The sequence below is a fragment of the Talpa europaea genome (assembly GCF_964194135.1).
Source record: "Talpa europaea genome assembly, chromosome: 5".
Taxonomy (NCBI): domain Eukaryota; kingdom Metazoa; phylum Chordata; class Mammalia; order Eulipotyphla; family Talpidae; genus Talpa; species Talpa europaea.
This window is the reverse complement of record NC_140071.1, coordinates 98948356-99192148: the sequence shown is the minus strand read 5'-3', so window position 1 is coordinate 99192148 and position 243793 is coordinate 98948356. Positions and strand designations below refer to the sequence as shown.

At 40.4% G+C, this 243793-nt stretch overlaps 3 protein-coding genes and 1 pseudogene across 5 annotated transcripts; 2 read left to right on the top strand and 2 right to left on the bottom strand.

Annotated features, from left to right (window-relative positions):
• Positions 1 to 18400: 18400 nt before the first annotated feature.
• Positions 18401 to 21083, bottom strand: SOWAHB (sosondowah ankyrin repeat domain family member B; the record flags this gene model as incomplete). Its single annotated transcript, XM_084234123.1, has 1 exon — positions 18401 to 21083. One exon carries the CDS (start codon positions 21081 to 21083, stop codon positions 18711 to 18713), a length of 2373 nt encoding a protein of 790 aa, XP_084090249.1. The 3' UTR covers positions 18401 to 18710.
• Positions 21084 to 21518: 435 nt separating this feature from the next.
• On the top strand, positions 21519 to 64057 carry LOC311170576 (RNA polymerase I-specific transcription initiation factor RRN3-like; annotated as a pseudogene). Its single transcript has 4 exons — positions 21519 to 21652; positions 21842 to 22003; positions 59123 to 60096; positions 63741 to 64057. The product of its transcript is annotated as an RNA polymerase I-specific transcription initiation factor RRN3-like (transcript).
• A 942-nt stretch (positions 64058 to 64999) lies between these two features.
• Positions 65000 to 157834, top strand: SEPTIN11 (septin 11; the record flags this gene model as incomplete). Of its 2 annotated transcripts, none has more annotated exons than XM_084234127.1 (10): positions 65000 to 65026; positions 113324 to 113438; positions 122955 to 123150; positions 131378 to 131564; positions 135161 to 135322; positions 139152 to 139248; positions 140294 to 140462; positions 149449 to 149581; positions 151505 to 151692; positions 157810 to 157834. In XM_084234127.1, the coding sequence occupies 10 exons, from the start codon at positions 65000 to 65002 to the stop codon at positions 157832 to 157834; spliced, it is 1299 nt and encodes a 432-aa protein (XP_084090253.1). The 2 variants fall into 2 exon arrangements, with proteins under 2 accessions (XP_084090253.1, XP_084090252.1); XM_084234126.1 differs by lacking the exon at positions 157810 to 157834 and adding an exon at positions 155497 to 155572.
• An 8977-nt stretch (positions 157835 to 166811) lies between these two features.
• On the bottom strand, positions 166812 to 188252 carry CCNI (cyclin I; the record flags this gene model as incomplete). Its single annotated transcript, XM_084234128.1, is given in 9 exon segments — positions 166812 to 167504; positions 173310 to 173540; positions 173823 to 173963; positions 174112 to 174186; positions 176651 to 176779; positions 181154 to 181255; positions 181257 to 181311; positions 184023 to 184027; positions 188175 to 188252. Coding segments are annotated over 9 exon segments (1260 nt in total). The 3' UTR covers positions 166812 to 167060.
• Between the last annotated feature and the right edge of the window lie 55541 nt (positions 188253 to 243793).

Here is a 243793-nt window from a genome sequence, read left to right as displayed (position 1 = left end):
ATTTTCTAGCATAATGCTTGGCACCTGGGAGACCTCAGTGAGAAACTGTTAGATTCCATAGTCACAGCAAATATTCTATTCAAAGCCCCTGCTGCCTGCCTCTTCCACTGGTAAAAGTCTATATAATTTATGGAGTTATCACTAGAGAATAATTAGTGATTTATTTAATTCAATCCATATATATGCATATCACTAATATTCATAACTACTTATTTTAGTGATTTTTTTAAAGCTTTATTTTTATACAAGAGCTGGGGTAGAGGCCAGAGATGCGGGGGGTGAGAGGATTCACTAGAGACAGAGCGGGGAACAGAACAGGTAGATTTACTGAAGTACACTGCTGAGGGGAGCAGCGGCAGAAGAGGTCTGTGGCACCATGTGGGATTCTCACTGGCCAGGATGGAACCCGCACTGCAGAGGCTGCCCACTGGGGAGGCCCCCAGTAATTTTTTTAAGTGTTCAAGAATAAAATTTTGAGAACAGTTATTATGTCCAGACTGAAATTGCATTAATCTGTATAGATGCTTTAAAAATATTTTAGACCAAACTATTTCACTTCTGAAAATCCTAACGAAATAATTCTAAATGCAAAAAGTTTTATGCATAAAGGTATTAGAAACAAGCTTCCTCAATAGGCACTAGAGGAATGATAACATAATATCTACAGATATAGTGGAATAATGTTCAAGAAGAATTTAGAATAATGTGGTGAAATTGTGTTATACCATGACTGAACTCTCCAAAGTAGGGTGGGGGTGTAGAACACCAAATTTATGGTAACCAATATCAAAATGCTACTAATGGTATGGTTTGTGTGGTGGGACAATGTAGTTTTCCTCATTTGTTTCATTTTTTAGATTTTAAATGTGATTTCATTACCATTATAATTTTTTTCCTCTTTATTTTCTTATATCTTTGTTGATTTTTGGACACATTTGATTTTTCCCCTCAGGTATAGTTCCCAAGGTTTTCCCAATACCTTAGCACCCGTCATCCATTCCCATAGTCCCTTAGGCTCTTCCCTCCCCTGTTTTGACCCTTTTCCCTCTCACCACCCCATGCTGTTTGCCTCAGCTCTATGATCAGCTTGCAGGTTTTGTCTTTTTTCTTGTCCCTTTGTTTGGTTTTCTCTAGATTCCATGTATAAATGAAAACATCCAGTTGTTCTCTTACTTCATTTATAATAATCCCTCTTGCTCTATCCATGTTTTTGCAAATGGCATGAGTTTGTTTGTTTGTTTTGATTGCTAAGTCGTATTCCATTGTGCATGGATACCACACCTTCTTGATCCAGTCAATAGTCTGGGGGCATTTAAGTTGTTTCCATATCTTGGCCATTGTGAATAGTGCTGCAATAAACATAGGAGTGCAGGTTTTCTTTCAAATTAGTGCTTTTTTGTCCTTTGGATTCTGAGGAATAGAATTGCTAGATCATACGGTAGCTCCATTTTTAGTGTTTTGAGGAATCTCCACACAGCTTTCCATAGTGGCTGGACTAGTTTGCATTCCCACAAGCAGTATAAGAGGGTTCCTTTTTCATCACATCCTCACCAGCATTTGTTGTTTCCAGTTTTTTTAATATGGGCCATTCTTACTCATGTGAAGTGGTGTCTCATTGTGGTTTTAATTTGCATTTCCCTGATAATAGGTGATGATGAATATTTTTTCATATGCCTTTTGACCAGTTGCATTTCTTCTTTGAAGTGTCTTTTTAGCTCTTCTGCCCATATTTTGATTGGGTTGTTTGCTTTGTTTTGGTTGAGTTATGTAAGCTTTTTGTAGATCTTTGATATCAGTCCCTTATCAGATGTATGGTGTGCAAATATTTTCTCGCCTTCAGTGGGGTGTCTTTCCATTTTGGTTACTGTGTCTTTTGCTGTACATAAGCTTTTTAGTTTGATGTATTCACAGCTGTTTATACTCTCTTTTGTTCTTGCTTTGAGATGAGTCCTCATAGATGTCTGTGAAGTTTGTCATGAAGTATTTTGCCTGTTTTCTTCTTTATATTTTATGGTTTTAGGTCTTACACCCAAATCTTTTATCCATTTGGTGTGAGATAGTAGCGATATTTAGGAGTATTGGAATTGCATTGAGTCATCTGTAAATTGTTTTGGGTAGGATGGCCATTTTGATAATGTTGGTTCTTCCTGTTCATGAGCACAGAATGTCTTTCCCTTTCTCTGTCTTCTACTTCCTTTAACAATGATTTATAATTTTCTTTGTATAGATCTCTTACCTCCTTTGTTCGGTTTATTCCAAGGTATTTAATTTTTTGGGGGGGCTACAGTTGAAATATTTTCTTTATTTCTTCCTCTTCAGACTGATTGCATTTAAGAAAGCTACTGATTTTTGTGTGTTGATTTTGTAACCTGCTGCTTTATTGAACTGGCTTATTGTTTTAGTTTTTCCATATTTTTTAGGGTTTTCACTGTATATTATCATATCATCTGCAAATAATTTTAGCTTAACTTCTTCTTTCCCAATTTAGATTCTTTTTATGTCTTTTCTTCACTAACTGCTCTATTGAAAAGCAGTGATGAAAATGGACATCCTTGTCTTGTTCCAGATCTTAATGGAAAGACTTTCATTTCAGCTTTTCATCACTGAGAATGATGTTAGCTGTGGGTTTGTCTTATATGGCTTTTATTTTGTTATGTTCCTTTTATCCCAAGTTTTTCAAAGACCTTCATCATAAATGGATGTTGAACTTTTTGAGTGCTTTCTCAATATCATTGATATGCTCATATGTTTTTTGTTTTTTGTTATGTGGTTAATTACATTAATTGATTTTTGGATGTTGAACCACCCTTGTGTCCCTGGAATAAATTCTACTTGACAGTGGTGTATGATCCTTTTGATACATTGTTGGATTCTGTTTATTAAGATTTTATTGAGGATTTTAGCATCTGTGTTCATTGGGGAGATTGGTCTGTAGTTTTCTTTTTGTGTGTTGTCTTTGTTTGGGTTTTATCACCATTGTAATTTTTAAATACCATAAACACTGACACAAGTAACATCAAAAAATATATAAGCCTACCTAACTCAAGTGGCTGTCTCTGATGAAATTTTTGGTAGGACTTTCACTTTAAGAGTATTGATATTCTGTGAGAATGGCCCATATCAAAAACACCAGAAGAAAACAAGTGCAAGTAGAGATATGGAATAAAAAGGAACCCTCTTACACTGTTGCTGAGAATGTGGGCTGGTCCAGCCACTATGAAAAACTGTATGGAAATTTCTCAAGACATTAAAAATGAACCTACCATCTGATCCCATAATTCCACTCCTAGGTATCCACCTGAAGAATACAAAAACACTAATTTGATTGGAAACATGCAGTCCTATGTTCATTGCAGCACCATTTACAACAGCCAAGCTATGGAAACAACCTAAGTGCCTAAGTACAGATGAGTAGACCAGGAAGATTTGGAGTTTACACACAGTGGAATACTACTCAGCTATCAAAAAAAGAGAAACTCTTGTCATTTGCAGCAACATGGATGGAACTGGAAGGAATTATACAAAGTGAGTAAATCAGAAGGAGAAAGACAAATACCAGATGGTGGAAGGAATTATACAAGTGAATAAATCAGAAGGAGAATGACAAATACCAGATGGTCCCACTTATATATGGAAGATAGGGAAAGAAAACAAAAGGTCAGATAACACCCAAAACTAACAACAAAGCTTTCTAGGAAAATCTGGCTATACCAGAGGCAGAAGAGAAAGGGGAAGGATGAAGACAAAGTGAGAAGGAAGCACAATGGACCATGGGACTGCACTGTGGGTACCTAGGTGGCGGGTGTGATAAAGTAACAACTTCTGAAGGGAGAGATCCTATCCTATCCAATGTTACTGCAATGAAAAAAATATATAGATATGAAGATTTACAATGCTTTGTGATGAAATATATCATAAATGAGATATAAATGAGTTTAAGCTTTATGTGCTCTAAGAGTTAAGATGAACTGCTGTAGTTGAATTGATATTTTGGGAAATACTTAGCCCAAATCAACTGAGAAAATTAGCTACCTAAGACACATGGAAATATTGGTACTCTTATCAAAAATTTTTCCACATTTCTAATTATACAATGTCTGGAATATTTAGAACAGAAGTCTGTGCTAAAATTTCAGGGAGCAGAGCCTCTGGATTAAGGGGAATTCCAGGCTTCACCTTGAAGATTCAGATTCACTAACCCTAAGATGGAATTCAGGCATCTGCCATTTTTATCTAACAAGCAAAGTAATAATACAATGAGCCAGAGACGACAGGTGGGAAAAAATGCTTTTTCATCATCTTCCATTTTCTTGACCTATTTTATAATTCAGAAGTGGCCAACACTTCAATGCAATCCTTGGTTCTAAAACCTGGCGAGCGCAGAGTACAGACTGTCAGGGATTCATGTCCCAGAGATGGAGGTGAGAAGTGGCACATACACACACTCCATGTGATCACAGTCCCAGCACGTGCCAAATACTCATCCAACTGCCTGGAGTCTGCGTTGGAAGGGACAGGAAATCTGTGTTGGAGGTTTTTATTTAATCTTAAAGAGAATTGCATTCCATCTGCAGCCAGTCGTGTGTTCTCTAGCAGATGTGAACTTAAGGTTCAATGATTCATCATGCGTCAGAGACACAAAGTAAGGCTTGTTAAGATAAAGAAACAAAAACGCTTCAACCAACCAGTTAACTGTTGTGCTTTTGTTGTGGCTCCTCTGTAAAACTTCTACCTTCCTCCTTTTTATTTCCTTTACGAGGTCTATGAAGTTGTCTCCTGTGTGCACAGTCACCTCTGGCTGCCGTGAGGGCAGCTCTCCTGACCTTGGCTGGGGGGATCCCAGAGTTGGGGTTGTGAGTTGAGGTTGGGTAGGGTGAAAATTAATTAGGGGAGTGCCTCCCCTGTAGTACAGCAGGTTGAGTGCAGCGCTGTGAAGGGGTCCGCAGCCTCTGTAGTGTAGGTTCAATTCCCTCCTGGCCAGGGAGATACCTATATGGCACAGCAGACCTCTCCTGTCTCGCCCACTGCTCCCCTCAGCAGTGTTTTCACTCTGTCTGCCTGTTCTGCTCCCTGCTCTGTCTCTGGTGAATTCTCTCACCCTCCTGCGCCTCTGGCCTGTACCCCAGTTCTTGCATAAAAAAAATCTTAGAAAAAAAAGTAGGGCAGGAGGCAACGGGCTTCTATAGGGAGGTGGGGTCTTTGGAACACCTCCAGCAGAACAGACAGTGGGTCAAGAGGCTCTTACAACTCAAATAGCTGCTGGAATACACTTTGCACACCTTTATTTACCCACCAGGAAATTGAAAGTCTGCATAGGATTCATTTCCTGTTGCCTAGAAACAGACAATTTGGGATTACCCTTGGCTGGGATTGAATTTAAAAATAATAACATTCCTTTATTACACTGACGGAGTAACTGTTAGTGGATATTTAGATTAGATGTAGTTCCAGAAAGGGATACTATGTTATATAGTTTTTAACATCACAGTTTGAAATAATTTCAGTTTAGAGAAAAGTTGCAAAAACTGTAAAAAGAACTATTTGCTGTTCACTCCTGTTTCTCAGATCTAAACATTTTACCATTTTTACTTTGTACTGTTTTCTATCACTCTTTTTATTAATAGTTTTTAAGAACAGCTTTAGATTTACAGAAAAATCAAGAAAATACTTCATACCACATAAAGACGTACTCTCCCCTCCTCACATCCTTACTAATAACATCTCACATGTGTTATAATTAATGAACCAACATTAATACATTGTTATTAACTAAAGTCTATAATTTTTTTGGATTTCCTAAGTTATTACCACCATGATGATGTCACTGTAACTTGACTCAATTTTTCTGAAGTACAAGCTGGTAAGTAACAAAAGCTATAAAACTGCCCTGGGAAAATAGCCAAGAAATAAAATAACCCTGTAATTATTTTTACAAAAATATCTATATAAGTACTATTTGTGTACAAATAGTGAAAAATTACCTGAATGTCAAAGAATGGAGGAATAGCTAAGAAAACTATATTATGTTAATATAATGGTATGTCTTCTGGCTATTTAAAATTTGCATTTATCTAGGAAAATTGTTTTAATATATGGAATATGCTGTCAATGAAAAAATAATAGAAAATAAAATGAAATATTCATGCTGGTTGGAATTAGGCAACCAAAATAAAAAGGGAATTTGTGGGATTGGAAATGATTAGAAAATATTACTTATTAGGCTATGTTTTCTGTGAGTATTTTAAATTGCTGGAAAAAATATTTAAAAATTACACTTGCAGCAATTTTCATCTTCAGGAAATGCTTTACGGGAACGATGTATATGATCAGAAAATATATATGAATATATTTTAGATTCCTATATCCCCTCCCCCATTAGAACTACATCTAATCTAAATATCCACATACCATTATATCTACCATTCTTATGTAGAATGATAATATTGTTCTAAAATATTCTCCCTCATTATGCTCAGTGAAATAAGCCAGAAGGAAAAAGAAAAATAACAGATAGTTTCACTAACAGGAGGACTCTATGGGAACCAAATAAAGGATCAGGAAATAAATAATAATAATAAATAAAAAGCCAAAATCAACAGGTAACTATAAATCAGAGTCATTCTGCAGAGACATTCTCTTATCTCAAGAGAAGGGGAGGTAGAGGGATCAAAAGAGGGGAGGGAAGAGCACAAGGGACTATGGTGATGGTGCACAGGTGAATTTGTGGTGGGAATTTTACGGGGAATGTACCTGAGAAAGCATACATTTGTACAAAAAATGAACAATGATGTAATATAGATATATATATTTTCTTCATATATATGAATATATATTTTCTTCATATATATGAATATATATTTTCTTCATATATATAAATATTTAATATAGCTGAAGAAAAAAAATTCTCCCTAGCGATCAGGAAAAATAACAAAAACCAGAACAGTGACATTGGTAGCTCTAGCCTATTTTAAGTTGTAATCAAGCACAGTAAATGTTCTTCAGTCATATCTGGCACATACCTCTCTCAGGTCTCTACTGCCCTACAAGTAAACAGAAAAACTAAGGTGAGAGATGGGGCATCACAGTTGGGTGTTTCCCTTGACTTCCTGCTGTGGGTGGGGAGTCTGCATTCAGTTTCCTGGAGGAGGGACCTTCTGCCTGAAAGATCATGTACTCAGAACACTGGGCAAAGAAACTAGTTTTTAAAAAAAAAAAAAGAAAGAAGAAAGAAAAGGAATGCATTGCTTCAACTGAAAGGAATCCAAAGAATGATTTTTAAAAATTAATACATTTAGGATATAACCCTTTGACTGCAGAGAAAGGAAGTGACATTGAAGCAAAAGCCAGATCCACAAGTGAAATCTGAACTGCCCCACTTTCAGTATTCTGAAAACATAAATTTTCTTTATTTTGAACACAAATGGGAAAATAATAAATTAGACAATAAAATAGTTTGGAAATTACTATGCACAGTATAGGTTTCAGTTTTGTTAAAAGTTCTGGAAGGATATATACAAAAATATTATTGGTGATTAATGTAATGAAATCAGGGTTTTTAAAAAAGATTTATTTACTTATCGCATAGAAGAACTGGGGTATAGGCCAGGGGTGTGGAGGGTGAGAGGATTCACCAGAGACAGAGTGGCAAGCAGAATAGGCAGATTTACTCCCTGGTAAAGGGAGCAGTGGGCGAGACAGGAGTAGGACTGATTGCGCTGAGACTTAACCCCTAGGCCACCAGGAAGGCCTGAAATCAGGGTGTTTTTGTTTTCTTTTTCTGATTTTTTTTTTACAATAAACATATATTATTTGTATAATATCAAATACTTAAAAATTAAAAATAATATAAAATGTATAAAGCCCAACCTTTCATTAGCTAACTAGTTCTGTGTGTATCTAAAGTTCAAAGATAATTGATATTCATAATGATAAGGTACGGTTTTTTGACACACATAAATTACTTTGTTTTGTTTTAGTGTTGGGAATATTTAACTGTAGTTCAATTTTCTTAAACTATTAATCATGTTAAGTACATGTGAGAAATTGCATTTAACTAGAATAATTTATTCTCAAAGCACTTGATTTCCCAAACTTACCAGATAATGGAAGTGTTTACTATGGCATTTTCCCACATCACAAAATACTACTTAACTCCTCATATAAACTTTGTTTCCTCTTAAGAAGACCAACAGTTCTTTGCTTTGAAGTCTTTTTCTATCACAAGCCAGTATAGAGATGCCGCGGCTGTATAAGGAATAAGGATTTTCTTTTCTCAACTCACAGAAGTGAATGAAGGCATAAGGAGTAGCAAACCCAAGAAAATATCACACGAAGACCTCCAAAATGTAATTTGAGTCAAATGTATACCACAATAAAGAGAAAACATTAACTCTGGCAGAATATGAGCCATCCTGTACCCACAATGCTGGAATGCCAGGTGCTGTTTGTCCACCTGTTCTACCACTCTGCTTTTCCAGGTGGCCTTGAAGCAGCTGTTAAAAACACCTGGACCCAAAAGATCACAAGAAAGTGTAAGGTGACAGACATAAAGACATAAGGTTATGATCAAGTAGCATTAAATATAATTTCTGCCTGCAGATGTTTGTTGTTGCACTGTATCTAGAGAATTCTTTTCTCAAAGAATCTTGTTGCAGGATTAAGAATTTTAATGGTTGCTGGATCAGCTGTCTCTTACAGATGCCTGACTTACTAAGAAACTGGGAGACATCTTACATAGATATAATAAATCTTGTGTAAGAATACAGATGCAGCGGCCTCCCTGGAGGCACAAGGGGTTAAGATGCAGCACTATGAAGCAATCTGCAGCCACTTCAGCAGAAGTTCGATCCCTGGCCAAGGAGGTGACCCATGTGGCGCAGCAGACCTTTCCTGTCTTGCCCGCTGCACAGTGTATTTCAGTCAATCCACCTGTTCTGTTCCCCACTCTCTGGTGAATCCTCTTACCCCCTCATCTCTGGCCTGCACCCCAGCTCTTGTATGCATAAATAAATCTTTAAAAAAAAAAGAATAATGGGCCGCCCAGTGGTGCACCGGTTGAGTGCTGGATTGAGAAGCTGCCCGCAGCCTCTGCAGCGCCAGTTGGATCTCCGGCTGCTCCCCGGCCACCGGAGGAGGGTCCCACACGGCGCGCAGACCTCTCCTGCCGCCCGCTGCTCCCCTCAGCAGTGTACTTCGGTCCTTCTGCCTGCTCTGCTCCCCGCTCTGGCTTTGGTGAATTCTCTCACCCTCCCGCGCTTCTGACTGTACCCAGTGCTTGTGTAAATAAATAAATATATCTTAAAAAAAAAAAAAGAATAAAGATGCAGCCTGTAGCAGCAAGAGGAAGGCACAGTGCAGGATCTCTGATTCAAGCAGATGGGTAGAGGAGTCCTGGAGCCCTGGGTGGTTTTTTCAGGCTTTTATTGTGTTTACCAGGTAGATGACAGGCAGGGGTGCTGCCCGCGAGTCTTCTCCCTCTTCCTGCTCTCCAGCCTTGTTAAGCCCTTAAAAGCCCCATCTTAGCCCAGGTGTACCCACCGACACATGCCCACACCCTACTCCAGGTGTCTGCCATCAGGCATGCATTTAATCTAATGGTGGGAGGGCAGAAAAGCCTGATACTTTACTTACCCTACAAACCACTTCAATTCTGCATTATCTATACACATATGGGGCGGGAAGGGGGGGATGGTAAAGGGACACATAATATGAGTAACACGGACAACTGAAATTTTCAAATAAAAAATCTTAATAATGAGCCTCCCTGGTAGCCTAGGGGTTAAGTCTCAGCTCTATCACGTCAGCCTGAGTTTGAGGCCCAGCCAGAGAGCTAATCCACATGCCACAGCAGCCCTCTCTCCTGCCTTGCCCACTGTTCCCCTCAGCAGTGTATTTCAGTGAATCCACTTATTCTGCTCCCCACTCTGTCTCTGGTGAATCCTCTCACACCTGCCCCAATAGACCTCTGGTCTACACCCCCCAATTTTTTTTAATATTAAAAAAAAATCTTAACAAGTAGCAAGTATACTTGAGATTCAATCTCTCTCAGTTTCTGATACAATACTCCCGTTGGCCCTGAACAAAGGTCATCTATACTGCTCCTAAAAGAAACGTAAAGACCCAAGATTTGAAACTACTTTGAGGAATTAGTTTTCCCAGGATTTTATGATAGGTATTAGGAATCTTGCCCAAGCAATCTGAGGTATTATTTGTGATCTTGCAATGCATAGAAAGATGACTCCCCAGTAAGTAGGTTAATTATAGATTATTATGAATCATTACTTAGGTTACCTGCCCCTTCAGAGTTAAAATCACCATTGTGAGGTTTTGCCGCAGCAAAATCAGCCTTCTGTTCTCCCTCACCCCTAAATTTATGCTACCCATTACTAATTATGTTAAAAGATTTATTTTATGCATACAAGAGCTGGGGTACAGACCAGAGATGCAAGGGGTGAGAGGATTCACCAGAAACAGAGTGGGGAGCAGAACAGGCAGATCTACTGAAATACACTGCTGAGGAGAGCAGCTGGTGAGTCAGGAGAGTTCTGCTGCGCCATGTGGGTCACCTCCCAGGCTAGGGATCAAACTAACTAGTGCTGCAGTGGCTGCAGATAGCTTCATTGTGTTGATTCTTAAACTCTTGCACCACCAGGGAGGCCCTACCCATTACTAGTTTGCAGCACAGTCCCTCCTGAAGATCTGAAGCCAATGTGATGTGATTTATATAATTTTTTCCTTTCTTTCCTTCTCTTCTCCTCACAAAATCAAGACTCACAGAAATTTTATATTTGGCACATAACCAGTCAGGGTTAAACCAGGTGGAAACTGAAGAGAAAACTAATTTCTAGGCAGGGGGGTATCATTTAGCCTTTTCTAGAAAGAAAGATCAATGTGAATCTCCTTGGACAATCAGCTCAGACAAAACTATTGGCACTAGCTGAGTGAATGTTCATTTGTTCAGTTTTAAAAGTTTGTTTTCATTAGAAACCACAAATACTTTAATCTAGACACCCTTATGTGATTTGACAAACCTAAGTTCTCAAAGCACTCAGGACATGTGACTATTCCTGGCCAGTTCCCCTCTTATCTTAGCCTTACCTTGGCTGACACCGGCTGTTAGGCAATGAGACCCATAAAGAGATTGTGGCAAGTCACTGGTTTAACTGTACTTATGGTTCTGAGGCACTTCCCTAATGGACACTAAAGTTAGTTCACCAGAAAGGATAGGCGCTAACAAAGAAAGTATTTGGAGCTATAACTATAACCTGGACTTTATTTTTTTTTTAAAGATTTATTTATTTATTTATACAAGCACTGGGTACAGTCAGAAGCGCAGGAGGGTGAGAGTTCACTAGAGCCAGAGCGGAGAGTAGAATAGGCAGAGTGACGAAGTACACTGCTGAGGGGAGCAGCGTCGACAGGAGAGGTCTGCACGCCATGTGGGATCCTCCTCCAGTGGCCAGGAAGCAGCCGGGAATCGAACCAGCGCTGTGGAGGCTGCCGGCAGCTTCGCAACCCAGCGTTCAACCGCTGCGCCACCGGGGAGGCCCTGAAGCTATAACTATAATAACAAAAACTTCAATTCCTGTAAGATTAAAAAGTGTGATTTCAGAAAGAATGATTGCTCAAAAATATCTGTTAATAAGTGCCACATTTGGGAGTGTTTCCACACTTGTTAAAAAAAAAGGAAACAGAAATTATGGTGTGGGCCCCAACAGGTAATTTGAAAAATATCTTTTGTCTTATTTTCTTATTAATTGAGGCATCATTTTTGTACAGTAATGCCCTATTTTTTAACCCAATCTTACAAATAGAAGTCAAATTTGAGAACTAGGAATCAAAAATATTCTTTTCATACCAAAGAGAAATTGTTCAATAAATCAATAAATTTTAGTTAATTTCAGTTGAGGATTTGCAAGAGTGCTATATCCTCCAAAGGACAGTGCCAAGGTAGAGCACAGGTTACTGTCTGTGGGCTCTTCAACTGCATGCACAGTTGTAAGACCACTCAGACTTAGGGAACAACAACTATGGGGTTTATTAAACCAATAGGGGAAACAAAGAGTTTCTAAGGCCACAGGTGCCTGGCTATCTCACCCCACATAGTATCTACAGTGTCCGAAAGTCCTAAACAAAAAGCTGCCTGTCCATGATGGTGCTGTCCTATTTATGTGGGCCTAGAACTTGGGGCAGCTGGCAAGCACAGGACAGGGTCTAACTTACCACAACTGGAGGTTCTCACAGGTGGGGCTGCTGAAATGAAACCGCAGCAGCCCACATCCGCAGTTTGAAGGACAGGGTGGACATCACCGGATGCTGGACCAGGCAGCAATGGAGGCAGCAGTACTGGGAGGTGGTGCCGGACAATCAACAGCTCTCAAAAGGTGACCCAAACACAGAGTGCTGGTCACTGGTCAACAGTGCTGGGTAGCACTGGCCAGTAGTACCTGTCAGTGCCAGTCACTAGCGTTTTCACCCTGTAGGATCAGGAAGGACCGCTGAGCAGGTTTTCTATGATCCAGCAGACCGGGTAAAGGAGGAATCAGAGTCCTCAGTGGTTTTGCAGGTTTTTATTGGGATTACCAGGTACATGGCAAGCAGGGGCGCTGGGGGGCTGGTAGGCTGGCAGGCCTCCCAAACCCCATCAGTTCTTCACTCTGGGCTCTCCGGCCTTCTGTTTCTCTGCTCTTGCTTCTCTCTCGGCTTCTCCTGGCGTCCCTGTGATGCTGCCCTTAAAAGCCCAGTCGAATCCCATCTACCTAGGCCCACACCCTACTCCAGGTGCCCGCCATCAGGCATGCATTCAGGACCCAGGGTTCCGTCATCTATACTAATGCAGGAGGGCAGAAAAGCCTCACACTTTTTACCTTACCCTAGATACCCCTTTGTAAGTTATTGGTCCAAATCAATGACAAACAGCCCTTTGAGACACCAGGCCCAGGACCTAGTGCTCTCTCCTCTCAGGCGGTGTCAGGGGCAGGCCAGGAGAAGGCAGCGGCCCCCGGTCTAGGCAAAGCTCTCTGGTTCCTCTTCTTTCTTCAGAGATCAGCTGCTGGATGTTTCTTCTTTCTTTGGAGGCCAAGAACAAAATCCGTCTCGGGAAGAGTGTGTCAGTCTGACTCAGAGAGTCCAGTGAACCCCATGCTGGCTCCTGCTCTGCCTTATCTCTTTCAGGGTCTCCCACTACCAGGTCTGACTGGATTGTTTTCAATCCTATAAGCTGTTTGGACTGTAACACCGACCAGCAAATGTCTTATACCTGATGGGTCCATTCTACGATCCAGGTGCCAAATTCACGGGCCTCTCTACTGCCTACAGCTGAAGAAGGCACAGGGCTGAAGCTGAGCCTGTAGGGCCTCATGCTCCTCCCTGCAGCCCTGAACTAGGGCCTACAGGCCCTGGGCTTCTGTGTTAGGGAAACCACTGCTGTCAACAATCACTGCTGCCTCTGCCAGTATCCAGAGCCCCAGTGAGGTGACTGATGGCAGGAAGTAAAATGACCCACCTGCTGCCACTAGAACTGCCCACAATAGTGCTCTGGGGCCTGGAGCCTGAACCCCCGAGATGGGGGAGTCTCTGACTTCAGATCCATTCTAACCAAGTTAACCTCTCTCTCTCTCTAAATGTATATATATAAACTTTTCTCCTCACCCCTTCAGAGCTCTCCCTGGGTTTCAGTTCCAGGCCACACCAGAGTCCCTAATTTGACTGATACTAGTTTATGTGACTTCAATTAGACCTAATTCCATTTAATCACAAATCATAATAGCTAATGATTACTAGGCATAAGAAATTGTCAGGTTTTGTTTTGCTTTTCTTTGAAATGAGGAACATAAGTATATTTTTATGTGGAAGCAAGAGGAAAATGTTTGACTTTATCAGTAAATCTTGCTCTTGCAACACCTTTTTAATGAACTGGAGGATTTCTTTATCTTGTGCATAGATAGAAATTTAAAGTAAATTATAATATTTTGAATGGTGTTAAAAATAATAAGAGTTAACATCTATTGAGGATTTGCTATGTGCAGACATTTGCTAAAGACTTTGTGTTAATTCATTTAATCTTTTCAAAAAATTATCTTCAACAAGAGAAAACTGAGAAGTTGAAGGTTTGGTTCAAGCCATGACAGAGACCCAGACATCCCAGCTTCATTGCCTTGAGCTTAAATATTATGCTCTCCTGATGTTTCAGATACATTTCAAGCATTTCTTTGTCGTCAGTAAGCATGGGTGCATACGCTAACACTGGTGCTAAACAGCCTATACGGAGATGGAATTTATACTCTTAAGACCAGTGCCATCTTGAAACTAGAACATCATCACAGAAATGAAATCATCTTTAATCACTGAACCAAGGCATTTTAGATTTGGAGAGAGAGAGAGAGAGAGAGAGAGAGAGAGAGAGAGAGAGAGAGAGAGAAAGGAAATGGAAATGTCCTTTTGGATCTTTCCTAATGCTTATTGACCAAATCAGCCCTCTAACTAAAATGTTCTTTCCTCATCTGGACATCTAGTCTTATCCAACTTACCCAGCTGATTGAGTTAACATTCCTAATACTTCCAATATGGAACTAGGACACTGTAGTGTGTGTGTGTGTTTGTGTGTGTGTGTATAAAATTCTGCCCTAGTTTGCAAGAGGGATCTTTATTTCACCTGAGCCTGTACACAGCACTCTCTGTATTAAGCTGTCAATAGCTCTCCACTGACTGAACCATTGGTCAGGGTTTTCCAGTGTACACAGGACTTTATTGTTGTAATATTTGCCTGTTCTGAATATACTGAAAACCATTAAACAGAGCACTTTGAAGAGGTGAATTGTATATGTGAACTGTAGCTCAGTGACGTTGTCATTTAAAAAATGTACAGAGGAATGAAGGCATCTGAATGTCATGGCATTCTGTGCATAACATCCTGTCTGAAATGTTCAGCCATAAGCAATTTTACTAGAAGAAAGTAAGTTTATGGTATATACTTAGAAGATAATAATTCACTACTTCACAACTACAGATACCAAAAAAAGTGGTTGAGTTAAAAGTATCAAGTTTCTAATGTTTGCCTTTCTTATTAAATTACCATTTATTAAATTATTTTATTGTCTACTGATATTTGCTAGCAAGTAAGCATTAGCTACATCAAAGACAAAGAAAAACATTAAAAGGAAGCACATCCTATCTAATATTTTGATATTTCTTGTCTTCAAATTGAGACTTCAGGAAAACAACTATATTTGAAATAACACAAAGATGTTCTAGAGGAGCTTTGACAATTCCTAACTTTCTGGAAAATGCCTGTGTCTCTTGACATATTATAAAAGACTTTTTCCAATCTGGTCTTAAGCTACCTTTCATCTTCATCTCTTCCTACACCACCTGATTACTACCACACAGAGGTAGTTGTCTTTTCCCTAAGCACACCCTATAGCTTTGTTCAGCCTTCCTTCTGGAATATTCTTTTCTGTTTTCACCATTTGACTCTTCAAAGACCATCTAACTTCCATTTTACCTTCCTGACTTCTCCAATCCAGTAAAGTCCCATGAGAACAGGAACATGTATATCTTACTAAACATTGTATTTCCCTCATAAACATAAAGCCTGATATATAGGAAATACCCCATAAATATCCTCTTCTCTATCCTCTCAAAGTCTCAATGCAGGGCCTCCCTGGTGGCTCAGCAGTTGAGCTCTGGGTTGGAAGCTGCCCGCAGCCTCTGCTGCTCCCTGGCCACCAGAGGAGGGTCCCACATGGCGCACAGACCTCTCCTGCCGCCCGCTGCTCCCCTCAGCAGTGTACTTCGGTCTTTCTGCCTGATCTGCTCCCTGCTCTGACTCTAGTGAATTCTCTCACCCTCCCGGGCTTCTGACTGTACCCACTGCTTGTATGTATAAATAAATAAATAAATCTTTAAAAAAAAAGTCTCAATGCACATGTCTATCTACTTACCTTACTGTGCTGGAATTATTTTTCAGTAACCCACCTTCACACTCTCCTTCCCTTGTAGAGTAGTTCTTAAAGGCAAGATTATGACTTTATCACATAGTGGATGTTCCAGGAATCGCTGTACAATTTAGAAGAATTGAAAACACATTCTCTAAACTTCTGACATTCAAAATCTTAAGGAAAAATGAAACAATTTACTAAAATACTGTGTGACAAAAGCTAAAAGTGGGGTGTGTATACAGTATTATGAGAATTCTGATGAAGGTGTTTACCCTGGAACATTTGAGCTGGCTCTTGAAAAATAAAATTAAGTTCACCATGAAAAGAACAAGAGGGATTCAAGGTTGAAGGAAATCAGCAACAAGACAAACAGAGGAGCGGGGGTGACTATTAGCTCCCACAGTGGATAGGTGTGGCTTCCATGTAGTGTCCATGGGAGCAAGTGGTTGCGAGAAAACTGGAAAAATGTTCCAGGCCTGGCACACCTCTTCATCTGGACTTTCCAACATGAGCAAGAGGTTGACTGTGTCTTACTTGCAACATCCTCTTCTCCCCTGCATCCTCCCAACATACATGTTGACCATGTAAGAGAGTTGTTCAGAGTTGTACGTATGACATGTGAAGAAAGGTCCTCATGAGAACCAACTTGAGACTCTGATCTGTGTTCTTAGGTCAACACTAGTACTATGCAAATTACATACTGAAGCCAAAGTCAAGAATGTGGTAGAACCAACAAAGCTGGTTTCTTTGGAAAGTCAGCATCATTGACTTAAAGATTCCTGGCTTTCATAAAGTTCTCTCTGGTTGTCCTGGTCCAAAGAAATGTCTCCTCTGAAATCCTCTGTAACATTAGGGTTGTTTTGTCCTCATTCCTTGTATCACCCTTTTTTTCTTTCCCTCTCTTTCAAAGCCTATATCTAATATAATGCAGCTTTAAAAGACAGCTGTGGAGCGAGGTAGGGTATAAATCAATCACCAAAAAACTTGTTGGATTTTAAGTTTTAAGAGGGGAGGATGCAATAGTAAATTCCCAGTCACCTCTATAAATCCCACAGCACTCAGCAAAACACATGTGTTGAATAAATTTATGTACTGATGGTAATATGGTAAAGTAAGAATACTCTTTTGGCTTTCAAAAGAAGTTGAAATAATGATGTAAAAAATAAATTAAAAAAAGAAGTTGATATTTTATGATTTTTTTTCTTGAAAATCACCTCTTCGGGAGAGCATTCACATAGATGTTTATCTTTTATTCTTTTAAATTTTCATCTCTTTAAACATGCCCCCACTAAGTGTGGTTGCTGCTCATTATCTTAACTTGATTTGCCAAAGTTTTATCCCTTCTATAGGTCTTTTTGGAAAAACAATCCTTAGATCTATTTATTATGCCTACTTTTTTTGTTTTCTAATAGAACAATGATATATTTATTTCAGCAAAATGATAAAGTGAAACTACAAATAAACAAAAATATTAGACACTCATGGTGACACAATTTTGTATTAAAAATAATAGCACAATAAATTATAAAGATGTGTTGGTATTTTAATGGAAAGGGAATAACAAAAATACTTTTAAAATACAACATCATTGCCACAGCACATGGAAACATTTCCATAGAAAAATGAACAAATCTTCACATGGACATTGAATCTTTTAGGCTACTTTCAATTTATATTCTGAAATCTTGATGTTCTATAGATATTTATAGACTAGCCATTCTTTTTTTTCCATGGACCCACAAAGATTAGTCCCACCACAAGCAATTATAAGGAACACTTCCTGTAGATAAACAGCACTTCAAGACTAATATTTAATCTTAATTGGCAACAAGTTTAGTGCAAATAAAATTATATTTAGCAGCTTAGAAAATTCCTGGTGGGGAGGCATTGACCTCTTAACCCTTATTACTTCCCCAGAGTCAAATCACTTCTCTATTTTTAAGAGTATGAATCTTGGTCATACACTTATTGAAAACTGCTGTTTAATACGCAGGGTGTTTCCATGAAAGATGGGCTCAGACATCGCACAAATGAGCCACACAGTTTTTACATTTGGAAGATTCCCCTTAGGTTGACTTAAAAAATAAGCAGGACCTGAATTTTAGTCATCGTACCCAACTGTTTTTCTGAGAGTAGAAGGGACTAAAATAGGGTACTGATCATTTTACGAATTAGCCACCATTGGTTTGCATTCAAAGAAGCCCTGAGGACAGGGCTGGGGAATCTCTTAAATCAAATTCTACTCTCCAGTTATAATCTGATTTCACTGATTTGAATGCCAAAGGGGGGAAAAAAAAAAGAAAGAACAGCAGCCATCTGACTTTAAACCTGGTGCTTTCCACTCTTAGCCAAGATTTACTCTCCAAATGAATAGAAGCCAAAGAGCTACCAGCCAGCAAGGATTTTGTCTGAGCTTCATCAATTCCTAGAATTGCCTCTCTTTTTATTAGACATCTGTTCCCTCTTCTAGCCAAGACTGCTTCAAGAAACAATGTGGTTTACTGTGCCCAGACCCATGGTGGCAAGGAAAAAGGAAGAACACCTCCTGGGTTTTAAGCACCCAATTTTACCCTTGTCTTGAGCCATCAGCAAGCTTAGATGACTCCGGAGGTCCAGGATGCACTGATATAAAATCCAGGGAGGTAAATACCCAGTAGACCATCTCACTTGAGCTTTAACAACTGCTTGACGATTTTTCTGTTCCCCATGAATTCCCTCACCAAAGAGTTCAAAGATACAGTGGTGGCTGCATGTTGGACAGAGAAACCCAACTCAGTCACTATACTCTTCTCTTTCCCGTGGAATGGGGTATTTGTCATACTGGTTGGCCAATTTCCATTTGTTCTGCTGATTTTTGAGGAGCGCAGCCAAAGAAGTCTTTCGAGTCACATTTCTAGGTATATCCCGGCTCTTTGCCTTCCTGGTGGGGGAAGAACTTTGGACTAAGGGATAAACCGGGAAAATGGGCTTACCCAGAGGGGCTCCCAGTAGCTGCCATATTTCCCCAGAGGTTTTACTGGTCAGGTACTGCCATGGCTTCTTCCCACTGTGGTCCCGGACATTCACCCGAGAAGCCAACCTTTGTACTAGCAATTTCATGACCCCCTGGTGGCCGTGAATGGCTGCAAGATGCAGAGGGGTATATCCACAACTGGACTTCACATTTACATCAAGAGCAATCCCTGCTTTCTGTGCCCCTGAGACAAATTTCTGAAGGGCCTTGAGGTCACCATGTTTGGCTATCCAGTGCAAAGCAGTAAACCCAGTCAAGAAGTCTTTGTGCAAAGCCAGCTGAGGGTCCTGCCAGAACAAAGACAAGGCCTGAATCCAAGAGCCACTGGCAAGCTTCACAATCCACTCATGCTCCCTGGCATCTAAGGGGACCAGGGATGACTTGTGCTCAGAAACCCTGTGGGGGACCAAGGCTGACGATTCCTCCCCAACCCGAGGCCATGAGTTGTGTGGGTGACCCCCACCAGCAACAGCAGACTTCATGTCCGAAGTTTTCGGTGTCAAAGGAGCATCCACCCTAGGACTGGACACTGCTGCTGCCTTGGAGAGCTTCCTGAACCGTAGTGGGCGCCGACTCCTTTTCAAGTCCTCCTCAAGGTGCTCCTCATCAGAGGAGGACAATTTGGCTCTCCCTGCCTGAAAGCTCCTCCTGAGAGATCTCCTTAACTTGGGGCCTGGCGAGGGCAGAGGCTCCTGGGGATGGTCTGCAAGGCCATTACCTCCTGTTAGGACCTGCTGAGAGGTGTGGCCTTCACGTCTGTTGCTGACGTTCTGCTGTGGGCTCTTGCAGGAACTGCCCTCCTTTGGAGCAAGGCCCCCATCTGGATTCCTCAGCTTTCTCCAATCTGGGGTTCCCAGGGCAACCTGCAGCCCTTCTTCAGAAGCCCCCGGGGACTCGTCAGGCCCACTGCTGCTCTCCTCGCTGCTGTGGCTCTCCTGGTCCACAAAGTCATCCAAATTTTGGAGGTCCAGCTGAGAGCGAATGCTACGAAAGACTGTCACTGAAGAGTTCCCGGGCAAGGAGTCAGGAGTAAGGGGAAAGAGGGAGTGCGAAGGAAGCGTGGAGTCCTGCAGCGCTGGGTTCGGTTCGGAGATGCAAAAGCCCAACTCAGAGGGCAGCCGGGGAAAGTCATTTGGCAGCACTGACCATACTCGGCTGGGAGCCCGTTCTCGGGCTTCGGATATCTGGGGGTGTCTGGCCACCCATTCTCGTGTGCGCTGCTGCTGCTGCTGCAGGGTCGAGTAAGGTTGAGAGCCCGGAGTCAGCATTTCCAACAGTTCTCCTGGGGAAGCGGGGCAGGACGCGAGAGCAGGAGGGGAAGCTCGACTCCCAGCAGCTTCGACCGTTGTAGGGGGCGAGCGGGACTCCGAGGGCACCCGCGCGGGCTCAGCGGGTGCCTGTTCCCGCTGCTGCCTGGGGGTCCCTCGTTTCTCCTGGGCGGGCGGACCCCGCGCTCGCTTCTTCCCGGCAGTGGCGGGGTCAGGGACTGCGCGGAGCAGCGGCGCGCCCGGAGGTGCCCCCTGGCCGTTCTGGAGGCATTCCCAGCAGGGGCGGCCCTGCGTCTCCTCCGCCGCGCACCTCGCTCCGGTCTGGGCAACCGCTCGCGCAGCCGCGGGCTCCGGCGCCCTGTAGCCAGCGCTGCCCCGGCGCTCGCCGCCTCTCCGGGCCGCCTCCCGGGCGCCGCCGGCCGGGAGTCCATTGCAACCTGCGCCGGCGACTGCAGCTGCGGCACCTGCTGGCTCCTCCTCTGGCTCCTTTTCGCGTCGCCGCCGCCGGTGCTGCGGCGGCCGCTCCCCACTGCGCGCGCCTCGCGGGGAACCCGGCGCAGCTCCCCCTGCAGGGGCGGCGGCCGCGGGCGGGTCGCGGGGTCGTTGCAGCCCCTCCTCCCCCAAAAGGTCCCTGAACCTTCTCTTCAGCACCACGTACCTGGTGCCGTCGGGGTCCTGGCGCACTGCGGCGACTGAGTTGACGAAGCCCTTGAAAAGCTCGCGGCGGCGCTGGTGCTCGCCGGGGGACGTGTTGGGGTCTCGGAGAAAGCTCTTGAAGTGGCTCAGCAAGGCGGCGTTGGCCACTCGGCCCCCGGCCTGGCACAGAAAGTCCAGCAGTGCCTCCTGGCTCAACTCCCGGGCCATCGCTGCCTCGTCGTCTCCTGGCTCGCTGGGGTTTGCGCTTCGTCCTCCCGACCCTGTCCGCCGCCAGCAGAAACCCTGGCCCGGCCAGTGGCACCTGCGCCCGGGGCGGTGTCACTCGCCTCCATCAGCCGCGGAGGCCGGAGCTCCTCGGCGCCTCCCAGCGCGCCAAGAGGGCCGCGGGTCCCCGGGGTGAAGGTCCCCGGGAAAACCCCCCGCGCGCAGCTTGGGTGGGAGAGGGCGGCTCCCGGGCCGCCCCTGTGCGACGCTAGCCTCTCGCTGCGAGTCCTGGCGGCGAAAGTTCCCGGGATAGGTCGGAGTCGGTTTCACCTGCGCCCTGGCGACGCCTCCTCCCCGGCTCGGGGGGAAGGGCCCGACCCGCCTTCTCCTGTCCCTCCGCCCTCTGATGGCTTCCCCCACCCCTGCCACCCATCCCAGATGAGTCAGGCTGGCCCCAGCCAGAGAGCGGCCCTAGGTGAGGTCGGAAGCTGGCCGCCGCCGGGAGCAGGCGGAGCCCGCGGCGAGCCGCCCTGCAGGACGCACGGCCGCTCCGGCCCGGGAAAAGCAGGCAGGTAGGCGCGGGCTGCTGCTTTGGGGCTCCGCCACACGGGAAACGAAAGTAGTGGGTCTGTTCCTGCCCTCTCCTTGCGCTGCCGAACTTATGACTAAAATCAATGGGTGGGGAAGAAGGTGCAAATTAACCGGCACTCTGCGGTCTCTCCAAAGGTGCCTTTATTGCCGCTGTGGGGTAATAATTTCAGATTCCCGGAGGCAGTATCGGGGACCGGGAAACTCACTTTCCATCCAAAACAAGCTTCGCCTGATCTGGAGATGCTGTGCTGCAGCTCCTCGGGGCCCCTGGGCGAAGGGTCCAAATACACCTACGTCTGTGCTGAAAAGCGAAATCATCCCGATGGCTACAGGTTAGTTCTTTTTCCTTCATAACTGGCTCATGTTAAGATGCAGGGGAAATCACTGTTTGATCATTGATTGCCTCAGCGGCTCAAATGAATAAGAATTATGTCCTGCCATTTGATGCCTAGTGTTGCTTTGACGTAATTTAATCTAAAATTTGTGAGCAGATTTGTACAGTTCTGGGGTGTGTGTGTGTGTGTTGGCGTCCGAGGTGAAATCGTCTTTTTTCTCCGAATATGAAATTTCCTCAACACCTTCAAAGCGTTAAGCTTATTACAGGCTCACCTGGTTTGATGCCACTGCTCCTAACACTGGGGTGGCCCCGCGACTCTATATCTCCCTTGAGGGAACGAACTTCTAATTCCCGGTCCCTTTGTAGACCTGAACTGCCTTTTTCATTGGTCTCTTCAAGACATGGAATTACAGCACTTTTCCAAACAGCTGCTTTCCGTCTCATTTTATCTGTCTACATGTTGACACTGCCTTATTATAATAATCCCTGTGTTTGAGATTCCATTTCTCTTTTTTCTTTGTAAAGAGTATTTCTTTGTAAAAAAAAAAAATACACGTCATGCTTTTTTACATCAGTATGACCATAATGAAATAGTAACAAAATAAAAATTTAACTCTTCTAGTCACTGTCTTAATAATTTTTGTAAAATACTCACATAAGCAAGTCTTCTACTTTAAAAGTTTTCCCACAATATCTTTTTTAAAATAAATACACTTGACATATAACAGCATGACATCCTGTTTCTTTATGGGTCCAGTTTACATGCTTAAGATCACGTCATTGTTTTATCTATTTACTTATCAGACTCAATACCCAACCCATTCTTTTCCTTTGCTTTGTCTTCCCATTTCTTTCAGTTATGACGTCCTTGTTTACCTTCAGCCCCAATTGTGATAGCAAATAGGGAATCCTCTGTCTTCTGTTTCTATTACCAAGTCTCCATTTTTCTCCTACTTTGTCATTTGACACTCTTTTTCCCTAAACTCTCCTCATCTTTCCATATTTTCTTCTTTTGCTCTACTACTTTTGATGGTTTCATGAGTCCCTGACCTTTTTGCCAAGGCCAGGCATTAAAAGTATGTTGCCCCCACAATTGACAACGTGTTTTAGCCTGAACCAATCACAGGGCCTGCCACATTGGCCACACTAGCTGAGCTTTGAGTCCCCTGATAGCTCCCGGGTACTTTTCCAGGAGTGAACTGGACACCTTGGCTTTATTATCTAGGTCAGAAAGAACTGGAAACACTTCTGTCCATTTTGGGCATTTATAAAATCCAAACCTGTAGTAGGTTATGGGGGAGGGGAAATAATGGTTTTTCACTAAGGTGAAGCATTAACTCCAAACTTTAGGATAGTTATTAAAATAAAGGTTTTGTGTTACACTTCGGCTTATTTTTAGGTTTTTTCCTAGTGTTACATATTGGTGGAACTTAGAAGAGTGTCCATACCTGGGAAAGGTGGGAGCCCAAATGGAAAACACAGGTGGGCATTTTAGAGTGGCAAGGGGGGAGGTGGAACACTTCATGGTACTTTTCAAATTTTCTGGCATAAAATAGAGGGCAGTGTCAAGCAGGGTGACCATATAGATAGAGATTTGAACTTCATGTACTAAAAGGACAAGGCTGAAAGGAAGTGTTCTCTAGGGCACGCTGTTGAAATCAGATTATCTCTAGGTGAAGGTGCAATCAGTAGGTCTGAAGAGTAGAAAGCCAGGCATGAAAAGAAAAATCCAAATCCTTTTGATTTTGGGGGACCCAGGTAGTTGAGCTTCTAGATTGTCTCCTTTTTGTCTCTCTTGTCTCAGGTTAAGGGGATGGTTAGTTAGAATGTTCCTCATCTTATCTCAGAGAGCATTTTAAAAAATACTTACTTTTTTTTTTAAATGAAGTACCATTGTCTTACGTCTCTGTTAATATTTTGACGGTATACGATTTCTCCCCTCAGGCGTAGCTCTCCCACCTCCAAAGCACCCATAGTCTCCACCATAATCCATTGTGCTCACCCCTTCCTGCTCCTCCCCCTCTCAGGGAGCATTTTTATGTCTTGCGAATGAACAGATGAGTATTTCCAAAGCACGTTTATGGAGTACCTATGCAACTTTGCACTACCTTAAATGGGAGTAAAGAAAAAACAGGCTCAAGAATTTATGGGGAAGAACAAACAAGAGAAATTGTAGGAACTTGTGTGTGAAGAGATTTGACAAGGACTTGTACCAGCTGCTGGAAAAGCTGAAGACTGAAAAAAGAAGAACCCAGGTTTAGATTGGGGGGTCAGGGCAATTTTCCAATAAAAGGCAATTTTGAATAGAAGAGGTAAGGAAGAACCTTTAAGGTAGCAGAGACATTGGTGCAAAAGCACAAATATCTGGCTCAGAGTAGTGCATTTGGGGAACTGACTGTAAAAATCTACTTGGCTTTAAGGAAGAGTATGTGTAAAGATATGTATGGATGTGCCAGAAATGAGACTGTGAGAGTCAGAGGAGGTCAGAAGATGAAGTACCTGGAGGAGGAAACAGGGAGAGGATCCTTTGAAGAATTTTGTGAGGGTAGTGATCTGACCAGGTTGGTCTTTAGAAAGATTATCCTGGAGTTAAGTGCTGGTTTGGAAGTATGAACCATATTAATGAGTAAAAATCACACATTTCAGAACAAGAGTGTATTTAACCAAATCTAACACATCATTGATTGTATGATACAGTTGGTTTCAGAGATGTTAAAATGTGTGTGTGTTGGGGGGGGGAGTACTTGTTAAAGAAAAAGAAATACAGTATGTTTAATAAGGTCCTGTTTTCAGGGGAAAAAAAGGTGAGTTTGTAGTTCAGAGTAAGATTTAAAGTCAGAGTGACTTTAAATTTTTCTTTATAGCATTGTAGTGGCAGGAAGGCCACTGGACAGGTTCTGTATGATCCGAGCAGACAGGGTAAGGAGAGTCCTGGAGCCCTCAGTGGCTTTTCAAGCTTTTATTGGGATTTACCAGGTACACGGCAGGCAGGGGTGCGGGGTGGGGGGGGGGCGGGAGGCTGGGAAGCCTCCCTGTGCTCTCCCGTGGCATCTGCTTCTCGGCTCCTTTCTACTGTTCCCTTCTTTTCACTCTACTTTGTTCTGCTTCTCTGCTGGCATCCCCGTGACGCTGCCCTTATAAGCTCAGTCTCAGCCCAGGTGTACCCACCTACACATGCCCACTCCCTACTCCAGGTGCCTGCCATCAGGCATGCATTCAGGACCGCAGGGATCAATCATCAATCCTAATGCAGGAGGGCAGAAAAGCCTGATACCTTTTATTTACCCTACAAGCATTATAAATTATTTGGCTATTTTTAAAGAGGATTTACTACATTTTAGTTTGAAAAAGATACTAAAGGGGGAAAGCATGAATAACTAACAATGGCAAAGGAAAAAAATACCAAATTTGAGGCTGGAATTGGAAGTGAAAATGCCAGCAGGGAGAACAGTCCAGGAGTTATCGAGATGATGCAGAAAAGGGACACAAAAGATTTGAGTTCAGCAGTATCACAGAAAAAGAGATTGTAGGGGCCGGACCTGGACACAGTGCAGGTTTTCTGATCCCATGCAGACCGGGTAAAGGAGGAGTCAGAGTCCTCAGTAGTTTTTGCAGGTTTTTTATTTGGGGTTCACCAGGCATATGGCAGGCAGGGGTGCTGGCTGGGGTGCTGGGAGGCTGGCAGGCCTCCCAGCCCCCAGCAAGTCTTCACTCTATCTGGGCTCTCTAGCGTTCGTTCTGCTGCTTCTCGGCCTCTCTTTCGGCCTCTGCTTCGGCTTCTACTGCTGCTACTGGTGCTGCTGCTGGCGTCCCCGTGACGCCGCCCTTAAAAGCACAGTCTTAGCTCAGCTGAATCCCATCTACCTATGCCCACACCCTATTCCAGGTGCCCGCCTTCAGGCATGCATTCAGGACAAGGATCCATCATCTATCCTGATGGCGGAAGGGCAGAAAAGCCTGATATTTTCTTTACCCTACAGAGATGAACAGATGGATTGAAGAGATGTATGTGAGCAATTTCAACAGGATTTTAAGCCAGAGGAATCTAGGGGATGACAAACAATCTTGGCTTATTCACATGTGTAGAGTGAGTTCCTGGGTGGATGGTGTTACCATCTACATGGATAGAAAATATAGAAGAAAAAGTCAGTTTTGGAAAAGGGAAAGATGATAAATTCAGTCTGGGGCATATTAAGTTTGAGGTGCCTATATCTCATAAAAACAGGGCTATCTCAAAGGCAGTTTGCAATATAGGTTTGAGACTCCAAGAATGTATGGCATTAGCATATATAAATGTTTATTGAAACCACAGGTAAAGATAAAATTGCTTAGATAGAGATAGAGACAGTGGAAAGGAAAATGGAGGGTGAATGCACGTCTATCAACGAGAAAGAGGAAAAAAACTGGTTTGGGAGTCAGAAACACCAGGTAGATTGGGGGAGGGGTACAGGAGTGGGGGAAGAGGAATCCCACACTGTCAGTATGGTAGCATCAAAGCAGAAGAACAGCTTTCTAGAGGGAATGCCAAGTTAGATAAGAAGTGAAATATAACCATAGCCTGTTAGGTCACTGGGGCCTGGTCTGGAGCAGTTTCAGAAGAATGGTGAGGACAGAAGTCAGATTACAGAGGGGTGAGTTGGTTTAGAGGGAGTGAGAAAAACTTTGGCTATGAAAAGGAGACAAGAGAACTCTAGGTAAAGAGAAGATCGGATCATGTAACCTAAAGATATTGAGGGGGTAGTTGTGAGAAGAGATAAAGTCATGTCTATCACTAAGGGAAAGAAGTCAGGAAAGAATAAGCTGAAGACTTAGAGGAGAGAGTAAATAATTGATGAAACAGGACTTGGGGGTGGAGCTAGAGTCCAGAGTTCAGGCGGAGAGATTCCCTGGGACAGGACAGAGTAGAACTTTTCTGGTGATTGCATTAACTAGAAGATTCAAGAAATTGAGAGAAAAATATTTGAGGAAATCTTGGTGGGATTGAAAAGCAGGTGTAATTGAAATAAATGAATTTGAGTGCTAGATTAGGATGTTGTGAGCAAAACAACAAATATTCTTAAATCTGGAGCTTAAGGATTTCAAAGTAAATTAGTTTGGAGGGCATGACAAGATTTATAGAGTGTGAATGACTATGTGCATGAAATCTAGTAGAAGTGAGATGTTTGGGGGTGATGACATGGAGCTGTGAGAAGGGATGTTGAAAGAGTCTTACACAGGATACTGAAGTCATTTAGGATGGAGAAGATACCAAGAGTCATCTACAGAAGTCCTGAGCATTATAACATGAATAACACAGGTGGTATTTTGCCAGAAGTATTTGCTTTGTCCCTTGTCAACAGATACACCCAGCAAACATTGTAATAGAGTGACTTACACATGGGTGTCACATTTCAGACCACTCTCCTTTATCTGATCTTCAGGACAAATGTGGGAAGTGTGTAGAACAGGGATGATTACCTTGTAGAAAATAGCTCTCTTTGCTATTAACACGTGTGTATTTCCTATAGGATATATCCTGATGTGCTTTTTCCTTGCCCCTGGTGCAGATTTCTGTGCATATAGATTGGCATCTCTAGCCAAGAAAGTGGAACTGCTCAATGTCAATCATCTAGGTAGGTAGATGGATTCTCAAGTGAAACCACTGCTAAGATGCTAAGAAAGGCAGGTGAGAAAACAGGGAACTTGCCCACCCCCCCATAATCCCCCACATCCCTTCATGTTTGGATTTTCAAAAGTCTGGGTACTGCCCAGGGCACTCTGGCATCTTAGCAGGGAGGTGTTTTCATGCTGGACTGCAAGCTGACCTTGAGGGCTCTAGTTTACAAGTCATATAATCTAATGATAGAGGGCTCTCTGTTTTCATTTCCCTCCTCCTGTCCTGAGCCTTGTTCTTTTATTTATTTGTCAGTATTTATTGAGGGCCTACCATCTGGATGCTGATAAATGAAACAGACAAAATCTTTGCTTTCAAAAAACTTACATTCCAATGGGGAAGAGACAGACAGTAAACGTGAAAATAAACAAGGAGGTATCACTGGTGATAAGTGATCAAAAGCAAAAGCAGACCATTATGATAGAGACTGACTAGAGAGCTGCTCAGCAAGAATGGACAGAGAAGGCCCCCCCCCAGAAGACCGTAGGAAGCAGAAATCTCAGGGATAAGGAGGAGCCAGCCTTGCGGAAAATGGAAGAGAGGGAAGCAGGATGGGAAAAGCATTCCAGAGAGAGTGACTAGCTCATATTACCTGGGTTTGGTATGTCTGAGGAACAGAAAGAATATCAAGGGCTAAGCTGGAGTATAGTAAGAGGTGGAAATGTGTAGTGAGAGGACATCAAACAGTGAACAGGAGCTAAATTTTTAAGGTTTAATGGGACTGGATTTTAGCCAAATTGATGAGAAGCCATTGGAGGGCTATACTCAACAGAGTAGCATGTGATTTATGCATTAAACGGCTGCTGTGTAAAGAATAAATTATAAAGGGGCCTCCCCGGTGGCGCAGCGGTTGAGCGCTGGGTTGCGAAGCTGCCCGCGGCCTCTGCGGCGCCGGTTCGATCCCCGGCTGCTCCCAGGCCACTGGAGGAGGGTCCCACATGGCGCGCAGACCTCTCCTGCCGCCCGCTGCTCCCCTCAGCAGTGTCCTTCGGTCCTTCTGTCTGCTCTGCTCCCCGCTCTGGCTCTGGTGAATTCTCTCACCCTCCCGTGCTTCTGACTGTACCCAGTGCATGTATAAACAAAAAAACAAAACAAACAAACCAGCAAACAAATAAAGCATGCCTCTATAAAAAAAAAAATTAAAAAAAAAAGAATAAATTATAAAGGATGCTGACAGAGAAGCAGAATATCCAATTGGGAGATTACTGTAGAGGGCCAGGCAAGAGATGGTGGTCACTTGGAATGGCAAGCGATTAGATGTAGAGAAGGATTGAGATTTGGGAAGCATTCTGGAGCCAGAGCCTAGAGAGTTGCTGGTGGACTGGATATAAATTTGTCATTGAGAAAATTACCGTAAGACCTGGTATGTAAATGGGAAATATAGCACTCCCTTTTGGAGAGGTGAAGTTTGAGATGATCATCAGATATCCACGTACTGATCTAGAGGAAGTGATTGGAGATACCAGTCTAGAGCTCAGAGATGATCATCAGATATCCATGTACTGATCTAGAGGAAGCGATTGGAGATACCAGTCTGGAGCACAGAACTGGAGATAAAAATTTGAGAGTCTTGGGCATTAAGATGTTATTTTAAAGCTATGGTATTAGATGAGTTCATCTATGAAAGGAATCTCAAAAAAGAAGAAAAGAGGGGCCTCCCTAGTGGTGCAAGGGGTTAAGACGCAACCTATGAAGCTAACCACAGTCACCATAGCATGAGTTCGATCCCCAGCCATCCAGGGAGCAACCCACATGGCATAGCAGACCTCTCCTGACTTGCCCACTGCTTCCCTCAGCAGTATATTTCAGTCAACCTGCCTGTTCTGTTCCCCACTCTGTCTCTGGTGGATCCTCTCACTGCCTGCACCTCTGGCCTGTATCCCCGTTCTTGTATGCATAAATTAATAAATCTTTAAAAAAAGAAGAAGAAAAGGATTCCATGACCAATTGGTCCAACCATAGGTAGCATTTTGCTTAAATTTTATAACCTGTCTCAGCCATTCCATGGCAGTGAGGGGAACTACAAAATCCATATTTTGCCTCCCAAAGGCCAGTATCTGGATATAGCCACAGCAATTAGTATGAGAGACAGCTCGAGAATAATGTTAATTTCAGGGTTAATGTCCAACTACTCCACCTTAAGTGGAAAGTCTCCCTCCATCATCAACTTCAAGAAGCCCTGGGGTTACATCTGTTAAAGCAGTCAGCAGATTTACCATGTATATCCAGGAGTTTACAGCTGGGAAAACCAAGTTTCAGAGTATAGTTTCTTGTAGAACTTATGCTTGAATCAATTTGACCTCATACATAGCATTTTGTGCCAGTCTTAGCTTTTCCTCACCTCTTTGGAGTATTTCACCGAGGTGACCCTTTCTCTGTTTGAAATTTCTCTCTTGGCTTCTACAATCATTACTCTTCTCTGGTTCTTCTTCAAGTCTCCCTTTCTAGCTCTTCTTTCTATTTCTTTTTTTCCACATTCTCTACTCATTTTCTGGGTTCTGCCTGAACAACTTAATTTTCCTAGATTCAATTACCACTTGTATTCTTTTTTTTCCCAAAGATTTTATTTTTATTTATACAAGAGCTGGGGGTACAGGGCAGAGGTGCAGGAGGGTGAGAGGATTCACCAGAGACAGAGTGGGGAGCAGAACAGGCGGACAAACTGAAAGCACTGCTGAGGGGAGCAGTGGGCAAGACAGGTCTGTCGTGCCATGTGGATATCTCCCTGGCCTACCGGGACTCAACTGGTGCTGCAAAGGCTGCGGACAGCCCACAGCGCTGTGCTCAACCCTCTGTGCCACCGGGGAGGCCCCACTTGTATTCTTGACTCCCAACTCTACATGTGCAATCCACCTCGTAAAAGCAGACTTTCAAGCAATTAGTCTAGTGTACACTCTGCCACCATCTCCATAAATTTGGCCAATTTACAAACTCTCTGGCCCTTCATTTGTACAATGAAGGAATTAGACTACATGATTCTGATGTCCCTTCCAGTTAACATCCTGATTTTAAACTTTATCCTACTTCTAACAATCAATTTATTAACAATAATGACATTATTGCACACTATGTGCCAGACACTGAGCCAAGTAATTTATTTTAATTCCCCTAACAAATTCCCATGAGGTAGGAGTTATTATCTGTATCTTATAGTTAAGAAAATCAAGATCTAGTAATGTAATTTCCTATTATTTTACAACCAGTAAGTGGCAGAGCTAGGACTCGAACCCAGACAGTTTTAGACTGGAGTCAGCATCTTTAATCCCTGCCCTGTACTTCAAATACCTTCCTTGTCTGTTCTGCTTTCAAACCTTATCCCCTTTTCAGTTCTTCTACCTCTGTGCCTTAACTCTTCTGTTACCCCTTTTCCTTATATCTTTATCCTTTATCTTTTTCCTCTCTTCATTCCTGTGGCTATTTTCTTTCCTAAAACCAAACGTAATGAGGGCCTCCCCAGTGGCACAGCGGTTGAGCGCTGGGTGGCAAAGCTGCCCTCAGCACCGGTTCGATCCTGGCCCCTGGATGAGGGTCCCACATGGCGCGCAGACCTCTCCTGCCACCCGCTGCTCCCCTCAGCAGTGTACTTAATCAGTCGGCCTGCTCTGCTCCCCGCTCTGGCTCTGGTGAATTCTCTCACCCTCCCACGCTTCTGACTGTACCCAGTGCTTGTATAAATAAATAAATCTTTAAAAAAAAAAAAAACACATAATGAAAACAAAACAAAAAAAAAGGGCCTCCCCGGAGGCGCAGCGGTTGAGCGCTGGGTAGTGAAGCTGCCCGCAGCCTCTGCAGTGCTGGTTCGATCCCCGGCTGCTCCCCGGCCACTGGAGGAGGGTCCCGCATGGCGCGTAGACCTCTCCTGCCGCCCGCTGCTCCCCTCAGCAGTGTACTTCAGTTCTTCTGCCTGCTCTGCTCCCCGCTCTGGCTCTGGTGAATTCTCTCCCATGCTTCTGACTGTACCCAGTGCTTGCATAAATAAATAAACAAATAAATCTTTTTAAAAAATTAAAAAAAAAAGCACCTTGCTTTGAACTCCTTTATCTCTGCCTTCGCTCATCCTCATCATTCCTGATATGTCATCTCCTGACCATCTTGGATAAATCAACTTCTCACCTCCAGCTACCTCCAAGCACTTCTATTTGGGACAAGTTAAGTATGAGATGCCTATCAGGTATTTAAGTAGAGATGGCAAGTGGACAATGGGATATATAATGCTGAAGCTTAACTTTCACAGCCTCTAATAATAAATTATTAAAAATAACTCTTTTATGTGTGTGTCCCCCACAACCAGAACACAGGCTCCAGCAGGGCCAGTACAGCATCCTCGTCACCACTAATGAAATGTTAGTTATGGGGAGGACTCAGGAAAACAAGGCATATTAGTTTCCTGGGCTTGCTACAATGCATTTTCATAAACAGGATGGGTTTCAAATAACAGAAATCAGAAACTTACTCTCTCAGTTCTGGAGACTAGACACTGGAAATTAAGGAGTTGGCAGAGCCGTGTTCCCTCTGAAGACTCTAGGAGAGATTCTTCTTTTCCTCCTCCAGCTCCTGTTCCTGCATTCTTGTGCACCTCTCCTCTCTTACAAGGACATTTGTTATTAAATTTCGTCCACTTGGATAATTCAGTATGAAACTGATCCTAAGATGTTTGATTTAATTATACCTGCAAATATTTGCCTTTTCACAAATAAGGTAACATGCAGAGATTCCAGGAATTTGGACATGGACATGTCTTTTGGGGTCCCACTCTTCAACCCATTACACAAGGGAACAGGAACAAGTTCAGAAATACCTTTCTCCTACCTCACCTTTCTCTCTTTATTCTGGCTAACTTCAGTTTTCTGTAATAGCCAGCTTGTTGTTGCCCAATCAAGAGAGCCACACCCCCACTCCCAGGATCCCCTAATAAAACCTATCTTATATTTAGCACTGTTTGAAGGCCTTTATATGTATGAACTCACTTAATCCTTGCTACAAACATATGAGGTTGTATCTATTACTATCCTTATTTTACAGAATCCTAGGAGTCTGTTTTGCTGTCTTTCTTCCCCAGTAGACCACATTCAGGACAGTGACCAAGACTTATTCATCTCTCTGTCCCCAACACGCATTATGGCACATCCAGGCTGTCTGTAAAGACTGGTGTGTTGAATCAATGACTGAGCAAGAGATAGGTTGGTCATAGATTGGAGAGGGTTTTAAGTATCAAATCAAGACCTTTGGATTTTATCTTTTATTTATTTATTTATTTTTATTTTATTTTTTTGATTTTCTTTTAGATCAAGGTGGGCAACAGAGTTTTAAAGCTGAGAAGTAAAAAGATAAACTCCTCTTTTAAATATATCCTCTTGTTTTCTTGAGAGAAGTCTCATCAAATGTTATTTTAATTATCACCTACACATGTGTAGCTCCACCTAGACCTTCCTCCTGAGCTCTTGTCCTACATTGCCAACTTCTTGTTCTCTAAACCCAAACTCAGCCTGTCCAGATGAGACTTCGTTATCCCTCCCTTCACCCCAAATCACTGTCCATGTATAATTGAGTTCACAGGCATCCAAAATAGGCAACTTGAATTAATCCCAAACACTCCCTTTACCTTCACTGCCAATTCGTCATCAAGTTCTGTCAATTTCATGTCCTCCTGAACGTTATCGCAAATCCATTCCCTTGACTATAGGCCTTTGCATCTTCCACCTGGACTGTTAGCTGGCTTCCTTCCCAGTCTCCTGTCTCTAGTCTTTCCTCTTCAACTTCAGTCCATCCTCCATCCTGCTGCTCACCGTATAAGACTGAAAACCAGATATGATCGTGTCATGCTCATGTTAAAACAACAAAGCTTCAAAAACAAGTTTGCAGTGGCTCTTCATATTACAAGATCAAAAGATTATCCAAATCTAGCTAGAGAAATCTCTCTCTCTTCCCCCTTCATTTACTTTGCACATGTTTATTGAATGTCTATATGTCTGGTGCCACACTCATATTTCATACACTAGAGAGGGAGGTTCCTCGCATACACACATGTCCGGAGCTGTCCGGAGCATGCGCCATGTTGCGTATGCGTGCCATGAGTTAAGTTTCGCTTTACCGTTTTGCTTTTGGAGAACCACAGGTTTTTCCTGTAAATCACATGAGACTGGGAGGTACGGGGGGAGGAGCTACCAGGATAGAAGAGGAGAACGCGGGACAGAGAGGAGAGAAGAAAAGAGATTTAAGAGGAGAACCACGAGAGAGGAGAGTGCTGCGAGAGGAGCAGAGAGAAGGCCAGGGAAGTAAGAAAGACAGGGAAAAGAAAGACATGGAAAAGTAAGAGAAGGAAAAGGAAAAATAAAGAAGCATGCGCTAGCGTCAAGTTGTCTCAAGCCCCTCATTTCATCCTCAGCCCTTCCTACGAATCCCGCGGGTCGGGACACATGCAGATGGACATGAGCGTTCTCACTTGGACCAGCACATTACAGGCAATAAGGGAAATGCCCTCAGCGACGATGCTACAACTGGAAGGGTCTTTAGTGGCATCCTTACCAGTTTGCTTTCAGTATATACTAAACCTTTAATGCTATTTGTATGCCTATGGAGTAGATTTATGGATTATATTTATGTATTTCAAATTCATCTTCATCCAGAAGGCAAATGATTAAAAATCATTCTCACAAAGAAACTGAATTTAAATTAATGCTAAACTTTAAGCCAAGGTAAGAATACTGCAAGCCCAAGAGGAAAGGACAACACCTAGAATGAAAATTCAGCAATATCAGACTTAAAACAGCATCATCCTACCGCTTCTGACAAGTACTGGCCTTCATATTTGAAGTAATGGAAGACATTTGAAATAGAGATTTTCATTCTCTCTCTGTAGTGATCAAGATGAGCTTCTTCTAAAGTATATATTGGGATTTTTGGTATTAGTTGATTGTAGTGTAAAAAACCATCATGAGGGGCCTCCCCTGCTGGTGCAGCGATTGAGCGCTGGGCTGGGAAGCTGCCTGCAGCCTCTGCAGTGCCAGTTCGATCCCCGGCCACCTGCGAGGGTCCCATATGACGTGACAGACCTCTCCTGCTGCGCCTGCTGCTCCCCTCAGCAGTGTACTTCGGTCCTTCTTCCTGCTCTGCTCCCCGCTCTGGCTCTGGTGAATTCTCTCACCCTCCCACGCTTCTGACTGTACCCAGTGCTTGTATAAATAAATAAATAAATAAATAAATAAATAAATAAATAAATAAATAAATAAATCTTTAAAAAAAAAAAGCCATCATGATTAATAATACCTTTTGGGTGTGTGTGTGCTACATACAAGTGTGACTATAATTTTTACATTTATAGATGGCTAGTTCAAAAATATTCCCAAGTAGGATATCATGCTTTATCCGCCCTCATTTTTCGTATTATCTCTCTCCTGGAAAAAGTAAAGAACCCAGACAAGCCTAAGTAAATTGTTCCGTTTTGTTTTGTTAGACATTAGAAAGCTAGGAAACTGGTCAGCTTTAGTTCTTAACTGTTCTTAACCTATTTAATGTTTCCCAAACTTATTATTAATAGTACCTTTACAATTTCTTTTTTCCCACATAATTTCTATGTGTTTTTTTATAGTGTCCATTAGTTTAGCAGTATATGCACATAATTTCAAATAATTATATTGCTCTGGGAAAACTATTGCCCCCTAAGCCTGCATCATTTCCCCCACAGCTTTGTGTTTTTGTTATTCTTCCTCAGTCTGGTTATTTCTCTCGTCTCCATTTGGTAGAATCCTAAAGATTATTCAAGATTCCTTCAATATCCAGAGGTACAAATAATCACTTTTCTCTCCCTTTCCTTAGAAAAAGAAATCTGCCATCTACCGCCACTGTGCACGTCTCACCTGTGTTTTTCTTTTTTTTTTTTAAATAAATTTTATTTTTATATTCCCCATACAATTGCAACCCCCTTATTTTGACCCCAACCCCTCCCCTCCCCGCCCCCCACCCTCCATAGAATGTCTCTGGTTCATAGTTTTTTGTTGATTTTGATTTTCACTTTCTTATAGTTATTCTTTTTCCTGGTCCCTTATTTAAGTTTTCTAGATTCCTGCTATGAGTGAGACCATCCGGTATTTTTCTCTTTCTTTCTGGCTTATTTCGCTGAGCATGATCCCTTCCAGCGCCATCCATGTTGTGTGTTTTTCTTGTCTTAGTTGTCTTGCCTAGTGGATCGTGAGTTCCCTAAAGGTAAGGATCATGCTTAGTCATCATTTTGTTCCCATTGCCATGCAGTTGTAAGTAGTGGATACCGAAAATATTAATTAAATTGTGTCATTCAGAACATTCGGTGTCCTAAATTTCAAACTAATGTGTGTAGAAACATATGAGACAACTTGAGATGCAAAGAAACAAAAGATAGAGGGCTATTGATTTATTTATTTTTTATTTTTTTATACACATTTAATTTCATTTAAAATATAATTATCAGAAAAAGAAAGTTGTTCACCTTTTTAAAACTATTTTGTCCATCTATCATATACTGGATTAAAAACCTTTTTTATGGTATTATATTTTGCATGTTTTTAAAAAACAAATCAAAATTTTTAAAAAAATTAAAAAAGGATTGTCTCAAAAATAAAAAGGCACATAGGGGCTATTTCCGAAAGATAGTATCTAATGTTTAGCCCTTCTATAGGGAAGGGCTAGTAATTAATTTTCTTAAAATCCAATTATAGTTGATTGCTTTTTTTCAGCTCCAAACATTGAATATAGCAAGAGCCTGAACAGATAAGATCAAACTATAATGTCCAAGAAAAAGATAATCAAATTGACTAAGTGATGCAATAATTAATTACATTATCTAGATACTACATTATCTTTATCTCATCTTCTGCTGGAGGCATTATTATTGTTATATTACTGGAGAACATAACGTGATGACTTTCGTCATTTAATTTTTTTTAAAATAAATTTTATTTTTATATTCCCCATATAATTGCAACCCCCTTATTTTGACCCCAACCCCTCCCCTCCCCGCCCCTCACCCCCCCATAGAGTGTCTCTGGTTCATAGTTTTTTGTTGATTTTGATTTTCACTTTCTTATAGTTATTCTTTTTCCTGGTCCCTTATTTAAGTTTTCTAGATTCCTGCTATGAGTGAGAACATCTGGTATTTTTCCTTTTCTTTCTGACTTATTTGGCTGAGCATGATCCCTTCCAGCGCCATCCATGTTGCTGCAAATTGCATGTGTTTATCTTTTTTGAATGCTGAGTAATATTCCATGGTGTATATGGACCACATCTTCTTGATCCAGTCATCTATTTTGGGGCATTTGGGTTGTTTCCAAAGCTTACTTATTGTAAATAGTGCTGCTATAAACATAGGGGTGCAGGTGCTCTTTGGAATTGATGTTTCTGTCTCCTTTGGGTACCTAGGAGTGGAATTGCTGGATCATATGGAAGCTCTATGTTTAGTAGGTCCAGAAATCTCCACACAGTTCTCCATAGTGGTTGGACCAGTTTGCATTCCCACCAACAGTGCAGGAGAGTTCCTTTTTCTCCACAAACTTGCCAACATTTGTTGTTGCTAGTTTTTTTAATATGTGCCATTCTCACTGGTGTAAGATGGTATCTCATGGTAGTTTTGATTTGCATTTCAGAGGGCTATTGATTTAAAGCAACAGCCTTTTTTAATTTTACATAGTTCTTCACAAGAATGATTGTCATGGTATCGTCTGTTCTCATGTTATCAACTGTAGGTTCTCATGACTATAAATTTAACAAATGAAGATCCTTGCTTGTTACGTCTGAAGGCTGTGTAATATCACATATTGTCATTTATACCTGCAGCTAAAGGCTACTTAGTAGTCCTTATTAAAATCTAATATCAGTGAACTGTAATTGGTACGTATCTACAGAATATTAAGGAATCTAATTTAGCACTCTACTAAAAGTCTGCAGTCACAAGAATTCTTGGCAAATACATATATGCAGAGAGTTGGATTTCCCTCAAATTTCAGCAGGCTACTTTCCTATGCATCATCACTATAATACTGAGGTAGCTAAGGTTGTGATTGTAGTTCTTGCTTATTAATTACATATTACTGTAAGTTTGGTTTAACATTATTATTTTATTCTGAGTTCATTAATTAGCTGATGTCTCTGCAGGCCAGTTTTATGTATGGGTTCTGGAGGCAGAGTGTCCTATGTGTAATTTGTGTGAACTTGCCAAGCTGGTTAATTTTTCTGAGCTACTGTTTTCCATCTCAAAATGGGGGAAGGAGAATTAGCATGAATCTCATTGATTTGATGTTGGGAGACATTGATTTAATGCATATAGAACATTTTCACAGGATGGTGTCTGTCACATAGTACAGCTATTCTCTCCTTATCCATGGTTCTAGATGCCTGTGGCCAGCCATGGTCCAAACATATTATGTACAAATATATTTTGAACAGAGAAAAAGACTATATTTATATAACTGTTATTACAGCATATTATTATAATTGTTATGTTCTACTCTTAGTTATTATTGTTCATCTTTTATTGTGCCTATTTAAATATTATCATAGGTATGTATAGGAAAAAACAGTGTGTATGTATGTGTATGAGTGTGTGTGTGTGTGTGCGTGTGTGCAGGGTTCAGTATAATCCAAGATTTCAGGTATCAACCTAGGGTCTTAGAATCCATCTCCCTCAGATAAAGGGGGACTACACACTTATAGTAGGTAGGATTTGGCTCATCTAGGACAGCCCAAAAGCCAAATAACAATGACTTATTGAGATAGAAGGTTATTTCTTCACACACATCCATAGGTGCTCTAGAGTATGTTTACAGTCACTATATTCCTGGGTTCCCATCTTATTGTGGCCATTGTTTTACAAAATGGGATTTCCATTCCATAGTCTAGATGACTGTCCCAGCACCAATCATATCTGCATTCTGGCTGTCAGGAAGGGAGACAGACACAACCTGTTTGCCAAAGACACCTCTGAGGAGTTATACACAACACTTCTGCTTACATTCCACTGGCTAGAATATGGTAACATGGCCACACCAAGCTGCAAAAAAAGCTGACAATAAAATCTTTATTTTTAATAGGCTTGTCCCCAACTAACAAAGGGAAGTTTATTATGACAGAACTGGGTTTATCAACTGGAGCACTGGCTGGTCTTTGGGTGAGCCAAATCTTTATTGAATGGAACTGTCTTGTACATTTCAGGACATTACACCTCCAGATCCCAGACCCTACAAAATGCCAGCAGCACCCTCCCAGCTCCTACACATTTACAGTTGCCCATAGAGATGAACACTATCCTTACATTTTAGATTTCTGTGGCAGCATTTTATCTGCTCAGTGTATGCCTTTCCAGGAAACACTGTTCCCCATAGTCATGTGTTGGGTAGCCGTCTTCATGTGTGGCCCTTCTTCTTCTTCTTCTTTTTTTTTGTGGGACCCTTGCCAGTGGCTGGGGATCGAACCAGTGCTGCAGAGGCTGTGGGCAGCCTTGCAACCCAGCGCTCAACCGCTGCGCCACCAGGGGAGGCCCCATGTGTGGCCCTTCTTCTAACAGCAAAGATGAGAAAACAGGTCAGCAGCTGACCCAGCCTAGGCTAAAAACAAAAAGTCTTTTCTAAGTTTTAAAAAAATTGGACCAAGGAAAAGATTTTTATTTCTTCATCTACGGAGATATACAACTCAATGTTCTTCATACACTTCGGTGGGAATGAAAAATAGTGCTGCTGCTTTGTAAAACAGTCTGGCAACTCTTCAGAAGGTTAAATATAGAGATACCATATGAGAGAGCAACTTTACTCCTACTCAGATATCCAAGAGAAATGAAAACATGTTCACATAAAAACTTGCACATGAGGGTTTGTAGCAGCATATTCATAAAAGCCAAAAAAGCAGAAGTAATCCAGTATCCAACAACTGATAAACAGATGAAGAAAATGTGGTCTATCCTACAATGAAATGTCATTGGACAATGAAAAGAAATGAAGTACTGACACACACTAAAACACAGATGAACCTTAAAAATATGTGAGGTTGAAAGAAACCAATCACAGACTACCACTGATTTCATGAGTCCAGTTGCATGAAATGTGTGGGAAAGGCAGATCCACAGAGATGGAAAATAGATTGTTGGTGACTGGGGCAGGAACGGAAGGAGGTGGGAATGGGGAGTGATTACTAATAATATGGGGAGATTGAGTCCAGCCACATGGTCAGTGGCTTAATAATCCTGTTTATGTAAGGAAACCCTAATAAAAACTATAACCAAGATGAAAATGCATACAGTGTGCAAAAATGAAAAATTATGTAAAAAATATATGAAATTAAAAAAAAACAAACTTTAAGGAGGTTCAGAGACCTTCCTGGTTGGTGACTCTATCAATGTACAGGGAGGGTGGCCCATGCCCCACTTCAGATCTCACCGTATATGTTCTCTTGCATTTGGCTGAGTGCTATCCTTTATAATAAAAGAGTAGTTATTAGCAATCAAAAACATAAACTCATGCAATTTGCAGCAACATGGATGGAGCTGGAAGGGATCATGCTTGGCAAAATAAGCCAGAAAGAAAAAGAGAAATACTGGATGGTCTTACTCATAGCAGGAATTTAGAAAACCTAAATAAGGGACTGGGAAAAAGACTAATTATAATAAAGTAAAAATCAAAATCAACAAGCAACTATAAACCAGAGACGCACTATGTGGGGTGGGGAGAAGGGAGGAGGATCAAAACAAAGGGGGTGGGAATTGTATGGGACTATAACCAAGATGCAAATGCATACATTGTGCAAAAATGAAAAATGATGTAAAAAATATATAAAATAAAATAAAAGAGTCCTGTTAATTATTTTAGCATATTATCAAACCTGAAGAGGAGAGTCATAGGAGCCTCTAAATTTGTAGTCAAACTGATGCATTAGAATTGCTGATGGCTCCCTAGACTTGTGGCTGACATCTGTAGTGGGGCCAGTCTTGAAGGACTGAGCCATTAGCTCATGAGGTCTGCGTAGTTAGCATCAGATTTGGATGGAACTGTTGGACGCCCATTTAGTGCAGGAGAATTGTTGCTGGAGAAGGTAGCATTTACTAAATGAGCTGCTGTCTAAAAAGTTTGAGAATATTATAGGAAAGTACTAGTACAAAAGTACCAAACTTTGAATATAGCTAGAAGATAGTGTTGGGGGGGAAAGGATGTCCTGAACAAACTCCCCAAACACAAATTTTATGGACCCCACCCTCACCCCATACCAAAGAGATCCAAGGCACCAAGAACCACAAATCCCATGATGTCATCACCACCAAAGGGAGGATTGCTGGGAACTAAGGGTGGAGTTAAGCAGCCAGGCTTGGTATATAACCAGAGACATGTGGGCCTTGGGGGATAGTTGGTTTTTCACTGGCCTTCAACATGCTTTTGGGGGGTCCCAGTTCACTGGAACTGGTAGGACCCGTTCACCAATTTATCTCTCTCTCTTTTCCCCGGGTTATTCATTTCTTCATTTCCCCTTTTTGCAAATAAACCCTTTATTAACCTTTTTATGTGTGCCTACAGTTGAGTCTCAATTTAAGTCCCTTTAAGTATGCAGGTGGGACCCACAGTCAGGCAACCCATTTCACGTTGAGGTTGCCCTGTAACAATAGCAATTATGCTACTTTGTGGTATTTCTTAATGCGAGAGATAAAAGTATTGACATTTTCATAGTTCAATTGTTCTTCACATATGAATGTTTACTAGGTATACTTGTGAAAAGGCACTGCTATTCTTATCAACATTTTCAAGGATAATGAGGCCTGTTTACATGAAATGTGTGGGAATGGCAGATCCATGGAGATGGAAAATAGATTACCCCAAAATTATTTAGGGGTAGGTATGTCTGAAGGTGAGAGGTTGGATAAGAGGCTCTCATTCAGCTATCACATTATGTATAAAAATTTTCTTCAAGAGAAAATCTCCATGGATCTTGACACAAAACAGCTACTGCTATCCAAATAAGTATGAGTGGTGATACAAATGTAATACTTTCTATTTCTTTCATTTTGATATTTGTATTACATTGATGCTTTTAGAAAAGTTTATTTCCATCTTGCTCTCCATTCTCCTCTCATCTTTTGTCTCTTCCTTTTATGCTTTCCACACCCAGGTAGGAAGGGGGACATTCTTGGAAATTCACAAAGACATTGACAGAAATATTTTAGACTTTAAAGGGATTGAAAAATAGTAGATTATGAAAAAAAATTACATCACCCCAAGAAGATGGGAATAAAAAGTGATGGATCCTTACCCTTATGACAGTGAGTGCAGAAAAGAAGAATTATACTTTCAGATTTGGACAAGAACAAAACTTTAAGTAATTTATGGGGCACAAGATAAACTAAATATTTGTAAAATGAATACACATAATGAGAAAATTGTTTAAAAAGCAACTGCAAAAAATAATACATAAAATAACTCACCAATGTGGTCAATATAGGGTCTGCCTGCTGAGAAACATATCATGTGTGTGATTTTGATCTTACTAAATCAGATCTCAACATATGGCATTAATTTACAAGTTAAAAATTTAATAAAAGATTTGTTGCTCCCTTGACAGAAGCAAGAGTCTCAAATGAGAACATTTTCTGGGATTTATTAAATTAGCTCATGTAATGATGATAAAAATGATATAAAGACAGTTTTTCTCATTTTAAAAGTTTGCAGTTACAATCTTATAATGGATCATAATATATTGCCTTTTGCACTAGAGAAAACATCTTATTATTTTCCTAGTATTTTAAAAATGACAGGAATCTCTGTTCATAGCCCCTTGAGGAAATGGTAAACATGAATAAAATTATTCAATTTTTAGTGTGCTAATTGAATTGCACTTTAGTTAATCCAAAGAGTTTCTTAGAGACCATAGCAAGAAGTTCATTTATTCTTAATTGCTAGTTTAATTTCAACTGTACCACTTTTATGTATGAAATGACTTCATGGAAAATATTAGCCAATAAGAACAGAAATAATCAAATATCTAATAATTTTTAAGATTCCATCACACATAGGACCCATGATACTATTCAGAAGAAATGAGGCCATTCTGTAATTTTAACTTTCAAATGGAAACTATATTACATTTGTAATAAAAATTAATATGTATCTTTTTATTTTCTTAGTAAGTAAATAGATAAACACACAGAGCTGGTCGTGACAGGAGAAAGAGCACTGTATGACAGTCTGCAGTATTGTTTAAATGCCCTGCTCTGAAACCATCCAGCCCTGTGATTTCAGACTTACAAGCAGTATTTCTTCCTTATGCTAGGGAAAGATTCAAGAATCCCCACTGGACTTCCTAACTCTAGATTTCTGAGCTTAACTCTAATCTTGAGGCTGTGCCTATATTAACATGTTTTAGTAGCAAATAATGAGTACAAGATTATAGTCACACTAAATGGATCCCCTATTTCCGTCACTTGCTTGAATGCAAGCTTGGGCAGGTAAACTTTATGAATTTCAGTTTTCTCAATTTAATATTTTTTAATTATTTATTTTTTACATCATTGTTCATTTTTAAACAATATTTGCTCCCTCCCTCTGCCCCAGTGTAGTCCCCACAGAATTTTCTTCCCCACTGCACCCGTGCACCATCACCACAGTGCCCTGTGCTCCTCCCTCCTTCCCTCTGATCCCTCTCCCTCCTCCTCCCCTGCAGGATGTCTGGTTTATGATTGAGTTTTCTCAACTTTAAAACCAGGTTCATAATGGAGACTGTTGAAGCCTTGTCCTACAGCCCTTTAGCACAGTATAGCTGCAGAGGATAGTTTTCATGTCCTGTTAGCTGCCCACCTTGAGCCTGCCTCTGTCTCCTTCACTGCTCCTGGGCTTTCCTTTGGTGTATAGAGACTTGAACAGCCTGGAAGTACCAGGGATTTAATGTCCCCAAGTACAGCCCTCCAACAAAGAAAAGTCAATCTTTTGGACTCAGTGGAACAATTCAGAAGCACATTAGCATAGTTCCTCAGTGGGTTCCCAGCTAGATTGGACCCCTGTTCTATATAGAGGTACCCTGTTCATTAATAACACTGTATAGGCTTTTGTCTCCTGTCTCACTTTGTCCACTATTTCATTTGTGTTTCCTGGGATCACCTTTCAAAGAAATACTTGCACAGAATGTCTTACTTCAGGTTTTGCTTTTGGGAAAACCCCCATAACACAAATGCTGTGACAATTACCACCTAATAGATCCTATAATAGGACCCCACCAAACGTAACTATTATATCTGACAAAACAGATGTTCATGGTTCTAGCCAATGTTTAGATGTTTATACCCTGCAAAGCTTATTTAAATAATTTTATGAGGCATCTAAAATATATAGAAAATTTTGTCAGTGGGAAATCTTTAGGTAATACTAAAATTTCATATAGAAAAATAATATTTGCTAAGGAAGTTTTGCTTTTTTTCTTACTTTCTTATATCTCCTCTTTATAGTTTCTATACTGAAGACACATTTCTATTTCCATGTGAATTGAGTACTCATAAATTGAGTACCATTTTCTTGAAGAAATAAGCAGAAGAGCCGATATGTAACTTGTGTATAAATACCAAAATTTTGACGATCATTCAATGATTTCATAATTGTTTAATCATGAGAAGTCCATCTATTTAACTTTATCTAACATGAAAATCCTACAGAAGAATGCTAGATATTTTGTATCCTTTAGTGCTTGGATTGAATTCCTTTAAGCATTTCTGAGTGTGTCTTTTCTAAGTAAGTATATCTGACAAGAATGTTGTTGTTTGTTGTTAATATGTCCCTATTTAATTTAAAATGTATTATTAGTTTGTAAGGTATTGCATGAACAAGCACAGTTTACATAGAAGTTCTAAAAAATAATGAAATAGAATAGAATGAATATTGGAGAAAGTTGTAGGTATGACAATAACCAATTCTTTTTTTTTTTTTAAGATTTATTTATTTATTTATACAAGCACTGGGTACAGTCAGAGGTAGGGGAGGGTGAGAGAATTCACCAGAGCCAGAGCGGAGAGCAGAGCAGGCAGACTGACAAAGTACACTGCTGAGGGGAGCAGCGGGCTGCAGGAGAGGTCTGCGAGCCATGTGGGACCCTTGCCCTGCAGCCGGGGATCAAATTGGCGCTGCAGAGGCTGCCGGCAGCTTCACAACCCAGCGTTCAACTGCTGCGCCACCAGGGAGGCCCAAAAACCAATTCTTAATTGCACATGATAACAGAGAAAAACCACACTAGATCTTTTGTACACATATGCACAGATTTAAGCCCTTGGTCCTTGCCCCAGGACCAGAAAGACATTTGCTGGACAATGCCAGGTACATGCAAAGGGAATCATTTTTCTTTTCTTTAAAAACAATATTTTGTTGAAATATAATTGACATATAACATTGTATAAGGTTAAGGTGTACAACTTGTTGATTTTATACATTTATATGTTGCAATATGATTACAACAATCACAGCATTAGCTAACACCTCTACAGGTCACATAATTTTTTTTTTGTGGTGGGAACAATTAAGATCCCATCTCTTAGCAACTTTGATGTTTATGATACAGTATTGTTGCCTGTAATCACTATGTTGTGCTTTCGCTTTCCAGGAATTATTTATCTACTGATTGTAAGTTTGTATCATTAAACAACATTGCCCCTTTTTCCCTACTCCCTACTTCTAGTAACCACCATCCTTTCTGTTTTTATTTGTGTGACTTTTTAAGATTCTGCATGTGTAAGTTATAATCATATATTACTTGTTTTCTCTGATTTATGACACTTAACCAAATGTCCTAAGTTCCATTCATGTTGTAAATGGCAGGATTTCCTTCTCCTTCATGGCTGAATAATATTCCATTGTATATAAACATACTACATCTTCCTTATCCATTCATCTGTTGAGGGACACTTAGGTGGTTTCCAAATCTTCCTATTGTGAATAATGTTGCAGTGAACATGGGAGTGCAGATATCTCTTTGAGATCCTGCCTTCATTTCCTTTGGATATATGCCCAGGAGTGGAATTGGTGGATCATATGGTTCTATTTTTAGAGAATCATCTTTCTTGACCCAAGGACACAAATATATTGGTAGTGGCAATATAAATTAGATAATTCTTTATGAAAAATAGCTCTGTGTATCAAGAGTTAAAAAATATTCATAACCTAGACCAGTAATTTCACTTTTAGGAACATTTCTTAAAGGAAATAACTAGAAATTTAGACACATGCAAAGATGATTTTGTGTTTTTTGTAATAGTGGCATGGATGAATGGAAGAAAAGGAGGAAAGAAGAAAAAGAAAGAAAACAAGGGAGGAAGGAAAGAGAGAAAATAAAAATTTAAAACAACCTAATAATATTCTATTATCAGGGGAATGGTTATGTACAATTTTAATTTGATGTGTTTTGCAGCCAGAAAGCTAATTTTATTTATCTCTAACCACACTTGATATTTTTCACGCATGAAAACCTTTATAGGTTAAGAAAGTTAAACATTCCTTATGGAAATAATAAGCAAATACTTTAAACAGGGAATTTACAATGAACATATGACTAATAAACATATTTTTTAAAAATTGAAACACTAATTGTCATATAAATTTAAATTAAAAAAACTGGAAGCTCTCATTCTTTGCTGCAAAGAATGGCAATGATTTTTAAATTAGTTTTTGATGCTGCCAAGAAAGCAGAGGGTCTTTCTGTATAAAAAGCTTCTAAATATGCCAAAATATTCAGAGCCTAATTAAGATTTCTTAAAATTTTCTTTGTAGGAACTTGCTTCTCCCCCAAATTAGTTAGATACTGAATGAAAGGTAAAAAAGAACTATGATGATTATTGCTATCTGGAAGAAGCTACTCTAAAAAGGCTACATAGTGTGTAATTCTATTTTTATGACATTCTAGAAAAGGCAAGTTACAGAACCTGTAAACAAGTCAGTGGTTGCCAGGAATTCAGGAAAGGCTGAATATGTGTAATACAGAGGGAGATTTAGGGTGGTGAAACTGTAATGGATCACATGTATAGTGGACACACACCACTATACATTTGTCAAAATCCATAGAATTTTACAGCACAAAGAGTATAAACTTTAACATATGTAAATTAGGGAGATAGATGGGATATTGGCATGGGTGTTTGGTGGAGGGAGAGTAGAACATGTATGTGCACATTTGGAAATGCAAAAATGTAGCCCCAAACATTAAACAGTTTTTTATTTGATTTTTGTTTAATTTTTTAAAATTTTTATTAATTTTTAAATTTTTTACATCATTGTTCATTTTTATTTTTTGAAGATATTTATTTTATTTTATTTTTTTATAATAAATTTTATTTTTATATTCCCCATACAATTGCAACCCCCCCATTCTGACCCTCCCCTGGTGGCGCAGGTGGTTGAGTGCAGTGCTGTGAAGCTGTCCATTGTTCATTTTTTTTTTTAAGATTTATTTATTTATTTATTTATTTATTTATTTATTTATTTATTTATTTATACAAGCACTGGGTACAGTCAGAAGCACGGGAGGGTGAGAGAATTCACCAGAGCCAGAGCGGGGAGCAGAACAGGCAGAAGGACCGAAGTACACTGCTGAGGGGAGCAGCGGGCGGCAGGAGAGGTCTGCGCGCCATGCGGGACCCTCCTCCAGTGGCCGGGGAGCAGCCGGGGATCGAACCAGCGCTGCAGAGGCTGCGGGAGGCTTCACAACCCAGCGCTCAACCGCTGCGCCATCGGGGAGGCCCTCCATTGTTCATTTTTAAACAATTTGCTTCCCCCACGCCCTCAGGTGTAGTCCCCATAGAGTTTCCTTCACCAGTGCACCTGTGCACCATCACCTCAGTCCCCTGTGCTCCTCCCTCCCTCCCTCTGATCCCTCTTCCTCCTCCTCCCCTGCAGGATGTCTCTGGTTTATGTTTGTGTTTTTGCTTTGTTGTGTTTTGTACTGTTATTATTTTTTTTACACTGATGTCTTATTTGGTTCCCCTATATTCTTGCTATAAGTGAAACCATCCAATATTTTTCTTTTTCCTTCTGGCTTTTTCACTGAGCATAATTCCTTCTAGTTACATCCACATTGCTGTGCGAATGTCATGAGTTTATCTTTTTTGATTGCTGAATAATATTCCAGTGTGTCTATATGTCACATCTTCTTGATCCAGTCATCTATTTTTGGGCATTTGGGTTGTTTCCAGGTTTTACCTATTGTAAATAGTGCTGCAATAAACATAGGGGTACAGGTATTCTTTTGAATCAATGTTTTTGTGTCCTTTGGTAGATCCCTAGTAGTGGAATTGCCGGGTCATATGGTAGCTCCATTTTAGTAAGTAGACTGAGGAACCTCCAGACAGCTTTCCATAGTGGTTGGACCAGTTTGCACCTCCACCAGCAATGTAGGAGAGTTCCTTTTTCACCACATCCTCACCAACATTTGTTGTTGCTTGTTTTTTTGATATGTGCCATTCTTACTGGTGTAAGGTGGTATCTCAATGTGGTTAAACAGTTTTTTAGATTAAAAAAATGCAAATTTTAAAAAAATCAGGAGAATGGAATACAAAGTGTGACAAAGGCATGTAACTATGTACTAACTGTATGAAATCAAATCACTGAAAGGCAGGAAAGGAAGGAAGTGCTGACCTAAGTAACTCTGGAAATGAGAAGAGTCTGTAGATCAAAGACAAAAGAAAAGTGTAAATAATGTAGAACACATAAACACTGTGCTCTAGTTTCTCATGGGCAACGTTAAAAATTCTGAAGCTACTATACATGTGCACTGAAATTGAACAATTAAGTAAATGGTTGGCAGATGGTGAGAGCCACATTTCCACTGTTAGAGTGGGAGGCTACAAACAAGGAAGGCTAGAATGATGAAATTGATAATGGATTTGAGTTGCTGGACATCAGTATGAATCTACCTTCATGTTTATCTTAGTACAGATACAAATGGCTACATTTAGCACCATTTATACACATGTGCATATACTCAGGTTACTGTACACACTTTTTTTTTTTTAACAGTTGAACAGCATCACTCCAGTTAGTAGTGAGCCCACCTAGTGCCCAGATCTTAGTCTTAAATACCATTCATCAGTAAAAGGAACAGTTAGAAAAATGGCAGATTCTAGGACTGGGACAGGGAATACAAAAGATGAGCCTGGAGCATTTTGCAGTGCCAGAGAGTAAGGAAGTGCTCAAAGACAAATAACCCACAGTGATAGGAGCATATTAAGGGACACAGCCCCTGAAGGAGCATCCAATGCCACTCCCATCCCATCAGATGCAGGATATGGTACTATTGACATGACTCATCATTGCTGATACCAACCTTAATCATCTGGCTGAGGCAGAATTTGTCAAGGTTTGCCACTGTGATATAATAAGAATGGCACTTTATCTCTGTGATCTTCCTACACAGGAGCATAACCTCAATCTATTCATAAGGAAAACATCAGGCATATCCAAATTGAAAGGCATTCTATGAAATAGCTGATGAATCCACCTCCAAATGGTCAAGGTCATTAAAACAAGGAAAATGTGAGAAACTGTCATAGGTAAGAGGCGTCCAGGGAGACATGTTAACAAAACGTAGTGGTGTCCTGCATGCAATCCTGGAAGAGGAAAGGGCATTAGGTAAACAAACTAGAAAATATTTATAGAGATTTTAGTTAATAATAATGGATCAATATATTGAGTCATTAATTGTGACAAAGGTACCATACTAATAGATGATGTTAAAAACAGGATAGACTGGGTATAAGTTATAGGAGGACTGTCTTTACAACTTTCCTGTAAATGTGAAAAACATTTAAAAATAGAAAATTTACCTTAAAATGACAGCCAAGGGCCTCCCCGATGGCGTAAAGGGTTAAGCACCGCCCTATGAAGCAACCCGCAGCCTCTGCAGCACGAGTTTGATCCCTGGCCTGCCAGGGAGCAACCCACATGGCACAGCAGACCTCTCCTGACTTGCCCCTGCTCCCCTCAGCAGTGTAGTTCAGTCAATCTGCCTGTTCTGTTCCCCGCTCTCGTGAATCCTCTTACCTCCTGCATCTCTGGCCTGTACCCCAGCTCTTGTATGCATAAATAAATCTTTAAAAAAATAAAATGGGGCCTCCCCTGGTGGCACAGCAGTTGAGTGCTGGGTTGCGAGGCTGCCCGCAGGCTCTGCAGTGCTGGTTCGATCCCCAGCCACCGGAGAGGGTCCCACAAAATAAACAAACAAACAAACAAACAAACAAACAAATAAATAAATAAAAAATAAAAACAGCTTCTTGAGCATCTGCTTTCTGTACTGAAATGCCCCTCAGAAGGTCACAGTCTCCAGAAGCAGCCCATCCAGTGACTGAGCAAGTTGGGCTCAAAGGCTCAGCCATCTTTGCCAGTAGAGGGACAACTCAGATGAGAAATACTTTCTCCAGAACTCCCCATGGGGTGAGCAGAGAACTCCCTCAGTCCAGTCCTGCTTCATTCCACTTCTCACTCTCTACTCAACATCTTGCACCCCAAGCTCCACTTTAACATCTGCTCCCAGTAATCCTAGAAAAGCCTCCTTAGGGAGCTCTCTCCAGCTATCCCTTTTGGAGCCTAAGAAGGAAAAGATAGAGGGAGAAATGGAAGGGGAGAATACTGGCCCCTGCGTGGTGGTGAGAGGAGGAATCCTTATGATGGCAAGAAGGTTCTGGCAGATGGTGGGGGGTGGGGTGGGGTGGAGAGGTAGGTGAATGGGAAAGGGACACTGTGCTAGAATAGCAAAGTGTTTCCCTGAGCTCCACCTCAGACTGGTATGCTGAAGATTTTGGCTCACTTGTTTGAGAAAAGCTTGATGTAGGACTCCAGCAGCTATAAAGTTGCACTCTGGTCTTCTATGGCACCTGGTCTTCTATGTAGGTGGGGGTTTTGTCCTCCCCCATCTGCTCCATGCAGCCATACTATCTGTGGATTCTGGGCCTCTTGTCTTAACAGAAGCATTTTACTTAGTATTAAAGATAACTCCCCTGGACTCCCAACTTCTGTTTAAATATAAAAACGCATTTACTTAATGCCTTCTTTGTTATCATCTAGAGTTTATAATCATAAATTTATATCCTTATTTCAGACATATTCTAATACAAACAGCATCCTCATCATACTGTGACTTTTGCTTGCCCTGCAGCCCTTATCTCTTCTTTTGGAAAGAGTAGTTCCAAATATACCTGTGGCTCGGAATTTTGGTAGGCTCTACCAACAGGTATACCATACTCATTGGCCAAGGAGAGAAGACTGACAGAAATTTGGAGAATGAAGGTGAGTCCTATCATTTTTTAAAAGATTTATTTATATATGCGTACAAGAGGTGGGGTACAGGCCAGAGGTGTGGGGGCTGAGAGGATTCACCAGAGACAGGGTGGGGAACAGAACAGGCAGATCTACTGAAATATACTGCCGAAGGGAGCATTGGGCGAAACAAGAGAGGTCTGCTGTGCCATGTGGGTCAGCTCCGTGGCTGGCTCGGAATAGAACTTGGCTGGGTATCAGACTCCTGCTGCAGTGGCAGGTGATAGCTTGATAGCATTGTTTTTAACCCCTGCACCACCAGGGAGGCTTTAAATCCTACCATTTTAGTGCTCAACGGGCAACTCCATGGATGTGCTGGTGAATGTTGATGGTTTGGTCTCTGGTGACTACCTCATTGATGGCAGAATGGACCTTTTTCTTCTCACTGCCCTTCTTTGTGGGAGTCATTCTGCTGAGCCCAAACGTGAACAGATGTCCTTAACTATTTTATTTCTTTATATATTATAGAATTTTACAATTAGTTATTTCATTATAATGACATGATCTCATAGATAATATAAAATTTTCATTTATGAGGTAAATGTGAACTTCACCTTATAGGTAAAGATAGTGTGACTCAGATCAAATGATTGACTTGATATTATATGATTGGCTAATTCCAGTTCTAGAAATGTATTTTAAAGATGTATCCTTCACGTGTTCAAAATGACAAGCACAAGATTACTATTGCAGCTTCATTTGTTTTTTTTATTTAAATTTTTTTTTCTCTTTTATAGAGGCATGTTTTATTTATGTACTTGTTTGTTCGTTTTTTTTCATTTATACATGCACTGGGTACAGTCAGAAGTGAGGGAGAGTGAGAGAATTCACCAGAGCCAGAGCGGGGAGCAGAGCAGGCAGAAGGACCGAAGTACACTGCTGAGGGAAGCAGCGGGCGGCAGGAGAGGTCTGCGCACCATGTGGGACCCTCCTCTGGTGGCCGGGGAGCAGCCGGGAATCGAACCAGCGCTGCAGAGGCTGCGGGCAGCTTCGCAACCCAGCGCTCAACCGCTGCGCCACCGGGGAGGCCCTGCAGCTTCATTTGTAATAGCCAAAGATTAGAAACAATTCTGAATTTATCAAAGGGACTATTAAATAAGTGAAGATGATACATCTTTAAAAATACGAGGCAGCTGTATAAAAGAATGCAAAATACATTGTTAAATTTTAAAAACGTATAAAATGATATACATATTATGTTTTTCTTCTATAAAACATGGGATGGGAAGGAAATAAGAATATATATTTTTATTTGCATAAAATTGCTTAAGAAAACTCTGGAAAGATACACAAGAGACTAATGAAGTATTTACCACCTGGGGAGAGGAGTAGGGATTAGACAGATGGTAGAGAGTAGGAGACTTCATTCTATAACATCTTATGTTACTTTTTTAAACATGTAAATCTATTACCTCTGAGACTGGTGATTTTGCCCCCAGTTTCCATTTATTATTTCTTCTTTTTTACAAATAGGGCCCCCCACTTAGTTTTAGGCAGACATATTGATGCTATATAACAGATTACATATCCTAACTTCTACGCGGCTGAGTATGTTTATTTAAGTGAGTTTTTGCAGTTGATTATGAGCACTGGTGATTTGTCCTATGCCTGTGCCACTTTATTTAAAGGAAATTGCTTTTCTTCCACCTCTTCTTTTCCTGCCCTGTGGCTCATTTGCAATATGGTTTGAGTAGAAGAGATAACATCACAAATTAGTGAAGCAACAAGATAGCAACAGGGAACATGGACTTTTGAATGACCTCTGAACTGCTCAACACCTCCTCAACTAGTTCACGAGAAAGAAATAAACACCAGTCTTTTTTGGCTGAGTTTTGGGGTATCTCTATTACAGCAACATAGCCTACAACCAAACTAATGTGTCAATTTTAAAAATTGCCTACCTTATTATTTTTATTATTATATTTAGCAGTGCAGGGATATGAGCCCAATTGTTCTGACTTCCAAGTCTATGTGCTCCACTGCTGATGAATAGAAGCAGCCTTGCAGGGCTCTATTCTGTTCTCTTCTGAAGAAAGTATAGAACAACGAGGCATGAAGCATAATCTGCCAAAACTTTATAAACCAACAGATATTCACTTCTGTTGATCCAGGAGGGGCTAACTAAAGTAGATAAAAGAAACTTGAAATATAGTGCTGGTGGGCCTCCCCTGGTGGTGCAGCGATTGAGCACTGGGCTGCGCCTCTACAGAACTGGTTCGATTCCCAGCCACCGGCGAGGGTTCCACATGGTGTAACAGACCTCTCCTGCCTTGCCCACTGCTCCCCTCAGCAGTATATTTTGTCAGTCTGCCTGTTCTGTTCCCCGCTCTGGCTCTGGTGGATTCTCTCACCCTCCCGCGCTTCTGACTGTACCCAGTGCTTGTATAAATAAATAAATAAATCTTTAAAAAAATAATATATTAAAATATATATAGTGCTGGTGACTTTTGAAATCTAAGGTTGGAAAGGGAGAATTGGTGGCAAAGCAAATTGAACTTGGAGAAATTAACAAAAACAGATAAACACAATCTACTAGATGTTGGTAGATGAGGTATCAAGGAACTTATGACTGAAATAAGTAAAGGAAGTTTTACCTCATTTAAAAGGAACAAATTTACAAGAAGAGAGTTGAGGATGTAGAGTAAGTCGGTGTAGTAGAGAATATTAAGCTGGTGGAAATTGACGAAGATGGAATGGTAGGTTGCAATAGGTTGTGACAAAAGGTGAGGGATTAGACAGATGGTAGAGAGTATAGTATAGTAAAGTGTTGCTCTCAGAATAGACAGATATGTGTAATTCTCTTCTAAGTCAGTGGCTATATCTACTAGTAAGTGGCACTGGGAAAAAATGAGCGATGCCAGGGCTAAAGGACCTGACCTGATTGCCAAAGAAAGTGGTCAGGAGGCCAAGTTAGCACACTCCTAGGAGCACCTTACTTCATAGCATACTCAATGTCACCAGATTTTAAAAGGGCATGTATTAAAGATAGTACAAGTCCATAAGGGTTAATACTTCCTTTGTGCACATAAATAAATTTTAAAATGAATACTAATAATTTTTACTAAATTTTTGTTTTTTAGCAAGAGGGTGAACAAGAGGAAAGACACTGCTTAGTGCTGATAGTATAATGCGGTCAGATGATAAAGACAAGGTAAATCTCTTTAACTTTTGTCTTCTTTCTCAAAGAGAAAAATTCTATTTATGAAAAAAACAGAATAAAGATAATGGAAAGTCTAGTGAAATCCAATGTGGTAGATGAGCATCCAGTTGTTTTAAATTAAACTCTCTAAGTTTAAATGTTTTACCCATGAAAGACTACATAAGTGATTACAGACTCAGTATTAGTCCGTTCTGGGGAAGCCAGAGAAAAGAGAAATGCCTAAAGATTGAATGGGGCAAATATAGTGCTGATTTTCAAGGAGAATAAAAAGCAGCAGGGGTAGGAGAAATTTTGAGAATTATTCATAAATCTAACAATGTCTGGAATGAATTTTTGAACAAATATTTAACAGGGAAAGAAAGAGACTGAATTTCTGAAGGATTCAGTTTTTAAAATTTCCATCAGCATCTATCAATGTCTTTATGAAAAAAATTTTTTTTCTGCAGACATTCCAAATGAAGAAACTTAAATAAAGAGATCACAGTGGAACTATAAGCCCTTGCTAGTCTCATATGATCACTAAACCAATATTATCAACAACATGGGGCGTATGATGGAAATAGAGACTCTCAGACCCTACCCCAGACCTATTGAATCAGAACTTGCATTTTTAACCAGTGATTTCCCAAGTGATTCATATGTACAAAAATTTGAGGAACCCAGAGGCAGAGTTATAGAACAGTAAGGTAATGGCAAAGCACCCAAAGGAGAGTAACATTAAGAGGCCATTATCACTCCTAGTGTTGAAGGAACAAAGGAGAAAATTGTGAGACTGGGACTAGTGACAACATTAAAAACTACTGGATTGTATACTTTACATGGATGAATTGTATGATATGTGAATTATATCTCAATAAAGCCACCAAAAAAAGATGAAAACAAATGCAAAACTTGCATGATGAAATCTCCAAAATAGTGAAAAAAGCAGTGGAAGTAAATGGGGCAATATATTCTGTTCATGAATTCAAAGATGTTAATCTTCTCTGATTATTCTATATATTTAATGCAGTCTAATTTAAACCACACTGTGATATTTTGTGGAAATTTATAAACTTGTTATAAAATTTAAGTACAAAGTCAAAGTAACTAGTTTAGCTAAAATGATACCAAAAGAACAAAGTTGGAAAATTCATTTTTTTCCTCATTTTTAAAGACTTATTATAGAGTTACAGTACCCAAGGCAGTGTAATATTGGCAAAAGGATGTACACACTGACCAATATACAGAAGAGAGAGTCTAGAAATAGGTAAAACTCATATATGCTCATTTGATTTTTGATTAAGTTACAAAGGCAATTCAGTGGAGAAAGGATAGTCTTTATAATGTGATACTGGAAAAAGTGTATAGAGGAAAAATGAAGTCTGATGCTTACCTCATACCATATACAAAATTAACTCAAAATATATTGTAGACTTAAATGTAAAAACTAAAGCCATAAATATCTAGAAGAAAAACAAAGGGCTGGCGTAAGTTTATTTGGTAGACACCAAAAGTACAACCTATTAAAAAAAAATCAATAAATGACAGCCTATCAAATAAAAATCTCTCTTCTTTTTAAAAGATTCTTTAAGAAAATGAAATGACTAGACTAGCGATAAAATACTTATAAAGTACTATATCCAGCTTCTCTAAGAATATGGAAACAACCAATTGAAAAACAGGCAAAGACAGATAATCAAATGAGAAGGTGATAAGCAAAGGAGAAGATGATCAACATTATTAATCTTTGGAGAAATACCTTAAAACCACATTGAAATATCCCTGGCCACCGGAGGAGGGTCCCGCGCGCAGACCTCTCCTGCCGCCCGCTGCTCCCCTCAGCAGTGTACTTCGGTCCTTCTGCCTGCTCTGCTCCCCGCTCTGGCTCTTGTGAATTCTCTCACCCTCCCGCACTTCTGACTGTACCCAGTGCTTGTATAAATAAATAAATAAATAAATAATATATATTAAAAAAAAAAAAACACATTGAGATACCACTGCTACTAGAACCACTGGAACCCCCTACACCACCACAATAAATGTTCCATTTTATCATCTCAAAAAGAAATGCCATACCTCTTACGTCTCTAGTCTCTATTACCTCATCCCCCTTAGAACTGAGAAACTGCTAATCTATTTTGTCTCTATAGATTTGCCTAACCTAGACATTTATAAATGGAATGATATAAGAATTAGTCTTTCATGATTGACTTATTTCACATAGAATAATACTTAAAAGATTCATGTATGTTGTATCAGTTATCACTACTTAGTTCATTGTTGTGGTCAATTAGTGCTCCATTGAATGGATGTACCATTTTCTTGCTCATCAGCTGGTTAACATTGGGATTGTTTTGACCTTTTAATTATTATGAATACTGCTGTAAACATTCCTGTATAAGTTTTTGGAGGGCATATTTTTAAATTTAATTAATTTCTACGTATTTTACATCACTGTTCAATGTACAATTTTTGTACAATGTTTGCTTTCTCCTCTCAGGTGAGTCCCCATAAAATTCCCACCATCAATTCACTCATGAACCATCACCATAATCCCTCCCCTATTTTTCTCCCTCCCCCTCCCCCTGTGGAATGCTAGAGAATATACATTTAAATTTCTTTGGTGTACTTACCTAAGAATGGTATTTTGAAGTCACATGGTAACTCTATATTTTACCATTTGAGGAACTGCCAAACTGGTTTCCAAAGTGGAGGTACCATTTGACACCAAAAATGTATGATCTGCCTTCTCTACATTCTTAATAACACTTGTTAGGTGATTTTTTTCTGTAGTCATCCTACTTAATATGAAGTGGAATCTCCTTCTAAAGATGTCAAGAATCTTTTTGTGTTCTTATTGGGGAATGAGATGGTAAATGCCTATTGGATAATTTGAGTAGAGTTTAGTAAAAAGCCTATTTACAAAGTATAAAGAGATCACAAGGGGTTTATCCTGGGTTGCTTGAGGGGAGTAACTGTGACTTTTGGTTAAAGAATGCAGCTACCCTGCACTGTGCTTGTGCCAAGGCAAGGGAGCCTGGGGAAATAAAGAGTGACCCTCCTCTCATTGTTAAATTGCTCTTGCTCAGCACTGCCTGACTCAACTGGAAACTAAGGGAAAGAAAACCCTTTTTAGTTCAGGCTCTTGAAGATAGAAAGGAGGATGGAGAGTGGCTCTGACAAACAGATGTCCTTCTTCACATTCATTGTTTTTTTTTTAAATAGAGGTATGTTTTATTTATTTATTTGTTTGTTTGTTTACACAAGCACTGGGTACAGTCAGAAGCTTGGGAGGGTGAGAGAATTCACCAGAGCCAGAGCGGGGAGCAGAGCAGGCAGAAGGACCCAGGTACACTGCTGAGGGGAGCAGCGGGCAGCAGGAGAGGTCTGCGCGCCATGTGGGACCCTCCTCCGGTGTCCGGGGAGCAGCCAGGGATTGAACGGGCACTGCAGAGGCCGCGGGCAGCTTCGCAACCCAGCGCTCAACCACTGCGCCACCAGGGAGGCCCTTCACATTCATTGTTACTACTCTATTTTACAATAAGAAAAAATGAGATGAAGAAAGGCTAATTTGCTTGATGTCACAAAGCTACTAAGTGATAATGTAGAGTTGAAGTGTTGTGTTCTCCCCGTTCTACCACGCTCCCTTTAGGGCACTGACACTGAGCAATGCCTGAGTACCTACCCTTCCCATAGTATCCTTATCTTTGCAAGTCTTTTTTTCATTTTGTTCCTTTGGAATCTCCTCCTTGCTTCTTCCCTGTTCCACCTCCAGCATGCTCCTTCTACAGTGCTTTAAAATCCCACAATTCATATATTTTCTAGCATTTGGCTCATTTTCAGAGTTATTCAAATATTTTTCTCTTGCACCTGGTTAAGAGTTGGAAAGACTAGTCGTCCCCGGTGGTGCAGCAGGTTGAGCCCTGCTCTTTGAAGCTGTCTGGCAGCCTCTGCTGTGCAGGTTCAATCCCAGCCAGCTGGAAAGATATCACATGGCGCGGTAGACCTCTCCTGTCTCGCCCACTGCTCCCCTCAGCAGTGTCTTTGGTCTGTCTGCTTGTTCTGCTCCCCGCTCTGTCTCTGGTGAATTCTCTCACTCTCCTGCATCTCTGGCCTGTACCCCAGTTATTGTATAAATAAATAAATCTTAAAAAAAAGGAGAGTTGGAAAGACAGCATGAGGTGCAGTGGTAGTGCCTGCTGGTCCTGCCCACTGGGCTTCCTGCTGCTTCTTACTCAGTTGACTGATAAACAGTTGCTTCAGCTTCCAGTCAAAATGCTGGGCACTTGGAAGGCTCCAGTTTCAGATATGCTTACATTAGAGAATGATTTGTTTAATTCTCCCCCCAAAAAACTGTTCAGTTTGGTGGAACTGTGGTAGAAGCCTTACTGAAGAACAAAAAGGATAAAACAAATGACTTCTAGATGTGGAAGAAGCAGCTGTCAGATACAGACATAAATGATGAGCAGATCATTGACTGGCTACTAGAATTCCATTCTTCCTTCATGGCCTTTACCAAAGACTGAACAACTTACCAATAGTCCATTGATACTGCAGTGGTTGAACAGAAATCCTACAGTGGTGGGGGGCTATTGGGCTTTTCTTGGTGGTTTTGGAACAGCACAGATTGCCTTCTTTAGACCATGTCTCAGCATGATTCTCATTTTGTTCCTTCCCAAGTGGTCTTTATGTAAGGTGATACAAATGTTTTGGATTCTGATGACAAAGATAATCATCTTCCTGTAGAACTTGACCCACCATGGAGCTTTGCATATATTAGCAAGAGATATCCATTAACACCATGGTTTCTTTGGGCTTTTATACATACAAGATTTGGGTTTTTATACATACAAGAGCTGGGGTACAGGCCAGAGATGCGGGGGATGAGAGTATTCACCAGAGACAGAGTGGGGAGCAGAACAGGCAGATCTACTGAAATACATTGCTGAGGGGAGCAGCAGACGAGACAGGAGAGGTCTGCTGTGCCATGTGGGTCACTTCCCTGGCCGGGGATCGAACTCGTGCTGCAGTGGCTGTCAATAGGTTCATAGTGCTGCAACTTAACCCCTTGCTGGTTGAAAAATTTCCATTTATTCAAAAATCAGCAAGAACCCTGGCATGTTATGTTCATAAGTTACTAAGGATTAGTGTGTATTTTCCTTGAGTTGGATGTGAATGCATCCCAGCAAGATATTGAAGATGAAGAAATAACACTTCACACTGCCTGTGGGATGGATGTCACAGAAAGACTGTATAATGTGGATAAAGGTGAAGAAACTGAGTGTGAAATAAGATGGATCCTGAAAAACTTGGTCAGATGCACATCCTGTAACTGAATGCCTTGATATCCTGCTGTCTTTACTTTGCCCCTATATTAAGGACGTCCGCTATGCAGATGGTAAGAGTAATAACAACAAAAAAAGAGTTTATATCAAGATCTCATAACCATCTTTCACAAGCTATTGTTGCCCACCCACACCTCCTGTCACATACAGTTTTTCATGTTTTACCTCTGTAGTTTTAAATTGGGACTGGAAGCATTTTTGGAACATCTCCAAAGAAAATTGCAGGATCAGAATAATCCTGCCATCATTAGGCAAGCTGCTGGAAATTATAAAGGGAACTTTTTGGCAAGAGGTCCTCTTATTATTGTAACACCAGGCCTAGATCTTTTAGTTAACTGGCTGCACACATACCATATAACCAGGATTTAGGAACAAAGGCAATTTATGATGTTGTTCTCCATGGACCATTTTATTCAGGCTGCCAACCATTTTTTTTTTTTGCACCTTTGTTTTTAGACATAAGCAACTTTTAAGTTGAAAGCTGAAGGAAGGTTCAAAGTCTAAATGTTGAATGTATAGTGACAAGTCAGCTAAATCCTCTGAAAATCTGCCTAACCCTCTGTAGTTAAAACTTTCTTGCCACTATCACAAATAAGCACCAGTTAGTCTTCGGCTACACTGTCGTTGAGAAGAGCAATTGCCAGGTGCTACCAGTTACTAGAAATACAGCTGGTGGGGAGGCGTGCAAACCTGCACAAAACTATTTGATAACTTCTTCTCCCCCAATCCTTCTATTAAAGAAATTCATTAATTCTGTCTATCAGGTATGGGAAGACATGAATGCAGATGGGTTTTAGGAGTTTAAGAATCCCATTACAAAGGAGATGGAAGATGAAGGTTATTTATGATTTTTGAAAAGTGTCATGGGGATGATACAAAGCTCTTTTCACATGCATTTCTGAAGTTTTTCAAGTAGCGTGGGCTCCCCATCCATGTTAAATTTGCCACAAAATACTGTCTAATTACAAGGCTTTGTGATTGAGATGCAACATTGCTCTCCCTTGCATCCTGTGTCCCTCAGTTACAGGGCACATAAGGAGCATCACATTGCACTAGATTTCATGCCCCAGACATCTGATTTTCAAGTTAGACTTACTCTCGTGTTTGAACAGACATGTTCTTTGCTTCCAGACAGATAAGAGACTGAATATCGTGTGCAATGTTTTATAGTGGGTTGATGATAAATGCTGAGGACTTGGCTAGTTAAATGTATACCTTTTTTGGTTATACCTTTTTGATATTACTGTGAGAGAGATGTCTAAGATTGGCCACAGACTATTTTTAACAGATAACATTTTTAACAGGTTTCTGTTGGACCCACAATCACAGAGCTTTGTTGATCTGATTTCTTTTCAGAGAAAATCCTCTAGGATAGTATTTAAAGTGTTTAGAAGAATTTATGTTGTATACATTATTTACACACTGCTGTAATTTTCTTTGTGTGTTAGGATATCAGTGGGGTGCAGAGAAGATAGGAGAGTTGGGAGATGGCCCGAGATGGTCCTGGGTGCTAGCAGGTGGAGGTAGAACTGAAGGAGTTTTCCAGGATGTGCAAAGAAATAAAAGACCGAAGGAAAGAGATAGAAGATTTGGGGAAACTGAATCAGACAAATCATATACTTGGGAGTGCAAATACATGTTTAAAAGAAAAATGGAGTCAATGTAATTCACATTGACAGAAAGTGGGGTTTGATGTTTATAAAACACAGTAGATGATATTTTACATTTAGGTTCCCAAGAGTGCTGTCAGAACTGGAACTGCCCCCAAGTTTGTAGCAGAATGCTACCTTGAGGGATTTTAGTTTGGTTGATTTGCTTTTTATAGAATCTGTGATTTTAGAGAACTTTTTGTCCAAATGGTAAAATTTTAGGTTATTTGGTGGACTATTTTTGCTAGCAACAATGATTTGAAGACCAGCTACAGCCTGGTCTTCTGGCTGTTCTTATCTTGGATTCAGTTCAGTGAAACTCTCGTTTGGTCAGGTTTTTGTTGTATTTTTATAACTAGACACTGAGAGAGGGGAGCTTAAATAACCGTGCTTTAAATCAAATTTATGCAAGCTCTTTTAGTCATTTTGATACTGATATGCATTTTAGCTCTATTTCTTATATGTGTACTTTTCTAGTAAAAATGGGCATCTTAAACACAATTATTTTTCTGTGACTTTTCCTAGTCTTTCTTTAAAGGTGAGCAGTATTTTCTTGATTACAAATATTTTGTAATGAAATACACTATTTCCTAGGGCTTGGTATGCTCTTGTATAATTATATTGCTAGAGTTTGAATTTTAGTCTATAAATACATTTCTGGAAAACAGAAAGTGGATATTGGTGATTGTGTTTTGGTGACTTGGTGGAAAGTCATATGAGGATCTTAAGGTTTTCTGTTAACTGCTGACAAAAAGGTAGGGTTTTAGTACAATGGATAGCAATGAGTAAATGTGTCTAAGAAGTTAAAGTGGGATCTTTGTCAGTTGGGGAGTATTTTCAATGTAGGTGATATTTACAAATAAGCGTTTAATTTTAAAGGAGATTGAAAAAATAACCATTGTGAAAATAAAACAATGTTATGGTTAATCTGTAGTTATTATTCTTAAGCCACCCAATAGTAGAGACTTTACACACAGACACACAGAGTCATCATCATTTAAAAAAATTTTGTTCCTAGCACAGTGCTAGGCTAGAAAACCTGAAGAGGTTACAAAAACCTTTATCAACTCTATTACAGAGATCACCATTAAACAGATTTTAAAGATGAGGAAATTGAGTCACTACAAGATGAAGTAATGTATTCAAGGTTACTCAGTTATGTAGTGCTATAGCGAGGATTTTGAACCTATATAGTCTGGATAGAGAATATTTATATAGCTTCATAATGAGAACTAACATTCTACAATAGTCTTCCTGACCAAAAGCCACCAAATCGTATTTTTATTAAAAATATATGTGCCCATCTGTCAAAAAATAATCAGGAAGGGCTTGTCATTACTCCTAATCAGTGAAAAAACCCAGGCAGAAGATGGCATACTGTGATTTTGCCCTAAAGGGGCTTCCTCAAACAGATGAAATATTAGAATAAGTGACTTTAAGTTATTGTTATTAGAATAAAGTAAGCTATCTACAAAGGTGGGGAGTTTGCATTTTTATAGTCTAATCAGTTCTTTACATCAAAAAGCACTTAAAAATAAATAAAATGATAATTAAATTCTACAGCCCAGTCTGTTTAACATTAAATTAAATTGATACTTTGTTTGCAGTTGCATTCAGTGGCAGTTGTGGATCTGTCTTTTCATCAGATTTACCTGAAACCTCTTCTCCAAGGGCAGTGCTGCTGTCTAAATTTCCCTATGGCAGAGGAACAAAAAGTCCATACAAAGAGCTGCAGTTGAAAGTATTTCTCTATTCCCCATCTCTTAGCATAGCATCTGTCCACGTGGTAATCTTAATTCAACACTTATGGAGCACCAACTATATGCTTCACATAAAATGGTGGCCCTTGTCTTTTAAAGATTTGATTTCTGTAGATTTGAGGCTTCCAAGCAGAAGGGGAAGTGGGAGGATAGAGAACAGTGTGGAGGGGGCCCAATGGACTATGGGTGCCTTGATGGTGGGTGTGCTGTGGCAACATACATCTGAAGAGGTGTGGTTCTTTAGCTTTGAATCATATACAGTGTTGCAAATCAATGTTACCTCAATAAAAATACAAGAAGAAAAATAAAAGATTTGACTCCTAGAAGGGAGAAATTGGCCCAAACTGAAGAGTTCAGCGCTCTGCAAATCTGGGCCCGCCCATAGACTGAATGAGGTTCTGATTCGGAGTCCCTTGTCTTTTTGCCTACTCAGAGCTGGACGCCGCTGGTGTCCTGCAGCTTTAATTTAGCCTGGGTGGCCTCGAGCCTCTGGATCCCACCCAGACGTACCCAATTTGTGCCCTGGTAGCTGTCGGACCTGCGCCAGCCTGGAGGTCACCCTCCCTCAGCCAAAGTTGGCACAGGGCGTTCTAACCCCGCAGCCCACCTGAGACAGAGACAGCGGAATGGACAGACACAGGCCCCGGAAAACCGCAGTGTTTGAAGTCTCAGGTCAGACTGGGGAGGCGCCCCAGTCTAAAGAGGCGGTTTGTCTTTCACCTATTTCAGTAACTCGAGTTTTCCCCGAGGAAATTCCCCCAAGCGCAATTCCGTGGGCCGACCACAGCCCCTCATTGTGCCTGCCTACACTTCCCACGCGCTTCAACCCAACTGGTAACCCCGCCTCCCGACCTGGTCGCTATTTTCAATCACGAATTCGTGAGGCCCTCCCTCCTGTCCCTTCAAGGCCCAGGGGAATCTGCAGTAGCTCTGACCTCTGACACCCCTCGCCGCCCGGCCTCTGCCCCCGCCCCGCGCCGCACCACCCAGCATTCACCAAGCTCTGCCATTCTGCCCACCACGCGCACACCCAGCAACGCCCCAACATCTGCTGGAGGGGAGCAGGAGATCCTTCCCCACAGGGGAGGAGTTTCCCAGCCAGCCCCACGACGTGAAGTCGCACCGACTCTACAGACACCACCTGGCGCGACGGTGGCACCCCCTCAGCTGCAACCCCACGTGCGCGCCTCGGGGTCGTCCGGCCACTTTCCAGCGATCCAATAAAGTCTGCGCCCCCACGAGAGACCAGTGAGTTTTCCTTTTGCCAGGGAGCGGCTTCGGCCCCCGCGCCCTGGGGCCGGCCACAGCTGCAGCGGGGGCGTGCTGCTTCTCTTCCTCTCGAGCAGGCGGTGGTAGGTTGTCCGCTGCAACTGCTACGGCCTCTCCTCTCCAACGTGGTCGCCCACTCGCCGCACGCTACAGAGACAGCTTCCAAGCGCCGGCCTGTCAGGCTCCCCTAAGTAGAGAAGACCCGTAGCCCGCACGCTTCCCTTGCGGAGGTCTGCCCAGCCCCACCTCGGTCGCCACCACTCTCCGGGTGGCCCTCACCCTTCCCAGCCGGTTCCTGCAGGCGGGGCGTGCTCGCTGGGGTTACCTTCCCTCGAGATGCTGCCACAGCCGACCGGCTCGCCCCAGGTGCTCCTTTTCCTCTGCAGCCGCCCCGGCCGCCGGCTCCGCAAAGCGCGAGGCGCGACCCGGGGCAGGGACCTCAGCGCCGGAGCTTTCGCTCGGACACCAGCACCTAGAGGCGCGGGGGGCGGCGGCCAGCGCGCAGGGCCCGGGAATCTCGGGGGCACCCGAGGGGGCCATTTCGCAGCCCACCGCTACCTTCGCCGAGGGCGTGCCCCGCGGCCGAGGTCTGCTGACCCCGGCGGAAGGCCCGCCCGGCCGGCTCCCCCCCGCCCCCTCGGCCCCGCGGCGCCGCTCACACCCCTTCCCGGGGAAGCAAATGGTCCCTTCCAGGCGGGTGGCCATGTTGCCCTAATAAAGCAGGAGGGGCGGCGGCGTGGGGGGAGCAGATGCTGCTGGCTGCGCGCGGGAGCCGGGCGCGAGCAGAGCGCAGCCGCTAGGGAGGCGCGGGGGAGGCGAGCGGGAGCCGCGGCCCCAGCTGCAGCCGGCGTCGGCGGAGAGCACCCGGGCGCGTTCGGAGCCGCAGCCGCAGCCGCGATGGCCGTGGCCGTGGGGAGACCGTCTGTGAGTGCCGGGGCCTCGCTTCCCTTGCGCGCTGCTCCTCCGGGGCTGGGTGGTCCCTGCATTCGCGGGGTGCCGGCGGGGAATATCGGGGACTCGGGCGGGGGCTCCCGACCGTGGCGGCTGTGGGTGTGTGCGGAGATCTGGGCGCGCGCCTGGGGCGGGGTGGGCGAGGAACTGGGGGCTCGGTTACTACGTGGTGCAACAGTGTATCGCCGCTTCGCGCCCCGATGCCGGGTGGGGGGAGAGAAAGAAGCCCCTTCCCATTCTCTCTTAAAAGGGATTCTTAGAGCCACGGCGATTCTCCGCTGCCCCCCTCTCCCCGCGCACACTGAGCCCCTCGTGACAGTCGGGAGAGGCTCGGGGTGGGGGGCTTTCCTCCCTGCTCCCTCGCGCCCCGGGGCGCCCGGGGATGGGAATGGTTAGCCGGCGCGCTCAGGGTGTCACACGGCGGTAGAAGCGGGTCAAAAACGAAGGGGTGGGATTTCCGTGGTGGCTTCCCCAGTGCATTGTGAAACCCCGGACACCCTCAGGCACCCACCCGGGTGACCGGGCCCTGCCCAGGATGTGGACAAAAGCCCCAGGCGCACACAAAGTTTTCAAAAGGCCGCCTCGTCGGGGTGGGTGGAAGTATTAAAATACTCAGAGACTGAAAGGCCGGGGGCGGCGGGCAGAGGAGGCGGGAAAGCGGGGAACAGAAAGGGAGGGCGGATGCATGGAGAATCGGGGACCCCACGGCTCGGAGCCAGGGGAGGGAGGGTGAGAGACCGGGGGATGCCCCAGCCCCGAGTCTGCCCGCCGGCCAGGGGCCGCCCCTTCTCGGCTACCAGTCCGGGATTCCAGATCTGGCCGGAGACGAGTAGGGCTTTGAGGCGTGGGTTTCAGTCCGCGCTTCGCATCCCCGCGCTCAAGGCCTCTGGGAGGGGCGGCGGCAGCTGCCTTTCCTTTCTACTGAAAAGCGCGGAGCCGGGTGAGAAAGGCGGTGTCCTCTTTCTCCTTCCTTATTTCTTTGTGGCGTTCAAAGTCCACTTTCGCTCCACTGGCTTTGGGGGCGCCTGGAGCGAGGCTCTTCTCGCACAATACCATTTCCTTTTCATTTTCCTTTCTTCCTCTTCCCACGACCCTGTAGCTGCAGGTGGTGGCTTGAGAGATTTTGTAGTTACAGACACAAGTCTCACGGAGGAAGCTCTAGAAATACCAGACGGTGGCTCTCGGGCTCGCGGCTCTTCCTCCAGCTCCTCCCTAGACACACATGCCTTTTGCCCTCGCGCCCCCAGCGCCCCACCCGGCCCCATCCGGCGAAGTTCTCCACGGTCCCTTCTGCCCTTCCTGACTGCGCGTAGTTGTTCGGCTGCCAGTGTTTTCCAAAGCCTTGTCCACAGAAAATGTGCAGTGGTTATATTGAAGGGTAACCTATGGGTCTTTTAGGCATTTAAAACGCTAATAAATAATGACATACTTTAAAGAATATGGGTTGACTCTTGCATACAAATTATGCTCTTCGTAATTAGTGGTCAGAGATTGTTGTTACTAAGAAAATCTGGCATAGTCTCTGGACTCCCCTTTAGTTTTCTGGGGAGGAAATTGAGGTCCAAAGAGGTCAAGTTTATCTGGCTCAATTACTCTCGCCCTTCCCATTCCTCACCCCCCTATATTTATTTCAAGGGCACAAATTCAGGTAACTAAAAACAAAAATATCTGCTTTAGATCATTGGAGAGCGTCCTAGAAGTGCAAATGTTCTGTGGGGGTTGTGTTTTTCACCCTATTGCTGGTGCATTCTTAAGGCATGGGGGTGGAAGATATAATTTGCTGCACATTTTCTATAAATTAGTTAGTTCATATATGTCAGATAAATAGGAACAACATGTGGATTTAAGGTTTAGCTGTGTGGCCATAATCAAATCCAACACCAGGTCTGTTAACCAGATGTGTACATAATCCCACAGAATCCTTCTGTAAGAGCTCTCTCATTCAAATAATAGAAAATTTGAAAAGTGTATGTGTACAGAGGCGGTAACTTCTTTCTCTGCACATTCCCTGTTATCGCTGGAATTAAGGTTAAATTATGGTTTAAAAATAAGACTTTTTGGACTGACTTGTGGTCTGAGTGATCAGGAGTTTACTACAAAGTTGAAAAGGCTCTTCATACAGTTCCAAGGAAATGTTGAACTGTTTCATTTTGTTCATTTCTTTACAGTCTTAAGTGTTCTCTCTGCAATGTCTTCAAAACAGCTCCAGTGCAAGGGGAAAGATTCTCAAAACGCAGCAATAATATATTGCAACTCTCACTTGAGAATTCTCTGCCTCTCCTGTCTCTTAATCTCCTATAATTTGAACAAAACAAAGGAAGGGTGTGTTGGGGGAAAACAAATCCTTCCAAAGTTCATTCATGTGTGAATGATGTTTCCCTAGTTACTCCTTGAGAATTAGATTGTTTTAAAACTTCTTTAGGAAAATAGACATATATCTCCTTTCCCTGAAAACTGTCTCTCCCATTCAGGTTGAAGAAAAGTTCATGAACAACTTACCTTCAATTTTAGATATTCTTGAATTTGACATCCTAGATAAATATGATTTCTTAATGGTCAAGAATCCTTATATATCAAATCCTTTATATATCAAATGCAAGATTATCTACCTTAGCGTGTTTTTATATTCAGTTAACCTCCAGGCTAAATTCAGATGTTTCTTAAGTGGATTTGTTGACTGGAAGACAAAAGCTTCAGTTTAGTGTGATACTGTTGACTCATTTCTATTTTAATCTTGACCCCCTAGCTTCTCCGTTTTCCCTACTGATGGTTTTGGGACTTGGCTCCCAGAAGATCCTGAAGCACATGTGCTGTTTTCCAGATTTTAACTAATTTCTCTCCTAGGAAAGCATCCACATCTTGGATGAGTTAGTATTTTTGTATCCACGTCCCAGGGCAGCTATTATCTTTATTTTAAACATTGTGGTGACTTCTCTACCTCTGAATCAGGTTTTGTGTTGCCAATCCAAAGATTTTATGTAGTTGATACACTTTCTCTTATGGTGTAGTGTCTGAGTTGAAAGGAACTAAAGAGGTCATTTGGTTCACTCTCTCCCCAATGCAGAAATACTTTTTTATTCTTAATAGAAGGCATGTGTTTAAACTTTTCCAGGGATGGAGATTCCCCTGATCAAGAAACACATTGAATTGTCTTAATGTGTTGTGCCAAAATGCATAAAAAAAACCAAATTCATCTATTTTCACTTAAAATTATTTATCAGGCATCTCCTATTTGCCAAGTACTGTTCTAAGTGCTGGGAATACAGCAGTAGGCCAGAGAGAGAATCCTTTCTTACCTAGAGATTTTATTTTTTGACAGATTTAGTATATGTATATTAAAGTGACAAATTTTAATGGAGTTGTCAGCTTCTTAGGGAGAAAGGGAATTATCTGCCTATTGCTGTGTCAATAGTTAGGATACAGGTAAAGGATCTTATCTGAGGATCCCTATAGACAGTTCCTGAAGATATGTTCTGTCTTCAGCAAGAGCAAGTTGCCACTGACAATGAAATGTTAATTTCCTTTGTTATAAAATTGCTATGGGGCCTCCCTTGTGGAGCAAGGGGTTAAGTCTCAGCACTATTTGAAGCTATCCGAAGCCACTGCAGCATGAGTTCGATCCTGGCCAGGGAGCTACCCACATGGCACAGCAGACCTCTCCTGTCTCACCCGCTGCTCCCCTCAGCAGTGTATTTCAGTAGATCTGCCTGTTCTGCTCCCCTCTGTCTCTGGTGAATTCTCTCACCCCCTGCACTACTGGCCTATACTCCAGTTCTTCTACATAAATATAAATAAAATCTTTTTTAAAAATTGCCATTTCCATTACTCGAGGATGTGGTAATCAGATGGAAGACTCTGGCTGTTGTACCTGGAGAAAGATTAATGGAAATCTAAATAACATAGAGGGGCTGTCATGGGGAAAGAATAGTTAAAATTTAAAACTCTTCAAAGTCATTGATATAAATTATATACAATGAGGCTCTATAAGCAGTTGTTAAGGTATGCAAGAAATATTTGAGTTGTAGCAATCCTTTTTAAATCTTTCTTTTAAAGTGTATTTTAAAAAAATCGTATTTATCTATATCACAATGGAAAATAGATGTGATGAATTGATTAAAAAACAAAACTACCCATAACCCATTATCCTGACTATCCTTAGATAGTGTATTTTCATCAACTTTTTGAGATTTATACCAGCAGTCATAGCCTATCTTATATAAATTGCCTCTTAGAAGCCAGCCTGTATGTCTGAATAGCCTGTCTGACTATTTTGGACACTCATATAATGGAGGAAACAGATGCTTAGTACTTTTGAAGAGGCCACCCTGTATCTGGAACCAGACAAAGGAATGCATGATTTGGATGGCCTACTTTGATTGATTGCCAAAATACTCTTTGTTTGTACCCACTGATGATGCCATAGCTGATAATGACCTTTGAGTTTAGGCTCCCTGTGGAACAGGCTACTATCAATTTTCTGTGCCTGTTTCTCTTCAGGGGACATTAAGTTTGTTGGGAGGTAGGGGCTGCTCTTGAATCTTATCATTTGTTGGAAACTGTCTTTCACAGTCTTAGCTGGACTTGGCTAAACTGGGGTCAGTAAAGCTGAGCCATTTTTTAAACAAATAACCAGCAGATGTAAAGCTTCTGTCTTTATTCCTGAGGTCCACTTTATAATATAATTGATAGCCCCTCAAATCCAGGTTGACAATAAATTCCTTTCTAACTAAACAGTATCTCTTCTGACCCATTCAGACTTGTAGCACATCAGTGTTGCCTATGTTGAGCATTAAAACAATGCTTGGGCTAAGGTAATATAGCCAGGCTTCTAAAAAGAATTTGCCGAGTGATCTACCTCAAATTTGCATTGTGTCAGACCTGGCCTGAGGTAGAATTCAGGAGTGTTTTTCCATGATAAGACTATTCTTTTTTAGGGTCTATTTTGATGAGTGTGAGTACATTGCTTGAATCAAAGGACAGAGGAAATTCATTTGTGTGAACACATTCTGTCCACCTGCTGAATTGTGACTATGTGGGACATGGGGAAGGGGCAGGCTACATGTCCCAAATATGTCTTTGGTACCCAACAAGTGGGGGCTTCCCCCCCACATTTTCAAAATTGTGGCGCGTGCTCTCTCTCTATATATATGTATATATATATATAAAACATAACATAATTGTGGCTTTCTCTATATATAAAACATAAAATGTACCTGCTTGTTTTAGATAATTAAGTAACATTCCTTTGGGAAGAATTTATGATATTCTACTTCCTAATTTTCTTAATAGTAGACTCCTAATAAATAGATAGGCAAGAAATTGAAAAACAAAGCATCTTTAACACCCTAACATGTTGATAATCATTCTTGGCTTCCTAATTCATCTGTTTTATCAAATATTTCATTCTTACTTTCTATGTGCAGGACTGAAGTCATGATGTTGAGTATTTGAGATTCCACCCCTGCTATTCTCATCACATTTACTCATCTGATGGATGAGTAAGCAATAGGACTTAGTAAGAAAAGCAAGGTGGGAAAGTGTAATTCAAGGGGACAACATATGCACAGCTCTGGAAGTGAAACAGAGTCTCTTAAGGAAGTCCGGCATTCTTGATCAATAGAGAGTGGACACATTGAGAAGATGGGACAAGACCAGGACAGGTACTACATTCTTCAAGACATAAGCATATTTACTATATAGCTCTTTAAATGTCTTATATCTTGTCTGCTCCACTCTCCTAGTTCAAGATATCTCGGATTCTTGGAATTGGTTGATGGAAAATCCTAAAAATCTGCAGAGTGCTGATTCTTCATGAGTCAGTAGAGTAGGGCAGAGATGATGAGGGAATCAGGGGATTTGATCACTTTCATGACCAAATTGGTTCCTTATGTAACAGGAAGTGAAGACTGAGGAAGGACACAAAGAGAAGGAGCAAGGGTCCATCTAGTGACAAGCCCCAGCATAGGTCTTCCCCCTGCTAGAGCCCTTTCTCAAGATTTAGAACTAGAACTTCTTTTCTTTTCTTTTTTCTTTCTTTCTTTTTTTTTTTTTTTTAAGATTTATCCATTCATTTATGCATACAAGAGCTGGGGCACAGGCCAAGATATGGGGGGGGAAGGGGGTGAGAGGATTCACTAGAGACAGAGCTGAGAACAGAACAGGCAGACTGACAGAAATACACTGCTGAGGGGAGCAGCAGGTGAGACAGGAGAGGTCTGCCTTGCCATGTGGGTTTCTCCCTGGCCGGCAGGGGATCGAACTTGTTCTGCAGAGGTGCGGATTGCTCCATAGTGCTGTGCTTAACCCCTTGCGCCACCAGGGAGGTCCCCTAGAACTTCTTATTTTCTAATGCAGCTGAGTCTTGGAGGGTGAGGATGGAATGGACTGTAAGTGGTTATCAGTGTTGTCCATAAAGAAAATTAAAAACGCATTGGATCCCAGAAAATGGGAGAAATCTGTTCAAAGTCAGAGTTCTTTTAAGACTTAAATCCTTTTTGATTCATCTCATCCCTTTGCTGTTTTCATGCCAATATAGAGTTTGTGAATCTCATTTAAGGGTGCCCGTTAAACTTGCTCAGACCTCTGGTGGAAGGGAAATACTTGCCTAAAACCTCTTTGCATAGGAAGCTTATTCAGCATCTTGGTTTTTAATTTTTTCTGTTTAAATTACTGTCAAGACCGTTATTTTACTTTATCATCACAAAATTCCAGAGAAGTAATATAGCCAAGGAAACGGAGGCACAAAGAAATTGTCATTTACAGCCAGTTGAGGGGAGTGCTGGGCTTTAGAACCAATGGCTCATAGATCAACATACATACAATCTTAGTGCTGTACCTGTCAGGTAGACTACATTAGGTTGATTTAACAAATCAGCCCCAAGTGTTGGTGGTTTACATTGCACAGGTTTATTTCTCAGTGGGGTCTTTGTTTCTGTCATCCTCTGAGAGTGATTCTGCAGGCCCCAAATTGAGGGAGTGTTCTCTATCTGGACATTGCCAGTCTGGTGGTAGAAGGAAAAGAGAGCTGCTGAACCCTGAGCTCATAGATGGGTCACTTCATTGATCAGAGTAATTGGTCATTCCTAAATTCAACAGGGTGGAGATGGACCACCTTTTCTGCCACATGGCCAAGCTGGAGGGCCATGGGATGTTAAGAGGTAAAGCCCCCTGGTGGGGCAGGGAAAATTTTGAATAGTAAGCATTCACGTTATCTTCACAGTCAGGGAATCTATTATAGAGCCAGGGGTCTTTATTTCTTTTTTAAAATGGTCGTACTGTCTGTACTGTCGTAATGTAATACATCTGTACTGTTGTAATGTAATGTCGTACTGTCTCACTCTGTCCTGCTCTGATTCCAGCTGTACATGGTGGAATGATAAGGAAGAGAGTGTGTGTATTAAACAGTCAGATTGAATTGAAGACAGAGTGTGATTATTTCTATTGTTCACTCATGATGAGCTTCCAGTAGCATCATCACCAAGTCAGCAGTGGGTGGTGACCTTCTGAGAGACCTTCTGTCCTGCTTTCTAGCTGCCCCAGCCCTGGGAGTGTGCTCTCTGAGAAATAGTTTTGAGGCCGTTAGGACTTCCAGCTGCTTGACAGAATTGTTTCCCTTGGGATGCTTCCAAATCAGTCCTTTCCCAGCCTGTCTGTTCCTAAATGCAGATGCATCAGATGGCATGCTTCCTTTTCTTGCTCTGTTTTCTCTCACTGAGAGGCAGCAGATTATGGCGTTTTGGTCAAGAATGTGAGTTTTGGAGCCACCGCTGGGGCTTTAGGGCCTCAATTTTGCTAGTTGGCCACTCTTTTGACCTTATGTTTATTTCTCACTGGACTTACTCAGTACTTCACTTTCCTCATTTATAAAACAATAGCAGGACCTTCCTCACGGATTTTTGGATTGAATGAATTAGTACACACAAAGGTCTAACAATGATGTGTGAAACATTTGTCCTCAATAAAGCGGGTATGAATCCAGAAATAATAATGACTTTATATTCAAGACTGGGCTCTAACCAGAACTGCTAACCCACCTCAACCCACGCCAGCAGGCAGTGAGCATTTGCCCCTCCTAAACCCCTGAAATGGGCAGGTTCCCCTTTATTGAATCAGAGCAGACTTTTGAGGCACAGGTTGAACACATCCAGTCTTCAAAGCCTGCACTCATTAGTCCAGGTTTTGGTGACTTCCATCCTTGAATGCCTGCAGTAGTGATGGCCTGTCACACTTAGGTGACAGACACATAGTGTTCTGGATGCCCAGAGCCCCACCTTTCTTTAAATTCCTTTTTTTAAATAAAGAGGAATTATCAACTATAGTTATGAATGTTAAAAGAAAAAACTCATTACTATAAGCAACATGTTCCGCTAGCCTGCATTCTTAGCCTTTATTTCCAGACTTAAGGGACTATGTTCTTCACACCATCTCGTAAAGTTGACTGACTGAGTGAAAATAGATCCTTTGGATCAGTTGGATAAAACTTGTGCTGGCCCTTTTCCTCTCAGTCCCCCTTTTTATTTCAGCTGCTGCTGCATAAACTCAGACAGCTTGTAGACTTCCTATCTGCAGCTTTCTGCTCCAAGCATATCTGCTGTAGCTACTAGGATTCTGCTTTGCTTTTCTTACATTTGTATATATGTGGTTAATGAAGGGACTTACCATCCCCATAGATCATCCCTTGATTGATGGGTGATAGATGCATAAATGGTGATGGTGCATAAATACTTTTGTCTTTTATCACTCCATTGGATAATAATATATGTCTCTAGAGCCCCAACCTCAGCCCGCAGGAGTTCATTAGCTCCATATGTATACCCTTAGGATTACTTTCCCTCCTTCCCCATTTTACTGTTTCCAGTCCCTACTGCCTTGCCTCTGAATGAATCACTTCCAAAAATAGCTGCAAGCATGCAAGCCCTTGTCTCAGCCCCTGCATTTTTGGGAAATAGGTAAAACCATTTTGTTTCCTGAGCTGGGACTCTTTTTTCCCTTGTGGAGATAAGGGAACGTGAAGGTCACATCTGTAACATACTAAGTGACTCTGGACATTCTAAAAACGTATTTGGAGCAAACTGATCTTTTGTTAAGTTTTCACATCTATGTATTGGAAAGAAATCTTCAAACTTTTGTTAAAACAAGACTCAGAAAAGAAAAAAATTGGATATATTACTATAACTTTTCTAAATTTTCATTTCTAGAGCTCGGGATAGAAGAATTCTTATACTCTGTCAGTGTGGAAGTACTTGTTTCTGAGCATTTAGTCCTATAACTTACCCATTTCAAGTCAGTTACATATTTTCCATTCTAGAAACTAGGTAACGTATAGATAATGTATGGGGAAAGGGAGAGGGAGATGGTTTTGATACAAGAGCTGTGAACTTGGGTCAGAGCTTAAAACTGTTTTTGATAAAATCAGAAAAATTTAGGACTACAACTATCTGCATGTTGGAAAAATTTCTAATAATCTTCAAGTCTTGAAGATTTGAAGAAACAAGTTTTAATTAAGTAACTGAAATTCTTGAAACAAGTTTTAATTAAGTAATACTGAGCAATTGTAAGGGCCCAGGTTTATAAGTATCGGCCTGAGAGTTTGGCCTGATATTCAAATCATCCCTTTACTTATGTGCACCTAACCTAGAGGCAGTTTCTGATAATGTAGAGATCCTTAGAAACTGCATGAACCAAATGGATTCATTCTCCTACTCTCTCCAAATTTTGTCACCTTTGCTCCATTCCTTGAGGTTTGGTTATAATTTTTGTGTGGGTGGGAAATCTAAGATTACCTCCCCCGATGGAATGATTTGATTGTTTATCTGGTACATACCTCTTTGTTTTGGAAGACTTTTCCAACTCTTAGTCAACCTCTGTTATCACTTCTCCCCTGGGGGATGTTGAATGGTTTGCAGTGGAAGCACATCTGAGCCCTCAGCACATTTATGTCACATTGAGAAAACAAAATTCCAAGGTGTTTTATGAACTTAAAGCAGTAAATTAAATTTTTAGCTATTGAAATGACTAATAATTTGTTGCTACAAATCTAGCTTTTGGAAGAGAACCTGGAATTGGATCCCAGAGAATTGGATTTACAATGCAATCAAAGCTGAGGGTGATGAGTACTCCAGGGATTTTATGGAATAGACACCAACATAGGCATGTTGGGGAGTCAGGGGTGCTGCTAAATATCTTTTCATAAAGAATTTGTATTCTTATTCTCAAAGCCTTTCTGTTTTCCATTCATTAAATCAACAAACACTGAGCCCAGCCATGCACCATGCACAAGTGAATATATCAAAACCATATTCTCATTTTCCATGAAACCAAACCAGATCCAAAAATCTGTTTTTGGCAAATGGACATCCCTGTCACTAATGTTCAAAATCTTTGAATAAGGCTTGAATTCTGGGATGAGTTACCAAGTGTTTTTTGTCATGCCTGTGGAATATCTCAATCACTAGTGCATTATCAACAAAGGAGTTATTGAGACTCTCAGAGTTGCTAGTCCTATGGTCCATGCTGTTAAAAAATACTAAGTAAAAGATCTAACTCATGTTGCGCAGTACTGTTAAGCACAGTACTGTGAAGCTATTCACAGCCTCCCTGGACAGGGAGCTACACACATGGCGCAACAGACCTCTCCTGTTTCGCCCACTGCTCTCCTCAGCAGTGTATTTCAGTCAGTCTGCCTATTCTATTCCCCACTCTGTCTCTGGTGAATCCTTACCCACTGTACCACTGGCCTACACCCCAGCTCTTATATGCATAAATAAAATAAATCTTAAAAAAAAAAAAAAAGATCTAGCTCATGCTCTTGACAGCCTTCTCCTTCTCTTAGATAGCCAACATTGGGAACTTGGTTTGGCATTCAGAAAGAGTAGGGCCCATTTATTACTCTCCTTCCCCTTTTTATAATATACTTTGAGGAGTGCTTGAAAGAAAACCTCCAACTTTCTTCCCAACCTGTTATTATAAATTTATTTTGGTTTCCCATTCTAAGGGGGAATTGGAAAATCATATCTGAATCTCGAGGAAATATTTTCAAAGTCTCTGCCAGATTAATATATGCACTCCACTCCCCCTTTAAAAAGACGGAGCACAGCATGCCCAATGCTTTTGACCAAGAGGACAGTGTTCTGTGCTAGGGCTCGCCAGCATTTCTGCAGAAACCAGGCCTTCTTGATCTATCAGTAAGCATCTATGCTTAATCAGTTTGTTCCCAAATCCTCTTAGGCCAGTTGTAGTGGTCATAATTGTATAACTTAATTTACTGTTATATGAAGTTCTGAATTATAAGTGCACAAACAACTATTAGATTAAGTGCACAAATAACTTCTAAATTAGATTCTTTGGAAAGGGTAAAGGTGAGAATTTTGCTAAAATAAAACTGTGAATTTAATGTGATAATTATAAAAAGTTGGAGAAAAATTGTAGACTCTAAAAAGAATCTGCACTCAGATTAAAGAATACTTTAAAATGCTTGCGCCAATTTGAAAGACACAAACTGGAACTCACAGATGATGCCTAATGGTGTGTGCTGGAAAGACAACTTTGATCGGGATAACTCACATTCACTATCATGAAAAACTCCTTGGCCCTTTGTAATAAAAAAATGGATGCATGTTTACATATGCATCAGTACATAATATGTATTTATTAAGGTGAAATAAAATGTTTAGGTTTTAACTATTGCTTTTAAAAATCCTAGTCTTTTCATGCTTTTTGAGATAACTAATCCAAACTGGGCCTGCAGATCTCTGTTCTGCAGGATGCGGTTTATTAAAGTCTTTAAGAATAAGGCTACTTCAAGAGATAGTAAGTGAAATTTAGAAGAAGATGAGAACGTAAAACTGATTATTGTGCTCAGAAATGCTTGGTAATCCAGGATAAAAATAAGTATGTGCTAACCAAATACAGGTTGACAGTTTCTGTTGCCCCAGAGATTGCTTAGGCTCATATATAAAGAGATAGATTGTCCAGCTTATGCTTTTGAACTCCCAAAGTATGTGTGAAAGTTAGTCTGACATATTCTGCAGTACCCTGTACTGGCCTGCTGCTAGCCCACTTACTTTTCTCCATAGCTTTGCCTGGGCAAAATATATGAAGACCAAGAGGAGGTGACCATAGATGGAATACAATTTGGAAAACACTGATGGTCCACTTAGTGCCTTCACCTGCTATTTTGATGTATGTTTCCCAGAACTATAACTTGAAATTAAGTTTTTGAAGCCCTGAAGGGAGGTGTGGTTGGAGATTTCTGTATTCCTCACAATACCTAATGATTCCCCAGTTGTGATTCAGAAAGCAAGGAATTCAATATGCGAGTAGTTTGGAAGCACAGCATGTATCAGAATGTTGTAGATTATATGTTACCAGTGGAAAGAGATGAAGAAGCAATTCTTGTATAAAAAGTTCATGCTGCTCTATAAGAGAATTCAGTCTATAAGAAGTCTAAAAAGGAGGTAAAAAGAAGAGGTGGAAATATCTCAAAATGTCACTTGCCTAAAAGAAAGGCAGAGTAGTCTAAGGCAATCTTCTTTAGAGCTCAGGTATGGGCCACCGAAAGCTAATAAACCAAATCATAATTTTCTATGAAGACTTTTTGAGATAAACACAGTAATAAACTTATTGATCAAACATTGGTGAAAAAGATAAATTATCCAGCCCCTGCACCTAGGAGCCTTGGATAAAGGGACTTGTATGTAACAGAACAACCATTTCTCCCAACTTCTCTGCTCCCTCACCTCCATTTTCAAACACATGCGCCCTCTGGTTGGGAATTACTGTGTGCAAGGCTCTATCTCCATGTGGGTAAACGAAGAAAGAAATGTTGAGAATTACTGGTTCATCGTACATTGAGATTCAGAGACTCTGGGAGGGTTAACTAATTTGTCATCATGTTGCTTCTTTTACTCCCCAATATAAATGGTTGTCAGTTTTTGTGTTGTTTTTGCTAGTTTCTCTTGGTTTAGTCCAGAATAAAGGGAAATACAGCTTTGGAAACAAAATACTCATTTGGTAAGGAAGGTTATTTTAGTGATCTTTTAAATTCTCTTTGAGAGACACGTGTAGACACACAGGTTACACATATACACACATGGGTTACACACATGAAGATGTACTCAATCTGTCTGAGAAAAAGAAACTATTTTATTATATATAGATGAAATCTCAGAGCAAAGTTGACCTTCCTGCACTTTTGCATTTACTAAAAAGTACCTTGACTTTTTAACCCAAACGGTTCATTCCACCTATCCTTGGATAATCTCCTATCATCAATTCGGTTTAATTTTTAATTCTAACCATGAGAAAATTAAGTGTTAAAAAAGCAAGTAGAACGTTGTCTTTCTATTCCAAAATAAAGGGAGTGGAGGGACAAAACTGAAAGTAGAAGATGAAATGTGTGATTTCTCTATTTCTCAAACTAAAACTGGAATAATTTTTCAGTTTTTTTTCTAATACACTTGGAATGTTATTGCTAATTTACACATTGCCACAAACTCATTTCATACACTGCTCTAATTTCCTAATTGAGGTTGTGCAATTCACACATTTTCCGTACGATTAGACCTCAGTGGTTAAAAGATGATCGCAATAACTGCAAGATAGTTTGGTTAGATATTATTCATGACCTTACCCTTTCAGTTCCTATTGGATGGGTCAAGAATCTTTAGTTTGAATTTAAATGTAAGTAACTACATGTACTAGTGGTCACCATATTGGATAGCACAGTTTTAGGAGTATAGTCTAGAAGTATATATAATCTGATCTCTTTTTCTAATTTTTTCAGAGAACTTTCTTATGAAGGGAAATTGCAAACATACACAAGAATAGAGTGTTATAGGGCCTCCCCGGTGGCGCAGCGGTTGAGCGCTGGGTTGCGAAGCTGCCCGCGGTCTCTGCAGCGCCGGTTCGATCCCCGGCTGCTCCCCAGCCACTGGCGGAGGATCCCACATGGCGTGCAGACCTCTCCTGCCGCCCACTGCTCCCTCAGCAGTGTACTTCAGTCCTTCTGCCTGCTCTGCTCCCCGCTCTGGCTCTGGTGAATTCTCTCACCCTCCCGCGCTTCTGACTGTACCCAGTGCATGTATAAACAAAACAAACAAACAAAATAATAAATAAATAAAACATGCCTCCATAAAAAAAAAAAAAAAAGAATAGAGTGTTATAATGAGCCCTTTGCCCCTTCATCTAGGCCATTCTTATACCATCTGTTTCCCCTACTCTCTAACCTCCTTTCTCCTTTTCCTATGCCCCCTGAATTCCAGGCTTGGTCAGATCTCATTTTAAGAGCTAAATTTGTGACTTGAGGGAAAGAAGTGCATGACATCAGAGAAAGTTACTAGGGGATCTTCAAAAGTAATTGTGATTTTTTTTTTTAAAAAAGCACAGTTTGTACCTGACTTACAATGGTTCAATTTATAATTTTTCAGCCTGACAATGGCAATGCAGGTTCAGTAGAATTTTGATCATTTTCCAGGCTAGCACTATATGATACAGTTGATACTTTACAATGTGGTGTGTTGCCAACTTTTTTTTTTTTTGGATAGGTATTTTGTATTTTCACATCTCATTAGTTTTTCATTTTAAGTATGTTACTCAATAAATTACAGGAGACATGCAACACTTTACTATAAAACAGGCTTTACATTAAATGATTTTGCTTAACTGTAGTGGTTTGGTTGATTAGGTATATTTAAATGCATTTTCAGTGTAAGGATGGCTTTATTGAGATGCAATCCCATCTTAAGTTGAGTGAGATCCATAAATGAATGGTGAAAATTACAGTTTGACAAATATAGGTAGTGAGTATACAGTTGACCCTTGCACAACATGAGTTTGAATTATATGGGTCCCATTAGATATGATCTACTGTGATATCCATGAATACAGTACAATAGTCTATGTTTCATCTTGATTATTTTGTTAATAATGTTTTCTCTTATAAGCTCAATAAAGCTTGCTTTATTGTCAAAATGTAGTATGTAATATAAAAATATGTGTTAGTCAGCTTTGTGTTATTGATGAGTTTTCTGGGTAATAGCAACCTATTAGTTAAATTTGGGGGGAGTCATAGTTATATGGGACTTTTTTTTTTTTTTAATAAATACTCAGGCAATTATAGCACTTTTTTTTTTTTAAAGATTTATTTATTTATTTATACAAGCACTGGGTACAGTCAGAAGCGCGGGAGGGCGAGAGAATTTACCAGAGCCAGAGCGGGGAGCAGAGCAGGCAGAAGGACCGAAGTACACTGCAGTGGGGAGCAGCGGGCGGGAGAGGTCTGCGCGCCATGCGGGACCCTCCTCCAGTGACCAGGAGCAGCCGGGGATCGAACCGGCGTCGCCGAGGCTGCGGGCAGCTTCGCAACCCAGCGCTCGACCGCTGCGCCACCAGGGAGGCCCTATGTGGGACTTTTGACTGCATGGGGATCAGTCCCTCTAGCCTCCACATTGTTCAAGGATCAGCGCATAGTTAGGTGGTAGTCTATATGCTTGAAATTTGTCATTATGAGCATCATCTTAATAAAAAACCAAACTTGAATCAGAGATGGAAGAGTCAGTGTGCATGGCATCTCCTATAAGTGTTTTATTACATTGAACTTTGGGTTTATGGATAATTTAAACAGTTAAACATTATTAATATATAATATTTATCATTGAGTTTTATTGAATGCCAACGGTGTTATAGAATCATAGGACCCTTGAAGGATGGAAAATAAGCTGAGGGTCATTTTTAGCCCAATCTCTTTGGAGTACTTAGTTTCAGATAGTGACTTGATTTGCACTCACATTGAGAGTCCCGGTGTTCTCTGTCATACCACACTGGCCAGGTCTACTCATTTGCTTAGTTACAACTTGTAGCATTAAGTTACTCATGAGTTTTTAAAACAGCTGATTCTTAGACCTCTTTTAAAACAGAGATGTTATTTCTAAGTTTACTGGTGGTATTGTAGCTACACTTATTGCAGAGGGATGTTTTTGTCATTAACCAGTATGAGGAAGTCATTTATGAAATTTTATCTTTTGGGCTTAGAATTTATGCCAGTTACTGCTGGAGCTTATTATAGGAAATGCCTGTTTGTTTTCTGTGCTTCTGTTTATAAAAGAAACTCTCATAGCAAGCACATTGTGGTTATGTGATCATGGAAGAATAATGCTGGCATCGATGGTATTTAAAAATGCACTTTTCCTTTGCAACATAAAGCAAGCATTGTTGCTCTGCTTTTATAGTTGAATTTAGGAACCTAATAATGATTTTCTACCTTATGATAGAGTGCAGACTCTGTGTGTTCTAAATTTGGAGTCCTTAGGATCACAGGATTTAAGGGGAATGAGTTTGTGATGGTAAAAGGATCTTGTGTCATCAGAAATGCCTTCAGGCCTTGACTCAGCTGTCCTATTGATGGAAAAAGATAATATAATTTAGAAGATGAACTATTAAAAATTTCAGCAACATTCTGAACAAATGTAAGCCCAAACTGGACACCAGTCCTTTTCTGTAGTCAAGTCTCCAGCGGAGTCTGCCCTTTGTGTTCTCTTTGTCTTTGTTAAACTACATTCCTGGAGAGAAGGAAGAGCTATGTCTCATCTTATCTACATTGCAGTTTAGTTCAATTTGATTTTATTTCTTGGTTCACAGAAATAGTGACTAGTTGCTTAATACCCTATACATAAATGTTACCACCACTCAAGATTTATGCCATTTTTTGCAGATAATACTCCTGTGAGATGAATTGCTTTATCTGTACTTGACAAAAAATATTACAGCTAAGAATAATATTTAGGAAGATGTCTTGTCAAATCAATTGCTCTGTTCTTTTCATGCAGGGTAGAAACAAGAAACTAAGGCTTTTACAATGTGACCTAATTAAGGAAATACAGCAACTATTTTCAGCAAAGAGGGCACAAGATGAGTATGAGTAGCACTTTTTTTATTTTGATTTATTAAGTTTATAGATTTTGAAAAGCTTTTAAAATATACCAAATAAACTTATAAACCAAATAAACCTAGCAGTAACACATCTTGAAAAAGAAAATTAAGGGGCCTCCTTGGTGGCACAAGGGGTTAAGCATCAGACTATGAAGCTATCACTACAGCACGAGTTTGATCCTCAGCTAGGGAGGTGACCCACATGGCACAGCAGACCTCTCCTGTCTTACCAGCTGCTCCCCTCAGCAGTGTATTTCAGTAGATCTGCCTGTTCTGTTCCCCACTCTATCTCTGGTGAATCCTCTCACCCCCATACCTCTGGCCTGTACTCCAGTTCTTGTTTGCATAAATAAATGAATCCTTAAAGAAAAAGAAAGAAAAGGAAAATTAAAAATTCATGTAATGTAGATATCAATTAATGCTTATAATTTAGTACAGTCAGAAAAATGGTTAACTCACTGTAGCAGTGATAAGAAATACAAGTTTACTTTATGTTTTCTTTTTAAAAAAGTTAATGATTTATGGTTGATCACACAATTTTGGTAGACATCAGTTTGGTTCTGGTTTGAATTATTTGTGGTATTATAAGATAGAGAAATATACAAACCATCTTTGAATTGGGTGAGCCTCATTATTTGGCTCATTTATTTGACAGAGAAAAAGTACCAAAAGGGACAACTCTCAGATTCTTCAGTTAAACAGCAATAAATAGGCAAGAAGATGCCTCTTCTTGACTCTGACTGGTGAAATGAGGGCCTTTCTGTTGTCATAGTTCTTAATTTTTCAAGAAAATATGAACAGAGTTGGAGGTGAAATCTCCCCATCTGAAAAAGTCAGCAACTAGATCAAATATTTTTGAAATACTCTGTGGGCTAAATAAACATGGGCTGAGACTGCCAATTTGCAATCTGATTTCCATTAGAAAGAATTCATTTGTTTTTCTTGTATTTGAATAAAGAATTCATTATAGTAGTTCCTCCTCCTTACCCCCCTTTTGAGGTACCTTTTACAATTTGAATGATTTTTGTGGAAAATGTGCTTCTTTTAAAGTAAAGGTGAAGCAGTTGCTTAAAATCAGATATGAAAATTTATAGATGGCGGGCCTCCCCAGTGGTGCAGTGGTTGAGTGCTGGGTTGCGAAGCTGCCCGCAGCCTCTGCAGCGCCTGTTCAATCCCCGGCCGCCAGCGAGGGTCCCATATGGCACACAGACCTGTCCTGCCGCCCGCTGCTCCCCTCAGCAGTGTATTTCTTCATCAGTCTGCCTGTTCTGTTCCCCGCTCTGGCTCTGGTGAATTCTCTCACCCTCCAGCGATTTTGACTGTACCCAGTGCTTGCATAAATAAATAAATAAATAAATAAATAAATAAATAAATAAATAAATAAATAAATAAACAAATAAATAAATCTTTAAAAAAATTTATAGATGGCTTATTGAGGATACTATCAAATTTTTTAAATTGTTCCTTAATAGGGTATCTCCAAACAGGTTTGAAACATAGTAGGTTAAATAAGTAGAACCAAAATTGATGTTTATATGGTATCACCAGGACCCCCAAAGAAGGGAGTGGGAGGAATTCTTGAGTGTGTGGTGTGCAATACAGTTGTCCTGCTGCAAAAACCTGTCCTTTATGTAGTGAAGGGGTTGGATTTTTTTTTTTCTTTTTGGTTCAAGTCCAGTGACAGTTAATGGCTGTTTTTTTTTAATAGGCTGTGAAATTATTTATGAGTTTGGCAGTGGGATGATATAAAATGCAAGTAGATATAGGTAGAATATCGTCTATTACCAAATCCCAATAAATTATTAGTGTTAAAGCCAGGAGGAACTTTAAAGGTCATCTAATCCAGTGTCTTCCATTATGATGAGGAAACTGAGGCCTGGGGAGTTCACCTGAGGTTCATATTTCTCATTAGCCTTTCCGTGTCCACATGAAACCCAGAATTCTCCCTTCTTTTTCCTCTCTTTTCCTGCCTGGAGAAAAATGTGTCTTCTAGGAAATGTTTAGGACAATTAGATTCTTAGAGGAAAAAAAGGCAGATGTTTAGTAAACAGAATCTTTAGAAAACGTCTTCCTAGGAAGTTGATTTATTAATAGCTTAATAGCTTGTCTTTCTAATCGTGAGAACATTTTTATTAGTGGCATGATTGTTTTTGTGTGAGTTTCGATATACTTTCCAAAAGCCCGCTCATTCTATAATGATTTTAGGAAGGAAAAAACCAGGTCATCAACAGGAAGATGTGGCAAAATTACCTTTAATTCTGTGGAATTTCCTAGTGGAATTTTAAATCACATGAATAGTTGCTTTCAATTGTTTTTAAACTATAAAAATTGTAGTTTTGCATGATTCAAGATAGTAGCATGAGCAAAAGCTTAATAAGGATTATTGGTGTATTTTCCTAATCTTCTAAAGACATCCATGGTCATTGACCATTCCATTCTTTGCAGTTTATTCTGCTCAAACACAGAGAAATGTGGGCTAAGAAACTCTATGTGCACACGTGGAACAGTCTTCCCTTCATGTGTTATATTTGGCTTAGAAAGTCTCCCTTGCCTTGAAGAAAAGGCTTCTCTGCTAAAGTCAGATCTGGATTGGTTTCTAATTTTTCAGGCCAACAGAAGCAAGTTGGAATGGAAGTCTTGGTCAATGGCACAATAGTTTGATGTCTGGTTAGTTATATTAATATCATACTTTGTGTTGATGATCTGATACTTTTGAAAACATTGTCCTGTTACTGTAATCTAATCATGATCCCGATTTGGCATTGGGGGGATGGGCCACAGAAAGCAAGGATAAATTTTAGACCTTTTCTTCTGCTAGCTTTCTAAGTCAAATCCATTGAATACTAGCTTTGTCAAACCAACTTTTGTAAACCAAAGTGGCATTTTAGCATTTTGTAAATTACAAAAGTAAGTATGAAGTAAGAAATATTTGAGTTTAACTCTGATAGTTAGGGAAAAGTTTATATATATGTTTCAGATCCTTCGCCAGATAGAATAACTCTCTTGACTTTAGATATCAAGGAAATTAATAATAATTGCATGCATGCTTATTTCCCTTACAAAATTAGGGTGAAGAGAAATCCACTCAAAATCCAGTCACTAGGAGAAATTCAAACTCTACCAACTTTATGGTTCATCAAGATCAACATGCACCACAGATGAAAAAATGCAACCCAAAAGCCATCACAAACAACTTGGAAATGGGGTTTTCTGGCACTACTTTGAGCCAGAGGCTTAGTTGAAAATTTACTTCTGATTTGTGAGGCCTCTTTTGACAGCTAGTTAAAACTTTGAGTGCTTCAGGGGACTGTGGTGATGGTACATGGGTGCATTGGGGAGGAAATTCTATGGGGACTAAACCTAAGCTGGTGGGGGGAAGCAAATATTGTTTAAAAATGATCAATGAGGCCTCCCCTGGTGGCTCAGGCTGTTGAGTGCTGTGTTGTGAAGCTGTGCGCAGCCTCTGCAGCACAGGTTCAATCCCCGCCGGTTGGTGAGGGTCCACATGGCGGGTCCCACATGGCGTGGTGACCTCTCCTGTCTGACCCGTTGCTCCCCTCAGCAGTGTATTTCATCAGTCTGCCTGCTCTGTTCCCTGCTCTGTCTCTGGTGAATCTCTCACCCTCCCACGCATCTGGCCTGTACCCTGGTTCTTGTATGCATGAATAAATAAATCTTTAAAAAAATTAAAAAATAAAAATGATCAATAATGTAAAAAGAAAATAGTATTTAAAAAAAGAAAAAAACAAAAAAAACTTTGAGTGCTTTATTCCAGTTCTTAAAAATCATTTCGTAATACTGTATGTGACTATAGAAGGTAAAACTGAAGGGGACTTTTAATTTGATAAAAGACTTTCCAAAGGAAAAATGTATTAGAGAGCCTCAGTGTGTTTTTCCTCCTCAATTTATTTCTGCAAAAATGCCCTTCCATTCTCTGCTCTCCTCAGGATGAAGGCTGACCTCCTAGCATGGTGGGCAGAACCGTCCACTTAGGCATCTTGCCAGGCGCTGTGCACATCACTTTCTTTCACACTCTGTCTTTATGTGTGAGGTAAATACCTTTCTCCTGGCCACTTGTTCTCACCCTCTTACCTACTCATCCTTCAAGACTCTCCAGGTCTTTTAGCTTTCCTTTCACCCAGGAAGAGGTAGAAGAGCTGCTTCTCTGAATTCTCATCTACCTTATGCTCCTATAATAAGCAGATATCTTGTGTCATAGTACTTTCCATACCATGTTCACTGTTGCACCTTAAAGACAGCATAGGGTAATGACTGGAACAAAGGAGCCCCTTCATAAATGCTTCAAAAATAATGGCATAACCAGCTTTCTACCTATGCAGGGAGATTATGGGGGGAAAAAAGAAGTTAATGATTAGCTCAGTTTTCCCTAGAAACTCTCGCATTTATCATGATTTAATGGTTGAGTGCCTGGAAGAAGGAGCTTTGGAAAGCTGAGAAGTGAGCACAGATGCAGTGGGCTGAAGATTTTAATTTCCATTTCCCCTATTTCTTGTCTCAACCCAATCTTTCTCCTCCCTGCATTGCTCAGGCCATACCAATTGGAGTTGAAAGAGTTTAATATAATTTACTTCTGTCTACAAGAAAATACTCAGAGTGGCTGGGTAAAGCAGCTTGAGTAAGTAGTATAGTAGTTCTCTTTGATGTTGTATTCAGGGCCTTCCCCAGGATTTGCTTTTCTTAATTATTAAAATTACATGTATAGCAATGATCCCTGAAGCTATTCTGTGTGTAAATTAGTGGGGTCCTTTAACATTTTCATTTTCATTACTTACTATCTTCCAGAGAACTGCCAATATGCTTGGCGAAAGTTCTAGAAATAATAGATGTCTCTGTCCTGTGGAAATGAGGGTATAGGACTTACAGAAAGAATAATATAGTCATTTTAAAAAGTTTACATATGACATGTTTATCTTATATAAACATACTTAAATGACTAGCAGAATAGACATTGATTTGATAAAGCACTTCAATATTGTTGACTGTGAAATTGCTTAATGTAGGCTAGACTTTACCAGGTGCTTTTCATTATCTCAACTGAAACAATAACAAACCTATGATACAGCTATTATCCTCCCTTTACAATTAAAGATAAAGGGACTTGGAAGTAACCTGCTCATAATCATGTGGACCAAAAATGGCAGAGCTGGGATTTTTGTTCCCTACTGACCTGCAGCCAGTGCTTATAATACTATCCCATGCTGCTGTCTTTTTGTATTTAATTACAGAGAGATTTTTGAAGTCTATCACTTAAGATAGTGATACTTAAATATTAAATTTAAAAATGGCTCCACAGTTTCTACAGACCTGCTTGAGATGAATGTTGGTAAAAGGTAACACTAATTATTTTTAAAATTTAAATCATTTTCTGCATGGTTCTGGAACAACATATTGAAGTAGTTGTTTTAGCTAAATATTTCTTAATTATCTTTGGATCTTGTCTGGGGATAGCATACTTATGAATATGCCAAGGTATGTGAACTGCAGACGGATGTAGTAGTTGCTTGGGAAAACAAGTAAAAGAAAACCACCTTAAAATGAACATAACTATGGGATTACTCAGTCTTACGCTGTTTATCTTAAAATAAGCCAAGGGGGTTTGAGAGTATGAAATGCCAAATGGTTGTCACAGTGCCTTTTTTTCCTCCAGCTCTACATGCCCTTTAAAAATAGGCCTTTAAAAATGTTGGAACGTAAGTTACTTTCTAAAGTAATTCTGAAGTAGATGGCCAATGACTCCATGTGATACAGCCTCCAGGTGGTCATGATATCCGGCCTCTGTGATGACAGTGAGGCTAGGCATCTTTTCATGTGGTTATTTTAAGCCATTTATATTTATTTCTCTATGAACAACCTATACATAAGCTTGCCCCCCTCAAAAAAAATTGGGGTCTTTTTCACTGTCTTGTTGACATTCATCCTTTTTTTGATGTGCAAGTAATTTTCTCCCATTCTGCCATGTATCTGTGCTTTTGTTTTTGGTATCTTGTTATATCAAAGCTTTAAATGTACCATCTTCTTTTTAGTTTATGTTTTGGTGTCTTGTTTTAAAATATAGTTCACTCTTCACTGAAGTTCATTATGTTTAACGACTGTTTTGTCCTTTGTGTTTGGTTTAGAGGGACAAGAATATAGCCACTGTTTTTGTTTTTTTTTTTTTTAAAAAGACCTCAACAGATTCCTTTTTTTTTTTTTTTTTAAGATTCATTAATTTATTTATAGAAGCACTGGGTACAGTCAGAAGCACTGGAGGGTGAGAGAATTCACCAGAGCCAGAGCGGGGAGCAGAGCAGGCAGAAGGACCGAAGTACACTGCTGAGGGGAGCAGTGGGCAGCAGGAGAGGTCTGCGCGCCATGTGGGACCCTCCTCCGGTGGCCGGGGAGCAGCTGGGGATTGAACCGGCGCTTCAGAGGCTGCGGGCAGCTTCGCAACCCAGCGCTCAACTGCTGCGCCACCAGGGGAGGCCCAAGATAGCCACTGTTAAGAAACAGAATCCTTTCATCCAGTAAGAGGTGTCTTAAGTGAATAAATTAGAAATAAGTCAAAGAAGACAGGGAAGAGCTTGAAGCCCAAGACATGAAAAGGAATGGGAGTGCAAGAATCCAGCTCTTTTGGGGTGAGGGGGAAGTGTGGGTGTTTAATACTCTGTAATTTGAAAAACTTTTATGAGATAATTAGTACCTGACTTGTAATTAGCGGTTGAGTACATGCTGAGCTTAATGGAAGATGGGCAAGGAAGCCCTTGAGTTAATGACAGGAATCTGTTGTTTGGGGGGTAAATGTGCCATTTTAACACTCCTTCCAATTGGGTTTATAGATCAAGGGTAATGGATAATAATATTGAACACTGATTGTCTGACAGGCACTGTGCCTAAGTATTTAATATGCATAATCTCAGTCAATAGGCAGATCTATGGGGGGGTGGTGCCATTATTATGCCATTTTACATATGAGAAAATAGGCTCTGGAAGGTTACTTCACTGCCCCAAAGTGACAAGGCTTGTAAGTAAATGATACCAGAATTTGAATTCAATTCTTTCTGATCCCAGAGCCATCCAAGTGTGATTGTTACACATTTTTCAAAATGAAAAGGATTGTGAAGATAAGGAGTAATGAGTCCTTGAAGTCAGTGATCACATCTGTTCTGCTTCAAAATCAGAGTCTATTGAGTTCCTGTCCTGCCCTGAGTTCATTGCTGTTCAGGGAAGTGAGAAGCGTTTGCGGGACCTTACAACTTAAACCCCTTTAAGAAAATTGAAGCCGGGCCTCCCCAGTGGCACAGCGGTTGAGCGCTGGGTTGCAAAGCTGCCCGCGGCCTCTGCGGCGCTGGTTCGATCCCCAGCTGCTCCCCAGCCACCGGAGGAGGGTCCCGCATGGCGCACAGACCTCTCCTGCCGCCCGCTGCTCCCCTCAGCAGTGTACTTCGGTCCTTCTGCCTGCTCTGCTCCCCGCTCTGGCTCTGGTGAATTCTCTCACCCTCCCGTGCTTCTGACTATACCCAGTGCATGTACGTACAAACAAATAAATAAATAAAACATGCCTCTATTTAAAAAAAAAAAAAAAAGAAAATTGAAACCCCAGCAGGAGCCTCTGCTTTTCTACACTGGTTTTGCTGCCATCTGCCAGGGTGGCTAGTGGGTCAGTCTTGCCTTCCAAGCTCTGGCCTGGTTCTCCAAAAGCCCTTCACTCTGTGAGGTGACAAGTAAATCAACAGGATGCTGTGGTACAAAGGAAGTGAAATGAGCTTGTCAGCCTGTGTATGTGAAACGTGTGTGTGAGAGGCAAGGTATATAAGCCCCACAAATACTACTTTCTAGGTTTGGGTCTTTTTCACCATGTCCACCTTCTTTTGATCTGTCAGATATAGTCCTCTCATTTAAGCCTAAGGAATTGGGTTCTCTTTCCTACTATTACTATTGGTGTTATTCATAAGTTCTACCCCTGGCAGCTGAAATCTGGATGTCCTGTGTTGACTCTTCTACTTCTAGTTGCCCTCTTCCTCCTTAATAGCACCTGAGGCACGGTCCTTGTTGACTGGCGGCGCAGTAGCCCATGTTGAGCACTGACCCTTTTCTGGGCCTGTACTAGATGCTGTGGAGGCAAAGTGAATACCACTTCAGGTTTCTATTGCTTGGGGTTTCATAGAACTTTTTAAAAGAAATCACCTCATCCAGCTCTTTTATTTCTCAGAGAAGGAAGACAAGACCCAGGAGAATAAGTGACCTGCTTAAGACGGACAGACTTAGAACTGGAGCCAAATCCCCTGACTTTTGGTTATACTACAAATCCAAGGACAATAGAACTGAGGCATTCTAGACAGGTCATTTGTAGACAAATTCTTCGGTGGTTTTGCTTTGCCCAGTGGAGAAAACCCAAACTTCCCTTCTAGTTACTTACCTCATTTTTAGGACAATGGTCACTAATTTATGGTTTTAAAAAATCAGTTTTGTGAAAAGTTTCTGCACAGCAAAAGAGACATTAGCCAAAACAGAGTGATACCCCAATGATTGGGAAAAAAATCTTTGCACTCCAGTCAGTTGATAAGGAACTGATCACAAACATGTACAAAGAACTCACACAACTCAACAAAAATCCTGTCAAGAAATGGGCAGAAGAACTTAAAAGACATATCTCAAAGGGGAAATGCAAATGGCCAACAGGCATATGAAAAAATGTTCAACATTCCTTATAATCAGGGAAATGCAAATCAGAGCCACATTGAGATACCACCTTACACCAGTAAGAATGGCACATATCAAAAAAACAAGCATCAACAAATGTTGGCGAGGATGTGGTGAAAAAGGAACTCTCCTACATTGCTGGTGAGGGTGCAGACTTGTCGAGCCACTATGGAAAGCTGTCTGGAGGTGCCTCAGTCTACTAAAAATGGAGCTACCATATGACCCGACAATTCCACTACTAGGGATCAACCCAAAGGACACAAAAACATTGATTCAAAAGAACACCTGTACACCTATGTTTACTGCAGCACTATTTACAATAGGTAAAACCTGGAAACAACCCAAATGCCCCAAAATAGATGACTGGATCAAGAAGATGTGGCAGGGCCTCCCCTGGTGGCGCAGCAGTTGAGCCCTGGGCTGCGAAGCTGCCCGCAACCTCTGCAGTGCCGGTTCCATTCCCGGCCACCGGGCAAGGGTCTCACCGGGTGCGCAGACCTCTTCTGCCGCCCGCTGCTCCCCTAAGCAGTATATTTCGTTGGTCTGCCTGTTCTGTGCCCTGCTCTGGCTCTGGTGAATTTTCTCACCCTCCCACACTTCTGACTGTACACAGTGCTTGTAGAAATAAATAAATAAATCTTAAAAAAAAAAAAAAGATGTGGCAATGTGGCATATATACACAATAGAATATTATTCAGCAATCAAAAAAGATAAACTCATGCCATTCGCAGCAATGTGGATAGAACGAGAAGGAATTATGCTCAGTGAAATAAGTCAGAAGGAAAAAGAAAAATATCGGATGGTTTCACTTGTAGCAGGAACATAGGGGAGCCAAATAAGACATTATTGTAAAAAAAATAATAACAGTACAAAACTCAACAAAGCAAAAACAGACAATTATAAATCAGAGACATCCTGCAGGGGAGGAGAAGGGAAAGGGATCAGAGGGAGGGAGGGAGGAGCACAGGGGACTGAGGTGATGGTGCACGGGTGCATTGGGGGAGGAAACTCTATGGGGACTACACCTGAGGGGGTGGGGAGAAGCAAATATTGTTTAAAAATGAACAATGATGTAAAAAAAAATAAAAAAATCTCTAAAAAAATCAGTTTTGGTGCTAGGCTGCAGATGGAATGAATCAAGAAGGTCTAGGTCTTCAGTGCAGTTGGATATTTATGGTGAGCCACTCTTTGTAAAAAATGTGAGCTCTTGTAAAAGATTTACGTAACGCAGCTTGGGTTACTGTTGGTACCATGGCTTGTGGCCTTCAGTCTGTGGACTGAAGAGTGACTAATGCCTCACAGGCAACACAGAACACCATTTGAAAGCTCTACCATCCCAGAGTACTTACTGTGACAGTATTAGTTTGAGACATCTTTGGTAAGCAGGCATATTTTACACCAGAACAAAATATTTCCCATAACTATTCCCATGAGTTTTTATTACATTTTTAATCCACTTCTTTTGTTTTCAGCTTTAATGAATTAATAAGTAAATATTTTTGAAATAGCACTAATCTTATTACATTTAACATAAATAACCAATTTTGGAAATGTAGCATTTTTCAAACCAAAAATTGGTAAGATTAGAGGCATCATCTTACATTTTTGCAAATCCCTTTTGATCTCTGACATTATAAAAGACAGCCAGGTCTTCAGGTCTGATGTTCATTCACTCTGATGCAATATGCTGTTTTGGTTGAAGAACACAAAGGAAAGTCAGCCTCACAGATATGTGACTAGAAAAGGAGGAACTTGTACATCCTTAAAAGGCCTTGGGGAGGCACAGGGAACCTCTGACCACACCACACGTTGAGAACTACTCTTTTGAAGTATTTCTAGCCTCTACATCTCCACTCATTGCCCTCTAGGGAGGAGTGTTGGATTGCCTGATAGGTGGCATGGAGAAGGAAGTGGGCACTGCTATTATTTTGAAGTTAGGACTCTTAGTGCCTGTGCTGATAGTGGTATATAAGGTAACACAACCAAGAAAATGATTTACTGAAATTCAGAATAGTGTTTGAGGGAAAGGGAGGGGACGAGGCGGGGAAGGGAACAAGGGAGAGGGATCCTATCAGGAGTTTTGATTTCTAGTACTTGGGGAACAATAGATCTGTTTGTTTCCTCACTCAGTCTTTTCTGCTTTTTGGGTGGGGCATATGAGGTCTTGCATTTCCTCAATTCTGAAAACACCTGCTTGGAAACATGCGTTTTGAGTGTATCCATCACAGCCATTTTTCACTTTCTGTATCTGTATTAACATTACAACTAAGGCCTTTGATTCCTTCATTGTTGTAAGAATAAACAAGCTCAACTGGAGGTTTGAATTATGAGATTCCTGGTGTGGGATGGTCTGGTGACAGGGCTTTTCTGAGCGTTCTGTGTTGTATTGATTCTCGTCCGCAAGTGCTGGTTAGTTGTTTTGCTTTCTACCAGATGATAGGCTGGTTTTGTGCTCCCAAGCCTATACACTATAGTTACACTTCTTGGACGGGGTAACCCACTATTTGACTTGCATTTAATCCATCCCTGTCTGTCTGTTGTGTCTTCTTACTTGGTTTCAGCATTTCATACTTCTGTTTTGAAGACCGAATGCTTCTATAAGTTTTTTTTTAAAAAGATTTACAAGAATTGGGGTACAGACCAGAGGTGTAGGGGGCTGAGAGGATTCACCAGAGACAGAGTGGGGAACAGAACAGGCAGATTGACTGAAATACACTGCTGAGGGGAGCAGTGGGTGAGTCAGGAGAGGTCTGCTGTGCCATGTGGGTAGCTCCCTGGCTGGCCAGGAATCGAACCCAGGCTGCAGAGGCTGCAGATAGCTTCATAGCACTGTGCTTAATCCCTTGTGCCACCAGGGAGGCCTGTAAGTTTTTATTTGAAGCCCAATAGTCATTCTTATGTAGGCTCTGGCAGCTTTTTTTCCCTTTCCCCATTTGTAAGTGATAGAATCCCATAATTTATGAGCTAGAGATTAAGTAGCCTCCCTGGTAAACACCTCTCTCTTCAATCTGTGTTACAGATGATGAAACTGAAATGGTAGTACAGCTCATTTAAAGCAGACCTTAGCTAGAATCAGGTTGGGAACTCAGGAATATTTTTAGCAATGGAATGTAATGGCTAAACTACTTGTGTGTTTGTGTGTGTGTGTGTGTGTGTGTGTGTGTTTTAAGGAAGTTACATCCAGCTATACAATATAGTATGGAGTAAGATGGAGAGAAGAGAATATAGAATTCAAAAGAAAGCATATTTGATGGGAGAGAAATTTACACTATGGTGATCAGCTCAAGAGGCAGCTATTAATTTTTATTGAAGATGAAGAAAATGGAATTAAATAATATGTAACTTAAACTTATAAAAATTTGATTTGAGAATGCTTTTCCATTTGGTGCATTTGTAGAAATATTGCCCCTATAGGTGAGATCTGAATATTGTTACCCTGGGTCTGAGTAAAATAGTTGTAATAACCTCATGGGTTGTAAGGAAATTAAAAAAAAAAAAAACAGGTATTTAGCGTTGATGCCACAGTGACTGGTGGTTTGAATATTTACTCAAAATTTCAGGCTGCAGAGAAGTGTATGTAAAGGAATGTGAATGCAATTAAAATGCTCTCAGAGATGGGAGTCTAAATAAATAATACAGGAAGTAAAACACCATAGGTGAAATTGCTAACAACTGCCTAGGCTCAGGGTAGGCCTTAAAATTATGAATGTTGGATTCCCTGAGGGTAAAAATATATCTAGTTTTAAAAAGACTTTTTTCTTAAGATAATCTCAGAAGAAGTGGATAATAGTATATAAATCACTAGATATTTATTTTTTTCTTTAGTCTGATTTTATTTTATTTTATTTTTTTTAGTCTGATTTTTAAATACCTGGGGATAAGCCTTTTTAGCTTCCCAGGATAGACAGGATGAGGGAATAAGTCTGGAGATGTTATCTCATCCCAAAGAGTGCATCTTTTTTAAAGATTTATTTATTTATGCATACAAGAGCTGGGGTACAGGCCAGAGGTGTGGGGGGTGAGAGAACTCACCAGAGACAGAGTGGGGAACAGAACAGGCAGATTGACTGAAGTACACTGCTGAGGGGAGCTGCAGGCGAGTCAGAAGAGGTCTGCTGCGCCATGTGGTTTGCTCCCTGGCCGGGAATTGAACTAGTGCTGCAGTGGGTATGGATTGCTTCATAGGTTGCCTCTTAACCCTTGCGCCACCAGGGAGGCCCCTAGGGTAATTATGCTAATAAAATGGCTTGCCAGTTCCTTGCACACAGTAGGTAGGGGTACAGAGAATATTTCTTCTTCTCTAACCCTTACTACCAAAATTCTTTGGACAATATACTCAGATGTGTATTTTGTTCTTCGGTAGTCTATGAGAAGCTAAGGAGGAAGTGATAGGAAATTCTTATGTGTGAATCCTGTGGTTTTAATCAGCAGCACTAACTGCATCCTGTCTTCTGTGTACGTGAGCATTTTCTCTTTGTCTTCTATGTGAGCTTTTAGTTGACTTTGTTCCCTGCAACTGATGTTTCAGCATTACTGGAGAAAAACAGGGAAGGAGGATTGGTAATATTTGCTTTTTAGATGAATTAGAGAATAAATGATTGCTGTAGGCTGCTCTGCTTTAATCTATACTCTCTAAGTTAGACCTTTTCTTTCCTTCTGTGGAGATACTCAAAAATTCATTCCAGCAATTGGTGGTGGAAATGCATCTCCTTGCATATTCTAACTTTTCTCACTTCTAGCTTTCCCCACCCCCTTTAGCTCCCACCTGGTGGCTCTGGGCCTGTGGGCCCTCCTCCTATTTCTTAACTTGGGAGGTGTGACTTCTCTAGTGTCATATACTCGAGTGAGGCTGTGGTGTCCTCTGATGACTGTTTTATAAAAGGCTGACCAGAGGCAGCTTTTTCTAGGTTCTCAGGCTTTACTAATGTAGTGGTCAGGGCTTTGGAGGCAGCCTGCCTGGCTTTGAACCGCCTCTTAATTGCTATATAACTTGTAGCAGTTCAACTTCTGAGCTCCAGTTGCCACAACTATAAAATGGGAGTAATGACAGCACATACCTCAAAGGTGATTATGAGAGATAAGTGAGCTCAATGTAAAATACAGGATGGTGCCTGCACAGGTATATATGTGTGCGTGTATATGTGTACATATATATATATTTATAAAGCATTTGTATAATTTATAAATACTAACTTTAGTGGAATAATGATTTTCCAAGAACAAGCTCCCCTCCAACGTTTGACCTCTAACTAGGCACAGTTAATTGCCACTAAGTGTTGGGAAGGGCCCATATGGAAGCATGTGGCCAGAGCATTAATGTCTCTATGTTCTCCGTTCCCAAGAGCCCTCTTAAACCGCGCCTCCTCCATCAAACACACTGTAGACATCTTAGCCAGTGATGAATGCCCCCTCCTGTGTGGCAGTCCCTTTGGGTTGGGGAAGGCAGGAGAAGACTGGTAACTCTGTGCAGGATGTGGAGAATGGTTAAAATACAGTGAACCTTTGTAGAGAGGCATGATGTCCAATTTAAGGGGGCAGGGAAGGCTTAATGGAGAAGGTGGCATTTTGCCTGACATTATAAGGATGAGTAGGTGGAGTTGAGGATGGCGGCACTCTGCACAGAGGTGGGTGGCTTTGAAAAGAGGCAATTGTCCAGCCTGAGGTAGGGGTGGGGGTAGGTTTGGAATCTGGCAAAACTGGTTTGAATGCTGCCTCTGCTATTTTGATTGAGCCTTAGTTTCCTCATCTATAAAATGGAGCCAATAATATTGACTTCACAGGGTTATAAAGATTAAATGTGAAGTTGTTTGAAAGGTTCAGATATGGTGCTCGGCATTGAAGTGCCCAGGAAACCATTACTTAGGTGATGATTATGATTAAGTATTGAGAAGTTGAAGTCCGTGGCGGTCTTGGAGTATCTAGCTAAGCATTGTGATCTTCCATAAATGTTCAGTGATTGCATTTTGGTCTACTGATGAAAGGAAATATGGACCCTCTCTTTTTAGTTCTCTGACTTACAAAGTGAGAGCCTATTACGTCTCTCCCCTTCTCTGAGTATTTCAACTTCATTATTTAGGTGTTCCAGGCAACCTTGATGCTTTTAAAAGCTATCAATCTACTTTTCCACCTTGATCTGAGGAGCTGAGGTGAAGTATGAGGTGCATTTATTAGTACTCTTCCCTCCATGAAGGCTGAAGAAGCTTTTCTGGCTTCTCTGCCCCAAGAGATTTGGTTTTACAGTGATTGTCCTTGAATGTTCATGTGAGCCAGCCAGATGAGTTGTGTCTGTCACTCTGTCTTCCAGATTATTAATATGTGGGCTAAAGAGTGGGTAGGAAGTTGAACTGAGAAGGAATCCTGGGGGATAGCCGCCAAGCTCCATTTCCTTACGTTGGTGGTTACAGCTGCCACATTGCACTAACCCCACTCCTGGTAATAACCAATCTAAGTATGTACAGTTGTTGCAATTGTGGTGAAAGGGGTTTAACTCTGTGTAGCCACGATTATAGTGAGATCCAAGGGCTGACCCTCTCTCTCTATGTGGGAGGGATTGAGGCTTGGATTTTTCTGCAATCCAATTGGCCAAAGTTGTTCTTGTTTTTGCCAGTGTAATTATCACCTATTTCTCCTTGGTTGCCTTTCATTTTCACTATGTAGATAATAATTATTCTAATAAACCATTAGCCTTTGGAAGAGTTTAATGGCAGCTACTTGGATTCCTGGCCAACACTTTTGCTAATTCTGTTCCTTCTTTCACCTCAGGTCTCATTTAACTTTCTCAGTTTCTCCTTCCTACAGAATGTTTGAATTACAGCAAGGATCACTTGCCAAGCTATAATCTTTCAAGTTTCGATTTCAGCTTAATGCTTCCCTGTAATCACGCTATCAAAGACAGTCAGAAACATATTCCCACTCACATATCCCATAACTCTTAATCTGTTAATCTAGGAGAACGGAGATGGAACCGGACCCCATCTCTCGGCGACGTCTGAGCTGCTGACCCAACTTTTGTGCTTTGTGTGAACATGTGCAAAAATGTAACCTCTGTTGTTGCATGTATTTCGTTATCTGTTTTTGAGAGCTGCTAGGATTTTACAACAGGTTGTTGTATGTAGTAGAGGTTTCCCAGTGCCCTAGTTGGGTCCTACTTGATTATTTAGAAATAAGATGAAAATAATGATAATGAAAATGCCTCTTTAAAAAGGACAATGGAGGTGGAGGAGGGGACTGTGGGAAAATTTTTTCTGTGGCAGCATGTGAAAAGAAGGTTTGTTTTGCATTAGTTGATCAAGACAAGAGAGCCAGCCTCTAAAACATCCATCAATGGGAAACATTTGAGAGTAGAGGAAAATTGAAATATAGCCTCTTGGGTCTGCTTTCCTAATAAGCACACAAATATGTGTGAGAAAACTCCTAAATGAACTTTCTCTTACAGTTAGAGGGATGCTTCAGTGATACGTAGTTAACCTCTGTAAGGCAGAAAGTTGTCTGCTCAGCTTGTGGGAGTATTTATTTTTTCAGGGGTTAATTGGCTCTGCTGTTTTTTTTTTTTTTTTTTCTTTTTTGAGAAGGAGAACAGACTAAGGAAGAAATAAGAAAGGTTTGGCTTGATTTGAATGGCAGAAATTGTAGCCACAACTAATAAAGTCAATCTACTAGGCTCCTTTAAAAATATGATTTGAAAATAATGCTCTGAAGAAAATTTTAATCAAATAGCTTACCGTTTGGATGGTTGCCCAGACTGGTAGTCTCTGCCTAGTAAACGGCTCTATACTCAGATTCCTTGGTCAGCTGGGAAGATGTGTTCATAAGTGCACTGGGTGGTGGAAAGTGGAAAACTCTTTCATGATGTGACTGCTCAGTGCCAGACCCTGGGCAACTAAGTGCTTAGTTATATGTTTAGTTATTTGTGTTGATCTTCATAATCACTCACTTTAACAAATATTTCCGGTGGGCCTCCTTGGTGGTGCAGGGGTTAAAGTCTCAGCTCTATCAAGCTATCTCCAGCCACTGTAGCATGAGTTCCATCCTCTGCCAGGGTGCTAACCCACATGGGGCAGCAGACCTCTCCTGTCTCACCCTGCTGCTCCCCTCAGCAGTGTATTTCAGTAGATCCGCCTGTTCTGCTCCCCAGTCTGTCTGGTGAATCCTCTCACCCCCTGCACCTCTGGCCTACACCCCAGTTCTTATATGCATAGATAAATAAAAATTAAAAAAAATATTTCTGGTATTTGAAATGTAAACCAGTTTTCAAGTCTTATATACTCTATTCTTACTTACTCTTTGATTTATCTGGTTCATTGTTTTCTGTGTCTTTAGACTTCTTTCTTTTTCTACTTCTTCCTTTAACAGACTATTGCTTTCTCTCTTCCCATCACCATTCCTCCCTCCCTCTGCAGCTATCCAAATCTTCCTTTCTCTGATCACTGTCTAGGTCAGATCTAACCTTCTCTAGGAAAGCCTCACTTTTTTGCTCTGGTCCTTGTTCCCCTCTCACCCTATCTCACCTGTGTGCTGTATTTCCTCATCAGACATTTTGCAGTAGCCCTGTTTTCACTCAGCGACTCTTCCCCCTAAAAAGATTAAAGTTCCTAAGGAAGCTTTTGCATTTCCTAGAATTCTTGTTGAGTAGCAGGCACTTAAATATTTGTAAAGTTACTTTCGTTATACAACGTCTTCCTCTCAAGGCAAAGTGACCGTCGCGTTGCTTAGTGGTTAGCACTGCATCACATTCGGTGGAAATTCTTTGGTAACTTGTAGAGATCTATGCTTTTACTAATTTCTGTCTTTTCTTCCCAGTGACTTAGTTGTGGTTTGAGTTAGGGAAATATTAGCAATTCATATCCTCATTATTATGTCCTATCCTAAAGTTACACAGGGGAATAAAGGAATATTATAACTCACACTATTGTAGGCAAAATCCTATGATGGCCCCTAGATTCAGCCCCCTGGTGCACATATAAGCCTCAGCTCTTGTAGATCAGATGCAGTAATTCACTCAATGGTCAGGTCATATTATGGCACAGCTGATTGTAGATATGGAGGTTATCTTCAGCAGACAGACCTGACTAAATCAGTCCTCTAAAAGTGACTAGCCCTTCCTGAAGAAGATTTGAAAGTGAGAGGTACACGAGGGATTCTGTTGCTAGCTCTGATGTTGGGGTGACCATGTGACTAGTAAATGTGGATATCATTTTGAAAATGCAGCCGCTGGCTAACAGCAAGCAAAGAGAGCAGGCCTCAGCTCCACAGCTGCAAGGAATTGAATTCTGCCAGTATCCTGAATGAACTTGAAGTGGAATTTCACTCTAGAGCTTCCAGATGAGAACTCAGCGTGACATCTTGTTTTCATCCTTGTGACATCGTACCCAGACTTCTGATCTAAAGAATCAAGAGCTAATAAGTAGATGTTGTTTCAAGCCACCAGTGTGTGGTCATTTCTTCCATAGCAACAGGAAGCTAATTCATGCCCCCCAATTTATGTAAACAGCCTCTGTTCCATCCTGAGTGTTTCATTCAGGACTAAGATTAAAATGCAATAGGATTCTGGCCTCCCTGGTGGTGCAAGGGGTTAAGATGCAACCGATGAGGCTATCTGCAGCCACTGCAGCATGAGTTTGAGCCCTGACCAGGGAGCTACCCACATGGCACAGCAGACGTCTCCTGTCTTGCCCGCTGCTCCCCTCAGCAGTGTATTTCAGTCAATTTGCCTGTTCTGCTGCCCACTCTGTCTCTGATGAATGCTCTCACCCCCTCCCACCTCTGGCCTGTGCCCCAGTTCTTGTATACATAAATAAATAAATCTTAAAAAATAATGCAATAGGATTCTTAGGAAGGCTTCAGAATTTTTATCAGCATTGTTTAGTACTGTAAAATCAGGAATGACCACAGAGCAGGTTTTCTGATCCAGCAGACCGGGTAAAGGAGGAGTCAGAGTCCTCAGTGGCTTTGCAGGTTTTTATTGGGATTACCAGGTACACAGCAGGCAGGGGTGCAGGGGGTCCGGTAGGCTGGCAGGCCTCCCAGTCCCCAGCAAGTCTTCACTCTATCTGGGCTCTCCAGCGTTCTCTCGGCTTCTGCTTCTCTTGCTTCTCTCTTGGCTTCTCTTTCGGCTTCTGCTCCTTCTTGGCTGCTTCTTTCTCAGCTTCTGCTGGCATCCCCATGATGCCGCCCTTAAAAAGCACAGTTTTAGCCCAGGTGAATCCCATCTACCTATGCCCACACCCTATTCCAGGTGCCCACTATCAGGCATGCATTCAGGACAAGGATCCATCATCTATCCTGATGGCAGGAGGGCAGAAAAGCCTGACATTTTCTTTACCCTACAAGTACTATTTGTGAATTGATATTAAGTGTTAATTTGTATGTTTATTTCCTAAAAAATGTATTTATCATGACTTTGGTCATTTTTGGTACTCTGAATTTTCAGGGGTGTAGGGTAAATGGATTCCTCAGTCTTTTTACACCATTGGCCTCTCTGACTATCACCTGTGTCCTTGATCATGTTAATATAGGAGGCGCTTGAGAGTGTGGGTGTGGGGCATGCATGCCTGATTGTGTTTGTGTGTGCGCATGCAAGTGTGCACACCTGAGCCTAGAGGCTGGGATAAAAGCTGCGGCAGCAGCGGACCTCTCCTGACTTGCCTGCTGCTCCCTCAGCAGTGTATTTCAGCCAGTCCTCCTGTTCTGTTCCCCACTGTCTCTAGTGAATTCTCACCCCCCACAACTCTGGCCTGTACCCCAATTCTTGTATGTATAAACAAATAAATCTAAAACAAAAAACAAACAAAAAAAAACACCTGCGGGGCCTCCCCGGTGGCGCAGCAGTTGAGTGCTGGGTTGCGAAGCTGCCCGCAGACTCTGCAGCACCTGTTCGATCCCCGGCTGCTCCGCGGCCACCGGAGGAGGGTCCCACAGGGCACACAGACCTCTCCTGACACCTGCTGCTCCCCTCAGCAGTGTATTTCGTCGTTCTGCCTGTTCTGTTCCCTGCTCTGGCTCTGGTGAATTCTCTCACCCTCCCGCGCTTCTGACTGTACCCAGTGCTTGTATAAATCAATCAATCAATCAATCTATCTATCTATCTTTAAAAAAAAAAAGGACTTTAAAAAAAAAAAAAAACCTGCGGCAGCAGGAGCAGTGAGGAGGCCAAGTGGCTGACTACAGAAGAGGTGTGGGGCTGTGAGACGTCAGAGAGAGAACACCAGAGAGAGCCCAGAGAAACAGTATAGAGATTCTTGAGGGAGGAGGGGCTGGGAAGCTCCCTTGCCTTCCTGCCACCCAGCACCCCAGTTCCCTGCCTGGCTGGTGCCTGCCTCCTTGCATGTAGCCTCCCTGCCTGGTGTGCCTGTGTACCTAGTTCTCTGAAAGAGCATTAAAGCCTGAAAAAATCCACCAAGGGCTCTGGACTCCCCTTTATCCATTTGCCTGAATTGATAGTGAACCTGCCCTGTGCATGCTGGCAAGCAAAGGGTTAGAGATGTATCTGCACCCAGACATGTTCTAGATCAGTCTGACTTGGGACCTGAATGTGCACTGGGAAGAGAGTAGCCAGGTTGTGACTTTAAAAAAACAGTCCTGAAGTGTTCATTTGTGACTGCTTAGAGCTGGCTTTGATTTTTTTTTCCTTTCTTGGAGACTACCATTATTACATGATTGTTCCCATAGCTGATTGTTCCCCTTCCATTTTCCAAAAGGGACAGAAATAAGTATCTTCCCAGAAGGAAGTGGCTGATTTACTTCTGGCCATAGAGATGGTGGCACAGAGAAGGAAGTATCCCATCCGTATTTCTTTATTTGCTGATGAATGCATCCAGTGAATAGAAATACACCAACAGGGTCCCAAGTGCTTCTCAGCTAGGAAGCCCAGCAGAATTGAGGTGTGAATTACACACAGGAGTAGAACTGCATATCAAAAGTGGGGAAAGACACCTGACTGACTTGGGGCTGTTAATTAACTTTGACTTCCTGTTCATCACTGTTTGAAAAAGCTTGTCTGAAAAACATGCCGCACTATAAAGGCAGCACAGGAGGCTAAAAATGAAGCAAAGGAGTAACTGAGAGATATTTGTAGGTGATGTGTTTGAAATGGAATCAGGTTATTTGGGATTGCTCTGGGAAACCGCAAGGTTTTGAAGTGATTAGTGAACCTCCCCGTTTTCTCATTAGCGTTCCTCGCTGGCTGGCTGGCTGGCTGTGGGAAGGCCTGGTCTCTGTGGTGTGGAGTGGTACAAGAGAACAGCTGGAGCATGTGTTTCTAATTTGATCATGCCTTTATAAATAATTCTTGCCTATTTGTCAAATTGCTTCCCTCCCACCCTGTCCTCTTCTGCATACTGTAAAATTTGTCAGAGTCCCTGGAATGCACATGTGGGCCTTGTCATTCCCAAACATGAGACTTTCTGCTGATCAGCACTTTGTAACCTTACACTGCTACAGGCATTAGTCACTGCGACTCAAATAGAAAGACTGGTCTTTGGCTACTTAAGAAAATGTCTTTTTTGTTGTTATATCTTGGCATACAGATAGATTCAACTTCTCAGGGTTTATGTGGACTTGTAGAAAAATATTCTGTCTGTAAGAAAATAGTGCTCCTACTTTTTACAAGTTTTGGAGTGTCACATCTGGCTGTTATTTGCTAAAACTGTTTGACTAATAACACAGCCCCATCCCCCAGCCCCACCTCACCTCAGTCTCCAGGAGCAGCTGGGGCTGTCTTCACTGCAGATAGCCATTTCTGGGCTGTGCTTTTAGACAATGTTTGCCTTAGTTGTTATGTGAGAACACTGATTCCTGATGAGAAGAAAATGAGACTCTAATCACAGACAAACCAGCCACATTTTGGAAGAAAGTGTGGGCACTACTGATTTATGCGAAGGTAGGAAGGAGAAAAGATAGATTGTGGAGGCGCTGCTGAAAGAACTGAAGCAGCACTGCATCTCTGGGCCTTTGGTCTTAGGCTTCACTCAGTTACCTGTGGGAATTATCACCTTTGAAGCTGATCCAGGTGTGAGGAGAAAGGGGTGGGGCAGCCCCAAGACACGGAGTTCTGTCTCTCCCCTGTGCCCTGTGCAGAGGGAAAGCCCATTAGCCACTGTGCCTGCCTGCTGACCTGAGAGCGAGGAGTTTCGAGAATGATTTCTGTGAAACATCACTCTGGGTACAAATTTTGGTGATGTCTAATAGGGAAGGAGTAGGAGGAATACCCAAATCATAGGTTTCTAGACTCAGAAATAGTATCAGTTGGTAGACAGGATGCCAAAATGTCAGATAAGAGCATTAGGTGAAAAAGGTTCCACCAAAAAAGGTGTGAAGGATGGTTATTACATCTGGATCCAAAGGGGAAAAGCTAACTTGGTACCCATGGCTCAGAACGTCTTCACTGCCCAATTCAGAGGCGAGGGAAGGGTTTAAGGTGATTTAACTGTGGATTTTTTTCTCTGCAACAGGGTGGAAGTCTATAAATAAATGTATGTAGATTTTTTTTTATCAGGGTTAGTAATATGCATGCTCATAAATGTTATCCTGGGGGCCTCTCTGATACCTTGAAGTATGGCATCAGAAAATGGTAGGGAGATCAGATCTGAATTGAGAATGAGAGCGAGAGTGAACTCCACTTAGGGGGTGTTGACTTAGTGATAGATGCCTCAGCTGTGTATGCACAGGAGGGAGGGGGTACTGCCGATTAGGACTAGAACATTGTTAGCCTAGGGTTGGTTCCAAAGCTGGTAGCAAGAATAAGGTCATCCAAGAAAAGTGTGTAAAATGAGTGGAGTCTAGAGAACTGTTAATTCTTGCAATAGCCTTAGTTTATCTTAAAGTTGACAGAACTGAGTCTGAGAAGTTAAATGACTTCTCTAAGTCCACAGCTAAACATGGTAGTTGCCCCGAGTCCTCCGACTTCAAGTGTAGAACTCTTCCCATTGTACTGTTAGCCCTTGACTGAGAGCTACCCAGGTACCCCCAAAGCTTGCATGCTCTAAAGGGATGCAGCCATCCATGTGCACAAAGGCAAAGCATACTTAGTGTGAAAGAATTTTAATAGAGTTCATGTACATAGAAAGAGAAGAAAGGATATTCCTAACAAGTTTCCCAATAAAACCCCCAACTTACCCATCCTCTGTGAGTATATGCCCAGCCAAACAGGGTCATCCCAAAAGCTTGCCACAAGTCTAAGACACTTTCTAGTGGGGAACCATGGGAAAGGAGTTCTGAAGCACAGGTACCTGAAAGCTGGGGCAAAAGGGAATACCACATCAAGATAAGGCTGCATTGGCAGCCTCCCTACGTCCCTCTCAGCCACGTACCTTTTCCAAGTGTCTGTAGATACTGTATTCCCTCCCCACGTCTGCTCCCATCAGTTCTTCCCAGTAGTATCAGGGTGTCAGGCCCAGGAACAAGAACTCTTCCATATTCTTTCCCAAAGCCCACCCGCCTTCCACGTTATATAGCTTCACTGGCCACTCAGCTTTGTCCTTAGTTAAGTAGAAGTGGGAAAAATGGTGCCTCCCCTAGCAGTACTCATATGCTTACTCTTCTCAATTTCAGTGTAACTTGGTTCTGTTATTAGAAAAAGTATTCATATATTTTATCCTACTACCCACTGATTAACAGCCATAAAAATGGTCAGTATACCTTCTTTAAAAAGATTTTAATTGTTTATTGTTGTTAGTAGTATTCCTGAATTTTAAAATTTTAAAACCTTTTTTCATTATAAAAATGTGAAATGGGAACAATAATGTGATGTGGGTTTTTTTTTTTTTTTTTAGCCAAAAGGCCGAGAAGTGATGAAGTGGAGTTTTTTGGTAATAATGCAAATATTACAGAAACATTACTAGGAAGTAAAATTCCCTTATAGTTGTACCTTCCCTAAAGACAGCCTATTCCACATTATTTTTGCAAGGATGTGGAAAAACAAAATTTGTTTCTCCTCTGAGAGACTTTTGGAGAGAGTTATTTAGAGATCGTCCTTGAAATTGGGATATTCATTCAGTATTAATCAACATCTTTTCTGGTTTCTTGGTGGTGTTTTCAAGGGAGGCTTCCTGAGTTTGGCAGTCAGAGCTCACCAACCTGGCTTTGTGACTCCAGGACTGCCCTCCTGGAGGCTCCTTTTCAGCCCCAGCTTCCAGCTGGACTGCACTCAAGTTCTTTCCTCATATGGTTTCCCTCCAAACACTTCCTCTCTTCCTGGCTCTCTCTATTCTGCTGCTCAGGGGTTTTCCTGGCTCCAGCTTTGGCATTTCATGGTAGAGATGACAAGCAGAGTAGCAAATGTTGTCCAAGTCATCCTTAAAGAACGTGATCTTCATTGGTAATAAGATGCTTCAGACATTCTGAAATATGAAAGTAACCCCAGCAATGCCTAACTTTGAAAAAACCCCAGTGCAGGCTTCATAGTTGTGGTTTGCACTGGTATTTTGCATTCCAGTGTGTTTCCTTTTGCATGGGAACTAAGGGTGTTTCCATCTCCCGCCAACTCTCCTTTCTTTAAAAGAGAATATGAAACCAGTTCAATACTCTTTAGAATATAGTTAGTTAGAATATAGTTAGATGAGAGTATCAACAGATAGGATCAATTAGGCATTTAGGTAAAAGTTCTTGGAATATTTTTGAAGCTAAGATTTCTCCAAATATTGGGTATAGATCATTGGTTAGTAAAAGACTTCACTTGAGAAATATAATAGCTTGTTCTTCTTTGTGCCTTTCTTCTGCATCTATGCTATCGAAACAGGGCTTCAATAAAAGACACAACCTAAGATGAAGAGGAGCTATGTACCTCTTTTTTCCCCCAAGTGGGCATCTCTATGGAAAAAAAGAGCATACGAACATGCCCCATGGTTCCATCTCAGCCCCATTTAAAATTGGACATTCATTTTCTTAAAATTTGAGTCTTACTAATTTCTATTCCCACCCATTAGGTAATTCTGAAAGACTCTTTGTTTTCACCTGAATACATAAAGCCTGCACAAACTGCTTATAGGAGCTATCTACTAAATAACTGTCTGAAAGTGCTGCAGTCTGATACTTGTTATTACATACAAATAACAAGGCTGGTGGGTTCATTGGAAGGATGACTAATCACATTTTTTATGAGGTTGCATAGCATCTGCCCTTTGGATAACTTATGATTATACATTTGTGGCTATTTGATTAGCATCTGTGTGTCCCACTAGAGACTCTGCTTCATGAGTTTGGGATACTTTGTTTTCTCGTCAAAACTTCCTTAGCATTTAGTACAGTATCTTAGACACAGGACTCAATAAATGATTGTTAAGTGAATAAAAGCATGGATAAAGATCTGCTTTTCTTCTTGAAGACAGATGGTTAACTACACAGAAGGGTTATTTCTTATATTTTGTTTTGAATCTATGAATTTGCCTTTCAAAAATCTCTGGAAGACTTCTGATATAGCAGAAGGGAAAAACTGCTTTTAAGCAGGAACTAGGCTTGGAGTTTCTCAGGATAGCTGATAGAAATTCTCTTTCATGGGCCATTTTATGAATTGAGCTGCCTTACTCTGGCAAGAGAAAATATACTACCAGGAATTTTCACTGTGCATTGACTTTCTTTAAGCAAAATGACAATTGGATTTATGCATATCTGATTTCTAGACTCAACAGACTGTAGATTGTTAGCATTAGAACCAAAGACTGCTTAGCAGTCATTTGGTTAAATCTTCTTACTTTACCGATGAGAAAATATAACCCCAGAGATTAAGTGATGAGCATCAATATAATTTATTATCTATAAACTGAGGCTTTGAGAAGAAGGTGATCACCATTTCTTGTGAATGACTCTCTTACTTTCTAAATGAATGCATAGAAGAAATTCTTGTACATTAAAAAATAATCCAAACCTTAAACTGGAAAAATCTTTCTAAACTTAGAGTATCAGTTTTTTAAAGTGAAAAATTAAGTCTGATTGTTTCCAACACACATCACCTGCTAACCTCCTTTCTTGCTTCCATTGGCTAACAAGGATCAATGGTTATTTCCTAACCACATCTATTGAAACACTTCAGTTTTACTTTTTAAAAATAATTTATTTTTTAAAATTTATGTCTTTTACATCATTGTGTAGTCCCCGTAAATGTCCTACCACCAGTTCACCCGTGAACCATCAGCATAGTCCCTTGTGCTCCTCTCTCCCCTGTTTTGATCACTTGCCCTCCCCCTTCTTTGCAGAATGTTTCTTATTTATGGTGCCTGCTAGTTTTATTACTATTATTATTGTTGTTGTTTTTCCCTGTACTTTGGTTTTAAAAGCAAAGAAATGGGATATCATTTCATTTTGAGCATGGTAAATTGAATCTATCTGGGCACATCCATTTTGTTAATTTCAAGAGAGTCTGAGCTGGATTAAAATAGAAAAGTTAAGGTGGAGAATTCAAAATGGTTTCCAGCCATGGAGGATGTCGATGCCTATACACAGTAATGTGATTCTGTGGCTTTCCCCCAGCTTTGAAGTTTCCTATTTAGGGTGGATTTTCTTTGTGCTAGACCCCTCACCCTCTCTTCCACTTTCTTTTGGTCACTCTGCTCTGCTCTTCGTGATGTTTCTTTCTTGGTTACTCGACTTAGCCATTTCAGTAGCTTCTCCTCGTGATAAGAGAGCTTCTAATTCATTTTAGATTTTAAAATTTAGATTTTAGATTTTAAAATTGTGCCATCTCTTCCTCTTACCTAATTTAGGGAAAGGAAACCCAGGGCTCCTGAGAGTCCAGGTACTCGCAGACATAGAATTTCCTTAACTCGTCCAAAGCACCCTGCGAAGTACTCCATTTTTACAAATGGAGGAAAAGGGACTAAAGTCAGTAGGAAACAAAGCTGGAGTCCATGGCTATCCGGTTCTGAACCTTTTGTTGGTCTGCTTCTGCTTATGTAGGATTCGGTATTGTGGAACATTTTGAAGCAGAACTCAGAATGCAGATGTTGCCACACATTCTTATAATTTGTTTTATAAATATCTCAATAATAAAGTCAGATGGACATCTAAAAAAAATTGTTGATTATAAACTTCAAAGTATATATTCATAGTAAAGTCACCCTTTGGGTGTAGATAGCATGTATTTAGAAGGCAAGCTAGATTTTCATTTCCCTGGTAGAATTGGAGGCACTTCAGCCTTCCTAAAATGATACCCTCTAAATTTCCTTTGCCAAAAGGAAATTTTTTTGTATCATTCCATAGTTAAAGTCACGGTTTTTATCACTTTTCTTTATAGTAGTAGTATCACATTTGCTTACAATCTATCTATTGCTACATTGTAAAGCCCTTAAAGGCAAGGAATGATGTTTATCAATGAGTAACAAAAATAGCCTGTTTTTGTTTCCTTAGGCTTTGAGCAATTAGTATTTTTGAATGAACCAATAAATAATTGTATCCATGTGGAGATGTTCTGAAAAGAGAAAAATGAGGTTGCCTGGTTATTTTATTTTATACCATAGAATTTAGTTATAACCCATTTTATTCGGCACAGAGATCATTAAGTCTAACCCCTTCCTAAATGGATAAGCAAGTAGAGGACTAGATCGGTTAAGGTCATATATTTACTTACTTAGTGGCTCTGTGTTGGCATTATTAGTTCAAACAAACAAACAAACAAACAAACAAAAAACAAGTCAAAACTAAGCCTTATATTAATGGCTTCCTGTGCCATAGCCACAGAAATTGAGGTCTGATCTTGGCATTGCCATGGCCAGAAAAATATATTTAGAGCTACTTTGCCAGTTCTTATCTTTGACTTCTACTTCTATGGTTGTTACAGAATTATGATTTTAGAGAATAGTTTTTCTTTATGTATTAGATTTCATTGCAGTTGAAATTACTGTATTGTTTTGACCTAAGTTGCTTAGATCCTCTTGAGATAAGTGTGAGGACTCAGAATTCTGGATCCTGACTTCCTCAGTTCATGTTTCAGCTCTTCAACTTACTAGCTGAATGACCCTTGGGCAAGTTACTAAATTTCTGTGCCTCCATTTTCTTATCTGTAAGTTTTAGTTGGTTGGTAATAGTAACTGTCTGTTGAAATTAATTAACTACTTCATTCATGTTTAGGACTTCTCTAGAACATTGGAAATGGTTGACAAATGTTGGCTATAATGATAGTGATCATAGAATACTAAATAACTTAAGCCATGTTGATCCAATCATTGTTTTCCTTTAACGGGTAAGGGGAAAGAAATTTTACTGCAATTCTCCCTGAGAGTATATAAATGACAAAGATGGAGATAAAATTTCATTGAGATTCGGAAGGTTTGGCTATATAAACATTGGTTGTAAGGCTCTTCCTGATAGAGGAAATCCTGTGAGCAAACCGTGATGGGGAGAAGTTTGGTGTTGTCTCAGGAATACAGTAAGTCTTCACTAATTGCCATAACAGGTTCTTGGAAACTATGACTTTAAGCGAATTGACATTTAATGAAACTAGGTCCTGGAATAATGGCCTTTTGATTGGTGTTGGCTGGGATTTCTTTTTTCTTATCAATGTCAAAAAGAAACAATATTCAAAGACCTGCTATAATTCAGTTTAACTACAGTATAAGGTGCTTCATGGGGAGAAGTGAGTCAGTGGAAAATGGAGATTTGGGTTTACCCCCAAGCCTGCCATGAGATAGCAGACCCAGGGGTTTGGATTAAGAATCTTTGAGTATTGAGATCCCTTTGGTATCAAGGCAGAGAGGGGAAAGGATTAGAGAGAATGGCATCAAGGCAAGGAGTTAGGAGGCTGTTGAATTAGAAATAGAGAGGAAGTGGACGTGGCACTGAGGACACTTTGGAATTAATGAAGGGGTGGGCAGCTCTCATGCATAGGCAGTACCTTTAACAAAAACAGGAAACTCTGGAGCAGAGGCAGGTTTGGAGTAGAGGGAGATGAATTTAGTTTCATGAACATCAGTTTGCGGTACAGATAGGAAAACCCAAGAAAATCACCCCTTTCATAGAAATTCAAAGCTGGAACTCGGCAAAGAGTTTAGTATTAGAGGTAAAATTCTGAGAGTCATTTCCAGATGTGTGATAGTAGTAAAGATTTAAGAATAGGGCCTCCCTGTTGGCCTAAGGGTTAAGTGTCAGCACTATCACCACTAAGGCCTGAGTTTGATCCCCAGCCAGGGAACTAACCACGCAGGGTGCAGCAGACCCCTCCTGTCTCACCCTCTGTTCCCCTCAGCAGTGTATTTCAGTAAATCTGCATGTTCTGCTCCCTACGCTGTCTCTGGCGAATCCTCTCTCTCCCCTTCCCCTCACTTCTGGCCTGCATCCCAGTTCTTCTATGCAAAAAATAAATAAACAAACAAATAAATAAATAAAAGAATATGTGAGAATTCAAAAGAGACCCACATTCTTTGGATAGAGACAGCTAAGGCAAGAAATAATTAATGTGGTACCACAAACTGTTGGAGAGTATAGATTCAGTTCAGTTACTATGTGACTTAGAGCCTATCCTTGCATTTCCTACAGTGCTTCCCAGTTTTTAAACGTGTTCATGAGCTTTTCCCATCACACACTGATGGGCAGGAACTCAGGATTCCCTTAATAGTATATAGAAGATTAGGCTGAAATTATGGAATTTAAAAATTACAGAATAAAATTTATCAAATTTATGCCGCAAAGTTAGAGAACAGAAACTCCGAAGACATAACTTTAAATTTAAAATATTTCATAACCCTTCATTCTCTGTGTGGTTTTCAGTGGGTATAAAAATACTCAGTGGGTGTGTGGGTGGTTTCTCATGTTTTGGAAATGGTGAGAATATGAGATGCTGAGCATTGGATTCTGGGATGAGAGCTATAATTACTAACTGATTCTACCCAGGATTGGCTCTTGGGTGGATATCTGAATCTAAAAACCCAACAATCCAGAATCCAGAGCAATAAACCACTTGCCCTTCTTCCTCTGGGAATTAAAACAATTATTGTGGTAGAGAGGAGAGGGGCTATAGGAGGATGATTCTTCTTGCTTTGACTCCTTTCGTGCCCTGGACTCAGTCAGTGATGCAACAGAAAAGGAGCCTGGCATAGTGGCTTCTCCTCGCCTGATATACAACAGCCACTGCACAGCTGTGATGGAAAGAGTTCTAAATATAACCCAGACTCATTTCAAATCCTCCTCTTGGCGGATGTGGTAAATACCCTAAAAATACCTGCTGTCTGAACCTTTGAGGTATCCGAAGAGCCAGGGGCAGGTACTAGAATCTGGGCTGTGTGGTGGTGGTGGGAGGCCTGGGCAGCCACCCGGACTGGTGCCCACTGGGGCGGGTCCCAAAGCTGTTTGGTGAGCTGTCTGCCATGCCATCCTGTTCAAGGATAAGTGCCTACTCTTGAGTCTCATCTTCACTGTTGGCAGGTTTGAAGGAAACTATTCATAGACTAGGCATCTGTTCTCTGTCCCATTGATCCCAAACCTGCAGCTGCCGCCATAGTATTCAGTTAGTGTAGTGGTTTTTAGTCTTATTTCACAGAATCAGATTTTACAGCTGGCAAGGACCTTAGACATTATTGTCCATGAAACACTCCATTAAAGTCACTACACCTAGTGATTTTAATGCCTATATAGGACATTTCTTTGCCTATAGAGTGACATAGCAATTTTTAAAATAGTCTTAGTCTGATTATTAAAGGAAGTCACTCTCATCATTATATAACATAAATAGAAGGAAAATGAAAACCAGCCTTAAAGGTCTTAAGTGATCCTGTGAGAAACTCTTCAATTTTTTTAAATTAAGTGGCAACCTTGAGGCTTACTTTCTCACCCCAGTTTAAGTATTTTGAATATAAAGTTCATTGGCAGGCTAGCCAGACCATCAGGACTCTTGTCAAGACTTCAAGAAGGCTTTTAATATCTAGTTTCTGGAATCCCAAACAATAACAATGGTTGTAATTGAAGGACCATAGCTGGTCTTTGTTTTTCTGGGAAAGAGTTTCCAAAGATTATCTCCAGCACCCATGGAATGCATTCAAAGTCATGGAGGCAGTCAGAGCCATCTAATAAGGCAGCATAATTCACCCAAGTTTTAAAATGTGTGATAACTACCTTACCCCATTCCCTCAATAAACTTTAAGAAGGCCCAGTGGGTACAGAACCTGTGCTAGGAGCTGGGGTGGCGGTGTAGAGAGCTAGGAAGTCCCAAGATGCTTGTTCCAATTAATAGTTTTAAATATGTTGTGTTGTGGTGAATTTAGAATTTCTGTGATTGTGACAAGTACATATTCTCTGCTGGGAGCTTCTTAAAGGTCTTTCAGGAATCTGGAAGTGTTATTTGTTACTCTGAGTTGAAAGTTAATCAAAAATTTCTCTTGAGTGTTGGAAGCTTTCAAAATGGTTGGAGTGTTTTATGTCACTTAATGCATATTTGAAATTGCCATCTGTGGGACCTCAAATATCCCTGGACCATAACACTTGTAATTGGAAATGAGATACAGTGGATGGCAGTCAACTTTGGGAATTAGTATAATTTGTGGAAAGAACTTGGTTTTGGAGTCATTCATATCTTCAGTCGTATAGAAGTCGAACAGGGTAAGATATAGGACAAATCTTTTTCCATGCACGTCAAGAAGAGAGAAAGGTAGAGGTAATGTCTGTAATGTGTGATACTGAGTTGGCATAGTTCCTGGGTTCTCAAATATTTCCCCTCTGAAATTGCAGAATGAAGAGCTTCGAAACTTGTCACTTTCTGGCCATGTTGGATTTGACAGTCTCCCTGACCAGCTGGTCAACAAGTCTACTTCTCAAGGATTCTGTTTCAACATCCTGTGTGTTGGTAAGTGACTCAGCATTTGCTAACAAGCCAGGGGTCTGGTCCATAGTGGTGGAGTGACTATCAAGAAGCATATTTTAGGGTAATAAGCATACTTTAGGGTAATAAGATGTTTTTACTCTCTTTTTCATCAGTCAAGTCTCCGTTTCATCAGAACAATAATACCCATTCTGTGTATGTCACAAGATTGAGAATTGTATTTGCGTAATGCTTTGCAAGCTTTGGGGTGTTACTCAAATTATTTTTATTGATGTTGTAGAGTTAAGCAAATGCTTAGGTTAATGTTGTTATCAAAGCACTTTTTAGTGGGGTGGAGGGACTTAGATCCTAACTAGATTATAGGAAGTTGAAAGAAAGACCTGAGTGTGTGTGTGTGTGGTATGATTGTTCAAAAACATCTTAAGAATTTATTTTAAGGTCTCTGACTACAGTACAATAGTAATCTCCACTGAAATCTTTTTAAAGATATGCTACCTATAATAAGTAAAATATGAAACAACTGGATTATAATAAACTAATGTTTAAAATTTGTGCTTTCAGAGCAAAAGACAATTTAAATTTGTATTTTTTAGTTAAAATACATGCTCTGCCTGAATTATTAAACTAACCTTTGTCCTTAAATTTGACTCTAAAACTGACCTTAGTTTATTCCTGGTAGCTAAATCAAAAAGGTCAAAGATATCTGATGTCTTTGCATTCTCAGTATGTTTTACTCATATCCTTTAAATATTAATACACTAGTCAAGACCTCTGGCCTTCAGACTCCTTTTCTTCTCTAGCTCTGTTGTTTTTAAACTAAGAGGAGGAAGGTAGAAAAAGGTGGAAAAGAGGGATGTAAATCTTTTGGTTTGAAGCAGAAAAACACAGGACGGTTTTTCCTTCACCTTCCTGTCACTCCTGATTAATGTCTGGGCTAGACATCAGTGAAGTGGCTGAGGTGTGCTGTTCTGTTGTCCTTGTCCTCCAGGCATGTCCTTCTGAGATAGACCAAAAGGAAAGGAATAATGTATTTCTGTTTGTAGACAAAAGGACCATCCTTCCACTAAGTCTGGACCATCCTTCCACTTACTTTTCTTGTACGAGTAAAATGAAGTCAATTTAGAAAAGGTGTGCATTTCTAAGAGCCACTCTTTCAGTTAGTTACTGGGCGGGAAGGTGGCAATTTTCCTTTTTAAAAAAATTCTGGAAGAAAATATTAATGTAGCCACTGCACTGGACGCCTGTTAGTGGGAACCACAGCTGTCCTGCACGCCACAATGGCTCCCTCTCTGTCTTAAACACTGAATAGAGAATGACTGGAAGAAACGTGCCCCGGGCAGCCAGCTCTCATGCTTTTCCCCTTTCCCTACATGAGACCTTTTAAAATTCAGCAGGGGACCTCCTGAATGCCAGTGGGTTCCACAGAGTGGCATAAATGAGTTGTCTTTTCTCTTATGCTTATTGCAGAAAGGGGCAATTCTTCATTAGCATAGCAATTTGTTGATTTTTCTATTGAAAAGTGTGCTAAATTGTAGGCCAATTACTATTCTGGCTTCTCTTCCCTGCCTCCCCCAGCCTTGTCTCCAAAATCAGCTGCAAGAAAACACATGAGAATTGTGTCTGCAAGTAGGGTAAAGCCTTCCAGTGAGGTTGGGCTTGCTGGGAGTGCCTGGTTTGATAGGTGTGTGGTGTGCATGGAGTGGGGGAGGGGTGGTGTAGGGGTAGGGGTGGTGGGTAGGCTCACTGGCTCACTCCTCTTGTTCAATAGCAAGTGATGCTGCTAGTTGGAGTTCACAAGCTACATCCGGGTTGCTCTTTTGGATTTGTAAAGTAGCTGCTGTTCTTCTCTGTCTGGATGGTGATAATTAATGCCTGATTCTTGGCTTTTTACTCTGGTTCCATTAAACTGTTTAAAACTAGTTCCATTAAACTGTTTAAAACTAGTTTTAATAACAATACATATTTATTGTTAAAAAATATTGTGACTGCATCTTCCTCCCTCCCCATTTCCACTCCATAGAGATAACACCATGGAATTCTAGAAACCTCCTACATCTTTTTGTACTTGAATATTATTTTGTGTGGCTTAAAACAACACTGATTATCTTACAGTTCTGTAGAAGTCCCACATGTCTCACTGAGCTACAATCAAGGTATCCACAGGGCTGTATTCCTTTCTGGAACTTCTAGGGGAGAATACATTTTCTTACTTTTCCCAGCTTTTAAGTCTACCTGTTATAGGACAGGAAAAGGGGTAGCCCAAGCCCCGCAAACCTGCCTATTCTAAATGGGTTCTGCCATCCCCTGCATCAACACAAAACATAGGAGACTTTAATGAAAAGGAACTTTAATAAAACTAGGAAACAATACAGGTAAGGCAAAGAATCTAGTTTCTAAATCAAGCACCCAAAGTTACCCGTCCCCTCGTGGGTAAAAGTCCATCCAAATGGGATTGGCCCAGAGCAAGGCCCCAAGGCCTGCCACAAGTCTAAAGCATCTTCCAGTGGGGACCCACAGAAAAGGGTCACAAACAACCGGACAAGTCCGGAAGGAAAAGAGCAAAATCAACATCAAAATAAAAGCTGCCATTGTCACCTCCCCACGGGTCTCACCCACATCTGTGTCACCCAGTCCACGACCAAAAGACAAGCACAGTTTCTTCACGTGTCTCTAGGCTCCATGCGCCTCTTCCAGGTCTCCTGGCTCCATCCTGCTTCCTTCCTCAGTCTCTTCTGCAGCTTCTCCTCTTCCTGCTCAGCTCCACCCTCCCTTGGGTGGAGCAGGGAACCAACCCCTTTCCTGGGGACCACCCTGTTACATACCTACCTGTATGCCTTGATCCTGGGACGCTTTATCCTCCATCTTCAAAGCCTGCATCATCACATCTCTCTCTTCCCATTCTTGTATTAGAAAAATTCCTAAAAGAATTATAGGATTTTTAGTTTTAAATTCAGTGAAGACCCTTCCTAAACCCCAAAACATGTGGAAAATGTAATAGTATTGAATTTTATCATTAAGAACAGCTGGTGCTCAGAGTGAACTGTTTTCAGGACTGTCTCTGGCTCTCTAGCCTGCTTGCTTCTGTTGGCCTCATGATCGGCTTTTTCTTCAGGGAGGAAGTATGACCTCCAGCATTGTTGCCCACTTAGCAACCCCTGAGCAAAGAATGACCACTTGTGCCAGTTCTCACCGAATGGTCACAGGATGTCGCTGACGGGCCAGGCCTCAGCCACATGCCCACGCAGGGTAGGCGAGGAACTAGTCCACCACAAGTCACAAGAGACTCCCTATGGGGAGGAAGCGATTATCAGAGAGGAGGTAGGGCCTGAGGAGACATACACTGGCCAGGGACCAACAGCTCTCTCACAGTTACACAAGTACTGTTTTGTTTTTATACAAATGAGGTCATAATGTTCATATTCTTCTGATTTTTCCTCTTTTTCATTCACAGTATATGCTGGCTGTCCTTCCATGCCAGTATGTGTAGTTTTCCAGGTTCTTTTTCATACCTGTCTAGAGTCAGCATTAGCTCTTCAGGATAAAAAGGGCCTCAGCTTAAGCGTTGAGCTTATTTATCCTCAATTCCTTTATCACAAGTATTTTACAGCAAATTTCTATATCTCACCATCAGTTATTGGGCCATCTATTTTTAAAGTAAGAATCTATGCAAAAGTGTTCTAGCCAGTCAAAATATTTTGACAGTTACTTAGAGGAGTAGGTGACATATTTTACTTAAGAGTATTCAAGGTGCTTTTTTTCTTGTCATCTTACTGTCCGTTGGTATGTTTTTCATACAGTATGTAGATGTCATGGTCTTTTTAGCATCATTACTTAATTTTCAAGTGATAAATACAAAAAGGCATTGGAAACTTGATAAAAAAGAGTTGTGATCCTAATAAAGGAAACTGATGATGTTATCAGGAAGGTATTAGAATCATAATTTGCTCTAGTGGCAAGAGCCTCTAAGTTGCAAATAGAGGAAATAAACCAGGACAGAAACTAATCCTGAGGTTGGTCTAGTTTTAGAGGCACTGAATTAAATGTCTGTTATTAGAACCCCTATCTGTTGAGTACTAGAAAAAAATGTAATAGAGAGGAAAGAAGTGTTCACTTAACCTGAAAAAGGACTCTTGATGCTAAATTGGGCTATAGGACATCCAGAAGTTCATAGTTGCCTCACTCTCTATCTTGATTCTAACACATTAAATCATCCCCAAAGCTGCTGTTAGTTTAAATAAAACCTTTTCTTTCCATGCTGTAATTCTCCAAATAATCTGAATTATTGTTCGGCCTTTCTTTACAGTTTTTAATGTATCTATTTTTCTCATTCATCTTCCAAAATGGCACTAGCTCCATGAGAAACTTTAACATTGATCCCGCTGTATTTTTTTGGTTCTTTGTGCACCTACAAAGATAAAAAAAGCACAGTGACATACTTGCTTTTGAAGAGGAAACAATTCAATAGTAGGATCAAAATAAAAGAAAAATACCTTTTGATAATAGAAAATTTTAAAATAGTTCAGCCATAACACTTTTTAAGGGGATAAAAGAAGAGAAATAGAAAACAGATGAGTTTAAGATTTCTTTTTGTCAAAGCTGAAATAAGCTGTGGAATTTTATAATCCAGTCTTAAACATTTTTATCCTATCTTGTTTTTCCAGGAGAGGTCATTAAGTAGTTTACAGGGTGAAATGGATGAGCAAGCAAATAAAGAGAAATTTAACCCCAGAAAACAAAGCAAAACCAAAGTGCAAAGCCTACCATCAGGTCTGCCTAGAGCCATGAACTCTATCAGGGATAGATTTGTCTCTCAGCGTGTTGAGAGGACAGAGGAATCCATTTATTCACCAGATATTTATTGAACACATATTATGTACCAAAGAAAAATTAAAAGTTTCGCAATGACAGATTTAAAGTTTCTGTAGAGTTAGAGCAAAATACTCCAGATGAAACAGTTTTACCTGAAAAAATTTCTCCCGTGGATTTTCAGAAAAGAGATAAGGCGGATGCCACCACATCCCTCCACCAAATCAGTGTGGTCGATCCAGGCCGTGCCAAGTGTCCAGTGCTGTCCTTTCAAGTCTGTCATGCAGGCTGGGTGGAATTATGGAAAATGTTTCATCAAAAACAATTCTTTGAAGAGTCAAAACAACACAGTTTAGATACACAGCTCTGGCTCTGTCCAAGAATTAAATCTAGAGTATTTAGAGAAGGCAGCAGCAATTACTTGGATAATTATCCAAGTAGCCAGTCTTGGTCAGAGTAAAAGATGCTGAATTGTAGTCAACTATTTGATCAGTCTATAGCTACCTTCTAATTAATAATATTATCCTTCTTTTCCCTCAGTGTTTATTTTAGAGCTGGTGGTTTAAATAAGCCTGAGACTAGGGGCCTCCCTGGTGGCGAAAGGGGTTAAGACGCCACCTATGAAGCTATCTGCAGCCACTCAGCACGAGTTCGATCCCCAGCCAGGGAGCTACCCACATGGAGCAGCAGACATCTCTTGTCTCGTCCTCTGCTGCTCCCCTCAGCAGGGTATTTCAGTAGATCTGCATATTCTGTTACCCACTCTGTCTCTGGTGAATCCTGTAACCCCCCACACCTCTGACCTAAACCCTAGCTCTTATATGCATAAATAAATAAAACTTAAAAAAAAAATAAGACTGAGACTAGAATGGAAGAGGTAGAACTGCTTTCTACTAGGATATGTGGTCATGTTCACCAGCATTGGCAGGAGCAGGATAAAAGAAGCCACCGATAGTACTTCAGAGTAAATCTCTAATTATCCTGACAACTGAGTATTTAGGCAGATGAATTTATAATAGAACAAACAACATATTCTGAAAGATCTACCAAGGTGGCAAATTTCAGTATAAATGTTCACCGTGGTCATTTTTATTCTTAATTAATTTAATAAATGTATACACTGTTCCAGGTAATTTGCTAGGGAGTTTTGAAATATTTCAAAGATGGTGTTAGTAATTAATTTTCTCAAAATATTGTCAAGGCATTTGATTTGAATATATGCCTAGTAGGCTTTAAGTTACTCTATTGGAAAGTCTTTTTGCTCTTGTGGATCCTTAAAGCTATGGAAAATGTCCTGTTTTCTGAGACTAGAGAGAAACCTCCCCAACTAATGCATTGAAGAATCCCCCCAACCCCAGTTCTGTAAATCCTTTTATTCCCCAAACTGTCATTTCTTACTGAACTGCTTTTGGACAATCCACACAGCTACTAGAGTAGCTGTGTGTAATTGTGGCTTTTAAAAACACAGGCCATAGAAATCGAAAGCAGAGCACTCTGAGATTTAGAGGAACAGTGGTTTTTCCAACCCTTTGATTAACCCTGTTCTGTAAGTAGGGCCTGGAATGCTAATTGTGCATAATTTCCACTTTAATGTAAATGATGATTAAAATTATGTTTGCTTTTAAAAAAAAATCAACCATGGTGTTCCTAATCACTTGTTCTTAAATAATTTCAACCTAGTAAAGTAAGGTGGTGATTTCAGTCCTGTCCTAGAGTCTTTGCCATGTTCAATTGTGCTTCTTAGGGGGAAAGATGGAAGTTAGATGGGTCACTCTATTCCAGGAACTTTCAGGGCCCTTATGGAGAAGGTTGTAAACGGTAGTGCTGCTGTTGTCACTTTGTCCATATTCCCCAAATAGGTGAATCCTGAAAAGAAATTTGCTGTGGGGGCCTCCCTGGTGGCGCAAGGGGTTAAGACACAACCTATGAAGCTATCAGTAGCCACTGCAGCACAAGTTTGATCCCCAGCCAGGGAGGGGACCCACATAGTGCAGCAGACCTCTCCTGACTTGCCCGCTGCTCCCCTGAGCAGTGTATTTCAGTCAATCTGCCTGTTCTTTTCCCTACTCTGTCTCTGGTGAATCCTCTCACCCCCCACACCTCTGGCCTGTACCCCAGTTCCTGTGTGCATAAATAAATAAAATCTTTTTTTAAAAAAAGAAATTTGCTGTGTTTGAGAAAGTTACACTTGTATCAGGTATTTCAAATAACTTCAGCAGTTGTCCAGCCCACCTGTGACTATGCAAGTGCCTTTCTTTTTCTCCTTTTCCTAATAAACCTATCCTTTTAAAGTGTTAAAAAAAAAAAAAAAGAATACAAATAACTTCAGTACCTTCAGGATTGAATTATTTACCTGATTCCAAGTATCATTTTTTTTTAAAGATTTATTTTATTTATGCATATAAGAGCTGGGGTGCAGGCCAGAGGTGTGGGAGTGAGAGAATTCACCAGAGAGAGGGGGGAGCAGAACAGGCGGATCTACTGAAATACACTTAAGTTTCTTTGTGATGAATGAATCTCCAATACTAAGCTCTACTGTATTTGTTTGCTTTCTTTCTCCTATGTTCCCAGCTAATGGCTTATTAACAACATGTCTTCTGTTTACTTAGACAGCTCCTGCTGCCTGGCTTCTGCTTATTCACAGTTTTGTTCATCTTTCCTTTTCCATGCCATCACATTGTGTGTATTGTATATCTCATTCAAACTCCCAAAGAGAGAAGTTTTGCTGGGATAGACAGATCGCTGTCTCCTATGGAGCCACTCCCTGACTCCGAGCACAATCATTGAACATGCATGGGTGCCTTTGTTCAGGGGCCTGGCCTGCTCCAGATACTTGTGGTCACTAGCATGGTCACGGCATATAAAGCATGGTCTTGCTCATAAGAGGATTGTGGTTGTGTCAGACACCTGGAATACTGGTCCCAAAATAATAAATTGAATTTGGTTGGTATTTGGTCATGTTCCAGTTGGATTCTAGCTATGGAAGACCACCCTATCAGGCTAGTGTGTTGTTCTGTTTCCAGAGGTTGGCACAGAGCTTTGTACAGAGTGGCTCTAGTAAAATTACTGGTTGAATGATAAAGAAGAAAATTCTGTGATCTTAGGTGTATCATGGTGAGAAAGGTTAAAGAGTAAGGCAAATGTACTTGTGTTACTTCTATCATATAAGTGAATCACTCTAGTTAGTGGCAAACCACGTAAGATTTCTAACTAGAGGAAGCTCATATACAGAGAGACTCCATCCTACTTCACTTCTACATTATGCTGGAAAGCAGTAAGTAATTTGAATTTCTAATTAGTAAGTAAATTTATTCATGAAAGTGGGAGAGTTCTCCTAAATCTGCAAATCCCAGAGCTTGTTTTCCTGTGGTATTGTCACCATCCCATTTCATTGTGACAATTGTGTAGAAAAAAGAATGTTCCTAGAAGCACCATGGAATTGGGATTTGTTGAAAGAGATGCACTATTTTCGCATGTTTAAAGTGAGTTGGAAATCCAATTTGGAATTTTTTCAGATTGAAAAACTAAGGCATCCCTGTGGATAATGGTCTTTGATCTCTACTTTCCTCTTTCCATCATCACACACCAAACCACCATCATACCACCACCATAGACAAGGGTGGGAACTTCCTAGTTGCAAACTAGTTTTCAGTCAAAATAAGAATTAGAATTCAGGGAGAATTTTTTGACCATATTTTGAAGGTCAAGCTGAACTTCTTGATGACTGCATATGTGTGTCTCACCGTTTGATCGGTGGTGTTACCAGGTCCTGCCATCTGTGCATATTAGAGCCTCAGTAAAAGCTTATTGACTTGAATTATTAATATGATTTAATAAGACTATTGTTGCAGGTTATTTAGCATTATTTGGTTTCATTGTCATAGATATTGCCCTGAAACTGGGAAAACTAGCAAATGTTTGCAACTCCAGCTAAACAGAGAATGAAAATGGAGATAATATAAAGGATTTATTCAGATTTGTGACTATACCTGGAAAATATGAGGCAGTAGTTTTCTCTGTAATAGTAGTCAGGATGCTGTGTGGTTTAGCGTAGGTGTTAAAACCACACGAACTTAAGTTAGAGACTTGTATCTGCCACTCAGTGCAACTTTAAGCAAGTTTCTTAAACTTTATCTAAGCCTAGTGCCCCATCTGTAAAATGGAGGGAACAGTAGCTCCCGTTTCATGAGGTGGTACCAGGGTTTACCCGAGTTGATGTGTGGGAACTCTTTGCCACAGAACTTGACACAAAGTAAGCGCTCATTAACTTCAGCTGGGTTTGTTGCTGTTATTGTTGAGTGTTAAAATTTAGATGGTGTTAGATAATTTAATTCCAACGGAATCAGTCATTTTTCTTCTAGTAACAACAATTCATCAATGTAGTATTTTGAAAGTGATATAGTTTTACACACCAACATTTAGGAGAGGAATGTACAAATTGACCATGGCAAGCCTGCATGTTCTGATCTTTATCCAGAAGTGAGAAGGAACATCTTGAAGTTCTTGATCTTTTGCTAAAAATAGTTTCTGAAGTTCATGAACTCATCTTTAGGGAGGTATTTCGCAGATCACGCATAGAAAGAACTAATGGATTATCTTTTTGTGGTGGGATTTTGGGTGATACTAACAAAAAAATTTTACAATATGATTATTATAATTGCTGCTGCAGTGAGCTTCATCACTTGTTTGAGAGGCATTGACACGTTCTCTGATTTTTCCTTTGTGGTCACCTAGGTGAGACGGGCATTGGTAAATCTACGTTAATGGACACTTTATTCAACACCAAATTTGAAAGTGACCCAGCTACTCACAATGAACCAGGTGTCCGGTTAAAAGCCAGAAGTTATGAGCTTCAGGAAAGTAATGTACGGCTGAAGTTAACCATCGTCGACACCGTGGGATTTGGAGACCAGATAAATAAAGATGACAGGTACATCTTGGACTTTTGTGGTGACAGAAGTAGATGAGGAGACAGCAGGACCCATCCTGGGTAAATGAAGAGGCTAAATGTTGAATATTTATGGTGCTTGGTCTTCGACCACCTAAAAGATGACCTTTTTGTCCTTTGAGCATTTTCTCAGAATGTTCTTCTTTGAGGTCAGAATCAGCTCATGTGATTGATTCTAGGCAGTGTAAGTAGCAAAGGGATTTGTTAGAAGGAATTAGTTAGTTTATGGCATTTTCCAGGAGACTCATGGAACCAAATTTGGGGCTTTTCCACAGGAAAAGCAATCTAGAGAAATACCCACGTACTCCACAAGACAGTAGAATCCCTTGCCACCAGCCACCTTACATAGGTTGGTATTCCTGATGTGGTGGGGGGAAGAGGGAGACAAGATGACAGTGGAGTGGAGTCTCTAGAACCTCCACAAAATCTGTCCATAAAACCAAATGCCTTCACCATCACTTGCAAAAAGAGCTGTGTGTATGACATCTGTCTGTGTGCTTACTCCCTGCTTCAAGGTCTTCAGTGCCACTTTTCAGAAAGTTGACCACTACTAGAATACTAGCTGTAAGAGAGCCTAGGAAATGTGGTTTCTGGTTTTTTCAACTATGCAAAATAAGAAGGCATTAAAATTTAGTGGAGTTTGTTGTGAACATCTACCATTCATTGCTTATCCAAGGCAGATTGGGATATCTGACTTAATCCCCAGGTTCTCACAGATTTGAATGAGATTTCAGCCAAAAAGCCACAGTCCAGGATTTAAGGGACCTGGGTTGTATTTTGGATTCTGCCTGTGACAAGCTAAGGAAACTTGGCAGTTTATCTCAGTTTAAAGGAAGAATGTTCTCTACCTCTCCCAGTATGATACTGCATATAGTCCTGGTCTTAGGTGAGGCCAAGGAAAGACATTATGAATGGCGAGGCCTAGAAGAGGGAAGTGGTCATAATAGGGAGCTGTGTTTTGGTGGCTTTGGAAAGTGATATTAGCTCTTAAAACACCAAAGTGAAGAAAGTATTTTTATGAAAGATCTGTTGAAAAAAATCTTAGCTAATTTCATGTTGCCACAAGATGATAATATTGATGGTAGTGCTCTGGGTTGAGCTTCCTGTGAGCTTTTCAGAGCTGGGTGCAGAATGTGCAAGTTGAGTCTGAATAACAATCATGGTTTCTGTCAAGCCTAATGAGGAATTCAGGTTGATTGGATTACCTTTTAGCTGTATCCAGGGGGTGTTTGTGAAGCTAATTAAATAACACATATAACAAACTTTGTGTATATGTGGAAGAAAGGACATGTTAAGCCTGCTCAAAAAATAAAGATTTTTAAGAATTTTGGTCCAATACTTTGTTTGTAGGTAGGAGCTTACATAAACTGGATTTCATAAACTTGATAATCTAATTATTAAATGATATAGTAAGATGTTACCTTTTTAAAAACACACATTCTTTCTTAGTTCATAAAGTCAAGTAGGTTTGACTCTTCCCTGTAAATTGATGTGTGCCTTTATTTGAGGGAAGCTATTAATCTTTAAAGCTTCCTGATGTACATCCCATGTGTTACTCTAAGTCCCAAAATATTCATATTCCTTCTCAAACTACCCATCCTATTCATCAGTAGATTTCAAGTGCCTTAGAGCTATTTAAATATTACACTCATTCCCAAAAAATGTTTGAGAAAGTTAAAGTAAAACTGTCCCAGGCCAAAAGATGATTCCAGAGGGGCTTCCAGAGACATTTTTGAGCTATGACAGCTTTACTATGGGGATAAAACACCAAAATCAATAAATTATGGTATGTTTGCTTAGGGGTCAGAAATGTCGTTAGTACTGCATTTGTTTATTTTTTTCATTTTCTTTTTCCTGTGTGTATTATATGCATGTCTTTTAAAAAGAGGAACTTGAACTATTTTTGTCTAGAAATATGATTGCCTAGATGCATTTTAACTATCCCTGATATATATATTTCCATGAGTGCCATAGAAATGATAAATATTTAATTCATACTCTGTTTTGTGCTGAGCTCTTATCTATAGAGCAATTTAAATGCTCTTCAATAAACATTGTCCTGTAATGACAGGAGCAATTGTTAGATATAGTGAGAGATTTTATTTTTATTTTGCATCTGGTCAAATGGACTATCTGTACATTGTATTGGTGTGGGGAACAGCCAAGCTCTGACCCTGCAGCTCAATGCCAAGGAATGATGGAGAGGTCACTGCCTGCAGGCTGCTTTAATGTCAAGTGAAATAGATGAAGAGAAAAAGCTGGCAACAAGAAAATGAGCACAGGTGCATTGTTAGAGCCTCGGAGAAAGTGAAGGCTCTGGACTTTGCTTGGTCACCGTGTAAACTCAGAGCAAGACCATCTCCATTTCTCGACCTAGGGTTTCTCCCTGGGTCCAGGCTTCTCCCTGGGATAGAGAATGTCGTGCTCGTGTACTGCCTGATTGGAAGGCAGCAATTGGATCTTTCTGGATCTCTTCCTGCATTATGAGATCCTTATTACTGCATTTTGCTGCTAAGATTGCATGTGCGCTCCAGCTCAGAGGCTTTACCTTAGCACTGCCACTACATTTTGGCCTCTCCCTTCAATAGGGGACTTTCCCTTGGGCTGGAGAGTTTTCTCTTGTCAGCCCTGAAGGTCAGGTGGCCAGTATAACACTGAGACTCATATTTGCAGCTGGAGGCCATTTTAAGAAATTATCTGACTCATTTGGGTCAAATAATAGTTTCCAAAGGAGATTTTGAAGAGAGAAGTGTGATATTAACCTAACCTAGATACCAAACATTTTTTTTTTCTTCTGAGATTTCTTGACAACTGTTGCATAACCTCTTTAAGTGGCATTTCAAACTTTATGCCCCAGAAGGCATTGTTGACACTACTGAGGATAAACCCAAATGACTGTTATTTACAATAGTTATTCAGAGATAACCTGCTTCCATCAAAAAATTGGAAGTAGATATGCATTTTATGCATTTTTGAAACGATATGTAATCATATAGGAAGGGATGTGCTGTTTGCCTAAACCTATGATTATTTCTCCTACTTTGGGGATTAGGCAAGCTTTTCTGCAATTGATGCAAGACTTTAAGAATGTCGCAGTTTGTTTATGTAGGCTTGGGATATGTCAGCATTCCTGCATCTTTATCTGCCTGGGACCAAGTTAGTTAGAAGGAGACAGGAAGAGAGATCTGCTAAGGTTTCCTGTTATGTTTAAAAGCACGATTAACTCATGGTTTCAGGGTTTCCTTGTTTTTCTATCTGTATTCCTTGGTGAAGAAGCGATCTAGAGATGAAGGGAAACCAAGTTTTGCTTTAGAACAAGAAATAGAATAATTCATTTGCCCCACCCTTGGGAGATGGGAGGTAGACATCAATGGCCTATCATGAACTAAAGTGACAATTAGTCCTGTTGAAATCTACTGAGAAGGAATCCTCAAACTCAGCAAATCTTTATCAGTTATAAAAATGGTAGTGAAGGGCACTGTTTAGTCTTTAAATTTTGTTTTTATCACATTTTTTTTGGTGGAGGTTGTTGAGAGAAAACAAATACTAACAGATGGCAAGATAAAGAATAATATGTGATAAGTGTCTGGTCACATATTTAATGGAGAATCAGTCACTGAACAATGGCATTGGCTATTTTGCAAGATTGATCAGTGGGTAATGTGTATTGATTAAAAAAATTGTATAAAATGTTTTTTCTATCACACTAACCTCTGTCATTTTATAGTATTAATGGCTGGAGGTATATTAAAAAAAAAATGAGTGGTGGGTAAAAAGAAATGCCCCATGGGGCCTCCCTGGTGGTGCCAGGGTTTAAGCACTGCACTATGAAGCAATCCACAGCCTCTGCAGCACGAGTTTGATCCCCCCGCTGGCCAGAGAGAAACCCACATGGCGCAACAGACCTCTCCTGTCTCACCCATTACTCCCCTCAGTAGTGTTGTTACAGGGCAGGGAGAGGGGCAGCCCAAACCTGGCAAACCTGCCTATTCTAAATGGGTTCTGCCATCTGCCACATCAACACAAAACATATGAGACTTTAATGGAAAGGAACTTTAATACAATTAGGAAACAATACAGGAAAGGCAAAGAATCTAGTTTCTAAATCAAGCACCCAAAGTTACCCGTCTCCTCGTGGGTAAAACTCCATCCAAATGGGATTGGCCCAGAGCAAGGCCCCAAAGCCTGCCACAAGTCTAAAGCATCTTCGAGTGGGGACCCACAGAAAAGGGTCAGAAATGACCAGACAAGCCCAGAAGGAAAAGAGCAAAATCAAAATCAAGATAAAAGCTGTCATTGTCACCTCCCCATGGGTCTCACCCACATCTGTGTCACCCAGTCCACGACCAAAAGACAAGCGCAGTTTCTTCACGTGTCTCTCGGCTCCATGCGCCCCCTCCAGGTCTCCTTCTGGCTCCATCCTGCTTCCTTCCTTCCTCAGTCTCCTCTGCAGCTTCTTCTCTCCCTGCTTAACTCCACCCTCCCTTGGGTGGGGCAGGGAACCTGGAACCTCCCCCTTTCCTGGGGACCACCCTGTTACAATCCCCCCTTTTAATTTTTATTCCACCATATCTATGGTGGCACAGATCTCAGGGTAGAATCTTAGGAAACAGTCTTTTTTCAGGGTTACAATGTGTGTAAGAGAAGCAACAATTAGTCAGTAGCATTGTGCATGAATGTCCAGTATGACAGTTTTCCATTACTGGAAAATAGTCCATTATCCAAACCAAAAGACAAAAAAATCTGGAGCATTAGCTAAAACAAGACAGCAAATATATCGAAACCACAGGGGAAAAAAATCTTAAAATGGTTCAACTTATGTACAAATTTTCTCAACCTTGATCCCAAACTTTTTAACAGCATAGCAAAAGTTTGCAAACTAAATCTACTTTTAAATCATTTTACCTATTTTTGCATAAAATCACAGGGCAGAATAACTAAACAGCAATTTTAGATGGCTTTGTTGGAATACTCCATATAGGATCAGTGCGAACCGTTGGCCTCCGGTCCATGTAGGCTTCAGGAACAAAGTTCATCTCATCAGACTCCACCTGGGCTTTCCTCTTCTCTAGGGTACCAGGACTTTTTTGTTGGCCAGGCTGTCCAGTCCTGCCAATGGAGGCAAGCTTCCTCACCTTCTTTAGAGGTCTCTGGAACCCTACGAACATACCCTGTTACAGTGTGTTTCGGTCAGTCTGCCTGTTTTGTTCCCCGCTCTGTCTCTGGTGAATCCTCTCACCCCCCCACATCTCTGACCTGTACCCTAGCTCTTGTATGATAAATAGATCTTAAAAAAAAAAAAAAAGAAATGCCCCATGCCTGAATGAAAATTAGGTGAAAAATGTAAGGACTACATTTTATTTGATTTCCATCACCAGTGCCATCCCTCCTGTGATATGCACTGCCTGCCCGCCCCATCCTCTGATTATGTTTGAATTGACCAAACAGAACATAACTGGTATCCTTTCTGTGAGAATGGAAACTACCAAAACAGGCAAAATTGAGATTTAGCTTCCTTATCTTTATGACTATGAATGTAGGTAACAAGAGGTGGAAAGGAGTAGGAGAAAAAGGCAGAGCATTTGCTTAAAGAATTGTGAAAGAATACAAGCCACTTGACTGACGCGTTATGCATCAGGAGGAAACTATTGTTTCAGTAGCATAATTAGATCTCCAACGTAAGTAATGATTTTGAGAAATCATTCTTGGTATACATGTCTTGCATTTTTTTTTAATGATACAGAAGGTAAAAATTGGTGGGACTTTGAACTTGATTGTGTGGGGAGGTAGAAGAGGAGGTTTCTCAGTTGAAACCCAGGATTCTGACTTGGGCAGTGATATAGATTCACTGTGCTAACGAATATAGAAGTGTGGGTTTAGACGCAAGAGACAGAATTTGATTTTGACTGTCTCTTAGAAGATTAAATAGAAATATCTGGTAAGCAGTTGGATGGTTGGGTCTGAAGCTTGGGTGAAAGATCTGCACAGTAAGTAGAGAATTATGAATCATCATCAGGTAGGTAGTGAGTAAAACATGGGAATAAATCTAATTTTTCAGAAAGAACACATAGATGGAAAAGGAGGAGATTGAAAGACTGGCTCGAACTCCTTAATGGGCAGGCTGAAGGAAGCCCAGGACAGAAGAGAGAACAAGAGATATCTTGGACACGTTGAATCCAGGGCAGAAAGCAGCCCTCAGTGGAAAAGAAGAGATATTATGCCTCCATAAGCTTTGGAGGATCAGAATCAAAGCCAGAGACAGAAAGGGAAATTAATAGCAAAAACATACGCGTGCCATTAGGGAGGAGGTTGAGACACTAAAACCAGGACCTGGGGAGGCAGGAAGGAGCAACTGCTTGTGAACTGCTTTTCTTCTCCTTGGGGCTAAGAGAGTCTAGGGAAGGATCCTAACTCCTCAGGTTCACACCTCAATGCCTTGACTGGCAGGTGAGACTGGGTGCGCTTCCCTGCAGGACTTGAGCTCAGTTATCAAGGAACCAGGCAAGTGTAAAGTACCTCTCCCCCACCACCCCCTTGTCTTTTTTCAGTCAGGCTTGCATTTCTCTTATTTGTTCTTTCTTTCTCTTCCTTTTATGTGCCATCTAATACAAATAAATGTATTAGCTCACTTATTTGTCACAGTAGCTCTCTGATTTTGTCCTTGATTTACAAATGAGAAAATTGAGATGCAGACAGTTTTAGTCACTTGCTTGAAGTCAAACAGCTATTAAATTCTGTAGCTAGATTTTAAAGCTCTTTCCACTTCTAACCACCATCCTATGATAATAATAATGATTATGGCTATTACTATGTAATATCTGCCAATATTTAAAAATTGGTGAACAGAAGAATCTTATCACTTGTTCATCCTTCTTATTGGAGTTTTGTCATAATTTATTATTACTAGAGTACTTTCTACTTTTTCTTTAAATCTTTGGAGATTTTGTCTGTTTGAATTGAACCAATGGATTACGATAAACCAGCAGGGAAAAATATTATCAAAGAGGTTTTTTCTGATTGCTTCAGTCTTAGTCATAAATTTATTTTTCATTTTTTTTTTTAATTTGTTTTTTTTTTTTTTTTTTCCTCTAAGAACGTCTGTTCTCATCTTCGTTGTAAAAGATTTGTAGTTCCTGTCAAGGATTTCAGTTTAATTTATGGGTCTGGGACGTGAGTGTTGAAAGGTTTTATTTTTCTTAAAGCTTACATCATTCTTCAGCAAGGTAGTAAATTTGGGGAGAATTAACCCTTTTTTCCTAATAGGTCATTCTCACTTCTACTGACACTGATTTCTGAACAGTGTACTTGGAGACCTGAAAGAGTCTTTGGCTTTTCCGCAGTGACCTAATGTACTACTACTTAATCCCTGGAGAACATAATGTTTTTTTGAGTGTGTATTCCCAGTATGCTATTAATGATTGTGTTTATGGTTAGTTAATTGAATCATACATAATTATTCAAAACAGATTTGATGAGAAGAGAGGGTTGCAGAGTTTACCTTAAGTCATAAAATCTTGGAGTTGGAAGGAATTTTGAAGATAATAATAGTCCAGGCAATTCAGTTTACCTTACTGTGCACAGGGTTCTAGGATAGAATGGAACCCCTGGTCTCTGGAGGAATGGGGCAGGGATCAGCTCCTAAAAGGAGGTGCTACTAGGTCCTGAAATCACAAACCAGCTTTCATTTTGTCCCCCACTGGTCAGTCAGTTGATGGAGGCTGTCAAAATCACTTTATTGGGACAAATTTGAGGCTCTGATCTGGCCCACTAGGAAAGAATGTCAGTCTTTTCATGAGAGTTCCATGTGAGAGTTCCACTTTCATGGGAAAAGTGATAGCACACTGCACCTATTTGTAATCTCTGAACGGATTAGTCAGGAGAGTTAATAGGAAGAACATTGTTCCAGGAAGAATTCCTTGAGGAGCAGCAGCATGGAGGTCGGTGGGGACTTCGTGTGTGACCTGCTGTCAGGTTGAATGTTGCTGGGACAGAAAGGGTAAGCCAGGGAGGGAGTGAAGAGAAGAGCCTGGAGAGACATTCAGGGAGTAGGTGAGGGAAGGCCTGGGATGTTGGGGCTGTAGTTATTAGCGGAGAGGGAGCCATTGAAGACTTCCTGGAGGACGGTGCCATACTGAACTGCAGAAGAGGTTTGAGACCAGAAACAGTGATTTGAACATGTGTTTTTAAAAAGCATTCTTCTATATTCTAGCTACAAGCCAATAGTGGAATATATTGATGCCCAGTTTGAGGCTTACTTGCAAGAAGAATTAAAGATCAAACGTTCTCTCTTCAACTACCACGACACCAGGATCCACGCATGCCTCTACTTCATTGCCCCAACCGGACATTCCCTGAAGTCCCTGGATCTGGTCACCATGAAAAAACTGGATAGTAAGGTACTCACTGCCATTCTGATTAACTTCCACTCTCCTTTTAGACCACCTTCATCTGAAGGCCTAACTTACTATGCTTTTAGTATAATTTTGGATTTGTTAAAAAGAACTTTTTTAGAGCAGTTCAAGGCTCATAGAAAAATTAAGAGGAAGGTACAGAGATTTACCATCTCTTCCCTGCCCTGCACAGTCATAGCTTTCCCCATTACTAAATCCCCCACCAGAGTGGTGTCTGTTAAAGTTGTTGAACCTACACTGATATGTCTTAATCACTAATGTCCATGTTTTACATAAAAATTCATTCTTGGTATTGTACATTCTATAGACTTGAACAAATTTATGACATCCATCCATCATACTATCACACAACATATCCTCATGACCTGAAAATCCTTGCTGCTCTGCCTGTTCATTCTTCCTCCATGCCCCAACCCTGGCTTACAGACCGTAGGGTTTAGCAGCATGAAAAGAATACTTCAAAACTTTTCTGGATATTAGGCAAAAACAAAATAAAAATAATGAAAACATGTAGATTGTTACAATGTATTTTTTTTTTTTTTTAAACAGAGGCATGTTTTATTTATTTATTTGTTTGTTTGTTTGTTTATACATGCACTGGGTACAGTCAGAAGCGCGGGAGGGTGAGAGAATCCACCAGAGCCAGAGCGGGGAGCAGAGCAGGCAGAGGACCGAAGTACACTGCTGAGGGGAGCAGCGGGCGGCAGGAGAGGTCTGCGCGCCATGTGGGACCCTCCTCAGGTGGCCGGGGAGCAGCCGGGGATCGAACCGGCGCGGCAGAGGCCAGAGGCAGCTTCGCAAACCAGCGCTCAACCGCTGCGCCACCGGGGAAGCCCTGTTACAATGTATTTTTAATTCTTGAGTTAGCACCAGTGTCTGCCCTAATGAGGCTTGGGGAATTATATAGTGGAGATGTCTATGTGGTCTTAGGAAGGGTTAAATTTAGGAAGAATGAAATATAATTTCACAATTTATTTTCTTAAAACGTTTTTCTACATCTCTTTAAAATGTTTTAAACCATTTAAAATGTTTGGCCTTAATTTGAAGCTCAGAACTTAAGTTAATTTTTATCAATGATAAAAGATGTTAAATTCTTTTAGCTTCTTAGATCTTCTTCTCTATTAAAACTGAACTCCATCCATTTGTTCAAAAGAAGTACTCTTCATTTCTATTTGATCCCTGATTCTCCTTTATAACCTCTTTCTTTCACAGTGCTTGAAGGAAGGGACTGATAAGTTTGTTAACATTTGGTATTCTACTTTACGTTAATTTGATTTTTCCATTTTGAAGACACTACCCATGGTAACAAGAAGTTGCCCATGGTAACAAGAGCAACCACAAAACTAAGCTATGGTATTTTCTCTTAGATGTCACCATCCTTCTGAGCTCAATAAAAAGTCTTATCATCTTTGCTGGCTGTTATTTTTTGTCTGCTCAACATTTTAAAAGACAGTTTTTCCTCCAGAAGACATAATAGCAAGAAAAAACTGAGAAGATCAGCCTGTCCCCAGACCTCTGTCTAAACTGGCACCTGTGACTGAGGCAGAGTCTGTAGGTTCCTGGGACTTCCAGCAGACACACACCACTCATTTACAGAAAAATATCCTAACAGCTGAGAAGATTATTGCAGCCAGAGTACTTGGGGGGAATAAATCAAAGCCCTTCCTCTCATTTGGTTCAGCTGCAATTAGCCTTGGGTAGTTGATGTCCTGGTGCTGAGACGGCTCACTCCCTGCCCTGCTTCAGCCTTGAGAACTGGGCCAGGAAGCATGAGACAGAGGTGGGTTCCTGACTGAGTGGAAGTTGTGGACCAACCAGGCTGATATGCCTCAATAAGATAGTGCCTATTAGAGTTGATTCAAAGGGGAAAGAAAATAGAGTAAACACACCTAAAAAAAGACAGCAATGGGGGACTTCCCTGGTGGTACAAGGGGTTAAGCACAACACTGTGAAGCTGTCCACAGCCACTGCAGCACAAGTTCCATCCCTGGCCAGGGAGCTACCCACATGACACGGCAGACCACTCCTGATTCGCCTGCTGCTCCCCTCAACAGTGTATTTCAGTCAATCCACCTGTTCTGTTCCCCACTCTGTCTCTGGTGAATCCTCTCACCCCTGGCTTGTACCCCAGTTTTTGTATGCATAAATAAATAAATCTTTAAAAAAAATAGACAGCAATGACCACAAAACAGGTTAAACTTCCTTCAAAGAATTGATAATTGTTGTAGAGTAGTTTGTGTAGAGATTTTAAATCCAGATGGCTTGGTTTGTCTGTCTACTCTGAGCGGATAGGTGAGGAAGCTATGAACCTCTGCCCTTGTGCCTCAGTTGAATTAAATGACTGCTCACCGTGCACAAAAATGCCCTTAAGGACAACTGGAAAGTGTTTTTGTTCCTCGCGCCCTGACCTACACGTGGATACCTAGCATCAGTGTTGTTTTTCTCCATCTGTAACTTGCTGGAGGAAGCCTATGTGAAAGATTAGGGGTTGCTCAAAGATTGTGTTAAAGAATTGGGTTTTCCTATCAGCATGTCCTCTCATTCTGATTTGTCATGGAAATTTTTATTTGACTCTTGGAATAAAAAGAAAAGCAAAGGAATGCAGACATGACCTGGAAACTCCCCCTGAAGACTCTTCTCTGACTTAGGATTGCTTTCTTACCAAGTCTATTCCCTTTGCATCTGAGCTGGGTGGAGAACAGGGGCTCGGGTATTGGCTATCAGTGGCATCTTTTGGAGACCCCTGCATCTCAGGAGTGAAAGAGCTTTTATCTTAAAAAATGGATTAAAAAAATGTCCTGATATCAGTGCTGGGGGTTTTGGGAGAAGAATGTTTTAACTTGTGTCTTGGGGCTGCATTCAAGGGTATCCTTGGCTCTCCTGGGCTTTCTGCCATTATTGTCAAGCTAAGTTCTCTCTGGTCTTTGTAATTGATGCTCTGAAAGTGAGCCTGGCCTTTGGCACTGGGTCTCATTGTGGCACGAAGGAGTAATATAATAGAAGCTGAAATTCAAAAGAATTAGTTGGTGTGATTTTGAAAAATTTAAAAGTAGGTGACACCACTTTTGTTTTGGTTAATATTTGGTTCTTTGTCTCTAATGGTTTTCAGGTCATCAGAAGAAAGAAAGGATGGTTATTCTGCATGGAGCTGAGTGTTCCCCATTCTAACTAATGCAGGCTTTGTCATTACACTGTTAGCAACTTGCAAAATTCAAGTTCCTAAAGTAGCTGGGAGGGGTCTAAAAGGAGTGGTTGAGTATTCAAAGAATAGGCTTCTTTGTTATTGCTATTTGTCATAGAATAACATTTCCTTTTTCACTCTATAAAGAAGAATAAGGTAGCACAAAAGAGGAAATTACAAGTATGCTTTCAGTGCAGGGTGGGAGGAAGTATATTGTTTAGAAGATGGAACTAAAAGATTATTCTATAACTTAATTCTGTATTTAGGTAGAAAGTCTGACTTTCAATATCGTCTCTATTTTTTTAAGTTAAGTTTTACAATTTGTTTGCTATGTTTTATTCATTTGTCTAATCATTTTTCTTATGTTGGAATTGTATAAAAATGGATTTTTGTGTTGCAGGTGAACATCATTCCAATTATTGCAAAAGCTGACACCATCGCTAAGAATGAATTGCACAAATTCAAGAGTAAGATCATGAGTGAACTGGTCAGCAATGGAGTCCAGATATATCAGTTCCCCACAGATGAAGAAACGGTAGCAGAGATCAATGCAACAATGAGTGTAAGTCCTTAACTGAAAGCAGACCACCCTATCATTTTCCCACAAGTGTTTCTTAGTAGCAGCATTGCAGAGGGTCTAGAACACTGACTAGGAATCTAATATCTTCACCACCACTAATTTAAGTCATTTCACTATCTCACTCTTCAGTGTCTCCATCTACCAAATGGGACCATTAGATGATAGCAAATTTCCTTCCTGCTCTGACAGTTAAGATATCTGCAGCAGATCTTGGGGGAGGCAACACTACTCCAGCACCACTACATGCAAAGCAGATGAAAGCAAATCGACCTCTGCCTGCTTCTGTCGCTGTTGGCAGAAATATGTCCACCTGTCTCACTTTCGCTCCTGTAGTTACTCCTGTCTTTGCTATTTTCTTTACCTTCTCCCTTTTCTTACCTGTTTTCCCTATACTGTTCCGGATTCATTAGGTGAATTGGCCATTGAGGGTGTAATTTCCACAGACCACAGGGAGGAATTGGTCAGGCGATAAATGATTCAACTTCTAAGTGTGCCTGTGATGTAATCTTCCTGTTTAGCCTCCACCCTGCCAGTTGAACCTTTGCCTCTGATCCTGTGTGTCTTCTAACCAGAGTCAGCTCTGAGTCACATGGTTATACTTATCTTTGTCCATTTAGGGACACATAACTCTGTGAAGGTAGCGTTCTTTATCCACATAGTAGCGATCTGTGATGGTTTTTGGAATTCTTAAGTTTGTAGAATAGTTTAGTGAAATGTAATTAGAAGCTGCTGAGTAACTTGGTTTTCCCTGAACACATGCTAAAAATTGATTCAGAAGTGTACTGGTGGCCGGGAAAGTCAGTCTAGGTTTTTTAATTTGTGGTAGGATGAGGCATGTTCTACATTCCTTACATAGATCTGATTATGAAAAGTGTCTAGTCAAATCATTATTAAATGCAATAAAGCACTCTTTATTATTAATAGCTTTATTGAGATTAATTGCTATACTATGCAATGCATCCATTTAAAGTATACCGTAATGTTTCAACATTCACAGAATTTTTAAGCCTTTGCCACCGACAATTTTAGAACATCCTCATCACCACCACCACCCTCCCCAAAAAAACAATGCTCCTTTCAGCTATGAATCTTCCATCCCAGACATAGGCAGCCACTAAGCTTTCATATCTCTACATAGATTTGCAGGTTCTGGACATTGCATAGAAAGGAAATCATTCTGAGGCTCATCGAGAGAATTACATGACTTGCTTAAAGCCGTCCAGTTAGTGGCAGCTCTGAGATTTCAACACAACCCACTTGGTCCCCAGTCCTGTGTTGTTTGCCATCGTCATCAAAGAGGTTCATGTTGTCCTCAAACTGCTTCTTTTCTCTTCAGTTCAGCATATGGATTTTTCTGTGGAGGGCTGTTGTCATTTAAGGAGGGGCTACTTTCTTATAAATTCCCAACATGACTAGGGCTTTGATGGTAAATGTTACATCCCCCCTCTCTGGGGCTATTACTTTATAACTTTAAAATGTAGGGATCTCATTTTAAAGAGATGATCTCGCTCCACCCTCCCCTATCTGGTCACATTCTGAGCTGTGTGACCCTCTCTGGCTGCCTCTCTTTGCCAAGGAAGCAAAGGTTCTGGAATAAAAACTGAAGAGCAGTTTCTTCCTGGGAAACAGCATGAGGGGTTGTGTAAGGAATGTTGTCAAAGGAGAGGGGAGTGACTAGATTTACACAAAAAACAGAGCCAAAGTTAGTATGTACAAGAGCAGTGAGGGATTTGTGTTGGTGCCATTGCAGTATAACCAACACCTGAGGGCAGTGTGAGTTTCAGCAGGGCCTGGTGGACCTGTTTCAACGCACTTAGTAGAGATGCTATTGAGGCAATTTGCATACAGCATCGAACCAGATATGTAAGATCTCTTTTGCCTGCAAAATTCTTTGGTTGTAGGAATTGTGAGCTTCAACTAATAGTGGCACCTGACATTTTTGACATGTATGGAGCATTTGCAATGCCAGGCACTGTTGGAGGCTTTGCATTTAATATTCATGACAGTCTCATGGGAAGGTGCTAGTCCGCCTTCCTCCATTGTGAGTAAACCACAGCAGTAGAAGTGAGGCTCTTGTGCTGACACCTCACCCTTTACGCTGACTGCCACCCAACCAAAAATGCTGTGCTTGTTTATAGCTTTGTCATAGTTTCGGGCTCAGGTAGTACTTGTTTGTTCTGCTGTAGAAATCCAATTTGGGGCATCAGTGTGGGATTCAAGAAGTAACATGTATGAATGACACCTCATTTTCTCTATGTCCCTCCTCATCCTTTTAGATTATTTGCATGAAACTATATTAAACTTTTTGGAAAGAAAATACCCATGAACCTTTGCTCTTTATCAGATTAATAAAACTGAAGATCTTTGATATTCCCAAATTAATCATGACCTTTATCAAGAAAATTTCTTTTGCATTTTTCATTGCAGATAGTTCCTGGTGATGATGGTTCCATATGATTTGGGGAAAACAGATTTGCTTTTGTCACTCAGTTTAAGTGGAGAAAATTATTTTCTTGGTCCTCACACCAAAATGTTGGTGTAAAGAGAAATTTAATTTGTTAAAGAAATTTAACAAGTTGTAGAAAGAGAATGGCCTTTCTTTCCTTCCTACAGAGTGAGATGAACTAGAAAATACAAATATCTTGATCATCAGACAAAATAATACCACTTGGGTAACTTGTGCTGAGGGTTATGCCAGTTCTCTGTGGAAGAGGATTTGTTTAAAATATTTCTACCTTTCTCAATGTGTCTATAGTACATCAGATCAAGGAATCCTAAATAATCATACTAAGAATAGCCATTCCAAATCTGATTATATTCATATAAAAAAATAGAGTGACTATTTTTTCCCCAAAATGTAGCAATAGTTACCAAATAAATTAATGTAGAGGAGTCATTTGTCTTGAACACCATCTCTGCTTGAGATAAGTCTGGGTGCAGGCCTTGGGCCAGTAATTTGAGCTAACGTGCACTTCTGACTTTAATTTTGTGAAATGATCAAAGTTTAAAGCAGTGTGTTCAATAGAAATATATGTGAACCACACAAATAATTTAAAACTGGTCACCACTTTAAAAAAAGGTAAAAAGAAACAAAATTAATTTCAAGAATTTATTTCAGTTAACCCAACATGTCCAAAGCATTAATAATTTCAACATTTAATTTATATAAAAATTTTTGAGATATTTTAATAGTTAACTTTGAAATACATATTTTATTATTACAACCCACCCCAATGTTATTTCTAATACTCTTGAACATTTTCCAATATGAAATAAACACCAAAAAGATAATTTTCCTTTAATATTTCTACTATGTTGACAAAACTACTTTTATTTTTTAGGAGATTGCTCTTTGAAGCAAAGTAAAATGTAGTCCTACCAAAACAATGATGTTATATTTAATGGAATAATATTTTACACTGGTTCCACTTTTTAAACTTAAGCATAAATTAATTGAAAGGAAATAAAATTCACCTTCTTTATCCCTCAAGACCCATTTCAGGTGCTCCATAGCCACATAGTTAATGGCTGCCAGGTTGGCAGTACCTAACACTTCCTGTGTTGTTACAGACACTCATGCAGTTTCCCCTTGAATGTAGCTCCCATCAAATATTCATCCCTTGGTTGTGGAAGGGCCCAGATAGACCAGACCCACCCCCATGGAACTGCAGGGCCTCCTACCTTTTCTTTTCTCTCTCCCCCTTTCTCATGCCACTAAATAAAGCCCTGCAGGGGGAGTGTAGAGACAGGTGGAAAACTGGTCTTGGAGCTGCGGAAGGTAACTCCCCTCTACCCCTTGTCTGCTTGGCAGGTTCATCTCCCATTTGCAGTGGTTGGCAGCACCGAAGAAGTAAAGATCGGCAACAAGATGGCAAAGGCCAGGCAGTACCCTTGGGGGGTGGTGCAGGGTATGTATGCTTCAGAGGGCCGGGATTCTTCACTTTCAACCCTTGAGGTGATTCTTCACTTTCTTTCCTCCCCTTCATATTGGGAAGGTCCTCCACCATGGGCAGGTGGAAGGGAGTGGCAGGATTATATACCTGCCAATGGTGGAAGTAAGAGAAACGTTGATCAGGTAGGCAGACAATGGAGAGAAGTGACTGGAAAGTCCTAGTACCTCTGAGGCAGCCCCTCAGAATGTTGACTTGTAGGGAAATTCATTGTGAATCCCTGAGAGAAAAGAGTTCTTTCCTAGGAGTTTGAACCAGTTTCATAGGCAAAGGATAAGAAAGCTGCAAAAAGTTTCTGGCAAAGAAGAGGGTACTTGTTTTTCTGTTCTTTCCAGAAAAGTCATCTTCCAATTAAATGTTATCTCAGAAAATATCTGAACAGTAGGAGAATATCTGACCTGTATTTGGCACTGTGGGCCAGGCCGCAGCCTCTAACCTGAAACAGTTTCCCTTATAGCGTTTTGAAAGGCAAGTGCTCCATTACCTGCCCTTGCAGGTTTTGAAAGCAGGATGGCAGCAGATGCTTCCTTCATTAGTTTAGGACATATCAGTCCTCCTTTTCCTTTGTTCTGAATAAAGGCAGTAAATCTATGAGGAGTGAAAAGAAACAGTACCTTTGATGTCCCTTTGAATTTTATGAGTCTTACCATTTTCCCTTTTTAATAAGAAAACTGCTTCTGCAAAGCAAGAGTTGCAGTGTCTGCTTGGCAGAATTATTGTGACGGTCAATGACTGTATTTGTAAACACAGAGTAAGGAGCTACTTCTACCCCCCACTCCCACAGTGCCCTGCACTGAGTAGATGCTGCTGTCATCAGCATTATGGTCAATTGTCAGACATCTCATCTTCATTAGGAATGCAAGGTAAATCCAGTAAAGGATCTTAAGTGGTCTTGAGACCACAGAGATTTTAGGAGCAGTGGTAACAGCCTCCTGGAAGCAACCCTTCAAATTCAGGGACCTCACTGCTGACGGCCCCTCCTATTCTTCCCGATCTTTTATAGTTGAGAATGAAAACCATTGTGATTTTGTGAAACTTCGAGAGATGCTGATCCGTGTGAATATGGAAGATTTGCGAGAACAGACGCACACCCGCCATTATGAATTGTATCGACGCTGTAAGCTTGAGGAGATGGGGTTCAAGGACACAGACCCTGACAGCAAACCCTTCAGGTATGAAGTCACCCTGAAGTCAGGTGTTCCCCAGACAGCGGCAAGGGTGGTGTGCTGGTGCATCACAGAAGTGCTTGTTGGATTGAGATTGGAGATGAAGGAACCTGGTGGGGAAGAGTCAAAGTGTGTTGCCAGGCATCGCCTTGGCCACGTTATTTGCATTATTGTAACTAACTGATGTCACTGTTGCCAACCTCATTTTATAGATGAGGAAACTAAGGCACTAAAGTGTAAACAGCTGACCCAGGGCCTAGAAGTAGGAAGTGATGGGGGTGAGTTTTTAACCCCTGCCTGCTCTTCTTACAATCATGGAGCCACAGAATTGATTCAGACCTTTACAAAGATGAGGTCGCGCATTACAGTTGGCCTCATTCATTTTGACCAAATAGTCCCGTTTTTTTCTTTTCAGATGAAGTAATACTGCATTACAAGATTATATAAATTTCAGATGTGTATAAACAGGCTCTTACTTTTTGAAGTGCTTTAACTAGCTTTCAGTGTTTTAGCGCAGCTCTAACAACAATAGAGTAAGAAAGGGGATAACTTAAAGAAAATTTCTTTTTGTCCCACATCATTGGGTAAATGGATATAAAGAGTCAAAATGTGGGCCTCCCCGGTGGCGCAGCAGTTAAGTGCTGGGTTGCGAAGCTGCCCGCAGCCTCTGCAGCGCCGGTTCGATCCCCAGCCGCCGGATGAGGGTCCCACATGGCATGCAGACCTCTCCTGCCGCCTGCTGCTCCCCTCAGCAGCCTGTTCTGCTCCCTGCCCTGGCTCTGGTGAATTCTCTCACCCTCCTGCGCTTCTGACTGTGCCCGGTGCTTGTATAAATGAATTAAAAAAAAAAAAAGTCAAAATGTGATAGGGAGACTATCGAAATTAATGTAGAATTAGTAGCCTGGCAAAGGCCCGAGCCCTGTCAGAGCTCATAAGTCGGCAGTGTTGACAGGGCCAGGGTACTGGGGGGAGGCGGGGCTGCCAGGACAGGTGCATCACCTCTGGGTCCTGGAGAGAATCGCTTTGGCCAGACTGAGGCCATGCAACTTCTGAATCAGAGTTTAGGATGTGCCATATGTCTGGACTTGTTGCGTCTACCTGTGGGGGACCACAGTTCCTTGGAAAAGATGGTCTCCTCCCCCTTTTGTGGCCAGCCCTAGAGCTCACTTGCTAGTGGGTAGGAGCCAGCTAGCTGCAGTGCTTGAGGCAACCTCTGCATGGTGGGGGTGAGTCCTTCCAGGGGATCTGAGCTGCCAGTGAGGTGGGAGGCCGCTTTGTTTTCTTGAAATTGTTTTAGAGATGTTTGGTACTTCTGGGCTGGTTTTCTGCTGCAGTACCCCTTGAGGGCACTGAGGGGAATTGGAAACCCCAGACAAAGGAACTCTAATAAAAGAAGTTAACTTCTGGCCAAGTTTGCATCATTTAGTCCTGCCCTGGGGGCTTATAAAAGTGACCCTCTTTAACCATTTACAGTGTCACTTCTGGAATGCCTTTTTGCGTGCACAAATTTAACTAATTGAACCTTGAAATGCATTGACCGAAAAATAAACCCAACAAGATCAAGCCTACTCTGGTTATTAAACCTGATGGGAGAGGTTATCTTTATTTTTTGATGGAGTTGTTTTTTGTTTTTTTGGGGTTTTTTTGCATAGAAATGGAGCTAAGGAACTTGCAATAAAATCAAACCCATTTGTCCCTCACCTTCGTTCAAATTCAGACAGTGTTTAAGAGCGGTAGGTGCAGTCAGATCTTGGTTCTCCTTAACCTGTCTGGGCCTCAGTTTCCTCATTATGAAGTGAGGGAACTAGGGCTAGTTCAGGGCACAGCAGATCTAGTAAAGGACTTTTTCTGTAATGGGCCAAATAGTAAATATTTTAAGCTCTGCAGGCCATGTGGTCTCTGTCATAAATACTTGGTTTGCCTCCTATTGTGAAAGCAGCCTGAGACCTTAAATGAATGGGCGTGGCTGTGCACCAATAAAACTTACAAAAATGGGTGAGTCAGATTTAGCTCTGTGGGTGTAATTTGCCAATCTCTGGACCAGATCAGACTGCCTACAAAGTTAGAATGCAGGTGACTGTTATTTGTTAAATGTAATTTTACTCCTCAAATGTTAAAAACCATTTGACACAACTGTGTCCTTCTCAACCTGAATTTGAAGAGTGTGGTGCAGTCCCCTTCACCCTCTATCACCATCTTCACTGGTTCCCTGGGCATTGTGAGGGTGAGAGGTTTTCTGCTGCTGCAAGCATACAACCTCCTCTGCTGTCTGTTTCTGGCATTTATAGTATCTCCTGTAGCCTAGGGCAGTGACCCACCAGGAGGAGATGTCCAAGGGTAGGTCCAGCAGCCCATGTCTCTGGCCTCCCTGAAGACAAGGGGCTTTGCAACCAGTGGCAGATGTCATTGAGGCTGCCTGCCCTGAGAATTCTTATTTTTTTATTTTTTTATCCATTTATTTTTTTATCCATATGTTTACCCTCCCCAGTTGTTCTGTTTCTACTGGCCTGAGTTTTTCTTCTTGATGATAAAGAGGGAAAATACCTAACACGTAAATAACCAAGACCTTTATTCTTTTTCTTATATAAACAGAGGATAGTGAACCCTCTAAAATAAGTACCTTTGTCATCTCTGTAACTAGGAACACTGGAAACAGTTTCTCCACTCAGAAATCCACACATTCAAACTCAGGTATCCACCTCTGGATGCAGGGCAAGACCATTCGGAGTAGAAAAGTTGACTTTGACTCATGTATGTCTTAGCAAATTACAAGTTGAAATGAATTTGGTTTCCTTTTCTTGGAAATCACTACCTTACAAAGGGCTCAGCCTTCCCTTTGAGGCGTATCCGGTGTCCTCAGCACTTCCTGTGACCCTATGCAACGAGGTGACCCAGCGTGAGGTGTACACAGTTAAAGAAAAGCAAAGCTCCACAATATGAGTGATTTCTCAGAATTTCAGCTTCAAAGTCATCATTCTTGGACACATTTAGATTTTTTCCATATGAGCTTAAAAGAGTATAAATGAAGGGCTTGATTTTTTATATTCTCAAAGTAGAAGACTCCTGCGCGCATATAAGTGAAGTCCAGCTTCCCTTTCCGCCCCCAGGTCTACCATTTGCCCTCTAGCACCATTTGTGTTTTCAAAGTAGAGTGACACCTCTTGCCATTGTTAGTGGCAGCCATTGCCTGAGTACATTACACAGTTTGAAGCAAAACCAGGAGGAAGGTGAGCTCAAAAACAGGCTGTATTAAAGCCTCGGAAGGTCACCATAGTTGTGAAGTGAACCGCCGTTGCTGTCCTCAAACCCCAAAACTCAGAGTTGTGTCTTTGTCCTATACCTATATCTGTGCTAAAGTCTTTGTCTGTGTTTCTATGTAGTCTCTATCTCTGTAGACACATATTTATCTCTAGGTGTCAACCTGCTTTTTCCCTGCAGTCTCAGAGTTCACACTTCAACCCATCCAGCACACCCAGTTCCCCATCCTGCCAGACCTTGGGCCCCTTCCAGCTGGCATTTGGGGAGGAAGAGGAGAGGGGATGAGGCATGAGTTAGGGCTGGTTTGTCCCTGATTCCTTTCTCCTGAGACACCATCGCGCTTTTCCCAAGCACCCTTGTCCAGACTGATCCTTCCTTATCTCGGAATGCCACTTCCTTGGCTCTGCCTGACAGGTCACACAAAGGGCTCGGTTATCACCACTCTCAAAAGATCACAAAGTTTTCAGATCCACGCAGCCTATTCACTTCAGGTGCATGAGGCCTCCATTCACCAGCCTTGTAGAGAGGTGGGTCGAGCTCCATCTGAACAAGGCGACCTGGGCACAGATCCCTGCTCTGTCACTTCTTTGTGTGACCTGGACAGATTATAAACACCACTGAGTGCATTCTCCATCTAATAGAAAGGGAGGTGATAATAATCCTTGTTTGTTGGGTTTTTGGAAGATTAATGAATTCACTTGTGTAAATTGCTTCATACATACTGGTGATGTCTTCTATCAGCCAAGCCCTTTACTAGGTGGTTCCAGGTGATTCTAACAGGGAGAAATTGTGCTGTGTGAATTATCAGAATGAAGGCTGAACTCGAGTGTCTGTACTCTGTTTCCCTCCCTTGACTTTGGGAAGCAAACCCTGCTTCTACCAAGGGCTGTTACGAGAACCTGAGAAGATAAAATCCTCAGTTTCAACCACCCTAAAACCTATGGAAAATTTGTTCATTTCTCACTTAGAAAAAGTTGTTAATAACTACAATTAAATATTAAGTTAGAAGAGCTAAAAATTGCAAAAGATATAATCACTTTAGTATAATATCATAATAATATAATTTAGGTAAACATAGACCCAGTTCTTTTTGGATTGGTTTCACTGACTGGAAGCATGGAGTGAAGGTTTCTGGTGTCTCATTCATACTTGGGATACCAGAGATGCAATCCAAGAGGGAAGAGGATCTGTATTTCCTGGCATTGTTCTAGGTTATTTCTAAATAATTTACTATAGTTGTGACCTTTGGAGCAAGGTGTTATTGTCTCTTTCATATGTTGTGTATCATTTGCACTGTCAGAGTTCAAATCCTGGTTCATGCCCTGGGATACAGAGACCTAGTAAGAGGTATTTGTTGAGTCCATTTTCTTGTTCTGGCCCAGAATATCAAGGGAAGGCCATCTGGCCAGTGGCCAGGTTGCTCCTTCATCTTTCTCTAGGACCAGGCTTTCCAACTTTAACTGCACTTCACTGTAAAACTTCTTCATCATGAGCCAGTGTACACATTTCATAAAATAATACCTACTCTTACTGTTTGCACGGCACTCTGGTATTTGCCTTCCTATTCTCTTGAACTTTTAACATCCTGGTTAAGACACTTGATTGGTTTGGGCCCCATAGTTTGAAAATACATCTTCAGAAACTGGAGTATATGCGTGGTTGTGACTAGAACTGGATTAGGCAGAGTCCTCAAGAGAGCTCAGAATTCTGGGCAGCATTACCCAGTCATCCTGTCCATGAGTTACTTAGAAAAAGTTTCTGTGGTTAAGTAAATTTGGGGGAAATCTGAGTCAGTCAAGTTAAACATTCTTTTACTGAAGGATTTCTCAGAGCATTTAACAGAACTTAATTTAGGGTACTGAACACTTCTCTGTCTCCTTTCTAACAAGCAGTGGAACTAATTACATCAAATTACCTGGGAAACATTTAAAAAATGCAGATTACTTGCTTTAGCCTAATATCCTGGTCAGCATCTAGGAGTGGGGTTAGGAAACTGTATTTTGGGAAAAAACAATAAAATATGTCCAGGTCATCAGATGTGCTGCTGGTGTCGGGGCCACCGTGCTCTGTGACTCTGCTTAAGAGACATCACATCCAGTGTGTTCCTTCTTGCCATTATCCTAAAATAAAGAAAATATGTTTCCACAAAATGTCATAGCAGGGGCAAGTCATCCTCCGTCTTTGGTGATTCTGACCCAAATAATGCTGGTTAAGAGTTTATTAGAAGCTAAGAAGCAAAATCAAATTTTTTTTTTTCTTAAAAATTTATTTATTTATGCATACAAGAACTGGGGTACAGGCCAGAGATGTGGAGCGTGAGAGGATTCACCAAGACAGAGTGGGGAACAGAACAGGCAGATTGACTGAAATATACTGCTGAGGGAAGCAGCAGGCAAGTCAGGAGAGGTCTGCTGCGCCATATGGGTTGCTCCCTGGCCAGGGATCAAACTCGTGCTATAGCAGCTGCGGGTATATTCATAGGTTGCGTCTTAACCCGTTGCACCACTAGGGAGGCCCCAAAATCAGATTCTTGAATTATTTTATAGCTCTCTTATCAATGTACTTTTATGTCACCATGGCTGTATACCTTACATTTCCAGTCCAAATGTTGCTATCAATGTTAGACACCAACATTAACATTGACCAAAACCTGTCTTTGTCTCATAAGATAAAGTAAAATCTAAATAAAATCCTGGAACTTGGGCCTCCCTGGTGGCACAAGGGGTTTAGCACCACACTATGAAGCAATCCACAGCCTCTGCAGCACAAGTTCAATCCCCGGCCGGCCAGGGAGAAACCCACATGGCGAAGCAGACCTCTCCTGTCTCACCCGCTGCTCCCCTCAGCAGTGTGCTCCAGTCCATCTGCCTGTTCTGTTCCCCACTCTGTCTCTGGTGAATCCTCTCACCCCCCGCATCTCTGGCCTGTACCCCAGTTCTTGTATACATAAATAAATCTTTTTTAAAAAAAATATCCTGGAACTCAAAACACATGGTTATTCATACACAGGTAGGATTGACACCCCTGAGGGTGTTTTTAATTCACCAATAACACATTGATTATAGAAGTTTAAACAATCCAAATTAATAAGTTTTCTAATTGTTTAGTTCTGTTTTTATTTGCAACTATATATTTTTTTAATCATTTTTACTATTTACATCTATAATTTGTTGCCTTTGTGGCTGATATTAGCAACAATAACATTTATTAAATTCTAATCATACTCTAAGAATGCTATAGAGATGATTTCATTCACTTTTTTTCATTAAATAGCTACTGTGTGATTCCCATTTTATAGATAAAGAAAATTGCATTTTATTGCTTCTAATGACTATATTGTAGTTCTAGGTCCAGTTATCTGTCAATGGACAGTCAGGCTGCTTCCTAGTCAGAGCTGTTATAAAGAGTGCTGATATAAAAATTGTGGAATATACGGGGTTTTTGTGTTGATGGTTTGTATTCTTTGGACATATGCCTAAGAATAGGGTTGGCTGGTAATAAGGTACGTCCATTTTTAGTTTTTTAAGGTAAATCCAGATTGCTTTCCATAGTGGTTACACCAGTTTACTGCCCCACTAGTAGTGTCATAGGGTTCCTCTTTGTCTCCATCTCTCCCGCACTTCTTGGAGATCTTTCTTTTTAATATGTGCTTTCTCACAGACATGAGATGTATCTTATTGTGGTTTTAACCTCTATCTCTTACTGGAAGCAATAGTGGACATTTTTTTCATATGCCATTTGGCCTTCTGGAATCTACTTGGGTGCATTGTTTATATCTGCTGCCCATTTATTTATTGGGTTACTTGATTTTTTTTAAATTGTTGAATTCTATGAGTTCTTTCTATCTAGGACAGTAGCCCTTTATCAGTTATATGTTGTGTGAATATTACCTACCATTCAATACAGTATCTTTTTAATCTCTTGCATTTTCTTTGGTTGTATGAAAACTTTTCAAAAATAATAAACTTGAGGTAGTCCCATTTGTTTATTTTCCTTGCCATCAAGGTTGAGTCCCCAAAAACATTTTTATCATGGATGTCATGGAATGTGTCACCAGTGTTTTTTTCTATATATTGTCACAGATCTTATATCTAAATCTGTATTTTATTTGGAATTTATTTTTGTGTATGGAGTTAGCGAGTGATCCAACTGCATTCTTAGAGGTGTGATTCTCCGGTTTTCCCAGCACCATTTTTTAGAGACTGTCCTTTCCCCACATCGTCATAGCTGCTTTACTGTACATTAGGTCCTTACATGTTTGTGGATTTACTTGTGGGCTTTTAATTCTGTTCCACTTGTCCAGGTACCTCTTTCTGTGCCAATGCCATGTGGTTTTAGTACTGTTTTTTAATTGTTTAGTTCTTTACAGATGTCTGTATGTTTACAGATATACTCCTCTACTTGAATATACTTTTTCTCCTAAATTGCTAAGTGTGTATCTGCCATAGCTCTGCATGGTGCCTGGGGTCATCTTTGTGCTGTCCAGTTTAGAGTCAGCATATTGCATGCAGTTGGTCCATGGGTAAATGTGAACAATCCTGCAGACTTGTGTTATTATATCTCTTGTTCTTAGAAACTGCAAGGGAGAAATTGAAATCACACTTTATTAGCAAGTGTTTCTCTGTATGGGTGTGGGTAAGTGACTTGTTAAGAAAGGTGATTTTTCTGGAAATAGGTATATTCCAAGTTAGAGATAAAGCTAAGCTGTGGTGCTGTATTTAAAATATTGGGCTCCAAGTCAGGAAGAAGACAGGGTTTAATGTAAAAGTACAACTCCCTGCTCTGTTTACTGTTAGTAATATAATACTTGAAAAGTAGCAGTTTTCAGTACTATCTTTCAATACGCAATTGCCTCTTTTGATAGGTCACTAAGTCTGTTTTCTAAACTAGGGTACAGGAGGGAGATGAGTTGAGGGGAGAGTAACATTTGTGAAGCACTGGTGGTTTGTCGATTGCTTTACTCACTTGGCCCCAACTGACTTCCCACGCTCATATCTATAGACGGTACTGTCTTCCCACCTTAGACAGAGAACTGAGGCTCACAATTTGCTGTAACCAGAATCTCTTCCTCTTTCTGACTCAGGCCTATGCATACCTTTCCCAATACTAAGTCACCTCCACTTTGTAAAATGCTGTCATACGTTTGGTGTCCCCCTGGCATGCTAATCCAGAAGCTACTAGCCAGTCCAGGCTTTTCTCTTTGAATGTCATTAAGATAAATCTTGGCTAGGGATTAAGCACTGCACTATGAAGCAATCCGCAGCCTCTGCAGCACGAGTTCCATCCCGGCCAGCCAGAGAGCAACCCACATGGTGCAGCAGACCTCTCCTGACTCACCCACTGCTCCCCTCAGAAGTGCGTTTCGGTCAGTTTGCCTGTTCTGTTCCCCACTCTGTTTCGGTGAATCCTCTCAAACCCCCCCCCCCCAATATCTGTCCTATACCCCAGTTCTTGTACGCATAAATAAATAAATCTTAAAAAAAAAAAAGATAAATCTTGGCTACTTAAGAGATATAATCACATTATCACTAGTGCTGCACTGTGCTTATTGACTTGTGCAGTTGTTGATGAGCATGTGTTTCTGATTGGTACACAACTAAAAAGGAGCTACACGTCCCATATTCTGGTAAGTGTCAGCCACATCAGCTTTTAGGAAAAGAATGGGTTGAGAGTCTATAAACTTCTTTTTATGCAACTTCATGACAATGTCCTTGGTTTGTAATTTCTTGACTAGTCTTCAGGAGACATATGAAGCAAAAAGGAATGAATTTCTGGGAGAACTTCAGAAAAAGGAAGAAGAAATGAGACAAATGTTTGTGATGAGAGTGAAGGAGAAAGAAGCAGAACTTAAAGAGGCAGAGAAAGAGGTAAGTCCCTCTCTTCAAAGGGAAGAAATATAAGCAAGATGTTTTATTCATACTTCACTTTTATAGGACTTCATGCTATCCTAAGCAATTCCTACATACTAACATGCAAGAAAGGTAGATCAGACATTTTTCTCCATTTTACAGATGATAACACTGAGTCATGAAAGGGTAAGCAATTTATGCAGCAACATACCTAGCAGCAATGCAGAGACCAAAACTAAATCCAAGGTCTCCAGACCTAGTCCCATATATTTGTTAACTCTATGTGTCCTTAGTGTACAAGTGATGAAATGTAAGATTTGGTATTCTGGGACTATTACTATTGTTTTGGTCCATCAGCCAACTCAGTGACCTAAACAATGGAGTGGCCTCAGACCCTCTGAGAGTGACACGTCTATGGTAAGGCTTCCCCTGTGTTGGCCAGGCGCTCACGCTCCAGGTGCCTCTGACCTCACCTCATTCCCCATGCCTAGACCAAATCAACTGCTTTCTACAAGTTCACATGAATTTCTGTCATAACATTCATCACATTGTAGGACAGATGAGAAAGAGAAATCTGTTTGCCTCTGATGGTAAATAATAAGTATCTCAGATGCTTGACCTGCAGCTCAATATCATTTCCTAATGATATTGCCTAAATAATTTCCTCGTCTTCCCCTTATTTAATAAAGCTTACTGAAACTTAGAGCTTATTTAAATAGCTAACTATCCACATAGTTTTGCTACAGAGAAACAAAAGTTAAGCCTTATTGCTGTTGAGTTTAAACACCAAGTGGATACTGGGGTAAAAATCTGGAGTGACTTACTGAGAATTTTTCCTTCTTCCCTTCCTTACTTCTTCCTTGTAATAATTTTCTTAATTCAACTTATTTTTTAAAGATTGATTTATTTATGCATATAAGAACTGGGGTATAGGCCAGAGGTGAGGGGGTGAGAGGAGTCACCAGAGACATAATGGGGCACAGAACAGGAAGAATGACTGAAATACACTGCTGAGGGGAGCAGCGGGCGAGTCAGGAGAGGTCTGCTGCACCATGTGGGTAGCTCCCTGATCGGCTGGGGATCGAACTTGTGCTACAGTGGCTGTGATAGCTTCATAGGTTGTGTTTTAACCCCTAGTGTCACCAGGGAGGCCCTTCTTAATTCAACTTTTTAAGAGCCAGAAATTTCTCAACATATTATTATTTAAATAACTTATTGTTTAGATAGTAAGCGAGAGATATAGTAACTGTATATATATATGTCTCTAAGTAAATATATATTGTACATTTTGAATAGGACCAGAAGTAAAGGACAACTTTTGCCACTAGTAAATGACAATTTTTATCTAAAAATTTCTTTTTAGGATCATGGGTAATTGTAATATTATATTTTTTATGCTTTTCCCAATGAATATGTATTTTATTATCAGAGAAGGTGTACAAGATTGTTATTAGTGCCCGGTGGTCAAAATCTCAACAGTGTAGAGCCTCCCTGGTGGCGCAAGGAGTTAAGATGCAGCACTATGAAGCTATCCGCAGCCTCTGCAGCACGAGTTCGATCCCCAGCCAGGGAGCTACCCACATGGTGCAGCAGACCTCTCCTGATTTGCCTGCTGCTCCCCTCAGCAGTATTTCAATCTGCTGAGTAGTCAATCTGCCTGTTCTGTTACCCACTCTGTCTCTAGTGACTCCTCTCACCCCACCACATCTCTGGCCTGTACCCCAGTTCTTGTATGCATAAATAAATCTTAAAAAAAAAAAACAACTCAACAGTGTATAGGGCTGCCAGGGCCTCCTCCAGCATGTTCCAGATTGTGCTTCCCTCCTGTAATCAAATTCAGGCAGCAACATGATGCGTGTCTGCTCTTGGACGCTTCCAGATAACCTTCCATCAGTAGACTTTTCCTTCCCTTCACAAGTCTGTTCGAATTTTTCTCTCCAGCTCCATGAGAAATTTGACCTCCTAAAGCGGACACACCAAGAAGAGAAGAAGAAAGTGGAAGACAAGAAGAAGGAACTGGAGGAGGAGGTGAACAATTTCCAGAAGAAGAAAGCAGCAGCACAGCTACTACAGTCCCAGGCCCAGCAGTCTGGGGCCCAGCAAACCAAGAAAGACAAGGATAAGAAAAAGTAAGCAGGTGTCACCCCCCACACTGGGGCCTCTAACAACTTATTCCTCTTGCATGTCTCTACTTGTCCCATGTGCAGACTGGAAACTGTTGATTTACCACAACGATAAAAGCAAGTATTTTCTCTACAGTGCAGGGAAGACGATAAAGGTTTTTAAGTATTTCTAAAGGGTACACAAACATTAATTTATAAACTTGACATACAATCAAGCAAACAGGACTGGAGAAACCTGTCTCCAGTAGCATCATCTGCACCAACACTAGGACTCCTGAAAGTGTATTTCTCATCACTATCCTTGGAGACAATCCTCACAGCTCCTAAGAAATAGCATTCTGAAGTTATAATTGTTAAAAATTATTTTTCTACTCTGTGTTGTAAGGCTCAATAAGCCAGTCATTGAAAGTCTTGTTCTAAAATGAAAGATTTGGAAGCGTTACTACTAGTGGCCGTAGTTTTCCTCTAAATTCAAGATGATGATTTTACTGTGAAATAGCTTCAAATGCCATCCGGCTAAGTTATCCCCACCAACCCTCAAGCCAAACTTATAAGCATACATAAAACATTTTAAAATATGGCCTTGTCTTAATGTGCCAAAGGGTCAGATTCTGCTCTTGAGTCAGTCACTTCCTATGATAACTCCAATAGCTGCCCAACTCCCGGAGATTCTTCTGGGATCTGAAGCTTTATGTTGAATAACATTCAAGACTAGGGTGCAGTTTTATGACAGTCGCTATTATTGACTTGACAGTGGTCAGTAGGATATCCTTTCAGGGAAGCTTTGTGGTGGCCAGTGGAGAGCCCATCGGAAGTGCCCTCCTTTGTCCATTTGGCATGCAATTCTCTCACTGCAACTGTAAGGCAGAATGTGTTGTCAGAATGTGTTGTCGGCCTTTTGCTCTTCATCCCTAGATGTTAGGTTCTAGGGGAGAAGTGGACATCTAAGTAACAACAAAAATGTTGGTAGGTGAGCTGGCAAAGAATTCCATTCTTAAAAAATGGGGTAGATAAGGGCCTCCCTGGTGGCACAAGGGGTTAAGCACAGTATGATGAAGCTATCAGCAACCTCTGCAGCAAGAATTCAATCCCCAGCTGGCCAGGGAGCAACCCACCTGGCGCAGCAGACCTCTCCTGACTCGCCCGCTGCTCCCCTCAGCAGTGTATTTCAGTTATTCTTCCTGTTCTACTCCCTACTCTGTCTCTGGTGAGTCCTCTCACCCTCCACACCTCTGGCCTGTACCCCAGTTCTTGTATGCATAAATAAATAAATCTTTTTAAAAAATAAATTAAAAAAAATAGAGTAGATAGGATTGATTCTGCACAATAGTTAAGGTCTGTCACAGGGATGTGAACACAGAGCTGATGTCGCACAGTCTCGGGGATCGGGCCGACTGCCTGAGGGCTCTTACTACGCTGACCTTGGGAGAGATCAAAATGCACTGCTACGGTCATGCCTGGACAGAGTTTGAAACCATATTTTACAAACTTGGAGGTTTTCAAGCTCTGAGACTGCAGAACATGATGTGTCAAGAGAGTGTGAGAGCAGACAAGTCTCCCCAGGATGACGAAGGACGTGACGATGTAGGCAAGGTGTGATTTAAATAGAGCTGGTATAGACCCAAGTGACCAAGGGCCTCCAAGGGCCCACAGTTTAGTTCTGCTGGATTATTTCCGAGAGTAACAGTTTCCTAGATTATAATCTAGATTAAGTAAATGCCTGATAACCGTGTGTGTTGGGTGAACGCTGGTAGCTACTGGTGACATTCCCCGTGCGGAGGTGCAGAGATTGCAGTGACTTCAGTGACAACAAAATGAAAGCCATTTAGCATCATACCCTTGTTCATCCACACTACCCCAAGACAAAAATAGTGTGTGTTTCTTCATCTATCAGCATGAGTGAAACAGAAAAAATTGCTGACTCATAGCTTAGGAAACCCAAAGTCAAGTTTTTCTTACCCTGAAGCACTAACGTACATAAAGGTACATGTTTAAAACTGAAAATGTTTTTAAAGACCAGCAATGTTCCAAGGTTATTACATGTACACTGGATGTGCCTTTAAGCAATAAGGATTCTAAGAGCTGATCATATTGTGCCTCCATTTTAAAAAGTTCATCTAATACCAGTCTTCTCAGTGTAGGGAGGTTGTCCTGTCCTTTTGAACATTTTAGATTATTTTCTTCCCAACCTTGGGCCTTAGCAATGCATAATGCTTTTCAGGTTTATAGGAAGTATATATATATATATATATATATATATATATATATATATATATATATATATATATGAATTTAATTTTTGCCTTATTTAAGCATTTTCATGTATTAATGGAATTGGAATTAATGTGGTGCCCAGCAATCACCAGGTTTTGTGCCTGACCCTGGCATCTGTTTCTGTAACTTCTAGGTTCTTACCCTTTTCCACATTCTCCCATTTGAACAGTGAAAGCAGCTGCCATTTGAAGTCCTGAAGTGTGAAAACCAAAAAAAAAAAAAAAAAATCACTCCTCTTGCCAGCACCAGTGGAGAGTTTTGGTTAGTGAGGACCACAGAAAGACAGTAACCAGGGTAACCGAGCAGCACTTTGAAAATAAATGGTACAATTTCCTCCTCCTGGAGCTGCAGGAGATGCAGGAGTGGCGGTACGTGCCACTTAAAGCTGGCTTTGTTCTAGAGAGAAAGTAAAAGGAGAGATGCTTATTTACTTACCAGCTATCAGTCCATCTAAGAGCTTCATTTAGTTTTTCTAATAGTTTTAAATTCTCTTTTTTCTATTCTAATGACACGCTCCCTTTTTAACATAGGTAAGGCTTTATACTTCTCCTTGACTTAATAGTAGCATGAGAGCATCTAACATTTCCTAAGATTACAGACAAAGTAGCACTAACCCTGGCACTGCCATTAGCTGAACCCCACCTCCTGCCAGCCCTGGCCACCAAGTCACTTCCCTTGTTTGCGGCTGCACCACAGTGGTGGGACTGCCCGTGGGTAAGTTGTTCAGTGTACTGTGTTCATCTTTTTTGAAAACTTCACACAGTTACCAGCAGACATTTGCTGGTTAGGATGCATCCATTCCAAAAGAAAGTTTTAAAATCTATTATTTTAAAACTCTACCTGGCATCTGATAACTACAGTTTACACAATCATCCACTCATCTTCAAAAAAAATTATTTTTATTCTTGCTAAGGAATGATGTTGCATGTTTTGGACTTGCCTAAAATTAGCCATGTGATCTGGAAGTTGGTGTTGCTTTGTACCAAAAAGAGGGGGAAGCTCCTGGCATTGCTGTAGCTGTAACTATATAATGACTGTCTTTTTTTTTTCTTCCCAACTAGATTAATAGCATGTCCTCCATCCATGATATTCCAGTCCCCACGTCAGTTGTACAGTGACATTTATTGTATATTTATTCTCTGACTCCAGCAGCTCAGAAATGGAAGATGAAGCTCCTATCCAGTGCTGATTTGATACCCAAATCTGCTAGCTAATGGTTTTATATTATTTGAGAAAACAAAAATTAAACAGTATCTCCTTCCGTAGAACTTGTAGTGGTTTCAAGAAGTCACTTGTGAATTCTAAATTACATGCAAATGGAAACTAACCATGTGTTCTTTAATTCAGTATTAAAATTTTGCTTTTGCTTGTCATGTAGAATAGCTTACCCAAATTTTTGGTTTTAATTTCTGTCTGTTCCATAATCATTGCATGAGCATTCACCATCACCAAATGCTGGTGCTGGCGCTCCTAATTTTCCTTTCTTTTTTATTTATTATTATTTCTAACTTTTTTGTTTTGTTTTTTAACTTGCAGTGCAAGCTTCACATAAAGCCTGGCAAGCCAAGGATGGTCCCGCATTCACCTGCTTTTGCAGTAATATTGTATCTCTGCCATTTGTGTCCTTTTGTTTTATTTTATTTTTTTACCCTCCCCCAAACACCAATAACTATTAACTCATTTTGCTGGATGTCGTTGGGTTGCGGAAAATGATAGAACAAGGGAGTAACAGCAAAAGCTATGTGCAGCTGGACTCTGTTTCTGGAAAGTAAATGATTTGCCTTTTATGCCTGTTCACTGTGGCGGTGGGGAAGCATGCCTGTGACTTGTATGTTGCTTTGAACCAAGGGAAGGAGGGGAAATTGCTACATGTGCGTCTGACAGGAAACTTCTCACCACCCCAGCAGCTGAACTATAAACCTGAGTAGCCATGACAACAACTTGCTTTTCTTGATTACTCATTTCCAAGATGGCATAAGCCTTGAACTCACTCTGTCTCTGCTCCGCACCTACGCAAACCGAGGTAGCTCTTATGTAGGTAGAACAGTGGGTAGCATCATGGGACTTTTATACTCAAGTGGATTTTTCATTTTAGTTAGTAACACTTGGCCTAGGCTATGTGTCAGTTCAGATTGACCAGCCTCTCTTAGAGCTTTAAAAGTGTGTCTGAACTCCTATCTTTCAAATCCTGGCCAAGTGGAACTCTCATGAAAAAACTATGATTATGTTCACTTTGGTCAGTGTAGTCTTGATCCTCACAGACAGAGATCGCGAAGTTTGGGTCACATAACGTTGTTTGGTAGAAGAATCTTCCACCAACGTTGAGAGGCTTTCTACAATCCACTTACTACTCATAAACATCAATCTTTCATTATTGCAATCATTTTGTTCACGGTGACCTGAGGGGAGGGTCTCATGACCAACTCCAGGAAATCAGTGATTCTAATCACATTTTTCCATAATAACAAGAAAATATCCAAAAATACTTAAACAGAAAATATGTATATCACCTGTCACACACATTTGAGGGGACCTTGTCAATTTCAGAGAGAAATGGAAAGGATTGTAGCATAAACCCCACGAGTCAGGAAAGTAGGACTTCAACTTCACATCCAACTTCCTTGCATCATCTCTATTTGCTATTTGGCAATAAAGGGAAGAAGAAAATAGAAGAGCTGGCCTTTCAGATGCAGTTGTCTCGCAGGATTGATCCTCACCTTTCCTCGCGCCATGACTAGCTCTACCTGTTCTTGATGTCCGAGGCCCGCTGCTCTGACAGGGAGGATCAGGACGAACCTCGGGGCCGGGACACAGTCTCCAGGCCAAGTTGGTGTGGGAAAAGGCCGAGCGAGGCTCCTTTCTGTGCTGTCCTTTCTGGTGCTTACTCTTTCATCTGCCTGACTTCCCCACCCCTACTAACAAAATCCTTCCGGCCTTCTCTATGGTCTTTTTCTTACTTGAAAGAAAACATTTCTCACGTAGCCAGTATTTCCCCTCTGCATTTTCCTCCTGGCCTTTACAAGTCATCCATGAAGTGAAAGGATAGAAGACACTGCCCCACTCCTGACACACACACCCCTGTTTTCAATCAATAACCTCTAGTTTACACAAAGATTTTTTTTTGTCCCTTCTCCTCATCCTCAACCACACTCTTCGGGGAATTGCAGAAGGGAGAGTCTTTCATGAACTGATTAAGGCTTAATTAGACAAGGTAAGGAAATCAGTTTCATTGAAGCCCAAACTAAGCGGGATAGAAACTGCAAACTAGAAGCAGCAATGGTGGCATAGAGACAGTTTAGGAGCTGCTGGTCCAATGTTTCTGTTTTTGCTTTTTTTTTTTTTTTTTAATGATTTTAGCCTGAAGCTCACTGTGGAGCGGCCAGGTGGCGGCGGCATGCTGCGCTCAGCATGGCTGGGTTTGCTCACACCCTGTGCAGCAGGCGAGAGAGCTTGAGTGCTTGTGTGATGTGCTTGTTCCAACCACTGCTTACGTGAGCATTTTTTGTGCCTTATAACAGAACATACACTTTTAATTTCTAAAAATGCATTCCTAAAATTAACATTTTAGATGCATCACTAAAACCTTTTGAAAGCGAATGGAGTGGTGAAAGACATCCAACTGACTTTTTGATTCCAAGATTATTGATTGGTTCATTTTTCCCATTCCATTTTTCATAGGAAAATACATGATATGGAGAGTCAGGGAATAAAAAGTCAAAGAAACATATGAAAGGTTTTTTTTCCTTAATGTGTGCTTCTGAACTTTTTTCTACCACTGCTCCCTAGCCCTGTTTTGTTTGTTATTGCTGCTTTTCTCTTTTCTTTCTGTATCTATGCCTTTTTTCACAGTAGTCCTTGGCTCTGCACGGAATAAGTGATATCCTCAAATCTAATTGGATGTGCTTTCGCCTTTGCATGTAAGTATGAGAGTAAAAGACCTTTGAGAACTTCCTGACTTTTTAAAATTAGAGAAACAAATGAGATAATATTTGTTTAAAAAATATATTTAAAATAGCCACATTAATACCTTTTTCTTTGTTACAAGAAACACATTCAGGTTTTCCCTGATATCAATTTAGGAAATCAGAAATTGCTAATCCTGATCTGTGTTCTACATAGCATCATGGATATATTAGGGGACCCCTTAGTTCTGATGATGTGAATAAAACTAGAATAAGACATACTTCCTAATGCAGAAATCAAGAGGAAAAAGTTTTATGGCAGTCTGTCTTTATGACTGCTTACATTTTTGGTGATCTTGGTTTTAACAGTGTTGGTCTCTCCCTCCTGCTAACTGCTGCTTGCAGTGAGCACCCTTTTTTTTCCTTTGGTTTTTTTATTTTTTGGTTAGATAGCCTAGCTAGCCTCTCCCCACATCTTTTATTCAACCATATAACCACCTTTTGCTTCTTCTGAAATTTAGATACATGTAACAGTTGTATGTTTGGTAGGATGTGATGAAAAAAGCACTTACGAGAATTTATTGATAGTTCAGAGACTTCGCCCGGCTTACTCTCTTTATTAATTTGCCAAGGTTTTGACCAGAAAGGGCATCTCAACCAGGGGGGACATTTAACAGAGCTCTGGGCACAGGTTTCTTACTTATCTTCCTTTTCTACTTTGTAATCTCACCAGCAATAACACTTATTCTTCGTATCTTGTGCAACTCAAATGAACAGAATTGGTTTCTTCACTTTCTTGATATATCCATGTATTTCGCATACAAAATGGTTGAATCAAGTGTTTCAGCTGTTACCAGCCCATCATACTGTCTCTGTGTGGTCCCACCAAAACCATCCATTCAGATCTCTTTGCTTTGCCATTTGCCAGTGTCTGAAATTGTCAAGTCTCAGCTTCCGGAATTCTTGGTTCCATTGACAGGACACATATGTGATGACTCTTCAGTAGAAATTTTGACCTACAAAGTTTAGATTGTATGTAGGTATGAAGGAAGTTTTTGAAATAAATTGAAATTAAGCTGTGAACAGCATTAGAACTTTGTCTATTTCTTAATTTTAAAATATGCTGATATGCCTTAAACTGTAGTTATATAGTTCATTGTCATTTTGCTGTTTGAAAATAACCAATGTGTTTCTAAAACTGTTGTGTAATCTACTTTCAGTGTTAAAGCAGAATTGTCATATATGTAAGCTGCATGTTAGACACTTGTCTTTAAAAACTAAAATAATTGTATTGATGTGAAGCGTAACATTTTCTCAAGTATGAAAGTAATCATGTAGCAAACATGCTCGGATATTTGGTGTCTGTTAAGGTAGGAGAGTGGTGAACAGGTAATCTATGCATATATCACTAGTGCCAAAACATAAAGTGGGGGAAAATATATTTTTACCCAAACATTGTGTGCCCTTTTGTGAATTCTTTTTAGTCACTGCTTGATATGCCTATGTACACATGCTTAATATATTGGATAAAAGAAATAGGGATAAAAGAGCCTCGTGCTTTTCCGGCATTGTCTGGTGAACTTCGAACGCTGCCATCACCGCAGCACCAGCTTCTCCAAGATACATGCCATGTGGCACCCTGTATTTTGTATACCTTCTCTGCCACCCGTTCTTACCCCAACTCCCCTGCCCTTTTACCTGATAAGCATTCCCTGGCACCCCCTGCTTGGACCAGCTGAGGCATCCTCTTCTTGGCTTCTGGTGCCAAAGCTGCTGCTGCTGCTGCTGCCGCTGCTGCCGCTGCTCCCCTGGGCGCCTCTGGGAAGCCATCCTTTAACTGACATGCTGCTGTTCTTTCACAGTGGGTTGTAGCGGAGTCCTTGCCCCCCTTTAAGCCTTTAAGAATCAAGTTTGAATCTGAACCTTTCTTTTTTCTCTTCTGTAGCTTCTTCTTTATGTAACCATCCTGTTGACAAGCCCTACTCTCTCCTAATGGACATAGCGCATTAGAAGAGCAGGAGCTGTCTGTTCACACGTGTTGGGGAAGAGTTACCTCATTTCCACCATCGCCTCCTTTTCTTTTAAAGTCTGGGCCAAATACTGCACTGCTGTTTGTATTTGTCGATGTCTGTTTACAAACCACTGCCCACAGTGGTTACTAAAGTGACTATCACTACCCAAAAGAGTAATACTTAATATACCAAGGAAATTGAGTGAAACAGAACCTGGGCCAAGACCCAAGGTAGCCATGCGTTGGGATCTTCTTGCATAGCTGTCAGTGTTCTTGAAGCTGCTGATCCAAGTGTTCACGGACTGAAGACAGTGTGTACCCTAATCTGAGGTGGCCATCACCTCCACGGTCCACAAACTTGACCTCATGTTAACTCCAGACTTCTCTGTCCCATGAGTGACATTCTGAACAGCCCTATTGGGAACCCTCAACCATCAATCAGGTCATAAGATGTGGGCAACGTCTTACCCTTTTGTTAGTTTTATGGGTTGCTTTGGAGTTTTTTGCATTTTTTCCCTTAGTATTTGATATTGCATGAAGAGATGGCTACAATTTTTTTTATTTGGAGTGTTCTATTGATACAATGTTTTTATTTTTCAGCTGACCATCTGCCTCTTGAGAGAGAGAAGTGGGCATCCTTCCTTTAAATTCAGGAACCATTGTTGTTTTATTTGACGCTTTTTCTGTTACCTGCATCCCTCTATATAAGTTGTTTTGGAAAAAAAAAAATTCCAGTTAGCCAGTTGTTTATGTATTGGTTATTCAAATTTAGTTTTGGCATCAAAATTATGCCAGTTGTAAGTTCAAGAAGAAATTTAAGCAAGGCTTATGTCACAGAAATCTGTTTAAGATGCTGTCCTCATCTCAGATACAACAGAAAACCCCTTTGCTATCACTGTGGGTTGACATACAAATCTTAGTTATGTTTAAAATATGCCAGTGTTGCATAGATGACTTTTCTGCCTTTGGAACTCAATTTATATTTAAAGGTATCTTAAAGTAACTTTTGGGCCCATCCCTAATTTTTTATTCTTGTAAAACTCTGCTTCTTACCTTGTGTTCAGAGTTTTCCTGTGTCCTGGACCACAGGAAACCCCAAACAAGTATGTATCTTTTCCCAGACAACAATGTTTCTGATTCACATTGTCTTCCAAGTTATCAGATGGCTTTTTCCACTGTCCACAAAAAACCTGTCATTCATGCAAATCACTTAAAATACACCCATGTACACACACACACACACACACACACACACATCCCTACCTGCCAGGGAAGTCAGTGATTTCTAATGCTGACCCATTTGGGTTGGGCTAGAATCAGGGCTAAGCACCTCTCTGGGTGACTTGTAGAGTATGAACATGCATACTTGTAATTTCATACTTTTAAGTTAACTTATAATTTCATTACTTTCCACAAGTCTTTGCTTATTTCCATCTTCACGTCCCCACAGTAAGCAGATTGTAAGAATACTGTTGATGGCATGAGTCACATTTGTCAAGAGCCTTGGGAATGTTCCCCCTCCAAGAATGGTAGCTTGTGCCTCTATTGGAAGGTGAAATGATGAAGCAAAGGTCTCTGCTGGTTGATTCACTTGAGCAATTTAGTGAGCAGGCTGGCAAGCAGCTTTGTTTAGACACTACTAGTAAATTAATAAAGCCAGATTCATCTTAGCCATTAAACAATTCAAATATGCCCAAGAGCCTTCCCCTCCATGCTACACCAATCCATGGGTAGAAAGCTGCTAGTGGCAAGTGAGTACCGACTGACGCCAGAGCGTGGCATATCAGTTCTGTAAGTTAAATGCAAACATCCTACCTGTGTGACACCACTGTAATCACTAAGTAAATAATGGGCTTAGTTTATTCTTAGACTCATTTTTCATATCAACTTTAAATATGGTCACCACCTTCACGGGGGTGGTCTATATCAACCTTAAATACCTTGTTACTCATTTTAAAAGCAAATTCTGCTTAAGGTTGTAAAGCTATTTGGGGTACAATATTTGAAAATCAAATTAGGTAGTTTTGTGAGTTTTTTTTTTTTTTTTTAGAGAAATGTGTAGTCTATTATTGCTATTCCCTTATTATCCTTCTTAGTCCCCAAGTTAGAGGAAGTATTATAGTAATCATCTTAACGGGAGGGCGTGGGAAGGAAGTTTGTCCCCCATCAGGTATGAGGGAAGCAGGTCGTGGACACGACTGGTCAAGTGATTGGCTTTTTATTTCAGGTGGTTCTTCTCAAGTGTTGAAAAAACTGGTAGGTTCTCAAGTTCTGACTGACCAACTAAGAGATAGAAACAAGGGATAATTATCCATAATTATAATTACTTACTTGCCCAAGCTACACTGGGGAAAAAAAAAAAAGCAAGAATTGAACCATCTCAACCTATTTCTACTCGGTAACGAGGCTTTTTATTTTTCATTACTCTTCAAAAAATTACTTGACTTCAAATACAGCTCAGCCTTATTGCTACAAGCATGTAGACATAACACATCACAGGAGGGAACTGATCTTCTTACCCAGTATGCACTGAGCGGGCCAGATAAAATTAGGTCATCTTCCAAATATACGTAGCCCAATTTTTCTACCCCTTAACCGTACCTAGCAAACGAAATTTCCTTATTTGTTTTTGCCTGTATTTGGCCCAGATTAGGGTAAACAGTTTTGGTTCTCTGAAACTAACCAGAGTTTTCATTGTATTTACACGACACATTTCTTCACAAAACCTTTTGGTTTGCAGAAGACTCATCTTCCCGCCCTGGAGACTGACAGTAATGGCAGTGTGGTTCACTTTGAAGACCCTTGTACTGGAATTCTTAAGACCATGGTATTTAGTCCTGTGACTGATACCATCTGGTTTGCATCAGTCTCTAGTAAACAGCTGGCATCTCCTGCTGGTAAAGAGATTGACTCTTACTTTGAAAAGACATCATTGTAAGCCAGGTATACACTCCCTCCCTTTCCCGCCTTCCTGTTTTACTCCTAACTAGCAGTTGTATATAAATGAGACCTTTTGTCAGCGGCGTAACATGTGAGGTGCAAATGAAATTTTGCATCTGCTTCAGTTACCTGCCACGCCGCCAGCTGACCGGCCCTTCAATCCACTGTGGAAACTTTCAATGTTACGGCACCTAGATCAGAGGTGGCAGAGCCTCTAACAAAATTGGTCCCTTGCCCCTTTTTTCACACCCTACACACTATGATTTGCACTTGTCACTGTATAACTTATAAGCATAGCAGACTTTTGGAGTCAAAGGTAAGTCCTTCCTATGCTAAGTTGCTAAAGATTGATTGTACTCTGAGAAGCAAAGGGGTACCCCACCCTGCCTGGACCAACCTCCTTTCAGTGATTGGTGGCTTAAGGCTGCCCATCATTCTTAAGTGACCTAACAAAATTAGGTGTTTCTGAGAAATTACTGAGCCTCAGGAAAAAAAAATCTAAAAATGTTTTTTTATTTCCCAAATTTTCTAACAGTAACGTCAACAATTCTGGCTTTCTGTCCTTTGATCTGAACAAAGGATCAAAGGGAATAGTTCTCATTTCATTCTTAACCTAGAATTCCTAGAACTAAATTAGTTGTGAGTTTCCCTCAAATTTACCTGGTAAGACATGCTTGTTAAGACATACTTCTTAGTTTACCTTTGCAGTAATGAAGAAATGGCACAGGGAGTGACCTCTCTGCCCTAAACAAGAGTTTTACATATCAGTACATCACAAAAATCACTGAGCACATCAACAGTTGAAAGCTTTCAATTTCAATTTCTTGATGCCAGCTTTTCTACATGAGCCTGCACTTCATTTTTTGTTGACTCCAACTCAAAGGAACAAGGCTTTGGGACTTAGCTATTTTCAAGTCTTACTGTGTTTATATTATTTTGCAGAACCAGACAACTCACAAAATTAGCATTTTTAATTTGTGTAACTGGTTCTAGAGTCAGTTTTTGGTCTGCAACATATCCAAGCACACCTGCCTCTTACCCTGGCAGAGCCAGTGCCTTTTCCCTGTCCCGCCTTGCACAGGTCTGCTGTGCCTTAAGTGATGTGAACTTGTAACTGCAAATGATGTTCAGCAACAACAGAGGAGTGTTCGACTGTTCGTTTACTTACGGTAAGCCCAAACAATTCAGCTTCTCCCACAAACTCAAAAAAAAGAGGCTTTACTCTTTACTGCACCATCTAGTGGCCAAAGCTCAAATCATTTAACAAAGGGCAGAAGACACATTTGTTAAGTTTAGAGGATAATTTGAAGGATTGGGGCAGCTTTAGAAATAGCCATTATATGTTAGACAAAACTTCATAAAGGGTAAAGGTTTGAGTCCAAGCTAAACCCTGTTAAAAATTCTTAGCTCTCGAACACTAGGCAACTCTAATCTTCAGTTCGCTAATATAGAGATGCTTATCTCCCAGGATGGTTTTGAGAACAAATTAGTACATCTTCATTTACCAATTAAAAATGTACTTAAAGGAAATAACAAGCTCTCTACCATGCTGGCTGGGCATCAGTGGCTGAATCTCTTTCTAAAATGAAAGGCCACTGTGCTGCTTTGGGCAGTATTGCTCAAACAGAACTTTGTTTCAGTAATTTCAGGATGAGTTAAGTGACACTTGTATATAGAGTTCAGAGAGTACATGCTAAGTGATTGGTTCTAACACAGGAGACAAACACTTCATGGGGAGTAAGCGCCAATTAATGCAACAGTGCAGGAATACGGACTAATTCTCATCAGTTTCAGTGAAGAGCCATCTAGCTTCAAGAATGTCAGGAAAAGTTCTGACAAATCAGTTTTATCTTCTTATTGGCATTTGGGAGCACTTCCTTCTCACTAATATGACATCTGCAAAAAAAAAAAAAAAATAGCTTTTCAAAGTTAACCAACTTCATGCCAGTCTTGCAGTGATTTTTCCATCGTCTACTCCTAGCCTGATGGCTAAGAACTAGAGCACGCACTTTCACTTTTTCTGCTGAATGGAAGATTAGAAGGTTTTATCCCAGCTTGTTCCCTTGCCTTTGCAAAGGCACTTCACTTGGGGGCACCAGAAGAGATCCATAAACGTCAAGTATGCCAATCTTGGAAGAAAGCAGTTTGTGGTGTCAAGATTTGAGACAAGTAACAAGGCTAATGGGATAGTGTCAATAAAACAGGATCTGTCTTAACAAAAATGTTCTTAACGAAGTGTTATGCTGTTCAAGAATATTGTGCTTTTTCTTAATCCATGAGTTCAGGTCCACAGAAACAAGGTTCTCCAGGAGAGTACAGTAGCTCAGCTTGCTGGGACAGGTGCAGGGAGGTGTAAATGAACGGGTGCTCAGAAGCGTTTAGTCTCTATGGGTTAAAATAAGCTTTGAAGCATGAGAGCTAGTAGCCAAACAATCCCAATTCAGTTTCCCATGAAAATAAAACTGTTCCAAACAAACTGACCATCAATTTTTGCTAAAAGATTACAAAATCTGAAGATCACCTAATTTTGCTGTCCTTTAACTTTGACCATGCTGTAACTACTGAACTACAAATGAAATACTCTGATAGTTCAATTTTATCACTGCTTTTTTCATAAAAATGTTCATCTGTTGGGGGGGTGGCCATTTATTTTATAGAAATCACAAATATATGTAAAAACAGAATAGATGAAGATTAGGATGTGTGTGGTATTGTGTCTACAAAGCCAATCTCTATCGTCACCCCCAAAACAGTTCATCTTTTTTTCTTCCCTCCTACTCCCTTGTATTTATTTGCATGTGGGTAAAAGGTTCCCCTCTGACTGGATTATAAGGTCATAAAAAAGCGGGTAGCCAACCCCAAAAGATCCAAGCCTGCCCTCACAAACAATTCCATTAAAATAAGAAATGTTTGGAAGGTACAGAATCCACAGGTGAAAAAATGATGTAAAGGATAAATTCTACATTTCCTTAGTCACATTTAAATTCCTTTATCTTCATGTTCCTTTTCTGTAAGCATATTCTTGGTATTTTTATTGTTTCTGTAGTGAAATGGCACCTAAGCAATGAGGAACTTGAACATCTTAACAAGCAGAAAAATTAGACAAATTATCAAGGACAACTTTTTATTGCTACCAGAGGCTTTTTTATCATCAGTACATGGTTCTGACTGCAATGCCTTCTTCAGACTGTACAGGGAGCTCAGGGTCCAGAAGTCATTGAGAGAAATACAGGTAGGCTGGGGAGGCAGGGGAAATAATTTTTACCAAGGAAATTCTAATAGCTTAACATAAAACTAGGGTACTGAATTCAGTTAATACATGTTATCGATCCAAATCATGGAGCTGCCCCACCTTCTGGACAGTTTCTCCTAATGATTATGAATGAGTGAAAACTGACCAGTCACCAAATATAAAACAGAAACTAATTTTAGTTGTTACTTATTTCTTTGGTGAGCACCTGGATATATTAACTTTATCACAAATTCTTTTATACAAATGTCATAAAATGCTTTCAACAAATCTAAGAGTGTCCTAATTACATGCCACTTTTAAGCTTTAAGATAAACAAAAACACAATTTTATTCCCAAACTCTAGAAACTGAAATGAGACAAGACATAAAAGTCAACGTGGTAGTGAGTTCTTTTTCTATTTACCACCTCTGATTTATATGGGGCAATTTCAAAATACCTTTTCAAGGTAAATTTGAATTTGAATCATGGATGTCACACTGAAATAATTTGCTCACTAAATTGCTAAAAAATTTTGAGGGTTTCCTAATCAGTGGAAGTCAGGCTATTATATATATTATAGATCAACATGCATAAAAATTCATTAAGTTTTCAATGAAGCAAGCAAAAGCAAGAGGAAAATAAAATCAGGATGCTGAGGAACAGGGTTTGCTAGCTATGAATTTTGGAAACTTTTTAAAAAACATTGAATTTTTGACACGGGCAATCTACATTATGTTTTAGCAGAGAAAAGGGTGGAACTGACAAATACTACAAAGAAATTTACTTCTTAAACAATTTTTAGATCTTTTAAATTTTACACTCTTTTTGGTCTTTTAAGTGTTTAAATAATGTTGAATTATAATTAGTCACACAAATAAATGTGTTTTTTTTTTTTTTTTCTGGCTCACTTCACATTGGCCTGATAGGGTAGATACCTATTATACAGCCTTTGCTGGTCCTCCACATTCCCATTTCCAGAGTAGTCTACCTTTGTACGTGAAGCTAACACTTAAAGCTACATGACAGAAACAGGCTGCAAAGGTGGACAAGGGGAAGCATGTCCCTCTTGCCTTGATAAATCAGTGCCACACACAGATCCCACACTTTCTGAAGCATTATCTTCATTATAGAGCCGTTTGATTCCATCATAGAAGTCATCCACTTCCATTTCCTCTACTTTACGTTTAGCAGAGGTATGCTTGTACCCACTGGTAGCTGGGAGATGATGGTAGAAGGCTGCTGTACCTCTGACTGGCACTTCTGGCTTGCTGTTGTCCTTGGAGAAATCTGGGCCTGAGACAGAGGAGTGATGTAATCTGAACACTCCTTTGTCACAGGTCACCAGGGTGTGCTTGAGGGGACGGTAGACATAAACGGAATTTAGAGGCAGGGAAGACTGCAGAGTAGAAAGATGATGTGCCACAAGCTCCCGACAGTGGATCAACTGGGAGCTTTCCATCTGGGGGGGAGGGGAGAGGGGAGACACAAAGCTGATTAATTATCACAGGCTGCTTTACCATCTTTGCCAGTCACTTTTCTTCCCTGTGGGTCCCCCCTCCCCACCCTGCTGCCCCATCCCTCCCAGCTTCCTTTTCTCTCCTCACATATTCTACCCAAAACTCTATCCAGCCTACTCTCCTTATCTTAGGAATAACGTCCTCCACATCAGTATTTCTAATTTAAGTCTTTTTGTGGAACTTGAATTCTACATTTGCAATTAAATGCTGGCTATCTTCATGAAAGCAGACTCTTTGTTCACTGCTCTATATTGAGCATTTGCTTTGTTTAGTCTACTCTCCCTATTTAGAAGGCCACTTCACTCTCTGCCTCTTCTAACCTCTTAAGTGAAGACAGAAAAATTCATTAAGAATTTAAGGAATGGGCCTCCCCTGGTGGCGCAGGTGGTTGAGCGCCACACTATGAGGCTGTCCACAGCCTTTGCAGTGTCAGTTTGATCCCAGCTGGCAGGCGAGAGTCCCACATGGTGCGGCAGACCTCTCCTGTCACGCCCGCTGCTCCCCTCAGCAGTGTATTTCATCAGTCTGCCTGTTCTGTTCCCCACTCTGTCTCTGGTGAATGCTCTCACCCTCCTAAGCATCTGGCCTGTACCCTGGTTCTTGTATAAACAAACAAACAAACAAATAAATAAAAAGAATTTAAGGAAGAAGCCAAGGCAAGGAAAAATTTAAATGAGACTTAGGGAGGGCTATCTGGCTAGAAATTTTAAAAATAAAATATTTGAATTGTTGTAACAGTAAATGAGCACTTTTGACAAGTTGTTTTTATAGAAAATGCAGGTCTGACAACACTAGGAAGAAATGTGTATCTTGGAGGCTTTTCTGATTTCTTCATACTCTACAAGACATCCAGATATCAATCTTTCTGAAGTCACCCTGCCTCCTATATACCCAAATTCCAGGGTCATCTATATCCACCTTATAGTACTGTGTAAGAATAATCCATTTAACCACTTAACCTTTCCTTTACGGACTACACGATACCACTGTATTGTTCATTTTTATTCCCTATGTTTGTAGTACAATGCCTAAAGGCTTTCAAAAATCTTACCTATACTACAGGTAAGAATAGTTAAATAGTCCCTCTAGTAATAGTTATTTAGTCCCTCTGCCCTACTCTCTTGGTAATTAGCTCTAATCAAAAATAATCTTCCTCCAGCAATATGTATTTTTCCTTTATTTAGATTCCTTTAGTTGCACCCCAGTGCCTACCAGAAATAAGCTAATCCCTTAGTTTTCTATCAATAAAGCTCTCCACAATCTACCCCAACCTTCCTTTCCAGCCTTATTTCCTAGCTTATCCCAATTTGCACTCTACCTTCCTGCTAAACAGGCCTGCTCTCTATTGTGCAAATATCTTGCCCTAACTTTGCCCTTGCTCATCCTGTCTTTACCTAATAAAATGGTAGTCTGGGCACCAGCTACCACCTCCAGGAAGTCTACCTTGACTATTTAACTATCAAGGATCATGGTAGTCTGGGTACCAGCTACCACCTCCAGGAAGTCTACCTTAACTATTTAACTATCAAGGATCACTTTCCAGCCTTGTGTATTTTATAAACCAAATCTTATTCACCCCTATATAACCTATAATATACAGCAATGACTATTTGCAATACTAGAGGGAAAAAATGGAAAATAACTGTTCCTCAAGAATATATTTGATCACAAAATTTTAGCTCTAAATATGTTACCAGTTACCCAGCAAAAGTATCAGTAAAGACAAACATGAAAAGCTGCTACTTACCATGTACTATAAACGTAACAATGCCTCAAATAGAAGCAATATATGAAAATGATATTTTTTAATATCTACTATTTTGTTCACTGATTTTTTTTTCTAGTTTGAAAGATACTAGATAACATTCCATGGGTAAGATACTATTAATATTAGAATTTCTTTTCCTTCCTTAAAAGAAAAAAGTCATATAATATTTAAGACAGTCCCCAACGATCAGGCTCACAGCTGTAGGTTAGGCTTTAGCATATGCCCTAGGATAAGCCAAGCTGAAAACAGTGGAACAAAGCACAGAGAGGTTGTTTAAAGCAACTGCTATCCTAGCCAATTCTTCAAGAAACCTACAAAAGAGGTAACAGAAGTCAAAGACAAATTGGGAAGTGAAAAAAGCCACAGTGTAAAAATTATTTCTGAAAAGTACCTAGTTTAAGGAACTATTCTTTAGCTAAGTAAATGATACTCAGTGGCCCAGAAAAGTAAGAGTATTGAAATATATTCTAATGCCTTCGTCACTGGGAATAAATACCACAGCAGAATCTTGGGGGGAAAAGAAAACGAACAGGTTATTTCAGGTTGTTAATGTAATCTTTTCTATGTGAGCAAACCAAGTTAAAAGGAAGTTGTATTTTGGAGGTAAAGGACTGTCAAAAAATGACAGAGCTACAAAGAATACTGGAGATTATTCAGATCAATACCATCTATTCAAACTGTATTTCCACCCAAGTCCTTTGTCCAAAATAAATTCCTTCTAATCTACTACAACATTAATTTGTTCTAAGAAAACGAAGTAACTTGACCTTTGTTGAGATTCAATGCAGGAAACAAAGCCAGTACATACATTGGAATTACCACAACTTTAGACATAAGTCCTTCAATGGAAACTCTTAAAATATTAACAAACAAACAAACAAATGGGCGTAAAATGAATTCATTGTAACTGCAGGGTGTCAAGAGAACATTTGTTATGTTCTGTGACGGTATTCCCAAATTTCAATATGGTAACCATTTCTAGGTATGTCTTACTAGAAAAACAACTATAATTAAACTCACCAAGAAAGGTGGGGCAAATAGCATTAAGTTTGTAAGGCAGACATTCAAAAAGATTACTAGTGGGAAAGAAGGGCAGAATAATATGAAATAATATTATAAAGGTGGATAACATTACCAGGGAAGAAGACTTGAGTACAGCTATAGAAGTAGTGATGAGAGAAGGGGGTAAGAAAAAAAAATGGTTTAGCCATCCCAGAACAGTGACCAACAACAGCACAAGAGCTAAGGGGGTTAGGGGAGTAAAGAGGGACTAGGCAGGTGAGACAGAAGCTTGCCTTCAAACCGTGGAACACTTGATATACTTTGTCTCAAATCCAGGGAGAACATAGGCAGATCTAGTGACAATGGCCCACTACAGCACCAGATTATGACAGACCTCTCTGGCAGTCTTTTCTTGCCAGGACCCTAGGACACATGTCAGAAAGTAATTCTGGTTTGATCTCACCAATTTTATGCATGAATTTTCTAAACTAAAACCAGAAATCCAGGCGGAATATCTGTTATTACTATGGCCTTGTCACGCTTGTAATTACAAATATATCAGACCTCATATTCCTACCTCAACACAAGTGAAGTTTGCAATGACAGAACAGTCTTGAACAATCAGGACCCACTCAGGTCTGGATCATAAGGATTGGTCACCAGTGCAAATTGATTTTTGGAAACTACTAAGACCACGTTCCAAAGTCTCTTAACATTTTGGGACCTTGTTTCCAACTCTCTTTCCCCTAACAATTCAAATAATATACACTGGGTAAAGACATATTTAAAACAAAACAAAAAAAAAATAACCCACTATGTCCCCAGTGCCTAGCTCACAGATTTCCCAATAAATGTGGAATGCACCTATATACATAAAGAGAATGGAGTAATGCTTTTAAAACTATGTACAAACAGCTTGTGGAAGATCACTTTGAGTAGGACTCTGAACCCAACATATTACATAGTATTTTGGGAGTGTGTGTGTACAAAATTTTGTTTCAGGAGAGGAAAGGATTCCAGTTCTTTAAAAAAAAAATAATCTGAAAACCACTGGACTAGAACCTTTATGGTCTGTGTGGTTTGGGAAAGTTACTGGCTTAGTCTTCTTTGTGGCTAAGTTGTCTTATGTGGCTCTGAGAAAGCCCCAAGTTCCCCACATCACAGCTATAAAATGTGGATTAGAGCTATAAAATAAAGGAGTTAAACAAAATGATTTCTAAGAGTTATTCAAATTCAGTGAACACCGTAGCAACAGAAGACTTACGAAAGAGAATAAGCAAATTCTCCAGTATTCATAAAAAAGAGCTTCAAAGTTACAGAATACACATGCTATTTACAACACTCTGGTTATTTATGCTTCAAAATCTGTCCTTTCTCTATGACAGTAACACTTTATAGGGAAAATATCCTCTGTGTCAACTTGGGAATACGCAGAGCAGGAGGAATCAAGAGATATGTCATTTGTTCTAATTAAAAAAAAAAAGGTAGTAATAGCTTTCCTATTAGTGTTCCATTTCCATAGTCTAATGTTAATGAGCAATACTCAACTTCACTTTCCAATACTCTGGGTAGGCAAAATGAATTTTCTGTGCTGCACTTTTCACTTACATGATGGTTTATGACAGCTTCTAAAAATTCTCACAAAATATCTCCTAGGATTTATTTTCATTATAGTATGTATTACAATGGAAAGAAATACTTCTCTATTACTTCAATCTAAGATATACTATTAAAAGAAAATACCTCCCTCGTAAAGGAGAAACAGTCTGTGCTATACTAACATATTATGTTCCAGGGATATAGAACACACTGAGTCACACCAAAAAGAGGAAGAAAGAGCAAAGACAGATGGTTAATATACTGCTAATATATTGCTCTGCTCATCACTGTTTTAATGAAGACTCAGCCCTTCTTTGCTCACAAACTAGGGCCTGAAATTCTCAAAAGCTGAGAAGCAGTACTGAGATACTTCTTATATGTCCGCTTACTTTAACAACTCACATAGATAAGATCATCAGTTAAAATTATCGTAACAAAACACCAAATTCAAGTTTTATTCTTGTTTTCTTTTACAGTATTTTATATATGTTTTATTCAATAATAGTAGCTATTAAAATTATTTCATTTTATGTTTTTAAGCTCAGAATTTAAGTCTTCTCTAAATAAAATACATTGAAACAAGTCAGAATAACTAGTGCTAAATAATAATAGGGATTTATAAAGGGTAAGTAGGTCCTTAAGTCTTTCATCAACTCAATTGGCAGAGTAATAGTTTACAGCAGATCTAAACCTTTAAGATGTCTGATGACATGAATAGAACCAATAAGGATACTCCCAGTGACTGCTGACATACAGTACCATTATTACTTTTCCATTTGAATGGGAATTTTCTCCATAAAACCCTCACACTTTATATAGTTGGTTGATAAAACTTAATATATTTTATAGGAATTTGCAGTTGTAAGTTACAGACTAATCTTAGGCAATAACAGGAATTAGCAGGACAAAACCTCTTTCGAAAAGATAGCTTCTATTTGCTGAAGTTTGGCACAAATACTTCACTTTCCAGCCAACAATAAATTATATGCTTTTCTCAAAAGCAATTTTTCCATCTAAATGTCATAGCCATCTGGTAACTGTATGTATCCCAATAAAAGACAAAACTTAAAATGAATACTATTGGGGCCTCCTTGGTGGCAAAGGGGTTAAAGTCTCAGCAACATCAAGCTATCACCAGCTACTGCAGCACCAGTTCAATCCCCAGCCAGGGAGCTAACCCATATGGCACAGCAGACCTCTCCTGTCTTGCCCGCTGCTCCTCACAGCAATATATTTCGATGGATCCACCTGTTCTGCTCCCCATTCTGTCTCTGGTGAATCATCTCACCACCACCACCCTACCCCGGGACCTCTGGCCTCTATGCATAGATAAACAAAAAAAATAAAATGAACACTATTTAATTAGACTGACACTTACCTGTGCTTTCTGAAGCAATTCAATTGTAAGAGGAAGCCAATCAGGAATAAGTTTCTCCATTTCCAAACTAACCATGGCCAGAGCGAGCATGGATCCTTTGAACTGCAGAAGTTGGTTACAGGCCATACAGTGAAGGAGTTGCTTGGTAAGGACTGCCAAATGCTGAGATGGGCTCAGTTTGGGCAAACTAAAAAGTAACTGAGGTCTAGTTGAAACTGCAATGGCATGGAACTGAAAAATAACAAGAATATTACTCTAGTTTTCTTAAATGTTAAAGTAAATTATGTACAGAAACTGATATAATCTTAGGTATTACTCAATTTCTAAGTCTGAAAGTTTACAGCTTTAGTGATTTTTACATATATTCTAATTTCTGATCTTTGGCTAAATTTCAACAATTTTACATTTCCTAAAAAATCATAACGAAGCTAATGAATGGGCAATCTACTTTTCAAGTTACTGAAAAAGAACTACATATTCAAGTGAGAAACTAGAAGACTTAGATATATTTACAATGTGGAGAAAATCCAATGGTGTGGCTGTATGAAGATCCCAATTCAATTTATCCAGGATAATTCTCTCCATCCTCAGAATTTCAGATGAAGAACATCCACAGAAACTGTCTCTTGCCAACACCTTCAGTACTGGAATTCTCTATTCAAAGTGAAGGGGAACAGGGCAGGGAGGAAAAGACAAAAAAATTAACTCATTTTCAATTTTTGGGAAACAGAAAGCAAGTTAATAAATGGAGAGAAAATTTCAAAAAAAGAGATATAACTAGTCTTTAAAGGAAAATATTTACCTCATCCTCCTCAACAGTCTTGGCAGCTAAGAAAAAACAGCTGATTGCAATACAACTCAAGTATTTTGGGTGGGCCTAAAATTTTGAAGAGGGAAAAAGCAACTTCAGTGATTCTTCAAAAAGAGAGTTTATTTTTAAAAGCTAGATATGCAGAAGAGACAAGTATGCACACCATTCTATGGAATTAATGACACCCACCAATTGCATTCTAAAATCAAAGCTTCTAACATTACAACTCTGACCGTATGGAAATACTAAGATCATTCCATTGCCAGAAATTCAACCAAAGCCAGCCCAAACTATTTCTATCTAGCAGAGAAAAGATTTTAGAAGACAACTTATTGAATAAAATTCCCCAAATTAAAAATATATTTGTGTTTGTATTTTTAAAACTAGGTGTATTAGTTGAGAATATAAAAAAGAAGACTCTTAATATATTTTAAATGCTTCAAAAAAGTATAGGATGCTAGTTCATGTGTAGAAACTTTCTAATTATTGTGTTCACATACACAAAAATTAAATATTCAAATTCTATGAAAAGAACAAAAAGTTCCTAAATACCATAAAGTCAATTAGTGGGAGGAAAAATACCTTTCTTGTATTTGACAACATAGGCAGGGGCTTGAATTTGTCTGTTTTCCTTACCTTTATAAGAAGGGAGGCCCACTTTCTACTTTAATGGCATAATTTGCCAATCTAGCATCAAAATCCAGTTTTAAATAATAGAATAATTTAGCTCAATTATACTGAAAGACACAGAAGTTAACTAAATAACACAAATAAAACAATAAACCCTGGTTCAACATATATCTTAAATATTGCATTCCCACGTAAATGTGAGAGCTTCGATGACCAGAGTATGGGATTAATTAACTTATCAGTTAATAAACATGTTAATAATCTTTGTCCTAGTATAAGTGGCACACTGCCTAGAAATCTTCTAATTGTCTGCCTAAATGAGAAATAAAAGTTGATTCAATACCATCAATTTTAAGATAATCATTTATTTTAATCAGGACATTATGGGCTAGAAAAAACTTCAATAAAATATTATTCCTGTCTGTAATGTATTCATTTTACAGATAAAAAAGTTTCAGAGGTTAAGGGACACAACACAAGAATCTAGAAAGTGAAGTCCAATCTTGTGGCTAAGACAGTTTTGTAGAATACTTTATTTCCCTCCCCCATGTATACAACATATCAAATTCATATCCCTGAGATAATCAGAGTTTATGACAAGAAAAAAGCCCAGTAGTTAACAACCTTGAGTAAGCAATGCAACCCCGAAAATTAAGGATACCAATAATAAATTGAGTAGTTAAAAAGAATCCCAACAGTAAATGTGTGATTTTATATCAGAATCATCTGTATTTGCTTCTTTAAATAGACATCCAGATCTCATCTAAGTGAGATTTAGATTCAGTAAGTCAGGGATATAACTCAGAATCCATACTGTAAAGAAATTCATAGCAATTTTTTCTGCACAGCTAGGATTGAGCCTCCATTCACTGATATAGCCCTTTTATGTTCTGCTGTAAGTGCTTTTATTTAAACTATGAATACATTTTAGATTATTTCAATAAAGCTTAACCAAGTCTTAGTGAGAGTAACTGACATTAACAGTAAGAGGGGGAACTGATGTTAAGATAAAAGTAGATATATATAACTCAGATTTCAGGCAATTAATATCATTAAGAGTTAGTTCTTTAAGTCTCCGTAAGAGTACAAGTTTGAAATACAAAACTTAACTGGGTGGTTATCCAAATCTTCTATTCTGTAATGCTCTGACTTATCTTTTACAACTAATAATAAAGAGCCCTCAGCACTGAATTAATAATTCCTCCAGCTTACATATTTCTTAGGCATACAAATAACAAATGAATTGTTTTTCTACTTTTTCATGCCTTGTGGTTAAATGCATTCTGACTTGCTGTTTTTAAATCTGTAGTAGACCTACTATGACTGATTCCACAGAAAATAAACAACAATTTATATTGTCCCTAATAGGGACAATATAAACCTATTCATGTATTAGTATGCTGTCATTCAACAAAAATATACCACAATTATTTTATGACAGTTTAGTTCATCTTGTAATACTCCGAACAGAAGTTATATATTGTTCAGAAAACCACACAACATGAATATTCAATAGTGCCAGAGAAAATGTGCATGCAACAGGTTTATACTTTTCTAGTCTGATTTACTGTCCATGACTAGTACACCCATGTATTAAAAGACCTAGTACTAAACATTTTGTCAAAGTTATATGGTTTGTACTGAAATCATGAGATCAAATTTCACAGGCTAGGTTACAAATACCAGTGGTAAAGAGAAAATTACAGAAGTCAATTAGAAATGTATCTGAAAACTTAAAGCAAAAGCAGAACACATTATGTCTTCTTATAGGTACATGTGTCTCCTCCAGGAAGATTTTTCACTCCTTTCCACTTTATAGAATATGCCAGTAGAGCCCCTAGTTTAGCACATAGACCCTCAAATAAGTGGCTGTATGTTAAGTATATCCTAAAATATTTACCTTTACAGTTGCTAAAAACCTGTCCAAAAGACTGCTGGCCAGAGCAAATGTTTCTGGGTAAAGGTTGAATTGGTACTTGAGTTTGGCCAGCCACTGAATCACTTCATCTCTCTGGGATGGAGAAACAGTCTATAAGGGAGTGATTAAAAAATAAAACAAATATAAAGGAGAACAAGTAAAGTTTCAAGTCATCATTAAGAGTGTTTAGAAATTTATAAGAAAAAAAAGAAATTAATAAGGTTAGCAAATGGTACAGAATGTATTTATATGCTAAAAAATATTTTTGTTTATTCTAAAATCTATCAAAGGAAATGAAGACAAAACTTTTATGTACTAGTTACAGCATTTAAAATCAATACTCTTTTAAAAGATCTTTACTAAATCTACTCCCCTAAATCACACACAGCATTGTAAAACAATGTTACCACAATTTAAAAAATTCTTTTTAATAAATAAAATTTTAAAATCTTCACTATGTCAGCTCACCATATATCCACCATTAAGATGAGGTATTCATGGAATTTAACATTTTAAAATTTAGGAAACATCATAATCAACTGAAAGAAATTTTGGAATGAAATTTTCTAATTCTTGAGATTAAGAAAACATGATAAATTTCTTCAAAGGCAGCAAACATCCATTAAACCACCTTAGGGAACGTAATTAGACTATGATAAAAGAATGAGAATCCATTAAAAAACAAAACTAAAATCAACAGAAATGAAAGACACTAGGGACAACAGGCAAATCACATTTGAAGATGATGAACACTGAAAGGGAGATTAACCTGAACTAATTTGCCATTTGGAGAGATTACAAAAATATAAAACATTACTGTTTTAACCTTCTGAAATATTTTTTAACAGTTGCATATAGGCTTAATTTTTAGACGTGCACATTTTAAAGCAGTAATTTAGATACTTTCATTTTTGAGTTTGAAAGCACTGTTTTAAAAAAAGGTAGTAACAATCTACCAGTAATAAATGAAACAGATCCTTATGAATACTAGTTCTGCTATGGAATTACAAAGAAATGAATTTGTGATTAGTAGAAAAAAGTATTTTCTGTAAGTGAAGGTTCCAGATAAGTGAAAGTTTAATACAAACTCTATACAGTCTTTATCATCATAACCGTTTTTTTCATCCTAACCATTTTTTGATGTAAATCTCTTTAAAAATGTGTTAATTAACTCACTTCTTCAAAAGCATAGACACCATAGGTTAACCTTTTTTTCCTGATTACTCAATCCCGTATCACTGAGAGATGCATTAACAGTTATTAAAGCATGAGGGGCTAGATCTTAATGAAACTCTTCAAATAGATATGTCATTAGAATTTCTTTCTCTTTGGTTTTCTTGAGTGTTATAAGAAATACATGACTTGGTATTCATTAAAATATCTGCTACTGCATTTGTTAATTTCTCTTATTTTATTACAAATCCTCTTTCTGTCACTTTTCAGCTTTGGCACAACAAAGAGTTTCTTTGTGCAGGCTAAACCAACTAATCACACACATAATTCATCTGACTAGATTTTAATTCAGTTCATATTGATAAACAAAAGGTATCTATCAGGATAAATCCTAGGAATACAATGAGTAAAAACTCCCTGTTTAATTTTAAAATGTAGTCTCCTGGTGAGAGGTCATTAAACTGATAAACAGAGGTATGCACAGTGTGCTAAGGAGCACACTGGAAGGGCACTTGATTAGTGGGGGAGTAAAGCTTCTCAGAAGAGACAGTAACTAAACTTTTACCTTTAAAGCTAAAAAGTGAGGAGGGGGGTAGCATTTCCAAAGAAAGTAAAAGACCAAATTTTCCAAACTTGTGCATTTTTACTCAAGTATAGGAATGATGTCAATGTTAATCTATCATTAAGTTCCTCAGACTTCAAATAAAATCAAGGTGGGATAGAAGAGAAATGGATACTCAGACTCAGTGATAAAATTCCATGAAATCAAAAAAGGAACAAATTTAAGGCAATTTATGGGACTGAAACTGTGCACTTTAAAGGTTCTAGGTGCATACAGGAACGGAGGAATTTATGTCCTGCAGAGATTATTATTGTTCAATATGACAAAGTAAACTAGTTAGGCTGTAAGATCTAGGAGTTGAGGTCTCCCTCTCGCAAAACTATGAAGCTTGTTAAAATACTCGTTTCCACAGTTATCACAAGCCCAGCAGATATAGGTGGGGCTTGGAATCTCTGTAGCAAGCCTCCTGGTGAGTCAAATAGGCCTAGTAGCCCAGTAGTTTAAGAGTCTCTATGTGGGAACCACACAATTAAATGGCCTTGAAGGTCTCCTTACAGTTTCATATAAACCAACATTATATAAATAATTGGAGGCAGGGTTTTATCTTTGTTTATCAAAAGCTCTTTAACAAAATAAATTGAGATTCTCTGAATAGTTTTTAATTTTCCCCCAAATTCATAACAAAATTATCATGTACTTGAAAGTACTATTATTATATAAAAAGAACTTTTCTAACATAAATGAATTACAAAAAGATGATAATCCAAATTCACTTAACAAATGTTTAATGTGAGCCTATTACATGCCATTAGTAAAGAAAAGTAAAAGGAGAGAACCCAAGGGAGCTCAGTCAGATCACCAGGAAATAATACTGCCATCATAACGAGATGATAAGAACACAAAAGGAAAGCGATAGGTATATAATATGCCTGTCTCACCATAGTCCTTAACAAGGGAGTAAGAGATGCAAATTAGAAAAGAATGAGAGAATGATCTTGAAGTAATGTTAGTTAAAGGAAGAGGAAGGAAAGAGAAGGAAAATGGAGAAAATAAGCATAAAAGGAAGCTTAGAACTATTTGTTCTAGTTTTACTAGCACTTAAAAAAGAACAGAAAAGATGTAGTACAGACACTTGTTTGATTTAGAGGTAAGATTTTCACTTCCGTAAGGAATGAAAGAGGAGAAAATCAGAGTTAATAATGGAAAAGGAAATAAAAAAGCCAGTCCCTGGAACTGGCAAAGGGAAATAAAGGAACTAGAATTAAAATACAGAAGTATGTTTAAGTGGTTACTATGGCAAGTAGCTCAAGCGTTTTAGCTCTTTTCCATCTCTATCTTACATGCTATGCCCAGGAGACCAAGATATTCCTGTGTGTGTGTGTGTGTGTGTGTGCGTGCGTGTGCGCGCGCGCGCACGTGTGTGTGTGTGTGTACACACATATTAAAATATATAATACATATATAAAATACGACTTCTACTTGATCACTAAGGGTGAATCCTTAAGTAAATTCTTCTTAAAAGTTCTGACACTGTTCTGTACTCTTCTGTTCTATACTCTCTTATTTCCTCAGTAATATTTGTTAAATCACCTAGAGAAAAAGGTCAGATTAAGAGAAAATATAGCAATATACTAGAATCTTGATAGAATATCACCTGAAATTCCATGTTGTAAAAGTGTATTATTGCTGGTTACATGCTGAGTCAAAGAGATCGCAGGAGAAGGAAGAAAGTAATCATTCTAAAGACAGCTGTAATAAAGCTTTGAGGCTCACTAGAATGCCAGAACATAGGATAGGAATTTCAATTTTCCTCATAGTGATATGGCCCATGTGCCTAAAATAATGCTTGGAGTATAGCAGTCACTTAACACTTAATGAATGAGTCCCCAAGTAATCTAATATACATAAATACAAATACACTCACACACAAAAGTTTAATGGGGAGAAAATAATCTCAGGTTCAAATTAAAACTTCTATTACTTACTAGCTAAAATCATGAGCAAATTGAGAATACTACCAATTTCAAAAGATTCAATGTGATAGCACATGTAAATGTTCCCCAGCATAAAAAGTATTCATTCAGGTATACAAACCTTCAATTTGCTAAATAATAACTAACTGTACATAAATTCAAAACATATTTCTTCAGCTCTGGGAAAAAATGTCAGTGGTTTAGAATTAGAAAAAGCATACAGATTTCAATAACCTATGCACAAAGGTTAACTGAAACCACACATGAAAAATTTTAACATTTGCTATTTACCCAAATATATTAAAAATTTCTTGGCTATTATTCTTTATCCCAAGCACAATGCTAACTAAGTACCAGGGATAAAAAGATGTATAAGACATCTTATACCGTAAGCTTTTGGGTGGATAAACTTCATTTATTTGTTTAAAAAAAGTAAATGATAGAAGAATTTGAGTATGTTCAGCCTCTCTCGGCTAACTACATATCTAAAAACAAAGAAGGCTTACTAGTGTTAGTTTTGGACTACAAGGACAGAGACTATAATACCTATCCTCCTAAAGCTATAACCAAGGTAACAACAAAGTAAGCAAACAAAAACAATTTTGTTTTGTTTTGTTTCAGAATGAAAGAGGGAGATGTTTTTCAAATAAAAAGAGCATTATCCTTTAATAGTATGCATGTCTCCAACGTAATGTCAAAATTCTGTTCTAAATATATGGCAACATTACATCTACTTCTAATAAAGGTTACCTGTCTAGGGTGAAGAGAAATCATTACCTGATTTGTAGGTGTTTTCGGCACATTCACCTTCCACATCTGGGCTTCCCTAGAGATTGCCTTTTCCAATAGGAAAGACAATCTCTGATTTTCCAAAAGCCCTGGAAACTTCATGATATCCTTTGGATCTGCCTGCCACCCAGCTTGATGTCGCTAACCTATAAAATCAAGTATAACATAATGCCGTTTATTTAATTATAGAATACATATAACATTGTATAAATGTTGGTACTCATTATGCAATTAATAAAACAAAGCAAGAATTATGAGGTAGTAACTGAATTTTATAGCTCTTTAAAATATGTATTAAAAATGTTACAATAATTGGTTATCTAAAACATTCTCACTTTAAATTTAAAGCATAAAGTAAATAAAAACAGGGTCACATAATTGATAGCAATAGAATTTTTGGACTCTGATCAAAACATGTTATAGTGTATCAAAAATTTTTAAGTCATGGATTTTTTTTCCTTCTAGGAATTCTCAGAAGCACATGTCCCAAATACTGTTGACAGTTTTAAAAAATCTTGCAAGGGCCACTCATCTTCTTGATCACAAAGTTATAGATCATAGGCCTCCCTTGTGGCACAGGGGCTAAAGACACAGTACTACCAAGCTACCCACAGCTATTGCCAACCACTGCAACAAGAGTTCAATCCCTGGCAAGGGAGATAACTCACATGGTGCAGCAGACCTCTCCTCTTGCCCACTGCTCCCCTCAGCAGTGTATTTCAGTAGATCCGCCTGTTCTGTTCCCCACTCTGTCTCTGGTGAATCCTTTCACCCCCGTCCCTCTGGCCTACACCCAAGTTCTTGTATGCATAAATGAATCTTCAAAAAAAAAAAAAATGGATAATGAGGAAAACGCTGTTTTTTTTCATTATATACCATATAACCATTCACTTTTCAACTATGTTATTGTACTATGTATGTATACAGATTCACGGAATTAAAAAAAAAATCTAGGCAAACACATGAAAAGTTCAAATTTTTGATAAAAATTTACATTTGAGGGGGAAAAAACCCTACCTTTCTTCAATTTCCATGCCTCTCAAACTCCAGCTACTACCACCTTCAGATACTTCAGTTACTTGCTAATTAACCTACGCAGAGTACCTCGGGTTAACTGGATTGATTTTCTTCTTTTTGCTTATTTAAATTTTCTGAACATGAAGTATTTTTCATACTAAGATGAAAAAAGATAGATAACTCAAAGAATGAAAACCCTATTCAGAGGGGCCTATGCAAAGCAGTTTCTTTCAAGAATCCCTGATTCTCAAATCAGGTATGATTGCTCTCCCTTCTGAAATCAGCCCTTCAGTATCTCCCCACTAAATTATAAATTCCTTTGCATCTACCGATGTCATCCTTTAATCATTCACTGTATCAAATAAAGCAGGGACTCAACCAAGAGTTGGTGTCTAACCTTAAGGCCAAAAACAATACAAACCAACCCAAGTCTGTCTTTTTTCACACGCCAAGCCTTCAAATGGCTTAAGACTATCTAAAGTACACTCTCAGACAAATGTCCACCTGTCCTCCTTCACTGTTTTTTGATGCATTTGGTGGTGGTGGTGGTGGGGGTTGGGTACATCCTTATTCAAGATTTTAAATGTGTTCTTTCTTGTTAAAAAGTCATCATCTTAAATTCCATCTACTGTTATATTCTACTGAGATGTTCTAAGATTCCAATTTTGTTGCCTTGATATTCTTACAGATTCTCCATAATTAGATGAGCAGACTTACTGTAATTTCAACTAAAGCAGATATTTTTATTTTTTAATTTTCTTACATTGCTTTTCATTTCTGTATTTGATTTCTCCTCTCAGGAGTAATCCCTGTAAATATCCTACCACCACCACATCACCTGTGAACCATCACCATGGTCCCTTGTGCTCTACCCACCCGTTTTGATCCCTTTTCCTCCCTCTCCCCTATTTTAAGCCTCAGATCTGTAGTTGACTATTAAGTTTTGTCTTATTTTTTGGAATCTTTGTTCAGTTTCCCGATATTCCTCCTATTGGTGATATCATCCACTATTTTTCTTTTTCCTTCTGACTTATTTCACTAAACATAATCCATTCCAAGTCCATCCATGTTGCTGCAAATGGCACATTTTATCTTTTTTGACTGCTGAGTAGTATTCCACTGTGTATATACACCACCTTTTCTTGATTCATCTGTTTTTGAGCATTTAGGCTGTTTCCATATCTTAGCTATTGTAATTAGTGCTACAAAAAAACATACAAGTGCAAGTTTCATTTTTTTAAAAAAGATTTATTCATTTATGCATACAAGAGCTGGGGTACAGGCCAGAGATGCGGGGGGCGAGAGGACTCACCAGAGACAGAGTGGGGAACAGAACAGGCAAACTGACTGAAATACACTGCTGAGGGGAACAGTGGTTGAGACAGAAGAGGTCTGCTGCGCCATGTGGGTTTCTCCCTGGCTGGCTGGGGATCGAACTTGTGCTGCAGAGGCTGTGGATTGCTTCATAGTGTGGTGCTTAAGACCTTGCAGCACCAGGGAGGCCCAGTTTCCTTTTAAATTAATGTTTTTGTGACATTTGAGTAGATTCTTAGGAGTAGAATTGCTAGGTCATATGATAGATCCATTTTTCCTAATTTGAGCATCCTCCACACAAGCTTTCCATAGTGACTGGACCAGTGTGCATTCCCACCAATATAAGAGAGTTCCTTTTTCTCCATATCCTCGCCAGCAAGTGCTGTTGTCAGTTTTTTAAACATGAGCCATTCATGGGCCTCCCTCGTGGCACAAGGGGTTCAGTGCAGCACTGTGAGGCTGTCCGTAGCTTCTGCAGTGCAAGTTCAATCCCCAGCCAGGGAGATACCCACATGGCGTAGCACACCTCTCCTGATTCACCCACTGCTCCCCTCAGCAGTGTACTTCGTTCTCTCTGCCTGTTCTATTCCCTGCTCTGCCTCTGGTGAATCCTCTCACCTCCCACACCTCTGGCCTGTACCCCAGTTCTTATAATCATAAATAAATCAATTTTAAACACACACACACACACACACACACACACACACACGGGCCTTTCTTACTGGTGTGAGGTGATATCTCATTGTGGTTTTGATTTGCATTTCCCTGATTATAAATGTTGAGCATTTTTTCATGTACCTGTTGGCCACCTGCATTTCCTCTCTGGAGAAGTGTCTTTAACTTTTCTAAAACAGACATAAATATTAACCTTAGAAATGGAGCATTAACTTGATAACCATCTCTCAAGATACTTAGAAGAAACACCTACTGGATGGAGATTGAGCTGCTTCTAAGCCTAATTTTGACCTGTAATTTATAAACTTTTGTAAATTTATCATACTTGCTTATTATTTCCATTAGCTAAACCAAACAGGGTGGTTCACAAGGATGAACCTTTTCAACTCATCCCAATGGCTAGGTGTCTCCAGTCATTACTCTTCCCCTACAATGAATTCTTTGAAAATTACTTTTAGGGGCGACATACAGGATGGTATCAAGCAAAGAATTATTATTTCAGGTTCAAGGGAATCCTGTTCTCCAATATCCTATAATTAACACACTTAGTAAGACTTTCAAATAGTTAGGTGCCCTAAGAATTTTCTGAAATAAAGGAATCTGGGTCAAACAAGTAACAAGGGAAATTAGAAAATACTTCGAGATGAATGAAAAAGGAGACAGTGTAACAAACTTACGGGAAATTAGTATGTGAAAATGCCTACATTAAAAAAGATCTCAAATGAGTAACCTATCTTTCTACCTTAAAACACCAGTATTATCTTTGACACACTAGAAACAGACTGGAAAAAAGTGAACTATATACAAAGCAAGCCACAAAAAAAAAAAAAAAAAAAAAAAAGGAGTAAAATTCATGGAATAAAATAGAAAAATCAATGAAACCAAAAGTTTGATTTGTTGAAAAGATCCAGAGGCATACCTGGAAGACTAAATGAGGCTACGGAAAAACGAAAAGTGGTGTATCTGAATCTAGACAGAATCCTGTACTGCAAAGCATTAAATGCTATAAAGGTCATTACCAGATAAACTGACATAATGGGAATACAGACAGTAAAGTAAATCAAGCAATGTGGAAATGTACTAAAGCTGATGACTTTAAAGATTTTAAGAGACTATCCCTATTCTTAGGAAATACACCCCCAAAGATTTAGGAGTAAAAGGTCATGATGCATCAACTTACATACATGTGGGTGGAGTGAGGGAGGAGAAATAACAAATGGAGTAAAATATTAATAGGTGGGCCTCCTTGATGGCCTAGGGGTTAAGTCTGAGTTCAATCCATGGCCAGGGAGCTAACCCACCTAGGGCGCAGAAGACGGCTCCTGTCTCTCCAGCTGCTGCCCTTAGCACTGTATTTCAGTAAATCTGCCCGTTCTGCTCCCCACTCCGTGTCTGGTGAATCCTCTCATTTCCCTAAACCTCTGTCCTATACCCCAGTTCTCCAAGAAATAAATAAAATATATTTTTTAAAAAATTAATAGGCGAATTCAGGTAAAGGATTTCTGAAATTATTTACAAGTAAAATTAAATGTGTAGAAAAGGCAAAGAAAGACAATTTATGGAAGTGTTTATATGATTGGTAATTTTTAATTCCTTTTTATAAGACTCAAAATATTAGTACAGTAGACAAAGCACGGACTTTAGTTTTATTTCCATTACTGACAGTACACATGCATTTTCTAATGTGTAAAATATTATGAGTCAAGTGAATAATGACTCCTAAGAACTAGATTCCACACACTTATAAGATAGCTTTACTATTTTATGATAGCTTTACTATTTTAAATAACAATTTTATAGTTTTATTTTATGCCCACTGTTGGTCATATCTAGAATTTTGAAGGTTCAGAAAGAAAAATCTCTCAGAAGTAAAACAAAGAATTTTTCATACACTCTCAACTTTTATGACAGTTTCACATTCCTCTTCCCATTTGAAATAGCTTCTTTCTCTATACCTATCAAACAGCTTTATATCTTAGTGTATAAAATGCTCATTGTACAGCATACATCACAAATCTGCAGAGTCTCATGCTCTTTTGAGAAAAAGTGCTGCACATGTCAGATATACAACAGTAACAATGTCATTATTAAGAAATTACTCTTCTCATAATCTTAGTACCTATTCTGAAATATGGGACTTATTAATATGACCACGCAAAAGTTCTATTATTACCTCCTTGACTATGCCGCTAGTCTAAAAAGGAACCACAGGTTCCAAAACAGCTTGCTGTTTCCCAATCTCCATGCCTTTCCACATACTTCAACTTAAAATGTCCTCAGTTCATAATCCTCTCTTAGATTTATTTTAGATTTGTCATTTGCATCAGTCTGTGAACAGCACTCTGCCTTCCTACATCTTACTTGGACATTATTCTACTGTTGCATTTAATTGCTCTGTGATAATTATGTGTAGACCCGCCTAGTAACCCAAGTTCCCAAGATCAGCACGATGCCTAAATGATAGTAATAGGTTGCCACTGTTAAGTATTTAACAAGTAAAAAAGTGTGTGCTTACTACTTAGCCAGGGATTGTTCATATATAAATTTCATAAACTCACCTAATGCTCACACAATCTTGTAAAATTGATATAACTAAGCCCATTTTAAAGAAGAAACAAGCACAGAAAAGTGCATAGTTTCCATTTTAAAGTATTGTACAATCAGAATGAAACATGTACACACTCAGCTTGTACTCAATCTATACTGTCACATAAACTTAATTATCTGTAACCGCACCTCTACTGCACCTCGCCAACACATGCTAAACTGCTACTATCCAGCTCTTCATCAGTATGAAGTGACTTCTAGTAGAATCTCAAATGCATCTGGTCCCAGATTATCCAACCTAAATTCTGTCCAATTTTTCTTATTTGTTCATTCCTTCCTATTTCTTCTGCCACAAACGACCTGGAAAAATGAGAAGCAGGTAAACTATGGTTCCTCTTTTAACAAATTCATTTTTCGAAGAAACTACATAGCATGCACTGTTCTGGTTAGCCTTCTGGACCCCCCCCCCCATTCTAGCTGAGTCATCTAAGGGGAAAATTACTTAATCTGAAGGCGCCTCAGTTTTCCTCACCTGTAAAACGAGGCTCCTACTACCTGCCTCAACGAGTCCTTGCCAGGAATCACTGAGTTGCAAACCAATTAGAACAGTCTGCCAGATGCTAAGCCTCAGTGTTGGCGTTAATATCATAATGTCACACTCTGCAGCTCAAACATTGAGTGGCTCCCCACAGACCGAATAAAAGTTAAATACTTTAGCTTGACATTCAAACAGCTTCAGTCTCATTACAATCCTACCTCCCGAGAGATACCTTCCACTCTTTCGCTAGCCGGTTCCCCAAGCCTGCCAAAATGATCTGCAATGGAACCCCTCGCTCAGTAGAGGTCCTTCTGCTCTTTTCAAATTTTCGGCGCAACTCAAAAAGTGGCCGCCTCGACAATTTCCTGCACCCACACAAACCCTGGTAACGTTCCCTTCCCCCGAATTCCCGCACCACCGTCGGCCCACCCACTCGCTGGCAGTCCCTGCACTTGGCAAAGTAAAACCATCTTCCCTGGGCTCCAGCAAGAGCCCTGAAGTCGAACGGCGGGGGTGTGTCCCCTTCTTTGTGTATTACACAGGCTCACTCGGCCTGGAACAACACTCCACCGAGCAGACAATTTGCTGTAGCTACAAAAAAAAAAAAGTTACTGACAAAAGAAAAAAGCGGGCCCTGAAGGGAGCACAGCAGAGTTTTCACACAGGACAGAAGCCGAGGGCGCCGGCGCGCACCGGGCGAGGGGGACGTCCCGAAGGCTTCCTCTGGCCGGGGGAAGCGGGGGGCGGGCCTCTGCGGGGACGCGCGGCCCCCGGACCCCCGCTCGCACCCAGCCGGGGTAGGCGGGACGGGAGGGGGGGTTGGGGGGGTTGAGGGGCGACGAATGTGGGGGCTGGAAGCCGGGGCGCGCGAGCGCGGGTAGCCAGGACGCGTCGTGCCCCCCGCCCCCGTCCCCTCACCTTCTCCTCCTCTTCCTCCTCCTCCTCCTCCTCCTCCCCGGCAGAGCTGTAGGCCTCACAGTGGTGACGCGGGGTCATCCGGGGGGCCCGTTACCACCTCATTTTCCTCAGCGCGCGGCGGCGGGGCGCGCGGGACGAGGACCGGGCCGACTGAGGAGGGAGAAGAGGGGGAACCGGGCCAGGGGGCGCGGGAGCTGGGGCTCGAGTGGGATGCACGGCTGCGGCCACTGGGCCGGTCAGCGAATTAGTTCCATGACGCCCCCGGACCTAAGGCCGCCACCGCCGGTCCCGCTCCTCCAACCGCCGCCGCGAGTGCCCGGGTGGGGAGGGGGCTCCCTCTCGCCATAGGGCGGCGGGGGCCGGGGAGAGGCGGGGGGTGAGGCCGGCTCTGCCCCTGCCCGGGGGAAGTGCCTCCGAGGGGAAATGGTGAAAAGGGGGGAAGGGGGAAAAAGGAAAAAAAAAAAAGGGGGAAAGGGGGGAAAATAAGAAAAAGCGAGACAGAGGCGCTGCCGCGTCCGCTCGCGGGGAAGGCAGGGGAGGGAGGGGAGGAGAGAAAAAAGTGCCGGCTCCTCGGCTCCGCCCTCGCGGAGCGATTCCGCGATCTGCTCACTGCTTGTAAACAACGCTGCCTGCGCTGCTCACCCTCCCCCTTCCCCCTCAGCCGTCTTTCCCGTCCCGCGAAAGTACAGAGTCCGGCCAAAAAAACGGAGGTCGTTGGACACGGACTGAGGATTTCTTTGTCACTGAGGTGAAAGAAGGGAAGGAAGGCATTTTCTGTGGGTTTAGAAAAGCCATAGGTGCGTGGACTCATTTCTGGGGAGGCGCGGAAGGATTCTTCCACGGACGCTGGTGACGTAAGCGCCCACTTGGCTCGCTGGCAGGGGCGTGCACAGCCCGGAGAGGGAGCTGCGCATGCGCCTGGGGGAAGAAAGAAGCGGCGCTCTCCGCTGAGGGGGTGGCGCTCTGTGGTGATGCTCGTCGGCCGGGGCTGGAGCTCTGCTTGCTTTTACCCGACTCGCTCGTTTCCAGAGCTTGTAGAATAATTCATTGGAAAGGGGGTGGTGATCTGTTGTGTGAAGATCTTGCATTCTTTGTTGCTCTCCCAAACTGTTTTTACCAAGACGTGTAAATGAAATTTACACACCGTCCCCCGCGCTGCCACGTCGTGGGTGAAAAATTCTAAAGCGTATCTGAAATCGGGAAATTCGGAGCATCATGTCTTTAATCACCTTTGGGGAGGGGGTACTTTGAGGCCGCTTTTAAAACGCTAAATTATCCCAAGCCCAGAATCGGCTCGGTGATGCGCGAAGTACACTGAACGGACTATCTGAGTCTTTCAGAGGAGGTTTTGTTACCAGGTCCTTAAATATGTGCTGAGGTATAAATGAGTTACATTTGGGCTGCTTCTTCCTTTTGTAATTTTTTTGCTTTTAATTGTTTTAATTATAAAAGGAATATGTAGATTTACAGAAAGTGCTGAAAGTGGCAAAAGCTCATTCATTCACCGAAATAGTGTTTTACTTTTCTGTCTTTTATATGCCTATTTTAATACCCATTAAAAAAATTATGTTGTGTTTACTTAGCCGGCCAGACTCAGTGCTAAACTTGAGGCGAATTGAAATTAACCCAGACAGATAGCTCCTGGCTTCATGGACTTTACAATCCAAACTCACAGGATAACTACTGAGCTAGTTATCACTATCTAAAATCACCTTGCACATCGATTTGTTGACTTGTACATTGCACTCCCCCCCCCCCCCAGAATACAAATTTCAGGTGGTAGGGATCTTGCATATTTTGTTTCACTCTGGGTCTGTATAAAGACTCTTGATATTTGATTACTGACTGAATAAATAATTACCAGTATCAAAAGCATTAAGATGGAAAATTGCAGGCTACTGCTTAACCCTAGCCTACTTAGAGATATCAGAGAAGGGTTTCTCTGAGGAAGTGACATTTAAGAAGAAACATGAAACCAAAAAAGCGGGGAGTGATGTAGACAGAGGAAACAACATGTACAAAGACTTTGAAGCTAAGACAGTCTAACTATCTCTGAAAGGCGGCTTGATGGGTCCAGACAGAACTGAAAGTTGGCAACAGAAGGGAAGGCAGGAGGAAGATCCACAGAGTAGGGAATGAATGGGAAGCCCTAGAAGATTTTAAGTGGGTTGTATCCTGCTTATTTTCACTTCATGTATCCTTTCTCAGCACTACCATGGGGTCATCATTTTACATAGCTAATGTTTTTATGCATAATACTTTACAGAGTTAGCGTTTCTGCGTGGTCCTCTGGCATATAGCTCGATCACTGTTGGGCTATGAAATTGTTTCTGATTTTCATTGCTGTCACAACAATACAATTCCTCTCCTTGGGAAATAGAAGGAAAAGTCAAAACATAATGCAGCTTGGGCCTCCCTGTTGGCCTAGGGATTAAGTCTGAATGCTGTCACAACTAAGGTTTTAAGTTTAATCCCTGGCCAGGGAGCTAACTCACATAGGGCACAACAGATCTCTCCTGTTTTGCTGGCTGCTCCTCTTAGCAGTGTATTTCAGTAACTCTGCCTGTTCAGCTCCCCACTCTGTTTCTGGTGAATCCTCTCTCCCCCCAGCTCTGGCCTGCACCCCAGTTCTTCTACACAAGCCACCGGAGGAGGGTCCCACATGGCTCGCAGACTTCTCCTGCTGCCCGCTGCTCCCCTCAGCAGTGTACTTCGGTCCTTCTGCCTGCTCCGTTCCCTGCTCTGGCTCTGGTGAATTCTCTCACCCTCCTGTGCTTCTGACTGTACCCAGTGCTTGAATGAATGAATGAATAAATAAATAAATAAATGAATCTTAAAACAAAATTTAAAAAAATTCAATAAAAATAACAATGTAACTTGTCCACTCAAAAACTTTACACAAATATTTACAATAGCATTATTCATAATAACCAAAAGGTAAAACAACAAATGTCTACCTACTGATGAATACATAAATCAAATGTGATGTGGCTATATGATGGAATATTATTTGGCATTTAAAAAACCCTACTGATATGTATTATAATATGTGGTCTTTTTGTGACTTCTTTCACTTAGTAAAATGATGAATGTCCAGAGTGGGCAAATCTGTGGAAACAGAAAGTAGATTAGTGGTAGCTCAGGACTATGGGCAGAGATGGATTTTGGAGTGATAGCTAATGGGTGTAGAGCTTTTTTTGAGGTGATGATTGCACAACTCTGTATATACATTAAATTGTATATTTTAAATGGGTGAATTACATAAAATGTGAATTGTGTATGAATATAGCTATTACCAAAAAATGAAGGGGAAAAAAAGAATATAGTTATCTTCATTCATAACTCTATTCTGACTATTCCTGGGTCCATTGGTATTTATATTTGTATGGCTTTTGATGATGACCAATTTGCCAAATTGCTTGGAAGAGTTAAACCAGTTAAACTGTAACTAGAAACATTTAAGAACTCACTTTTCATAATATACTTATCCTTTTTGAAGCTTAGATTTATAAACACTGTCTTACTGTCTGTGAGATTGCCAGTGAAAATTTTATCTACAAATTAAATATAACTACAAGTAATTAATAGATGGGTGACATAGTTACACTTATCCTAACCCAAAAATATGGATATTCTTTTTCTTCACTTTTCACTCAAGACCTGCCTTGTATCATCTCTTTTTACTTAACTGCAATATTGTTTTTACAGTGACTTACTTGTTAAAAATGGAAACCTTTGAAATTCCCTGAGAAAATAGATGAGACATATAAAAAATATTAATATCCATGTATTGTAGGGTATTAATAATTTTTTTCATTTAAAATTGTTTTTAGGAATGTTTTCTTTTTGTCCTAAATAGTAAAAATAGACTGCATGGTTCTTGACAATAATAATAACATATATATAGATAACTTACTATGTATCAAGCATTGCACTAAGCACTTTTATTGCATTCTCTCATTTTTATCCCCACAACACTCTTTTTTATTGTCCCCATTTTACAGAAGATAAAGAAGTAAAGTAAATCCCCAAGAATGGTCACACAGCTTGGAGAGGCAAATCCAGGATCCCAAACAAGCCTATCTGACCCCAGTGCCTGATGTGCTGTCCATCACTTCCCTTCACTTCCCTTCAATGCCTCACCCTGTCTGTATTTCTGACTTGCATTAAGTTTTCAAAAATACTCACCCTAGGGTTATTTTTGGCTTCCATTAATCTTAGAACAAAGATTAAAAAAAATTAGTGAGCTTATTTTTTTGATTCTAGACTTTTGATTTTTTCTTGAAAAGGAGTTATTAGTATTTTCTTAGGCTTTGTTTTATTTCTAACTGGAACATTGAATCTTGACGTATAAACATGCATTGTTTCAAATGCAGAGATGTGAAATGAGGAGGCACCTGAGAAACTGTGCTATCATAATAAAGGTTCTGTCCTGAAATGCTCAGTAGAATAAAGTGAGACCCCTTAAGCATCTAGGACAACTGAAGGGAATCCAGTTGATGAGCACAAAATGGTTTGCTATTCTTCATCTTTCGAGAAAAATAATTAGAAAAGCATACTTTTATTTTTAAGAGTATAGAAGAGAAGGCTGTTTAATCTTTAATTATAAACATTTCTGGATACCTTTATCTTAAATGAAATTTTTAAGATAATGTTCTCAGCAGAAAATTTATGAGGATAGTATCTTGCGGGAGAAATTCTAAGGTCTGCAGGAACAGGTGAGTGATTTAGTGTCATTATAGCCACTTATCTTTAGCCTATACTTAAGGATTCTTTTTACAGTTTCCACAATATTTGTTTTCATTAATCTCCAGAGAATGTAAAACGAGCAAACCTTCCAGATAAACATAAAAAGCAAGGAGTCCTCATTCAAGTTAGTATAAAGAATTCCTACTAATTATTAGTGGGGAGAAAGTATTCAGAAAAAATATGTCCAAAATTCAAAAATCGGAAATCTACAAACTGCTCTCAAGACTTTGCCCAACTCTGAATGAAAACACTTTTAGTTTTAAATACTATTAAAGTATTTATTTAGGAAAAACTCATGTAAACTCATCACTGTTTACATTTATTAGGAGGAGCCCCAGAAGTCAAATCGTACCCACCTATTTGAAACGTATAAATCAAAAAGTCTTCAATAGGGCCTCCCTGATGGCTCAAGGGTTAAAGTCTCAGCCCTGTCAAGCCATCAACAGCCACTGCAGCATAAGTTCCATCCCCTGCCAGGAAGCTAACCCATATGGTGCAGCAGACCTCTCCTGTCTTACCAGTTGCTCCCCTCAGCAGTGTATTTCAGTAGATTCGCCTGTTCTGCTCCCCACTCTGCCTCTGGTGAATCCTCTCACCCCTCCCCACCTCTGGCCTACACCACAGTTCTTATATGCATAAATAAATAAATCTTTAAAAAAAACAACAGGCTTCAATATAAATAGTCTTGTTATTGTTGGGAGAGAAATGCACCATTAAAATAACACCACTTTACTATTTCACAAACTGTTTTGAATCCCGAATCACCAAATTTAGAAAAAAAAAATTTTAAATATATAGTCAAATACCAACACGGTTGCGAAGCTGCCCGCAGCCTCTGCAGCGCTGGTTCTATCCCCGGCTGCTGCCCAGCCACCAGAGGAGGGTCCCACATGGCGCGCAGACCTGTCCTGCTGCCCGCTGCTCCCCTCAGCAGTGTACTTCAGTCCTTCTGCCTGCTCTGCTCCCCACTCTGGCTCGGTAAATTCTCTCACCCTCCCGCACTTCTGACTGTACCCAGTGCTTGTATAAATAAATAAATAAATCTTTAAAAATAAATAAATAAATAACTTTAAAAAAATAAATAAACTATCCACAATCAGGGTTTCTATGACTTGTTTCTTATAAAACTAAGCTGGTTTTTTTTTTTTTTTTAACCAGTGATTTAGCAAATATTTCCGTTCCATTTTTTTTAGGGTTAGGCACCATACCAGATTCTAAGGTTTCTCAAAAATGGCCCTGTTTAGAAGAAAGCTATTCATTCATCTTTTTCATCATTTAATTCAACAACACTTGATAGCTTCTGTGACTTTGGGCAAGCAAATCAGATTCTTTATAAATGCACCTCAGTTTCCTCATTTGTAAAAAGGTTGTAGTAATAATTTATCTCCTAGGTCTCCAGGAGGATTAATGAAATTATATTTTTACAAGTTTTATTTATTTTTTAAAGATTTATTTATTTATTTATACAAGCACTGGGTATAGTCAGACGCGTGGGAGGGTGAGAGAATTCACCAGAGCCAGAGCGGGGAGCAGAGCAGGCAGAAAGACCGAAGTACACTGCTGAGGGGAGTAGCAGGCAGCAGGAGAGGTCTGCACGCCTTGTGGGACCCTCCTCCCATGGCCGGGGAGCAGCCGGGGATCGAACCAGCGCTGCAGAGGCTGCAGGCAGCCTCGCAACCCAGTGCTCAACGGCTGCACCACCGGGGAGGCCCTATTTTTACAAGGTTTAGAATAATGTCTGACGAGTCCTTTATGTAACCAGGTTTGAGTTGGAATTTTCTCAGTAGAATTAGATGGCCCACCTATAAGCAGGGAAACAAACACATAAACATTGTGAATATAACATGGACAGTATTATAATAGTTATATGCAGAATGCTATGGGAAATAGAGAAAGGAGAATTTTCTGTGTGTTGGTCAGGAAAGACAAAATAATATTTATTTTTTTAATTAATTTTTTATTTTATATAATTTACATCATTTTTCATTTTTGCACAATGTATGCATTACCATTTTGGTTATATTCCCCATACAATTGCACCCTTTATTTTGACTCTAGTCCTTCCTCTCACCTTCCCGCCCCACCCCACCCCGTGGTGTGTCTCTGGTTTATAGTTGCTTGTTGATTTTGATTTTTACTTTGTATTAATTAGTCTTTTTCCTGGTCCCTTATTTAGGGTTTCTAAATTCCTGCTATGAGTGAGACCATCCGGTATTTTTCTTTTTCTTTCTGACTTATTTTGCAAAGCATGATCCCTTCTAGCTCCATCGATGTTGCTACAAACTGCATGTGTTTATCTTTTTTGATTGCTGAGTAATATTTCATTGTGTAAGTGTACCACATCTTCTTGATCCAGTCATCTATTTTTGGGCATTTGGGTTGTTTCCATAGCTTAGCTATTGTAAATAGTGCTGCTATAAACATAGGGATGCAGGTGCCCTAGGAGTGGAATTGCTGGATCATATGGACCAGAGTTAAATATGGTATCAATTATTTGCTGTGTAACCTATTACTTCAAAACTTTGCTGTATAAAATAACAAGTATTTATTATCTTACCTGATATCTGAGGCTCAAGTACCATGAGTATACCAAGTGGTGGTTCTGGGCCACGGTTTCTCATGAGGTTACAATGAAATTGTTGGATGAGACTAAAGTCATGAAGGCACTGGAGAATCTACTTCCAAGTTCACTCATGACTTACATAGGAGGCTTCCATTCCTTGCCACTGGACCCCACCTAAGAACCACTCATGACCAGGCAGCCAGTCCCCCATGGTAAGTGATGGAGAGAAAGATACCAAGACCAAGATTAGGTCATTTTGTAACCTAATCTGGGAAGTGATGTACTATCATTCCTGCCATATTCTATCTATTAGAAGCCACTAACCAAGCCCAGCCTATATTGAAGGGAAAGGGAATTAAACTTGAAGGGAGGAGTAGCAAAGAATCTGTCAAAATATTTTTAAAACTATCACAGATGTAGAAGGAAAAGTGAGGTTTAGCTAAGTAGACAGGAACAAATTTATGATAAGGAGTAGCAGACAATGGAGTAGCAGAAATAAAGGTAGTAGATTACATGGTACATAATCTAGGATGCTTAGAAAATTGAGAGGTTTATTGTTATTCCCATTTTAAAGATGACAAGAAGGGAAAGTTACTTTCCTAACACATATCTGTGCATTTTATATGGTTAGTAAGTGGCAGAGCCAGGTGCTAAACTCATGTTTCTGTTTATGAAGTCCATGATATTATTATCTGATTACCTGTATCAGTTAAATGTTCTCCAGAGAAGCAGAACCAACAGAATGGGTCTCTATCTCTGTTGGTTCTGCTTCTCTGGAGAACACTCTTCCTAATGATCAGGGATGAGAGAGAGGGAGAAAAGAGAAAGAGAGAGAAAGTTTTAAAGAATTAGCTCAGATTGTGGAGGCTTGGTAAATCCACAATCTGCAGAGTCAACTGGCAGATAGGAGATCCAGGGAAGAGTTATAGTTCAAATTAGAAGGCAGTCTGCTGGCAGAATTATCTGTTGTTCAGGGGAGGTCAGTTTTTGTTCTATTAAGGCGTTCTACTGATTGGATGAGACCAACCCACATTTTGGAGGATAATCTGATGTTCTCAAAGTCCACCAATTTAATTGTCATAAAAAAATAATAACAGTAAAGGCAACACCAACACAAAAGATACCATCCCAAAAACATCTAGAATATTTATTGACCAAATATCTGGATACTATGGCCCAGCCAAATTGACACATAAAATAAACCATTATACTACCCTGCACAATAGTGACAATTCGGTGGTCAGATTGCTATGGACCCTAAGCAGTTTCTTAGACTTATGAAAATTAATCAGTGGCTCTCTCTAAGAGACATGATGTTGAACATTTGATGTTGGTGAGGGCTTAGGGAGCAGTGGGTCTGTAGTGATGTTCCCGTAGATTATTGTAGTTTCTTTAGGAATATATCTTGGAATATTTTCCATTGTACATATCTTCAGTCCAGTTTTGACAAATGACAAGTTTGGTTTTTATTAACATGCTTTTTCATTTTAATACTTTTCATTTCACATTTTTTTTAGTAATTAGGCTTTCTCAAATAATTCACATACAATTTCAAAATGACCTCCATTTTTAAAATATTGTTCTCTATTATTTATTCTATCCTCTTTGGACCTTTTTCTTTTAACTTTTCTTTACGCATGCCTCCTACAAGAGTGATATGTGAAATTAGGAAGACAGAAATATAGGTGGAAACTAAAGAACACAGAGCATAGGCCGGCTGACTAGGTGATTCACAGGTTAAAAATTGTTTAAGCATCATTCTTGCAGACAATACAAAGAAGAGTTCTTTGAACCTTACTACTGGAGATATTTCTCTTTGTAACTATCAGAGGGCAGAAAACTCTTACCATGTTTCTCAGAGCCTCAGAATATAAAGTTCCAGCTGTTTGGCTCCCTCCTTTATGGGTGCCCATTGAGAACAAGATACAGATAGGGACTGGTCTGGAGCGTGTCTGGATGCTACCTGGAAGTGATCTATATTATAAATCTGTAGATATACCTTGCCTGGAGACAGCAGGAAGCAAAATCCAGAAAACAGTGTAGCAGAAATTGCAAAAATCTCAAAAGGAAAGCAGAACTGGACTTGCAGAATAAATGGAGACTGAGATATGTATGGGAAAGCATAAAACAGGTAAGGCAGTTTGGGGACTGGTTTTATGTAGGTAGTTAGTCCATCTTCAGTTCTCATTTTTAAGACAAGCATAAGATAATTTGTGAATTTCAAAGCACCCATGGGGTGGATAACGCCACTAGATTGTTTGGTAAGTTCTATTAAGTGAGCAGATTTTGTAGGTGAGAGAAGACATCAACACCATTCAAAGGAGAGGGTAGTTTCCTAAAAAAGGAACATTTAATGCTTCAGTGCTTGTCTGTGTTCTTTCCCTCCTCTGTTGCTGTACTGATAATCCTACAAGTTCAATCAAGTGTGATTTCCATGTTTAGTGCTTTAGGAAAAGGGCTTCATTAACAGCATGAAGGAACAAATTAAGGTTTTACCAAATGCAATTTCTTTTATTTTCTAACATATCAGCATAAATGTTATATCATTGCTATAGAGGAGACTTTGAAAGTTTATTTGAAATTTATCTCTATTAAATAAAATTAATCCTAAACCATCTTGGAAAAATAGTTTTCCTGTTTTGTTTTAAAAGATTGCCAGTGGAGGGTTTCCCTGGTGATGCAAGGGATTAAGCACTGCACTAGGAAGCTGTCCGCAGCCTCTACAGCACGAGTTCCATCCCCGGCTGGCCAGGGAGAAACCCACATGGTGCAGCAGACCTCCCCTGTCTCGCCCACTGCTCCCTTCAGCAGTGTATTTCAGTCAGTCTGCCTGTTCTGCTCCCTACTGTGTCTCTGGTGAATCCTTTCAACTCCCACATCTCTGGCCTGTACCCCAGCTTTTGCATGCATAAATAAATAAATCTTTAAAAAGAATAAAAAGATTGCCAGTGGAAGTGTTCTATATGTTCTCTGAGTAATTCATTCCAAAAGAATAGTCTCCTTTTAATTGTGTTCCTTTGTATTTGTGAAGAAACAGTTCAATTATACATTTGAACTATGTGACAGCATAAACTAAGACCCAAAGATTTAACTTTGCAAAATATTCTTGGATCAATCCATGTAGAAAATGTTCAGCTAATTTTTATTTAAATCTCATTTGTACTTATAACCACTTGAATTTTAAAGCTAAAAAAATGCTCCAAAACCACTACTCTAATAATTTCCATCCATGAATCCAACCTTTCTTCAGAATGTTTGACCATAAGGTGGGGTAAGAAGAAAAAAAATTTAGGAGAAACGTGGTGAGAGGAATCAACCTTTATGCTAAAGGAAATGCAGTATTTTATGGGACCTTCTCTTCTCCCCACAATATCAGATATTCTCCATCATGCCTCTCAGAGAGGGCCACTAATCATTTTTGTAGGTCCACTGATATTTGGCTGCCTGAGGACTATCAGGAATTTGCAATATACATATAAATAGGTAATAAATGTTAAAAGACTGATTTGAATGCCAAGTCATTTTGTTTTTTTGTTTAAGATTGATTTATGCATACAAGAACTGTGGTATAGGCCAGAGGTGCGGCAGAGGGAGGGGTGTGTATGAGAGGATTCACCAGAGACAGAGTGGGGAACAGAACAGGCAGATTGAAATACACTGCTGAGGGGAGCAGTGGTTGAGACAGGAGAGGTCTGCTGTGCCATGTAGGTCATCCCTGCCCTGGCCAGGGATCGAACTCCTGCGGCAGTGGCTGCCAGTATCTTCATAGTGCTGAGACTTAACCCCTTGCACCAGCAGGGAGGCCCTGATTGTTTTTTTACCCAGAGTATTGTTAAATAGAACAGACTTCCTTTGACAGCTACTCCCACATACATTTTAATATATGCACCATATTCCCTACTGTAGAAAGTTACAGTTAAGGTCACAGAAACTGGATCTTGCCCATATGAAAAAAAAAAAACAAAAAAAAACAAGGGTATCTGTGTTACTGCTAATAGTATTGCTTCTCTATTTATACTTCGTGTCTTGCTATTTGCCTTTGCTTCTAAAACATCACTGCTTTAGTTTCTGAAACTGTTCACAAGCCAAGTAGTTAATCACAAAGTTCTCATTTGTCACTACATTCAAGCTGTATTTATAAAAATGATAATGCCAAATCATATATGTTGACTTTTATAACTTTGATATATGATATATTAGTATTTTAAACAAAGGAAACAAGACAAAATGTGCTAACAAAATCAGGATCTTATTATAATACTAAAATTACTCCTAATGTTAGTTAAATTAGAGTAAAGGACAACATTAGGGAAGTCACTCAAAGATTTTTTTAAGTAGAAGTTTTTTGTTAAGAATCAGCCATTTGCTGTGTTCATACATACCCTCATTCTGCACAGTAGCTTGAGAGGCTAAACCCAATTGAGAAGTGTTATGACAAGAGGAATTTCTGGTTCTGAGCCCCACTCTGTGTAAATGCTGACACCCCAGTCTTTGCAGCATGCATTTTTACTACTTTCCTTTGGCAGTCCTGGAAGAATTAACTTGATCTCTCTGACAGCCATTAAAAGAATTCTGTCTCTTTGTTATCTGCCTGTTTTGGCACTGCTGCCTTTTTGGCACTCTCCAGATGTGTACTGACCTTGGCATGATACTTGGGGGTCACTGCCTCATGTTTGTACTTATCAATCATCACACAGACCTCCACTGCTGATGTTGAATTAGGTCCCTTGTGTTCAATGTCTATATTGTTCTAGGTAAAGAGAGGCTGGAGAAAAGTGATCTCCCTCTCTCGGCTGTTTTTTTCTCTCTTTTGCACTGACAAAGTGCAAAAGAAAGCCTCATGTTAAATATAACTTTCACTTTTGAAGAGAAAAATTCATTTTCTGTCAACAAGAAGTAGAGGCATAAAATTTGATGTATTTTTTAAAAGATGTATTTATTTTTGCACAGAAGAACTGGAGTGTAGGCAAGAGGTTGGTGGGGGAGGGGTGGTGAGAAGATTCACCGGAAGCAGAGCAGGGAGCAGAACAGGCAGATTTACTGAAATACACTAAGGGGAGCAGCGGGTAAGATAGGAAAGGTCTGCTATGCAATTTGTGGGTTCGCTCCCTGACCTGTGCTAACTCAGGCCCTAGCGATGTGCTAACCACTGAGTGAGACTTAACCTTTAGGCCACCAGGGGAGTCCTGGGTCATGTACATTGAATGTGACTACTTAATAAACCCCTGAAATGTCTGGACACTTTAGTAACTATTCAGATTGTGATCCCTGCCCACTCTAGGTCACCCCATAGAAATCAAGGTGCAGCCTCTGTCCCTTCTCTGTGCTCCTCCTATGAAGTTCCAAAGTATTCTCTCTCTACCCACCCCCACATCCTTTAGAACTGACAAAGTGCAAAAGAAAGCTTCAAGTTAAATATAACTTTTACTTTTGAAGAGAAAAATTCATTTTCTGTCAACAAAGAAGTAGAAACATAAAATTTTATTTGTAATAGATTATAATTCATGAATTATTAATATAAATAATAATATGAATAGCTAATATTATGGTTAGTTAAGAAAGAGATGAGGAAAAAACATTGTACTTGAGGATTATATTTGGAGTCAGTCTTTATTATTCAGTTTTCTTAAGTTTTATTTTTTGTATCAGAAACATTTTTGTATTTAGTTGTATCAGCCAACTCAGTTCTTCAGTTAACTGTGTTTTATAAATTGTTATTCTATCATTCAACAGTCATTTGTTTGTTTGTTTTGTGAAGCCTCTCTTGAGTAAGAGCCTCAAAGAAGATGCTGGCATTATTTCCCAGGAGGAAGTATGCGACCAGAGCAACATCATTCCATGTTGTATTTGCCAGTATCTCAATGAAATGATGTCTTTTCGGTAAAATCTCTTGTATCTTCTTCCTTCAAAAGTAGGTATCTTAAAAAAAAATTTAAGTTACCTTTCCAATTCTTTACAAGTGAGAGTGCACTAAATCCTTCTCCAAGGCACATTTAAATACAATATAGTACATTGCGTGGTACAAACTGAAGCTAATATCAGTTGATTTTACAGAAAACATTGCCTAGAAGAGCAGAAGTTGGTGAGATACTATTTGATTTAATAAATAAATGCCCAAATATTTGTTAAGCATTGACTGTATACAATGCCTTGGGCTGAATTAAAATATCAAGCCAGCCACAGAATCAGGAGATAATGTTGCAAACATTTAAGTATGCCTATTAGAAAATATACAGTGATCATAATGTTAAGGGAAAATTGGGAACAACTATGGAATTATTTTGTGTAATAAAATTAGAAATTTCTGTATACATTTTTATTTATTTATTTATTTATGCATACAAGATCCGAGGTACAGGCCAGATGCGCGGGGAAGGTGAGAGGATTCACCAGAGACAGAGCGAGGAGCAGAACAGGCAGACTGACTGAAATACACTGCTGAGGGGAGCAGTGGGCAAGACAGGAGAGGTCTGCTGTGCCATGTGGGATTCTTGCACTGCAGAGGTGACGGACAGCTTCACAGCGCTGCTCTCAACCACCTGTACCACCAGGGGAGGCCCAGAAATTTCTGTATACATTTGTAATAAAAAAAAAAAAAAACCTGAAGTTTTAGAGCTCTTAATTCAGAGGAATTTTGGACCTACTCTAATGTTGGTTAGAGCTTGTGTACAATATTCTCCAGATTTAACTAGACCATATGGAAAGGAAGCAAATGCCCCAAAATTCATAAGCTACTCTATATTTTCCAGTGATGTAGTATGAAGTTTTATAAGACACAAGTAGAGTAAATACTTCCTATTGCTTTTCTAATAGCTAAGATCTTGACCTTTAGGTTTTACATTTTTGGAGATACCCAAATTATTTCTTCCCCCAAAGAAAAATCAATATACCACCATCATTAAGAAATTCTGTCCTGGGCCTCCCCTGGTGGCGCAGCGGTTGAGCACTGGGTTGCGAAGCTGCCTGCAACCTCTGCAGCATCGGTTCGATCCCCGGCTGCTCCCTGGCCACCAGAGGAGGGTCCTACATGGCGCGCAGACCTCTCCTGCCGCCCGCTGCTCCCCTCAGCAGTGTACTTCGGTCCTTCTGCCTGCTCTGCTCCCCGCTCTGGCTCTGGTGAATTCTCTCACCCTCCTGCGCTTCTGACTGCACCCAGTGCTTGTATAAATAAATAAATAAACTAATTAATTAATTAAATATAAATAAATAAATAAATCTTAAAAAAAAAGAAATTCTGTCCTTTGTCAACTATTTTTGTGTTTTTATTTGAATTTCCCCTTATATGGTACCTATATACAAGTTTGCCTCTTTCCTAAGTATTCCTAGTCAGTACTTCAAGTTCTCACTTCCAAATGATCCCTAAACACTCATTTATTCTAAGATCTTATTGAAATCTCAATGGATCTGTTTCAACTTCCAGGACTCTGTTTATTACCTGTGATTTTGACTTGCTGTGTAGAGGTATAGTTATCATTTCTCCAAACTATATTCTGTGCTCGTCTCCTAGGTTTATGTCAGATTCCAACACATGTGGAGAGAATCATCTAAAAGGTCTGCATTATATGGCCTTTTATAGGGTACTGGCTGTATTGTTGAAAAAGAGACTCAAAAAATAGAGAGATATCAATGTGATGGCTCTCAAGGCTAGAGACTACAGCTCTGTACATCTTATGCTTTTTTTCCTGTCCTTTGGGTATTGACTTCATTTTTGTACCCGAAAATGACTCAACCCCCTCATCCTGATTACAACCTACTAGAAGGGAAAAAAATGAAGGAAGCACCTAACCCAGAAGTTTCACACATCACTTCTCCTTACAACCATTTACTATGCAATATAGCTATATTTGGATCTAGCTTAAACTGTTATTAGTATAGGAGATAAAGGAAATAGACCTTTTGGATCATAAGCAAACTCTCCCACACACAAATATGATTTTTTTAAAAACATTTTTTAGAAAAGCAACAATTAGGATTTGGTGCTTTGACTGATAGCTCCACTCCATCCTACTTCTCTTGATTTTGGAGCAGCAGGGTGGAGGTAGTAAGAAAAAAGTAAAGAAAAATGCCTTTTTAAAAAAAAAATTTTTTTAATTTATGCATACAAGAACTGGGGTATAGGCCAGAGGTACAGAGGTTTGGTGGTGAGAGGATTCACCAGAGACAGAGTGGGGAGCAGAATAGGCAGATTTACTGAATACACTGCTGATGGAAGCAGTGGGCAGACAGGAGAGGTCTTCTGCGCCATGTGGGTTAGCTCCCAGGCTGGGGATTGAACTCATGTCACAGTGGCTGACAATAGCTTGATAGCGCTGAGACTTTAACTCCTGTGCTCCTAAGGAGGCCCAAAGAAAAATGTCTTGATCTGATCTTGGTCCATTTTGCCATGCAGTTCCTATGTTGACTGCCACAACAAAAAGTGTGACCTCTGCACTGACTGTCACAAAAAAAACCCAAAAAAACCCAGATTCTGACTCTTCAATTTCCATACCTTAAATGGACATTAACACTATAACAAATAAAGATATAACTAATATGAATAAAACCATGAAGCTGAATGTAACCCTTTCCTGTTCAGTTTAGTTTTTGTAGGTAGAAAGTCTTCCTATATGGGGTTCTCATCACCCTAGTTGCGTGCCTATTGATCCTTAACCTCCTGTTCTTTGATATCTACTAATACCATACTGTATGCCACAGGAAGGCCTACAGTCTTTAGCACAGGATGTGTGTTTCCATCCTTAACTATTGAAAACTGTGCCTGTAAGTATAACATCATCTTGATAGAAGGATCTCTGCTGAGAACAAAACCCCATACAAATCAGCTCTATGGATATGGGTGGAAACATTAATGACTGAAGAGACTCAAGGGGCAGCAGTGACTAATTTCAGAACATGGAGCCCTGTTTCATAGAAGTAGAATGTCATCCCTTTCTGGGATCGATGATCTCTCATCTCTGCTTCTCTGGGTATTTCCATTTGTTTCTTCCCTATATCCCATACAAATGATTTTTCTGAAGCTTTTAAGGTTTGATCCCCCACAATTCTCACCTGAGGCTTTGATCTACCGCAGCGTCATGTCTGTCTCATGCATCCACATCTAAGACCACCTCTGCACAATACCAATAGCCTTAATCTCTGTATTTTGGTTCAACTTCTGAACCAAGAACAACTGAATCAAGTGTCTACCCTGGCTTAGACAGTTATATCCAGGAAAATGGGGTCACCTGAGATAAACCTGAAGGCAAAGGGTAGAAGGCAGAAAAACTGAAAATGTGGTGCATCTATACCCACAGATTCCTTCTTATTTTGGACATAGCATATTTACATGCCCTTTTGAAATGTATCTTCTTTGTTTTCCATCATGTTCCTTCAAATCCCATGATCTGTGGATATAATTCAGACACATACACATGCATATAAAACACACACACACACCCCCGTACCTCTCAAATCTATCCACAGCAAGAGTAGATTGAGGGTTTTGTGGGGCTTGAAGCTTAGACAGTTTGAGACATTTCTTTTATGATCACCATACCTTGCATCCCCTTGAAAGCTTTCTCCCTCCCTGCTCTCTCTTAACCTCAAAAACCTTACTTCAGGGCCTTCCTGGTGGCACAAGGGTAGTTAAGCACAGAACTGTGAAGCTATCTGCAGCCTCTGCAGCACAAGTTCTATCTCTGGCCGGCCAGGTAGCAAACCACATGACAGGGCAGACCTCTCCTATCTTGCCAGCTGCTTCCCTCACTAGTGTATTTCAGTAGATCTGTCTGTTCTGCTCCCCACTCTGTCTCTGGTGAATCCTCTCATCCCTGCACCTCTGGCCTATACCCAGATTGTATGCATAAATAAATAAATCTTAAAAAAAAACCTTACTTCATTTATTAATGATTGCTAGTTTTTATAAATATTTTGCTTTGTCAAGGCATATGCTCTGTAAATGCCAGTATTTGTCTTTGTCATTCTGACTTGCTTTACTACATATAATTCTCTTGAATTCCTTCCGCTTGCTATAAATGGTAACATTTTATCTTTCCTTATGTATGAATAGTGCCGCGGACCAGCGCAGCGGTAGACTTGCAGGACTGTCTCAGGATTGAGAAACTGTGAGGATGCTCAAGGAATCGGCGCATAAATGACAGACAGACACATAAATGACAGACAGACACACTTCAAGAGTGAAGATCTGAATGTAATTTGCTCAAAATCATCATACACTTTTATACTTTTTTTAACAATAGATGATTTCATACAATTTAATTCTTTCTCAGCATAAAATACTTTGTAAGGCATAAGACATTTACTTTGTTATTCATGTTCATGTGATCGCTATTCCATGACATGGCACAGTAAACGATCTCCAGGTACTGAATCTACACAATCATTTTTGCTTATACAGAACAGCATTCTTTAAGCTAGCTTTTCTTGATTTGTTTCCCAAAACCACAATGATCAGAAAGCATTGATATTTACCTACTGGCACCTTCTACTTTTAGTGATCACGAGCAATATATTCTCTACATAAGCATTTTGATTTTTATGGTGTTGTCTCATGTGAGAAGTATTATGATTATTATAAAACTACTATTGCCACACACTATTTTCTTTATCATGCATTTCCTGAAATTGATTGTACACATATAAAGAAAAAGCAAAGTAAGTGAAAAAGTAGTATGATTATAGGCAGGTTGCTAAGTTGTTACTATTTCTGAAACAATGTCTATCTGATTAATGGTTAAACTGCTTTGTAGGTAATTCCAACAGGCTTGTTTGCAGGTGACGTTCTTAGCAGCCTTGTTTCCATCAAAGGAGGGGTTAATTACTGCAGGCTTGGTGCCTAAATTAGGCTTATAGGCATGTAGACCTTGTTTGATCTGAACGCCAAAGTTTATCATGATGAAGCCCCTCGGGGACTGCGCCTGTCTTAGGTCGTCAGGAGTCACAGACATGAGGCTGGCCAGTGCCTTCTTTAGTCTGCCCCCGATCTTACCCGTCATTGACTGTCCAGTCCAGCGCACAGGGGAAGGGGGTCTTACTCACTCTGATGTGTCTGAGTGAAAGCCTCCCTCTTTCCAGTAAGTTCACTGGCGTTCAGCGGCAGAGGCTGCCGCAGAATAGTATTCCATAGTGTGGATATATCGCATCTTCTTGATCCAGTCCTCTATCAGTGGGCATTTAGGTTGTTTTCATATCCTAAATAAACATTATTGAGCATGTAGTTTTTAGAGTTGATGGTTACACATACTTTGGATAGATGCCCAGAAGTGGGATTGATGAGTCATATGGGATTCCCATTTAGTTTTTAAGGTAAATCCAGATTGCTTCCCAAAATAGTTGCACAGCTTACATTCCCACCAACATTGTACTAGGTTTCCTCTTTCTCTGCATCCTTTCTACAGTTTGAGACTTTTTTTTTAAAGGAAAAAGAATATAAAATTGTCAAGGCAAAATCAGGTAGAAATGGATTTTCTATTTCAGATGAGAAAGCAAACACAACAGGTATCTTTTTAAATATATGCTTCTCAAATTTCATTAGGCACAAAAATGGGAAAAGGATAGTCTTTTCAATAAATGGTGGTAGGAAAACTAAATATCCACATCCTGTCTTACATCACACACAAAAAATTAATTTATAATAAAGTCTTGAAGGTAAGACTTGGAACTGTAAAACTACTAGAAGAAAATAAGTGGAACTACATGAAGCTAAAATACTATGCACAGAAAAATAAACCATCAACAAAATGAAAATCAACCTATAAGATGAGAGAAAATATTTATAAAACATGTAAGGGGAATTCAATAGCAAAAGAGGTAATAATCCAATTAAAAAGTGGGTAGAAGAATTGAATAGACATTTTCCTAAAGAAGATCAACAAATAAATGAAAATGTGTTAAACATATTAATCATCAAGGAACTACAAATCAAAACCACAATGAAATGTCATCTTACATCTGTTAAGATATCTATTATCCAAAAGATGAGAGAACAAATGCTGGTGGGATGTGGAGAAAAGGCAACCTGTGTACCTTGCTGGTAGAAAGTAAATTGGTGCAGATATTAATGAAAAAAGTATGGAGGATCCTCAAGAAAAACAGAACTGCCTCATGATCCAGCAATTTCATGTCTGGGTATATGTCCATAGGAAATGAAATCATATCATGAAGAGATATGTTCACTACATGTTATTCATAATAACCAAAGCGTGGAAACAACCTTAAATGTATATCAACAGGTGGACAAAGAAAATATGGTTTATATATAGTCATACATTGCTTAATGAGGGGGATACATTCTGAGGAATGCATTGCTTGGCAATTTGGTCATTATGCAAATGTCATAGAGTATGCTTACATAAACCTAAATGGCCTAGTCTACTACACACCTAGGTGAATATAGGGATATATGCACCATAGTATTTGCAATTCATTGTTGACAGAAATGTTATGTGGTGCATGTGGTCCACTTTTTTAAAGTGGAATATTATTCAGCCTTTAAAAAGAAGACAGTCCAGCCACTTGCAACAACATGGATTAAGCTGGAAGGCATTATTACATAACTGAAATTTGCACAGAAAGTAGAATTTAAGTGTGCAAAAAAAAAGAAGGTAAATATATGAAGTGATGGATGTGTTAATTCAATTGGGAATTCTTTCATAATATATATTGAATCATTAAATGCTTTAAATATATCAATTTTGTCTACATAAAACTGGAAAAAAACATGTTTTAAAAGAAGATATTTGTAGGGCCTCCCCTGGTGGCACAGGCAGTTGAGCGCAGCACTGTGAAGCTGTCCCCAGCTGTCTCGATCCCTGCCGGAGAGATACCCACATGGCGCGGCAGACCACTCCTATTTCACCCACTGCTCCCCTCAGCAGTATACTTCAGTCAGTCTGCCTGTTCTGTTCTCTGCTCTGTCTCTGGTGAATCCTCTCACCCTCCCGCACATCTGGCCTGTATCCTGGTTATTGTATGCATGAATAAATAAATCTTTAAAAAAAAAAGGATATTTGTAAGAGTGCTACTTGCTTGCTATATTGAGGGAAAAAAATCAATGGGTCCCAAAACCCCCCACAAAATTGAACAGGTTCTTGGGTCTACTCCCCATCTATTGAATCAGAAATTTTTGAAGTGAGAGCTTGAATCCGCATTTTAGCACCTGAATCTGAAGACCACATTTTGAGATAAAACTAAGTGACCACTATAGTGAATTAATAAGATTTTAATGACATATATTTTTGTGCATTTATTGGGGCTTCTAATTATTATCACTATATGAAAGAATACAAATTTTGTATACAAGGTTTAAGTAGAATAAGTCATATAAACTTTTATTTTTTATTTAGCTGTTCTATAACCAGAAAGAACAAACCAATAACAAGAAGGAAAACAAAAGCCTCAAGAATAATAATGAATATGATATTTCATAAAATATTTACATTATTTGGAGGAGAATATGCTCCTATAGATGTCATTTTTCCATCATAAAATGAGAAAGAAAAACACATCAATACCAAATGTTATTTTTTTAAAAAAGTTACTCCAGGGGCCTCCCCGGTGGCGCAGCGGTTGAGCGCTGGGTTGTGAAGCTGCCCACAGCCTCTGCAGCGCAGGCTCGATCCCTGGCTGCTCCCCGGCCACCGGAGGAGGGTCCCGCATGGTGCGCAGACCTCTCCTGCCGCCCATTGCTCCCCTCAGCAGTGTACTTTGGTCCTTCTGCCTGCTCTGCTCCCCACTCTGGCTCTGGTGAATTCTCTCACCCTCCCGCACTTCTGACTGTACCCAGTGCTTGTATAAATAAATAAATAAATAAGGAAATCTTTAAAAACAACAAAAAAAAGTTACTCCAAATACTACAATGATTATATTTTATAATGTATTCTATGTTTCACATCGTGCTCATGATATATGTTTAATGCATAGGATTTAATAATTTGTGTATAATTTAATAATTATACAGATTTAATAATAGTATAAATAAACCTTGGCTAATTTATGAGTTAAAATACTTTGTAAAGTGAATCAGTGGTCTTATCACATTAACTGATTGCTAATATGCATAAAGCTCAAAACATACATATCTGAAGAGATTATCTACATATATATTTGTGATCAAGAAAATAATCAGTTGGGCCTCCCCCGTGGCGCAGCGGTTGAGCGCTGGGTTGTGAAGCTGCCCGCAACCTGTGCGCCGCCAGTTCGATCCCCAGCTGCTCCCCGGCTGCTCCCTGGCTGCTCCCCAGCTGCTCCCCGGCCACCAGAGGAGGGTCCCACATGGCGGGCAGACCTCTCCTGCCGCCCGCTGCTCCCCTCAGCAGTGTACTTCGGTCCTTCTGCCTGCTCTGCTCCCCGCTCTGGCTCTGGTGAATTCTCTCACCCTCCAGCGCTTCTGACTGTACCCAGTGCATGTATAAATAAACAAACAAACAAACAAACAAATAAATAAATAAATCTTAAAAAAAAAAAAGCACAAAGCCAGGAGTACTTCAAAAAAAAAAAAAAAAGAACAAATCAGTTAATGGAGTTTACTGAATTAAATTACTGAATTAGTTTGACAACCTAAACTGCAGTACTCACCAATCCCACTTTGGGGCATCTGTCTGAAGAACATGAAACCATTAACTTAAAAAATCATTTGTTCCATATGGATGGAACTGGAAGGATTATGCTAGCCTAAATTAGTCAGAAGGAAAAAGATAAATACTGGATGGTCTCACTTATATGTGGAATATAAAGAAACCAAACAAAAGGTCAAAAAAAGTCAAAGCTAGCAAGCTGATGGTAAAACTGAGGCATACAGCAAAGGGTGGAAGGGAGTGCAAAACAGGAGAGGAAGAACACAAGGGAATACGGCGATGGTTCAGAAGTGATATGGTGGTGGCTGAACAATGGAGACTACAATGATGTAAGAAAAAAAATCAATTAATAAAAAATTTTTTAAAAACTAAAGACCCTATTTAAAAAAAAATCATTTGTTCCACAATGTTTATTGTGCACTGTTGACAGTAACTAGAACATGGAAGCAACCCAAGTATCCACTGATGAAAGGATCAGATGAACCATACAATAGACTAATATTCAGCTGTACCGAAAGATGAAATGTTACCTGTTACACCAAAATGGAAGGAGTTCAAAGGAATTATGTAAAACAAGTCAGAAAGATAAAGGCAAACATTGGATGTTTTCACATATGTGAGTATAACAGAATCAGGATGAATCAACAAATTAAACTATGAACTAGGAGACATTTACAAATGAAGTGAGGTTTCAAAGGCCACTTGAAGGGGAAGCAAGAAAGGGGATGCAAGCGATGATAGGGAAAAAGTAAAATAAACATTTTTAAAATTAACCAGATTTCAAGGGGTTGGAGTGGCATAAATCAGCCCAGGATATAGAATTTTTTAGAATGGACCTTTCTTGGGACATGAATTAGGTCTATTTTAGATACAAGACTTCCTATCTCAAATTGGGGGAAAAAACGTTCTTAGTTTATAAGAATGTCTCTGCCAGAATGTTAATAAACAACTGAGTCATCCAAGTCCCTGAGGCTTGATGGCTTATTTGCAAAGTTCCCCTTCTTCATCTGATAGCAGTCCTCAAAGGCCCTGTGCCAGACCCAGGTTCTCAGTTTACCACTGTGCAGAGGACAAAGGCACTCCTGGAGTATAGGCTGCCTTCTCCAGTGAATTTGTCTATCTGCTCCAGGTCAGTCAGTATGTCCCAAGAGAATTCTTGGGACACAGAATGAGATTGTGCTGGATGAATGCTGCCCTGTTGGAGGCCTGCTTCAGAATCTATCATTAGCCACGGGGTTTACTCTGTTTCCTGGAAATGTTCCTGCATGGGTTATAAAACTGTACCAGAATTTACAACCTTATTAACTTCAGTTGCAAACTTGAGGGCATAAAGAAGCTCTATTTAAACCACCAGTAGGGCCTCCCCGGTGGCGCAGCAGGTTGAGCGCTGCGCTGTGAAGCTGTCCATAGCCTCTGCATGAGGGTTCTATTCCCAGCCAGTCAGGGAGAACCCACATGGCAAGCAGACCTCTCCTGTCTTGCCTGCTGCTCCCCTCAGCAGGGGTCCATCTGCCTGTTCTGCTCCCCGCTCTGTTTCTGGTGAATTCTCTCACCCTCCCACACCTCTGACTGTACCCCAGTTCTTGTATAAATAAATTTAAAAAAAAATCTTAAAAAAAAAAATTAAACCACGAGTAGACCTATGCTATACCGAGTGGAGCTATGTCCATCTGTGCATTTGCACTTCGCCATACTATTGTAAAGTTCAATTCTAGGCCCCAAAACAAATACTCCAAATGTGGTGCCTGTGGTGCCTGTTCCTGCAAGGCCTCTTTTGGACAATACCAAATTAATTGCCACAGTTACTTTTTTTTTTTTAATAGAGGCATGTTTTATTTATTTATTTGTTTGTTTGTTTGTTTGTTTTTGTTTATACATGCACTGGGTACAGTCAGAAGTGCAGGAGGGTGAGAGAATTCACCAGAGCCAGAGCGGGGAGCAGAGCAGGCAGAAGGACCGAAGTACACTGCTGAGGGGAGCAGCGGGCGGCAGGAGAGGTCTGCGCGCCATGTGGGACCCTCCTCCAGTGGCCGGGGAGCAGCCGGGGATCGAACCCGTGCCACAGAGGCCACGGGCAGCTTCACAACCCAGCGCTCAACCGCTGTGCCACCAGGGAGGCCCTGCCACAGTTATTTTTAAAATTGGTTTCCAGTAGAATTTGAGGACCTAGATCAAACTGTAGAGTAATCCCATCTGTTTTCAGAGACACTGAGATGGAAGCACTTGGTGCTTCTCTCATGCAGAGCAGGGTTTTTCTGACTCGGCACCATTGATATTTTGGGCTGGGTAATTGTTGAAAGAGTTGTCTTGTGCATTGGGTGTTTAGCAGAACCTGATTTCCCCTAGGCCTGAAGCTTCTAATGCTATAGCCCAGGCAGCAATCAATAAGTTTTGTTCTGTTTTGTTTCCACCTTCAAGCAGTAAGAACTGATCTCTGGCCCCTTCCTTAAGGGAATGATTTGAGTCCATTTTCCCTTTAGGAATCAACCTGATGGACTTTTCCATCTGAACTGTAGTGCTCAGCAGATCAGGAGCTTCGACTCACTCACTCACTTCTTTACATTTCAGTTTTCTAGTCTTTTCAGTGAGCAGCTACCATATCTTTTTTTTTTTTTAAGATTGATTTATTTATGCATACAAGAACTGGGGTGTAAGCCAGAGGTACAAGTGTAAACCAAGGGAGTGTAAGCCAGGGAGGGGTGAGAGAATTCACTAGACAGAGTGGGGAGCAGCAGGCGAGTCAGGAGAGGTCTGCTGCGCCATGTGGGTAGCTCCCTGGCCAGTATGGGCTCAGGATAACTGCAGTGGCTGGCGATAGCTTGATAGTGCTGTCTTTAACCGCTGCACCACCAGGGAGACCCTACTCCCATATCTTTTTCATGAACTCATTTTACACATTACTTTTCCCAATTCAGTACATAGCAACTCTTTTCTTCCAGTTGTTCTGACTAGAAACGTTGGAGTCATCATTGACTCCTCTTTTTTCTTACATTCTGTGTCACTCAGGGCACTGGCAGGATACAGATAGTACAGTTAAGGGGTATCAGAGAAAAATTCACAGGATTTTTACAAATGAGTGGTCTGGATGAGGAAAACTAATAGGAAATGGTGACTCACCCAAAAGGTGGTCACATTAGGAGGCCATTACTACTGCTAAACTGGAAGGAGCCAGGAGTGGGGAAGGTTTACCTGAACCAGCAAGAGCTATAAGTATAGTGGACAGTTGCCTGCTGGAACTGTGGCCTTAGGTAGAGAAAGGAAGCCATTGCCAAACTGTAGCCTGCAGGGAAGGAGCCAGGAAAATAAATGTCTTAGTTCCAGACCATAAAGAAGCCTTCACAAATGTTAGAGTACATATGGATCTTTCTAAGAGCTTCTAAGACCACTTAATGCCTATACCATTCACTTTGACATACAATTACTATTGGGTACTTGAATTTTTATTTGACTATTATATGTACAATGGCATTTACTCATCCCAGGGGGGGGAAAAATAGTGAGCACTTGTTATTTGTTAAGCACTGTGTTAAGTGCTAAGAATACAAAGGTGGGTAAGAGTGAGTCTTACCCATCTGGTGGAGGGGGCAGGCAACAGATAAACTAAAATATTACAATGTGCTATGATAACTAATTATTATTGCATAAGGGTTTAGCATGTGACTTTTATACTTAACCAGATTCAGGCTCACTTTCCCACTCTGTTTCTCAATAGCTAAGTGAGAATTACAGTCTTGCTAAGCTTCTATTTCATTTGCAAAACAATGATTGTAAAAGTACCTACTTACTAAGGTTCTTTATAGAATAGATGATTATAAAGTACTTAGAACAGAATTGGGAAGTCCATAAATAAGTATCCCTCTCCCCCCAGAAAGAATATATGTATATTCTTTAGTGGAACAATAGAAGGAGTGAAAACAGTCTGGGAAGTCAGGAAAAGCTTAGGAGAATTTGAAGAGGGTCTTGAAGGATGAGAAGAAACTGGTCAGGATTTTTTTATTTGGTTAGTATATAGGAAGAATGAGGAAAAATGCTAAAGAAAGAAACCTGAAAAGGTAATAGGAAAATTATAAAAGGCATGTGGCTATGCCAAGGTATTTTGTACGTCCCCTTCTCAATCAGTAATTCCCAAAGGGCTTTGCGTTCGGCCAGAGAATTCCAACACCATGGACCTACCAAATAATATCTCTACATCAGAAAAGCATATTGACTTGGACATATAATTCTTGTAAATACTATTCTAATTAATAAAATAACTATTTTAAGGTATTTTTGAAGTTTTATTGGCTTTTTGGCCCTCAATTCTCTATCAATCATGAATTTTAAAAAGAATTACTATGTGCTTCTGCAGGCTTTCTCAATGCACCATTACTGCTGTCTGTTTCCTGGGGACCTAACAAAAGCCACCCAAAGTCTGTTCTATGAGACTTTGTGACATGTTACAAACCAAGGATGTAGGGGCCTCCCTAGTGGTGCAAGGGGTTAAGCATCAGCACTATGAAGCAATCGCAGCTACTATAGCATGAGTTCGATCCCTGGCCAGGGAGGTGACCTACATGGCAAAGCAGACCTCTCCTGTCTCTGCTGCTGCTCCCCTCAGCTGTGCTTCAGTCAATCTGCCTGTTCTGTTCCCCACTCTGTCTCTGGTGAATCCTCTCACCCTCCATACCTCTGGCCTGTACCCCAGTTCTTATATGAATAAATATATAAATCTTAAAAAAGAAAGAAACAAGGATGTAGATGACTCTGTTCGATCAGTGTATAAAAATGTTTACTTTTCACAAAGCTTTCTATAAAGAATTGCTCTCTAATTTTAAAAGTAGTATAATTTTGTCATTGTTCAATAAGCTTTAATAAAAAATAAAAAGAATTACTATGTGCTTTATGACAGTTATCAACTTACTGCCTCTCAGCTCCAAATTTACCCTTCATAGCCTGCTCCATGAAAATGAATCTGAGTCTTTTAAAAGTTTTCCCTTTGCAAATGGCACAATACTAAAGTTTGGTAGCGGGCCCTAGGGAGACATTTCAGAAGAAGGAAATTACTAATGGTCTGGGCAGGAGGAAGGAGCCTGTTTGAAGGAAGTCCAGTTTGTTTATTCATTTATCCCTCAATTTAACGAAGAATTATGAGAATTTACTCAGCGTCATGTAATAAAGATTGTCAGATAAAGAAGGCACAGTTCCTGCCTCAAGGAGGTCAGAGGGCAAGAAATTTGAGTACATTCATGATGATAAGAAATATGATCTGTGCTGATCAAGAGGAATCCTGGGGCCTCCCCTGGTGGCACAGCGGTTGACCGCTGGGTTGCGAAGCTGCCCACAGCCTCTGCAGCGCAGGCTCGATCTCCGGCTGCTCCCCGGCCACCGGAGGAGGGTCCCACATGGCGCGCAGACCTCTCCTGCCGCCCGCTGCTCCCCTCAGCAGTGTACTTCGGTCCTTCTGCCTGCTCTGCTCCCCGCTCTGGCTCTGGTGAATTCTCTCACCCTCCTGTGCTTCTGACTGTACCCAGTGTTTGTATAAATAATAAACAAATAAATCTTTAAAAAAAAAAGAATCTTTGAATTTAATCTTGAAGGTACATATAAGATATTGAAGTGCATACAGGGGAGGCAGATGAAGTTAGAGAAGTAGGAGCCAGATTATGGAAGACCTTCCAGGCTATTTGATATTTAGATTATTCTATTTAAACACACTTGGAGACAATCTCAAATTTATGGAAAAGTTGAAAGAACAGAACAAAGAACTATTTTCAGCATCATTTGAGAATAAGTTGCTAACGCGATGCTCAATAATCTCCTCTCTTTAGATGCTCTAGTTTGTATTACCCACAAACAAGGACATTTTCCTAAATAATCATAATACAACTACCAAAGTTAGGAAGGTAATGTTGGCCCACTACTACCATCTAATCCCCAGACCTTATTCAAGTTTCACTTGAATAAATTTTAATAACTGAACGTAAACAAGTTTTAATAATAGTTTTTACAGAAAAGGATCCAGTCCCTAATAATGTATGATGCTTAGTTACGTCTCATTAGCCTCATTTAATGTGGGACAATTCCTCATACCTTTCTTGACTTTCATTTCCTCTATACTTGTGAAGATTACAAGTTATTAGTTTGTAAAAGGCCCCACAGAACGAGTTTGTTGGTTGTTTCCTCATGATTAGATTCAAGTCATGCCTCTTTGGTGAGTGTATTCCAGAACAATGCTGTACTCTTCTTATTGGATTCAATCAGGTAATACATGATTTCAATTTGTCCCATTACTGGTGATGTTAAATTTCATCACTTTGTTAAAGTGGTATCTGCCATGCTTCTCCACTGCACCATTAATCTTTTCTCTCTCATTAATCTTTGTGTGTTATCACAAAGTAATTTGTGGGGAGATACTTGGAGACTACATAGATAGTTATTCCTTTTCAAATTGCCAAATCATTTTATTTACAGCACATGGATGAGTTTGGACTCATGTTATTTTATTTTAGTCAATGACTTATGTGCCCTCTTCAGATGTCTGCATTATTCTCTATGCCCATTCTCACTTTCTGGCAAAAGATGCTCCAGCCTCATTGTATTTTCTCTGCCCCAATAGTGGAATCAACTATTTTTGCAAAGAACCCTGGTTCCTTTTAGTAGAGAAGGGTATTTAGAAACCAACATCTGGGCACTAGTGAGCTAATTGCTATCTGGGGACCACTACTCCCATATCCTCAGAATTGACATACATATATGCATGCGATCTTTTATATCTATTTCATTTTCTAATTCTATTTCTACATGTAAAGATTTATAAGTTCACATCAATATCCCCAATTCTAAGCTAACACCTCATTCCTGTTTTCTCCTTTTTAAAAATTATAACTTGTTTTTCTGGCAGTGAGAACTCTAGCTCCTTTATATTCAATATATTTACTTATTTGATCGATGTCTTGTACGTAACCAGTTTCCATGACTGTCATGTCTCTCTTGTCCTTGCAAATGCCCTCCACACCCTGATTGGGGTGTGAACCCTGCCTTGGGTATGCCACTACACTCCCACAGATGCTCTCCTCTCACTGCTGGGGTTCCTGTATGCTGAACAAAGTTATTCTCCTAAAGAGACTCCCTTTTCACTCCATTTGGACTCTGTGATCCCATGTGGGCTACCATGCCTCTCCCCCTAGCTCACTCTTGGGATGCCTGCCTTGCTGAGTTCCAATTTAATGTGTTTGGATTGAATTCCCAAGGAAGTGAACATTTTAATGAAAGGAAGCAAGAGCATGAAAGAAAAAGAGGAGAACAGAATTTCTAATTAAAAAAATAAATATACATTCCTTTTTGTACTTGAATCCTTATTATTTCAGGTTCTGTCTTGGGATAGATTCCTAGAAATGAAATTACTGAGTCAAATGATCTAAACCAAATTAACTTGTCTTGATTTTTACTCCTGTCAGGAGTGTCTGGCAGTGTCTATTTTATCCTAGATAGCTTTGGGTATTATCCTGAATTTTAAATAAACTTTTTTGTTAATTTTATAGATGAAAACAACTTATTATTTTTCTATTTCTCTAATTGCCAGTAAGACTTTCCATCTTAAATCACTTTCCATCTTTCAATCTTTAGGAATATCCTCTGTTGAGATGCACTGATTGTAGCTTTTCCTGTATTTTCTTATTTCTGAAAATCCTTATTTCACTATCATTATTGAATGATATTTTTGCCAGGTGTATAATTCTAGGTTGACATCTTTAACAATTATTATCCTAATATCTAAGAACTTTCATTTATTTGTTGAGATGTTAACCTGATTTGTTTGGAAGAACAAATTTTGAAATGTTTGGTTTTGAATTACTGAAGTTTCTATATATTTCTAGGTGCATCTTTCCTTGTATATATCTTGCTTGATATTCATGGATAATTCTAAAACTGTTGACTGATGTATTTCACTGATTTTAAAAATGATCAGAGCTTACCACTTCAAATATTATTTCTATCTCATTCTCTCCTCTCCTTTCTGAACTTTGAATAGGTATGTATTTAGAGCTTGTCTTTTATTCTCTATAGCTTAACCTCTCTTTCAGATTCTCAAACACTTTGACTCTGTGCTATAGTCTATATAATTTCTTCAGATCTATTTTCAATTTCATGCCTTCCTTAACTGTGGCTAATCTGTGTCTATCTTGTTCATTGATTTTATTTTATTTATTTATTTTAAGATCTATTTATTTATTTATTTATTTATTTATTTATTTATTTATTTATTTATTTATACAAGCACTGGGTACAGTCAGAAGCGAGGGAGGGTGAGAGAATTCACCAGAGCCAGAGCGGGGAAGGACCGAAGCACACTGCTGAGGGGAGCAGCGGGCGGCAGGGGTCTGTGCGCCATGTGGGACCCTCCTCCGGTGGCCTGGGAGCAGCAGGGGATCGAACCGGCGCTGCAGAGGCTTCGGGCAGCTTCGCAACCCAGTCCTCAACTGCTGCGCCACCGGGGAGGCCCTGTTCATTGATTTTAAATGTAAACTTTTGTATTTTTCAACTTTCAAAATTCTAGTTAGTTCTTACTTCTTTTTCAAATTTGTTTGGTCATTTTTATACTCTCCCTATATATATATATATGTATATTTTTATATATAGTATATATGTTTATACGGAGACCATATATATATAACTTTCCTTGGTTCCTTTGGCCATACTCAGCGTAATTACTTTATTTTTGTGTCTAATAACTCTAATATTGGAAGGAGCATGGATGATTCTTTTGTTGGTTGTTTCTCTAGCTCTTCTACAAAATCCCTTCTTTTCTTATGAATTTTGTGTATTTTACAATTTTTATGCTGCTATTTTTTGAAATGTTATCTGGGGAAATACCTTTTGAGTTGAAAAATTGAAGTTGAAAAAGTTGAAAAATTACCTTTTCAGAAAGAATTTGCATGTGCCTCTGGATGGCAGATTATATCCTCCAAACATGGTAATAGCCATCTCTCCTATCCTTTATGCTCTTCTTAAAATGTGATTTTGACAACTCCTTCCAATGAGAAGTGGGGTCTGTGTTTCTGCACTTTGAATTTCCGAGGGCTGCTGACTAGAATGAATCCTATGTGACTCCCAAGACTGGGAGATAAAAGGCAATACAGTTTCCCTCTAGTTCTCTTGAGATGCTTTGTACTTGGAACCAGCCATGATGGTAAGAGAAAGCCCACGAAACCACAGAGAAAGGCCAAGTACAAGTATTCTCACCAACAGCCTCAGCTGAAGTCCTAGTTAATTCCTTTCATCAACAACTAGCCATACAGGCAAGCTAGCTTACAAGTAATGTTACCTTCCAGTTCCTGACTCACCTTCCAGTCTCCAAGTGTTCTCAGCTAGGCTCCAAACACCATGGAGCAAAGACAAGTTGTTGCTGGGTGTATTTTCCAAATTCTTAGCCTACAGAATCCATGAGTATAATTATATACCTGTTGTTTTAGAATACCAAGTTTGGAGGAGTGTGGTATCTTATCTAAATGCAATGAATAACCAGGACCCTGCTACCAGATACCTGGGGCCTAACAGTACTTTAAATTAAATTCTAGGCTTTAGAGCTTTTTGGTCAACAAAAGTAGTATAAATTTAGTCTGAGACTTATTTGTAACTTAATTATTAAGAAGAGATCCAGTTGGGAAAGATCATCAAAAAATGTTACTGCCGGGGCCTCCCTGGTGGTGCAGCCTATGGAACTATCTGCAGCCACTGCTGTACCAGTTTGATCCCTGGCCAGAGAGCCACCCACATGGGGCAGCAGACCTCTCCTGACTCGCTCGATGCTACCCTCAGCAGTGTGTTTCGGTTGATCTACCTGTCCTGTCCCCACTCTGTCTCTGGTGAAACCTCTCACCACCCCTATACCTCTGGCCTGTACCCCAGTTCTTGTATGCATAAATAAATAAAATTTTTTTTTTAAAAAGTTACTGCCTTTTTCACCTGTGAGCTAGACCCAGGCAATGACTCTTCAGATCACCATCCCCCGGGTTTCTTCATTCCCATAAGCTGTTCCAAGGATACAGCCTTGAGAAAGTGTGTATTGGCTTTGTTGGGACTAACTGGACTGCACATGTTTTATAAAACTTTTGAGATTTGGCAGGGAATGGGACAGAAAGCTCTGTCTTATTTCTCTTGTCTTGACAAAGCCTCATAGGTAAGCTCCTGTTTCATTAAAACTGCTATCTACCGGGCCTCCCTGGTGGCGCAGCCGTTGAGTGCTGGGTTGCGAAGCTGCCAGAGGCCTCTGAGGCGCCGGTTCAATCCCCGGCCGCTCCCAGGCCACCGGAGGAGGGTCCTGCATGGTGCGCAGACCTCCTCTGCCGCCTGCTGCTCCCCTCAGCAGTGTACCTCAGTCCTTCTGCCTGCTCTGCTCCCTGCTCTGGCTCTGGTGAATTCCTTCACCCTCCCGCCCTTCTGACTGTACCCAGTGCTTGTATAAATAAATAAATAAATCTTAAAAAAAAAAAAAAACTATTGCTATCTACCAATCTGAAGTGACTTGTCTTTGTTTTTAATCTGTCATTTCCAGATTATAGCTGGATAGCACCCTGCGTGCCCCAACAAATACAATCTTCTGCCACCAGATGCTGTAGTTGAAAGGTGACAGTTTTCTGTGTGGTGCAGTGGTTTGGCATATGAGTCAGGGACAGATTTATGTCTAGTTCACTCTTACAGTGAGTGCTTACCCCTTTCATGTGGGGTACTTTTATTATATTCCTGACTTTCGTAGGCGTTGGGTTTCATCTTCTGTTCTCTGCTCCCTGCTAATACAAGAAAATAGAAAACAAACAAAAAACCCAACTGCATGACAAGTGCACTCAAAGTGAAATCAGTTTCACTGCTCCCTTTATTATCCAGGTTGCCACTTTTTTTTTAAGTATTTTTTTAAAGATTTATTTATTTACGCATACAAGATTTATTTATTTATTTATGCACCCCCAGAGACGCAGGGGGTGAGAGGATTCACCAAAGACAGAGTGGGGAGCAGAACAGGCACACTGACTGAAATGCATTGCTGAGGGGAGCAGCCAGTGAGACAGGAGAGGTCTGCCTTGCCATGTGGGTTTCTCCCTGGCCGCCCAGGGATCTAACCCCTTGCACCACCAGGGAGGGCCCTAAGTTGACACTTTTAAGTTTGTTTCTAATGGGTATGTGTATCTTTTTTTTTCTCTCAGTTCCTTGATGCATTTAAAAAGATGATTTGCATATTGTAAATGGAACTTTTGGTGGTTTTTAGCAGGTGGCTTGGCCAGGGTAGTTAGTCTACCATTCTGCTGGAAACAGAACATTGTTATGGGCTAATAATATCCCCACTAGAAGTCCTGACCCCCAGTACATCAAAATATGACTGTATTTAAGGTCTTTAAATAGGCAAATAAGTTAAAATAAGGTTGTTGGAGTGGACTCCAATTCCATATGACTAGTGTCCTTTTAAGAAGAATTGGACATGGGGCCTCCCTGGTGGCGCAGCGGTTGAGTGCTGGGTTGCGAGGCTGCCCGCAGCATCTGCAGCGCCGGTTTGATCCCCGGCGAGGTCCCACATGGTGCGACAGACCTCTCCTGCCATGCCCGCTGCTCCCCTCAGCAGTGTACTTTGTCAGTCTGCCTATTCTGTTCCCTGCTCTGGCTCTAGTGAATTCCCTCACCCTCCCGCAGTTCTGACTGTACCCAGTGCTTGTATAAATAAATAAAATAAATATTAAAAAAAAAGGAAGAATTAGACATGTACAAAGAAAAGGCAGTGTGCAGACACAAGGAAAACACAGCCATCTAAAGTCAAGGAGAAGGATCTCACTTTGGCCAACACTTTGATTTTGGACATCTAGCTTCCAGAACTATGGCATAACTTTGTTATAGCAAGCTTGCAAAACTAAACAGGAACCCCCTCCCCCACTCCTTCATTTGTTTGGTTAATCAATAGTTGAAAGCACCTTTAATACCAGTTTACTATGGGATTGGCTATTCAATATGTGTTTTTTACTATCTGTATTTTTCTGCTGACCTCTCTCATCCTACCTGCCTTTCAGCCATTTCACTGTTCTTTAACATTCACAAACATGAGAGAGGATGACAGAAGCAATAAAACCCCAATTCTTCTATTGTACATCTAGTTGACATCTCTGGTTGTTGGAATAGCTTGGTTCAGAGGGGCCAAGCTCCCAAAGGGGTGGAGCTGTAGGGCCATTTTGTAAGCTTTGAAAAGGGAGGAATAGACTAGGCTTGCTCTCTCTTTCATTGGAGCTGATGCAGATGGCAGCCACCCTGCCAGCTAGGTGAGCAGCAGGCCTTTGCCTCAGCCCCCCACCTCAGCAGCAGCAGGCCTTAGTCTCACCCTGCCAATTCCTCTAGCTGCAATGCCACCTTGTACCATTGATTGGTAGCTAGACCCTCTCCCTCTATCCTGTTGGTTAGAATAACCTTTAATTCTTTGCTGCAGCAAAGGCCCTTTTCGTATTTGTGGTGGTGGGTGGCCCGACCCAAAATCAGTGAGAGAGATTCAGACTCGATAACAGTTTTTTTTTTTTGAAGATTTATTTATTTATGCATACAAGAACCGGGGTACAGGCCAGAGGTGTGGGGGGTGAGGATTCATCAGAGACAGAGGGAACAGAACAAGCAGACTAACTGAAATACACTGCTGAGGGGAGCAGTGGGCAAGACAGGAGAGGTCTGCTGTGCCTTATGGGTAGCTCCTTGGCTGGCAGGGGATCGAACTTGTGCTGCAGAGGGTGCGGATGGCTTCACAGTGTGTGCTTAACCACTTGCACCACTAGGAAGGCCCCCAATGACAGTTTTTAAACTCTTTTCCTAGTAACATGGTTATTGTAATGTTGGGACTTTGGATTAAGTCATGTTTTTGCATGATTCTGTGAATTATTCCATTGGACTCTTGACATTTTAATAATATAGTCTCTTAAGGATTATAAACGACACTATATAGATCATTATGTAATCTACAACATATATCATGTTGCCCAAGATTGATGAAGTTTTTAAGCTACTCAAAAAACATATTACATTAAAGTTGTAACAGGGAAATCATCAAGAAGTTATATTATTTAAGATATCTTAAATTTAAAATCCATCCATTAGTCTAATTTTGGAAATTTTAATTCTATAAATAATACTTTGAAAACTTGAAAGAATCATTTTTACTCAAATTAGTTCAAAATGAACCCATTTTCCTCAATGGGATTTTTTTTTTTAAGATTTTATTTTATTTATGCATACAAGAGCTGGGGTACAGGCCAGAGGTGCGGCAGGGTGAGAGGATTCACCAGAGGCAGAGCGGGGAACAGAACAGGCAGACTGACCGAAGTACACTGCTGAGGGGAGCAGGGGGCGAGTCAGGAGAGGTCTGCTGTGCCATGTGGGCTGCTCCCTGGCCAGCCGGGGATTGAACTTGTGCTGCAGAGGTCACGGACTGCCCCACAGGTTGTGTCTTAACCCCTTGCACCACCAGGGAGGCCCCTTCAAAGGGATCTTATTAAGGCTTTCCAAAGAATTCTAATTTTTTTAAAGATTTATTTATTTATGCATGCAAGAGCTGGGGTACAAGCCAGTGATGCAGGGGTGTTAGAGGACTCAACGGAGACAAAGTGGGGAACAGAACAGGCAGACTGACTGAAATACACTGCTGAGGGGAGCAGCGGGCAAGTCACGAGAGGTCTCCTTTGCCATGTGGGGTTGCACCTTGGCTGGCCAGGGATCAAACTTGCACCGCAGAGGTTATGGTTTGCTTCATAGTGCAGTACTCAACCCCTTGCACCACCAGGGAGGCCCTTCTAAATATTTTTGAAGATAAGGAGATATAACATAAAAACAGATGGAAAATCAAAAACAAATTCTTGTTTTATCAGAGTAAGTTGGAATTTGGGCTTAAGTACTGAGTTAATCACAGTTTCTGTTCGGTCAGACCAATTTAACTTCAATACAGTTATTCAAGCTTAATAAAAATTCTTACAACATGAGTAAAAGGTGAGATAACACGTGTATTTTTTTTTCTTGAGGCATTTGGGAATTCTGGGGACATCTAATAATGAATGAATGCTTAACTGAAATTTCAACAGAGAATACCTCATTTTCTTACATTCAGAGTAACCTAGAGTATTTCATTATTAAATCAGAGCATTCTAAAGCTTCAGAAAAGGGGTGGTATGCAAATATATTTCTACAATGAAAATAAATCAAGTCTCCTAGAGGAAGACCTTCTCAGGTCTCAGTTCTTAACAAGACAGGAAGAGGAAATATTCAAAGCTGGAAGTAGGGAAGGTGTCCAAGCCCCTCAGCCAGCTAAGAGAGAGGGGTCCCAGAGCTATAAGACAGGATGTTTGGAAAGCAAAACCTGGAGAGACTGGTTTGCTTTCCCGTGGGAACCCTGAGAAAATTTTCATCTGAGACTGTATGCCAGCATCCATACATTTGATCTTCAACACCATGGAAATGATGGCAAAAAGTGAAGCTAATTCCGTACAAGCTTTGTGGCTGCCACCCCATCAAGACACCGGGAAGTACAAATCCCAGGATACCCAAAAGGAAGTGGCGAGGATCTAGGGCCAAGTTAAGCAGCCATTTTCTCTGTTTGTAAATAAAAACCAACCGTGTTAGTGGGGTTGGGCACACTTGGCTCATGCTCTTGGCCAAGCAGGTTTGGTCTCGGCAGGTCACTTGGGATTCCAGGTGGGTGGAATGGGTAGGACACATTTAAGAATTTATCTCCCTCTTTTCTCCCTGAGTTGTACATTTCCTTATTTCCCTTCCCTTGTAAATAAACCTTTTATAAACCTTTAAAAAATAAAAAAAAATAAATAAAAAAGACAGGATGTTTGGAGAGGGCTAGGCAGTCAAGGGCAGGGAGAAAATTTGGCCACCACTGAAGGCTCCTGGAAACAGGCCCCCCATTAGCCTTCCAGATATTCCTTGAGGAAAGCAGGGTGCCTTTTGAAGAGGAGAGACTGGTAGAGCTGTGATTTTTTTTTTTTAACCTTCTCCCCCACAGCATGAAATGATCTTGATTATCTTCCACTTCTGCACCAATTTATTAATAATCCTTGTGTGATTTCTTAGGCCTTTTAGCTCCAAAATGTTCTGAGTGTCGATAGGTTAAATCCCTCTAATGGGTCCAACAGCCCAGGCTTCCCAGCTAGAGATAAAAGGCTTATCGGGAAAATTCCTGGTTGTGGTAATTCACTGAGAGAAACTTCTTCCTACTTAAGAGTGAATAATCAACTGAGGAGAATAAATTACAGATAGGAGGTTTTCAAAGTTTTAGAAAGTTTAGGCAGCAAATAGAGGAACAGAGCGAGTAAAGAGATGAGAAGGTCAAGGTTCTCTTGCCTGTCTGGCCTCTTTCTTTCCAATGTTTGGTGACACATAGACATTTCTGTGAATGTGTTTTTATGTGGAACAGTTGATGGGAGCTTTGCCTCCAAGGTCCATGGTGCTGCCAGGGTCATAAAGATGAATTTATGAAGCTGGCATTTGTTATGGTCTTAATCAGTTGCTCGTGCACCAAAATATTAACAGAGAACGTCATTTTCATAGTAAAGTGAACTGATGTCTCATGGAATGCATGAAAACTGGCTTCTCAAATTTCTTGTGGTTTATTCATGAGTGTGGTGATTCCACATTTTCCCCAAGTCAGTAGCATTTATTTTTTAAGTACTATCTTATTTTATTTTTTTAAAAAGATTTATTAATTTATGCATACAAGAACTAGAGTACAGGACAGAGGTGTGGAGTATGAGAGGATTCACCACAGACAAAGTGGGGAACAGAACAGGCAGATCAACTGAAATACACTGCTGAGGGAAGCAGCAGGTGAGTCAGGAGAGGTCTGCTGCACCATGTGGGTAGCTCCCCAGCTGGGGATCGAACTCATGTTGCTCCCTGGCCAGGGATCAAACTCATGCTGAAATGCTACAGATAGCTTCATAGGTTGTGTCTTAATCCCTTGCACCACCAGGGAGGTCCTATCTTTTTTTATTTTATATCTTGTCTTCTTCTACAAAATAGTTGAGGCTCTTTGTCGTGAATACACTTTATCAACATAAACCATTGCCATTTTGCTTAAGGAATTTTAGGTTTTGGAACACTTCACTGTGAAGCAACAAAAAGCCAAGTCTGACTCACTGGAGCATGCTGTGCTCTTCTCCATCAACCTTCAGAATAAAGCTGATTGAGGCTATGTCTTCAGGTAGCAATTCCACAACGCATCTGAATTTGAATTCAATCCAGGATAGTTTACTTTGTTTACTCTGCCTCAGTTGGCCCATGGTAAACCAAATAAATCTTTCTATTATTGGAGGAAACATTTTTGAGTGATGTGGGGGTCTTCCAAATCCCTTTTTATGAAGACTTCTCAACTTTTCTAGAATTTTTAATTTAAAAATTATATTGGAAGTACATTTTTACTGTAAAGGATAATACTGAAGCATAGAGAAAAGAAAATTCACCTTCCCTAAAGGTTTTTTTTTGTTTTTTGTTTTTTTTAAAGATTTATTTATTTATGTATTTATACAAGCACTGGGTACAGTCAGAAGCGCGGGAGGGTGAGAGAATTCACCAGAGCCAGAGCGGGGAGCAGAGCAGGCAGAAGGACCGAAGTACACTGCTGAGGGGAGCAGCGGGGGGCAGGAGAGGTCTGCGCGCCATGTGGGACCCTCCTCCAGTGGCCGGGGAGCAGCCGGGGATCGAACCGGCACTGCAGAGGCTGCGGGCAGCTTCGCAACCCAGCGCTCAACCGCTGCGCCACCGAGGAGGCCCATTCCCTAAAGGTTTTTAATGTCTCCTTTTTTAGAACAGAAACCTTTCTTTGTGGCTCTGGAATATGATGAGGCAAGTAAGACTCCTGGAACCTCCATACACACTCATATTTTATCCTTTCCTGTTTTAGTCAGGAGCGGCTCTGCTGTGTTGCAGCAATAAACAAATCCTAAAATCTTGCTGAATTCACCCATACACATCTACTTCAGGTACAGCAACTTTTCAAGACAGCTTTCTGCCAAGTGGTGACCTAGGAATCCAGGTTGCTTTCATCCTAACACAAGACTTCCAGGGACACTGAAGCAGAAGATGAGAGAGAGCAAGAACTCACAAGTGCTCTCAATTGCCATACACTGGAAATGACAAACATGACTTCCACTGCCAGCTGATTGGCCACAGGTCTTGTGTGACCTCAAATTGACTTGTTTCTGGTGTCCAGAAGTGAGAGGAAAACGAATTATTATGAGCACTACTAGGTTTCTGCCATATTCCCTCTCTTCCCTTCTACCACAACTCACATGCTTAGTGGTGATGATTCCAAGCATCCTCAACCTGTTTGTAGGTATCTCTGTACCTACTCCTGAGGATTGTCCCAAGCAGTGAGCTCTCTGAGAAAGGTTAGATGCTAAGAACTGAAAAGGTCTGGATGGTTGGTGTGATATATGGAAGGGAACTAAATCTCTCAATGGGTAAGATTCCCATGCTTGAGTTCGGAGAAGCCAGCAGGAACCAATTTTCATTTCTCCAAATCTGTTTACCATCTGGCTGTGCCCAATGTCATAGATGGGGAATAGGGGTCTCCATCTGGCCCCGGTGCAATGTGATGATGAGGGCAGTGCTGTTTTCTCCCATCAATTTCAATTTCTAGAGTGGAGAATCTAATTTTTACTGGTCCTTGAGCGGAGAATAGGCAACAATGCAGGAAATTTTTTGAAATACTTAAGATTTGTCCTTAGAGGCCTATGAACTTTCTATTCACTTGTTTCCAAAGTATTCTATGCATTTTTATCCCTGCTGCCTCAACTCCAGCTTTCCCACCTAACATATTTAGTTATTTATGCCCACAGTGAAAACATATATATGCAGAGTCAACTTCAGAAATTCTCTCCCTAAATCACTTTCCAAAGCCCCTCATCCTTCCTCCCCCCACCCCAGACCAACTTTCTTCAACTCTGGTGAAACTGTTATAGGGCAGCCCCGATACAAAACGGGTTTCCTGACTGTGGGTCCTCACCTGCGTGCTTAAAAGGACTTATCAATGCTCTACTGCAGGCACACACGAAAGGTTAATAAAAGGTTTATTTACAAGGGAAGGGGAAATGAGGAAATGTACAGCTCAGGAAGAAAAACGGGAGACAAAGTTTTAAATGCGTCTTACCCGATCTGCTGATCTGGAATCCCAAATGGCAATCTGAGAGCTGACGGCGAGCCAGGAGCCGTGAAGCCAGGAGGCGAGTGAGAGAGAGAGCCCTCCAAGGCCCATGTGTTTGGTTTTTATACCAACGCTGGCTGCTTAACTCCTCTCTCGGATCTCAGCCACCTTCCCTTTAGTGGTGATGGGATTTGTCTTTCCCAATGTCTTGATGGCTTTGGTCTGGAGTGGGGGTGGGGTCCACAAAGCCTGCATGGGATTAGCTCAGGACATCATTTACCCCTAACAAAACCAGATGATAATTCATGAGGCAAATAACCTGGTATAATTCATGGTTATAAAAACCTTTATTAATTTTTAATTTAATCTAGAAGTAGTTTATGAGCAAACATTTTAATTAGCCTATAAATTTCTCTTTACTAGAGTGTTTGGGTTTATCCTGAGCAGTAAGATCTTTACATTGTCCTCATTTGTCCTTATTCCCCAATTTTCTATGATTAATGCCTTTACATAGTTAAATAGTTTTTCAGTTACCCAGCTTTAATACTATGATTTTGGGCAACTATTTCCACCCCTTTGAAAACTTAGAGATTTCTTGCATGTGCCCTATCCCCCACTCTGTGGCATGCATGGTCAGATGACTGTAGACAGGGAGAAAATAGTTACCAGACAGTTTCTCTAGGTCTAAGAGGAAGTAGTATGAAACCTAGAGGAGAGTTGAAGAGGTATTTTTTTTTTTAAGATTTATTTATTTATACAAGAGCTGGGGTACAGGCCACAGGTGCAGGAGGATGAGAGAATCCACTAGAGACAGAGTGGGGAACAGAACAGGCAGATGGACCGATAGCACTACTGAGGGGAGCAGCGGGCAAGACAGGATAGGTCTGCTGCGCCATGTGGGTTTCTCCCTGGCTGGCAGGGACAGTCTCACAGTGCTGCTGCACTCAAAGGCTGCGCCACCGCCACCGCCACCCCACAGGGGAGGTCCTAAAGAGATATTTAAAGAGACCCAGGGCCCTCTCTGCTGAGGAAGCATTGTTCCTTGGAAGTAACCTCTTCAGAATCCACCCCTCAAATCTTTCTCTGCATCTTCTGTATATATATACATACAAAACAATTGCCTTGGGCCTCCCCTGGTGGCGCAGGCGGTTGAGCGGTTGAGCAGTTGAGTGGCGTGCTGTGAAGCTGTCCGCAACCTCTGCAGCGCTGGTTTAATCCCGGGTCCCACATGGCGCTGCATACCTCTAGCGTCTCGCCCCACTGCTCCCCTCAGCAGTGTATTTCACTCAGTCTGCCTGTTCTGTTCCCTCTCTGTCTCTGGTGATTCTCTCACCCTCCCACGCATCTGGCCTGTACCCCGGTTCTTGTATGAATAAATAAATAAGTCTTTAAAAAAAAATTGCCATCTACTCATGTGCATTAGGTGGATGAGCAAACATAACCCAGTTTAGCTCTTCTTTCTCCACAGTAGTGTAGGCAAGCCCAGCACCCCAGGATTCTAAGATTACAGGAATGTGTTCTCTACATATCATAACTTTAGACTTGTATCTCCAGCGGGAAGGTGATTTAGAAAGTTTTCATTCACAGTATTTAACAACAAAAAAGGTTTACTATAAAAAGGGAAGTGTAAAAGATATAGCTAACCCAATGTAAAACAGACCATTTGAAGGATTTATTACTATCCTTTCTCCAAACTATTGGCTTTGAGGGGTGCAGTCAGGCACACTAGGACATCCAATGAGAGAGAGGTAAAGCTAGGATCTCTGGGTTGTCAAGCCACTTTCCAACCACAATACCACACTTCCTTCCTCTTCTACTGATGCATGGAGAATGTAAAATGTCAGCAGCATGGGTGGTGACAAAGGCGTGAACGAGAACAAGAGTATAAAGTAGCAAGAGTATAAAATAAAATCTGAATTTTGATGGCACTTTTAAGAAATTGCTTGGAGAGGAGTCTCTCAATATGCAATTTAAATGAATGAAACAACTTACCAGAAACCAACCATATGCTAGACACTGGGTGAAGGGGAGGGATACAGAGAATGCACAAATTGAGTTGTTGCTGTCATGTGGTAAAAATCATCACAGAAGAACAATGAAGAGGGGTGCGCAGACCATGTTGCCAAGCCCAGATCCTCTTTATAGGCTGGGGCGGCCATAGCCTTCCTTCCGCTGCTCTGGCATGTTGGCTGACAGCTCAGAGCACTGATTATCTCTAAGCATTTGACCTTGGCTAATTGAAGCCACTTCACTGGCCACTCCTCAGAAGTTATATCTGTGAACAGAGAACTAACACAATCTCACTCTTTCATATTCTTCCTTGGACTTTTACCTGGGACATTGTTCTAACTCAGCTCTTCCCTATCTTACTTCTTCTTTTCCTATGGGTTTTTCCCAAAGAGAAGTATACACAATCCCTTTCTCAGGCTCTACTTCTATAAAACACAACCTGAGAAACAGGCGTTGCCTTAGGTTACTGAGCAGTTTTCTAGATGTGTAACAGGGTGGTCCCCAGGAAAGGGGGAGGTTCCAGGTTCCCTGCCCCACTCAAAAGGAGGGTGGAGCTGAGCAGAGAGAGAAGAAGCTGAAGAGGAGATAGGAAGGAAGGAAGCAGGATGGAGCCAGAAGGAGACCTGGAGGAGGCGCCTGGAGCCTAGAGACACGTGAAGAAACTGCGCTTGTCTTTTGGTCATGGACGGGGTGACACAGATGTGGGTGAGACCCGTGGGGAGGTGACCATGGCAGCTTTTATCTTGATGTTGATTTTGCTCTTTTCCTTCTGGGCTTGTCTGGTTGTTTCTGATCTTTTTCTGTGGGTCCCCACTAAGATGCTTCAGACTTGTGGCAGGCTTTGGGGCCTTGCTCTGGGCCAATCCCATTTGGATGGAGTTTTACCCACGAGGGGACGGGTAACTTTGGGTGCTTGATTTAGAAACTAGATTCTTAGCCTTTCCTGTATTGTTTCCAAATTTTGTATTAAAGTTCCTTCCCATTAAAGACTCATATGCTTTGTGTTAATGCGGCGGATGGCAGAACCCATTTAGAATAGACAGGTTTGCGGGGTTTGGGCTGCCCCTCTCTCTGCCCTGTAACAGATTTGGCACCCAGCGTGATTTAGGACAGAGCCATCCGTGGTTAGTCACCCCCATGGGGATATTGGGCTTCCCTGTGGCACTGGCTACCATAAGCGCAAATGTGATTTTTGGTTTCTCTGGTGTGTTTGTTTCATATGTCGATTTGCTGTAGAAAAACTGGCTTGGGCTTTGTGAAGATTCTGTGTGTTTGTGTGTAGTTTGTTTGTAGTGACTTGGTAAGAGATTTGATTTCATGGAAATTGTTCTGTGCTGCAGTTTTACTCAAAAGATTAGGTAGTAGGTTGGACCATGTGGCCAGATCAAAGAGGGTGTCTGAGGCCACTTGGCAGTCTCTTGTAAAATTCAGAGGTTCTTGTTGCCAGGACTTTGGACCTTTTTTTCCCCTTTCTTTTTGTGATCTCTGCTGTTTTATTCGTATTTCTAAAGGCAATTAATGGTTCTTCAGTGATATGTTGGTTTGTCTTTGACTACTTCCTGACCTCTGCCTGATGCAAGCCAACTGTGGAGCAGTGGTGTTTAAATTAGCAAATGTATGCCTGGGTGTTAACAAAAGTTAAATGGTAATGGCTGGTAGCCTTGATGAATTCTTGGAGATAACTTGAATTTTTGCAAAGTCTGGATCAGAAAAATTAACAAGATTTTGTCTGAGTCTGAAAGGATTTGCTGCTGTGAATTTTGTCTACACAATTTGTTTTGGGTGTGTTTGCCATTTGAATTCTGGAATTAATTGCTGGTGTAAGACAAGATTCTAAGTTTCTGCTTCCTACTTAGGAAGGTCTGTTGTGGAAAGCACTCTTTAGGGTGCATCATGTAACTGTACCAGGTTTTCATACCTGTGTTGTTGTTGTTGTCCCTCCCTAGTGTGGGGGAGGTGTAATCTGTGCTTAGATGTTGAATCTGCTCTTTCAGCTTCAGTCCCAGAGTGGCTAACAGAAGTAAGGAGATGGCTCCTTTTAATTAAAAGTTAATTTGCTTTTTCAGGTTCTGTTCCACGAAACCCAAGGAGTGCCTGCTTGGTGGCTAACAAGAGATGACTCTTTTTGCTTAAAAGATAACTGTTGATTTTGCTCTTTCAGCTGCTGTCCAGGATACCCCAGGATTGGCTTCTACTAAAGAGGCTTGAACACTAAAATCCCTAAAGTGATAAACAAGGTCATGTAACTCTTGTGATTAATAAAACTTTTCCTTCCTATTTCCAAAGTCTCAGGTTTGTAGGATGACAACTGGAAACTGTTTTCTGCCAGCAACACTCCACATTTTTTTTGGACTTTGGCATTTTTTTCTGAGCCTATGGAGTAAAACTGCAGTTACATAAGATATTCCACATGGCATAACTAAAAAAAAACTGTCTTTGTCTATATGTTGTATGTCTGTGTGTCCTTTCCTCATGTCCTTGTCTTGGCCTCCAGTGGTTGACAAATTGGTATACATGGTGCCCATAGACACTGAGAAAAAAAAGAAAAAGAGTCTCCAGTTATGAGGAAATACAAAGATTATGGTTTCATTGTCAACATTGTACTACTGAACTAAGCTGTTGCCTTCATAGAGATTGAACATTGTTGTTTCTGTTATTTTTCTGATATTTATGGCAAAGCTTTCCAGAAATCTAAATTCAAGTACAAATTTGGTAGCCTGTCATTTGGCTGATGCAAGGAAATTTTGTGGAACCTCGGTAGAGCTCCTGAGACACTCCACAAAGTTTCTCCCTTTCCTCCAGGGAAAGGCATTAGATGAATTTGTTCTATTTGGCTTTTACCTAATGAAGTAAAACTGGAAGGGAAGCATTGTCACTTGGGAAAATGGTAAAACTTTGGCATGTACAGAAACTGTTAACACTGGTTTTCTAAAATGTGTATAAAACCTCTCAGTACCTGATATGTATGTAAATTGTCAATGGTGATTGTCGCCTTGTAATATTGTATACTTCGATTGTTTATTGACAGAAATTGTTTCTGGAAAAATAGGAGAAAAGACCTCAAAGGATTCCTATTGATGGAACTGTTGAGAGTACAAATTTCCTACACAGGACTGAATACACCTGATATTTACTAAGTTTTCTTTGATATAATACTGGTAATTTTTTTGCATTTTGTTCTGAATCCACAAAGTTTTTTTTGTTGTTGTTTGTTTGTTTGTTTTGAGTGACCAGGACCTGTGGCAAGGTTGCGTTGTTTTTTTTTCCAGCAAAGCTAACTTGTGTTCACATTTTCTTTCCCCTTGATACCAACACAGCATACCCATAGTGGTAGTAATTTTTTTGCTACTTATTCAGAGTCTGTTTTTGCATAACCTTCCATAGGGATTTCGTCTGCTTACACTAAAAAAAATTGGACATGAATTTCATTGTGTGGTTTTGCGTGGAGTTCTTCCAGAAAGTTGAAACAGAGCTGAACCAAGAGGAGAACCTGTTTGCTTTGTTCGTAGGGTTCCAGAGACCTCCAAAGAAGGTGAGGAAGCTTGCCTCCATTGGCAGGACTGGACAACCCGGCCAACAAAAAAGTCCTGGTACCCTCGAGAAGAGGAAAGCCCAGGTGGAGTCTGATGAGACCAACTTTTTTCCTGAAGCTTACATGGACCGGATGCCAACGGTTCGCTCTGATCCTGTATGGAGTATTCCAACAAAGCCAGCTAAAATTGCTGTTTAGTTATTCTGCCCTGTGATTTTATGCAAAAATAGGTAAAATGGTTTAAAAGTAGATTTAGTATGCAAACTTTTGCTATGCTGTTAAAAAGTTTGGGCTCAAGGTTGAGAGAATTCGTTTTTGCATAAGTTGAAACAATTTTAAGACTTTTTTTCCTGTGATTTTGATATATTTGCTGTCTTGTTTTAGCAAATGCTCCAAATTTTTTTTTTCTTTTGGCTTGGATAATGGACTATTTTCCAGTAATGGAAAACTGTCCTACTGGACATTCATGGACAATGCTGCTAACTAATTGTTGCTTCTCTTACACACATTGTAAACCTGAAAAAAGACCGTCTCCTAAGACTCTATCCTGAGATCTGTGCCACCATAGATATGGTGGAATAAAAATTAAAAGGGGGGATTGTAACAGGGTGGTCCCCAGGAAAGGGGGAGGTTCCAGGTTCCCTGCCCCACCCAAGGAAGGGTGGAGCTGAGCAGGGAGAGAAGAGGCTGCAGAGGAGACTGAGGAAGGAAGGAAGCAGGATGGAGCCAGAAGGAGACCTGGAGGGGGCGCATGGAGCCTAGAGACACGTGAAGAAACTGTGCTTGTCTTTTGGTCATGGACAGGGTGACACAGACGTGTCACCGGGGGGGGGGGGGTGTGACAATGGCAGCTTTTATCTTGATTTTGATTTTGCTCTTTTCCTTCCGGGCTTGTCTAGTTGTTTCTGATCCTTTTCTGTGGGTCCCCACTCGAAGATGCTTTAGACTTGTGGCAGGCTTTGGGGCCTTGCTCTGGGCCAATCCCATTTGGATGGAGTTTTACCCACGAGGGGACGGGTAACTTTGGGTTCTTAATTTAGAAACTAGATTCTTTGCCTTTCCTGTATTGTTTCCAAATTGTATTAAAGTACTGTACTAAAGTATTGTATTAAAGTAACAGACCACCAAATCTGTTACAGGGCAGAGAGAGGGGCAGCCCAAGCCCCGCAAACCTGCCTATTCTAAATGGGTTCTGCCATCCGCCGCATCAACACAAAACATATGAGACTTTAATGCAAAGGAACTTTAATACAATTTTAAAGTTACATGAAACAAGGCCACGAGATGAAGTCTCATCCATTTCAAATCCATTTGAAATTACTCAAGAGTTGCTTTGCCTGATGAGGTGGAATTCAATGGTTCCTCCTTTGTAGTGGAAATCTTTTGAAATTAGCCAACTAATAATGACCCCAGTGGTGATAAGATCCCTCCCCAACCCCTATATTACTCCATCATTTCTATTTTGTGTAAGAGGGTTCCTTGACTCTGCCCTTATCTGCAGTTCAGTTTCTTAAGGGCAAATACTTGACTCAAGCTGGACCAATCAGAGCACCTTCCCTACATATTTGGAATTGAGATAGCTGAGGCAAAGGAAGAACAGAAGGGAGGAGGGAGATTGATTCAACTAGTCTGTAAGGTACACCAGTGAACTGCAAACTCAGAGTTTGTAGCCTCATTCCAACAGGCAGGCAGAGAAAGAGAAAAATAGGCTGCATGGACAGAAGAATGCAGTGGTTTCAGAGAGAACATAGAGTCAGAGGAAACTGAGGTCTGGCTCTCTCTGAAGCCAAGCATCCCTTTATGCTTCTATGGGATATTCCTGTGGTCTTATAATACATTTGCCTAATGTCCTTAATCTAATATAACTGGATTTGTTTTTGTAATAAAAAAAATACCAGTTGGGCATGGTGGTGTTTTGTTTTTTTGTTTTTTTTTAAAACCCTCATTCTCTGTAGTCCAATTGTTTTTCTTTTTTGAACCAGGAGGAGAAAAGCAACAAATTCTTCAACCACTCAGTTCCCTCTGTATTGTGGCATCTATGTTTTAGTGTCACTCATGGAGCATAAAAGTTATGTCAACTTTGTTCCTTACCTTCACACCTGATGCATGGGAACATTGTTGGTACATATACTTCAGTGGAGAAATTCACTTTAAAATTGACATAATGTGATTGCAAATAGGGAAGAGCACAAGAATGACCAAGTACAAAAATTTCCTCACTCAGAAAGATCTTCCAACTAGTTTTGCTACATCTTTCTTCAGATACTTAATTTGTGGTAGAGATTTTAGAAATGTATTTCACCTCTCTGGATTTTTTTCCTCATTAAAATAACTGGGTGACTTCTATAGTTTCTTGAGCTTTGCATTATTTACCATAGCTAAATTACAGAAACAATCTTAAGTGTCCCAAAACAGATGAGTGGATCAAGAAATGTGGTATATGTAAACAATGGATAAATTCATGTCATTTGTGGCAACATGGATGGAACTGGAAGGGATAATGTTGAGTGAAGTAGGTCAGGAGAAAGATAAATCCCAGATGGTGTCACTAATATGTGGACTATAGAGTAACTAAACTAAGACAAGCTTAAAAACTAATCCTTGAAAGCTGACCATAGAACTGAAGCATCTAGAGTGGGGAGAGAGGATGGATAAGAAAAAAGAGGGAAGGAAGCACAGTGGACTATAGGTGATTTGGTGGTTTGTGTACCACAGTGGCAATACTAGATGGGGGTTTCCAAATATAAGCTCAATTTAAACTTAAAAAAAAAAATTAAAAATAAATAAAGGGCCTCTCCGATGGCACAGTGGATTAAGCACAGTGCTGCGGAGCTGTCCACAGCCTCTGCAATGTCGGTTTGATTCCCGGCTGGCCATGTTGATTCCCACATAGCGCTGCAGACCTCTCCTGCCTCGCCTGCTGCTCCCCTCAGCAGTGTCTTCTGTCTGTCTGCCTGTTCTGCTCCCTGCTCTCTTTCTGGTGAATTCTCTCACCCTCCCATGCCTCTGGCCTGTACCCCAGTTCTTGTATAAATAAATCTTTAAAATAAATAAATAAATCAATAAATAAAATTGAGAGAATATGAAAGCATAGAGTATGATTCTTTCCCCAGTTGACAGGAGCTAATTAGACTCCACTGAATGTAAGAAACAGAGACTCATTCAAGTTATTTCTTAAACTTGGTGGGTTTTTGGAAGGATATACATAGACCAAGGGAATTCAGCCAGGAGCTGAGGTCTGTTGAACTTTCAAGTTAGCCATTCAGCGGCAGAAGGGTGTTGACCCACTGCCATTATGGTGATTTGGTTCCTCTTTATTTCTGCTTTTACTGTGTCCGCCTCTACTGAGCTACTTGGGAACACTCTCCTCAGTCCCCTCTCTCTGCCTTATTGTTTCTCCTCATTCATTGTGTCCCCTTCCATATAACTTCACCTTATTGTAGCGCTTGAATGCTTGTGACCTATTAGAGCCCCATCTGTTCCCTGTCCTATTTAGATGTTTTTCCCCCCTCCCAGGTTCTATGGCACTTGCACTTGGTTGATTGTTTTTTTAGTTCCTCCTTTACATTTTGGAGAGAAGTTTGATTTCTCTAGCTGACCTCTTTCAGGAAAGCTCTTACATTAGTCCTCACAATATTCCTCATCCTTGTTTCTATGACATAGATACTGGATGTCCTAGGCCCAAAGTCATCGCTGGATGGTAGTAGGGATGATGGGCAATATGAGCCATTTGTTCTCCTAGTAGATTATGACAGCCTAGAGCTGCCTCCCCAAGAGGGATTGCCGACATGATTGACTTGTTTAACAGAGATCTCAATAAATCTCTTCTTCCCACCTTTTCCTTTCGTTTCTTTCCAACATAGTGACCTGGGGAAACCGCTTTCCAGAAATGTTCAGTCTTTTACATTTGTGTGATTTTTATTTACACGCATGCAGACTTCCCTGCAGACCTCTTGTTGCTATGATGGAGTTTTGATGAGTGGGGTACAAATGTTGAGGCTCAGTGACCCACCTCCAGTGGCTGGGGAGCAGCCTGGGATTGAACCAGTGCTGCAGAGGCTGCGGGCAGCTTCGCAACCCAGCGCTCAACCGCTGCGCCACCAGGGAGGCCCAAAGTCCACATTTTATTTATTTATTTATTTATTTTTTTTAGTTTTTTTTTTTTTTTTTTTTTTTATAGAGGCATGCTTTATTTATTTGTTTTGTTTATACATGCACTGGGTACAGTCAGAAGCGCGGGAGGGCGAGAGAATTCACCAGAGCCAGAGCAGGGAGCAGAGCAGAAGGACCGAAGTACACTGCTGAGGGGAGCAGCGGGCGGCAGGAGAGGTCTGCGCGCCATGCGGGACCCTCTGCCGGTGGCCGGGGAGCAGCCGGGGATCGAACCGGCGCCGCAGAGGCCGCGGGCAGCTTCGCAACCCAGCGCTCAACCGCTGCGCCACCGGGGAGGCCCCAAAGTCCACATTTTAAAAGAGCAGGTTAATTAGACCCCGGGGCGGGCAGTCTGGGGACAAGACCTGCTTTTTGCCAGAGCAAGTGGTGTGTGTGTGTGGACGGTGTCATCCTTGTATGGAATTTTATCTGTTGTAGAATCTATCACTTCTAAGGTCTGGTTCTGTTAATCTGTAAGGACTGGTGTTCCTTTGTAATTACAGACAATTCTCCATATCCCCACTTCTGGTCTGTGTGTAAGGATTTTCAATAGCCAGTTTAACAATTTGCTAATCATTTCTAGCCTCATCTCTTGTTTTTAGCCTTGTGAAGCTTCCATCCTAAATTTTCTACTCTAAGCTTCCATCAGCTAGATATTTTTTCAGTTGTCTTGTGCCATACGTTTCTCAAAATGTGGGCAGTGACTCATGGGGAGATCCTTTCTGGAGTCTGTCAGGTCAATATTATTTTTAATGCTGAGATGGTTTAATCTGATAATACTGTTTCTCATGTTTACATTTGCATAATGGTGTAAAACAATGGTGGTTAAAGTAGCTGGCATCTCAGTGTGACTCAAGGTAGTGGCACCAAATTGTACTAGGAGTCACTTTATCTTCTTACCACCATGTACTTACAGTAAAAACCAATCCTCCCCTCTCCGCACAAACCAATTTTCTTTAATAATACCATTGATGGAGAAGAACATTTCTAAAGATTCTATCAAGAAAAAATATGCACAAAGCATTTCTGCATATAGTACAATAGTCTTGAGTAAAAGAACTTGGGTGATTGAAATACAACCTGAACTAGCTGCTTTTCTCATGGAATAGCATTTTTACTTATTTAAATAACTGATAGAAAGCCTATGGTTATTCAGACTTGGGCATTTGACAGATAATTTATAAAAAACACATGAAGTGAACATTCAAGGAAAACAGTTGACCATGATTAAAGTTGCAGTGAAAATTAGAATCTTGGAAAACTTGTATCATCTATGGGGGCTTATTAGTTTCCCAATATCTAAAGACTTGACTTTACTGATGAAACCGATGGTGATATTAATGAATATAATTTTGACATCACATAGTGAAATATGTCAATATTTAGATGATCTTCATAATTCAGGGAAGCAATATTTTTCCAGAGACCACTATTTTATGTTACAAAATCATGCTGAGACAGGCTGATTCACTCAAAATGCAAGACAACCAACAGCACTCAGTACCAGTATCAAGTAGTGAATATGGTATTGGACCAGTGTCAGGTCCATTCAGTATAATGTCATCAATGCAGTGAAGCAGTGTGATTTTATAATTGTCATGATGATCATAATCTCTGCAGACTATATGATGGCAGAGAGCAGGATTATTGACATAATACTGAAGCTACATCGGATAAAAGCAAAGACAGTGGCAAACTGGTATGGAAAAAGAAGACTTTTTCAGATCAATAGCTACATAGGAGGTGGAGTCTCTTGACTTGTTCTAGAAAAAAGACTATGTTGAGTACTACCTGCAGTGGAGTCACCAGATTTAAGTTTACCACAGTGCACAGTTACTCTCCAGGATCCACTCAACTTCTCCACAGGCCAAACAGGGAAATTAAATGAGGATGTGATCGGTATCATTGCACCCTGCTTTTAGCCTTTTAAGCAAGTCTTTGATGGTAATATTAATCTCTGAAGTACCATCAGGAAGGCGGTATTGCTTTTGATTTACAATCTTAGTAAAGACAGGAATTTTCTGCTTTTACTCTAGGTCAAATATGGCTTCAACGGTCAGAGCATCAATGGACAATTGCAGAATACATAAAAGAATTAACCCTGGGCCTCCCTGGTGGGCCAAGGGGTTAAGATGCAGCCTATGAAGCTATCTGCAGCTACTGCAGCGTGAATTTGATCCCCAGCCAAGGAGCTACCCACGTGGCACAGCAGACCTCTCCTGACTCGCCCACTGCTCACCTCAGCAGTGTATTTCAGTAGATCTGCCTGTTCTGTGCCCCACTCTATCTCTGATGAATCCTCTCACCCCAAAACCTCTGGCCTGTACCCTAAGTCTTGTATGCATAAATAAATAAATCTTTAAAAAAAAAGAATTATCCTACTCTGAATTATCCCATCTGAGTTAGGAGGGAGTTTGGTTACGTACCCAGTCACAGCAAAATATACTCTAATAGTGAAGTATATAATAAGGGGCACTCATAATGTCTGCTACAAAGTTTTATGGGGCAGTAGACTGTTGGATTCGTGGATTCTGAGATTCAGGAAAGGCGATCTTAGCTTCTGCTCTATATAACCATGGTCTGGTGCTCACTTCTATTGTAGCATTTACTGTGTTTTATTTGAATGATATATTTATGTGCTTGTCTTTTGACCAAATTATAAAAGGTTGTATCTTCTTTTTTGCTTTTTGCCCTTGTGGTTCCTGGCAACAATAGTTACTCCGTACGTATTCACTAGCTGAAATGAATGCTTTTCTTCCCATTAATGTTTTTTGCTATTTTAGAAAACTCTTCTGGAAGTGTTAATGATAGCTGACATGTAACCAAGAGAGTATCATCTACATTCCGGATCCTGGCACTGTGCCTAGCAAATCCCAATCAAGCTCTCTTTCAGCAGTGGGGAAATGTTTCTCCCAAGGAAAAATTTGATTGGTCAGAGTCTGAATTAATTTTCATGTATATGTTAAATTTATAATTTCTATATTAGGATATAATGTTATATAAATGAATTTAATTGATAGTCTTACACTCTAAAGGAACATTAAGTCATTTATTGACACCATACACAATTGCTAAAACTTAAACTTTGACTGCTAATATTTATACACAATTTAGATTGTTTCTTAAGAACAAAAACAATTATCAGTAGTGAGGCAAAGTATATGAATCACACTGGTTTTTCAGGTAGCAAATTAATTATCACAACAACCCCACATATAGTATCACAACCCCACATTAATTATCACAACAACCCCACATTGTTTGATCTGAAGTAGAATACTTGTGTATATTTTAAGGTCATCCAAACCCAATGATTGACTTCCCTCAGTTGCATTAACAGATAAACAAGCCTTTGATTCCCCGTGTTTGTGCACGTGGTTGGGGTAAGATCAGAAGTTACCATGATTCATTGATTTCTGGGAACATACAATATTTTATACTTATGGAGAAATAGAACAATAATAACTATTTGATTTATAGTATTATTGTTCTATATTCCCCAAACTACAAAACACCAAGAATGTTATACTTTTCAATTGTGTCACTTTAAGGTTTTTGGAAAATGGAATCACATAAAAGTTTAGCATCATTGGAAGCCAGAATTTTCCCAGAAAGCTTTTTGGTTTCCCTGGCAAGTTGCAGGTTTGAATTTGGGTCATAAATATCTTGAAGAAGCTGACTTTATGGGTTGTAGGGCAAAGTGAATTAAGCCTGTGAGAGGTAGCACATGGCTTTTCTCCATTGTGACCCACTTTATTCACCCCTCAGGAAAACATGAAATAAGACAGCCAGGTACAGACAGTCAAAGCTAGTTGGTTGTACAAATGGGCGATAAGGAAGTACAGAGAACAGATTTGTAAGGACAGGGTGATATGGAAACAAAAGCAAAGAGAAAGAAATAGGTTGTGTAGGTTGTGATTAAAGTGTCCTGTGTGAGAAATAAACAAGCTATATTCATTCTTACCAAACATTTTAGGAGTGTGATACTCATCAAATTGTATCAATGGTGATTCATGGGCTGTGCAACAACATTCTGAAATTTGTTTTTGTATTATGTGTCCAGGTTGATTCACACAGTTACTAATAAGAACAAGGGTCAGCTTTCTTACTGACCAATTAATTCTATTCAGAGAAGAAATCTGTTTCTTTATCCTAGCTTAAGAGCTACCCAATTCAGGTCACTCCCAAGAACAGGCCATTGATCATATGGGTAGTTTGGTATAATCTATTATCGTTATTGGAAGAACTACTCAAAGCAATTCCTCTGATATGCACAGTAAGTGACAATTAGAAATCAGTTACCCATATCAAGCCCTTACCACTTACACTGTACTTAATTCTATATAGGTATTGCCATATTGAATCTCATAAAACTGCCATTTTCTGCTAAGGAAATAGGCTTTAAAATTTAAGTATCTTGCCATATAAGTCATATAGCTATTAAACAATAAAGTTGGATTTTGAACTCAAAATAATAATAGAAATGCTATTTTATATCTGTCCAGTATTTTGGGGTTTTATAGCATTTGTATACATTATTTCACTATCATTTGTATATATTACTTCTCTAAATCTTCCCAGACAATCTTATGAGATAGTCAGGAATTATTATCCTACTTTTACAAATGAGGGAATGGAGATTTTGAGAAGTCACTCTGCTAGTAGGTGTCAGTGACAGTATTTCAAGCTAAGTGTGCTGGCTTCAGTTTTCAGAACTTTTCAACTATTAGACAGCTGATGTCAGATGTACACATATTTATTGTGAAGTTAAATGCTATTCAGTACACAAAGAAATTATAGATTTCATAATTGTGCAGATTATTCAGACCCTGCAGGCCCCACAACTTCATTTTTGCTTAATGAAATTAAAATAATAAATGAAGTGTTATCAGTGCTTTAAATATGAGATCCAAAACCATACCTCAGGTATGATACTAGAAAGCTTATATTCTCTACTACCCATTTCATTTCCTAACCAGTGAAACATAGCTTCTCTGCAATTGGAGTGTCTGAAACACAGCTTCTCTGCAATTGAAGTGTTCATTACTAATAATTATCAAAATTATTAGATAACAAGTGCATTTATTATAATTTTAATTTATTATAATTTGGTAGTCATTTAAATTTTATAGGAAAAGCATATATATGACTAGTAAGAAATTATTTTCATTCTTTTTTTAGAACTGTCATTTTTACATCTTTGTTGATTTTGAAATATATTGAAATTGCACAATATACTACTTTAAAGGTTTCAAAGTTTGTCTTGAAATTGATTGCCTTGACAGATAAACAAAAAGTTTATATTTTAAAGCAAAGTTGGCTTTACAATGATGGGGCTGGAAGGAGGATGAAACTATGGTATAGAGAGAAGCAAATTTAGAGTTTCAATTCACCAAAGTCCTGTTGATGCTTAAATAGGAGCATTTTATTTTTTTTTAATTTTTAATTTTTTTAATTTTTTAAGATTTATTTATTTATTTGTACAAGCACTGGGTATGGTCAGAAGCACGGGAGGGTGAGAGAATTCACTAGAGCCAGAGCGGGGAACAGAACAGGCAGAAGGACCGAGGTACACTGCTGAGGGGAGCAGTGGGCGGCAGGAGAGGTCTGCGCGCCATGTGGGGCCCTCCTCCAGTGGCCGAGGAGCAGCTGGGGATCGAACCGGCGCTGCAGAGGCCGCGGGCAGCTTCGCAACCCAGCGCTCAACTGCTGTGTCACCGGGGAGGCCCAATAGGAGCATTTTAAAGCTCACTTCAAACTATGTTAAATTTGATTTCCTCATAGGCTTGACAATTGAAAGCCTCTAATCTGTGGTTCAAATGAATAAAAACCCATTTTATTCACAAATGCAAATATCAAAGAGGCATACACACTCATACACACACACACACACACACACAT